At 38.0% G+C, this 212,691-nt stretch overlaps 11 protein-coding genes across 12 annotated transcripts; 6 read left to right on the plus strand and 5 right to left on the minus strand.

Annotated features, from left to right (window-relative positions):
• Nucleotides 1–38,701: 38,701 nt before the first annotated feature.
• On the minus strand, nucleotides 38,702–41,267 carry LOC135075735 (cilia- and flagella-associated protein 161-like). The gene is made up of 6 exons (XM_063970198.1): nucleotides 41,097–41,267; nucleotides 40,819–40,981; nucleotides 40,216–40,457; nucleotides 39,729–39,887; nucleotides 39,191–39,280; nucleotides 38,702–38,859 (listed from the first exon to the last, which is right to left on the minus strand). Exons 1-6 carry the CDS (start codon nucleotides 41,181–41,183, stop codon nucleotides 38,767–38,769), a joined length of 834 nt encoding a protein of 277 aa, XP_063826268.1. The 5' UTR covers nucleotides 41,184–41,267; the 3' UTR covers nucleotides 38,702–38,766.
• Nucleotides 41,268–41,868: 601 nt separating this feature from the next.
• LOC135075740 (cilia- and flagella-associated protein 161) lies at nucleotides 41,869–49,317 on the minus strand. The gene is made up of 8 exons (XM_063970211.1): nucleotides 49,198–49,317; nucleotides 48,932–49,021; nucleotides 48,734–48,806; nucleotides 47,502–47,661; nucleotides 46,907–46,991; nucleotides 46,120–46,278; nucleotides 42,227–42,316; nucleotides 41,869–41,976 (listed from the first exon to the last, which is right to left on the minus strand). The coding sequence occupies exons 1-8, from the start codon at nucleotides 49,255–49,257 to the stop codon at nucleotides 41,872–41,874; spliced, it is 822 nt and encodes a 273-aa protein (XP_063826281.1). The 5' UTR covers nucleotides 49,258–49,317; the 3' UTR covers nucleotides 41,869–41,871.
• Nucleotides 49,318–51,074: 1,757 nt separating this feature from the next.
• LOC135071873 (cartilage-associated protein-like) lies at nucleotides 51,075–52,644 on the plus strand. Its single transcript, XM_063965722.1, has one exon. It carries the CDS (start codon nucleotides 51,190–51,192, stop codon nucleotides 52,297–52,299), a length of 1,110 nt encoding a protein of 369 aa, XP_063821792.1. The 5' UTR covers nucleotides 51,075–51,189; the 3' UTR covers nucleotides 52,300–52,644.
• A 3,629-nt stretch (nucleotides 52,645–56,273) lies between these two features.
• Nucleotides 56,274–75,359, plus strand: LOC135071892 (patj homolog). Its single transcript, XM_063965754.1, has 17 exons — nucleotides 56,274–56,683; nucleotides 56,771–56,861; nucleotides 56,971–57,127; nucleotides 57,554–57,726; nucleotides 57,942–58,071; nucleotides 58,178–58,290; nucleotides 58,732–58,868; nucleotides 64,135–64,283; nucleotides 64,366–64,443; nucleotides 64,894–65,095; nucleotides 65,774–65,929; nucleotides 66,607–66,749; nucleotides 67,559–67,744; nucleotides 68,467–68,615; nucleotides 69,173–69,308; nucleotides 71,828–71,994; nucleotides 73,279–75,359. The coding sequence occupies exons 2-17, from the start codon at nucleotides 56,772–56,774 to the stop codon at nucleotides 73,441–73,443; spliced, it is 2,331 nt and encodes a 776-aa protein (XP_063821824.1). The 5' UTR covers nucleotides 56,274–56,683; nucleotide 56,771; the 3' UTR covers nucleotides 73,444–75,359.
• Nucleotides 74,944–99,186, minus strand: LOC135071880 (long-chain-fatty-acid--CoA ligase ACSBG2). 2 transcript variants are annotated; one of them, XM_063965734.1, is made up of 15 exons: nucleotides 99,025–99,186; nucleotides 94,478–94,562; nucleotides 93,225–93,429; nucleotides 92,554–92,688; nucleotides 90,151–90,352; nucleotides 87,787–87,888; nucleotides 81,839–81,991; nucleotides 80,972–81,081; nucleotides 80,533–80,673; nucleotides 79,163–79,381; nucleotides 78,665–78,899; nucleotides 78,065–78,205; nucleotides 77,035–77,160; nucleotides 75,826–75,946; nucleotides 74,944–75,607 (listed from the first exon to the last, which is right to left on the minus strand). In XM_063965734.1, exons 2-15 carry the CDS (start codon nucleotides 94,551–94,553, stop codon nucleotides 75,531–75,533), a joined length of 2,043 nt encoding a protein of 680 aa, XP_063821804.1. In that variant the 5' UTR covers nucleotides 94,554–94,562; nucleotides 99,025–99,186; the 3' UTR covers nucleotides 74,944–75,530. The 2 variants fall into 2 exon arrangements, with proteins under 2 accessions (XP_063821804.1, XP_063821812.1); XM_063965742.1 differs by lacking the exon at nucleotides 99,025–99,186 and adding an exon at nucleotides 98,670–98,863.
• A 1,937-nt stretch (nucleotides 99,187–101,123) lies between these two features.
• Nucleotides 101,124–109,595, plus strand: LOC135071910 (Golgi phosphoprotein 3 homolog sauron). Its single transcript, XM_063965779.1, has 5 exons — nucleotides 101,124–101,463; nucleotides 101,534–101,681; nucleotides 101,986–102,084; nucleotides 102,233–102,408; nucleotides 105,820–109,595. Exons 1-5 carry the CDS (start codon nucleotides 101,275–101,277, stop codon nucleotides 106,066–106,068), a joined length of 861 nt encoding a protein of 286 aa, XP_063821849.1. The 5' UTR covers nucleotides 101,124–101,274; the 3' UTR covers nucleotides 106,069–109,595.
• Nucleotides 109,596–111,016: 1,421 nt separating this feature from the next.
• On the minus strand, nucleotides 111,017–147,156 carry LOC135071901 (C-Maf-inducing protein-like). Its single transcript, XM_063965767.1, has 14 exons — nucleotides 145,963–147,156; nucleotides 136,615–136,839; nucleotides 121,415–121,543; nucleotides 120,385–120,435; nucleotides 120,232–120,303; nucleotides 120,044–120,133; nucleotides 119,011–119,249; nucleotides 116,791–117,012; nucleotides 115,980–116,250; nucleotides 115,594–115,692; nucleotides 115,352–115,507; nucleotides 114,795–114,950; nucleotides 114,130–114,274; nucleotides 111,017–113,764 (listed from the first exon to the last, which is right to left on the minus strand). The coding sequence occupies exons 1-14, from the start codon at nucleotides 146,584–146,586 to the stop codon at nucleotides 113,640–113,642; spliced, it is 2,604 nt and encodes an 867-aa protein (XP_063821837.1). The 5' UTR covers nucleotides 146,587–147,156; the 3' UTR covers nucleotides 111,017–113,639.
• A 2,686-nt stretch (nucleotides 147,157–149,842) lies between these two features.
• LOC135082103 (phenoloxidase-activating factor 2-like) lies at nucleotides 149,843–151,410 on the plus strand. Its single transcript, XM_063977203.1, has 5 exons — nucleotides 149,843–149,849; nucleotides 150,110–150,221; nucleotides 150,434–150,694; nucleotides 150,786–150,987; nucleotides 151,249–151,410. The coding sequence occupies exons 1-5, from the start codon at nucleotides 149,843–149,845 to the stop codon at nucleotides 151,408–151,410; spliced, it is 744 nt and encodes a 247-aa protein (XP_063833273.1).
• A 667-nt stretch (nucleotides 151,411–152,077) lies between these two features.
• LOC135075749 (inactive CLIP domain-containing serine protease A28-like) lies at nucleotides 152,078–155,189 on the plus strand. The gene is made up of 7 exons (XM_063970223.1): nucleotides 152,078–152,493; nucleotides 152,626–152,924; nucleotides 153,084–153,239; nucleotides 153,372–153,469; nucleotides 153,629–153,889; nucleotides 154,249–154,450; nucleotides 154,969–155,189. The coding sequence occupies exons 1-7, from the start codon at nucleotides 152,223–152,225 to the stop codon at nucleotides 155,128–155,130; spliced, it is 1,449 nt and encodes a 482-aa protein (XP_063826293.1). The 5' UTR covers nucleotides 152,078–152,222; the 3' UTR covers nucleotides 155,131–155,189.
• A 313-nt stretch (nucleotides 155,190–155,502) lies between these two features.
• Nucleotides 155,503–175,621, minus strand: LOC135083085 (zinc finger protein 423 homolog). Its single transcript, XM_063978162.1, has 9 exons — nucleotides 175,281–175,621; nucleotides 168,873–169,090; nucleotides 160,275–160,417; nucleotides 158,552–158,759; nucleotides 157,838–158,476; nucleotides 157,354–157,638; nucleotides 157,081–157,225; nucleotides 156,496–156,671; nucleotides 155,503–156,336 (listed from the first exon to the last, which is right to left on the minus strand). The coding sequence occupies exons 1-9, from the start codon at nucleotides 175,381–175,383 to the stop codon at nucleotides 155,503–155,505; spliced, it is 2,751 nt and encodes a 916-aa protein (XP_063834232.1). The 5' UTR covers nucleotides 175,384–175,621.
• A 1,228-nt stretch (nucleotides 175,622–176,849) lies between these two features.
• On the plus strand, nucleotides 176,850–177,386 carry LOC135084065 (uncharacterized). Its single transcript, XM_063979142.1, has one exon. The coding sequence runs from the start codon at nucleotides 176,850–176,852 to the stop codon at nucleotides 177,384–177,386; it is 537 nt and encodes a 178-aa protein (XP_063835212.1).
• The last annotated feature ends 35,305 nt before the right edge of the window (nucleotides 177,387–212,691 follow it).

Here is a 212,691-nt window from a genome sequence, read left to right on the forward strand (position 1 = left end):
TATATAGATTTTATGGACGCTACCGTTGTAGTAGTCGATTTTAATTATCAGCATTCCCGGTTTATAAATAGGTACTAAAATTTATTGGTAATGTCATTAATAGGCGATTGGGGAAGCATTTGAGGTTTGTTGATCGGCAATTCATAATTTAATGGAATTAAATCACCATAATACATCGAAATTAAATTGAAAAGCCAACAAACTTTCATAATAAATGTTACGATTTGATCGATTAAAAGCTCGTCATACTCCGGCACTAGTTAATACATTGACATGGATTGCTTGATCGTTATCATATTTTAACGCAGATGGCGTATCATCAAAGTAGTTCATGAAAAACCATTTAGCTGGTTCATTACTTCTGTGTTGTTGAAAAGTTGCTCAATCAATTTTATTTAACGTAAACAATTAATAATTAATTGTTTACGTTTAATAAAAATTGATTATTTACCGGTTGCTGTTTTTTTATATGTTATATTATTACTGTTTACCGGTTGCAGCACGAGATAAGAAGGTAAGTAGGTACTTTACTCTATCTTGTTGCCTATTATTGATAGAGCTATAGTCTACCTATCTGTCAAGCAGAGCCAATAAAGAACGAAAAAGTCGTCATATTCTTTTTCTTCATTACTGAAAGTAGTGACTTTTAGTCCAGAATAAATCTCACAAGCTCGTAAAAGTTCAAGAAACGATTCACACCAGCCGCACTACATCACAATGCTGGTTTAGGGAGGCTTTGTTTCACCACACCGATAGTTCCACCTTAATCTCATTTCACAGGTTACTGGCCACATTCGGAAGCGCAATAAAATCAGACGGCTACCTATTTATATTTTAATTACTTTTATCTGCGTTGTTATTTGCGACCGTTTGATCTGGTCAGGCAAACATGTGCATAGATTTGTGCATAGATTAAAACAACATTATGCGTAAAAGTGGTAAAAGTAAGTCCTTAAAATGAAATTTCAAATAAAAAAAGAATGATGAACACAGCTATAATATGAAAGATAATGAATATTAGAGAAAAAAAAGCTAATTTTATAGGTAAGAAGGACCTCATATTTACCGTAAATAGACTTGTAATTTACCAAATTTACCCTCAGTAACCAGATCAAAAGAAACACCCTCATAAGGTTTGGTTTAACAGTTGAGCTTACCCGAGATTTATGTGTAAAATTGTATCTACTAAATATGTACATTTCTTGTCTACATTAACATAATATCGTCGGTGATTGGTTAATGCGAGAAGTTAATTATCACATTAATTGGACTTCTAATGTCTTCTGGTGTGGCGGATGTCAATGGGGGATAATGATCGCTTGCTATCAGGAAGTGAAAATGAAATTATCTTACAAATTAGTATAATGATACGGTTTTCATTAAAAAAAGTTTTGCTCTCGCATTACGCGCATTATCATAAGACAACCTATAAAACAAGTTATAGTTACTCGTATAAAATAGTCACCATAGATAATTTGGATTTAGAAACAAAAGTGTCAGATACTTATCCTTATTCATCAGGTCAGTCAGTGGCAGCCAGCAAGAGCGATCCCTCTCTCGGTCGGCGTGGTTCTGGCGGAAAATTGAATTGTAACCTTTACCACGCCGACTAATCCCGCTGTGGCGACTGCGACCCCGCCGAACGTAAACACCTATACAATTTTCAGTCACGTAACGGGCTGCCTAAATACTTCCCGTTTTATTTATATCGCACTCAAAGGGCTGAGTCGGTGAGGGCTACTAAAGCGTTTTGTTGCGATACAAAAGAATTTAAAGTAGACTTCGCCTCGGACCCAATAGATAGATTACAGTAATTTATTACGCGCCAAGCTATTACAAAGTTTTCCGAAAAGCGAGAAATAAACTGGTTTAGAGACATGAAACAACAAAACGATATTTTTCAATTTCAGACGGCTCACCTTTGCCTACCTATGGGCGCATTGAAATCAATTAACCTTTGCGAATTAAAAGGGAGAGAAAAGCCGCAACAATAAAAAGCGGCAAGATTGAAAAGGTAAATTAAAAACTCATCTGCGTCCAACAGGCTGGGTAGACAGTAATAATGGTATTTAGAGAGGCGAGGCAGAGGTACAGAGTGAGTAGATGTCAGACCCGCCGACGAACTTATTGCAACTTGTTTACTCTCCGTCTTCGGCGCCCTTTGTTCTCCAACAACTTTGCAGACGCCCGCGGACAGTTACTCCCTATAAATATAATTTACATTCATTATTCTCAGAGCAACGAAATAATAGGCTCAATATTACAGTGACTATTTACTTTTAGTCAGACATATGCTGAACATTTTTCAAAGTAAATCCCTCGCCGTTTCTTAATAGCACGCGGAACTTAAACGACACTGTGTGCACTAAAAAGTTATTTACTTTTAGGGAATTATGCTGGCAATAAAGTAGCATTTTGCTTCAGCTCGAAAGTGCTCGTAAAAAGTGTTTACAGCGACGAAGTACGAAAGAGCAACAATATATCGGCCATCCACACTCTACTGGTATTACTGGTGCTCTACACTTTGGGACGTTAAACAAAATGATTTCTAATACTTAAGCAAACATTTTGTCACCGCTGTAAAACAACAAAGTTTCTTTTAGAATGTAGCCGACTTTACTTGAAATGTTTGAAAGATACCTACTTATTGCCCACGACTTTCCACTCGAGGAGTCGTATATCAAATGTTTCCGTATTTATGTTTTAAAGGTTTTAAACTACATAACTTTATCAAATTGAATCCAAAATAATTTTTTTCGCATAATTATAAATAATAACTTGTGTATTTAAAGTACACTCAGTAGGTAACTGAGGATGTTAGTAAGTCAGTCAGTCTGCAGAACTTATGGCCAGAACCTTTTAGACAAAAGTTAAAAAGCAAGACATTAAATATAAATACGATGCTGCAATGGTTACGATAAGGCACGGATTCAACAAAAGAGAAGTTTTAGAGTAAAAATGTCCAGCGGATAAAATAAATGCTGGGAGTTTAGTTCCCGGCTCTAGACTCTCTGCTGTGGCCTTTTGTGCGCGAACTAAACGAAACTGCTATAAACCGATTAATTAGAGAGGACGGCACATCTCCTTGCTGTGTTCGTTTAGACGCCGTAAATAACTTAGGATTTTACATATTTAAGAGCTTTTAGAAGTCACTTTAATATGTAAAACTTAAGTTTTAATTATTTATACTCGTACTATCTTTTGCCCGCGGCTTCACCCGCGTTAAATTTAGTTTGTCACAGATCGTCATAAGTTATAGCCTATTATGTTATTCTGGGTTATAAACAATAATACTGTAAAGTTTCATCAAAATCCGTTCAGTAGTTTTTGCGTGAAAGAGTAACAAACATCCAGACCTCCAAACTTTCGCATTTATAATACCAGTATTAGTAGGATATGTATGCTTACCAGAACTTACCTATACAGTGTGAGTCACGTTAAAGTGTACATATGAAAATAGATGAAACTAGACCTATTTTTATCGACAAAAAAGAGGTCAAAATTTTTTTGATATTTTTTTAAATTTTTTATAGAATTTTTTTCTTCCAATTACTTATTGTAAAGAAAACGTAATAACTTTTAAACTAAGCGGTATATCCTGATAAAATAAAAACAGTAATAATTCTAAATAACAGGCGATACTAAAAAAATACATAAAATACACAAAAAAGGCCAACAAATAATAAAAAAATTTACTTTTTGAAAAAAATCTGCTTTTAAATTCGTGTTTTTTTGGTTATTTGATAAATTTCTCCAAAAAATGCCCCTATAACAGGTGGTTTTTATTACTTTGTATTATTCTGTACCGTATTATCTTTGTAAAACCAAAAATCGCATGTCTCTATCCCTATCACAACATTTGCTATGATCGTTTGAACAAAGGCCTGCCACAACATTATTCTCCGCTACAGGTAGAGACAAATTTAATTTTAACTAAAATGCTTATTTTACTTCGAAATATTTTGTTTTTATTTGAAATCTAACTTGTCTTTATTAAAATTACAAATCTAGAGCCATTTTCAGTTTCGTTATTAACGAAGCGTTAAATGGCGCGCCCGGAGAGGCATAGTTCAAACGATCATTGCAAACGTTGTGATAGGGATAGAGACATGCGTTTTTTGGTTTTACGAAGGTAATACGATAGAGAATAATACAAAGTAATAAAAACCACCGGTTATAGGGGCATTTTTTGGAGAAATTTATCAAATAACCAAAAAAACACGAATTTAAAAGCAGATTTTTTTCAAAAAGTATCATTTTTTTATTATTTGTTGGCCTTTTTTGTGTATCTTATGTATTTTTTAGTATCACCTGTTATTGAGCATTATTACTGTTTTTATTTTATCAGGATATACCGCTTAGTTTAAAAGTTATTACGTTTTCTTTACAATAAGTAATTGGAAGAAAAAAAATTCTATAAAAAATTAAAAAAAAATCTCAAAAATTTTTTGACCTCTTTTTTGTCGACAAAAATAAGTCTAGTTTCATCTATTTTCATATGTACACTTTAACGTGACTCACACTGTATACGTGCAAACTCATATTTTTAGCTTTATTCCATTTAGCAAAAGTACACTTTTGTTTTCAGGTGTCTACTCGACATTGTTAGGTTTCAGGTGTATTTCAGTTATTTTTTTTCCTTTTACAGTTACATAAATACCTAGTCCATCAGATAGGTGTACTATGGGGACTACAATAATTGCACATTATATTTCTAAATGTTTACACACTGAGGAGTTATTTTTAAATATTGTTTATTCCTTACAACTTCGACTTTGGAATAACCATGATGATACATCGGAAACTACTTTTTTGGGTAGAATATGTTTAAAAGTTTAATATAAGACTTTCACCGGCCAGTGCAAGTAAACGAGGGGCAAATTTATGGGCAGCAATAAAGCTAAATCAATCGTACTGAGGCAGGGGATCTCAATGGCCCTATCGCATCGTCTCGGTCCCGACTGACCGACCTAATTCCTGTTTGCAATCCCGGTGCACATTAACCGTGATTGTTCCCAGTAAAGCAATCTTTGCATCAAACGTATTAGCTACATGGACTTTCCTAAAAGATTTACCTAAAAGAGCTACAAAGAGCTAAGAATACAAACTTAAGTATTTAAAGTACTCGTATGTAGTATCTGCTTACAAATTATTACGCAAGTCAACATGATGTTAGCATTCAAATTAGGCAAGCGCCATATAAAAACACGAAATAGAGTAGTATTCCCAGAGGAAACTTTAACCTGTAACCACTTTAATTTAACAAAAACTCTCCACAGGGACACGTTAGGCTGCGGCAACGTGACTGTAAACACACATTAACATAATAACTAGACACTTTATGAAAAGGTTACCTTTAATTACAAACTTAATTTAAAAGTACGAGCGCGATTTTATGTAACAAGAGATAATACGTTAAGCCCAACATAGTAGTTTGCTGTGAAAAAGCACCTTTCGTTAAACCTGGTCTAGCAACAAAAACCAGAAACAGTCCCAGAGCTGTTAACTTGTGTAGAATTCCAAAGGTCTTGCGCTAAATGTGTCGTAATTCTTTTTGCAAAGACCCGCGCGCTAAGGAAGTGCAGCTAAGGCCGCATTTACGTAGCTAAACGCAGAGCTAGACGCGGAGCGCGAGCGGATGTGTAGCTGGTTTCTTTAGTTATATAAAAGCATCAAAAGTCTCAGAATACTTTGTTAAGATCTTCACGCTGCTGAAGTTTCTTTCGCTATCCGTCGTCTTCTTGTCGTGTCGACAACAAACCTATACAGTGTCAGCCCAAAACTCCGCTACAAGAGTGGCATTGTCAATAGCATTCATTAAATCTTCCTGCGTGCAGTTGGTTGACCTGCGTCCGAAGTCTGTTCGTTGTTTGTTATGTTTAACAAGTTTTTGTATCTAATTCATCATACATTAAACCTGCTGAAATGACGTATCGAAAGTGGGAACTATTGATTATTCAGATGCAATTTCTATCAACCATTGATTGTGTTAACCGGTAGATAAGTACTTGCCTTACGCTTCACGCTCCGCGTATGTATGAACGCCCACTATGAGAGTAGGTAATAGCGGAGCCCGAGTAAATCTTTGTTTGAGCACATTTCGCGGTCGGGCGCGCGGATATCGACATAATGAAGAACACTCGGTGCCGCCAATACTGCACGGCTGGTGCAAGGAAGTCTAATAGCAAACCATTAAGATATTACTTTAATTATGATAGCGTTTGATGCTGAGTTAGCAAAAGTGGAATGCACGTGATTTAGTGACAACTTATAAAATTAAATGTCTACTTATAATATGACATAATTAGACTATTGGATTACCTTGTCAAATGTATGGATGTTCTACCATACAAACATACTCGTTAGTAAAATTTTATAATTTTCAATTAAGACAGTCGAAATACCTACCTATACCTATGTGTAAAATTTTACACAAACAATGTTAAAATAACACCTTTCAGGTTTCTTTCAAACATGAAATGAGAGTCTTTTCTTCCAAAATCTTATGCTCACGTCCACTACCCTCAAGTTGATATAGGCCGCTCGTCCCATCAGGACTCGACTTAATCAAGTACACTCGGCCCCCATTGCCTTAACATATTGCCTTCCTCGAGTCTCGGCTCACTCGGCTGGCTCCTTGCGTGCCCGCAAACAAATACGCCGATTTCTACTAGAATGGGGGAAATGAGACGCTTAATCCTAAAAGCGCTGTATAAAATAAACGATACATCGTTTTTCTTCTTTGGCGTTCGTCAATTGTTATGTCCAGCCATTAGCAAACTTGTCCAGTAGTTAAAAGTTTCCGGAGAGTTTGGAACCGAGATTGCGTCGAATGATAATTAACTTTTAAAAAAAATAAAACCGACTTCAAATGCGTGAACACAAAAAAAAACTAAAAATTAAAAATATTGCATATAAAAAAGTTCATCCCCAATTTTCCACCCATGGGGGTGAAATATTTTCTTCAAATTCGCATGAAACCATCCTTTTGATAATACCTATTCAACAAAAAAATAATCGTTCAAATTGATTTATAATCGGCGGAGATATTGCGTATAAAAAAGTTCATCCCCAATTTTCCACCCTTGGGGGTTGTTTTTTCTATTATTAAATTTAAATGGGACCACCCTTGAGGTATTACCTATACGCCAAAAAAAGATTTGTTCAAATCGGTTCATAATTGGCGGAGTTATCGCGTAACAAACATAGAAAAAAAAAAAAACATACGGGTCGAATTGAGAACCTTCTCCTTTTTTGAAGTCGGTTGAAAATACTCATATTTCATACGGCGTAATCTCGAATCTATGGATTGCAATTCGGTATTTTTAATACGGTCAAATTAAATTGGTGACTCGGACGGTTTTATGAGTTTCTAATTAGTTCGTAGTACATACCTATTTATGTAAAAGTAAAATATAATTGAAAAGGAATACTACTAGTAGCAGCTTTAAAAGGACACACATTGCCAAATAATGGTAAAAATAAAATCAGTTTCTATTAGGACCAGGAAGAGTCAGAAAAGTTTCTTGCAAAATATTCTGATAATTTTTGCGTTTGCGGAACCGTTAGGTAACGTAACAAAGCATTAATATTAATGATAAGTTACATAATAAATCATTAATTTGTATCGAGCTATCTAGCATGTATAGAGCTATCTTCACTTGCCTGTAATAATTAGATCATTATGGGGCTATTGCTAATGTATTCAGTGGTTTAGCGCTAATTATAAACGGCTCAGCACACTAATATCTTAATGACAGCCGCGTATCAAGAAGAGTTCAGTGTGTGAGAGTGTGCAAGATAGTCAATTCTATTGTTGCTATTGTAAACCCAAACAATCTCAAAATAACATTTGAACAAATATGAACGTTCGCTTATTCATCTACTGTTTGCGGTTTCACTATCGACTTGAAATCAAATTCAAACACATTTGCAAAGTAAATTAAACTGCGTTTTCATTTCACAAAATACACACTTCGATATCTAAATAGCGATTTTGTTATTTGCTTTGTACGAGCAAATCATTCAACGCAGCGCCTGTCTGACCTGCCGAATTATAGAGTCGGTCAAACAAACGCGCGGTTACAGCATTAATTGAAGCAAACACTCCTATTTATTTTCCATCAAAACGCGTGTGTGAACGCGTGCAAAAATGCGTTTTACATCGCCATGCCGCTCATTAAACTTCAATCGCATTCAGCTTAATACAGGGAAAAAGGGAAATATTTTCGCGGGGCCGGCCGCGGAGGGGAGATAGCACTCGCAAATTAATTCCGGCGCAGGTCTTTGATCTCGCCGCATTGTCGGCTTGTTGTACAAATAAGCAGCAGGCCTGCCTCTACCTTCATAATTCCTCCGTCCCAGGAGGGCTGCAGCGAGGAATCGCTGAAAGCCATTTAAGCCGTTGTACCACGGTCAATCAACCTCCGTAACTCCGTGCTGAATTATCCGAAGCACGAACACTGTTAATAAGAAATTGAAATTATATAATGCTTTCTCGGAATAACACTCACCTTAAAATTAATTAAGGAGCGAAATGAGAAAATAAAGCGAAAACTGTTTTCGCAGGTGGCCCTTAAATTATATTTTATTTACAATCCAGTTATTGTTTTAGAAGTCTGTCGCCGACGAAGCCGTCGGCTATTTACTTTATTTCTATTACGAATTTAATAGGGTAGTTACGCAGCCACGTGAATTTTCGTAGTTCACGCTCGAGATAATTATTCTCTTGTTTTTATATTAAGTATGAGGACTTAATTTAAATAACTAAGCATCTATTTAGTATTTCTGATTAGTATTTACTATCTTATCTCTAAAATAATTGCTTCACTACGCTTCTAAGAAGTCTATATTGTTCGTTTATTATAAACAACAATATGTAAAAGATTCAACGAACACGAAAAAAAATGAAATAAAATACCTAAAGCTTATGATTAGGTTTCTGCTAGATTCTCAAACTTTTATTTTACCAAGTGAATATGGTACTATTCATAATAAAATAATGAAAATAACTTTTAAACGTTTCAAATTAAATAAACAACCAAACTAAAGTTAATGGGAGATTGATTATACACTCTCTGCCTTACCTAATAGACTAGGTGCTAATCTTCGTAGCACTATCTCGTAGTCACGTAGCACGTAGCAAACAAATATGTATCTCATGAACTGAATTGAATGCCGTAAAGAGCGGAAGCATTTTTTATGAGCTATGTTCTTAACATTAACGACCATATTACACAAAGTTTGAAATTTTTTAATGACATGAAATACTTAGACATGTGCGTCGTATGATTATTTTTTTAAATAAAAATATTAAAAAAATATATTTTATTCCAAACGAAGATAGCAAGTATAATAATTATAATACCTACCCTAAGGCTCGATAAAACAAGCTCAGCAGAGGCATGTTTAAAGTTAATAAGGATTTTGTGGTAGCAACCAACTTTACAATTATCTTTGTAATAAACGTGCTATGATACCTTAGGCTACATAGCGACCTTGTAAGAGATAAAACAATGCCAGAAAGTTATAATATTACACGAATGAACGCTTTTTGTATCTTCTAAGCTGTCTCTTGTGTGTCGTTTGTCATGGATCGTTTATTCTTTCATATTTATTTTGTTGTCTATCTTATACACAAGTATTGGAATAAGTTGGCAGACACTTCAACACTGATATTTAGAGGCTATTCTTCAAGCTAAAACATGGCAGAAAATTTTTTAGTGTGTCATAACGTCGTCTACTTAAACTTACTCCAATTAACTTATTTATTGGTTAAATATTGCAAGCCAATCAAGCCAATAAGTAGAAAACTTTCAGTTTCAGAAAACCAATTTAAAATCTTATGCGGTAGTAACTAAGAATGTTGTAAAAGCAGATTTTTTTAAAATAATGAATAAAATGTTTAAAAATAATTAACAAACGACAAACAAAACTGTACTAGTTTTAGTTAGAGGTACCTATGTTACAGACGCGGTATTAAAGTGAAGGAGGTTGTTATTTTTCCGCCACGTGGCGCGCTCGCCCAACAGGCTGCCTTCAACGTAGCAATTCCATCCACCGTTTACTTCACATTTCTAACATAAAAATTCAATTTAGAAAACGAAACCCTCCACTAAGATCTAAGTTAAGAATAAAATTAATTTTCGTAATAGAACCCGGAACATTAGACACCGGAATAGATGCTAAATCTAGACGATATCGTATATCATGCTAAATCAGGTACCAACTGCTGAAAATACTTAGAATTGAGAGGCTTTTCTAAACGTTTTATAAGGTCGCTATCTGATCCTTTGAGAAAATTAAAGATGCCTTTAGTAAGTATTATTAAAGCCCCCATCCATTCCTATTGTTAATAAAATAAACTTTTAATACTACACCCACCCTCGTCGGATCTTCAAACGAATCCCTTTCGTTAGCAAAAACAAAAGTAATGTGATTTATACAGTGACGTGTTATAGGGCACAAGGGGTTGTATTAAGGAAAATAGCCTTATCACTGATCCGGTTCCCGCTAGCGGGAATAAAAAATAACAAAGTATCTGTTACACGGGGATAAGCCCGCAAACGGGCAGCATTCAATTCGCCGCCACTATCTCTACGAGCCACAAAAAGATCGCCCTAAGCCCCAAATCTTTGAGCTCAGAAAACGATGTCTATCCCCGGCACCGTCAGATTTATACACAATTTTTTCAGCTTACATTTACATGTAATAAGAAAACTCCACCCACGACAAACACTTCGTAATTAGTTTCGTGACCTATACACAATGAATTCCAATTAAAACTTGGACAGGTAAGTTATGGATACAAAGTTCAGCTACATGAAACTTCTTTGAATTGCAAAATACTCAGCTTATAAGCTACGTGACGTTTCTCTCGGCGCGGCGACTCTGAAGTTGGAATTTGGACGTAAAGTCGAGAACGACGCGCTGCGCTTGTAGACGGGGATTTAGCGTCGCCGCACACTCGGCCAATGTGTGACGGAGACTAATCGCGGCTAGGAGTGGTTACGCTGAACCACTGTGCGACCACATTCAGTCAGGAGCTGTTTGATTTCAGATTTGGAACGAGTTTAGCTACCCGCCATCAAAGTAAAATAATAACGGTGTCGACCCAACATGGTTTTAAGTTGTGACTTTTCATGTTATGTTACAAAGTACGGTATGTTACGTCTGCCATGTTCTTTGTAAGAAACGGCAAATATCTTCCGCAACAGTGGCTGTGATTTGTGGCCACGTTGGCGGCCGACAGTAAATGTAATAGTGTGCGCGACAGCGGTTACAGTGGAATTCAAAAGTGAGCCAGAAAGCATTTCGTGGCGTTCTACAAGCGCTTGACCATAAGCAGTACCTAGCGTGTTTCACATTACCGTGATTGACTGCCTAGTCGAGTTGCTTAGTAGGTCACATGCAACATTCGATACTATCTGATCTATAGTGTCTAGGTCGCATTAGAGAATGAAAACACCGTAAAGTAGAGAGTAGAACTCTTTTTCACGGTGTTTTCATTTATTAAAAATGTCGTAAAAATATTGTGGCACAAATTAAATCTATGTGAGTAGTACTTAGTGAATAGTTTACCAGTGTTTGGTATTAATATAAGTGAAAATAAGATGGGGAAAATATTTCATTATCTTTTATGCAATTCAATCCAGTTCTCCTGAAAAGTTCACAAGTAAGTATATTAATCGAATCCAAAAACATAAAAGCAAACGTTTCTAAATCTCGGCAATAGTGGGCGCTATCATAACCGAAGTCATCCTATTTGGGAAATACGCAATAACGAAAGTTCGCCGCCAGGCAGGCTCCGCAGCCCATCCGCCTATTTGCTGGAATGGCATCGATATCCTCCGCTAAACAGAGCCCCAACTCTCTGAGACGATTACCGTATATTCTACTCCATCTATCCCTTTCACTCATCTTCAAATGCTAATAAGAGCGAAAGTGACAAATTCCTGAAAATACAGAAACTGCGATGCGAAATACAGCCTCCAATACGAGCGTGATCCCGCATTTCATTAGTTGTTTTGCTCCAAATACTTATGTAATGACCGCCAATTACGCTATTTCTATGTGGCTACATTGTTATTGACCTGACAGCGGTAGCAATTGTATTGAAACATTATCTAAACGAAACCAAAGTAAGCCTCTTCTTTTCTTTTTCTTTTTAGTGAATAAAGAGAAAACTTTTAATTTGCAGCTGGTGAACTAAAGTTATTCAATATTCAAGGCAACAGCCTCTGTATATTTTAAATAGTGTTTTAAGTTTTAACAATTTTGTTTCGAGAAAGGCTTAAAATATTGCAGAAAATATTCTTTAAATTCGTAACTTGCAAATTAAATTCGTAAAGGCGAAACGAAAGAAGAGTTGGAAAATCATTTGTTCTTTGTGCTTGCCAATTTACATTAAAATATAATATTTTTAGGAATAATTAAAATCTCTCAAATCTAATATAGAAATAATTTAAAATATGGGGATATCACATCCTTCATGGTCAAAACTTATTTCAACATTTTAATTCTAATAGGTACACATTTTCTCTTTTAACTCATGCATAAAAAAATAAACCATATTCGACTGAGCACCGCCTAATAAAGCTTTAAAAACAGAATTCACAGATAGGAGGGCACGAATAATAGAGGGCCCGGCACAATAATATTAATACCTACGACGACAAAGCCCCTGTCGTTTCGTTCTTAATCTGATAATAATTGAACTCAATTTCGTTGTTATTATGACGACAAACGAGTCCTCCAGTCACAGTCAACGTAAATAAAGCAGATTCACTGCACGATGTTACATATTCAGGCACAGGCTTTAATAATAAATAGATAATAATCAAAGGATTAGTTGTAAAATGTACCTAATTGCGTTACTACAAGAAGTAATTATTACAGAAAAGTAATGAACAGTTTTTTAATGAGTTTTAAAGCGAGCGGTTCGTTCGTCTTGGCCACATTTCACATGAACATTTTTGATGGAATAAATCTGCCAAGAAGAGTCTACTGACACTATTTTTCTTGCGTCCGTTGGAGTGGAGCCCCTCGTGCGGAGTGACTATTGTGTAACCTGTAACTTATATAACTCTATAGTTACCGGTTTATCTGTGACCTTTACAAACATTTCTGACATGCTGGAGGGTGAAATTAGTTTTCCGGACTGTGCACTTCTTTGTGTCAATTGGGATCTCCCCCATTCACGTACCTACACGTGTCACAAACATAAAATACCCATAACACAGTTTTTTTACTGTGATGGAAAATATTTAGATATACGTACATATACACTATACAGCCCTCAGTTACTCCACTTTGTAAGGACTTCCTTTTTACTGCTCAGTCACGTAAATATTTTTCGACATACTTTATGACGTCACTTCAAATATATCTTACAAAGAGCACTCTGTAATTTGTCTTCACTACCTCTTCAGTCTTAACCACCACTTCGTGACTATTTTGGTTCACTGGCTACCAAAGATCTTGACTTCTAGCTAAGTATCACTTCAGCTGTGTAATTCGTTTGTCGACGTCTTCGATCTAACTTTTCGTAGTATTCTCGATGGTTCATTGTCTAGTGGAAGTAATGACGAGCCGGTGCTTGAAGCTAAAATAACATGGGGATATCTAAAATCTCACTGTTCAATAAATCAGATTCGAATAGGTTCAATTTTAGTAGGTTAGTAACTATATTGTGAACAAACATGAATAAAATATGCATGCCTTTGACAAAATCTAATACCTTTATTGAACGAAATATGTATCAATACATTGAAACCAGCTATAGTGGAATGAATTATGTGTGCTTCACGGTCCATTGGCTATGACAAGTTTGATCGCCACGCGTCCAATTTCACAGTCTCCTTTGATGCATATTTCAACAAATTTCGCGATAGCCAAACGTGCGGCCGGTGATTTTACTTTAATTAAAAGCGAACAAGTACTTTCCAATATTAATTCACGTGTTGAGCGGACATTATTCGATTAAAACTTGGATGAAACATTATTAATATGAATAAAAACGTTTAAATTTGATGTCATAAACGTTAAATGAAATTCCTTCAGTATTTCAAATTACGAAAATTTCCTATGAGGTGAACTACTTGTATTATATGCTATGCGTTTTAAGAATTGATATTTTCTTTGATAATTGAAAAATCTTCTTGTATACTTATATTGATGTCTATTGATGTAGGTACTAGGTAAACTTTATTGGTTACCGTACCGTACCGTTGGTACTACCGTAACGCGCATGCATTAACGGCTAGCTGTCTTTTACAAACAGATCCAGTGGACGAAACTAAACATTTTGTACAAAAATATTAATATTTTTTATGATCCTAAGTATAGATATAAATATAGACAGCTTATTGAAACACCTAGTCCATTAGCTAAGCTGGTGACGGGCGGCAGTAAGCGGATCAGAGAATAGGTTTACGCGCGGATAAGACGCCGAAGCGAACGCGGGCGCGGACGCGCTAACTTAATGGAAATTTTCACTTAACATTAATAGCAACGGACTCATAACATCATAACGTTTTAACGCGTAACGCTGCGAAATACCGATTTTCTCCGCTGTAAAATTTTATAGATGCTGAATGAAAACATCTACGGGTTTTTCAAAATTGTGATTTTTACTAGTCCATTTTACGAATACGAATTTACTTGTACATTTTTTATTCGCACATACAAATATGCAATGAATATTTATTTTACACGATACGATAAAGCGAAGTGAGTTTGAATATTCTTTCAAAGTAAAACGCATTTTCTCTCAACCTCTAAAACCTCGGACCTTACACTGTAGTCGTAAGTTTATACCTACAACCTTTTAGCCAGCGTTTTACGAGCTGGATCCCAGTTTTATGGCATAAGCAGTAATTTTATATAAGGACTATATCTCAGTTTTAGATCCTCATCATTTATTGATGTCAGACTAGTGTCCCCGAGGAGAAGTATTCAGAAAAACTAAGGGTTCATTCCTGACGCGTGATCCTATGAATAGTAGATAACATGACTAGTGTGACATGATGTGTAATGTGTAGTAGAAACAATTGTTTTTAAATTAGGTAAGTTAGTTGCTGATTGAACAATATTTAATTTTCTTTTGATAGATGTTTGATGATGATAATGTCAGCGTGATGATAGTTTAGGTCTTTAAACTCTATTGGCTACGAATTATTTCATTAATCTTAGGTAAAAAAGATAGATATTTATCTTTTTTGCGTAACTAATTCACTGCCTTTTGCTTGATAAATATTTTTAAGTGTTTACACTACCTGCTTTCTTTAGTTAAGTCAAATTCTCATGTTACTACTCTGAGTAAAGTTATATTTAACAAGAGGTCCTTTAATCTTTCATCCGAAATTTGCTAAAATAGGTATATGATAGAGTAACAAAGCGTCAGATTGTCGAACTGTGGCTGTAGGCGGGGCGGTTTCAAAGAAACTCGGCTTAATGAAGACGCACGCAATAAACTTTGTACGACGACAGGTGTGGTGGCGGGAACTCGACACGGGTTTCATTTTCAATTTCGAAGAGGGCGCGGGTGCGTTCCATACAGTTTTCCGTATGACTTCAAACTTGCATGCCTTTCTAATAAAAAATTCCAACGTTCTGAACAAACAAACGTATGGCACGGTCAATATACCTAAGCTTTTTATTGCCTCGCTTTGCAGCTTTTTCATCCTGAAAAACGATACACTTTCATAGACTGTCTGTTTCAAATCTAAATGTCCCACTCGATCAGTCTGCGCGAGATATAAATATTTCAGCGACCACTTATTTCGTTTTATGCGATCCCAACCTTGTGAACCGAGTAAAATTATTCTCTCCCGAACACTGATAGTTTAGATTCGCCGTACCCGGTCGTGTTGGCTCAGACAGGCCAATATAAAACCGTTTCACACGTCGGCACAGCGCCACATCTACAACTATAGTAGCTACATACTCGCTCAGTTTTTAGCTGGTATTTTAGCAATGTTTTTCATATTGAAAATAGAGTTCGGTCACTGAAACAGCTTGATTAGACGGGGACTCGCAACGAACGCCGCTAGCTACCGTTGTTCCGCTGCGTGGTCACAGTGTAAATACACGCATGATCAGATACACTTTATTATATTTCACCCTGAAATAATAGATTTTAAAATATAGAGGTATTTTAAACAGTACAACAGTAGAAAACATACGATTATTTTTTAAAGTTTAGCAGTAAAAAGTAAATGGCGCATGTTAATTTACTAAAAGTGTAAACGGATTGGCTTCCATGCAGATATTGCCTGTCTTAATAAAACTAAGTGATTTCAGCATTGGCGGATTTTCGGAGCGTTTTCAGGAGGCGTGGGTAATCTCCGCTCTCCCACGGGAGATTGCGGGACTTCACGAACGGAATTGGGATCAAAAATTGATGGGAGATGTGGATATCTTGGAGTAGCGTGATTGCATTCCCGACGGTCTTGGAGCATTTACTGAGAACGATTGAGCTTGAGATTGATTAAGGTCTGAATATGAATTTAATTTTTAAATATAGAGTTCGGAATGGGCATGATAATTGGAATGGTCGTACTGTAAACGTATGCTATGTCACATGTCGTGGGTGCATCACGAAAATTGTGTTCGTCGCATACATGCGTATTAAATCCCGCCCCGCGCGCCCTCCCCCGCCGAATACAATCTGCGCCGCTCGCCGCGAGCGAAGATGCAACATTCGTACCGCATAACTGGCATTTGCATTCATTCATTGCACTGATATGTTATTATCCTACGCGATATTGCCAGCGTTGCCTTAGCTGTGCTAGCATAACACATTTATTATGAAATACTATCGCAGACTATGTAGAACGCAGGAAAATAAAGGTTTTATTTGAAACCGAATGGATTTTCAGTTCGTGCTGTGGTTTGTTACGAGCGGAAAAGATTTTTCTTGTAAAAAAGAGTACCATGAATAAAAAAGCTTTTGTACACCAAGATGCTTTTATATTATTTTCAGTTTGTCAATTTTGTTACTTTGATTTGTAAACCTGAGTTATTTTTGTCGTAAATATAAAATTTCGTGAAACCCATTATTATAATGAGGTGTCGTAGCATGACTACGATTTCTGTAGCTCCGTAGCAACTATCAGCTACAGCATCGACCAACGCTAGGCCCATTGCTAAATGCAGTTTGGCTTGTATTGCTCGAAGATTTGAGCTTTACTTTAGAATTTCACGGAGTATACCTTTCCAAACCGAACATTGTCTGCAAACTTGTGGATTAAATCTTAGACTAATTGGTTGAATCCGGGAAGATAACTGACTAAAATGTAGGTAAACTTAATAAAGTAATTAGTAAAGGTATATTCATGCCTCCAGTAAATATGTACACCGCAGTCTATAGATCCAGATTGATTTAGATGTAATAATAAACTAATTTGCTAAATTAAATTGCGATAGGTCTATTTCTGAATTACAGAAGATAATTTATTCTGAAATAGACTTTGATTACTCGACTACTATGAACATAAAATCCAAGCAGAATACTTAATATCTGTACCTACAAAGTAAGCAATTTTATTGCTTATGCCAGTATTTTAGCTTAGCAATGAACCTAAATTTCCACAAGGGTAAGAAAGAAATAGGGTTGAACATAAACTATGAAGAATGGGAATGGTAGGTAATATTATTAGCATCCCCTATTAACCGAGCGAGTTTATGTCTTATGAAAGTGGTATCAAACCCGTAATATTTGGTTCTTCACTACATACATATTATAAAACAAAGTAGCTTTCCGCTGTCTGTCCCTTTGTATGCTTAGATCTTTAAAACTACGCAACGGATTTGATGCGGGTTTTTTAAATAGATAGAGTGCTTCAAGAGGAAGGTTTATATGTACACTTAGCACCCGTGGAAAGCCGGGGCGGGTCGCTAGTAATGAAAATAATACATTAATAACACTCGTAATAAAACTACGTACTGTATTACAATGAATGCCTCCATAAACTCACCTTACACAAACACTCTTGACGTCTGCTGATTGCAAAATACGATTATAATACAATAATAAAAGCCAACTCACACTGCGCGTGACGTGCTGGGAGCCCGCTGTAATTGTAAATAGTGCACAATGGGTGAACGTTAACATTTAACCTCTGGTGTTCTGATTGATACACCTATTTACATAGAGATTGGAATGGATTTATATCGTCAAACAATGGGTAACCCTAACTAGCAATAAGCACCTACTTTGAATACATAAAACTAAGTTCCAACGTCTAATAGTAAGATGTTAATTAACTTGACTTGAAACCGAAGATCATACAGCTCCAGTTAAAAGCACTAGGTACGTAATACAAATAGGATAATGTAGGTTACACAAAATCTAAATTGCTTCTCTAATTAATTGCGTAGGCGCTTATAAAGCAATCAATTTCGCAAAAAACCGGCAGCGTGCTCGTCAAAACATACACGAGTTTAAAGCGACATAAAAAACGGACCATCATGAAACAACGTCACTTCACGCGAGTTCAATTCGCGCATCGGTTTTTATCTGCACTCGTCCCTATTTACAGTGCATGAGTGCTGCGCGGCGTGAAAATAAAAATTAACAATGTCGACTATTTACACTCGGGCGCAAATCGGGCGGATTGAAGCCCAACTTTCAGACGGGCTGACTGCGCGCCCATTAGTGCTCTGCTAATTAACAGAACTGCCCAAGCCTCGCTCAGCTGCCCCAGCCGATTGTTGGAGCTTTATTTTTTGTCAATAGCCCTCGTCGATATTGAATATACGCGTACACACGACACGCAGGATCACATTCGTTTTATTACTTTGCGTTTCAATGTTTCTGCGTAATTTTGAAGCTCTACATTTTGAATTGCGAAACTGGTGCACATAGACGATCAAGCGCATAAAATAAACATAGAATAACACATAAATAATTCATTTCCCTTTATTCTTCGGTTGCTTTACTGAGGTAGGATATAAATAAATGATTTCAATAAAAATAAAACAGGCGGGCTGAAAAGATACGCAAGGAAATTGATGGAAGGGCGCTATAAGGACGAGGTGGACATAACGACGACAATTCCGAAGGACAAAAGGGACAAGACAAAAATGACCGACCACTGGCAAGAAGGGTTTGTTTGCGGTGGGCAGATACGAAAATAAAACCACAACAGTGAAGAAAGTTTGGTTAAATTTAAGAGTAGTTTTTTTTATTTACAACTAAGGGCTGTTTTACTTTACGTAGGAAGTAAATAAACAAGAGATCTTAAATGGACCACGCTTTTAATACACTAATTAATAATATAATTATAGGAAAACCCGCTCCTGAAAATAATTTCATAATATGAAGTCCGTCCAACCTTTAGTAAAGTATTGATTTTAAACCCGATTAACTATACCTACTTAAGTTAAACCATTGAATACAAAGGAAGTAAGTATTATTCAATAATTTTCAGTATCGTTACATTTCCTGCGGTTTAAGTTTTCCAATTACGAAGCAGAACAATTTAAACCGGGGATCTTATATCTATAGCAATAGGAGCCCGATCCTCTCCGCTTTGAAATTCAGACTTCATTATAAAATCTTTGTTATAATTTACTCAAAATAACCGAGTCACTTAGTTATTTAAAAATAGCATTTAACAATCGGAAGCTGTTGTATTCTGAGAATTTCTTCTTCAAAGAATATTAAAGAAAAATGGTGGCAAAGTGTAGCGTTGACAGAGGAACCTAAGCTTCAAGAACGGAAGACGACGCATCAAGGTAAAGACTGTACTTTATGTAGTTGTAGTAAAGGTGATTCTGCAACAGAAAATGTTATAGTCTTATGTGCCGCCAACTGTACTAAGCGGAATCTCGACTTGTAAATTCCAGAGCAAGAGTTCCCGTGATTGCTGTCTCCGCTGCAGATGCTAACTGCTTATTACGCTAACAGTTGTGACGATTCTATTTATTTGCCCGACAACGTTGCTTTAAACTTTGCTGAGAAACGATAAATCTGGCGAAGTATAATAAATTGTCTGAAACAATCTAAGAAGATAGAAATAGCTTAGAATTCCCGCAGCTATGATTTCGTAAAGTGAGACTAAAATTGGTGAAAAATCAGAACAATAGCCTACTATTTTCGTTGTGACACTTCATATTATTGACTAAGTTTTGCTTAAATGAAAACTGATAAAGACACATTGCATCGTCCGTATAACGCCACTTTCAAAAGTAATTCGATAATGCCAACGTACGAACAGTACCTCTAGCATGAATAATTTTCGTCTTCGAATCGTTTGCGTATTCGATAAAATTCGATACTCAATCTTCGAATTAAACGATAACGTGACAATTTTGATTCTCAATACAAGTTTCGTGCAACCACATCTCATACTAAGTTCACTTTACGACACGTTCACAAGGGCGTTGTTGTAGTTTTCTTACTAAATCTTTTTATGGCGATTCGAGTACGCAAACGATTTGAACTCGAAAGTTTTTCGTGCTAGCCGTACAGGTACGTATATTACGCTCGAAAAACCTTTACTCTCTTTAACAACTGGCTGCAAACTTTCTCAATTTCTTCATGAAACCTAGCCTTTAAGTCCGATACAATAAATCAGCGACGTGACCAACCAGCAAATTCCCATGTGTTTACAAACTTTAATCCGTGTTTGTTGCTAAAGAGACATCGCCCCGGGTGACCGATAGCCGCGATCAAGCGGTGCCTGTAGTGGCTCGATTTCCTTTCACATCGACACCAATAAATTCCCCTCTCCCTTATTTACGTTACATCGACGATGTAGATTCTTTCCTTCTTTTAACGTCTTCGTTGAAATGCAGTAACGGAAAACGAAGCGACGTTTAGAAATACGAGCGAGTAGCAGCTTTATTGATAAGCTTTTCGCGAAATGTATTATTATAGCGATTGTAATATACTCGTATTCTGAACAGTTGATGTGTCTCTATATGTACGAGTATCGTGGCAATATTGTGTTCTGCGACGTATTATTGTTATATTCATTACCATCATATTATACACTAATGTTTGTTTGTTTATGTATACGTTGTTATTATTATTAATAATCATACTTGTAGTAGTCTTATAAAAGCATTTAGTATTCTTATTGCCTTAAACAATGCCTTACAAGCTCAGTCACGTAAAGCTACGGCACCGCAAGTGTGAAGGACCATTAACTGCACATTGCTGCTTCATTGACCCCGTTAGATTTTTCTCGCCAAACTCATGCATATTCATTGAGAGGTCAAGCAGCGAAGACACTCAATTTATTTTGGCAGATTACACAAAGATTGTTCCGAGGACGAAACCTTTTATGCAACCCTTTGGAGATGTCACACGCCTTTTGACTTTTATATTTAAGGCTCATCTAAATGCATGGCAGGGCCGCATGTTGAAGCCAAGGGCCAACAAATTCAAATTACCTAGTTTCCAAGAAAGGACCGCAAATATAACTGTGGACGGCTCAGTTACTTCCTTATTTACTTTAACTATTGCTATTTCAAGAGAGTTGATAAACAAAACTTAAGCATACCTAATTAAAAAGGAAAACCTGCCCATCACGTCGTTACCTTCTATTAAGACTAAAAAGAGAGTTGGAGTAAATAGGTAAAAGTTAGTAAACATGTCGATTACTTAGATGCTTTCCTTCAGTTTTAGAAGTTCTTATCTTTCCTCTTTTACCTTACACTGTTTCAAGCCACTTTAGAACACTTTATTTTAATTAAGTTCTAACATTTATTATAGTGGTTCACAAAATGGATAATATTATAATTCCCGAATTTTATCTACTGAGATTAATTTTGGAAAAGCTTTTATAGAACGAGATCAAAATATAAATATTATTATGTTACTTAAATTAATTAATCACAGTCGCTCTTCTTGTGGAAGTGATTTAAAACTATAAATTACAAACTCTATGCTTCTACGTTGCATCGTAAACTGGTAATAAAATTCATTCATCCTACGCTCCTTCACCAACCTTTTAAAATAAGATAACAAACTTCGCTAACCCCAAACTAGGTGGGTAAGCGTATCCCTGTTATCGTTCTGAATTATGTGGGTGCTAGGTGAGGAATAGTTAAAGTTCACTTTGAGGCGGATCCAATTTAGCCGGGTGTTCGGCAGGCCGGCCCGCAGCACCCAATCAGCCGCAAAGGAAATTAAACTGTTGAATTATTAAGCAACCCTTGAAAATAATAAGCTCCTCTTTACCGATTCCAACGCCGCATTTAATAATTTAGGCGCATTATGCTCCCTCTGCTAAACTCGCAAACTAGTAAATAAATCAATAATTTCTAATATGATGATTCATTTTTAATGGCCGCTTCGGTTTTCGGACAAATTGTTGTAATATGAGCATTACCTATAATAATATGTATATTTCTGAGTCGAACATTATTTTATTTTTTTAATAATAAAATTAGTATTTTGTTGAAGTGCTATCGGTTAGCACTTACTATCGGAGCTAATGGGTTACTCCAAGTTAGTTTTGAAACTTCTTATTTAACAATTCTTCGCCTCTCACCCAACCTGTTAACATACCACAAAGTTAATTTTGTATATTTATTTTCTTAATTAATCCCGCAATGGAAGTTTATTAGGTACATTTAACCCTTCGGACTATTTATCACGGGCTTGTTACAAAAGTTTAGTAAGTGGAAAGAGTCTTCACGGGACCCCTGTGTCGTCCCTGCCAAGATTGATGGGTTTCCTCAGTCATTGGTGCGCAGTGCCCGCTCTCAACCCAAACCTTTGTTGTCGGTATTGTTTAAGTTTTACAATACTCATTAAGCACCTCCTCCGCGAATAGCATCCGTATTTAATTAAACAAACGATTTTGGACTAAGTCCCTAAAAACTTGAAGGAGTCGGCAAATACAGGTATATTAAAATAACGCTAATATTGAAACAGTCCTTGACAACGCTGTTTTTCCTTTATTGTTGTTTTCGCAGAGGCAATTACTTTTCTGCTTATAAAAGATAGTAATGTAAATAAATATTTAGAAGCTTTTTATAGGCCACGGACAGAAATTATACAGTTCAGTAACTTCAGCGATATGATGGCTGAAATTAAATTACCTGTGTTGACAAACTTTTACACTAATGAAAGCGTCTTTTACTTTTTAACAGTGTCGACCATTTGCTTTGTTTCAGATGGGAGATAAAATTTCCAGACGGGTAGGTGTCGAACGTCTATTCCTTTTCTATCAGGCGTGGTGTTCAATTTCATAGATATTTACCGCCAGTATGAATAATTCAAACGGAGTGTAGCGCGAAAGCCTCAAAGGAAAGATGACGGTGCTTCGAGGTGCAACATGACATAACTGGGACTCCTTGTAGCGATTTGCAGGAGATTATTGTTTGGAAATGCAGTTTGTCGTACAATAGTCACATACTTTTGCAAGTATCCTATGTTTCTGGTGGTTCTGTTACTGTAGTGAATGCTTCACTTATTGGAGCTTAAACTTAAAGACACAGTGAAATATATTTATATTATAGAGAAATCACGCAAAAGTCAGAGAAAAAAATGTACTGACACAACAATATAATACTATTAGAAAGCAATAAAAGAAATCTGACATCACTGAATGATGAATGGAATCCTTCGTTTCCAAGAAAGCGGGCATCGGAAGAGATTTTGGCTATGACGTCCCGACCGACACATAAAACGATTCAAATATGATATAAAAGTGGCTGTTGGTGGCATAACCTACGAGTGGCGACCCTAATAACACTAGAGGCGCTGGAACTAACGGTAATAGGACAATAACACTTACCCCAGGCTCTGGGGGTGAACCAGGGCGCTGCGGCGCTAACTGCTGATTACGCAAAAAGTAAACGAACTTAATCGACTGGATCTCTACGCTAAATACGATACCTTAGGGTTGGAGTAATAGAGCAAACTTAATTCCTAGATTTTAAAGTCCTTTAACCTATAGCCCAATTACATGTTATTTGACATTTTCAAATATTTTACAATGTGTAACGCCTCTATGGTATAAGTAATAGGTATTTGGAGAAATGGACTCTGTCAATCTGGAGATAGAGTTTGATACCAGAGTGGGCCACAACAACTGAAAGTCTGAACCCGGGCACCCTTTCTAACCTTCTAGGATGCATCTCATACTAAAGAGACCAGGTAAGATTGCAGTTCAATATCTGTTAAAATTACATCACCTTTTGTTCACCAATTAATTCATCATATTTTTATGCAAAAAAATGTGACACTTATTTAGAGAAACCTCTGCTTAATACATACACCTACCAGTAACGCTATATTCGTCAAATTACCTCCATCAACAAAAGTCACGCCATGTCTTCCCATTCCGCCATAAATCTACGGGAAATTCGTGAATAATCGAGTAGACATTTTACTGCTCTAGAAAAAGTTTCGGGAGTTTTGAAACAGATTTTGCTTCTTATTTATCTTTGTAAAATTGTATTCATTACGTTCGTAAGATTTTACATTCATGTTCTTATTGTATCAGAAAGTAAGTTTTTGATGTCAGCTAAAAAGTTAATTTATGAAAATGTTATGTCTGGAACAATACGGATAGAATGAGCAGACCGACGACAGAAGGACACGCAACTATCCCTGTTTAAACGGATTATTTCAAAGGTCTTAATAAAACCCAAACTAAGTGCGGTGTAGACTTTAACCATAATTTTACCTAGCAATTTATTAGTAAGTACAAAGACTTTAAAGGGTGGTTAAACTAATTAAATAAACAATTATAAAAACAACAAACTTGCCTTCCCATACAAACTCTGTATGGCAAAGCAATTTTTCTTTTGCGATGTGCTTTTTTCATTTCTGGTGAATATTTGATAGTTTCATAGTCACTTAGTCATTGTACTAATTAAACATGAGTGTATACTTACATCAAGCATAGAAAAGCACGAAATATTTTAACTCTCATTTATTACTCTAGCCACAACCATTAGCGAACTAACCCTAAGGGAATGCCATTACTTTTACAAAAACTCCCAACTCCAGCTTTTCCGCTTATAGTATGTGCCCACGTAACCACGGTCAGGCCATGTTTTCTTTTCCCGGGTAAAAACATAAAGTACCTACTTACTTGTACACTGACAAAAGTGATTTATTTATGTAGTGATATTGCTTGAAGTGAATTCTTTCTCTATCGTGTTAGAACATAACAACTGAGTTAAGAAATCATTGTAGGTAGGTACCATCCTATTTTTACCTGACTTCTTCTTATTAACTGTAATTTAAATAAAAATTAAAACACTAATTGTTTTATTCAGATTATGTTTTTTTTTTACAAATGGTAAGTAGTTATTTTAATTAATTTAATTAATTATTGAAGAAATGAAGAAGGTAAATCTTTCTCTCCTAATCAAAAAAACAACTTAATTTACTATCAACAAAGTGAATAAAGGCACTAAAACGGTCTCGGGCTTTGCAACCATTCTTGTCAAGTACTCAAAGTACTGAAGCCCCGTAATTCATCCATCGTTTTCGACAAGTGCTATTTTAAAAGTGCACAAATTAAAGCAAATAATAATTAAGCTTAAAAAGAATGAAACAAAAGAGTGTAGACCGCGATCGCACGTAAGGCACATTCGTCATCCCGCACATTCATCACCGAGTTCGTGGGAAATCGCGACAACGGTGTCACGTACCTATTTATTATTTAATGAATATTAGATATACTTATACTCTTTTTGGGTTACCTTCATATTAAACCTTCCAAGCACAGCAACATCTCGCTAATATGCCCGGAATTTGTACCCGTAATATTAATAGCTTTACACGTGTATCGGTTATTTAATGACAAGCACTTACGAGTACATACTCGTATAATAATATGATCTTTGTTTGAAGGTTACCCATGAGAACTTTAGCTAAACAAATTAATATCATAATCTGTTTTATAAAAAATAAATGCTATTATCTATAGTGAAAACGGGAAACGCGTTACTTTGCCTATCTTATAACCCTTAAATGTAAATTGAATCTATTCGCGTATGGAAAATATTTGCCCGAGGAGATCTGAAAATAAGCTTAGAGGGTACTACGGAATTGGCTTGGATACGTCGATATTATTTAATGTACCGCACCCCCGGACTTGTTTGTCGACTGGAAAATATTTATTGCACTTTACCTCTATTACAATATTTTCGTCCGTGTTCTACATAATGCGCTCGTTAAAATATTTTTATTGCCACGTCGCCTTTCTTTCAGCTAAACCGTCCATTTTCACCATAATCCACGGTAAAGAATAGCTTTGTAAATTGCAGTTATAAAAACCTTTTCAGGGTATGTTTACCTTTTCTTTGAATAAAATAAATAGTATTCTAAATTAACACTCAACTAGTCAGAAAAGAAAAACACACTTTATAAATCATAAACTAGGCTTGAGGTACGGCAAAGTCGAGAAATAATTTGAGAATGTAAGTTTGTTTGTAATGTAAAGTTTTCGTATCTAGCGAATTTGCATAAAAGGCGCAGAAACGAATTATACTTATCGTTTATATTGGGGAACTTGGAGCAGCCTTTTGAGCTACCTCCGTATTACCAGAGCTAATAACCTCACCAAGACGCTCGATATTTGCTGAACATCGCTAGGGTTGTCAAAACGTCAACAAGGCACTTTTAGTAAACTCTTAACTGCTGCAACTTAGGAGTTAATGCCAAAGTGTCACTAAGAGTTCCTTGAATGAACTACAAGACCAATAAGGAAGGAAGTGTAATAAAAATATTAGTTACTAAAATTGTGTTATTGTACTTACCTTCCCTTTGCAGGTAGCGGAGTAGACATGTAAAGTACGCCGTAAGAAATAAGATAAAATGTACCAATCTAACTAGTTATATCTACTTTGTTCAAGAGACGAGTTAATTAATCATCAGAGTCAAACATAAATGACTCAATACTTCTCATTTAAAAAAAAATCTAAACGATTTGGGCTATATTTTTCAAATAATGCATGACAACCATGAATTTCCGCCGACACATGATGTTTGTCTAGACTGCTGCTATTCGCCTAATACAAATATTTTGCATCAAACAGATACGTCTGAACAGCTTACATTCAGTACACGTGCTACAAGATGATCTGCAATATGCCCGGGCAAGAAAAACACCTTTAATGAAATATGCAATATGTTGCGAAACGGGAACAGACGATTGGCAAAGTCATGCATCGAATAGTACCGAACCTAAGATAAATATCTCCGGGGAAATAACGTAACAATGATAGAAACAATCCAGCGTGGAGAGAATATTTTTCAATCTCGTCTGTGTTGATCTGTGGACCGGCGTTTTTCATGGTTTCATTTCGATGTGTTTTTTTAATAGGAAAGAGTAAACGGGCATGCGGGTTGTTGTAATGTTGAGCCATGACTACCATTGGATAACATCAGTAGAGTTGTTTGTTTAGAGTTTGCTTAGGGCGCTTTTTTCTCAAAAGACCATACATTATATTCGGTCACATTCTACAACGCGAGTTATGCGTGGTCAGAAATTTCAAATGAAATACGACGTAAGAGGAGGAATTAACTTTGTGGCGAGTGTAACTCCATTGAACCAAATAGAATAGGTAACTTCTCAGATCCATTCCCAATGTTAGGACACTTCCCCATTCCGAAAGTAGAGAACATTTTTCAATCTCGTCTGTGTCGGTCTGTCGTCCGGCGTTTTTCACGTTTTCACTTCGACGTGTACACAATTAACTTGATTAAGAGTGCTCGTACCCTGTTTTTAATTAAGATTGTTATTGGTTATTTGAATAGTACCTATTCTCTTTTGTGCAGAAAAAGTAGTGTATTTTTACTCTCAATAACACTTGACCTCAATAATCCTCTTCATCCTTGTTCATCTACCTCTACACAGTGAATAACTGTTTCCAAATAAAATTTCATAACTTACGTAACTTACTTACACTAGACTTTACGTTATCAGACCCATGTTTAACATACGAGTAACGTAACTAAAAAAGTATAGTTGTAATAAATTTATTAAGAGCCTCATGCTAGCGTATCAGCTCGGGCCTCGGGTTTCCCTCTGGCGCCGTGTTATGACCAACATGATTACTTTATGCCTCATAATATTATGTACTACCGTAATATCGTATAACATACCGTCATACTAACGCCTTCCTTATCTGGAAAATAGTCTCCGTGTCACGTAAAATGTACCCTGTTTCCAATAAAGCCTTTGAGTCACTAGCGTTACAAAGCTGTACTGCGTTGAATTCCGAGTCTGGCTATCTTTGTGCCTGACGTACCTTAGGATAGACGCATTCCGCACTCGTGTGAACACAAAGAAGCCTATATGTTTAGTATTCGCAACTCTAATTTTACTACCTCACTTTGTTTTGCGTAACAGTGTCGAGTAATTCCGCTGAATATAAATGAACTTCCCCTTGTTCTATGAATAACATTTACTAAGAGCACATTTGCATTTATTTAGAGCTATTTGTATCGTATTCCAATTCCAATAAACGCGTTTTTGCGATTGCGTGAATTAACGCGTGACTCGTTTTCGTGGTTGGAATAAATGCATGAAAACGGCCGGCGTTTCATAGGTCTACGGATACAGGGTGTTGATTTTGAGCATATTGGACCCGTATGCCTAAAGCACATCGATCGTAACAGATACACTGCAAAAATAGTTTCTATTCTGCTAGGCCTAAAGGCAATCACAATACCAACATGTTAGGTACGTCTGCTTTACCTCTATGATAAGTAGATACGAATAAGTTCTGTGGTATGCAGATATCAAAGTGAGAGCGTTCACTTTATTAAATGTTTGACACAAATCTTTGCTCTTTCATCCCCATATACATAATTACATCATGATACATTCATCCTCCAGACTGGCCCATACAAAGCTACCTATATTGCCACCTTAACAGCGACAGTCGTCAAGAGGGCAAAAATTACCTGTCTGAGTGATGTCCTCCCTTTATTAACAGCTGGAAATATTGCCGAGAACAGGCGTGATGAGACCGAAAAGATTACCAGGAACGTTTTTCAAGGGAAAATAAGAACACATTCATCTTCGCCTCCAGTTTGATTAATGGTTGAAAATACCGTTCTCGAACTATTTTTGAATACCTAAATCGAATATTAAGTTCAGCGTGATCATAAATTATAGTATCCTCTTGCTGCTCATAGTTACAGTAGCGGCGTAAGGGGGGGGCGGTGGGGGCGGTCCGCCCCGGGTGCCAAGCATCAGGGGGTGCCAACAGTCGCGCAGATTAGTACTTACTGACGTCTCTGCATGACAAGGACGGTCGTGATGTCATGACAGGGGGGGGTGCCATTCTGGGGTGCTTTAAGCTATAATTTATATTATGACGGGGGGGGGGGGGTGCCGCCCCGGGTGCCAACCTATGCTACGCCGCCACTGCATAGTTACACGGGCAATTTTAGTAATTGATCAAATTATCAGCGTCTGTGTATTGTTCAAAATCGAGCAAATCTGTGGAATGCGATGATAACGTTACGCTAATTTAAAAGTGTTTTTGTTCAATCGTAGGTAATCTATGATAGAGACGCCTTCTAGAATAATAACAATAACATGTACTAAATCAAATGCAAAACAACTTTCCAAAGATAAACCAACAACCTTAATCAGTCAATAGGCGAAATAATTAATGACTTTTAAAGAGATGAATACGAGTCACATTTCTTTGAGACCGATACTTCCATATAAAGGTAACAAGAATCGTTGTGAACCGAGGGCTTGTCGTCTTCAGTGCGTTGAAGGGCCCGTGATAAGTTTTAATGATCTCTGAACTTCTGGGTAGGATGATCACCTGCATGCAAATTATAGCTCTTCGTTACCAAGCAACAAACTCCACAGAATGAAGGTATACTTACATTTTTTGCGAACATAATTTATAACGGAGGCACTCAAATTCTTTGAAGGAAAAAGGAAGTTAAAATGTTTCTTTGCTTGGGGATAAATTAATTTTGTGTTTTTAAAACGCCGCCTTTTCGGAGTTACGGTGCGACAGCTCGTTTATATGTAAGTAAATGTAAATGTGAACGTAATATTATTTAACTTTTATGTGATCTCTCGGCTCAAACGAGATAATCATTTTACTATTTGTGTCAAGGAAATAAATAATGTTCTCTATGAGCATAAGCACGAAATTGGCAGGAATAGATAGAATTATATTTTTTGACAAAAACTCTGTGTGATAATTAACTAGGTAATGATAATAAAAAAATAATGAGAGTCTTAACATATATGATATTAATAAATATATTTAGCTAACATTATTGGAGTTAAACTCCACTCACTTATAATTCTACTAAAACGCAATTTATCTATTATTCTATTACGTATCTGAAACCAGAAACCTACCACCAACGGAAATCGAACCCATAAACTCCCAGTCAAGTAGCCAACTCCTTACCACTGAGCAACTTAAGCCTTTCCTTTGAAAATGAAGCACGAAAATAATATCATGAGCAGTTGTATATTTTATTTTCTAAAGTTCAAAGGCTGCCTGTAGATTATTCCAGCCAGCCATAAGTTTAAGCAACTAAGGAGTCTGACTTACTGTTGTTCCTTACTTAATACCCATTCACAATCGTTTTCACGATACTTACAAACAAATGTTATTGTGTAACTGGGGCCATGAATTATTCACGTGGGAAAGGTTGCCGGCTAGGGCCAACTGTAACAATCTACAGAGAACTCCCAACAAAAACTTTTCAGTTTTATGTTCGAAACAATAATTTGATGTTGTGTAAACAATTTGAACTGCTTTATCGTATTATAACTAAAATAAAAATAAAGCGATTTTTTTTTCACTTAACGCCTCCGTGGTACAGTGGTATACAGTGACTCTCTCAACTCGGAGTAATTGGTTCGATACAGGTCAGAAAAACGCTTGTAAAAATTCACTTGTATTTTTTCTGTTTGGTTGTATAAAGAAGAACGGTCATCTGTGACCCAGGCCCGACAGAAACGAGACATACCTCAGTTTTTTTGTCATGTCTTAATTAGTTAAATTATATATTTTTTATATTCGAAATCTATGTATAACACCAAAATATTACCCTTTGTTTTTGTTCAGGCGTTATACAAAAACTAATTCAAAATGCCTATTTATCACCAAAATTGGTAAATGTATGTACCTAAATGTCTATTCCAGCTGCTATGGAATGTTTCTAGGTGGCCTGGAGATACAGCCGGATTATACAGGGTGGAAACGATAAGTGATCTCAGCAAAACTAGTTACTGATTCTGAAAGTGCTTCACGAGCTCTTTCAAATGGTATCAATAATAGGTTACAGATTATGGAAGCATTGGATTTTTGGAATTTGTAACTTCTCGTTTCCACCCTGTATAATCCGGCTATATTTCCAGGTTACCTAGATACATTCCATAGCAGCTGTAATAGACATTTAGGTACATACATTTACCAATTTTGGTGATAAATAGGCATTTTGTATTAGTTTTTGTATAACGCCTGAACAAAAACAAAGGGTAATATTTTGGTGTTATACATAGATTTCGAATATAAAAAATATATAATTTCACTAATTAAGACATGACAAAAAAATTGAGGTATGTCTCGTTTCTGTCGGGTCTGGGTTTTTTTTTTGTATGGGGCGTGACCGTTCTTCTTTGCAGGCTCCAATTTACCTTGATTGACCGAAAAAGATATCATTTTGTGCTTCGCAGGGCTCGGTGGATAATAGTGCGTTAAGCAATGTTAGACAGAAAAAAATTTGCAAGCCTAATTACCTACTCACCCTAAAGTAAGTAATCTCTGCAAACATAACAAAAATATTTTTTAACCATTAAAGTTCCAAGTCACTTATTTTAGGCAGCAAAAAGTAAATTCATATAAGTTTTCTATGCCCTAGAGATTCTTGGCACGACAAGCCAGTGAAGGAGGATTTTCAGTATTTTAATTTCAAGGTTGGTTAAACAAGTTTCTATATATTGGCTATACATAGGCCCAGCTAGGCAATTCACAAGATAAATGTGAGTGTTTAAAACGAGTTCGCACACAATATAACACCGTAGTCGGCAACGATCCGAACATCAAGTGCCTCCTCTGTCGCTACGATAAACCTTTGTTCTGCCTGTGACGAGTTTTTAGAAATGTTATCCATTCTATTGTGAACCTTAATGAACGACGTTTCACAGGAAGTGGCCCCTGAACACAGATAAATGAGGGGTGGCGCGGGTGTGAAAATTGACGATAATTATAACATTTTGTCGCGCAAACGACGGATGGTATCAAAGGAGGCTCGAACAACGATACCCCCACGCCGTTCGTCAAAATAGCACACGAGTAACCCAGATTTTTCTCAAATTACTCATCTATATCTATACTTATAATAAATCTGTAGAGAGGTCAATTCTGTACATGAAATATATTTTCAAAATAACTATCAGGGGGTGATTAGTGATCGATACTGATGCCAAAAATGCAATCAGTAAAATTTTTGTCTGTCTGTCTGTCTGTCTGTCTGTCTGTCTGTCTGTATGTTCCTTATAGAAACAAAAACTACTTGACGGATTTTAACGAAACTTGGTACAATTATTCTTCATACTCCTGGGCAGGTTATAGGATACTTAGGAATTCCCACGGGAACGGGAATTCGCGGGAAAATCTTTTTGTATGAAAAATCTAAACCGCTTAAGTTAGACACTTGAAATTTGGCATGCAGGTACCTTAGTAAACTTAAAGCTTAGTTACAACAGGATATTGCAAAATTCCCACGGGAACGGGAGTTAGTGGGAAAAAACATTTGTATGAAAAAATCTAAACCGCGTAAGATAGACCCTTGAAATTTGGCATGAAGGTACGTTAGTAAACTTAAAGCTTACTTACAACAGGATATTGCAAAATTCACACGGGAACGGGAGTTAGCGGGAAAAAACATTTGTATGAAAAAATCTACACCGCGTAAGATAGACTCTTGAAATTTGGCATGCAGGTACCTTAGTAAACTTAAAGCTTAGTTACAACAGGATATTGCAAAATTCCCACGGAAACGGGAGTTAGCGGGAAAAAAAAATTGTATGAAAAAATCTGAACCGCGTAAGATAGATGAAGGGGGGGTAAAACGAGATCCACGCGTACGAAGTCGCGGGCGGCCGCTAGTCGTTAATATTTTACCTGGTTTTTCGTGTTCCAGTTCTTGGAAAGCTACCTATTGTCGGTCACGGTAGATACAAAGAAGATATAGTTTTAATTAGGATTTTTAGCTTTACGATTTCGTAGTATACTTTAAAACAAGAGATTTTAACCAAATTGTTTTTCTCTAAAATAACCTCGGATAATTGTTACCTTCGTAACTCCGACCCCTATCCGTTGTAATGCACAACAAAGTGTAAATTGTACCGCATTCAGAAATTGGCCCATTGTAGGCAGTGTAGGCACGATATCTCACTCGGAGGGCAGATAACCTCCGGTAAATACACACAGAGCGCTGCCCTCCGCTTGTGTAAGCGAAGTGGGTTAAAGAGTATCACCCTCGTTTTGTATATTACGTGCTTAACTCTAAGAAAGGATAAGGCTTATGAGGTGTACACAATGCGCCGTCCCCATGGTTACATCTAAGATCGCAATTATATAGCCCGAATTTTGCAGGGAAAGTCATTGGTTTGTTATAACAAATTACATGCAACCGAAGTTTTTAGTAGAGGGACTGGTACACTTTGAGTATATTTAGGTGATGGAGCGGGTCCGATAGGTATTTTAATTAATAATTTTAATCAGTTACCTAACACAAATCTTACAACTACTAGTAGTAGAATAAATCACTATTGACCTTTGGGTAAAACTAAGTATCTACTAATACTAAGATGTTAGGTAAATACAATTTATTTGTCTGGCCAGAGTTCAATCATCATTCTTTGTAACAAATACCCGTCTTAAGCTCATAAACGTAATAGTTATTACAACAAACATTTGCACAGTCGTAGATAAAGCTAATACCATTAGCAAGCATGGTCCGTCGCAGGATCGCTCGTGTGTCCCCGGGGTGCTGTCGTTAGGGGACCAGCAGACACAATGTGCGGCGCACACGGAGAGTGGAGGACGAGAGTGCGCAACTAGTCGGAGTGTCGCCCAGACGTGGTCCGCATTCTTAACTTCGTGGAAAAGTTACCCTAGATTTGAGGTAATGCATGAATGCTACGGGTATTACAGAGATACCTAGATCCAATAAGTAGTTATTGTACCTAAATTTATTACAAAACAAAAACATGTTTCTACCAGAAAGTTAAGACAAAGTAAAATAGGGATAAGTACCTAGACATAAAGGATTAATCACTTACGGTGCTTAACACGCGCCAAGTACCTCTACCTACTTATATGCATCCTTAAAACGTTTACCTAATTAACCTGGTAACTTGCTTCTAAAAAGGAGGTAAGTACCACAAAATTGTTTCACCTTTCCTCGTCATTACCATTAACTGCTTGAATTTACTAAAACTTAGATGTACTTCGCACTTAAGTATTCTGAAATCTTTTTCGTTGTAACTCGCATTAATTATGATGTTTACACTAGCAAACGAATGGGGTAAATCTAAAACGAGACTGGCAACACTGGAACCTGAGTGACCTGTCCGGGACGTCGCGTCGCTCTTAAAGGAGATTAGTTTCTGCACTCCCTTTTGCCTTTTCATGGCTCAGATAAGTATCGGCGCGTCCGGGCTGCGGCTAGTCAAGAATGAGCAATCCTATTAGAAACTAGCGGTTCCTTTGCAAATTCAATTTCGCTTTTGCGAAGGATCTTAGCGAGATATAAACCTTTTAAAAACTTCAAACGAATTATTAGTCTATGGCTTATGGATAACTGGGTGGATTATTCAGCTAGTTACGTAAAAGGTAAATAAGGTTTTTCTGGTTCTCCGCCTTTTGTCTTTCTTAACATAAAATGTATCATAGTACAACGTACAACGTCGTGGACTGATATTTTTAAAAATATTTCTACCAAAAACTCATAACACGGTCGTCTTTGTAGAACTAGCACGTAATTGCTTGTGTTAAAGTTGCTTGTTACAAAGGAACACCAAAACGAGATTACCTACGTATTTAGCATGCGTAAACTTTCACAAAGTCGGGGGACAAACTAATTCAATTTTCATAACACTTGGAGCATTCTTCGCGTGTGAGCTGAAACTGAATGAACTTGTAGTACATGAGAAACAACCCAGGGTACAATAGTGTTGTGCTACGGATGAATTATATTTTTTTAACTTGTTACTTACTAATGCACCTACTTACCTATACCTATGCCAATGATGACTAGCAATGCATAATGCTACAGGGAAATTTTAAACTTTCGATAATCCTACAAGTTTGTGTTGTTCTATAATTTGATACTTTTTAGAAACGTCATTTAGGTATTTGTATTTTAGATAACTTTCACAAATATAATATTGACTGATTTTCTCATGAAGTAAAAGGCACTTTTGGGAAGAGGAAATAGGAGACAATCAACTAGGTGGACCGTATTGTATGGATTTAAAAAGATCTAATTTACCTACATGTTATCTAATAAAGATAACAACACAGTTGGAAAAGTTAATATTAAGTTAGCCAATATAAAAAGAACCGAGCCTCTTATTACAAAGTATTCAATATACTTCAAGTACCGCACCGATGAATTTCAATTCACCTCGTCATGGCCCTATAAAACAGATCGTCTTTAGGCAGTCAGTCACGTCGTATAATCCGTAGTTACAAGTTCGATAGACGAAGCCCGCCGGAATATGAAGCAGTTCCGATTTCATACCCATCGATCGGGATAAGTACTTCAAGTTGCAACCAGGCGCGGATCTAGGGCGACTGATTAAAGGAACTAGGTCTTGCAATAAAACCTATGATATGTACCTCCGTATTTTCCATTGTCACCACAGAAGTAGATATTATGGTGAATGTGGAACCTATTTCCTAGAAATTAATAACTAGTAATTTTTGTGAAAATTATCTGAAAAACAGATTACAACTGAAAACATACATGTTGTACGGTGTTGGTTAAAGCAGGCCTGTTCATCTCCGCGAGTTTATATCGAAAACAAAACACGCACGATGGCCCACCTACAGGATACTATTCGACAAGGCCTCACATACGAGCGAACATTGACTCACGCACGCGGCACGCGTATTCTTGTGTATGATGGAAGAAAATAAAGAAAATGGTGTACTAAATATTGTGCAGTATTTAACTGCCTAAATAATAATAAAAACACAGAATGTACTTTTTTAAGTTGCCTCAAGACACTGAGAGGTAAATAAGTACTTAATATTATTCATGATAATTCATGCTAAATCATGTATTTCCTCCGCCATTTTCCGCAGTTTGGCACTTCACGTCACATAATTTTACCGAAGTCAGCCCTATAGCTTCGGCGCAGTGCCGATCACTGACGTTTGTCAACAAAATGGTGCTTGACTCTTGAGACAGGCTAAATTACACCATATTGTTAATGACATTGAGCATACATTTTTTTAAATACCTTCGCGAAGTAAAACTTCTGTACGTAGTACTTATTATTATTCTGTGGTTAAAGTAAGTACCTTCAGTGAAATTATGTCATCAAGGAATTATGCAAATTCGGAAAATCAAGAAAATTATCCAAACGAATATTTTTTTTAATCATGATGGATCAATTAGAGCAATATTGCAATATGAAACTATGGTGCAAAGATTACAACACTCCAGACTTCTTTATTATTTGCTGCAAATAGATTTCTACATTATTGCTTTAAAATAATTGGTGCAGAAGCTGGAATAGGAGGATACTGACGTACCGTCAATAAACTAACATCTTAAAAGCAGGACGCATCAGGAAAACAAACATTGGAGAGGCAAACCTAACTGTTAAGAAAGCTCAAGAGCTTTCTTATCAGGCAAGCCCTGAATCCATGTCTGTATTTCACTCAGACCAACTTTGACTAGGTTACTCTGTAAGCTGTTTATTGCTGTAATAAGCATAACGAAATACCAATAAACATAAGATGGCAAGCTGCAAGACCATATTATGACTTAAGTCCCAGTAATATGAATAGGTAGAGAAAAGAGTGCATGTACTCAAAGTGATGAAAATATACCTACTATTATAGCAAGTTCCCAAGAATTCTGATAATCACGTATTCATCATGTGCTTCTCTGCCTTAGGTATGCCTAAAGTAGGTATAACGCGAAAACGAAAAAATACGTGCAAAATACTTTATGTTGGCCGATCTGTTTATGTAAGTAAGTTTATTCCAGCACTGGAATTCCGATGTTGGAGTTATCGACATTAATCAATATTTTCATACAAAGATGTTATTTACAGAAAAGAAGGATAGCTCATCAGACTATACATTTTTGTTGATGCTGCCGCACGCACATTGAGACGAAGCTCGTACGCATGTGCATTCCAAGCGAAAATTCAGTATTAGCATGGATCAAAATATGTAGTTACCAGTAACAAACTTTGCCCCGTACTTTGCGCTTTACATGTTATTGTCAACGTGATCTAAAGCTGCAAAGATTTTGTCGTATTTTATCGATTCGATATTACTATATCTCGAATGGGGTGGAAATAGAAAACTGAATAAATCGTTTCCATCCGAGATAAGCCTACTTTATAGGCACCCTTTCCAAACTGATATTTTATTCCCGTATGAATCCGTGTTGCTTGTTATCGGGTGTAACATGAAAATAAAATATTTCCGTTTCGACGAAATTTTAACTGCAAAGTTTGGATTAATTAATACGTTGTGAGATAGGTACTCAAAGCTTTTACATTTTCCGTTTTGTGTGTTGACCCAAAGTATCATTTTAATACACATCGATTCATTTAAAATACGGAATGCGTAGGATAATAATTCGCATCAGTCGAAAATTATTGATACACCCACCATTAATTTAAAATCGAGTATCGAATAAAGAGGAAGAACGAACGCATAACGTTGGAAACTGATCTGTATTTGAACGTAATGTAATGTAACAATGTGAGTATTCCAGCGTATAGTTATTACAGCGAACCGAGTGAAACGAAGCTGAATGTTTCAGTAATTTTATGAATATGGCTGATACTCGCTCATGATATGATACTTCAATAATACAAAGTCACCCAACCCTGAAGGAAATGTTTCTTTGAAGATATCGTACTCAGTACAATGGGACTTGAACTTTAATGAAAGTACGTATCTCATTATAGGAAGCTATTCGTTACTCTCTCGACTCTATAATCAACAAAAGGACGATATAAACTTCCTTATTTTTTAAATCAGTCGAGATGTTGGATATTTTTTAAAAACATAACTATCGTTAGCATAATATTATGTTTCTTTTGATAGTACAATTAATTAAATTTTATTATTTGCGTAACACCATCCATCCATACATAAAAATAATTATATCTCTACCTTTTGCGTTAAAATTCTTGCTAGGCAGTATTTTATTTAGTTATTATACTTAAACAAGTAACTAATATTACGAACCATATTCAAATAATTTTAAATTCCAAAATAGGTTTGCAATAAAAAATGAACCCCCATTTCTCCCCCAATCTCTCCTTCGACGCTGCTGTTTTAGAGCAATTCTTGTAACGAAGGTTATGACTTATTCATGTCATAAGTATGCCTTCGGATCCGTCGTATAATAAACGAGACAATAACGAAGGCCAGCTATAGACTATAGATTACTATTCACAACGGCTATACATACATAGGTAGGCCTTCACCAACAAATGCGCTGTAGTTGAAATGAAAGTCTTCAAGCGGCAATAATTACTTCGCAATTTACTGAACCGAATTCAAATACACGAAATACAAAATTTGTAATTAACTGGCGATCGGCGTATAGATCTGCCAGATATTATTGGGCGTCTCTTTGCCGTAAACATCCAGGCAGGTCTTCATTAGCGGAGCACAAATCTGCAATGGAAAATGTAATAGATGGATCTAATCAAAAGTTTCAAATCGTTCCGGGTATTGAAAGAGACTTGTTATTAAAATTTTAATGACCTGTCTGCTATATCAAATACTCGTACCTACATAAAAGACCGCAATATTATTGATGTTATTAAATTAAGCTTTCAGTGCACTGGCTTGAATTTGAACCGATAGACAATAGTGTCCTATTGTTATTCGAATGACTAAGCACCGCGAAGTCAAGCACACTCATGAATGAAATAAATTTGAAGCAAGCAACTGAATATTTTGTTCGTAAAAATAAAACTAGCTTTCAAACTACGATATTGTTTACCTTGCCATAAAATCCCATAACCCAGCAGCCGATATTTACTCCCAAGTTGACATTAGTCGCGCAATGGTTAATAACAACATCTGTGTTAACCTGAAAGTAAGAACGTGTTAATTAAATTCCTACGGAATATGACTTAAATACATGATCTCTGAGAATTTCACGTAGCCCGTGCTCTTTGGATTGTATTATTTAATTAGGAACTTAATTGTTTTCATTCTAACATCAAACGCGGAACACACAAACATAGCTCAATACAGGTATATTGTGTTGTACGTAGATATTTTGTTTCATCATGACTGAAATCCGATAAATGTGCGTCAATCCTATTTTAATTAAGTAAGGAAATACGATTTCAAACATTAAGTACTTATAATTATTACAATCTCCAGAATATTATTGGAAAAACATTATTATTTGTACAACAGGTAATACTAAAGCAATGCTCAAAGTTGAGACTCTATCAATGAAACGTAGAATATAATTGTACCATTTTGGGAATTTTAAAGTTACTGAAACTGAAACACAATTGTTATCTCACACTGATTGGTTTCCCTTCTTGTTCAAAGCGCGTAATATTGGGCCCCTGCACTGGCAACACTCGCCAGCGCGTATTAGACACAGCATGCTTGCTCAGGTACAAAGGGTACATTCCACACAGGCCCGGGATCGGATTCGGATCGTACCTTATGTAAAGAGGCTGAAACACAATCTACCTTTCACCGATAGCCACTGACACAACATAATGTATATTTCCAATACGTCTGCGTCTGCGTAGCGCGCAAAAGGGACGAAGCTTATTGACATGAATGGAATTTTCGACCCTCACAAAATGCATGACGCTTCCCCAGATTGATTTTTTCCAAACCCTTGCCACTTTTGAAATAGCCGTATTCTCAATGTAGTTTATAAAGATTGAAAGCATTTTGCTTGAAGAAGATCCTTTATAAATAGTTAAAGTTCTGCCCAGTTGAAAAATAAAATGGAATCATGATCAACTTTATGCGCAAGGGATTCCCATCCATTACCTTTCTGCTAAGGGAAGACGACAAAGTTAGTAGAAACTCCTGGTTATACTTGAGTTGTTCACCATCTCGGTTGCAATAGTCCGCACTGGTTATGACGAAGGTGCTCTTTTCTGCTGGCTGCAGGTCCGGGAAGCCCATCAGCGCACACCCATCCTCCAATTGCTGGGAGTAGCTAATGTCGTTTGAAGATATTCGCCCACCGAGAAGAAGGCCATTTTTCCCCTCTACCGGTGGATCTGACGCTGCAAATTGTGTACTACTAGTTTGTCAAATCATTTGAGATTCATGAGTGACCATAAGTTAAAAAAACTAGAGTCACAATTTCTCCCAATACGCATTTTGGCATCTACCATAGCTCACTTAATACCTAAAATACAAAGCCTTAAAATAAGTGCAGTAAACTAACTTAGAACAAAATTCGCTCTCAAACACTAGTGTGTCCCATCTGGCAATCGAACAAAAGTCGAAAGATTCCGACTAAGGTCCAACTCTGTACCTATAGAACTTTACACGATACATCTTACTTAATGCTTCCAATGTCGATTAATCATGGATGAAACTTTAAATGAACGGCGTTTTTAACTTATTTAATTAGATACATGCCTGGAACGTGAGGCGCTAGCAATGTTATTTTAGCACCAAATCCAATGGTACCAGACGATTGCGTTAAAACAGTGGGCTTGTTGAGATTCTCTCCCATTTTTCGATACCTTGCTAACATTAGGTCACCTTTTTTCATTTGCTCCAAAAATTTGTTCAATTTATACTAAAAGTAATATCAATGAAATTATTTGCTATTCATGGTTGTTAATCCCTTAATCCGAAACATAAGCCGCAAACCAATTTTTACATAAGTATTACCTAATACTTCTTCTACTAACCTCTTCCAATTTAGTAGCCTCATACCAATTCCCAATACGCACGCGATTACAAAATACTATTCCTTTATCTTCGTCCAACTTCGACATGATTATCGTAATTACAACTGAAAAAGTTAATAAAATAACACAAAAAATGCTCTCGGCACAATGCACAATGTTTCGTAAAATGACATAAACTGTCATGAAATTGTGTAATTGACGGCAAGTCAGCGGCAATTTGGGATGATTTTGAGAGTTTAATGACAAAGGTAAGGTTTTATAACGAATAACGAATTCTTAATGTTGTAATCCGCACAGAAGTTTTGCCTGCACATGGGGGAGGATTCTTACAAGGATTTATCAGGCCGTACCTAACATGGAATTTTGTGGCGAACCCTCAATGGCACTAGACCGCTAACGAGCTGTAGACGGAACCCTTTGACATACCTTTGTTGGGACCGGGGTCTTCAAGAATTTGGTCTTCGTACAGCGGAAGAAACGATGCATGCTTGAGTAGATGGAAAAGCGTGGAAATATTAACGCATTGTATTTTAAATACGATTACTAATTAGACGTAGAACCAGTAGAACACAAAAACGCGAAGCTCCGCTTCTGTAGAGTTCAGCTTAGCACGCATAAGCGGGTGGCAAGCGACTTACCTACGTGTGGCACATTTATTTCGACAAATCGTGATCACTATGTAATTAAACACGCTTTAAAAGAAATAAAATGAAAATGTAGTTTAATCATTTATTTTTCAACAATTCATTTCAAAAACAATAACAATAGCTTTCTTCTAATCCTTGGTCTTGGTTTCGACGTCGCTGACCAGTGTGAAGATGTTTTCAGCAGTGTGTCTCTTGTGGATGTCTATGTAGTTGCGACAGGTGACGCCGCATTCCTGTAATCAGATTAAACATTTAGTACCCGCATTCTCAAGCCGTTTGTATTAGCCAATATTAAGTCATCGTTTTAGCCACATGACGTCCACTCCTGGGCAAAGGCTTCCCCCAAGGATTTACAAAAAGTAAAACAGTTTTAAAGCTAATTAATTAAAAAACATGGAAAATTTACTTAAATAAGTGTAGACAATTATAAAACTCGTCTAGAAACATAATTTTTAAATTAACATAAATATTTAAATTAGTTACCGGGCCAAAGAAAGTTTGCATCCAATTTTGATTCATAACGCACAAACTCTTGTCTGCAATACAATTTTTCACTATTAACTTTGCTCCCGTCTGAAATTAAAATTACAGTTCGTATGTATTTTGTTTCAGTAGCTAATTACATGGGACTGAAACTTTCGTAATAATTTGAGAGTATTAATGTGAAGTTGCAGTTTGAATTTGAATTAGTGAAGGTTTATCCTACTAAAATGCCGTCGCATATAAAACTAACTTCTTGCGTTAGTATTTTATAATCAGTTAGGTATATCTTTTACCAAGTTTGTTCAGAAGAACGAACACAGAAGTCATGGGGTGGTTAAACTTCCTGCCTAGTAATTCGTGTCGGTACGGTCAGTTTACTGTCATAGCTCATCTATCGAGCTTAATGAGCACCTTACGCTATGTTTGCAGATACTACGTGGTAGACTTTGTCGGTTTTTCTACACAGGTTAAGTAATTATGTCAGTTGTTGTTCACAAGTTCATATTAAGGCTTGGTATTTCTGCTAAAGTAGGTATTTCGCGCTGTCAAAATCTGCGCGCGCAATTCTTCGCCGAAGACAGCGCGCCAAAGAGCTCCCGCCACAATTTCCAGCTACATAGTATAGAAATACGCAGTTGGTTAGGTTAGGTCGACTTCCTTCCCTTCAAGCGTCACACTCACAACACTTTCTAATACAAATCATATCCAAGTGATACAAATTAAAACACCTTACAGACTTTTTGGGAATATATTCTAGAATCGAATAAATATGAAATATAACTGCAGAAGTAAACACGGTTCAAAGTGGCCGAGGCGTCGCCTGACCTTCTGGAAGTTCTGCGCCGGCTTAAAGAATTTCAAGATTACGTCACCCAACCTATCGGTAGGCCCTTGGAAGCTTGAGCGACTGGAAAAACATTTTATGATAAGTTACTCTTAGTAGCGATTATTTAGAGCTTGGATAATAAATTATAGTTGTTGCAATTCACGAAGCTTTGCATGTGGTTAATAACATTAATCAGTACACGCATTAATTTTGTTCAGTCTCTTTGTTTATTAATAAATAAAAATATCATACTAAAATTGCAGAAACATATTTGTTTGTATTGGTCTGGGTGTTTTCTTTCTATAATATGTATGACGTATGTACGGGGTTCTGTATCGAAAATTACTATGAGCATCACACGCGGTTACCTGCTTACCTCTGTGCACTCATGGGAGTTTAAGCAGAGGTCCCTAGAGTTTGACTTTGAGCTTTGTTTATAGTCATTACGAAGCAGACTGATGGGAAACTGCACTGTCTTGAAATCGAAAGGGCAATTTGACGGTGTTAGGGGAATTCTAGGAATAAATACAGAGTCTCCTCATTGACATTGAACACAATCTGACATGGAGTTTTCAAACACTTGTAAAAATAAAAAGTAATTAAATCAAAGGCACTAAGTAGTATTGATATCAACTTCGAAGAAAATGACTGCCAAAATTACTTTCTACCCGTTCCACACGTCTTTCATGAATTATATTAAGGAATTGTTAAGCTAAATTTCAAGTAGATTGAACCAAGGAATCACTTTGTCCCATACAAACTTTGCCCCCGTTTTTCACCCCCTTCACCCCATTTCGGAAAATCTTTTCTTATGAGATGCCTACGTCATACAAAGAACACACCTTCCAACTTTCAGGTCTCTACGATATCCGTCAGTCATTTAGGACAAAGCATTTTCATTAGTTGTCCAATACTCTATCTTTCCAGGTATGTCATTGACAGGAGGGCGCTACTATCTTAATGGGTTATTCATTAGTCCCAACTTTATACCACTTGACATTTCAGAATCGTTTGACTTTAGATACCTAAGTGATTTGATATTCGGAGTCTTTTAATGAAATCAAGTTCTGAAATAACTTGAGGTGTTGTACCCGATCAAGCTTTTCATTGCAGGACAGTTAAATGGTTTTATTATTAGTTTCTTCTCTAAGTCTTAATTTGTCAGAGTAGGTAAAGGCTCCATGAGAGCAAAATTTAGCATTATAATATAGTTTTTAATTTTTTTCTTGAAATATTTGACGCCTTGTAATCTCTCGTTAATATAGGTTCACACAAATAAATAATGTTTGACTTCGACTTTAATAATTATGCTCTTACATAATTATAAATAAACTAGGTTTCCGCCCGCTGCTTCGCCCGCGTGGAATTTTTCGGTTTTTATATATTCTATTACACTCAGATATAATGTGGCTTTCTATTGGTGAAAGATTTTTTTAAAATCGGTTCAGTAGATCCCGAGATTACCCCTTACAATTTAACAAATATACAAACACACAAACTTTACCTTTTTATAATATTAGATATAGATAGGTAATTTGAAACCCTATTTTGTTTTATTCTTTTTTTTATTTTAAATATTTCACAATCCAAACTAATATTTACTGTAAGTAAATGCTAAATAGTAAATATTAGTTTGGATTGTGAAATATCCTACTAATATTATAAAGGCGAAAGTTTGGGTGTCTAGATGTCATGATGTCTGGATGTTTGTTACTCTTTCACGCAAAAACTACTGAACGGATTTTGTTGAAACTTCACAGTATTATTGTTTATAACCCAGATTAACATTATGACGATATGTGGCAAATAAATTTCAATAAATAAATAAGACGTGTCTAAAAAGCGCCATCTATCGTCATTGGTTAAAATCTACAGCACTGGACAAACTACGGTATGACGTTCGTAAATATTCATTCGGGGGAAGCCGTGAAACGCCATCTATCAACAACGAAGTAAAACATCATATCTAACGGGGGTAAAACGAAGTCGCGGGCTGCCGCTAGTTTATAATAGGTAGCTTTCCCTCCGCAACCTTATTGGTATTCCATGTATGTGTCTTTTAACTGATTTCTGTTAAACTTTCATGTAAAATTTGTCCAGTTATAACTCTATTTACATCTGCATCTGTAAGCAAGGATTCATGTTCTCCAGCCCAGATGCCGAGTACAGAATCGTCTTTCAGTGACGTGCAGCTGCCCCTATATCCTAATTTTTATTATTTATTTGTGTCATTGTGCTCTTCTAAAGAGTGTAAGACGATTATATGTAGGTACTATAAAAATGTAATTTTAACTCATTGGTTTTGTCTCATATTTGAGGAATGTACTATGTATCATGAGTAGGGTCTTAGTTTAAAAGGATGCCAACGATTTAAATTTCAATAGGTAGACAAAATTCATAATTCTTAATTATCAAAAATTTTAGCTTTCTCCAGTAACACTGATGTTATTATACTGTGACTCATCAAAGTCATCATTGTCAAAAATATTGACAAATCGCGAACTGTCACGACCAAAAAACTGACACGCGTCCGTCCTCCGTAAGCGCCACCGCGCGACTGATTGAGATTGTCCAAGCCGTCATGGGCGATTTTTTCCACATTTTTTAACATAGTAACTAAATAAGAGCCAATATAAAAATTTCATCCGTTAAAAGCCCTCAAGTTATTTCTGAACTTTAGTTTAGTAAAAGATTCAGAATCTCAAATCGCTTATTTAAAAAATAAAACCATAAATAGAAAACGAATAGAGGTAACTTTGGGAATTTATTCTATCGAGTCAACTTCATCAAATCGTGTTTCCATCCGTTAATAGCCCTAGAAAATATCCTCAACTATGCCCAAATAAAATCTTAGCCTTTAATTTTACTGTTTAGTACCTCAAAAATGAAAAATGAAAACCTCATTTTCGCCATTTTCACTGCTACCCGGCCTTAAATGCTAATTATTTTAACGTTAAGATTATTCCCTAAGGTCCACGACTCTATTGTTCTACTTTTCCCACCGGGTCCATGAAAAAGGACAATGATATTCGCCAAAAAAAGGCACGATAATCAAATCATCACCAACCTTGACAGGACTCCCTAGGCCCTCGAGCCGCTCTCCTGGCAGGAGAGGAGTGGTGGTCCACCGGCAGTTGCTGTCCAGGGTGGCGCTGAGACGAATGGGCAAGCGGTCTGCTGGGCCCGGTACTGCCTCTGGCGTGTACCGCACGTACAACGGAGCCGCCTAAGATACAGAACAAGACTAGTACGCTTTCACATTTAGCCGACTTTAGCAGCGCGATTGTTGTGCGACTCGTAATTTCATAATATGACAGCCATTTTCAATGTGAATCCGCTGCTGTCGCGCTTCTGACGCCCTAATGTGAAGGCAATTTAAGTCTAAAATGTGGAAAGTTTTCAAAATTATTTTCTTTCTCTTTATCTACCCTTGGGTAGGGTCGATTCTCCTATTTCATTCCTGCTAATAAACTACGGTTGTCTGTATAATTTTAGAAATGACAAGAGTTCTCGATATCTAAGTAGGTACTTTTGTAATAAAATCAGCCACGAGAGCCTCCTTAATTGCTAAATAGATAAGTACCTACCTGTACCTACTTATGGGATAATATTTTTATCTCAAAGCTTGTGTGCAGACTTTTATTTGGTAAGTAAAAGAAATGGTTAGGTACTATAAGTTTGCGTAACTTACTGTCTCAATCTGAAATACGATTTACGAAGTGACAACCCTAAACCAAACAAATGTTATTTCGTTCGACATCCACTACAAATATTATCTTTCATAATAGGTTTGTTAATGTCTCCCTCGTGTGTAACTTAATTGGAAATGTCATACGTTATTACTTATTACTCACGTCCGGGTCGCCGTAGTTCTCAGCCCTGAGGAAAAATTCGTCGCCATAATTCATCTTATCTCCATGGAGAGTTATATCTTTTGCACTGTAATGTTAAATACGTATGCTTTAACTACGATACGATACGAACGTAGTGGCGCATAATAGAAAAAAAATTGGTACGTCCCCGAAAGTAGCACACGATGTATTGTAAAAGTACTAAGAAATCAGTTTCATTAGTTTGACAAGGGTTTACAGATTCGATAGGGCTTGTTTTTCCAAGAAGAAGAAGGTTTTTGGAGTCTCTATAAGTTATTTGACAGCAGTCTGAGCATAGTAACAACGAGTACCTATGCCAAAGCAATTGAAAACAATTTATACTGCGACTGTTGTTATAATAGTCGCTAAGTTCGGCAATCGAAAACTGTCCTATAACCGGAACTCACAACTAGAGTTGCCATGTCGGATACAGCTTCCTCAAAGCAACTAGTTGCGCGTTGCAAGTTGCCAAAACTTGGAAATTTGCTTCACTTGGCGAATATTGGACTCTATACATATTGCTTTCAGCCTAAAGATTAAGAGGGAGAAGAAATAATATTAGCGTAGATAAGTAAACCTGAGAATAACGAAGGTATTCCTGCAGCAAGGAGTGGTAATTGGTGAAAGAGTCATAAGGCAGCCGTCATTGAGGTTTTGCATGTAGTCCACTTGGCGTTCGCTGACCAAGCTCGACAAGGCAAGCCCGTACTGTGGTTTGCCCCCGGCCATAGTTTTTGCTTGAACCAACGAACATGATTTACGTAATCAGAAATAGGTAACATTTTCTTTATTTTCTGCAATAGGTACTACATGTTAACTACAACAATATTAAGTTTAACTTGTACTACAATTTAATATTTAAATCAGGTCTAGAGATATGTTGTAGAAACTACTTAAATCAAAATCCATCAAACAGTTTAAAAACATCGAAAATCGTACTTAGGTACCTACTTACTAACTAGGTACTTATCTATTCATTCCATGCTTATCACAATAGTGTTTAATATTATTAGGTACTAGCGGCCGCCCGCGACTTCGTACGCGTGGATCTCGTTTTACCCCCCCTTCATCTATCTTACGCGGTTCAGATTTTTTCATACAATTTTTTTTTCCCGCTAACTCCCGTTTCCGTGGGAATTTTGCAATATCCTGTTGTAACTAAGCTTTAAGTTTACTAAGGTACCTGCATGCCAAATTTCAAGAGTCTATCTTACGCGGTGTAGATTTTTTCATACAAATGTTTTTTCCCGCTAACTCCCGTTCCCGTGTGAATTTTGCAATATCCTGTTGTAAGTAAGCTTTAAGTTTACTAACGTACCTTCATGCCAAATTTCAAGGGTCTATCTTACGCGGTTTAGATTTTTTCATACAAATGTTTTTTCCCACTAACTCCCGTTCCCGTGGGAATTTTGCAATATCCTGTTGTAACTAAGCTTTAAGTTTACTAAGGTACCTGCATGCCAAATTTCAAGTGTCTAACTTAAGCGGTTTAGATTTTTCATACAAAAAGATTTTCCCGCGAATTCCCGTTCCCGTGGGAATTCCTAAGTATCCTATAACCTGCCCAGGAGTATGAAGAATAATTGTACCAAGTTTCGTTAAAGTCCGTCAAGTAGTTTTTGTTTCTATAAGGAACATACAGACAGACAGACAGACAGACAGACAGACAGACAGACAGACAAAAAATTTACTGATTGCATTTTTGGCATCAGTATCGATCACTAATCACCCCCTGATAGTTATTTTGAAAATATATTTCATGTACAGAATTGACCTCTCTACAGATTTATTATAAGTATAGATAAGTACCTGGCATGTCGGAAGCTACTAATTGCACATTGAATCCGTACAACACAAAGGTGCCGCTTATTGCGAGAGGCCTCTAAAATGTAATAATAACTAACATTATAATGAAATATTCAAGCTACGAAGAACCAAAATGAAAAGCTTTATGCTTAACATGTGGCATCTCTACATAATATCTCTATAATCTCTCAATACTCGCACCTCTTTCAGCAAATTACTGAAAAGATTCCTGGATCTTTGAAGAAGCAGCTCACGCCTGTCACGTTTTCGAAGAAACAGCTTAAATTCATACTGAAAATTAGACATCAGGATCAAAGTAAATTGCAGTCGTAATTGATGCAATGCAAAATTGTTATTCCTGTACTGCTTCTAATACCCCACTAAATGTAATAATAATATTCCGTTACTTAATGGAGAGTTCAACATAACACTAGGTAAGTAGGTATTTATGTAGAATAATTTCTAACTTCATTTTTCAATCTCTCTTCGCTCCAATTTCCAACTAAAACAGAATTATTATAAGACATTTAAAATTTATTTAAAAAACCATAAAAGGCAAAATTATTAAGGTGCAAGGTGCATGCAAGTCAACTAATGAATTTGTCAAAGTAGTGTTTATATTACTTGACTGACGTTAATTGTGGCATTCAACTACAAAATAGAGCTGACCGACGCTGAACTGTCCCACCAAACTCAATGACAGGGGGGCGCTACCATCGTTCAACTATATGGTTTCCAACATGGCAAAAATCGGAATCAGCGATCCGGTATAGACGGTGGCGCCCCACTGTCAATGTCATGGATAGGACAGTTCAGTATTTTGGAACTATAGTAAAAAGTATTTTGTGCAGATAAAAACATGATTTATTATTTATAATTTGTATCTCTCCTGTGGATAGGCGTCACGTGAGTCGCGAAGGCAGGTTTTTTTGGAAGGCATTCGTGGGGATACAGATCCAACCAGTCTCATCTGTGGATCCAACATAAATGTGTTGGGATGTTGTACACCTACTTAGTGAATACTTTGAGGAGATACAGCCAAAGATAGCACCTGCTAAGTGAAAGGACTATTGTAACGAAGTAGAAACTAAATCAGATTGCTTTTACTGATTAGTATACCAGGATATTGATGAGACTATGTAACGCCTGCCACATCAAATGGTACATCTTGATAATAACGGCAGACGGAGACTAGCTGTTCCCTAAATGGGCCGCCCCATTATAAGCTACCGGATAGCAACGAGGGCAGCAACATTGGTATGTGAACGACTGAAGTTATCGACGGGTGAGACTACGGGGCGGAAGATCGCGTTAACGGACAGCATGCATGTCCCCAGCACTATGACATTTTACATACTTGAGGGGGTGAAAGTTTAAAACGCCGACATTCACATAAAAGGACTTCTTGGCGGGAATCTGAAGCGTCATGTTAACGGTTTTGTTTTATTTCCTCAAATTCGTGTTTGGGCGTCTATTAATGTGTGATAATGGTAGATTATTAACCATTGAGTGTTCGTGAACTTGCATGAGTGTGGGCAAGTGAAGCAAAACATTGCATCGTGATTTTTCTGGTTCTCTCAAGTTGTCCATAGGAGGTCTCAGTGAAGCACCACAACTTTACTGAGACTCAAAGGGTGGGAAGGGGCATCATCTTTCATCCTTCATTAAATAATTACTTGATCTCATTTTGTAACTCGTATGCTTTTTATATAATATCATTGCTCGTATGACTTAAATACTTGAAAATGGCACAAATCAAGTCGACCTCGACGTGTATTGCCAACATCATCAAAAAAGAAGAAGAAGACATTTACTTTTAATCCGCTGGCACTGGAAGCGTAGTACCAGCCACAGTGTTCATGTCCATTATAATATCTTTGGCATTATCGTAGTTCCGAAATGCAAGAAAACATCACAAACAGCGTTTGTAAATTCACGTTCTTAAATAATGACTCCTCAATGTAATTTATCAGTTTCATACAGTTCAACAATTTGGTATTATATCTGAGCCCCGATTACGGTAACTTTTAACGTCTACAATCCAGACGCGTTTCTGATTCTGCAATACGATTGGTCAAAACAGCTGACGTACGCTGTTGAACGACCAATCGTATCGCAGAATCGAGAAGCGTGTCTGGATTGTTGACGTTAAAAATTACCGTAATCGGGGCTCAGAGTAAATAGACTAGCGACTAGAATGAAATGTTAGTGATTTACGTAAAGTGAACCTTCCAATTTCCGTTATTTATGCTTGTATTATAGAATGAGAATTCGGAACGTACTGCTCATATTATTTACAAAATCTTTGGGTTTGTATCACAGTCACTGACATTCATGATGTCATCCATCATGCTTGTTTTGTCACTCACGTCAGTTCAATAGAGGTTATTGGCATTTGGCACCGATTTTATTTCTATTGTAATTTGTTTTGGAATAACTGGGAATAACATTTTACAAAAATGTTCAAAGATCATTTTTTTTATGTAACACTAACCATAGCTTGTATTGGAGTATGGAGTGTTGAGAGTAAAGTTTTATCCTCTATTGATAAAGTTTACAAAAAAGGTGTCTCAGCATACTCGGGTGAGAGATGGACCGAGTGTATAACACAATTTGAAGAATCCCTTTATTTGTATAAGCTTTACAAATCAGTTGCTGTTAACTGTAGGCTTAAGTGTAGAGCTGAACCATACGAAACCCACATTAAAGAAAACATAGAGGATTTGAAGATTTATGAAAAGTTCTTGAATAAAAGAAAGTGCTTACTCAAATGTCTAGAGAAAGGTTTTGATGATGTCCGTGTTTCAAGTGATGTACATGAGTCAACACTCTTCAATATTCAGGCAAGAAAACCATATGAGTATTTACACCTTTGTTATTTCCAAATGTATGCGTTTCAAAAAGCGGCATCTGCTGCATACACATTTCTTATAGCCAACCCCAAAGATGAGACTATGAAGAATAACCTTAAATACTATAGTGAACAACCAGAAGTTGATATAAATGAAGTTGTTGACCTAGAGAGTGAAGATTATAAAGTCCTTTACCATCTTGGCCTAAAATCCTACAAAAAGAATAACTGGGCTGAAACTGTAGCCAGCATGGAAGAAGTTTTGACAGACTATATGTCTTCCGAAAATGTATGTCGTGCTGAATGTGAGAGGCAACCAGAACAGGAATCAACTTCAGAATTTGTTTTGACTGTATCTAATAATGTTGCCTCACTTTTGCATTGTCATCAACATTGTCAAGAAAAACTTAAAAGTCTGGAATACAACTCTGGCATAGAATTTCTTGCGGATGTGCTTAACTATTTACAGATATCTTACTACCATCTAGATAGATTTGAAGATGCTGCAAAGGCTGTAGCAAGCTACTTGGCATTGATGCCAGATGATGAAGATATGTTAGAGAATAAAAAAATGTACAGCACCCTTACAGATGCAAAATCATTTTCAGAAAGAGAAACTATAATCTATTATATGAACCGAGACCTGTATGAAAAAAAACTCATTGAATTATTTCATCAAGAATTTAATGATTATCACACTCAATCCAATGCTGTTTGAGTATATTTCATTTGTTTTTAAACAAATGTAAAACCAAGTGCCATACTTACTTTTATATCTAACTTTATTATTAAGTAAAACCAAAGTTGCAAAGTTTTTGAATCAATTAACCATTGAGGTGTAGTGTAGTAAATAACTTCTATTAACAAGCTTTTGGAGGATGCTATTGACTGTACTAAATGATAAGAAAATGGAACAAATGTGATAAGAAAAAGTGCCATATTTACAAAACTTCAAATAATAATATTATATTTTTAGATTTTTTAACTAGTACTTACTAATTATGAAAAAAAATAACGCATTTATATTTTTCAAAAATAAATATTTTTTATTATATTAATATTATACCCAGTGTGTTCAATGAGGGCTATCGTTTTTATACTTAACAGTTGGCATCCCTGGCGATTGACAGGATCTTACTCTATAGTGGCGCCATCTTGATGAGTGCATATGCGATAGTCCTCCTACCACTTTAGCACTCACCAGTTGGTGCCACTGTCTTCGCTACTAGCAAGTGACAGGACCTTACACTACAGTGGTGCAAACTGGTGAGCGCTAAAACGATAGCCCTCTTTCCCAAGTGCATGTACACAGTTTCCCTATCAGTTGTACACAAAACTATTTTCCTTTTTTATCTCACTTTTTTTCACTTTATTTTTTTTATTATTGTAATTAAATAAAATTACTTATAGATGTATGCCATAAATTAGATTTATCATGTCATATCAAATACAAAAAAATACATTATCATCAATAAAGTCATTAAATACAAGTCATTGTTCAAAAAGCAAGCACATATCGTCATAAATTATATGACTTATTCTAAAAATTATTAACAAAAATGCTGTACCTACCTAAAGTTTCATCAAAATCCGTTCAGTACTTTTTGCGTGAAAGAGTAACAAACAATATTATATCCAGACATCCACACTATAATATTATATCATAACGTGCAAAGGCAAACCACACGCAAAAGCTAAATATTTAAATATAACGGGTGATAAGCTGAATTGCCCTTTAACCCGCGTCTGCATGTTGGGCATCGTTTCTCAACCTTCAAAGACCGCTCTAAACATTTCAAGCAATAGACATGGCCACATTTTGTAGAAGCTAAAGGATTACTGCCTAACTTATCCCAGCAAATGGGGCACTCGCCCCAGTCGTATGACTGAGTTTTCGGACTGCTTCTTTTTTCATTGTATGAAGATCCACCACTCCCCGTTTTTTTAATATGTTGCTGACGGTGCTGAAACAAAGAACAAGTATCATATCATGCTATGCTTAATTTACCTTTTACCTACGACTAAATTACTAAAATAATTGTAAGTTTTCTATACATTGTAGGTATGTATATGTTATTATGTACCTACTTACCTAAATTAACAGGCCCTAGGTACGTACATTTATTAATTTCTACATTATGTACGTACAAAAACCATTTTGTTATTTTTCAAGAGAGGCACCTGGGACCCTCGCTCTGCGCTGCTTCAGGGCGCCCTACTAACCCATAACGCCAATTAATTTTACATTTATTAAAGACGCGAATTAGGTACCTATTAAAAATATGTCTTACCTTTTTATTAGATATTTTTTCTTGTACAGAATTAATATTCCGTTCGTCATCGGTGTCCAACAAATCTATTACAACAACGTTGTTGGTTTTAAATTGGTCTTGATCAGTCACAAAACTCACAAATGATCGAGTTAAATCAATTACAGCGTCGGAAGTCATTTTTATTACTATTTTACGCGGAACCTTGTGTGAAGTTGCGTGTGGTATTCTATAAAAAGTTTGAATACCTACCCCCATAATACAAAAAAGTCAAACCTGGGACGAACAATGATATTTCCGTACTGAACTCTCTTATCTGTTACATTTTTATGAATAAAGAAACGAGGGTAGGTTGTAGGTTTCTTCTTATATTATTATTCTGTTTATTGGCTATACTTAATGGTGCGTATTTGAAGCACACTGGTTTTTTGATGTTGGCACAGGCAGACAGCTCGACTTTCTAATCTGTGGTCTATTATAGTCAGCTCGCTCAATGAGGTATAGACAATGATATTAAAGAACTATAGATATGTTACGTTCATAGAAATTACGATTTGAATCCGTGCCGAGCTATTCCAAATTGCACACATTGACAAATGTAACTGATAAGTGAAACAAAAGATACGAAATAGCACGCAAATGAAAGAGATAGCTATAGTTTTAACGATTCTGCAGTAACTAATCTATGTCCGCAGCGCACGCATCCTTATCGCTCTAACGTCAAAACAAGATCGCTTTCTCTTTCTTAACTTGAACATGGCGCATGGTGTCTTGATTGTTTGCATAAATAATTGAAAATATAAATACTAAATAATTTTGCATAATCACATGTGGTAAGAGATCCCTTGTATTTTGTTTACTTTAGAGTCATAATTGGTACACTTTCGAAACACACACGATGGCATTTTTTATTTATTTTGGTAAGAACAGGAACTTACGGTGTGGTACGCACGCGATTGCGCACGACGCAGGCCACACGAAGACTAAACACAAGACGTCCCAATTGGGACGTATTTGAGTATTCACAGCGCGAGCGCTTATAACATATCTGCTTTTGTTTTTATAAAATATCATTGGGTATAGATGACCCACGCTGAACTGTCCCGCCAAACTCAATGACAGGGGGGCGCTACCATCGTTCAACTTTATGGTTTCCAACATGACAAAAATCGGAACCAGCGATTCGGTATTGACGGTGGCGCCCCGCTGTCAATGTCATCGATAGGACAGTTCAGTATTTTGGAACTATACTAGGCATGGAAATGATTGCTATTTTTCATTCATTTTCATTCAATGAAATGATGATTTTTGTTCATACGATTTCACATGCGAAATTTCACAGGCAATGATTTTTATTCGCAGTGTTAAAATGTAGCTCTTTCATATAATGTGCTACTTTTAATGAAGTATGAATTATGATGAACGATTGCTAATTAGCTAAAATATGAACGATAACTGTTTCATTTTATGTCGCACAACAAAAAACAAACAGTTTCACAGCATAGTTCGTATGCAACAATCAATACCGCGCGACTAGTGAAAAATCATTCATTTCATCTGCCTGCTATCTAATGAAATCATACGAATCATGACAAGGAAATCTAAACCTTACGTCCTTGAGTTTAAAGTTCATATTTAAAATGCCCAGTTTCGTCCGTCATCACATATCTCGTCCTTTTCTAACACGCACATGATCAAATCATTCCTTCTTACTCGCTCGGTCGCTTGGCAGAGCTGCGCTCACGGACTTCGCTCGAATGAACGAATGAAATTCATGTGATTCGTGATTTCGTTGACTGTGAAATTATAGCAGTCTATGTGAAGTAAAATAGCAGGTGTGATTAATGAAATTCATTTCATATGATTTTTCACCTGCTATTCATGAAATGTTCCATGCCTATGAGGTACCAATTATGTGGAGAGGCCCTACTATTGATCTTTCTGTACAAAAATAGGTATAGATGACCCACGCTGAACTGTCCCACCAAACTCAATGACAGGGGGGCGCTACCATCGTTCAACTATATGGTTTGCAACATGGCAAAAATCTGAACCAGCGATTCGGTATTGACGGTGGCGCCCCACTGTCAATGTCATCGACAGGACAGTCCAGTATTTTGGAACTATATAGATGACCCACGCTGAACTGTCCCACCAAACTCAATAACAGGGGGGCGCTACCATCGTTCAACTATATGGTTGAACTATTTCACCCACCAACTATTTCATCCCCCTTAGACAAAACGCACTTTTTGATCGAATCGAAATTCGAATCCGTCAAAACTCCATACAAAAAAGGGGCTTTTCGACCACTTTTCGACTGGTTTGCGATTATAATTTGCACTTTGTCTAGACCCACTGATGCATGTTCCTTTCCTAAATCATATATGTACTGAGAGTACGTTTATGTTCTATAATGCCCGGTCCATAGTTAAAGGGCTTGTGCCTTGTACCCAAAGCCGTAAAACTTCATTTTAAAAAAACTCAGAGCTGTCAAAAATTAGTTTTCGGACATATTTTTATTTTGCTTTGCTCTGTTTCGTAAATTCATGGAATTAATGTAACTAAATTAACGTACTGTAGAAATGTTAATGTTTATTTAGCAGTCTACCATCCACACCAAGCTATCAAATTAATGCAAGTGTAACTTGTAGATAATCTAGTGCGGGACAAAAAGTTGTGATTTGTGTGACTGATTTCGCATCTATTTCGCAAAATCAATAGTTTTAGATCGAAATCTTGCCTAATGATTGAGGGCTCAGTATTAATCTACACGGCTCTGTGCTCTTTATAAGGTTTCTTGTTTTAGTTACAGTTTTAATTAATTTCCACGTAAGTGTTTAATTTAATTGCAATCTCATAGAATTCATTTCTGTATTAATTTGTACTTGATAATAAAAACACACGTTATTTTTGCAGGATGCATTTGGGAGTAAATATTTCTAACGCTCTACAGCAATTGGAGAGTGTAAAGGCTGCTGTAGATCAAAGTGATGACCCAAAATTAAAGGTATTATTATGCTTGAGATGAACAAAACTGCTTGTGTGACTCATAAAAAGTACCTGTAATAATGTAGCTATATTCGTAGAATTACAACAGATATACAATTTGTTTTCAGGCTGCCACAAGTGATGATTTGACTTTGCTTATCAATTTACTGGATAGCCCTATATTGAAAAGCATTGCTACATTACATGACTCAGTTGGAATGCTTGCCACTCAAGTGGCACATCACCCATCTATTCTGCCCAGTGATTTTGATATTACTCCAGCTGGTAATTATGAAACTTCTGTTCAAATTATGCTTTGATTTTCATAATGTTATCTCTGTATTTTTCAACTGAAAGACTGTAGCACAACAATTAATTTCTATAACCAGCCCAGCACTGCTTGTATCCAGGTGGAGTCTTGTATGAATAACTATTTCTCAACAGAATTGCTGCTGAAGGATTTGCCACACTGGAGTAGTTAACAGTGACATTCATACATGATGAAGGCTGTAATTTGACCTGTAGGCCTAGCATGCGCGCCGCGATAAGCGGTTATCACGCCGTTTTATCGATTTTTCCCACACATTTTGATGTCGATAAAGTTTATCACGGCGTGCAACCTAGCCTGGCAGATCACAGAACACATCCAGTGTAACAAATGCATTTAAACCAAACAAAAAATATTTTGGTTTATATTTCACTTACTTCCAGGTGACTTGGCTTTGCAAGCAAGAAATTTGTATGGCAGTAATGAAGGGGAAGAGGAACAAAGAGTGCCTCAGGTGTCTCCGCCTCAGAGCCTGGAATTTGGGTCCAGTTCTGATAACGAACGCATTTTAGGCCTTGACAGTGCCTCAGTTGATTCCAACATGTCACCAAAGCAGGTTATTACAGTGACTCATAAAGTATACCATTGCCAAGTCATAATTGTATTCATATCTTCCCTATTCATTAAAGTAATGACTAATTTATCATTATACTAAAAAACCATAAACATAATTTCCACATTAGGAATTTACATTCTTATAGAAATTCAGTACATAATGTATTACAAGCTTATGAAATACAAATTAAGGCCATCAATATAATTAAATTTCAGAGCCGTGGAATTTTGGATCTGTCTCGAAATGATGATTCCTTGGCATCAACATCACACAATATTGTAGCTGGTGACTGGGCTCAAGTTGAGATTATAAACCTGGTGAATGATGGAACTGGTCTTGGATTTGGTAAGAACATAATACTTTATTAATCAAAATGTGTACATTCTGAAAAAGATTTTTACAGCATGAAACTGGCTTGGAATAAAACACTCCTTATGATGTTATTTGACAGGTATTATTGGGGCAAGAACTAGCGGTGTTATTGTCAAAACGATCTTGGCGGGCGGTGTCGCGGATCGTGACGGCCGCCTGAAATCTGGCGATCATATCCTGCAAATTGGAGATGTAAGTTATTAAATTTATATCCTTGAATTTTTAAAACTGTCATCTAGCATGCACTATGAGTACCAGAGACATCAGACATAAATAAAAATTCTAACCCGCTTGAATACGAAAACTCATTGATACATGTCGACATTGCGAGGTTACTCGTGAGGTGCATCAAACGAGCAACATACACTTCTTTACAACTACATAAGTTGACACGTCACTTAGGCGATTATCACACTGCACCGCGCTCCGCCGCGGTACGCGGGACGACAGATTTAATCATTATATGCAAGTACCTCAGTCTGTATAGAAAACACGCGTGGCACAACACTTTGACAACGCGTTTGCGCGCGGGATTCGTTATATGTCGCCACGCGGACCGCGGCGGAGCGCGGTGCAGTGTGATAATCGCCTTAGCTTATCGTGTTTTCGTTACAAGAAGATCTATTGTTTTAGGTGAGCCTAATGGAGATGGGTTCGGAGCAGGTGGCGGGCGTGCTACGCGCGTCAGGATCACGCGTGCGTCTTGTTGTCGCGCGCGCGGTTGATCCCGCCGCGGCGCACGCGTCACCCGCGCCCGTGGTCCCTGCCAGGTTGGTACAACCCAAGTAACATTTTACTCCATTTAAGAGTTCACATTTAGTTCCAATGTGTACTTAAAGCATTAGTACAGTTCACTCGTGATGTATAAGCTGTATTATTGCAATTAATTACACCTATACCTGTCTAAGGGACTTATAGGAGTGTAGACTAGTGTAGAGTTATACTTTTATACGATTGTTGGTGTTATAATACTCTAACAACTATCCTTTAGTCAGCCATCTGACTAAGAGCATTATAGGAGGGTAGAGATACGGCAACCGCTGTTTAACGGTCTACTTGTACGATGTTATAGAGCTAGCATTTTAATAGAACACACGTGGTCATTTATAAAGCCAAAGGCTGTTATGTTTACTTGTTTTAGACTGTTATACAGCTAGTAGCTGTAGTAGGACTTGTTTGTGATAATTAAAATAACCTTTTTTACTATCTGTACAAAAGTGTTTCAATGGTTCGCATGTACACTGTAGGCTGTTAAAAGGACTATATGTGTTGTCCATTAACATCAATAGCAGTTTATTTGTCCACAAGTACTACTCTTATTTGCTTTAAGCTGAACACGAATGTGAATGTGATATTCTATTACACATTTCCCCAAGCCTGTTTTTAGTTGTTCATGGTGGTTCTGTACATGATGCAGAGGAAAATATTATGCCTGAACCTGAAATTTCCCTTCAAAATATACCAGATATCAGAGTGTGATGATTGCAGTTCTTGTGATAGTGAATACCATTTTGATTTGGACAATTATTTAACCTCTCGCAAAAAAAAAATAAGAACATGGGCTATTGAAAATCGTATTCCTCATTCCGCTTTGAATAAATTGTCAAGCATAATAAACGAATTTAAACCGGGAACACTACCGTCTGATGCTTTAGGTATTCATACTTGACTATTAGTACCTGGGCTAGGCGATTTAACGGACATTAATAATTTTTATTGCGGATCTCTAAAATTTCAGTATTTGAAAGAATTAAAGATACACAATTGACCTGAACTAGGTACATCTTAAAGCTGTACATAAGTTCACATTAGAATAAATTTATAGAAATTAGCGCTGTAGTGGTACAAATGTGGAACTTCATATAGATAACAGCATTCTAACAGAACACATGTGAACCTAATAACGCTCACCGCATTAAATTGGAGTTATAACAGTTCACATAGCCATATTTCATTTCCACCATTTTGTTCTACATAACCTAAAATATTTACCAAATAAATCTCCAAAATTAATGCAGATTTATCACAAAATTCGCAGATAGAGCGATTGAGTTTTGGTTTCATGTTATAATTAATTACCGTAATATAATTATAATGCCAATCCAATATCAAAAACTGAAAATTGTAGATTTCCTCTCAGCCAGTTTTAAATATTTTAAAATGAATATCGCGTTTTTACAGAGGCGCGTAAATATTTTAGCTGTAAATATGTATACATTTCACGATAAAGTTGCATTCCCAATGGCATTAACATTATTAAGTATTTAAAACCCGTGTTATTATTTGCATAAATGATTATCCGCCCGAGTTGTTTCCCTCTTGGCACTCACGTACAAATACCAAACTAATATTAAAATGTGGAAATAATTTAGGACACACGTGAACTTTATGTAGCATTGGAGTACTTTTGTCGGACTTTATAACTTTGAAAGCTGTGCATTTAGCCACTTGTTACTCTTTATTACACTCACGTACGTTGTATGGTTCACACTGCGTCCCATATAGTGCCGTAAGTCAGCCTTAAGTCCGATGTTACTACTTAAACTGCTATTATAATGCTATTTTACTGCTAATGTACAGCCATAGTGAACTTAAGGCTGTCTAATTTGTGCCCAAACTGGTTCTATAAAAGCATTATAGCAAGCTATACAGCTCGTATACAGCTGACATACACAGCTTGTGGAGTACATGTGAACGACTATTGAACTCTTAAATGGAGTAAAATGTTACTTGGGAAGTCTTGCCTAATAGAGATGGGTTCATGGTGCTTGCCAGGTGGATACAAGATATGCTGTCGGAGATAGGTTACGACTAGTTCGGAGCAGGTGGCAGGTGTGCTGTAGCTCGCCTCGTTGTCATGCAGTTGACCCCGCCGCGGCGTGGTGCCTGCCAGGTGGGTACAAGGCATGCTTGATGGAGATGGGTTCTTAGCAATAGGGCTACTCCGAAACGCTATTTAGATAGTTTCGGGCCTATTTGCCACCGTCGCTCATGCTGGCATCTCGCTCTGCGTGTGAAAGGCAACATTCGAAACTTGGGATAACTCGTGGCTGGAGATGGGTTCGGAGCAGGTGGCGGGCGTGCTACGCGCGTCAGGCTCACGCGTGCGTCTTGTGGTCGCGCGCGCGGTCGACCCCGCCGCGGCGCACGCGTCACCCGCGCCCGTAGTGCCTGCTAGGTGTGTACAAGGCTTGCCTAATAGAGAAGATGGGTTCATGCCCAAGTAACATTTTACTCCATTTAAGAGTTCACATTTAGTTCCAATGTGTACTTAAAGCATTAGTACAGTTCACTCGTGATGTATAAGCTGTATTATTGCAATTAATTACACCTATACCTGTCTAAGGGACTTATAGGAGTGTAGACTAGTGTAGAGTTATACTTTTATACGATTGTTGGTGTTATAATACTCTAACAACTATCCTTTAGTCAGCCATCTGACTAAGAGCATTATAGGAGGGTAGAGATGCGACAACCGCTGTTTAACGGCCTACTTGTACGATGTTATAGAGCTAGCATTTTAATAGAACACACGTGGTCATTTATAAAGCCAAAGGCTGTTATGTTTACATGTTTTAGACTGTTATACAGCTAGTAGCTGTAGTAGGACTTGTTTGTGATAATTAAAATAACCTTTTTTTACTATCTGTACAAAAGTGTTTCAATGGTTCGCATGTACACTGTAGGCTGTTAAAAGGACTATATGTGTTGTCCATTAACATCAATAGCAGTTTATTTGTCCACAAGTACTACTCTTATTTGCTTTAAGCTGAACACGAATGTGAATGTGATATTCTATTACACATTTCCCCAAGCCTGTTTTTAGTTGTTCATGGTGGTTCTGTACATGATGCAGAGGAAAATATTATGCCTGAACCTGAAACTTCCCTTCAAAATATACCAGATATCAGAGTGTGATGATTGCAGTTCTTGTGATAGTGAATACCATTTTGATTTGGACAATTATTTAACCTTTCGCAAAAAAAAATAAGAACATGGGCTATTGAAAATCGTATTCCTCATTCCGCTTTGAATAAATTGTCGAACATAATAAACGAATTTAAACCGGGAACACTACCGTCTGATGCTTTAGGTATTCATACTTGACTATTAGTACCTGGGCTAGGCGATTTAACGGACATTAATAATTTTTATTGCGGATCTCTAAAATTTCAGTATTTGAAAGAATTAAAGATACACAATTGACCTGAACTAGGTACATCTTAAAGCTGTACATAAGTTCACATTAGAATAAATTTATAGACATTAGCGCTGTAGTGGTACAAATGTGGAACTTCATATAGATAACAGCATTCTAACAGAACACATGTGAACCTAATATACGCTCACCGCATTAAATTGGAGTTATAACAGTTCACATAGCCGTATTTCATTTCCACCATTTTGTTCTACATAACCTAAAATATTTACCAAATAAATCTCCAAAATTAATGCAGATTTATCACAAAATTCGCAGATAGAGCGATTGAGTTTTGGTTTCATGTTATAATTAATTACCGTAATATAATTATAATGCCAATCCAATATCAAAAACTGAAAATTGTAGATTTCCTCTCAGCCAGTTTTAAATATTTTAAAATGAATATCGCGTTTTTACAGAGGCGCGTAAATATTTTAGCTGTAAATATGTATACATTTCACGATAAAGTTGCATTCCCAATGGCATTAACATTATTAAGTATTTAAAACCCGTGTTATTATTTGCATAAATGATTATCCGCCCGAGTTGTTTCCCTCTTGGCACTCACGTACAAATACCAAACTAATATTAAAATGTGGAAATAATTTAAGACACACGTGAACTTTAGGTAGCATTGGAGTACTTTTGTCGGACTTTATAACTTTGAAAGCTGTGCATTTAGCCACTTGTTACTCTTTATTGTCCTCACGTACGTTGTATGGTTCACACTGCGTCCCATATAGTGCCGTAAGTCAGCCTTAAGTACGATGTTACTACTTAAACTGCTATTATAATGCTATTATACTGCTAATGTACAGCCATAGTGAACTTAAAGCTGTCTAATTTGTGCCCAAACTGGTTCTATAAAAGCATTATAGCAAGCTATACAGCTCGTATACAGCTGACATACACAGCTTGTGGAGTACATGTGAACGACTATTGAACTCTTAAATGGAGTAAAATGTTACTTGGGTGGTGCTTGCCAGGTGGATACAAGGTATGCTGATGGAGATAGGTTACGACTAGTTCGGAGCAGGAGGCAGGCGTGCTGCAGCTCGGCTCGTTGTCATGCAGTTGACCTCTCCGCGACATAGTGCCTACCAGGTGGGTACAAGGCATGCCTGATGTAGATGGGTTCGGAGCAATAGGACTACTCCGAAACGCTATTTAGATAGTTTCGGGCCTATTTGCCACCGTCTGTCATGCTGGCATCTCGCTCTGCGTGTGAAAGGCAACATTCGAAACTTGGAATAACTCGTGGCTGGAGATGGGTTCGGAGCAGGTGGCGGGCGTGCTGCGCGCGTCAGGATCACGCGTGCGTCTTGTGGTCGCGCGCGCGGTCGACCCCGCCGCGGCGCACGCGTCATCCGCGCCCGTGGTCCCTGCCAGGTCGGTACAAGGCTTTTCTCATGCCCGTAAATAGCGGGGTGGCCGGGGTGGCATACCCTAGAATGTTGGGCTACTAATTTGAAGATGATAGTTGATAGTAACAGTAGGTTCACTTATGAGTTATGATACTAATCGCACCCCCTGAAAAGAAACCTAGATACGCCAATACCTTTTCTTTCAAATTAAGGAGGTCTTGTACTATGTTGTAATACATTTACTGTCTAATTAATGACACTTGTAACAGTTTATTTTCTTTTTTCATCAAATGAAAAGTAAAGCGTTTATGACCTAAAAAAACTACTTGGGCCATATAGATCCACTGTCAAAGATCGGGAAAAATAGAATTAACATAACTTTTGCCCCTTGGCAGTTATCGTACCCGCTTTGTTTTGCTATTTTATAAAGTATACTTTAGCTGACTTAATAACTCTTATTTATCTTGCCAGGCTCCTATCCGACCCAGAAGCACTGGATCGTTACCTCATGGACGCTGGTTTCGAGCAGGTCTTCCACACTCAACCGACGCCTGTATCTCTGAACTCTACGTCTACCAGATTTGTTTTTGACAAATCTATTACACCACCTCCAGAAACAGGTAACAAAATAATCTGGATCTCAACTTATTCTTCATATTATGTCTTGTCAGAATTTGTTTATAATTCTTTCTGTTGTTACAGACGCAGAATCGCCAGAAGTTGACAGATTTACTGTGCAGTTAAAGAAAGACGAAAATGGCCTTGGAATAACCATAGCAGGTAAAATATCATCCACATAACTGTCTTACTATAATGACAGCATCATCATCGTCTCAGCCATAGGACGTCCACTGCTGAACATAGGCCTCCCCCAATGCTTTCCATGTTGCCCAGTTGGTAGCGGCCTGCGTCCAGCGCCTTCCTGCTACCATTATGATGTCGTCGGTCCACCTTGTAGGTGGACGTCCCACGCTGCGTTTTCCGGTACGCGGCCTCCACTTGCTGCCCCATTGGCTGTCAGTTCTGCGTAATACCCTGCGTACCCTGCCCATTGCCACTTCAGCTTGCTAATCCGTCGGGCTATGTCAGCGACTTTAGTTCGTTTACGGATCTCCTTATTTCTGATTCGATCTCGTAAAGAAACATCAAGCATAGCCCTCTCAATAGCACGCTTTGCAACTTTGAGCTTCTAATGATGACAATCACAAGAAATTATAATGTTATCAACAGGCTATGTATGCGAAAAGGAAGAGCTTTCTGGAATATTCGTGAAGTCAGTGACAGCGGGCAGCGCGGCGGCCCTCAGCGGGAAAGTGCGGGTCAATGACCGCATCGTGGCTGTCGACGGAGTGTCCCTCGCCGGCAAGTCCAACCAGCGCGCTGTGGACGCGCTCAAACAGAGCGGGAATGTGGTCACGCTGGAGTTGGAAAGGTTAGTTGCTGTTAGATAAGATCCATAAGAATAAGAGCACAGCAGACATGCTACTTTTAGCATCGGCGATCGGCATTTAGCAGCTGTATCGATGCAAAATCGTGATTTCGCGACTTCATTTGTTGGGAAGTGGTATCGGAATCGCGCGTTTTAGCAACATCAGTGGCTGCATCGAACTTCTAAAAAGCGACTCAATCGCCGCCGCTGCCTTAGAATGTGTGGTCGCTGTATTCAACTTCTAAAAAGCAGCTAAATCGCCGATCGCCAATGCTAAAAGTAGCATGTGTGCTGTGCCTCTAAAATAAAACTGTCAACTCAATCATCAATCAGGCGCGGGTCCTCAATATTGGGCACGAAGGGCATCTCCACAACCTCATAAGACTTGTGACGTTACACTTTCATGGTCTATTATAATAATAATGATGAGAGTTACTCAGCCATAGGACGTCCACTGCTGGACATAGGCCTCCCCCAATGCTTTCCATGTTACCCTGTTGGTAGCGGCCTGCGTCCAGCGCCTTCCTGTTACCTTTATGATGTCGTCGGTCCACCTTGAAGGTAGATGTCCCACGCTGCGTTTTACGCGGCCTCCACTCCAGAAACTTGCTGCCCCATCGGCCGTCAGTTCTGCGTACTATGTGCCCTGCCCATTGCTGAAAACAACTTTTTACTATACAGATACCTCCGCGGGCCGAAGTTCGAGCAACTTCAACAAGCGATCGCTGCGGGCGAGTCGGCGGCCATCGTGGCGGCGCCTCACAACCCTTTCCTGCACATGCACCGTCCTGAGTCGAGCGCCGAGCGCGACATACAGATGACGCACCTGCATAGCTCGTGAGTGTGGACTTTATTGAATTAATTAATGTCTTGTTCTCCTAGACATGGGTCATTATCAGCATAAGGTTTTAACTCCACTGCAGGAGAAGGACTCATTTACCAGAGGCTAATGGAGGATTTAGCCTACACACTGTGGTTTGGGGAGGGAAATACAGGGATGGCATTATTCTTATGGTGCGTCCACACTGGGCGAACGGGCTCGCGCGGCACGTTGGTCATCCTGCTCACTGCTTTTGAGTGAGCAGGATGTTGAGTTTGCCGCGCGAGCCCGTTCGCCCAGTCTGGACGCACCATTCGATTATTGTGTTGATCTTGATACCATAAACCAAATAATTTTAAGGCTTTTTTAAAACAACAGTCAGCTTACCAAAATGTGACTTCGTGATTTGTTTTTGCCTTAAAAAATCTACAGGAGAACCGCGTTTTAATAACTAAGTAGAAAAAGTAAGCTATGTTCTATGCTAGGAGTTTCCCTGTGCCGCTGGGACAGAATATTCTCAAGTGGCAGACCTTCCACTAGGTCCACAATTTGGTGAAGGTCGCGTGGAGAAACTGGATCCGGACAGCGCAGATCCGTTGTGGAAATCCTTGGTGGAAGCTTTTGTTGGAACAACTGAGCAAGTATGTCAGTTAACTGGTTTCAACTATGGACTATAATTCCACATTCTGCGCAGGCTGGACAGCACCGTGGATGACGCGCCGGCGTCGCCTCCGCGCAGTCCGCCGCCGCCCGCGCCGCGCCCGCAGCCCGCCTTCGAGATGCCGCGCTCGCAGGAGCAGAAGGATGCCATCAAGCGCAAGTGGCAGGCCATACTTGGTACGTCATGCTGAATGCATATTTACTTTCTTTCAGAATATCTAAGGCTCGGTTTTCACCAAAGCGGAGAAGTCAAATGTTTCTATAGATTTTGCCAGTCGCGGCGGCACGGCGCGTACCGGAGATACGTGGGGCGGAGAAGAAAAGTGGAAATAATGAAATCTGATTGGTTATCCGAAACACTTCTACGCTACGCCTTGGTGGAAACCGGGCCTAACAGTGGTTACAGATTAGTATCTCCGATAAAACATAACCTTTTTGACTCTCTTCTGTTCATGTATAATAACAAAAATAAAGAAATTATCTAATAAATACTGTTCCGTGTTTCAAATACGTTTGTCTTCAGTACTATTGAGCCAATATTTTGTGAAAAATATTATTGGCAGGTAGCTAGCTCATAAGATAGGCCCCCTTGATTGATGTTTATTGTCCGTGGTGCATATCTTTTCATAAAGGTTACTAAACCTTTGTTTGTCACCTGTCATCCACTTTGCAACGGAGGGAAGTCGAACCTTAACTTCGAACTCCTATGTTCTTCTGATTAATTTTGTTGCGGGTCCAATGATAGTTTAACTTTCCCCCGGAACAAACTTGATCTTCACTGGTTGGGTTTTTTATTGGCGGTCAAGCTGTAGATCCTGGCTACACAGAAGTTGCAGCGGTGGGTAAGAGAGGTGGGAATAGTCCCGTACTATTTAGCCATGTCAAATGGCTAGTGTCATTATGAAGTCAGAGTTAAATGTTGTGACCTGAATCAATACTGTTAATATCCCTGCATTTTTACCATATTTTTTACCTTCTTATCACAGGTTCCGACGTAGAAATAGTAGTGGGCGTGGTAGTTCGCGGCGGAGGCGGACTGGGCATATCCCTTGAAGGCACTGTAGACGTAGAGGGAGGGAGGGAGGTCAGACCGCACCACTACGTGAGGTCGGTACTACCAGAGGGACCGGTGGGGCGCGCGGGCGTCCATCGCCCGGGAGACGAACTGCTTGGTGAGTGCTTTACTGTATTTCTAGTTTAGGCTGGTTTTAGTGTCACGCGGACTGTCAGTGCGGATCGCTCCGCACAGCTGATTTGTATGAACTGCTAGGGAGCGGAGCGGTTCCTCCGGACCGCATTACTCTCAAACGCTCCCTAGAAGTTCATACAGATTGGCCGTGCGGAGCGGGTCCGCACCGGACGGTCCGCGTGACACTAAAACCAGCCTTATGCCTGCGGCTGTCCGCTTAGATTTCGATAAAAACGTAGAGCTAATTATAAGTTTTGTGCTATTGTATAACATAGTCGGCTCTTCTTTATCAAAATTAGTCCATTGGGTCTAGACAAAGTGCACATTATAATCGCAAACCAGTCGAAAAGTGGTCGAAAGGCCTTTTTTTGTATGGAATGACGGATTCGATTTTCGATTCGATCAAAAAGTGCAATGTCTAGGCAGAAGTTTAAATGGATGGGTGGGTGATCCTCAAATGTTCTTTTTCTAAGAAGAAATCTGTTTTCTTCCGTTATTTTGCTCAAAGCAACAAACTTGATTTACCCACGCAATGGATTACACTGATGTGGTAAGATTGCGATTCAGGAATCTGCAAGTTCGAATCCTTTGATTTTAGATCAATGTTTAATTCTTTCGCGGCTCATCTGTTCTTTATCGAAATTCGTGCCGAAGCTAGAAGTTTATTAAAACCGCAATATAACATTCATATGTATGTATCCATAGAGGTGAACGGCCACCGGCTCCTAGGCATGAACCACCTGGAAGTGGTGTCGATCCTGAAGGAACTCTCGAGCGAAGTGTGTATGGTCTGCGCGCGGCCCCGTCCCCAGCCTGCGTTGGATCTAGCGCCGCCCTCTACTACACTTGTTAAGGTACATAGTAGTATTGTTTATGGTATGAACTTGGTACTAAATAAAATTTTTTTCATTCTTTCTTTCTTTTAAAATGCAGGGAAAACGTGATTAAGAGTTGATTAATGCCTATGATTGTGCAAAAATTATACATCTTCATTGTAACTTAAGTCTTATTACAGCAGAAAAAATTACGTACTACGAGCACTTATTGAATTTTAACTAATCAAACACATGAATGCTTGAATGTGTACAATATAAAACATGTAAAAAAAAGTACTGTTTGACACAATGACGAAATGCCTGGATAAAATTGTACAACATAATTATATTAGCATAATAAGCCTGTACATATTTTTTTCCTTTTATTAGTGACATGCTTGACACATTGTAATTTTTGAATAGTAAAAGTAATAAAAAAATACTGTACACAACGTGAAACGACTCCTTGTATTCAAGCCGCAGAATGAGATAACCGAACTGAGACTGTCAATTTCACTTTTATAGTATTCTTTGATTGAAATTAGTGTTTGATTATCATGAAAATGAGTCTTACAATGTAGAGTTTATTATTATAGGCGAAGTCTGATGGAAGCCTAGCAGGCGCCGGCGCAGAGGAAGGTGGAGCTCTATCGGCTGGAGGCAAGGTGCGCTCGCGCAGCCTAGAGCCGCTCACCGGGCTTGCTATGTGGTCATCTGAACCGCAGATCATAGGTAAGGAAACTAGCAAGGTGCAAGGTGTTACGGTTGATTTTACAATCATGTTAACGCTTAAGTGCGTTTAAGGCGGCGCGCTATCGGCTGGCGGAAAGGTAGCAGCCTCGAACCCCTCACTGGGCCAGCCATATGGTCCTCCGAGGTACAGATCATAGGCACTCGACCTTTTCGCAAGGTGGTAAGCCGTCAGCGCGCTGCCTTATCACGCGCAAAGTTTGTTTTGTTTGTACGTGACAAGGCGGGGCGCTGACGGCGGTGAGAAGGTGCGCTTGCGCAGCAGGTATACTCTATCATTATCCTAGACAGCATCTCAAACTGGAAAAAGCAAGTAACAATAGTAAGGAACTTTGGAAACACATAAAGCAAGTCACATACACTACAAAACAGCATGATTCTAGTTCGAGCCTATTACTAACAAATTCGGCACCGCTTCTCTCAGCTAATAATGTAAATAACTATTTTGCTAACGTAGGAAAGAACCTGGCTGAAAAAGTACCAAAACGCACTTACAACCAGTCGGCTATACACCAGCAGAGTTACAATGCTGAAACTTTTGCGTTGTTGGACACGGATGAAGAAGAAATAGATCGCATAATCATAGGGCTGAAGAACAACTGTGCGGCTGGATGGGATAATATAAACAATACAATTTTAAAACGTTTCAGGCATATTTTGGTACCTTCCCTTACTTATATTTTTCGCATATGTCTAACGGAGGGAGTTTTCCCTAAATGTCTGAAAAAAGCTGTAGTAATCCCCATACATAAAAATGGCAGTAAAGTTTTGGTGAACAACTATAGACCAATATCGTTACTCCCGTCGATATCCAAAATCCTAGAAAAGCTTATCAACAATAGATTGGTAAAGTACCTAGAAACTCACAAGTTACTCTCAACCCAGCAATTTGGCTTCAGAGCCAAGCGCTCCACTTCCGATGCAGTTCACAGTCTGACTGAATATGTAACTGAGGAACTTGGTAAAGGCAACAAAACCCTGGGAGTCTTCCTTGACCTAGCCAAAGCATTCGATACTGTATCTGTTCCCATACTCTTAACCAAAATGGAGGCAATGGGCATAAGAGGCACACAGCTAAAACTCTTCGAGGACTATTTAAACGACAGATACCAGTGCGTTAGGATAGGAAATATCACAAGTCATGAAGAGAGATGCTCTGGATTTGGTGTTCCCCAGGGAAGTATCCTGGGCCCTACCCTGTTCCTGATCTACATTAATGACTTGTGCAACCTCAACATAGGTCATGGTAAACTTGTATCATACGCCGACGACACAGCGCTATTGTTCACAGCCAAAACCAGCGCGGAGCTTTATGAGACTGCACAGCTAGGTTTTAACATTGTAACTAACTGGCTTCACTGCAATTTACTAACACTAAACGCTGACAAGACTAAATTCATACACTTTTCTATGCGCAGCCGACACGAAAATTCAAAGAATGCTTACCTTTATGCACACCAATGTCAAACCCCGCCTACCACCACATGCATGTGCCCCACCATCCATGAAACTAACAACCTAAAATATCTCGGGATCATAATTGACGGGACACTCTCCTTCAGACCTCACATAGAAAATTTAGTTCAAAGGGTACGCAAATTAATATATGTCTTCAAAAAACTTCGAAAAATAGCAGACAAAAAACTGATCACAAAAGTGTATTTATCGCTCTGCCAATCTATTATCCAGTACTGTATTACTTCCTGGGGTGGAGCACATAAGACTATATTAATTCCACTTGAACGAGCTCAGAGAGCCATCTTGAAAGTCGCGAATTCTCTTCCCTTTTTTTACCCTACCCACCTACTATATAGTTCCTGCAATGTGTTAACTGTCCGCCAATTATACATAATGCACACATTACTTAAACAACACACCTCGCACTTTTATGTTGCTGACACCACTAATAAAAGACGGAAAGACATAGTCTGCACTTCGCAATCCATCTCCAAATTTATTTATACAAATAGATTTTTTACTTTCCTCGGTCCGTTTCTGTACAATAAATTAAATAAGACTCTTAACATATATGCCCTAAATTTATATAACTGTAAAATAGCCGTATTTAAGTATCTTCAATGTTTGACATATGACTTAACCGAGGAGCTACTTGTAGTACCTATGTAATCTAAGTTTTAACCTAAGTATTCTTAAAAATTTTATATAATATAGCAAATTGTTAATTTATTTAATTATTACTTAATTACTATTTTACGTGTGAGCTTTTTTCGCCTGAAACACAGGTTTTTAACCTAGCTCAGGCTACAAAAGACTATTGAACTATATGTAAACTCTAGCATAATAAGTTCTTATAATGTTCTTATTTTAATGAATAAAAAAATTATTATTATTATTATTATCTCACTTAGCATCAGGTGTGATTGCGGTCAAATACCTGCCTTGTTCTGCATAAATAAGTAAATATTGACCTGTGAAATGTGAGATAGATCGTTTGTGCTTTTATAAATTAATCCTACATTATTATTTTGTTTGTTATCCAGAGCTGGTGAAGGGCGAGCGCGGGCTCGGGTTCTCGATCCTGGACTACCAGGACCCGCTGCGGCCGGCGCACACGCTGGTGGTGATCCGCTCGCTGGTGCCGGGCGGCGTGGCGCAGCAGGACGGCCGCCTCATACCCGGCGACCGGCTGCTCTTCGTCAACGACCAGGTACCTTATGTCAGAGCTGGTGACAGGCGAACCGGGGTAGGTTCTCGATCCTGGACTACCAGGACCCGCTGCGGCCGGCGCACACGCTGGTGGTGATCCGCTCGCTGGTGCCGGGCGGCGTGGCGCAGCAGGACGGCCGCCTCATACCCGGCGACCGGCTGCTCTTCGTCAACGACCAGGTACCTTATGTCAGAGCTGGTGACAGGCGAGCCCGGCTCGGGTTCTCGATCCTGGACTACCAGGACCCGCTGCGGCCGGCGCACACGCTGGTGGTGATCCGCTCGCTGGTGCCGGGCGGCGTGGCGCAGCAGGACGGCCGCCTCATACCCGGCGACCGGCTGCTCTTCGTCAACGACCAGGTACCTTATGTCAGAGCTGGTGACAGGCGAGCCGGGCTCGGGTTCTCGATCCTGGACTACCAGGACCCACCAGGTATTGACTGACTTGGTTTTTTAGGCTGTATGGATAATACTTGCGCGGATGCACAGAGTGGATACCCGTTCCCGCGAGCCTACGCTCCGCGGCGTATGCCCGCCTTTTAGTACCACCGCTAGTATATCGCACGTGTACAACGTTCAAACCTGTCTCATGCATCCGCGCCACTTTGCGCTGTTAATACAAAAACGCGCATGTGCCCTCGCGAGTTGTGACTTAGTGTTGTATTAGGAAGACCAAGGCTCACAATGTTATATTACGTACATTAGTGGTATCTTTATTGTATAAACGCCAGTTGGAGGGCCAAGAGAAAATTAAAAAAAAAGATAGCGCAATTTGAATCCGCTGCTTGCTCAATAAATCTTTAAAACTACGTATTAAACATTTAAGCTAAGTTCAAATGTACGCCTGTGGTAAAAAATTACGAACTTTGGCACGAGACAATCTGAACTTAGCCTTAACCCTGCCACTACGCATGAAACTATTTTTTAAGTTTACAAGATTTCTGATGTCGTATGACAATAGCGCCATTCAGAGGTTATGATCATTTCAGTGCGATGTGAATGATAGAGATTTTAGATGTAAACCGATTTGTGGAGCCATTTTCTATCTTTGCTGGTTTACAGTTTCACGTATCTTTTTTGCCTTTGATATCGATTGCAACCTCGCAACTTATGTTCTAATATTCTTAAGTGCCATAACATCATGTGCCGAAATCCTCATTAGATTTCAGAAAACAGCTGTATGTAAACTGTCCAAAACCGCTCTCATTTGCGTTTAGTAGTGATATATGTTCAGCAGTAGCTTGTAGCGTTTAAACAACATATCAAATGTAACATTCTCCCACAGAACCTCGAAGACGCGAGCCTCGAGCAAGCAGTAGCAGCGTTGAAGGGTGCTCCGCGCGGTGTGGTCCGCATCGGCGTGGCCAAGCCGCTCCCGCTGGCTGACGCGCCGCCGCCACTGCCCTCAACCGCGCCGCCCGCGCCCTTGCAAGCCCCGCCCACTCCTTAAGACGTACGTCCAACCTCAGGTAGGGTTGCCAACTATACTCACGCCCGTATTCACAAATGATGCTGCTTAAGAGAAGCAGCACATCGAACGCACAGCGTTGAATAGAGCTCTGTGATTAGTTCGTGTGTCACCCTGTGCTTCTACGTGCACTGTGAGATCTCATAGTAATGTTTGTGAATACGGGCGTTATACTTTTACAACAATGAAGTATACACAATCTGTGGAACACTCCCTTAAAATTGGCAACCCTGGATATATTATTGCAGGGTTTCTTAACCTCTAATAATACTAACGGGCTCTCCCTGCAGCGCGCCATTACAAGCTCCACCCACTCCTTACAGACGTACGTCCAACTTCAGATAGCATTATGGTTGTCAATTACCATACTCATACTTTTGAAAAACATGAAGTATACAATAATGACTCGAGGTTAAGAATCCTGTTATAAATAGCGATATACAAACAGTAGTCGCCACGACTATTTGTTTTATTTCGAGGTCTGTGAGGTATTAGGTACAATTTTCAAACTACTTGCAACTTGTCTCTCAAACAAGTTGAATATACGAGAAACATCGTCTCGTGTTTGCTCTTGGAGTTAGGACCTTGAAAGCATATTCCGCGTCTTGCGTGACGTTACAGAATTATGTTTTTTTAGTGCATTCGAGACGACACTTAACTGTTTTATGCTAAAAGTTTAGACACGCTACTTGCAATCTTTATTTATTTATTCTACTTATAATAGAAACATTTTCTATAAATTATTCTTAATCAAAGAAAAACCGTCAGAAGGACATTGAGTTTTATTAACGAATCGATCAATTTATGAAATAAACTTTAGTGAAACGAGGTGTTAGAAAACCCCTGACAAAAACTTTTTGTCTTAAGACAATAACTAAAAGTGTTACCACACAATAATTTAAAGTATTTCCAAACTGTATTATGAACTTGGTAAAAATGTATTATTCGTTGCGAAATAATCCCAACTAATATTATAAATGCGAAAGTAACTCTGTCTGTCTGTCTGTCTGTTACGCTTTCCCGCTTAAACCTCGCAACCGATTTTGATGAAATTTGGCATAGAGATAGTTTGAGTCCCGGGAAAGAACATAGGATAGTTTTTATCCCGGTTTTTGAAACAGGGACGCGCGCGATAAAGTTTTTCTGTGACAGACAAAATTCCACGCGGGCGAAGCCGCGGGCGGAAAGCTAGTGTAGAATATTATATTAAAATTAAAGGTAAATCATCCCTATCTTATCAATGCATTTCTCAGTTGTTAAACTCATAATCTATTCTTTGAAATGCAATTTATTATTAATAATTTATCGTTTTGACATGCACTGATGCACTTGATCCCTTTTCCAAAACGGGCTTATTAGTTTTATTAGCATAGCATTATATTTCATGTTTACTCGTGTAGGTTACACTCTTTTTTGTCTTTGTATCTGAATGAATATGAAATATTGGGTCACCTAGACCAAACTATCGTTATAAACTCTTAATTTAAGTATATAATTTCCTTTATTGAAAAGAAATCATTCCAATCATAGTTATGTAATAAGAAAATGATTTTATATTGTACTTACTTAAAACATTCGTGAAATATGATTTAAATATTTTACGGGTAAAAGCGTCATGTACTTACTCAAACATCAGTATCATGTTTAATATTTGACTTTGTTCTTTTGACATTTATTAGAATTGTATCTTAGACTTAGGTTAGCAAAATGGAATTTATAAATAATGGAATTTACTGCCAGGTACTTATTCTTATATTTTATGCATTATCTTTTCAAAGTATTATCTAAATTTAAATATAAATCGATTTATATTATTGTTAGTTGTTAGATATCCATTCCGATTGAATTTACTATTATTAAGATTTTATCGTAATAGTTAAATAAATTTATATTATTAACGTGGTGTTTTAATAATACAACTTTTTTTAGAAACAGTATATTTTTCGTAACAAAAATATATCCTATGTACACCTCTACGCAATCACAATAAGTCCCTATTTGAGCAATATATTAACAGAATAATTTATTAATGGACGCCCTTTCCCTACTTACTAAACTTAATCCTATAGTTATTCCTTGTAAAAGTCTTCTATTATGTCTTTGTACTTCTCGTAGACTACGTTCCTCTTTACTTTTAGCGTGGGCCCTGAAAAAACAATGTTAAATATTCTTATTACGTTACTTAAAGTAGTTATTGTAGTTGGCAACAGCAAGGTGTTAAAATGAATTGTTTGTTGGGTTTTTTATTTGTGGTTTGTGACGCAAATCACAGCTTAAATGCGTCATACCGATGGGCAACGAAGATAGGCTTGTCATCAGACTTGCAAGTTTGGAAATGCTTATTACGCGAATTTTCCTCCTTACCTAATTCTCCCGAAGGCATTGAGAAGTCTGCGGGGAGGATGGTGAACTTCTGTATTTTTTGCGCGTTAGAGATAGCCTTCTTGTTGGCGCGGGCTAAGCCTTCTTCTATGGCTTTGTGTACCTGAAAATTGAATAAAATAATTATGAGTAATCATGCTATCTATTACTGATCGTAATCGTTCGATAATGATGAATTAAAATTTGGCCAAATCGTGCGTCATTGTGATTTCTAAAATTGCGAATTAATACGTAAGTGTGAGTAATTAATCAACACTATCACGCAAGTGTATTACAACTTAGTGATTAAATAAACTGATTGGTTTCAATAAGTGGTAAGTTGGGAATTTATTTTAATAATATCTGAACGTTATCAGACCGTTGTCATTGAATGCAGTAGGTTATTTATACTCTAACTAAAGTGATTAAAGACAGTTGACAACAGGCAGGCTAGTAATTTGGCACACAGTTGATTCATTTATAATATGTATGTATTTAAAAAGTTTATATGTAGTATATCCGTTAAAGTAGCACCCATAACACAAGCATATTAATTGCTTACTTTGATGCTAGATAGCGCTGTGTGAAATTGTCGAAAGATATTTATTTATTTAGATATTTATTATTTATTATGTAAAATGCATTATGTGACTACAAACTCATGATTAACTATTCGTTAATCTTAAAATCTTAAAGATAATCGAGAGGGGCGATTGTAATCATATCATCAATTTATTTTACATAATTTATTTAATACGTAAGTATTAAAGTTCATAAGATAGATAGTATGTTTACCAGTTAGCGGTCATACAATGTCAAACGTAATAGCTGTTGTTACGAGTAATTAAATTAACTATTTTTTGAGTAATGATGATGTTAACCATCATCAAACAAGCCGTTTGGCTAAAAAAAATCTGCCTATGTATTTTTTCCTTCATAACTACATTTCAATTATGTCTATATTTTTCAAGGTCAGGCAGTAATACTAGACAAGGGAGATAAAATGCCGGATATTCAATAAAGTGTCACTAAATGGTGGTCAGATAATAGGCCCGTTCATATGAAATGATACTGAAAACTGGATTCAAATTCAAACATTAACTCAACCAATCCAATGATCTTTGGACAATATCTTTACGGATAGCCTGTTGAGATTGCCTGTATCGTACCATTCGGGCAATTTATTTAGCGATAACCTATTTGTATACTTACAGCGGGGTCTTTGGTTTTCGATATTTGGCTAAGAGTTGTAGCGGTGCTGCCGAGACTCTGTACCCATTTCAAGGTCTCGGTTTCTAAAGCATCGAGCGCTGCTCCCGTCTCGGGGTCCACTTTAGTCTGAAACAATATAATTATTCAATTCGGGTCGGGGATAAGCGGCGTTCAAACGTATTGCAAAGAGTGAAGTTCAAGACCAGGGTCACATCAGCTGGCAAGCGTAAAGGTCGCTTTAGCAGGTTGAATAGTCGACATGTTGAAGCAAGCGTAATAATGTGTTGGTTGGTGTTATTTCATCACGTATGATTTTAATAGGTTATTGACACCGTTTACGAATTATTCTAAGATAACGTTACGTAAACTTAATTCATTAAAACACTTCTTTTCTAGCACTCTTTTTCTTTTCCTTTGAATCTTGAGATCATTGACTGTCGAATTAACTGTAAACTTTGATTTTTAGATTAGGTATTTGCAATAAATAAAAGTCAATGGGTTAGCGTACTGTGACATCATACATGCCGAATATGTCTGGGAGAATCGTGTTTTGAATGCGAATGGGCCATATCAGTTTTTCGAGTGGCAAAGAAAAGAAGTAACCAACACGTTTTTTTCTACTAAAACGTCATAAGATCATAATATTTTTTCTTGACTTTCGTACTATTATTATGCCGGGTACAGATGTGCGAAATGTAGCAGGCAATGTAACAGGCAATGAAAGGATTTGCCGTCCGCATTGTCACAATGTATCGTCAATGTAACAGAATTCCCATAGTGTAGACGTCACGAACCGTACTCACTACGCGCACGAACAGATATGTTACATTGTATGCTACATTTCGCAAATCCGTACCCGCCATTCAAATTCAAATAGGTAGTATATTCCGTATATAGGCCCTTACTAGGGCACTTATGCCCGTTTTCACCATCAAACCTTAATTTTTAATTGCGCCTATGGTAACACATAACAGGGAACATAAAAATTAGGGATTGATGGTGAAAACGGATGAAAACCTTATATTAGTACCTTTAGGGTGATGAGCATGGAGAGGAATTTTCGCTTGTCTCCGATGAGCACGGCGTAGCCCACCTGCCGTAGCTCGGCCTGCACGACCTGCTCGATCGGCACGGGCGCCACGTTCTCCCCTCCCGCGGTGATCAGCAGTTCCTGGGGGAATAGTTAATTTATTACCCACTCATCGTAGCTAAAATCGTTTCATAGAAACATAACAGCACGTCTCGGGAATAGAGGAATAGAAAAGAAGAACGCTTTGAAATTACTCGTATTTGTCTGCGGATTTTCGGCAATTAAAATGTTTAACACGATGATATTTTATCATTGAATTGGGCAGTTTCTCAATATTTTATTAGTAAATTTTTAGTTAGTCTAGCCTAAATATTACTCCTTACACGCGTATTTATAAATGATGCTTGCATAAGTGAAGCAGCAAATCGTACGCACAGCGTTGAATTGAGCTGTGTGATTGGTGCGTGTGTCACCCTGTGCGTCCACGCGCAGTGTGAGACCTCATAGTAATGTTTGTAAATACGGGCGTTAGTCCTTGAGCGCTTACTTTAGATATGTAGATAAATAGGTAAACTGAAGTAGGTTTACATAAATGCTTACCTTTATTCTTCCAGTAATGTACAACAGGTTGTGTTCGTCAACTCGTCCGAGATCGCCCGAGTGAATCCACCCGTCACTGTCGATCGCGGATATAGATTTCTCCTCGTCATTGAGATAGCCCATCATGAGATGGCGACCTCTCATGCAAATCTCACCGGGTCCGTTTGGACTCACGGAACCGTCGAATTTTGTTTCTGTACCGTCCAGCAATTCGCCGACGGAGTCGATTTTCATTCTGGAAAAGCGAAGAAAAATATTTTTATTTTCTCGTAATATAAATATTCCACATACTTTGAGTGAAATGTGTTCTCTTGATAACATCTAGTAATTATTCTTCAGCTATAGTTACTCGTGACCTACATAGGTTGTTATTTGATAGCATAATTAAAACATGATAATTAAAACATGTTGCTTGCTCAGAACAATTTTATGTAATTTTGGTATGTTCTACTGGTTCTTATAACGATTGGTTTCTTTCCTAATAAAAATAAGACTTACTTTGGGTAGATGCTAAGAGCATGGGCTCCAGCCATCTCGCTCATGCCGAAAGCTTCCACGATGGGCATGTCGAGGGAGGTGAAGAAAGACTTGATTTCTGGTGCCAGGGGCGCAGCAGACGACACGAAGGTCGTGCACTGATCCAGCCCTAGGGCTTCGTGGGCCTTGCTCAGGATCAGGGACTTGGCTAGCCTGTATCCGATCGACGAGCCTTCGTACCTAAAAGCGGTCCAAAATTAAGGCGCTAGTTCAGGGTTGGTACACAGCAAGAGTTACCTATGTTAAAAATAGATCGTGACACACCCAAAGTAGCCAAAAAGTTCGCAACACATCTTTGCTACTATTATGGAATATGGTTGTGTTGTCAACTTTTTGGCCACTTTGGGTGTCACGAACTATTTGACGCTGACTGTACCTAATGTAGTTGGAAAAAATTCTAATTTTCGGTATTTACCTTGCCTGATTAGCAATTTGATTGTTGTATTCATTTACAATATTAGTTTCACTGTTAACTTTTATGTAGGTACATAATAAAATTATGGAGTTTACTACACAATGCAACACAATAACAAGCTTTCTAGCAAAATAATCTAATTGAAAAAACATGATTATGTGAGTATTTAATGTGACATAATGATTTATTAGAAATCACACAAATCCGGTTTGAGTCATAGCTTTATTAATCGCATGATAAATTAATTGCATTTTGTGAAAAAAATGTCACTTTGGGGTAGATTAGTTTTCGTTATCTTGTTATCTAAGGATTATTTGGCTGGCTGTGAATGTATAGGATCTACTAGGTATCTACAATATCTACACGATTAAAGGCTGTCAACCTTCTCTGCTGGAAGTCACACGCACGTACCAATAGTCTATCATTTCGCTCGTTGTGAAGTCTATAGGGAGACCCGCCATTTTGCTTGATAAAGAACTGGCAAAACATAATACACTTTGAATATGTACTCATTCAATATTCCGTACGTAATCTTGCTAATAAATAATGTTTCACTGAAACCTACAACTAAGTTGTGTCTAATCGCAATGGGATTCCGATGTTCCATTTTAACGATGAGGGAAAAACCCATTGCTGCCGTTTGATAACATTCTGATGGAATATAGAAGGCATAAAATAACAAGGATTTAGATTACTTGCAATAATCCCAGAAAACACAGAATTTGTTTACAATATTAAATTATGGGATTGTCTTTTGCATTAACAGATTAAATGATAATGCTGCTAATGCTTTTGTGTATTAGTGCATTTTGTTTTGGCATAGCTAAGCCAGTTTTACAGGTTTTTCGACACAAGCCAACCTTTTTCTGTCCTAAACTTTTGCAAATATCGAGGTTTTAATAAAACAAAACCTTACCCGTTTATTCTGGCGAGGTGGTAGGTCAGGGCTTTGTCCTTCGCCCACATGGCGAGCGAGCGAGTGACGGCGCCCCGAGACGCGCCCACTGCCACTATTTTTTCATACATCTTCTCATACACTCTTGGTACTGCAAGGAATCTGTAGAAGTACGTTACAATTAATTCATACATCACCACCACTAACGATATAATTTAGAAAAAAATGATACTCCAAATATAAAAAATTACGTGTGTAATTTTATTATCGCGCATCTCTCGCAAAGTTAGTAGCATTAAATTAAGAAAATATGATTCACAATAAATAATTTTGTATTTGTAAAATTTGACTAACAGTTTCATAGATTTATTTGTGCAAACGTTACAACCTTTTAAAACAATATTTCAACCGAGTTTTCAAATAGTAGAAATACTCTAATAAGCTAAGTGAATATACAAACCTCGTTGGTCGCACATCTTTTAAGGTTTCCACGAGAGAGCCCTTGAGTGCGTCGGGCTGTGCAAAGTACACTGAGATTCCTTTGGTCATTGTGGTGTAAATGTCCACAACCTGTAAAAACAAATAATTTTATTGCCTACTCGTAATAATAATTACATTAATTTGTACGAAAATAATTTTGTTTAATGTTCGTTATTTAATGTATTTTGTAGAGACATGGACTCAACTCATCCCGCGAGATTAGCTGACTAAAGAGCCCTATTTTTTCCACTACTGCGATTCCTCTGTATGGATGGAGCCAGGGTCATCAATAATACGAGTAGGACATAGGTAATGCATAAACAACTGACTTCAAGGTACAGTAACAGTCACAAAAAGATGACGTTTCAGTCATAAAAAGAGTACGTACTTAAGTCAATAAGGCCTTTTATTGTTTGCAAGAGTCGTAATTTGTATTGGCACGGACTATAACTCTTTGTTTGCTGCCACGGAGGAGTAAATATTCATAAATTTCCACACAAACAAAACAACTTTACATATTTCAGTAAAATCTTGCGTTCACAGGTTAAGAATAATAAATGTAAAGTAAATGTTGACGCTGCATACTTAAATTTATGGAATCTACGTGATTTTGGCATAGGTAGGTACGTTATACAATACTTACAATAAATGTATCTACGTTGGAGCTAATTCCTATCTAACTATCAGTAAATAAATATTAATTTGAATATCTCTGTCAAATGTTAAGTTAGGCACCTATTCACGTAGATAGATTTACGTTTATATTTTATGAAAATGGTCCTTCGTCCCTTTATCAATTTTTTCCATACTGTGCTTTTAACACACGCTGTATGTGTATAATATTTACCTGTGCAGCAACGTGACTAAGAGGCAAGAAGGAGACGAGTCTCTCCGAGTCGGGGCACTGGATGTTGCCCACCCTTTCTGAGATGGAGTGGGCATCCCACGTCAGGTTGTCGTGGGACAGCATCACGGCTTTTGGAGGCCCGACTGTACCTGACTGAAAATTATCATGAACGTTAAAAAACAAAAATAAACAATCATTAACCTTATAAGCAAAGCTTGTACTTTGGGTGCTACGACAACGAATATAAACAAACATAGGTACTTTGTAAATACATACATATTATTAGATAGAAAACACATAGACAATGACAACAAAATGTTTTTCGTGGGTTCCGGGAGTAATGAGCTAATGTCGTTTTTCTTTGTTTAGTATAAATTACAGTATAATGTTTGGCAATTGAATTTTTGACACCCTATATTCCTAGTATTGAACTATGTATTAGCATTAGTAAGTTAAATGTTGACTTGGATAGCCGTTAGCATTGAGAGTCTGGTGGTCCGGCCCGTACGTCCAGCCAGACTTTTTTTTTTTTTTTTTTTTCGGTGGTAAAAATGCATTGAGTTGCATACCCGCCGCTGTGGTCAGGCGACGGGTTATGTGGGGCTCTCCCCTCCAGAAGGGAGGGGCCTACCCACTAAAAATCCACCATCTCCGTCTCGCTGAGCATAGATGGGAGCCGGTGTAGCGAGGCCTTTCCCGACATGTTCCACCTATGCGCAGACCGTCTGCTATGCGTGCAGACTCCATCTTCGACCACGCCATCTTTTATTTTACAGTGACAGTTTTTTGCACTGCCACTGGCCACTCGGAGATATACAACTATATACAAATTAATGATACAAATGTACAAAGTGCTTATCTATATTTACATAATATACAATGGAGGCCAGCGGGTAGGGGTAAAGGTCTATCCGCTGGCACTCATAATGGACCTTACGCTATGACTAGTATTTGACTAGGTGTCAGAGACGACGCGCAAAAGCACGTCGCCTCCGGCCCAACCTTCTCCGCCGAGCAGGGTCAGCGAGGGGATCTACCTCCCTGGCTCGCTCGGCTTCCTCCTTTGCCGACATAACGGTCTCGCAAAAGATTTTCACCGCGTCCCATCCGTTGTCACTGTCGACCATGGCTCTGACCACCGCCGGCAGTGTTACATCCAGTCCGATATGTGCGCGTAGCGCAGCTCTTTGTTGTGTCCATTCCGGGCAGTCTTCCAAGGTGTGCTCCGCTGTATCAACAGCGGCGCCACAGTGGTGACATTGAGGTGTCCTCTCCCGACCAATACGGTGCAGGTATTTCCCGAAGCAACCATGCCCGGTCAACACCTGCACCATGCGATATGTGAGAGAACCACTGCTCCTCTTTACCCACTGTCGTAAGCAAGGTTGTAGAGCGGCGACTGTTCGATGCCCAGCACTGGGCTCCTCCAGCCATTCTGCCCACTCATCTAACATCAAATCACGGGCCTCCTCTCGCCAGTGCTCGATTTCGCGGGGGGCAGGAGGGTTACCATCGCGCCTAGCGGCAGCGGTTCGGTAATATACCTCTGACAGCACCTTGGCCTCGAGCTCCCACGGTGGAGTGCCCGCGAGTGCACATGCTGCTTCCCTTGAGGTCGTGCGGTATGCCCGTGCAATCCTCTGTGCCATTGTTCTTTGCGGCCTCCTCAGTGTTGTGGTATTGTCGCGCCCTAATGCATCAACCCAAATGGGGGCGCCGTATAGGGCCATAGATCTAATAACCCCTGCAAAAAGGCGGCGACACCCCGTGCGTGGGCCTGCCAAATTGGGCATAATCCTACTCAAGGCACCGGATGCCCTCAGTAGCTTGGGTGCGAGAGCTTTAAAGTGGGCCTTAAAATTCCACCGGCTGTCAAGGACCAGTCCTAAGTACTTCATGGTGCCCCCGACGCCGATGGAGACGCCACCCACAACAAGTTCCGACCCCACTGGCGGTCTTCTCCGTGGCCCATGGAAGCAAATCGATTCCGACTTTTCTAGTGCTACCCTAAGTCCAAGTCGCCGAATGCGACTTACAATATGCGCAGCTCCAGCTGTCGCTACAATGGCCGCCTCCCTAAAAGTATTTCCCTTTGCCGTGACTAGGGTATCGTCGGCGTAGCACACAACACCCACGTCAGGCATTCCTGGGTCACGGATAGCCCAGTCGTAGCCAATATTCCACAGGAGTGGCCCTAGGACCGACCCCTGCGGGACACCGCACTCCACTGGCCTCCTGCCCCAGCCGTCGCTTGTCGGGAAAACCACTTCTCTCTCTCGAAGGTAATCGGTTATGATTTGCCGTAGGTATTGAGGAACCTTATGATGTTTCAGAGCCTCTTCAATACATTGGTGGGGTAGAGTATTAAAGGCATTGGCGATGTCTAGAGACACCGCCACTACACATCCCCCTCGTGCTACTTCTCTTACGGCTAGCTCCTTTACTTGCAAAATTGCGTCGATGGTAGACCTGCCTCGCCGGAAGCCATACTGGTTATTTGCCAGGTCCGGGCCTATGTCTCCGAGATGTTTGTTGAGACGGGCAGCAATAACCCGCTCAAAGAGTTTCGCTGCCTCGTCAAGAAGGACGATAGGCCTATAAGCTGACGGCGAGTCTACTGGACGTCCCTGCTTCCTGAGAAGGACGAGTTTTCCCGTTTTCCATCTCTGAGGAAAGACTCCTTCCCGTAAACACGCTGTAAGTAGAGCGCGGAATCGCGGTTCTAATCCGTTATTTAGAGCCAACACTAAAGCTTTCCCAGGCACCCCATCAGGCCCGGGAGCAGTGTTTTTGGCTCGGAGTCGTAAAATTGCCGCCCCTAGTTCTCCCTCCGTTACAACGGGCGCCTCTCCTGTGCAGGATCCGGCTGCACTGTATGTGACAGGCGGCGTGAAGTCCAGCCTGGCTGGGAACAGAGCCTCGACTACGCTGCGCAGAAGACCAGAATCCATTGTGGTGGTGATAGGGGGAGCCCATGAGCGAAGTTTGCTCATGACGAGCTTGTAGGGCCTCCCCCACGGATCCTGGTTTAGGGTGGAGAGGAGCTCCTCCCAGGCGGCTTGTTTAGCCGCCCCTATCGCACCCCGTAGTTCCTTTTTTGCCCGCTGGTATTGTTCATACAAAGGGGCATCCTGCGCTTCATCTCTTTGACGGCGCCTGCGATGCCGAGAGTATCGGCGTCTAGCTTCAACGCAGTCGTCCCTCAACTGGGCCAACTCCGGAGACCACCAATGCACTGCTGTGCGAGATGGTAATGCCTTGACTCTAGGCATCGCTGAGTCGCACACATGCGACATGGCTTCCCGGAACCACTCAGCTTCTCTAGACGGCTCCACTGTTTCGGGGCATCGAGCCCAGCTTTCGATTTCCGATGCTAGAATGAGGCTCTCCCTGTCCAGTTTCTTGATTGCCCATCTTGGGCCGATAGCTTCAGGTAGGTGGCTCGGGCTGCTAGGGGCAGGATGAACGGGGGAGATGTCGAAGCACACATACCTGTGGTCCGACAGTGTCTCAACCCCTTCCAGAACCTCCCAGTTCCGGATTCTGCTCGCCAGGGCGGGACTTGCAAACGTGATGTCTACAACAGAACCGCCCTGCATACGCACACATGTCTCTACCGTTCCGCGGTTGACAATGACCAGACTGTTGGTGATCAGCCATTCCTCCACAAACCGACCTCGAGCGTCTGTAAAACGAGATCCCCATGCGGTGGACTTGGCATTTAAGTCCCCAGTAGGGTTTCTGCTCGAGCTTTCTCGAACTCGAGAAAACTCGAGAAATTTGGCTTCATTCGAGACGAGAAAAAAATTACCGGAGCTCGAGAATTCTCGAGTTTCGATTTTGAAGCTTTAATATTCTTGTAAGCCTATTTTCTTAGACAAAAGTAAGTTTTTAATTATTTAATAGGTTAACGTCGCGTTTAAACTGGCCTAGTCTTTCCTTTTTTAATTAATTTGATTTGCAAGTAATGATCTTAACCGAAACTAATAATGTTCACCTACGAGTATGCTATATTTTATTATGTTTGTATAACTGACTGATTTAAAGACTGAAAATGTTTTGTTAACTATCTGTTAGTTTAGGTACTCGTAAATACGTTTATTCAAGTCGTTATCTTTAAGTTTAAAAATTTATTTAAAAGTTTTATTTTGTTTGTAAATGTAGGTTTATTATAGTAATTTTTCAATTAATTTGGACTTGTGTTCTTTGGAAAACAAGTGATTCAATTGGAGCTCCAGATATTTATGGTTATTAATCCTTAAAGTACACGCGACTTTATGACTTTCGTTCCTTTAGTTAATTACTAAGTTATAATTATCCTACTAATATTATAAATGCGAAAGTTTGTGTGAATGTCTGGATGTTTGTTACTCTTTCACGCAAAAACTACTGAACGGATTTTGTTGAAACTTTACAGTATTATTGATTATAACCCAGACACATTATAACATTAATAAAAACCCGTGTTTTTATTAAATTTCAACCGATTTCAACAGTTTTAATTAAAAGACTCGAGACCCGAGAAAACTCGAGACTTTGGCATCGAGAATTCCCGAAACTCGAGAAAAAAAATAAGTCGAGAAATCAGAAACCCTAGTCCCCAGCAACAATGACACCACGGGGGCGGCTCCACCCTGATAGCAGGACACTGACTTCCGCCATGAAGGTCTCAAACTCCGCGAGCGACCTATTGGGTGAAAAATACACCCCAATAACAAGTATGTCTCCAACCAGCCCCGCCACGCATCCGCGACCTCTTCTGATGTTGCCGAAAGGGGGTGAGTTTGCTGATATGTTTGTGATAATGGCGGCCTTTTCTTCCACGTCCCCTGCCCAATCGTCACGATCATGGACGAGGTATGGCTCTGTAACTATACAGACCTGAGTCGACCACTGTGTGATGCTCTGATTAAGAAGATCTTGAGCCCTAGCACAGTGGTTGATATTCGCCTGAAGGAATCGTACGGCCATTCTTATCCAGCGATTTCCATCTCCTCCATCGTGCCTAGCTGGGGCGTGGGCGTAGCGGCTGGGTCCATGTTGGTCCCCCGTTTGCCCTTTCCGTCTCTGCTTTTTGGTGGGGAACAGCTCTTACTCCCCACTTTGTGCTCCGAGGGAGCACCCGCCTACGAAAACCCGTAGTAGTAAAAATTTTCGTTGTAAACTTTCGTATACCCGAAGTCTAAGTTTTCCATTTTTTTCAGGAATATTACTTATTTTTATTACACAAATACTAAGTTAAATACTTGTGTTTACGAATGGACTAACCACCATAGTCGAGCGGCGGCGGAGTTCAAACCCGTTCCTCGGATGTCGAGTCGGCCAGTGTGACCCCTTCACCGTTCGGCAATCGTGGCTTCACATAATCACTTATCTTGTGTTTATGTTATAACTTATAATATTTATAGTTTATTACTTTGTGTTTTAACTTCTGAAGTTATCTAAGGTGTACAGAACAGGGTTCGTCGGATGTATTGTTTTGTCATGTATTAATAATTTATATTGTGTATTTTTAATTTTAAGCAATGTTAATAGTACCTACACAACAAGAAACATCGGAAAGAAAAATACTCAAATATTTGGCGCTTACATGGATAAAGTAGGTACAGCAAAAAATCTAAACGCTTATTGCTAAGCTCATTATTATTATAATGACATTATTCGTTGATATTATGGCGCACCTAATCATTTCCTGAAACAATTTTGTTTCAGCTTACGTATTACAGAGTACCTATTGTTTATGAATGAAATACATACGATATTAGCAATTTAAAATAAAATAATATGCAATTATTCTTAGTTACGGAGTAAAGCGTTTTGTTTTCGTGACGAATATAAAATGCTAAATTTATTGCTATGCATTAGCAAATCCGAAGTCCTATTTTCTGTCTATGACTTCAGGCTAAAATTAATCTATGCAGAAATAGCGTGCTGAAACTGAATCTTACCGTGTACACGAGCGTGCAGCACTCATTGACGGCCATGCTTTTCAGCGTGTTTTCGAGCTGCACGTCCGATTCATTGGCTCCCATCTCCATAAGCTGGTCCCACTGCAAACAAAATTATGGTCTTTATAAACATCCATAATTCTATCAGTCATCCTAAGATTTAAAGATACTGACAACGCCACTCTTGCTGCGGAGTTTTGGACACTGTAGGTTTGTTGTCGACATGACCAGAAGAAGAAGAAGTCATCCTAAGCTCTTACGAGAGGCGTAGAGTGGTAAATGATCAATAGGTAACAGGACGGTTCTTTGCTTAATTTCGTTTCGCTTTTTCAGCAAAAGCTAAATTTTTAAACTATAGAGTGGTGAACTATTTATTGAGGTAAATATTAATCAAGCTAGGTTCGTAAATTAGTACCCATTTTATGACCCCCACTAAAGATATCAAAATGATTATGATATCATTATTTATACCTAGTATTTGTGAAAATTTACATGTGATTAAAATTTCAGAATGTGACTGCTTTATTTTATTGGATTAAATTACATCGAACTACCTATTTACGACTTGTGGATTATTTGACTAGATTATAAACGGGGTTCAATATATCAGCGATAACAATGTCTTGAAGAGGCCAGGATAAGCAAAATTATTTCTATGCAGAGCGTATTTGTTTACATTCGTAAACTTCAACACGGAGTTAGCTTTTGCTTGGCACATGGTGGCGTAAAGCCAAGTTTTGGCATGAATCTTTGTTTACAAACATACCTGTTCACTAGTGGGTTTCAACCTAATTCTAAACACGTCGAGTGAGTGAGACAACATGATCAATGACTAAACATTTCAGCTGGTGTTTTAGTTTTCATCGACATGGTTTTGAGCTCATAGGAATTTTCGCACACGTCTAGTAGATCTACCAAAGAGCTTACTAAGTAAAAGATTGATCCTATGAAGTAAGTTGATAAGGTATGTTAAAAAAATTGATTAATAGGTCAAACCTGCCATAGTAACAGATTAGGTAGAGATGCTAAAATAACTCAGATAATTTCTTCCGTAACATAATATCGTAATAATTCCTAAGCTGATTTAGGTAATTTTCCTAACGGCCGGTTACCTTGAATGAATCGCTCATGATTACGATAGCCAAATCTGCAGCGCTTAATATTATCACCATTATGATGAATGAATGGAAATTATACTCTGGATGACCTTTTAGATAGAAATAATTTTATAATTTCAGTACTTATAAAGAATTCAAATCTAATGTATAAACAACATGTTTCATGAGTTTGAATAAATAATTATTTATTACGACTAATGCCCGTTTGCTACTATCACCAAATCGAATCTATCTAATAGACATAATACCAAACGCGAAAGGTCTACTACCTGCTTAACTAAACCTCGAAAATTATTAATGTGAATTAATTTAGTAACAGGGCAAGATAGACATGAAGAGAGTTTAACAGTCATCGACTTTTAAAAATAAATAAAGTGAGCTTTTTGTAACATTGAAAACTTTACTCCTGAAAACTTAAAGGTGCGGGAAATCCAACTTTATGCCAATGAAGTTAAGGAAGTCTGCTAGCTTTTAATACGTATTTATTTACTCTTTTATTCGTTATCTATCTAGACACTTTTAGCTTTTAGTTATTTTAGCGTATTGTCTTTTCACATTTAATTGTGTGAACTCATGATAGAAGAGACGGGTAGATCGTCAAGTAGTGGTGCTCTACCTTGACAACGTGACTGGCTTCATAATTATTTGAATTTGTAAATAAAGTTTTATTTTAGCCAAGTTCTTTAGCTTGGATAGAAATAACCGCACTAGGTAAACCATCTGTTAAACCAGGCATTTATTATCGATCATTAGGCGACCTTGATCTAACTACTCGTTACAGTAATTAGCATACACTTGTATGCCTGAACAATGATGGACCTAAGTATTACCACTCCTATTAAGCAGGTAATACTTAAGTAGAGTCATGCAATCAGTAGATGACTTGATAGACGTTTGCATAACCGAGTACTGGACACTTTTAGATATCATATCAAAAGGACATTTAATAAGCTATGATAAGTTAGGTCGTATATAAAGTTCCTATTATGTAGTAACTTAAATTTTATTATAAAAGAAAGAACAAGAAAAACCTATCAGACAGGTCTTTTGAGTTTTAGAAATTACGCTTGCAAGTCACGAAGGCGAGTGAGCTTTACTTGTGTATGTACGTTTACATGCACATAACGATCATTCAAAACTTTTGAAAAACAAACAGTAGCGAGCCACCACACATGTAAAGCTCACTCGCCTTCGTGAGTGAGTTGCAACAAGTTTAAAGAAAATTAGCAAAATTAAATCGACTTACGCTGTACACTCCGGGAATGGAGGTGTCAATAGGCGCCTCCCATTGCACAATGGCCTTCAGATGCGGCAGTCGACTGCGGATTTGCAGGATTTTATCCAGCTGTTTCTTGTCTTGAACCACGCAGATGTTGGCGCGCGAAGACATCAGGCAATGGAAGCAAGCCTCCGGGGAGTTGGTCGTGTAGATGCCGGCGGCAAAGCCACTGAACAAAAATAAAAATAAGTCCACTTTGTTGAATTAAAGTATACAGGGTGTGGTTTTGTAAAACAACGCCCATCTCAGGGGTGGTAGTACACATGAAAGTAATTATAAGAGAAATATAAATACAATTTTAACTATTACTTTATTAGTAAAAAACCTTGTTCAAAAGTCTCCTAAAACTTTCGAGACGGCGGGGGTGGTGCGGCTTGCTACCGCCCGCACACCAGCGAGTACCCTGCTGCACCACCGAGTACATGCGGCCGCCGCCCCGGGAGAGCGGGTGGACTGACCGATAGCTCGGCCGCGTAATAATACCATTTTCCTGATTTCATGAATTTTTCCTTGAAAGGTATATGTATACTACCACACCTGAGATGGGCGTTGTTTTACAAAACCACACCCTATATAATTCTCACATGCTCATGCATGCTCTGCTCTACACGCAAGTTGTATGCAAGTCACGGCTTAGATTACCACGTGAGATCTAATTAGGGTCTTTTAGGTTTATTAATTGACTAACGAACAGGTAGTGCACTTGTGACCGCGTAACTACTTATTAAGTAGGTAAGTACCTAAGTAGATAATGTGTGCAACTGTGCAGCCGCCCTATGTTGATATAATTTTTAATTATTAGGTAACAATAATTACCTAGGTAGTCGGTAGGTGCGTGTAAGTATACTGATTTTATGAAATTATGTTAACTGATGGTTTAATTAAGTAATTTATACCTACCTAATTTTAGTAAAATCGGGTTAAGCGGCTATCCTAAAAAATTCAGCTTGTCCATTTGAGTTTTCAAAATCGCGTGACTAAACCTACTTACACGTGCCGTGTTATTTGCAAATTAATAACACAGACGACTAGGTAGGTAAGTATACTCAGCTAAGTCGATATTATCATTGCAGGTGTCTATCTTTTTAGTATTATTTTCCGATATTGCTGTACCTACTTCGTTTACAAAGAAAACATCTTGTAGGTATAGGTAGGTAGGTAGGTATTATAAGTCGTAATAATACTTAGTCGCGTGAAAATTTTCGGTCAAAGTCCTTTTTTAACTAAGAACACGTGACGCTAAACATAATTATGTAGATTTTAAACCCGACCATTCACCAGTTTGTTTGTTAAAATAGTAAATTCATAAATAAAATATGTACTGTTGCTATTGTTGCGAATAAAATATGTAATTGAAAAAGAACCTTTAAAACTCGTCATCGTGTTATCTTCACAACTCTTGAGCGTCACTTTTATGAAAAGTACTACTGTACTTTTTAATTAATTTGACGTCCCCTGCTGGACAAAGGCCTCCCCCAAGCATTTCCATAACGACCGGTCCTGCGCTGCCCGCATCCAGGTTCTTCCCGCGAACTTCACCAGATCGTCGGTCCACCTAGTGGGAGGTTTGCCCACGCTACGTCTCGGCCCGCGGTCGCCATTCGAGAACCATGAATACCATGGATGTAACATACAAAAAGGTTAATCGTGGTCAGGAGCAGGGCAAGTTTGCTATAAAACTATTTTAATAGGGACCGAGTTTCTTGCGCTGCTCAGCACTGGCCCATTTATTGTCCCGAAGCAGGGGTAAGTTAATACTGGGACGTGTAAAAGTGCTTTTTAAAAACCTATTTGCAAAAATAAATGAGCTTTAAGTTATTTGTAAAGCTTTCTTAAAGTTTGAAATTCTGACAACTCTACCTACAAAACTTAGCGCTACGCCCAGTTTTAGCTTATCTGTAAAATAATGCACAATAACTTATAACTCACGTGATAGTAAAACTAAACCATTCTCAAAGATAATACAAACCTTAGGCTTATGCAGCAGGTTTATCAACAGATAAAAATTACAAAAATAGTAATTTTATCAAATTGATTAGACGAATCTTTACCTAACATCATTCATGTACTTATGATTAGTACTAACACTTTAATCACGCGTAAATTATCTTACAATCTAAAGATTTACGTAGGCTGGGTTCTTGTTTAATTCGTCCAAGGCTGAGTTGCACCAATATTTTACTTTAACTTTAACAAACGTCAAAAATCTGTCATACTCCATACAAAGACACCGGTTAAAGTTATAGTTACCGTGAAAGTTAAGCTACTTATTGTAACTGGGTAGTAAGTTTCTTTGTTAGTAAGTATATGATGAACTTAAAGATGAAACTGTCATTGCTTTAGGTAGGTATATGTACTTTTTTAACTAACCCTGCATGAATAGCGCCAAGATCAGCCAGGAACCATTCCTGCGAGTTGAACCCAAGGATGCAGACTGAGTGGTACCGCTCCAGGCCAAGTTTCAAGAAACCCTTGGCCACTTGTCGCGCCAGCTCGCGGTATTGTCTGAAACGGAAAAATCGGTTGAAGCCATCTTGTAACCTACTCGTATTTCTCAATCATTAACTCTAACTTATAGCTAGGTAAACTGTTAACAAACAAACGAGCAAAAATAACGTGTTCTATGCAAATGTAACAAATCTTAGGAAAATAGGAAAGTATAATAAAAGTTCAGCGAATACTTAGGTAGAGTAGGTAAATCAAAAGACCATAAATCCTTACGGAATTTCAGTTTGCGATAAATTATATTTTACACTAAAAAATTTCTTGCTATTTCAACCCGCTAGAACTATTTTAAATTATAATGAACAATAATTTAAGTTATGTTACTTCAAATGTTAGATAGTTCGTGGAACAACGTCCAACCTTGAGCTATTAACCTATTAGGGACTTGAATGAACCGGACGTCTTTTGCTTGATTTATAAATAGTCCACTAAAATTCAACAAAGGGCATTTTTATCGTGTAACTTTTATTTTGAAATATTACAGCGCTGACTGTAAAACTTCAGGACTTGAAGAACTGAAATAAGAAGAATCTTACTTGTAAGTGACTCTGTGCCATTTTTCGTCAGATTTCTTAGATGCCAACGCGATGGAGTCGGGGTAGATAGCCGCTATGCGCGTGAGCAGGCCAGGGACTGACACTGGAGGCTCCGCCGCTATTCCGCGGGAGGTGACTCGGAGCTTCACCGCATTCTCTGGTATCCATGTTACGTAGTCATTGGCTGGCACTACTTGGTCTGGCCCTGAAGGTTGAGAGCAAATTAGTACAAATCCTATCTATCCTAGGCTAAAACTACAATTTTACTAAGCTTCAGCTAATAAAAAACCCTTAGAGACTGAATCTGTAGCAATTTACGACTAAAATTCAACGTCTTGCGAGTGCTTCAAAATTCATCCAATTTCATGCACGTCTGAATCTACTACTACAGATGCGTTATTAATAAAATAAGCAAGTTACTTAAATATTTAATGAAATTATTAAATTAAAGACCAAATAAGTAGTTATAGCGCCTTTTACTGGAGATAAACATTGAAAAGATAATATAACCGTAACTTTTGTAGGTAAGTGATAAGTTCAGTTAGAAAACATTCATAATCATACGGACATTCTAGATAACAATGTCAAAGAACGAAGCTACATAGATAAGCAATGTCATTTATGTAAGTTCCAATGTGTTTCGTAATAAAGCGATCAGTAATATATGGCTGTGTAAAGACACTTTATGTTCTTTACTTAGGTACTTATTTAATAACCTTTGAACTTGTATCCGAGTCAACTATTATTAAAACTTCTTCAGCTTAATTAAAATATTATTATACCTATTATTGTGTTAAGTCTAGGTATGGAGCCAAATGTAATACTTATAACGTGGTAGTTACTTAGGTGTCTTAAATTATCTTATATAAAAGTAACGTCAAGGTAAGAATTGGTTGCGTGCAAAGGATAGAGATATTATAAAAATTTAAAACCACTTATTTGTGGAAAAATAAAACTACTACTACTACTATAACTACTTATAAAAAATAGATGAATGCACTTATTATAACATTTAATAGGTATAACTGAAATAAGCCTACCAATTGAAATATTTTTCAAACTTAATACCAAATCCTACTCAAAGTCAAATTTATTTTTAAGATCGATCACGAACTTTATGTATGCTCGATCGTATATTTTATATTATTACATCTTATATTTCATTATAATTATGTAAAATAGACTATAGACATTTGAAGACCTAACACTAATTGTTTATTCTGAAAAGTATAGTTAAAACTTTATTTCCTTACCATCCATATATTTCTGTCTGGTAATGCCATTTGGTAAGTGTGAGGGTTTATGGGATTCAACAACGCCGTTCTCCATTACAGTGGCCTGCGAATGAAAAAAAAACTGTTAAAACTTTATTACTAACTTAGACCAAATATTATATTTACGAAACCAGTGCTGCAATTATGCGACTTATTTTATGAAAGACGTATCCCTGGTTTTTTTATAAATTAACAGTTGTATAATAAGTAATCAATCACCATTTTAACTGAAAAAGACACATTTCTTACTTAGTTAGATCAATATTGGAACAAAATGTGACTGTTAAAGAATTCACGCATTTACTAATGGTGATAAAACCATTTTAAACTATAATGAATAAGAGGGTTTGTACTCAAACACACCTACATTTAGCTCCTAGCTATACTAAGTGCCCTTGAAGTCAGGTGTTCACTTTTCGCAGGGGAGAAATCAATAACTTGCATTCTACGTTAGGACACTTACTACGTAGGAGGTAAATGTGTATTGTATCAATGAATCACATAAAAGTACGTGGAAATCAATCATGATAAAATATAAAAATCGATGGATAAAATTACGGTGTAATTGTTTAATCCTAAAGATAAAAATCAAAGTTAGACTATGACTAGGGTTATCGATTGTAGGTAGATATTGACCGTATCTGTTGAGTTCAGGTTTTTTGCACCTAGGTGTATATTGTTACGTTTGTTTTTCTTAAACGTTCTCATAATAGACCTACATACGTAATTATTACATAACTGCTTTATCCGTCTCTACCTACATAGAGGTACATAATATAATTAAATTACAAAACAGATTGTAATGTTTTATGTTGCTGTTTTTTAAGTTCTCTAAGACCTATGTAGTGGAGGAGGCTCATAGTCCAGCAGTGGACTGTAAAGGGCTGTTGATGATGATGATGATGATGAAGACCTATGTACGTCAATGTGAAATAAATGGAACTGCTTCGTCTGTCTCTACACAGAGGAAATAATTATAAAGCCATTTAAGTACTTATATTAACGAGTTAATTTTGTTAACTAATATTTTTTTCGTTTTATTGCATAGTCAAAGATAAATAAATATAACGATCATTAGTACAACAACTCAGCACACAAAATAAATAATATTTAATGCTACTGGCAGGAAGCAACCCTAACTAATTGCGTGACTTCGTGGCTCTCGTTTGCGCAGGCGCAGGTATACTGATCAGCGAGCACATCAGACTATACATTATCGATTCAAAATAGCACTTATTACCGCTGCTTAAGATGCCACAGTATTTAGCTTGAAGTGCCGCCATCTTCATAATAGGAGTGAGTTGTCGCAAGGAACTGTTGCAATCGTCATGCTAGAGTACGGTTAATCCTTGAATTTGCACTATAATTATAGAGATAACTCGGCTGTGTTGGAAAAATTGCAACATTAAAGGGCAATAATGTCAGCAAACTCGTTAAATGTGCAAGAGTCAGTTAATTACTCAATATTAATAGGTCTTTAAAACTGTCATAAAACACTAATAAAACATTTCTTCATTTACATGTAACCCGTAAGTAATAGTAAGTAGGAAAGACGCACATGTAAGGCATACCTACAAGAGTTGTTGATTACTTACTATAATTTACTTAGTTCTAATAAGTTTTATTGGCTTCGTTTTGTCACCTAGGTAGTTAGATTGACGGCATTTTAATAAGTGCAGGTTTACTAATGTTTTAAATCCGTAATGTTTATCGTATTATGTTGTTTGTGTGCTTTATTACTAAATTAATTTATTAGTTAACGCAATTCCACCATAAAAGCGTAGAGCATTTTATGCTGCCCAGTTACAACAGCTATAAAATTTGGGGAGATAGTAAATGATAGCGATAGTGTTATCAGTAGGTACCGTATACATACCCTAAGTACTATCCTATTCGGAGTTCAGTTTGTTGAAATCGAATCTAAATATTTGTACGTCGATATTACTTAGACATTGTTAACTATTCCATTACCAATTACTTTACCATTTTCAAATACTGGCCTTTATTTTTTTTTTTAAAGTAGTGCTGATAGCAGAAATAGACCAACTACATACGAACTTAGGTTAACTCAAATTTTAATTTAACCTATAAAGTGGTGCTCTACCATAGTTGGCCTTAATCGAACTAAAATTTTGTGTTTTATCTTTACTATCAAAGAAAGACTGTCTTGGACTAAATACAAACATAGATAGTATCGTTTATAATTACGCTCGTAAGAAAGTAGTTATGTTACATAAAAGATTTTCTCTTTCGCTTTAAAGATTGCATCAACAGGCAAACATATAAAGAGAGAGTATTTATATGGATAATATGGATAATAAGTAAATAAATGGTTGTAGTATTCATGAACGACAGTTTAATTCAACACTAGGACAAGTATCCGACTTTGATTTGTTGACATTTCTGATAGACTTTGACATAGTGACGCACTGCGCGCGAGGGCATATGTAGAGTTCGCGAATAGTGGCGCTAAAAATACCTACTCTATTAACTCTAGCGGACTGTTTACATACGTACCAAACCTATGTTTGTTAGGATGTACCAGGCTAGTGTGAATTCCAGATAAGTAAATACTAGCGTAATATCCAAATGTAGCACACGAAACCGTAAGGATTTAAAGTCGCAAAAATTCCGAAATGATTAATTTATCTCAGTTTAAAAAAATCGGATGATGATTTTGGTTGCTTGAACTTCTTTCTGCATTGCAGTGTTCGTTTAATAATGCAAATGATATTCTGGTTTAGTGAATTTGTCGTCGCGGTCAGTTAACGGTTAGTAGGTAACGGACCGGCTTCGACCAAATGTATTTTCTGCGCGCTCTTACATTTGAGACGGTTGTGTGTCGTTTAAAACCAATGGGAAATAATATTACCTATGACTCAACTAGTTGAGTCTAGACTAGGACTTAGTGATTCCTGTCTTGTCTTCGTGCGTCTACTAAGCGGATATAGATTATTATCATAACATAATACGCAATATGTGTCCTATCTATCTACAGAATCAGATGGTTTCAATAGTAAATTAATTGATAACATACATCTAACATCTTTTATGTTTAACGATTTAGATTTTTTTGATTAAAAGGCTTGAACTTATCAAGCAGTTTTCAAAAGACGTCTTGATCCAGAGTGGTAGAGACGACACTCGTACTTTGGTAAATGTTACTAGGTCGCAAGTTTGCAACGAGGTAGAGTTCTAAAGCAATAAATATAAAGACGAATGTGCATTTATCTACGTCACAAAATGAGAATAAGAAATCAACACAAAAATATTATCTTATAGCTTGACCTTATTCAAAATTATCGATGTAGAGCGTTACTTTGCCTACCTTACCTAATATATCAATTAGGTACGTACCTCTCTACCCTCTACTCATAAGTTGTGCACCTAAAATAGGTACTTACCTACTACAGTTATAAATGCGTTATTTATCTTATCTTACTACGATGTTCCGATGACTTTAACTACAGTTCCATTAATTCTGATGACTTACATAATTTTGAGTAAGTAAATATCAATTTAATTGTATAGGTACAGTCGAGTTCATAAACATGTTGCGGTGCGCAGTATCGAGTGCGCTACAATATTTTGAAATGTTGGCACTGCCAATAATATGTATTTATGAACTCGATTGTACTCTACATAATAACCAAGTATCGTCTTAAATTCTAACGCATACAAAATTAATAGTTGCGTAGTCTCTATCATACCAATACTCATTATTATACTATGATCATACCTCGCCAAGAACGTATTTACAAACACTATCAAACAGGTAGCTATTATAGTAGGTAATCGAAATAGTTAAGAGTTGTAATATTTTGATGTCTCATATAGAGCCTTGCATGTTAGCTATGATGTTAGGAAACCTTGAAAGGCTACGCACGAATCCGGTCCCGCTATAGAGCTTTGATTATTTTACTAAAGCGTTCAATAAAAATTTATTCGTACTGGTTAATGCAATATTAACTAATTTATTTTTACATTCTTTTTATTAAAATTACAGCCTGCGTCAGTAATATTAATAATGCCACTATCCTTGTGTGCATAGCAGTGTTAGTGTTGATTAAGGAAACATTGATATTTTAAATTGAATAGGTACACACAGTTCATTTAAATAGAAATCTTACGCCTGTATCTAGAACGCTTGTGTCTTACCTACGTGACTTACCTAGTTTGTCAGTAAGAATAAAATAATGTAATTAGGTTTGATTTTAACAACACTTCACAGATTAAAGTCACTTAATGCTATCACATTTTAATGAGCGCGCGTACAAAATTATACCGTGCGCAGATGAACACGACGAATACCGGGAGAGCGGTCGTGAAACGGAAAACGTCCACCTCCGTGACAAGAGCGGTGCGACTACGGACGCCAACTGGCGATGTGCCGGTATACCTTTACGTAGCAGCAATCGTACGATGTCGACGGTCGAGTGTAAAGTTCATTTCCACACGCGACCTGCGATTCGCGCGTTTTGTGACTACATAGTTGACAAATATAAAAAACATTATTTGTTACATACCGTATTTTTTCTCTGAACTAGTGTCGAAGCGTCGCTCCCACAAGTAAACCACTACTCGAAAACGGCTCTTATGTGTAAATGCGTGCGATGCCCGCCTGCACACGATTCTGAGTCCGCACTGATAATAACCACCGCGGATATCAGAGCGATTACCTCATTACTGCTGGAAATGTTTTAATGTGGCTAATAAATACTGAAAATTTTATATTATCTTATCGAAAATCCAAAATGAGTGTTCATAAATCAATTTTTAAGACTAATTTAAGCACTTTCCTAAGTATAAACAAGTTAAGTCGTTGACTAAGTAAATTTTTTTTTTTTGGTATTTAGCGATAAAAATTATTCGATAGGTACATTAAGTAGGTAAGTAAATGCTATTGAAGAATCCGTATTTATTAGATGAAATCGTCTAAATTGATAGAATGTCATTTACCTAGTTTTCTACACATTAATCTATTTAAAATGTTAATTTAGATAAATAATAATTATTGTCCCGTAAAGCTGGTTAAAAGTAAGTAATCCATAACTGGACCTGGTTCTTATTTCTAATACATCATATTCATAACACAAGCATAATATCCTTGTGTTACGACGAGTGGGTTCACTACAATAGTTCATCGGTGAAGCGGGTGTCGAACCCGCGTTCCTCGGATCCGTGTAAGTGTAAGTAACTACGAGGCACCTAGTTTCTAAATGGTAGGTAGGTAACAGATCAGACCGAAACTTTCTAGAATCTCAAAGGTAAATGTTTCTTAGCACGTAAGACTGTAATTATTTATGAAATTAATATTCAACATTACAAACAACAAAAATAACGTTAAACTTAGTTTGATGTTTTAGATAGGTCGTACCTACGTACCTTGCAGTCGTGCACTTACGTCAATGCTGTAAGCAATCATGAATTAGACAGTGAATAATTATGGAAAGTTATATCTATATAAATAAAAATGAATTGATGTTCGTTAGTCTGATTAAAGCTCGAGAACGGCTGGGCCGATTGAGCTGATTTTGGTTTTAAAATGTTTGTCGTACGTAGTCCAGGGTAGGTCTAAACGGTGAGCAAATACGCGCGCGATATTGTTTTTCTGTGACAGACAAAATTCCACGCGGGCGAAGCCGCGGACGGAAAGCTAGTTCTCAATAAATAAATAAATCTAAATTATATAACTTAAAAGTAACTGACCCAGGATATCTAAGTTATGGTACCTACCTCTATAGTTTGCTAGTACTTAAGGTCTTTACTTACTTATCTTAAGTTTATTTTCCTAGGTATGTGGTTGTTTAGTTGGTAATGATAGGTCCACGATCATTGTTTACAATTGCATATTTACTGCACCAAAACATACACGAGGAAGTGTTAATTATACCATCAGTCCTATGATGTAAAGCGTACCGTCCACCTAAAGTTTACATTGTCTAATAATAACAATGCGCTGTTGTTATTTCGATCAGTAGAGTGAATTAAAAGTACCCAACTACTGTTGGGTTAGGTAGGTAAGTAGGTAACCTACTACTCTATTAATAGGTTTTTAAGTAAGTACCTCCTAACTCATTGGATTGAATCAGACTTTTCCTAGTAATTCATCAAACAAAAACAGATTAAATTTATATAACATGTAGGTAATGTATCGTGTAAAGAGCATGGATATAAATATTCAAAAGTTCTGAAAAGCTTCACACTAATAAAAGTCTCAAAATTAAGCTCATAAAATAACGCGGAACTAAAAAACTACAGTACAAAAGTAAATTAGTAAAATATGTTTCAAAGGCTTACAAAATCAATCAACTTCTTATTATACATTAATACCTAATTGAACAACAAAAAACACCTGCACATAATTTATTAAACTTGTTTGTAAAGTGCAGACAACCAACTTTGAATGTGAATATCAATCAGGCGCGCAAGCAAAAGCTTATTTTCAAGAACGTTTCTTTCTTTCGATTCTATCTGTACATTGCAAGAGCGTTATTATAAAAAAAAAACTACTTATTCTATGTAAAATTACTACATAATATTGTTTTAAATTGTTATTTATAAAAAATATAATTAAAATAAATCCATAAAATATTAATTAAGGTTTGATGGAACGAAACGTTTTCGGTCGGCCATGTTTTCCCACAACAGCAACATCACGTCGTTTTTGGTAAACGTCAACGAAACATTCTCCAAAACTAATTTACATTGCTGATTTATCCACAAGTTTTCAAAATCATTTTGTTTATTACCTTGTGATATAATTAAATGTTAAAATGAATCGAACTGAAGGGCTGGTGCAGCGCAGAAATGTACTAAAGGATAGCAGTTCCGATGGGGCTTTGAAGGAAAATCATGATGTCGATGATAAGAAGAATGATAAAAATTATGATGACGGGGATTCTAAGGAAACTCGTTTGACTCTAATGGAAGAAGTGCTACTTTTAGGCTTAAAGGACAAAGAGGTATGGCTTGTGAATCTGTCGTAATTTAGCTGTATGTCGTGACTTGTATCAACATTGAGATACTTTTCAGGGTTACACATCATTCTGGAATGATTGCATATCGAGTGGATTGAGAGGGTGTATTTTAATCGAACTTGGTTTAAGAGGACGCGTTGAGTTAGAGAGAGCTGGTATGCGAAGAAAAGGTCTGCTGTCTAGGAAGGTTATTTTGAAATCAGGTAAGATAACTGCATCCCTGCATTACACTCTTTTGTAGTAGAAAAGAAGATCAAACATGTTAACTACTTTTTGTCAATATTATTCTAGTTCTAGGAAGTATTCATGCTATTATTGCTGAGTTTATCATTTTCCCCATCAAATAAAATATTTAAAATGCCATTTGAGGCATATCGTGGAGTTACTGCATACTTTTTGTGAACTTCGTACCACCTATGATGACGATTATAAAGATTTGATTTGAAAAAAGCCTAAACAGACTTTTAGTTGAAATTCGTAGGATTTATTGCAATCATTTGTTTACAGATACACCTACAGGTGATGTTTTACTAGATGAGGCATTAAAACATATGAAAGAAACAGATCCCCCAGAAACGGTGCAAAGTTGGATAGAATATCTTAGTGGTTGGTATTGATTTATTTCTCTTTCTCTCTCTATTTCCATTATTATTTTACTACAGTATAGAGTCAAACATATTTTTTTTAACATGTTTTATGAGTGAAAATACTTTTTATTCACCTTTACTTATGTGCCTTACTTTCTATGTCACAGGTGAAACATGGAATCCTATGAAACTAAAATATCAGCTAAAAAATGTAAGGGAAAGGCTGGCAAAGAATCTAGTGGAAAAAGGAGTTCTAACTACAGAGAAACAGAACTTTCTATTGTTTGACATGACTACACACCCACTAACAGATAATGTTGTTAAATGTCGCCTAGTCAAAAAGGTAAGAATTTATCATCTTTTTCTTTTGTTTATTGACTGTTATTGGTAATAATAACTGGTGGTGGTATAATGACATTTAAATCATAGCACCAAAATCATGGATCATATTTTGGTTTTTGTAAGTAGTAATAGTGAGTTAGTGTACGATGACATATTGTATAAATAAACTATAATACAGTACGTAATTAACACCTTTAATAACATTCACAGTTGGTTAAACCCGATTACATTCTTTTCATATTTGAACTTGTTTACTCACACTGCATGCTATCAAAACATATTATGTTTTTGTCACTGGAATGCTGCAAAGTGCAAAATAATTTATCATTATTGATGATTTACTAACATACCGTTCGAATCAATGACTTCTCATGCTGACTTACAAAAATACAGTTTGGCTTAAAACTTTAGGCTATACTAGGTTTTTAGGACAAAATTTATCAGTTTGGCCTGAAATCTAATATACACTCCCAAGGCAATCAGTGTTTCCTTATTACATTGTTTATTTCTCTATCTAAACACTAAACTATGAAGATATTTTGTACAATAAAAATACATTAGTTCCAATCAACCACATGGAATAATTGTATTAGTCATAGCATAATGTTATCACTAATTACTTAGATAATGAATTTCTTGATCCTTATCCAGGACATAGCATAGTGCTATCTGTGACTAATTTTGTGTAAATCCACTAGACTTGTAATTTTACGTAATTAGTATTTTCTGCAATTCTTTAGCCAATATCACTTCTATTAGAATTTGATAAGGTCATGATTAAAGGTATGATGACATAATGATAATATGAAAAATATCCGAATTTACTTGTCCTTTTGGGATCCTATTTATCAAAGAAAATTCTGATAAATTATCCTGTTAGGTAAGGATAGACACATGTGAATGTTTGTATGGAACATGCAAGGATTTTTTATTTTTCACATTTCAGTAGCCTTGGTATTATCAAATCAGTGTGCTTTTCTTCCACAAAAATTTCAAAAGATACCTAAGATATAGACGTTAGTGATCTCATGACGTCATTGGTCATGCTAGCTAGAATGACACGCGAGTCCCATACAAGTTACTATGGGAGGGTGACATTTGACGTCACGCTCAGCTATTTCCGTATAAAGTTCAAACACTTGTAACTTTTTTGTTTCCGGTCTGATTTCAATACTAGTTTTTCAGAAATTCTATGATTTAAGTAAAGTGTTTATTTATAATTTATTAACTTTTAAAATCGATGCATACTCCCCATTTCGGAATTGGAGATAAGGCTAGGCTAGTTAGAATAGTGCATGTCTTTTCGTTTCTGTCTAACATTATTTTGAACAATAAAAAGTATATCTTTTTTTTTTTTTGATGATTCTGCTTCATGGCAATCTGTTTTTTCAACAATAAGCCATTTCTTTGGTTGATTCCTCAGACTATGTTTTCTTCGAGAGCCATACTTGTGTGAAAATTCATTTCACACGACTCTCTTGATGTCAGGTGGTAAATCTTTTATGTAGGCTCGGTATGTCATTTCTCTTTAGCCGGGTGTGCTGAAGAGCGCCTTCCCCACTCAGAGCGTGCGCTAAGTTGTTAACATGGGCGGTCAGCTTCTCCTGGTATTTCAGGCTGTTCTGGGCTATTTCCTGCCGAACTGTTTTTAGGCCAAGGTCGAGGTATATGTATCTATTACTTATACAATGTGGAATGCCAAACATTATTCGCAGAGCTTTGGTCTGGAATCTCTCCAGGATATCTATATTACTGTTGCTGGCCGTTCCCCACAGTTGTATACCGTAAGTCCAGATCGGTTTTATGGTAGTTTTGTACACTAGCATCTTGCTGCTAGGACTTAATTGTGATTGGCGTCCCATTAACCAGTTCAGTGACCGCAGCCTTCCATCCAGTTGTTTGCGCTTCGTCCAAATATGTTTCTGCCACGTAAGTTTCCTGTCTAGGTGCATGCCCAAGTATTTTGCGTTATTGTCTTGAGGGATAACTTTGCAGTTTAGCGTTACTGGTGGACATGTCTCTTTCCTGAGTGTGAATGTTACATGTACCGATTTGCTCTCATTGGCTCTTATTCTCCAACGCTGCAGCCACTTCTCAACTTCTGTCAAGAGTTTTTGCAACTGTGATGATGCTGTTTCTGGGTTGCTATGAGCTGACAGTAGCGCCGTATCATCAGCATATGTCGCAGTCGTGGTGTAATCAGTTGTTGGGATATCTGCTGCTGTGAAGATGAGGTACAGTACAGGGCCCAAGATACTGCCCTGAGGGACACCTGATTTTATTTCGTGTGCTTCTGAGAGATCATCGCTGTACTTCACTTGGAAGCATCTTTTATCTAAGTAGGATTTAAGTATCCGGAACAAGCAATGCGGGAGATGCTTCTTTAGCTTGAACAGGAGGCCGTCATGCCACACCTTATCAAACGCTTGGCTGATATCTAAGAAGACTGCAGAGCAATATAATTTGTTTTCTAGGCATCTGCTAATGGTGTCAACTATACGGTGTACCTGTTCGATCGTCCCGTGTTTTTCTCGGAATCCAAATTGGTGGTTTGGTAATACTGTACTTAGGTGTTCTTTCATCCTGTTAAGCAATATTCTCTCAAACAGTTTGCCGATAACCGGTAGCAGGCTGATGGGTCTGTATGAGGCAGCCTCGTGTGGGGCTTTACCGGGTTTCGGTACCATGACTACATGTGCAATTTTCCATTGCCCAGGGAAATGTTCAAGTCTTAAGCTGGCATTAAAGATGTTAACCAATTTCATTACACCTTTATGAGGCAGGTTTTTAAGTAATGTGGCATCAATAAGGTCATGGCCGGGTGCTTTGCCTTCCTTGAGGTTCCTTATTTCTTTAACAATTTCTTTTGGGCTGGTACTTTTTAATGGAAGACACATTTGATTCGCTGATTCAAGGTATTCCTTGATTTCCCTATTATGTTCGGGATTGCTTTCAGGGAGTGGTTGGAAAACTGCCTTCAGATGTTCCGCAAAGATTGTTGCCTTTTCTTTATCAGATCTAGCCCATCCTCCTTTTCCATCATTGATAGGTGATTTATGGATTTTCGGGCGCTTTAGATTCTTAAAAAGTATATCAATATTATAAATATGCAAACATTAGACACGTGGGGAGGCCACCTGTCTGGTCAGCATAGGGTGGAAGTGTAGGCCAATCCATCTATTTGCTTCTGGTTCTTCAGAGAGTCGTTCTTCAGTGGAGACAAAATGACCTGCGGGGTTACTTCGAAAAACGTTATTCGAAGTTTCGAATGTTGCCATCCCTCTCCCGCAAAGCGAGATGGCAGCGCAAGCGACAGACAGATAATATAGATCCGAAACCACGTAAACACTAGTTTGGAATAGCCCTGCTGATGATGAATGTAGAGGAGTGATTGGAATGTCATTGCTTGCAGGTGCAAGAAGCAGCTTTGCGTCGTTCCATCACCGACGTGGCGCACGCTGACAAGCGCTCGCTGGCGCTGCTGATGCTGGCACACTCGGCCGACGTGCTGGAGAATGCGTTCGCGCCGCTCTCCGACGAAGACTACGAGCTGGCCACGCGGCGCGTGCGCGCCCTGCTCGACCTCGACTTCGAAGCCGAGGCCATGAGGCCTGACGCCTGCGAGATCATGTGGGCGGTCTTCGCTGCGTTCACTAAATAACGGTAGCAGTCATATGCGGAGTATCTATTCGAAAAAAAGGATGGTTAAATCTTATCGAGTTTGCGCATCCGGGTTATGTTGACGTTGTAAAACTGCTGCAGTGAAATTAATCTAGTTCTATTAGGCGTGTACAATTTTAATGATACGAAACACGTTTTGGCAATAGATGTACCTACCTACTAAGAAGAGATGTTAAAATTATACTATGCATAAAATATTACTAAATTATTATTCCTTTAAAAATTTATTGTTCCTGTCTGTAGAAGTGTGTTACAACAATAATTAAGTTGACTTAAATAATAATTATTGGAGTTTTTGGCGGTCTTCACCACTAGTGGCAAATAAGTTGACAAAAAAAGAATTTCAATTAATGTATTATTGTAATGTTATATTCTTGTATTTTGAAAACGGTTTAAAAATATTTTTATTCTTTTATCAAAACTATTTAACTGCACAACTGATAACTATTGTGTAGATTAATTATTTAAATATTGCTTTTCGTAATGTTTATGTGATTAATGTTTTAAAAAATAGTTAAATGTAATTGGTATCAATCATTCATTCTAAAATTTAAGTTTCACTAAAATAAACCATTATTAAAAATAATTTCAAGATTAAAAGGACTCTTATTTTTATAGAAAATGTTAAATAATATAACATGTAACAAACATGTCGTTTGTTACATGGTAAATATCTAGAAAGGTATGACACATAATATAAAACTTTACATGGTCCTTTTTATTACTGAAATTTAAGCACTGAATGTATTTTTATTAACAGTAGTTTTGATTGTTACTTGTCAGCAACCACTTTTTATCGCAATACAATGTATTCATCTTTTTAAATAGAAAAATACCCGATACGGTTTATTTAGAGTGAATTTGTTAGTTGTACTTATCTGCCAATTCCTAGAGCAGTGCCTAAATGTTTTATTTATTGTAAAATTATAAATTAGGTCCATAGCAATGAGTAAATAAATAAGATTAGCACAATTTTTCCAGTTTTAATACAATAGTGTAACATGAGATCACAAATGCATTGGAAAATTATCTAAGCCTTGCACTGCTAAAACCCTTTATCAGTTTATAATTATTTAATTAATATAATATACATCTTTTGTATTTTTTGTATGTAAACAAAACAATGAATGCATTAGTATAGTACTGTATAATTTATAAATAGTTTTGTGGGGTATATGCATTTTTTGAGAAGTCTTAATCTTAACTTAGACGAGGCGTTAAAGAAGTGTATAAATCGTATACGCGTGACGTCACATGCCATGCCTATGAAGTATGGGTGGACTGCCACAAGTTATACAGGGTGGAAACGATAAGTGATCTCACTCGATTATTTCTAAACTATACAAGAATGCAAAAAACTGCTTACTGATCCTAAAAGTGCTTCACGAGCTCTATCCAACGGTATCAACAGTTACAGAATAAACTGGATCTATCAAAAAATTCAAATATTTTTTATCTTCCATACAGTTAGTATTACCACAGTTATGGCACTCATTTCTTGATGTTATTATAGCAAGTAAAACCTAAATTCATTCACTAATGTTTTCCATAAATAATCTTACATAAGAATGCAAATTGCGAGTTTATTTAAGTTTATTATTTAATTAAAAAAATAAACTTAATATTGTGTGGTTGGCATACATTTAGTATAGAAAGCTGGAAACAAAATTTTCGGATAGTTCCAGTTTATTCTGTATCCTACTATTGAAAGAGTTTGAAAGAGCTCGTGAAGCACTTTCAGGATCAGTATCCAGTTTTTCGATATCTAAAGTCTGTTCGCCGAGAGTTGATAAATATTATGAAATGTCTTGCAATAGCGACTGTCGCTTAATTATCGCATTCTGTATGGCGGGCGTCGTTTGTCACAACGCGCACTGAGTACCATGGTACGAGCCACGCAGCTGTCGTCAAGCGCCCCGGACCCGCCGGCGGGCGGCGGCGGCCACAGCGTGACCACTTTTAGTAGATTTCTACTTTTTTGGTAGATTTGAGGCAAAGAGAACGATGATTTAGTAGTGCGAAATCATTTAGTAGATTTTGGTAGATAATTGGTATTTTTAGAACATTCTTATAAATGGTAGTCAAAAATTAAATTGTAACCGAGCCGAGAATTCAGGCCAAAAAAAAGGCCAGGCCAAATAATCTACCAACTTTTTCATTATATCGACTAAAATAATTAGCGGGCCGCAATTTATAATGAGTTTAGAACCTCTGATATTTTATTTTTTTTATCAACTCTCTGCGAACAGACTTTAGTATAGTTTAGAATAATCGAGTGAGATCACTTATCGTTTCCACTCTGTATACTTGAAGTGTGTTTGAACGCTTATTGTGACGTCAAATCAGCAATTAGCAATTCAGATCAACTAACCCCTTTCTAAAAAAACGCGCATTTAAACGCTAGGTTAAAATGAAGCGTTTAAATTTTATATTTTGATTTTTTATTTGGTAGGGGGTAGAATATTATATCTATGCTATATCGATTGTTGTCACAAAAATGGAGCTTAAACCAGTTTTCTATATAAAATCATGCTTATACCCCTTAGAAAATGCACTGAGTTCTTTATTTTTTCTAGTGGCAAACTTGTTTTGAGTCCATTTTCTATCTCATATGCTCAGTATTCACATTGATACAGTATAAACAATATTTTGTATCGAGAAGGCTCAAATCAAGCCAATTCTGTAAAAGCATAAATAATAAACCTACTATAATTTTAGTTTAAAATTGCTGTTACTGTTTATAACCTACTTTGTAATCATTTTTTTTATAGTCGTATTGCTATTCGTGATTCATTATTATTATAACTATACGGGGATGATACAGAGATCAATACATTCCACAGGTATTATATTTCTGTTTCTCTTAAATTAACCCGTTGATATCCCTAGGAATGTACCTTAACATAAGTATTACCACTTTTTGAACGATTCAATCCCTGTATAGATTAATTGATCATATAAGTTATTCATTAAATGCTTAAGGTTTGATTAAATGTATTTAAAAAGGGGCACACATTGGATTATTTTAAGTTTGACTAATTTTAAATTAACTTATGATTCACTACTGAAAATATGAAATATTCAATCAAAATTTCTTAATCTAGAAGTAATTTAGGACTGACAGGTTTTAAATTTGAGGTGTGTATTTAACTATGCCGAAAATCGTATTAAATTACGAAACATAATTTCACCTTGTACAAAGTGTAATAAAAAGTAAGCGAGTTATATTAAATAATTGATGCCTGTTAAAATAATAATGCTTCGTAATGTCTCCAATAATGGTGCATGTAACTGGAAATAAAAAAATAAATTGTCCAAGTTTCACTTTGTTGGGGTAAAGAGCTATATTAGTGCTTAAAATTAGATTGTATATAGATATAGTTCATATTTGATATAATGAAATAAGAACTCCAAGGAGAAGAAAATGTATAAAATTAAGAGATAATTATGTATCATACACGTTTATAGTATTGAAAATTACTCAAATATATCCTTAGAAAATTACAATTTGGATTTTTAGTTATTCTATTACATTTAATATATTGTATACTCGTATGTATGTTATATGTTGTCATAAAAACTGGAGTCCCTCACTGTAAATATTTTCGATAGTACTTTATGTGTATGTCCTTTTTGTATATGTCATAGTCAATGGTCGATATGCAGTCTCTTCGCGGAATGACTGGTCTATCCTAGGTTTGACCAAGGCCATCAGGCAAACCCCGAAGTAAATTCTTATTTCGGCCTTTGACTAGGTCAAACCTAGAAGTGCCTAAACGGTTCAGTCAAACGTCGAAACTAAAATAATCTGTTTCGGGCTTTGCCTAGTCAATCCTAGAAACGACTGACAGACTCGGTCAAAAGTAGACGGCAAATAGAAAACCAGCCATGTGTGAGTTGGACTCGCTCACAAAGGGTTCCGTGCGACTCTTTTGTTGTATGGGAGCCTCCTTAAATATTTATTTTATTATAATTTTATGATTTATTTTTAAAATGCAACTAAAATTATGTGAATATTTCAAGGGTTCACCTGTTTACTTTTTAATTAATATCAAGTAAAAAACTGCAACAAGTCAGGTTTGCTGTATGGGAGCCCCCCTTAAATATTTAAGTATTTTATTGAATTATTTATTTTTTAAGTGAATGATTCATGAGATACGAGCCTGGTGACAGACAACATTTAGCGAAGTCATAATAATAGGGTCTAAACTCTTTATCCTTTAAGGTAACAGAACTCTAAAAATTAGTAATTAATCAAGATCGATCTAGAAACACTGACAACCAACCTCAGTACTGTATAAGTTTAGTTACTTGTACCTTCACCTAAAGAGATAGCTGCGCGTGCCATGAAAACCGACCGTCGTAACGCCTATGCAAGATCAGAATTAAGTATAGTTTAGTTTAAAGTCTTAATTGAGGTTTGACTAGTCAAACCCCGATTTCATTAAATTGAGTTTCGACCTTTGCCTGACCAAATTAGTTACTCCTAGGTTTGACTAACATTATTTAGTCAAAGGCCGAAATGTTTGGGCTTTGACTAAGACTTCTAGTCAGACCTGAGGATTGACTAGTCAAACCTAGGAGTGCCGGAACATCGAGGTTTGACTATAACATATGTATAATGTATATGTATGTATGTAATGTATATTCAGATAGATCTATATTCGCATGTTTTTCTTCGTCATTAAGAGGCTTTATTAGAAATCTAGAAACGATAGGATAGATAAGGCTGTTATGAGTATTTAATCCAGTACTTAATTGCTATTGTTAAGTGCGATAACGTTTTACTACATACTCTTATGTATTGTTGAGTACTCTGCTTACTTTGGTCGGCCGTGAGACTGCCATGGCCATACCTAAAGGATGTAGCACTATGAAATACCTAATTCAAAAGAATCTGTTAGGAGTTTAAAAAAAAACAAATCATATTCAAATAGGTTTTTATTAAAAACTTTCACACTTCACACAGTGGATAAGTCTTATACCTCTTTATGAAAGTAATTAAAACAATGTTTCAGTTCTTATTTTTTATGTAAATATTTGATGTGCAATATCTACTTTAAAAATTATAAAATAACTTGGCCAAATGATAAAATAAACAATAAAATAACACAAGTACTTACATACATAAATATCTTAACAAATCATTATAATACATCTAAAATATTTCTGATCATAATAAATGTTTTAATGAATTGATTATTCGATTTCCTCTATTTTTTCTGACGTTTTCTACGTTTTCAAAGCTTTGATCAGAAGTGTGTGTTATATAGGTACAGCTATTCATATTTAATAGTAATCGGATAACTTATACTAAAAAACTAGAGATGGCCGTTTCCAAAATCCAGATAGTCGAGATTTAAAAATAAATTAAATTATTATTCGATAAAACAACAGAATTATAAAATCTATTATTAACTATAAATACATAAGTAGTAGATTTATACATTTATTTTTGTGATAAAATAAATGTGACATAAGAGCATCCAACTTTCCACAGTGTTTCATACACGCGAGTGTCGGTCTAATCTCACAGCCCAAAATAAAATATAATAAAACTTAAAAATTACAATACTAAATTTTAAGCGTAGATAGTATAATAACGAACTGTTTATTTATCATTAACTGTACAATATCATTGTTTTATTTTGCTAACTACGTGTACTATCGCCGTCGCAGGCAAACATACCATAAAACCACGAATTTCTCCAATAGTTTTGAAGTTTCAGCCCTTCAGATAAGGTTCATGTTCAATCGATGTTTGTTATTTTATGGTACGTTGCTGTGCTCGCGTCGTACGTTACGCTAATTAATTGTGAATCCAATATGCTTTCTATATGCAACGTGCTTCTTTTAGATTCAATTGGAACTACTTTAGTCGGGTACTAATTTAGATAAAACAGAAAGTTAACTTTAGGAATCTCATATCTTATTTATGACTCTCACATAGTTATTACATAAATACACTTATTAAACTATTTAGTGAATTAAAATCTTGTTGCAGATGATTGAGAACCATCTAAGGAATGCATATTTATGTTTTGAATACCCATAAAACTATTTTTCTACAAAACTTTAAAGTCTCCTCCCTATCGTAGACATTTAAAACAGTACTATAACCCGGTTTAATAATGAATGTTTTGTCACTTAGCTGTTGTGTGAAAAAATCTAACAGTGCTAAACCCCGTTTAGTTAATGAAAACTTTGACACACCGTGACGAATAAAGACAAAAAACCGTGCCAGACGGTGTCATAGGTCTGTTTCAGTTTATGAATAAGGGGCTAAGGTCCGCATTATAAGCGTCATTCACCAATCTGCTAACCGGGTAAAAAATATTTATGTAAAGAAAAGTCTAAAAAAGAAAGAAAGGTCTAAAAATAATATAATCGGTGCTAAATGAAATGCCGATCAGAAGTATAGGTAAAGAAGACGCTTCTAATTCGGATCCTGTACTATTAGACGAAAAAGCAGCATAAGTAAATACATAATATTCAATTTTCCCTCAAATATTGTGTCTTCAATATTCCCATAAAATAAATAGGTACATTTTGAATCTAGTAGGTATTAGAAGAAACATAGACTTGTGTAGGTATTAGAAGAAACAGACTTGTCTGGTATTTCGATAGAATTGAATTTGATATAAAGCATTTTCTGTTAATAAATTCGATAACTTTACTTATTAATCCACACGGCACACATACTCATCATTTGGAAATTAAACTTAACTCTAAAAATAATAAATATATTATATTAACCCCTTAAATGGACGTTGTCTTTGATATTACGAAATTCGCAGTAGTTTGTATTTATTGTGTATTTTTTATCAATAAATAGACTATAGGTATCACGGCATGTATTACTAACATTGGCTAGTTAGCTAACTGATGCATAACGTTCGGCAAATTGGACCATTAAGGGGCAGTTGAGAGGACTAGAACGAATTGAAAATTAGCAGAAAGTTAAAGCATTCAATTTACCATAAATAACTAGGGTCTACACTTAATGTAACATTGAGTCGTAAATATTTAATTGTTTCATAAGTTGGTACCTCTCCTACTTGGTATTTATTATACATTGCATAATTTACTTTTTACACAGGTACCTACCTAAACACGCCCGGTTTCTGAGCCGATCAGAATAACCGCCTCTACATTATGCTTACCTAATATTTAATTTAGGTGCTTAATCACAGGTTACTGATGATGTGGCAATTGTTGTTACCAAGCTCAGAATCTGGCAGTAAATGGTTGGTTAAGGTCTTTAGCGTTACCATTAATTGTAATTTACAGGTGGCGCATATTCATTTAGGTAATTTTAAATTAAAAAACATTATTGCATAAATAATTAGGTAATTCTGTGTCCTAATATTAAAAAAATGGAGTTTGTCCAATCAGAAATAATTACTAGACGCCACCGGTTTTTAAGTGCGGTTCCTGCCGCGTTGGTTCAATCAAGCCGACTTGTACCAAGATCCATTCGTTCTAGTTCCTCATGAGATCGCGAGGCTAATCACATGGTAGAGGGGCGGGCGGCCACGGGGTGGGCCACTGTCACCACGCCTCCGTGTAGCGGATGTCATACTCTTGGAGGTGCGGCAGCCGCTGGCGCAGGATCTCGAACGCCTCGGCCGATAACTTTGTACTGTTCAGGTTCAACCGCTGCAGGTTTGATAATCCTGTAACAAAGAAAAGTTGGATGTCATATTTGAGATTTCAGTTCGAAAGTTTTTGGGGAATGAATTAGGACTCATAATCACCAATTATTAGACGTATTTCCTAGGAGGACGTATTTCGATACTTTTCGTAGATTTTATTAACATTTTGAACCTATGACGTCACAAACAGATACTGAATTTTACAGTAAACTGAAAAGTAATCGATTTTTCAAGGCTAAATTACGCCTCTAAACGTATTTCGGAATTAATTGGTTAAAGAACTTCCCAACTTTTTTGTGTTTTAACATACAGCTATCTTCAAAAAACAATTTGGTAACACCGTTTTTACAAGTCATCACAACCATTAATGAAAACATGAAAAATACCTGACAAAGCTTCAATTCCTTTGTCGGAGACGGGCGTCTCGCACAGATTCAGGACTTGAAGGCGAGGCAGGTGCTCTGCGATGAGTTGCACGCCGCTGTCGCCGAATTTGGTAGCCCATAGATTCAGGTAACGAAGTGAGGGGAGCTGGAATAAAGTAATAACGTCATTATCTAAGGAAATAGAGCTATGTAATTATTATCTAAGGAACTTGGGAATAGAAAATAATAAGTCAAGCAACTTATTCTATGCTCTAATCATCAGCTCATGTAAGTAATGTTGTTAAATGGCGGTTAAGCGCAGTTCCACTGTCCGTCTGTTTTGCAGGACCGCACATAGAAAATTGTATGACATCTTAGGTGGGTTAAGTTGAGTGGAATCGTTACCAACGAACGGTTAGTGTGCGGTGTAGTCTTGCAAGCTCACAACTGACGCACGCCCTTCTCAAAACTACTACTTAATGAAGAGGTTTACGAGAGTTTGTTCCTCAATTCCCCGCCAATTTATAGTCGAACTGCATTCTTATCGTGCGTCCTCACTGGGCGAATGTGCTCGCGCGGCACGCTTGTCATCCTGCTCACTCTGCTCTTGAGTAAGCAGGATGTTGAGTTTGCCGCGCGAGCCCATTCGCCCAGTCTGGACGCACCATTACATAAATGTTATTTACCTTTATAAGGTGGTGTGCGCACGCGCTGGTGACGCTGGTGAAGGCGAGCGAGAGGCACTCGAGGTTGCCGAGCGCGCCGGCCTTGAGCAGCGCCTCCACGTCCGCGTCCGTGGCCCGCACTGGAAGCGCCAGCCTCCTAGGACCGCCTTCTGCTTGCTGTTCAAGAAAAGTGAAGGTAAATAGAGGTGTTAGACCGACGATCTGGTGAAGGTCGCGGGAGGTGCCTGAATGCGAGCGGCGCAGGACCGGACTTTGTGGAAATCCTTGGGGGAGGCCTTTGTCCAGCAGTGGACGTCTTTCGGCTGAAACGAACGAACGAAATAGAGGTGTTAAAGGTTCTCAGTCAGATACCGGCACCATTAAGCTAGTGTCGATTTGAAAGTAACTTCATAAGTTCAATTGCTTCCTGATGTTGTTGTACTAGTTGCCACTTAATTAGTTTCATCAGTTTTTACGGAGGTTCATCAGACTGGATAAGCAGAATGAAGTGGTAAATTCTGTTCTGAGCTGAACTGATCAGTTTTTTTGCTTGCAAATATTACACAAAGAGAACTCACCAGTCTTTGTAAATTCTGCTGTCTTTCACATAAGTCTCTATAATACTTCAGGCCAAGTTCAGTACCCTGCAACGCTGCTATTATTTCTAGTTGGGTTTGTTCTCCACTTGCAACTTCCCATTCTAGCATTAAACATAGAGCTTCTAAGGCGGCAGGCTGAAATCAAAATTATATCATTATTAAAAAGTCCAAAACCGTATGTCATTTTCTTGCATGTTTTAAGTTATTTGTAGGCTACTTACATGTTCACTCAATGCGACTAAAACAAAATCTGGCAGTTGCTTGCTCATACTTTGCAGGAAACTTTTTCTTTTACAACAACACCGTAGCAGAGTTCCAAGCTGAAACCAAAATAAATAAGGTCATTAGATGTTATTTACATACTCGTATTACCACAGAATAATAATAAGTATGGTATTACGTCAAAGTCACAAGCGCAGATCAAAATTAGTGAAAAGCGCAATAGATGCATAAGAAGTTAGTTTCATTAAATAGAAGAGTTTCTTCCAAAGTTGGGGCTGCATAATGTTTTACTTGTGTAAATGAGACGATTAGGTATCTGTAGTAATTTAAGAGTAGGTAATTTTTGAATTTCAAAAATAGGTACCGAAGTTATTTATTGGCTTACCATATCACCCCAAAGCTGGCACAGCTCCTGGCTAGGCAGCGCCAGCAGCGGGTCAGACGGCGCCGCCGCCCGAAGCCACGAAGGCGGGGAAGGCCGCGCCGCGCGACACGGAGCCACGCACGCGTGCGCGCCGCAGCGCGAGTCGTGCGCCAGCGCAGACAGCACGCGGCCTAAACGCTTCGCCACGCGCGGGCAGCTCAGCGCGCCCGAGCAGAGAGGAACGGGCTGCAGAACCGCGCCCACTACTACTAGCCAGTCTTCGTATTCGCACCTGCGATAAAAAAAAACGCTTATTAGAGTCAGCATATTGGCTTATTTTTTGCTTCTGGTGAATTTTTCTTCTTCTACAAGATTAATTTAGATAAAATGTAGGTTAAGTACGAAGAGAAGATTTATGACGTAAGAAGAGTAGAGTCAAATTATATCGTAACTCTATATTTATTGAAGGATTGAGGAAGCAATCATTTCTTTGGCGCCTTATAACGTTTCACATCACGATTTCTATCTACATGACTACATGACGATAAAAGAAGAAAACCCTTCCGCAGCGTCAAAGTACATAATCATCAGCAGTCAGGAAGAGCTGGGCAATGACCGATGAAGCGTCAGCCTAGGGCGATGCCCTCGATGTTAGGTAGCGTACCAACTCACATGTGCTCCAGAATGTCCGCAAAGCACAGCACTTCTTCTACAGCGTCGTCACATACATGAGGCGCGGTCGCGGAGCCGTAGTGATGGTCGATGGCAACCAGGGCCACACGGCCGCGAAATTGAGAGCATTGGACTTATAAAACGACAGTAGCCTACTCACATGTGCTCCAGAATATCCGCGAAGCACAGTACTTCTTCCTCAGCATCGTCACACACGTGCGGCGCCGTCGAGGAGCGGTAGTGGTGGTCGATGGCTGCTAATGCTACCGCTGCAAGGTTGGGAGCGGCTCGCGGGTGCGGGCACGTGGCGCGCCGCCCGCCGTGCGTCACCTCCACGAAGCGACGCACCAGGGCTGCCCCCGAGTTGTGAGCACTTAACGCACTGCAAAATTAAGAGAACCATGAAAAAAATATCCAAGTGTACGACTGTTAAGACAGGGGCAAGGAACTGAGAAAGTAGAGTCGATTATTTTAATTTTCCAATAGGACATAGGGATATCTCGAAGAGCTGTATCATCATAACGTTTCTCGTCTATGGCTTGATTAGTTTCATCAAGTGTTCTTTGCCTACAGAAATGATTTATTAATTGCGTGATACATTAAAACTAATTAATGTGATTGGAATTTCATTGACCTAATGTTAATTGATTTACTTATACCTATTTGCGTCACATTGAGATATAATATTGAGTTAGAACGGGCAAGGTAACGATCACAATTGAGTTAGTATGTCATCCAATCAGACCAATTATGATGTAGATACTTCAATTTAATGAGTTAACCTCGACCACAGTTCATTTAAGAGGGCCATCTTACGAGCTATGACGCACGTTGTTTGGGTTTTCGGGCAAATTTTCAAGCGCACTTTACAGTAGAAACTGAGGCGTCATTCGTACTTTATTATTAGGTCTAGGCGTGTTTAAGGGCAAGGACGCGTTGCAGAAATGCAAAATAAATAGGTATAACGCTACATTATCTAAGTATATGAATTGTTTCCCCTTCATAGATTTATTTACTTACTTACATTACCTACTTTTATTTCTTGCAGCGACATTAAAATTTGTTTGACGTCAGTACAGCTGATAAATCTAACATTTACCTGATGAGTCTAATAAACTAACCTGAATTGTAACCAAATGAGGCTAAGAGGCTCATTTGTTATTCCGATCAGATAAAACTCAGACGTGTATCTTTCATAATGTGTTTGGATGGGCCAAATGTTAAATAAGGCTCAGTTAATGGTCACTTATCAGTTTTGTCCTTCACGGTGACCTCAGCTATTGAGTTTGCTACCTGTTTACTGTTTGTACTTAGCGAATAAATCAATAATTGTATGTAACTTTTTGAAATGATGTAGACAGGTTGGCACAACTCTACATTTTACGATCTCTGACAACTAAGTAGTAAGTACCTACCTACTCAGATATAGGCATTGTAAAGATAGATTTTCAAATGTAGGCAGTATTTAATGCCTAAAACCCACGCTCTTTCATGAAATTCATAGTAATCTTATAAAGAAAAGTTCAACATTTCAGGTGCACTTCCCCCTACACTAAGTATAAATAACTAACTTTACTTGATAGGCATAGAAAGAAATTTTAATATTCTGAAATGCTTGATAAATTAAATGTGAAAATCTAATCCGGATACATTTCACTGTTTTTCAGCATAATCGGAAAAACATTGCCTGAACTTCGTCTTTGTAGGCATTTTCAAATAGGTAGCTCTATCATTATCTCATCAATTGGACTACATCCTACACTTAACTTGTATAATATATTTAACAAATGTTTTGCGTAACCTTTACATAACAGTACTACAGTACAAACTACTATGACGCTCATTTATGAGGTAAGTAAATAAGTAGCTAATGTAAATAAGTCATTCTCTTTTGTGACTTTTACTTGTATATTGCCGATGATAAAAATTCTCGTGTTTCTGAGTACGTTACTTGCAAAAGTATTAAGTGTGACGTAAGTAAGTGGTCATTGTGAATTTACGTTCGTCAGTTACGCACTACTCTACTCATTGTAACAGTTAATATAAATATATGGAAATATTATTACCATTTATTTCCGTCATATCCAATATGTAGGCTAGAATTTTAATATTTAAACTCTGTCCTTTAATTTAATCATCAACCATTTTGTTAGGTACGTACCTATTTGGATAGATACTCGTAGATAGTTATCTAAAAGGAGGACATAATGTAGTAAGCATAAACAATAATTTCTCGTGTTACTTTATGAAAACTCTACATCATCATTGATACTTGAAGACGTACCTATGGGTGCGATACTTTCTGTTAAACCCCGAAATAAACGCGGAGTAAAGCTAAAGAGCTATAACTTATTTACTTAGTATTCATTTCGATGTTTACCTAATGTAATCTTTGACGAGCTGCCGAGCGTTGGGCGCCCTAGCGAAGTCCACGTTTCTCGTGAGCACTCGTCGCACCGGCGGCGCCAGCGCAGGCAGCGGCGCTGCTCTAGGCCTCCGCCGACAAAGCCGAGCCAGCAACGCACACAGCTCGCCCGTAGCACACCGCTCAGCCAGAAGCGGAGCCGCCGCGCTAGTCACATTCTCCGCCCACTCCTCCCAATCCGAGCTCTCCTTTCTCTAAAACAAGCATTCTATATCAGTATAATACTCATAAATATCTTATTTATAACCAACCAGATTTCGCCTGTGGTGTAGTTTTCAGTTCGTAAAAGCATTCATGAGACTACGCATGATATAAGTAGATTTATGAAATCCATTGCTTTTGGGAAAAACAAGAAGATCAATAACCTACGATTTTGCTGTATATTCTAAAGATTTTGTACGTAGGTTACAAATAATGGAGTGATACGGGAGGGGTGACATGAGTGGTAACATGTCTGAAACACATCTGAAGTCTCGCTGAAAATTGACGTAACAAAAACAGACCCTCCCGCACCGTACCATAATCACGGGGACCTACTTAGTTGAGTGGTACCTGAGTACCTACTTGCTTAACAAGACGATTCTTTCGTTAAATATTGAGGATCGTGTATTCCTTGAGATGTATGTAAAGTAGTAAAAAAATGATTAAGGCTATCCTTTACGCAGGCACCTTGTAAAAACTAGCAAATGTTTATGTTGGCCCGCGCGCTGTTAGCGAGTCGACTCCAGCGCCGACGTCAATCACTCGCTTGATGAAAACATCACGAACGTTTCAAGTGCACCACATTAAACTCTGTGAGCACACATTATGCTGTGTATATGTTTATTATCAAATATAAGTATTCGGCAATCATTAAATTGTTATATTTAAACTACGCACACTATTTAATCATACGTTGTTCTGTTTTTGTAAGAACGTTGGTTTACGCATGTTTCAGCCTCTACAAAAGTACGTTTATTAGTAGGATCAATGAGATTTTCTGTCTTACCTCTGATAATAAATCTGTGAGTATCTGCAAAGGCGCCCGAGTAACGCTTTCGTCTTGCAACGGTGTCGTCATAACGAAATCAACCATATTCTACAACAAAAAACAAGATATTGATCAGTATTTTCAGTTACAGTAGGTACATTTTCCTTCGTGTAAAGAACGTCATTTAAAAATAATTAGCAACAAACCTTTAATTCTTTAAGCACCACCTCTCTTCTTACAGACTTCGTTAGGAAATGTCGGTATCTTATAATGTTCCTCTGTAAAAAAGAAAATGAAGTTAAAATTATATCTACCTACCTGAAAATGCAAAATGAATTTCAAAGGGCGGGTAAACTTACCCTCCATACAATGGAATGATACCACTGGTCTCTTGTGTAAACATCGTTAGCCTGGAATACAAATAACCAACGATCAGTATGAATTAGTGGTTGGTAGGTTAATGATTACCTACTGTGAAGCATTTTAAACAATGAAAGTGACTTAATTAATAAATTAAAAGTGGTTTTCCTCAATGAAGTTTTGTTGTGGTTGGTACTTCTACTATACATTACTTTACACAGGTATTAGTTGAAGATCGGTACTGAATAAATCCTAGTTATTTTTAATTAAAATGATCATAAACATTTGCATTAGTGCTTATTAATATTTATTTTTGTGTAACACCACTAAACCACTGAGTAGGTATCATATTACAGTCCACAATAATATGTGGTCGCATATGATATCTGGATCAAGTAGCCTATTTTGTAACCCAGATGGAGTCATAACATAGTAGAGTCATATTTTATTTAGTTACCTACCTACACTGGGATTTTCGAAATTAAACCAATCGAACTTTGGCTTAACTTAATCTAACTAGAGATAATTCAATAAGTAGTATAACTTGAGGGTCTTTGTGTTTGTATAGGTAATGTATGTTGTAGTAAAATGAAAAAAAAATAGGTAGGTACCTACTACCTAGCTAATGCGCAAGTAGAGTCGCTATCGTTATGGTCTTTAGTGTTACAAATTCAGTTATTTACACTTAGGATCCCAGGGTAGATGGAAAATTTTGATCAGTATTTAGGTAAAACGAAGGCGAGCGAAACCACATCCTTGTGTGATATTACTTCTCAGAATTTAACCATTAAGTGACACTTTGACCGGCATCTTACAAGCTTTGATTTTCTCAAAACTTTCAGACTCGATTCCTGACTGTCTTTTTTTTCAGAAAAAAACTAAATCACTGAAATCGAATCATATGCATTCGATTTCAGTGGTTAGCTTTTATTGCAATAAGCTGAACCTGTTTACTACAGACTCTACATGTATCATTTTAGTTCGAATATTTGTCACAAATGCTAATTATAAAAACAGATCAAAACCAACCTGTAATAATAGTGATCCATGAGGCATTACGATCCTTAAGCAGTATTTCCTCGCTGAATCCCACCGTGAGATACAATAAACCTCCTGCATGCAGCTGTATGAGAGTGGCTTCTCAAGCAGACCCGAAGGCTGAAACAAGAGAAGCATATTATAATAATAGGGTCACTCAGGGTCAGTGGTTAACGCCCGTATTCACAAACATTACTATGAGGTCTGACAGTGCGCGTGAACGCACAGGGACATACGAATCAATCACAGGGCTCTATTCAACGCTGTGCGTTCGATTTCCTGCTTTACTTAAGCAGGCATCGTTTGGGAATACGGGCGTCAATCCACTCGATAATGTGTGCATAGGGAGGTAAACGGTAAATGGAAATACCATTTGACGGAAACCACAATTAGGTAGGTACCTATTTTAAATTAAGATTACTTTTACTGACGTAAATAGAATTAGGTATTGAAAAGTAGGGATATTAAAAACGGTTTTACTTATGCATTATACTGTTACAAATATCCGACCTATTTTAGTAAATCATTGCTTGAAAATTGGACTTTCAAAACAATTGTTCAATGACGTTATCATTGACCATGGCTCATTAACAGTTTAAATAGGAAGTCAGAAGCAATAATACACCTACTCTAACTGAAAACCCATCAATTATGATGCCGCCATCAAACGAGGTTAATTTTGGGTGTCGATTACACGTTCCGATAAAGGAAATTTAGGTCAACGAGGTCCCTGGGATCACTAAGTAAGTACCTACTAACAAATGTGGTATGATGGTTCGTAGAGCAAAGATATAAGCAAGAATTTTTTTTTGTTTTGGAGCCAAATAGGAACCTGAGTTATATTAAAAACCTTAGTTTACTTTTTGAGCCATTATTTTTTGTATTACAAAGAAATAACATACTATAATTAGATTGCTGCATACATTACGCATACACATACGCAAACCCATTCAAAGTTTAACACGTTAATTAAAGTAAGTATGCATGTAATTTTACTTTATCTTAATTACTTTTAGTCCGCGGCACGAGTATATCTGGGAAACAGTTTTTCCTGAGTGAAAATACAAATATGTATCTTATCTATCTTATATACAGTGTGAGTCACGTTAAAGTGTACATATGAAAATAGATGAAACTAGACCTATTTTTATCGACAAAAAAGAGGCCAAAAAATTTTTGAGATTTTTTTTAAATTTTTTATAGAATTTTTTTTCTTCCAATTACTTATTTGGAGAAAACGTAATAACTTTTAAACCAAGTGGTATATCCTGATAAAATAAAAACAGTAATAATGCTAAATAACAGGCGATACTAAAAAAATACATAAAATACACAAAAAAGGCCAACAAATAATAAAAAGTGATACTTTTTGAAAAAAATCTGCTTTTAAATTCGTGTATTTTTGGTTATTTGATAAATTTCTCCAAAAAATGCCCCTATAACCGGTGGTTTTTATTACTTTGTATTATTCTCTATCGTATTACCTTCGTAAAACCAAAAATCGCATATCTCTATCCCTATCACAACATTTGCAATGATCGGATTATTTAGAGAAAAGCTTCAAATTCGCAGTCCATTTATTATTTGTGGGGTACGAATAACCAAAGCAATAGTAATAGCAATCCAAGAAAAATTAAGCTCGCTGCACGATTGTTAGAACTATCGTCTCTTAAATGTGCTGGCTGTTAAGTTTGGGTTGTGAATGCAGTCGGGTCGCAGTCGTGTCGTGTCACAGAGCAATGCCCTGTCCGCACGGCCGTTTGGTCGCCAACCGAACATACTGGCAATACTGGGTCACTCGGAGAGCCCTTGTGCCACAGTATGCTCTTTGGATATCGGCTTACTGTACCCATCGACCCAGGAAGATCGGTACTCATGTAAGTTTAAAAGATTCTGCATGTTTTTATTGATCTGCCCATTGCATAAAAGTAACATGACGAATGGGTTATAAGACGGGTTTTAGTGATTTCTGAACTAAATAATGAGCAATTCAATTCCAAGAGAGCAAGATAATTGGTGAACTACACCATGCGTGACCCACCATACCACCAGCTCATAACACTACTTAACAAAAAAATATACTACCTAATTAAGTAGTTACGGGACTATTCCCACCTCTCGTTCCCACCACTGCAACTCCTGTGTAGCCAGGATCTACAGCTTGATAATTAAGTAGTTAAATAACATTTTCAAATTAGTAATAATTAAATAGCATAATTTTGTCCTAAGTTTTACGAAATATAACGTCTTTATTATTTTGTACTACCGGTGCTTAAGTAGTTAACTGTCATACGTAAATATTTGTAACGTGTTATTGTACTGTATCACATGTCCAAATAAATTACAATACAATTACAGGCTGGAAATCCCAAAAATTACGCATTCCTAAGAAAGCATGTCATCTGAACAAACAACTTCCGAGAAAATTTCAAGATATTTGTTAACTCATACCTAAAAGTCTTATAATTAGTTATGACATGACTTAAAGATATGAAAACAAGATAAAAAGCCTGGCTAATCGAAAGCTGAAAGGTCTGAAATGTGAAGTAAATATTTTCATGAAATTGTTCTAGTGTAGGTAGCTTTAAATCTGTGCACGTGTTAGAAATTATTTAGACGTAGAAACTGAAATTAAAATAACCGAAATCTACTTGAATAAATAAATAATGCAATGAAAGAAAAATAAATGTTAAATCAAGCGGAAAATTCTCGATTTTCCCGAAAGATATGTAACTCAATTGGTTTCAATTATAAGATATGGTCTGACAATTTTTTTGCCGTCTTGGCATTTACACCTTGTATAAAACTACACGGCATTATTAAGGAACCAATGTGACGTCGAAATCTCAAAAAATAACCTCTGCCATAATTATTAAGGAATTAGCTGTTTTACAATCTATAAGTATTGGGCATTAATTGTTCCCATACAAGAAGCACCTTAAGTATTTGAGCACCATAGTCCCCTTTGGATTGGACTAATGTTTTCCTCCTTTTATTACCCAATTCATGCTGATATTTATAAACAATAACTCAAATAGGTGCCTATATTAAGAAATGCATTACATAATTCAGTCTATCTTAAAATATCAGCAGATTGGTCGGTATAACAGGAATATTACAATCCAATTAAATACGCGTTGTGCCTAGTTGAGTTTGTAAATGAGTTGTATTGACGTCAATCTTTTTAGGGTATCGTCGGTTCATACTCAAGTGCTTGTTATTATGAAGTCACTGTTCAAAATAAAATTCTATTTGATGCCAGAGTAATATGAAGTTTTACTGGTAGTACACATAAAGGTGTTGTAACTGCCCTTATTACAACCTTTTTCTGATAAAGAAAGTTTTATAGCTACAGGCACGGAAAGGTAGGTAATCAAAACTTACAATCTTTAGTTATTAATTCCATGGATCCAAACAGTAAAAAAACGCATAAATTACGAGTAATCTGTTTTAAAAGTAAAACTAAAGTTAATAACTACACATTTCTAAAATCAAATCACTTTCTACATTTAAATCTCGCAGTGTTACCAATAAGTACTACTTAGACCTATTACAGTTCAATAGTAAAATAAATATTTAAGCACATAGTTACATTAATAAATAGGTATTGATAAAGAAAACTATCTTTTTACTAATTAAAATTTTATTATGACGTAATTTTTATAAAACACGAAGGAATGATTTTGTTCGCTAGCTATCAAAGGTACATAAATAAATAAAACGTATCGTGTAAGTACGAGACTGTTAGACTTCCATTACTACATAGAAATGATTACGACAGTCATGAAAAGATTATAGGATGACGTAAATGTAGCCGTGTTATTGTCTACACACAAATATTTATAGAAAATGTTACAAGATGAGTACTCGAGTTCGTGATATTTTCAATTGAAAGCAAATCTATACTTATAGCTTTATTTTAGTAGATCGTAGCAAGCCCGCATCAATCTATTGAGTAAGGATCTTTGGGGGTACGTAATGTGTAATAATAAATAGCCCGTTAACTGCAAAAAGAGATTAACTGTACCAAATCCTACTTTCGTAAGAGTTATCCCCATGTTTTGTTGAAGGTTAATACTCATAAATTCATTAAAAAATAGATGTAAAGTTTTACTAACCCGACATGTATAAAGACGGAACGTAAAAGTTGAAGCAACGTAAAAGAAACGACTCTATTTTACCTGTGCTTAACAAAATGAATTAATCGACTTGGATAACATTCATTCTAAAACTATTCTACAAAATATATAATGCAAATAATTTATAGCCTTTTGTTTTAGTTTACATATGCTAGGTGGTAATTAAATAAATAATTTATACTATTAATACCGCTAACTATCGTATTTTTGTGGCTGTGACGCACGTAAAGGATCATTAATGTGTTTAAAATTAAAATATTCCATATCTAAATTGCCTATTGTGAAATCTGAACTCACACTTGAGGGCACAGCTAATAGACTATAAGCACAAAAACTATTACAATAAAAAGGTTCTGTATGTTGATTACGTTGTTAAATTTTTGGGTCATAAAAGGGATAATGTTTAAAAAGTGAATAAGTATGCTTTTAGTTTTGTTGTTCACTAAAGCTCAACAATACATTGCAAAAGTCAATGGATTATTGTAATCATGACTGATGATCCATTGTGTGACAAGGCAAGCAAACTGTTAGGCCACTGCGTGTGTAATGATCATGGCGTAGTGTTTACTATGATGATGAAGGTATGGACCGCATTCAGCGGAGCTCGCGTGACGCATATTAATCGAATGCGAGGCATGTGAAGTAATGAAACCACGACGTAGACACATGCACAGACAGATCCGAACGATAAACACAAACAGATAACGAGGGTCAAATAAATAAATGAACTTCTCATATCGAAAAGTAAGCTGTAAGAACCCTAGGTCTCTACGTCAGGTATATATATATGTTACGGTTAATGTGATAAATTGAAAATTATTAATAATAACCGGTTATTATGAATAATTCCCGACAGTCGCGGTGAAAGTGATAAATAAATCACATTTAACAGTGATTATTTAATAATTCAACCTTAGTACTAACAAATTTCATAAAAGAGAACAACATCTTGTGTACGTGCTCGTGTACAGCCAAACTTTTGAACGTTTTGATATCATATATTAATATAATTTGGCATAATGAGTTTGGAATGTTTTTTGCATAATATTACTTTTCCATGATGCCTATAACATAATGTTTTGATTTAAAGTGAAAAATAGGTTAAGGTGCGGCGGGGGTGGCCCTTGGGCCACCCCTAAGCCGCCTATTTAGTTTTATACACACATAAATGACCTCATATTAATCACATTTACCAAATCATGCGGTAATTATTCATAATAACCGGCGATTATTCATAATTTTCACATTTATCACTTTGACCGTAACATATATATACATATACGTTAGTGATATGAATTCAATAATATCGCATCTACGCTGAAAAACATGATGTTTTTTTGGGACGCAACCTACTGGGTATTAGTGTGCGGGCAAAGCTCATTCGGACTATCGGCCAATAGTCTGGGCCTTCCCGACATATTTATTCGAAAGTAGATTTGATTGAGTCTTCAATTTCCTTGTTGAACTATACACTCCACGCCATTTCACTTTGTGTGTCCCATCAGGGTATTGAACCTGAGAATCCAGGCTGGAAGATTTTTCGTCTCTGGAGTAGAGACAACTAATTTGAGATCCACCAGTCAAGATAAATTGCAATCAGGTAGTAGTAGCACAAATAAGTATGCATGTTATAAATGCGTGGACTTGGATTCTCAAATATTATATTATACCTACATATAAACAGTATTTACTCTGTAAGATAAGTTATAGGAAACTTATAAGATCAGTGGAAATGTTTTGCAAATTTTGATAAATAAAATATAAAGAATAATAACTTAGAAACGATTTGTGTACCTGGCGATACGATTACCTTTTTTCTTCAGGACCTAGGTACCTACATTATTGATAGGTTTTAGATAATAGGGTGTAATTGCAGAACTATCTTCGAATTTTCGTTATCAGGAGCTATAACTATTGAAAAGTCAGAAATAGCTATGTAGAGCCAATTTTGGTTCAAAGTTCAAGTATATTTATTTATTATGTTCATTCAAGCATATTTATTTATTGTATTAACAATTATAACAATAATTGGACTTTTATTTATGTTGCAGTCAAAACTCAAAATCAGTCAAAAGTGGTTTTAACTGGTGCCCTTGGTCAATATTACTTTTTATTTATTTTTTCAATCAAAAGTGGTATTAACACGTTGAGTGCGAAACCAGGTCTATAGACCTTGTGTACGTCTCGCTTACCGTGCGGCTAAGAAAATTATAGTCTTCTTTGTCGTGCGAAAGGCATAACTTCAATTGGGTCCGGTGTAGGAAAGTGATGAATATATATCTATGATGTATTCTTAAAATAGAATCCAATGATGTACCTACCTTAATACCAGGTTTTTAGACCTGGTACCGCACGGAAGTAATAAAATGTCTTCACAATGCGAAACCAGGTCGAAGCACCTTGTACCCTGCGCACCTGGTACCGCACCCCACGCTAGCTTCGTGCAGCCAGTGTTGCCTCGCATTCGTAAGAAACGCACATGTCGACATGGCGTCAAGAGAAACAAACAAAATCAAAACTGCAAATTGATTTTAATTTAATTTGATACACGATTTATTGCTAATTTAAATAATGTTTTTCGTTACAAACATTTGAAGTTGTAAGTTTGTAACTAAATGTTATTAAATAATATGTTTTCTTTAAATATAGCTTATTTAAGTAGTTATGCACGTATGTCTTATTTGTAAAATATTTAGACTAAATTATTAAAACATCTTTGTTTGTTACTTTTTTAAATTTTTATTAAAACTTAATTTAAACTATCGATATTTGTATTTCACATCCCTAGAATACCCACCAGACTTCCCTACTTCAGTGCGGCACAGGGTGCATAAGCCTTGTATTTTGAATATAGCTATAATTTTTATACTAAACAAGTTATTCACGAACGCCTTCAGGTGTATGTCAATAAATGCATTATTATTAATATTCAAAGAAAAAAAACACAATATCTAATAACATGAAGCCAAAAATAAAATTAATATATCTTAAATATTACAAGGTCTTTAAGCCTTGTGCCGCCACAATGTAAGTTTTAATACCAGGTTTACTGACCTTGTACCGAAGGAATGGAAAGTATTAGAAAGTTACTGCCGCAGCAAAGGTGTTAAGGACGTTAGTCAAAACCACTTTTGACTGCAAAAAATCAGCCAAAGTGGATTCGCTAGATTTACAATTTTACCAATCAGTCCAAAAATACTTGAAAATAAGGATTAGTGAAAATTACTAGGAATTTATGAAAAACATGATAAAGAACAGTGCATACAAATGATGACACCTACCTTACTAATACTTAGTATCTGTTTATCTCTTATCTGAAGAATACTTAGATTTCTGAAAAGCATTATTACTGTAGTATTTAAGTAGGTGTGATCATTTTGTATGCACAAATTACATAAACGTTACACTTTCAAATGGTTTCCATAACACATTTCATGATTTCCAATTAATTTTCACTAATCTTAACACTTGTATGAATTTTGACTAATTTTAAATCAGGCGAAACCACTATTACATTTGGCAGTTGACTGAATAAATCTGATGCCAAAATGCCAACGATTTCTATTCACCCTGTATAATTGAATTTATTGAAATTACGCTTTTAACCGACTTTTTAAGAAAGACGGAGGTTGTTCACTATCGCGTTTTGTTGATATTTGTATATGTTACGGTTAAAGTAATAAATGTGAAAATAATCGCCGGTTATAATGAATAATTACCACATGATTTGGTAAATGTGATTAATATAAGATCATTTATGTGTGTATAAAACTAAATAGGCGGCTTAGGGGTGGCCCAAGGGCCACCCCCGCCGCACCTTAACCTGTTTCTCACTTTAAATCAAAATAATGTGTTATAGGTGTCAACGCGAAATTGTGAACTCCGTCAGTTTATAATATAACGCGTGAGATTGTAAACTAACAGTGGGTTAGGTTAGGTTAGATTGTAATTTAACTACGTCAGATTATAATCTGACGGAATTCACAATATTACGGTGACATAGGCATTATGGTAAAGTAATGTAACGCAAGAAACAGTCCAAACTCATTTTGCCAAATTATATTAATATAGGTATGATATCAAAACGTTTAAAGTGTGAGGCTGTACATGAGCGCTGTACACGAGCCGGTGTTCTCTTTTATGATAGTCGTTAGTACTAAGGATACATTATGAAATAATCACTAATAAATGTGATTAATTTATCACTTTTACCTCGCCTGTCGGTAATTATTCATAATAACCGGCGGTTATTCATAATTTTCAATTTATCACATTAACCGTAACATATATAACAGTCAAAACTCATAATCGGTCCAAAACACTTTTGACTGGAAAAATCAGTCAAGGGTGATATTGACCAAGGGCATCAGTTAAACCACAATACTTTTTCTATAGATAGAAACATAAAGGTAGGTACGTATATTAGCTACCTACATCTAGTCAAATTCTCAACCACTGCGCCAAACCGATCTTCAAAGAAATAAATTCTCTCTATTGACAATAGGTATAGTTATGCCACCAGAATTTGCATAGTAAGCGGTAGGAATTAGGATGCATTGACAAAAATGAGGCAGGTCATGCGGCTTAATCTACTGATAACGTTTCGTTTAACCCACTTTGTGCCCACTAGGCCGAGGCCACAAATGCCAACGTTTATTACCTACGGTTAGAACCTGAAATTAGGTTTGCTTTTGAACCTATTGAAAACAGCTTTACTAGGAATTGCAGGAAAATGCGGGACATACGGACAGCGTGAACTCAGCCTTATGGCAATCAAGTCACGGAAAAGACAGTAACAAATAAGCCTTTCACAAAAAATACCCTTCACAAAAATCCTCAATGATGTGAGCAAAATTAAACGAGTAAAAAGTGAAATTTATAAAAAGTTCTGCAGAGTTTTGTGCTTGTTACCTATTCTGAAAGGATTTACAAATATTAGTTAACACCTAAGTAGCTATAGGTATGCACATGGTTGGTGTCAATATCAACAATCTGTTAGGTACAAGCTATGTTTTACTTAAGAACTTTCAGGGTTAATAGGTATGTGCATGAATATAAGATTTTTATCTGTTTGTATTAGACTGAATGTTTTGTTATAATAAACAATATTTGTTATATCGTTGTCTGTAACCTATCCATAGTACCTACAAGCTAGACTGGTTGACAAGCTAATCTCCAAATAGCCTTTATTAGATTGGCTGTTGACTGCACCTACACGGTTCCAAGTCCCAATATTAGGACGCTAAAAGTATTTTCCTTGTGTTGGCTGACGTCAAATGGGAACGTTTTGTTTTGAAACACCAAGATCCGCCTTCGCAGGTAACGCAAACATTTACGTTTTCTTTCTTTCATGCACTCCGGCGCAATTTGCTCAATGATAAAAAGATAGCGCTCGTATCTGCGATATCGTGATAACGCTCTTATCTAAATTATTGAAACGATGCCTGCATGCGTTTTCATTTAAACTGCCTTTGTAGGATATCTAACGATACAATAACTTTTGAACCTAAAACGTTTCACTTAATTTTCAAAACTTGTAAATTAGTAAATGAAAATTTTATGACTTTTGTTATGATGCATTGACTAGAAAATTGTTTTAGGAAATTCAAAGCCCAATTTATTTATTTTGTTATCTCGTCCAGTAAAGCACTCCGTTTTCCTAATAAGTTACCTATAAACAAACGGGGAAAAGTAAACAATGGGTGTATATTTAATAATTATCAATATATTACGTCTATAAATAAGGTAGGTACCTACCAATAATACTTTCAATATGTGTGCCAAGCCAAACGTATCATGAAACTAAAACCATTTGCTATTAGTTACAAGAACATCATTTTTCCTGTCCGATATTAGAGCAAAAGAGTTGCCGTGCCACTAACACAATTATAAAGTAATAAAACACAGTTATTTCTTCTCGGAAGAGATGTTGTTTTGTTTGTTACATTGAATATTTTTAGCAGGCACTGGTTGTTTATAGCACGTAAAATATCTCTATACAGTTAAAAATTGTTTAGTTTACTTTAAACATAAAACAAAATGACGTACTAAATAACGGCGAAGATAAATTCAGCTTATGGACTGTGCATTTAATAATAGTTATTTCAGATAAAAATGTTTCTTTTACATTGAACGTCACATCCTATCTTATTACCCATTCATTTCATCATCATCATCTATAAAAGTTTACAAATACCTTTTAACTCACCAAAAAAATTAAGCAATCGTTAGTGCAGGACGAAAAATTCATAGTATGATACAAACGATTTGTCCCTTGCTGGGTTTGTGCACGCGAATATATCGAACGGTAAACCACTGAAATAACTGCTAACACAATATTGAATATGTATAACATAGAATAAACGAAAGGCTAGGAAACATTTTGACAGGGAATGTGGAATTCCCACAGTGTGTCCCACATGTGACAGTGCTTCTCGCATTGGAATTCCTTTCTTGAAAATTCGATCACATTTCATTTGAAATTGAAAAATGAATTAATAAAAAAATCCAGATTTCATTTTTACCGAACAGAAGTCGATACTTAGCATTCAGCTCCTGTTTTCTTGTAATTTCGTCGCGATGGACTAACGGCTTTCACTTGTTGAGTTTTATTGGAGAAATCTAGATTGTGACTATAGACATAGAATATAATTTATAGATAGTAATAAACAAAATGAATCGCAGTGGGAATCCCTTAATGATATCGAGGTAGGGAGAGATTATGAGTTCACTGTTTTTTTCCATTCTTTCCCTTGTTTATCTACGTGGAAAACTCGAATAAGTACATGGTTTCATACATTTTAAATAACAGTATTGGTATTAATACTATACTAATGTAGTGACGCACGGAGTCTCTTATCTGATTGACCTCGGCGGGGTTCACGATAAAATTAAATTGCTGTCGTCTAATTTAAATCCAGACGTCATTGTAACTGCTTGTCTTAATGAACAGCTTAAGGCTGGGTTGCACCATCTTACTTTAACTACACTCGACGTCAAATAAATCGCACCTCCCGCTACAAGCATTTTCAAACGTATGCATCCCCACTTCCCACCAATATTGGTACCATTTAAAAGCCTAGTTCTAACCTTCATTTCATTAAAGGAAAGGTTTTTACCCCAAAAATGTGTCCTTAGAAGAATCCAGAGTCACTTCTTCAAAAAATAGGTAGTTACGCTAGAGCCAACTTTTATGGCTATAAAACTGTTAAGTTGGGTTTAATTGCTATCCATCTGTTAAAGAGGACACGTGAAATCATTATTTGGTTTTATAACCATAAAAATTGGCCTAATTGATCCCATAGGTGGGCCCAAAGTGAGGTATTTTTTCAAGTCACATTTATGGTATATGTTAATCATTTATTAAGAAATTAAATGTGTTTTTCTTTAAGGATATTTATTGGCCTTTCAAATAACACCAATATTGTTGGGGTACCATGATTGTGTCAGAAGAAAATCGTTAAAGTTCGCGTCGCGGAAGGTGCGGTTTATTTGATGTTGAGTATATAACAAACGTCAAAAAGTCTGTCAAACTCCATACAAAAACACCGGTTAACGTTATAGTTATGCTCAAAGTAAGATGGTGCAACTCTGCCTAAGTCCTCTATCAATGCTTGTTGGCGGTGCAGTTGCGTTGTATCATCACAGCGGCACGTGTAGCAGAAATTGACAAATTGTTCTTAATTGTTGAGTTGTACCAAAACATAAATATGCACTTTTGTGTTCTTAAGTGGACGTTCTTTGTATGTCTTTTATGCCACCAGCCCAATCGTAACTAATACTTATAATATGTACAGTGTTTATGAAGAAAAGCAGAATTTCTTTCTCCGCATCAATATTCATATCATACCCACAATGTCGTCGTAAAATATTCTCATCAAAAAGACAAATTCTATTTCCTTGAGGCAGGTGACTACATTTCCTAGTGGTACCATTAAGTAGGGTGTAATTGAACTAACGCAAACTAAAGCTTCAGGTATTCCTGAAGTAATTAGATTTTGTAAGCGAAAGTAGGTAGGTATTATATTATATCTGAGTTAAAAAGTTGAATGGCGCGCATGGCAAGATGCACGTTCCAGCGATAGCAACATGTGTTTGCGTCATTTGAGTCGTAGTCACAAATCAAAACTAATACACATGAAACTCTTTAACAGTCATTTACGAAAACATTATCGTATTTTTTTAGTTTTATGGCATACTTTTGCCCGCGGCTTCGCCCGCATGAAATTTCGTTTGTCACAGATCGTCATAAATCATAGCCTATATGTTATTCTGGATTATAAACAATAATACTCTAAAGTTTCATCATATTATAGTTATAATATAATTATAGTATCACTTAGTACATCAAAAATATATAAATAGCACTTTAATTATTCATAATACAATACCTACTTCCGTTATCTATTGCATCAGAGTCTTAAACTGTTTCGTCTGCGTCTCCCGACATTTATAATTTTCAGACTTACATAACGATTACTTATTATAACTACTCTGCCAAATATACTTATTTCAGTTTGTGGATTATAACATTTTTAGTTTCCATTTGAAAAACACTAGCTTTCGGTGCAAGTAATACAAAAAACCTATCCTACACTTACTCGTAAGAGACGTAAAATTAGAATAAATTAACTAAACTAAAAAAGGGAAATGACGCTACCGTTCTATGCCTATGTTTATGTGTTCTTAACTGAAGAACTTCTAAAGGTTTTCACGAGACCTTCACTCTTGCATTTTTCGCGGAGACACACGCGTATTTATTTATACCTCCCAAAAGCTCCCGTGAGGCTGAACTTTGTCTTAACCTTGGAGTTCTAAAGGTGTTGCCGATTCAAAGCTGTATTTACTATAACGAACTGACCCGGCGAACTTCGTACCGCCTATGTTAATCAAGAGTGATGTAGAATTCTAAAGGTAAAATATTTTTTCAAATCAGTCCAATAGTTCCGGAGCCTATTCAGTATAAATAAACAGCAATTAAATCTTTCCTCTTTATAATAATAGTGTAAGGATGTTTTTACATAAAAAAATATCAAACAAGGACGATTCTATTTTATTTATGGCTAAGGTGAGATTTCTTATCTATGGTATACCTAATGTTGGTTTGCTTTGTTGACTGTATAATTTTCTCCGTACCGGTGGGTGAAATAATTAAATATTTCATCGTAGATGTGGATGGAGTTAATGTTTTATTTCACAATTCGTAATATGTATTTCGTAAAAAAATCATAGTATTTATAGAAAGAAAACTAGCTGACACGACAGACTTCGTTCAAAAGGTTAGACGGAAAAATGAAAAATGGAGTGCTTACATTTTCTCGAAAAAATCAAATTTTTCTTTCTTCATAAGCTTTCCTGGACTTCATGGAATTTTTTTCCGATTTGATTTAACTCTGCCCGAGATTTGGGCTTAACAACACTTTTAGCGACAATCTTTATTTAGATTTTATTTCTGTGAAAAGCACAGTGGTTCATTAAAATAATAAGCTTCCATTTTTAAACTAGCAGTGAAGTTCGTTACTAAATTTTTATCAGATTTTTCCGGCGGAACTGGGAGGTGAGGTGTCCATCACGTTGTCTGTTATTTAGCAAATTGTATTTCGGAGTTGTTCATCCACTTTGAACTTTATCAAATTTACCTGGCAAAATGTACGGACGACGGCATCAAGCACCTGGTATCTTATGTAATACAATATTTTGAAAAATAACCCGCTGTCGTCATTTACCCACATTTTCTAAAGGATTTAGTGGAATTTCTATACAATTACGCATAACATCGCGTGATGAGTAATCGAATTGACGTATATTTATTATTTGTACAGATGTCAATAAGATTACAGGCTATTTAAATATTCAATTGTAGTGAAAGCATTTTGAGTAACGGAAAAAACAGTTTGTACGTGTCAATGTTATAGATTTGGATTAGGAAATAGAAACGGAAGTTACTGAAATTGTATTATTATTAAGAAAACAACTTACGAAACATCATCCTATGCCTATTCTATAAGGAAAATATGTGGAACTGTAACTATTTATAAAGGATAAACAACATAAAACTTTGGGTCTAACTTCAAGAAGTATTTGTCCATTATAAATAAGAATAACTCTATCATTAAATAAACAGTTCACGAGAGATACGTTAAAATAATATAAGTCCAGAATTTGTTTACTATGAGCAACTAATGACTAGTTCTAATAGAATTTTCCTCATTAGAATAATTCTACAGGATTTCAGCTAACAAACAATTAGCTGAAATCGTCATAGTTTCCTGTGATATAACTTGTAATATTCCGCATAATATTGTTTGTTGTGGAATAGTAAACTCTTATCACTGTTGTTATGTCTATTCTATTACATGGAGTCGTTTAGGTACTAATTGTATTACTACTACGTTGGACATTCAAGTACGTAAGTTATCAGAATAAATGATCTGATATTTCTCGTAGACAACTCTAGAAGTCATAAAGATCCAATTGAAAAAACACACGTTATGTGATCCATATTATTTAATTTCAGTGCCTTATAATTTAACCAGGGCTAAGATCGCAAATATTATAACTTGTGTAAAGAATATTCATGCATTGACAGCAAATACCTGAAGATAAATCACAAACATAGTTCAAAAAGTTCTGTTATGTTGTCAAAACAGCTAGAAAGAAAATCAATTTGCCAACAAATGGTGGTCTTCATTCAGAAAATAACATGTTACTTATAAGATTTTAAATTTTCGAATTCCATTTCAAGTCGAGACCCGTGTTTCTCTATTTTTGTTGAAATAACATATTCTCTTTGTTAGTTAGTGTTGAATATATCAATACCTACTTTGTTGCAGTATTGTTAATGGTGTAGTCATTTTTAATTAACAAATAATGTACTAGAGAACGACAAAAGTTTAAAACTATTCTTATATAAGTATATTAATGTCATAATATAGCGCGATCTATAATGATTAAAGAAAATTATTTAAGGTCTTAACATTGTTTAGCCCATATCTCGATTTTGATTTTAGTTCCCCAAAAATGTGCTAAGTGTGTGAAAAGATACTATCTTACCGTTTTGGATACTATGTTGTCTTCATGCAGACATAGGACATGGGTCTCCCACCGCCTCAGGAACTTGGCTGCCAGAATCTTCACGACCACTGTCCTGGTATGCTGGAAGCAGCACACCCTGAGGGTGCCTTCCGTGGCCAGCTTGTAGCGGGGGCCGGGAGGGGGCACTGGCGCCCCAGTCGTTTCCAGCCCGCTGCTGTCGGTACAGCATTCGGGACTTGAGCCCTGGGGATAAGAAAATTGGGTTTATTTTCCGAAAATGTGATAAAGTATATTTTAGGAGTTGATGCCCGTTTTCACCATCAATAACTAATTTTTAAGTGACCCCTATGAAAACAAAATTCATAGTGTTACCATAGTAGGGGTCACTTAAAAAGTAGGGATTGATGGTGAAAACGTGCATGAGTCAAACAGAAGGATGATGTATTTTTTACTAACAATGTTCGAAACGAAAGTCTTCTACTACACACATCCAAATGTAGCAGCGACAGCCTTACTGTTGGTTATGATTTTTTTCTATAAAAAAGTAAATATTTATAAACAGAACCGTCAATAAACAATATGTAACTCGCACTTGACCGGATTTTTTAGAGTAAATATGGCACCCACTATACAAATGTGTACCTATAGCTTAACGTGTTTTTGAGGCCTTTGGTTATTATGTATTAGGTACACGCGAAACGCAATAATTTCTTTACTGGCTAAAAGAACTATACGAATATTTCTAAAAAAAAATCCTACTTGGTTGTAAATCGTTATGTAGAGCAGTGCTTCTTATATAAGTTCGTTATTTTCGTGTAAGTATTATGTTAAAAAAACTTAATTAATCTTTATGAACGTGTTTTATTAAAAGAAACCAACCACAACGACATCAATTACCTATCATTAGAGTTATGTTAGTAAAACATACTGTAAAAAAACGACTAATTATACTCATTAAATGCAATATACACAAAGCAAATTACAATACGAAAAACTAAAAGGAGTTTACTTGCCATAGAAATGGTTGGATTATGTACGGTTATTGTGACGAGCGGAGCGAAAACGGCTCGTTCCAATGAAGGCCGCACTAACAATAAAGGCTATTAATCTGAAAAGCTACGACGATGACCATTGGCTGTGCCCTGAAGATAAAACTAATGGAATCATGTGTTGGTTTTCCGCTGAGTCTCTAGTTAAGCGCAATTGTGACTTGTGGGCGCATGCTCGCATCTACCTATGGGGAGGTACTAATATTATAAAATCGAAAGAAACCGAACTGATTTTTGTCTTAAAGATAAGTTGGACTGTGAAGAAGGACATAGGAGAAGTAGAATTCTCTAAGGAAAAAAAACTAGAAAATGATGAAAATTTAAACACGGAATAAAATAGTAACTTACTTATTGTGTAGAAAAGGCAGGACACTCATCATAATTCCATTTCTGGGAAGAAACAAACCAAAAACCACGCAAGTTGCGGGCAGAAGCAATTTCAATGACGCACGGGATTGTACCTCCTATACGTGAAACGATACATAGAAATATCCAATATTTTTATAATATTATGACAATGCATATAGATCTAAACTAGCGCTGCACTATCATCGAGGAAGTTATTTTTCATAACAAGGCAGTAGCTATTTCTGAGTAAATTACCTAACAAGTACTCGAAATGTGAAATCTGTTATCTCTACTCTGAAATCATCCGGGTTAACGCCCTCTGAGGTCCGAAGATGGACAGGTCGTACTTTGCCCACCTGATTAAAACAAAGCATTACATAATTTCAAAGGTGATAGACCCGAAGAAACAAGAAATACTCGTGAGTAATAAGAATGTGTATTATAAAATTTTTTGCTGCAATTCACAAGGTTAGTCAGTACCTTCACACATTCGTCTTTGATTGCATATCCAACTGCGTTTTATTGGCGCTGGAAATACCGGCAGTGGCGTGGTAAATCAAAACTCTTTGGAATGTCACACGTCATTTCTCGATAATAAGCCAATGTAGGTACTTAATGTTGTGCGAAGCGAAGTTGATTATAGCGCAGTTTTAATTGGTTCCTGGTCAGTTGGAAATAGCTTTATTTCAGAGGCAGTGAGGTACAGACGACAGCATCATCAGGTCATATAATCTCCACTACAGGATCTTAAACTGCTATAATTTTCCAGAGAAATTGAGGATTTTACACTCATCACTCACTGGCATAAGATGCAACTGCTTAGCTTCATGTGCACCCTCTTTCAAAGCAATTTTTTCCATAAAACATCTGTTGCCAGGCAAAGCTTCCGTTGCTTCGGCTTTATGATTGTCGAATGCTGAAGATTTATAATGATTTGAAAGCAGCTCGTACCTTAGGTACCTACTTTACATTACGTAGGTACTATAAAGTTGACACAGTCATTTATAATTTTAGATTTTTTACTTTAAAAATTAGCATAAAACGGTCCGATTTATTATGTAAAAGGATATAAGTTTTTAAATAAAGTTTGAATGTTCCACATTTTTCCTCGTAACAAAAAACCGCACACCACAATCAGTAACGGTTTATTTACGCAATAAGCTATATTTTCCGGATGATAACGTCACAACTAAAGCAATTATTATTTTATGTTAGGTACAATGACAATGCATACAGGGGATTGGATGCAGCATCAACGAAATAACTGGCGATATGACGCCACAGTCAACCTTGCAGGTCCAACGTATACAACAAACTCCTTTTTAGGGTTCCGTACCTATAAGATGACAAAGAGACCCAATTAATATGCCTACGTTCTCTATCGGTCTCATGAACTTCAAGAGGTAATTAATTAGATAAGAGTAGGTACCTGTTGCCGCTTTAATAACACAAAAATTAAATAAAGTGGTTATGCTTTTTCTATTTATCGTGTGGTACGTGGTTTTTGATCTGTTACAGAAAAAGAATCAATCAATCTTCCTGGAAGTAGAATTAGGATGAGTATCATCCTTTCTAGCCTCGACACCAAACAGGGAAATAATATGTCGCATTCATCTTATTAACGAAGCAATTACGATTGATGATAAGTTCCTATAATAATTTAGAAAGTAATGGAAAAATTTACGTTACTTTAAAAGTAGAAAGCAATAAATTTAAATAACTTCATACCTAATGAGCACAATATTGAAACTTATTGCGTATTACGTTCATAAAATATACTTCTTTGACAGGATGCAGTCGTTACTGCGACATGAAATATCTACAAAATTGTGTTCAGTTTAAAAAACTTTGTTTTGGTATGCTTTCAATAAACGTGTCGAGCAAACGTACTAAAATTATTGAGGAGGTGCCTTTGTGCATTGACCCCGCGGTGCCGCATAGTACGACCTACATCGTAGTCGCTGCTCTATGACGTCATTGCAGAAATTTGGGTCATGGGGTCGGTGCGAGCGGGCCAGACGCGGCTGACGCGCTGCTTTGGGATCGACCCGTACTCTACCAATCGTGTTGCATCCTATTAAATTAAAATGCTTCAATTCTGAGCCGAAAATAGCTTTCAACACCTGAATTGTTTGTTTGACTCTATGAAATTAATACAAGTTTTTAAAAGTTAAGGAGAGGTTAACTTTACCCACGTTTCATGCCTGAATTGTTATTCTACTTATTGTAAACGTCTTGCTAAATGATTCGTTTAACACTATGACATTACTAAAGCTTTTAAAAGTTCCGTGGAGTTAACTTCGCCCACCACGCTTGAATTTTAATTAACTATGAAAAAATTCCTAAATGTATTTAAAACGATAAGTTAGGTTACATTTACGACACGTTAACATTATTAAAAATAGATAGACATATTCTAAATTTAATAAAGATTAAACCAAAACTTGACAGATAATTATTTATACGTATTCGCTTCGCAACAGATTAAATATAATAGTAATGGCTGCGAGCACGTGGAGTGGATCTGAACAATGACCTCATGCGTCACAGCTAGGCCTTGTGAGAGCAGGAACTGAGCGCAGGCGGCGCGGGCGCATCCTTTCACAACTTGGGTGCAGTCCGCTGACTCATGCACTTTCTCGCGTCTGCGTCTGGTAAATTACTTCTCGATTTGTTACTTACAGCCATAAAGAACGTGTGAGAGATGACTCGGGAAATTGCAACGAGTTGTTTTTATTAATGGTTATGTTTTCGTAATTCGCAGTAGATAAACTGAAGTTTAAATTGCTTTGTTTGTTTTACACTAACTACACTATACTAGGTAAACTAACAATGCTGAAATTCTAAAAGCCTGCTACGACGCTACGAGATTAATATTAACCAAATACGTTCAATGTAGGCATGTATTTAGTAAAATAAGTTACATTTAAATGAAAAGTGCTAGCACTTATCCGGCTTTTAACTTTATTACAAATTCCGTTAGTTTATGATAACCCATTTTCCTTAGATATGCTTTAAATTATAAATAGACAGCGGCGGGAATATCAAAACAAGCCCACACACTGTTCGTCTTATTCGGGAAATGTTGGGTAAAACCCATAAAGAAAGAAAACTTTTTGAAAACAAAATAAATGAGTGTGCAAAAATGAAAATTTATTGAAAAGTCCTATAAAATGTTTAGAACTTATCAAGTTATAGGTAGTTCGATAGAAAAACATGGACAATTGATACGACTAAGGCTGAGTTGCACCGTCTTATTTTAACTTTGACAAACGTCAAAAATCAGTCAAACTCCACACAAAAAGCATCGGTTATTGTTATTTTTACGGTTAAAATAAGGTGGTACAACTCAGCCTAAGTGTAAAAATTCTTAATTGAAGCAATTAATTGTTGTTTCGTGTTTACTTATTTCTGAGTAATAGAATTAGATGACGTATCCAAAGACTGTTTGCTTGCGACGTTATAAGTGACTGGCCAGACAGTTACATCAAAATTTAATGATTCATAATTACTACTAAGTCATTCCACTTTACGGACAGTCCATTGCGGAAATAGCAGATTAAAGTGCGACATTCTACGTCAGAATGCGACCAAACTTGTAGAGGCAACATGGAAGAAAGACGATATTTCATATTTTAGCCTTAGGTACCTTAAGAAAACGTTCTTAAGAGACTTTACCCTCACATTGAAGGCATACTTTGGAACCGTATTTACAGATTTTGAAAAAAAAGTGCAAATGAAATCAGTTTTTAATAAAAATCAACAATACCTATCGAACTGAATGAAGGTAGAGCTATAACAAATCAAACTGTTGAAGAGTAAACGCTGAAGTCTGGAATAAGTTCATTTGCTTACATTTGTTAGAGCGACTTTCATATTTCTGCACTCACTGAATGCAGAACTGAGGAACACCAATTTCTCTTACCAATTTTTTAAAGAATCTTCTGTGTTACAATATTCATTTGCATAATATGACTCACTTTACTACTTCTACTATAATTACTTCCATAAAAATTAACGACTCTCTAAAATTATACAACGGACGCGAACGTCACCAGAGATAAGTGTTTTTTGCGTGTTGCAATACTCCAATGGTTTCAATTTATCTTTCAGCATGCTTGCCTACATCAGATACGTTTTAAAATGTTTTCTTTGAAACTCCTAATAAATTGCTAAAATAACAAAATACTTAGTCTGAGAAAATTATGAAAGTTAAAATTGGGGATTTTGTCGCGTGTATTTCGATTGTTTTATATTTAAATTATTTAGCGCACGTGCCACGTTTGCACGAAAGCTGAAGGCTTTGTTTTTTCTTATAAGCATAAAAATAGAAATTATTATATTCTCAACTTGGGAAATGATAAGATGTCATTATTTTTGTGACGAAAATCGCGATGGAGCTTACTTACAAAGCACTGATTGTCTCAAGTTTATCAAGCAGAGGGGTCTGTTATTTTCAATTGTAGCTGATTAAGATATCTTGAATTTATTTATATAGCAGAATTTAGATAACGTTTTTTGTTTCGAGTATTTAGTCATCATTTTAAATTAAATTGAAAACTTACGTACCTACCTATCGGCCTTTTTCAGAACCTCTAAGGTACGGATCGGCGGAAGCCTCATAGGAAATATTTACCTATATTGTAACAAGTAATCATAATTTAAAAAAACATACCAGTCGAATTGAGAACCTCCTCCTTTTTTTGAAGTCGGTTGATAAATAAATAGTCATCCATTATTTTTCTTAAGGATTTTCATAGTCTGGAATTAGTGAATAGGCAGAAGACATTATGGTACTTTTGTAAATAAAAATATTTGTATCATGTCTTATTCAGATACTTGGTAGTAGTTATCTACTTGGTACTCGTATACCTACCTATTATGTAGGTATCAATACATGGGCAAAATAATGTGCTATAAAAAGCGTTATCAAGATCGACATGGCTTTTATTGGTGATGTTTGTACTGCTTATAGACGCGTAGGTTTTATGAGGGCGAGAGGAATAGTCAAGATTAAACCCGTGGTTAGTGGAGTTGAACCAATCGATAAGAGACCGCACGTGGCCCGCACGGTTCTTGTGCGTGGTTGATAGTAATAACTTTGGTTTGATAACTTTTTAGGAGAATACTCTTTACCGATTCGGAACTGACTGAATTGTTTTTGATATGAGCTAATTATGTGGTGTCGTTATAAACTATGAAGAAGGCAAAATAAGCCTGGCAATTAAATATTATATTATTCTTAATTGTATATGAAAGTATTATTGCCCAAGATCGTATTTAGTAAGAGCAGAATAGTGAAAAAATCCGATCGCAAATAAAACGATACAGAGAGAAAGAATAAGGAAATGAAGGAAGACGTTTAAATATGAGGAAAATTTTACTAATAAAGTGATTTGTTAATAAATACAATACATGAAATCGTACTTCTTTAAACAAATAATAGTTATGTAAAATAATATAGAGTTACTTTATTAAGTCAACTCTTTATCCAATTTTCACTTGAATGATTTTGCTATATGCTGAATGTAATAGAAATTTTCATAAATTTCATACGTTTTTGGAAAACCAACAAATGTAAGTATGATAAGTAAGCACGTCGTGTATAAATTCAATAATAATTGTGACGTGTGATTGATTTCCTGTATTTAGGTACTGAATTATAATTTTCTGAAATTATATTTAATTAAATAAGTACCTAACTGTGTAAATACGTTATTAAATAAAAAAAAACAAGTAGGTAATTGATGATACATACTTTCAATTCATGAATCAAATTCTTTTATAATAAACTTTATTAGTAATTTTAATCCGTTTGAGTCGAGTTTTGATATTCCTCTCATAATTCAGTCACCATCATCCTCACGTTTCTTGTACGCATCTATTATTAAGCAAATTGCATTAGATTTTGGGCATCGATTGTAGTCATGAACAGCCACTGCTACGGATGTTACATAAACATTCAGCCGGCCCCCGGCGATGACGCACAAAACCTGATTTATTCAATAAATATTCTGACTTCGTTGATGAAGTTATTGGTGAGAGATAGCTGGGAATACACTGTGCATTTTAAATTTACTGCTTAAAGAACTGAACATTTTAAGCCCGAAGAAAACTTCTAAGGTAGACGTATTCCTATTTTCGTCAAAATACAATAAGTAGAACCTCGTGGACGATGCCCACGTGACGAGTTTGTTATACGTCACAAAATGTAATGTTTGTTGGAAGCGTGCGCCATGAACATTTTAGACGTTTGTAGCAAAAACAAAATTTGAAATTCAGCGCTATTGGCTCCCAGAACAGCGTTAAGTTACTCCACTGTTTAGTTTTACGGTGGTCAAGCTATCTTGGATACTACAAATTACTTCTTTGATCTTTTTGGGTGCTAGTTTGATCAAGAGAAAATCATAAACACTGCAATGTTACAGCAGCAGTAAGTGTCATTGGCTCTACCTATTACAGTACCTGCATGCCGTCACCGCCATGAGTCAAGTGAAACTAATTGGTTAGTATTCTCTCTTAGGGTTTTAGATGACATAAATTAGAAAAGACACAAACAAAATAAGAGACTTGATTACACGACGAAAGTGTACCTACGCCTAAACCTCAGCAAAAAGGATTGTTCGAGTTCGTTTAAAGAGCTTGACGGAGTCTTCCAGTGACTTGGCCCACTTTATTTAGCTTGGTCCACGGGCCAATTCGGTGGTTGAATTTTAATTATTTTTTCTTCCAGTAACTGGACCAATCCCCTTCAGGATATCAAAACAAATAGATAAGTATAAGTACACAGTCACACACCTTTTAGAAAAATTCTCAATTCAAAAAGCTAAGAAGAGACACGACCAATGTTTGTGATGGTCTGCTTCCAATGTTTATTTCCTGCAACCCTATTTACTTCTTCCTTTTCCGAACGCTGCGCTTTTTGCCTTTTCAAATGAATACGACGTAAGTTCAATTCACTCTTTCTTCGTCCGAACCACGTGCATAAGGTGTCACTTATGTAAGCGTAAAAACATCTTCTCATTGGTACTCACCAAAAACGATTCAGTTTTGTTTTATTTAATTTTTTACACGTCAAAAAATTAGTCATATGATTAATTATAATTATTTTACCAGTACCAGTTTTCGTTATATTTTTTATAGAAAACAGGTTACACGCTTTGCTGTCATTAGCTTCAATTCAAGCCCCTATTTAGTGCTTCATTATGTTTAGGATCGCTGAGCTAATTAACCAAGCTGGAATGGGTTAACGATTTTTTAATATAAGGTGTAATAAAGTGGTAATTTAATAAGGTTAAGTCATCCCTGCATAGAAGAAGTAACTTGAGAGGTTTAAACGAAAAAACTTTTTGCAGGCTTCAGCATGATTTGTCATTATCTTCAATAGTAAGGTACCTAGTATACCCAATGTCACACCTCCGTCGCCGAAGATCCTCAGATCAGATTCAGTCAACAATCCCCGAAGATACAATTAGAACCTTTAGCATTATCATGATGACAATTCAACATCGACGTGTTGCTCTTGGCAGGTGCTGATGTCAAAAAGGGTCATCGAATGATACGCCCCCCGTGTGACGTCACAATAGGTAAACAGCATCACATAGCGCTTTTGAAATAACATTTGCGCGAATACCACGAGAAACGTTTTTTAACTTGTACATAACATACGTATGAATGACGTTTCTCCATTTAGGTTTGTCCGACAAATTATGGTATTGACACGTTGAAATGACTAAAGCTTGTACTTTCAAAGCTTCATTCCAATAACCTAATTATTATAGTATATTGTTCATTAATTAAATAGCTAATTGGCAATAATAAAGTTGATTGGCTATAATTGTTACGTCATTAAAGAGTACTTTGCACATTGGACACAATTATGCGTGAGCAATGATAGTGTTGCGTCTAATGAATGGTTATCGTTGTGCTATTACAGTTTACAAAGTTTTCGTTGAAGGAGATAACTTACGAAATATTCAGCAGAACTCTGGTCAGCCAGAGTTGGTGATAAGAGGCAGCCGGGCGAGGGGGGCGCGGTGGCGGCCGGCGGCGGCGGCGCCAGCGACAGCAGCTCGCCCGCCGACGCCGACACGCTGCCCGCCGCCGCCAGGCTCCGAAGCCGGTCGGCCAGGTCCGTGTGGCCGCTCGACTTGCTGCCGCCATCCTTGTCCTCGCCGCCGCACAGGTTGTCTATGATCCGCGGCCGCCGCAGCTTCCGCGACGCCGCGCGCCACCGCCGCAGCCGGCACGCAGCATTGTTCAGCACCTCCTCAGTGTCGCGGCTGTCGGCCGGCTCCTCGTCAGACTGCGCGGCGTCATCTCGCTGCTCGTCGATGAAGGGCAGCGGCGGGCCGGCCGCCGACGGCTCCGGGGCGTCGTCGGTCAGCACCGTGCTCGAGGCCCCGAGGAAGTCTCGCAGAGCAAAAGCTATCCGTTGGTCGGAGCTCAGGCCGTCGGGAGCGCTGTTCGCGCCTCGGTCGACCGGCGTAAATCTACAATCTCCGTTTTTACTGTCTGTCTTACCCTCGGTTTTTAAGGCACCATCCTCACCGGAAGTTAAGTCCACATTAATTTCTTGACTGAACGAGGGCATTTTCACAGATTCGGCTAACAATTTTTATAAAAACACTACACTTAATTTGTATATCTCGAAATATTATTCTATAATTGGAATATTTTATTTATACACATTTTATTTACAAATGCTCTATTTTAAGATTTGACTAGAATTTGGAGTATCTTTAATTTTCTCCCTCGAATTAATAAAAATAGGAAGTCACTAGCGATCCTCATATTTATAATCAAACGTGATAACTCACTCCAGCATCGGACGACGGTAACTATTCAAACTTTTTATATCTAATCGATGATTTCGGTCGGTAACACTGATACTGTTGCGAATGTTAATCACTCAACTACGGGGAATGTACACACCAAGCGACAAGTTTTACACAATTCCTGCATTTTGTGAACCCGCGGGATTCTTGCTGATTTATTATCAGTTAAATTACATGCACAATTGGCCTCGAATGGCCAATACAAGCAGTGTACGCAAACTGAACGAAGCACTACTGGCTGGCGCTGTCATCGTGGGCTATACATATACGCAATCTGATAGCGATATAGACTTCTTGTTTGTTATTGACGTACGCTCGGCATGCGCGTTAAAACTCAACTACAAAAGCCTGCAGCGCCGCAGTCGGACGAGACCGAAGTTAGACTGGCCCGCTCGCTAACGCCACCTGCCTCCTCGATCAGGCACTGTTCTAGTAGCGGTTCCAACTAACTGAACCACCTTCGAGCCCCGTTACAGCTGTAGGTAGATAATTTTCAGTAAAGGCGTCAGGGGGCCTTCCCATCAGTCGACGGTTTCAAAGGAATGTAGGTGACTGAACCATCCATGTTCATAAATTAGTGGAATTTCTTAGCGGAAAATTTACTGCATTATTACGCATTAATGGTAGGTAAGTAGGTACCTACCATATTTTCAGGATGTAAATTAATTACCTATTATTCTGACACAACGGAAACAGCTTTCTAAAATGAAAATAGAAGAAAAAATGTCCGTGAAAAATACTTACTAATTTATGAGCTCGATATCTTTTAATGTAACTTTCAACACAAACCTCAAAATATTCCGAAGTAAACCATGGTTCCCACATTGGTTTTATACTGATGCTGTAACAGTTGATGCTAAATATACCTACAGATTACTTACGCCTCAATATGAGAGTTCATTGGGGAAAAACAAAACAGCAGCTTCAGGAAATTACTGAAACACACAATTTCGTGATACCTATTTACGAGTGTACCTACTACCTAAAAATAAGGACGCAAAATTTAAACTTATCAGTGACTGACGCATACCCACGCTATTACCTCATTTTTTATGACGAGAATAAAGAACGTCATTGCGAATTGTATTTTCATAAAATTTACAATTTCCTGCGACAAATAAGGTCATTATTATATCCTTCCATTGGGTACGTTTAACTACCTAAAACTGTTGGTTAAGTCAAACGTACTTTTAGCTTCTCTAGGACAATTAAGTTTGTTTTTTGAAACGCGATAATCGATTGTTTTGTTTTGACAGTATGCTCACATAATGTGTAATCTATCATTTATTTTAAATCATCTTTTGTTATAATCATTTACTTTGACAATAACATACTTACATTGAATCGCGCCCATAATGCAGATACTAACCCTAACATACAACCTTCATAAAGTTATTGACAGTTGAACGAACATCGAGGTTGTTGGCCGAAACGAGTGAATTAAGTCTTTAAACGTTGACATAGATTACATCATTTATGGGAGCCATTAGCCACATTAGTAATCCACATTGTGATGATTGCAATAATTTGTCGCTGGATGAATATGCCCATTACCCCATGAAGGCTGCAGGTATTAAGGAATACCATAATTAACTAAAATAAGGACACATTGATACGAGCGCATTTAATTTTCAGACATACAGACACTGTTTACCAATAAAAATATGATGAATTGGCCCATTATAATAAGTCTGAGGCACCAATAGAAGCCATTGTAGTTCCTAGGTTCCTCCATAGCATAGTATCACTACATAGTATACCAGATGCAATACCAGTTACAATAGTGACAATAGGTATTGTCGGTACGTCAACGTCGATTAAAGTCATCAGTGCCAAATACATTTTGTCCACTATACCATACTGAGAACATTATTTCTGAGTCTTTTAGCAATCCTAGTCCACACCGCGATAATTACAATAATTTTTCGCGATATTATCATGGGTAACCATCTACAATGAAGGTTTTTGGTGGTAATGGATACATAAATAGATACCCTTTGTTGTACACCGCTAAAAATAAGCATTTTACAGGAAATACAACAAGTTGGAACTGCTCATCATAATTCAGTAATAATATATCATTTACAATAGGTACTAAGGACATATTTAATATGCTCATTCACACTTCAGAATTATTATCACCTGGGTCTCATTTAATTTCTAGTTCTACTAAGCGACAGTCGGCTCTTTCAACATGTGTTTGTGGCTTTTGACAGCATGCATAAGTTTTCTCCCCACAAGCCCATCGTCAACTAATATTGTAGTAATACAAGGGGTACCAGCGCCAATCGTTGTGCCGACTGCAGCCTCTACTATGGCTCCAACTGTAGCTTCTACAATGTCATCAACATCTACCCCTGCTACAATAATGGCGTCTTCTGCTGCATCAACAATGTCGTCTTCTCCTGCCACCAGTGCTCCTACAACCACTCCTACGCAAGTACCAAATAATAGTACGGCAGTAAAATTTCCCCGAGATAAAAGAAGCGCAGATTTGACAGGTTTCTTTAAAAGTACTGATTCTAAGCATGCAGGTCACACAATTAAAAAAAGAGAAAGCTGTAAGTGTGTATCAACTGGTACCTGCATCCGGCCTGGTACTGGAATAGACATAAGAATAGTCACTCCGGTAAGTTGTATTTTTAAAGAAGCTTTGTTTATTTAAGTAGGTACTAAAATAATTTTCATGTAATGTCGAATACACTGAGCCTTAGTGTATTCGACATTACATGAAAATTATTATAGTCACTAAGTGAGTATACCTACTACCTTATAGTATACCTATTATACGAGTAAGTAGACTACCTTAGTGACTAAGGTATACAAATTATTGTTACGAAATCAAACACAGCAATTACAAATATTTTAGGATACCAATGTAAGCCAATGCCCTGCTGGGCAAGAATACTGTTGTACTGATCCAACAACGCAGCTAACATGTGGCACGCTGCAAACAGTCCCAGAAGTTAACGCTACTGCATCAGCTGGACAAGCTAATTATGGCGAATTCCCATGGCAGGCACGTATGAACACAATAAACACAATAAGTAAACGATAGTAAAATAAAATATATTAAAAACAGAATGTATGCCCCTTATAGTATCTTTCAGTATACCTAAAATAATGTGGGGTGGGGTCTCTTTAATTCAGTCCTGAAAAAAATATATCTAATTTATCCGAAACTGTAAAATGCTATCACAATTTATTATATTTGGATTTGTAAGAAGTCCACATCGCGTAAATGTATGTGATGATAGGTTTTTATAAATTAATTCATAGGAAGTTTTTTTCAGGCTCTTGTATTTACGAAGCAAAATAACTATTTAGCAGGAGGTGTTCTAATCAATCGGTTCAACGTCTTGACAGTTACGCACAGGCTCGTAAAATATGTGTAAGCATGACAAAAATACACATAACATAACAAATAAAGTGTTGAATTTTCAAATACGTCAGACGTATTGACTTATCGTATTATTAAATACCTAATGATGAAACTACACTCTGGTTTATTCTACAGAAATCTAAGTATTGATTCAAGTTTGAACTACACCAACCTTAATAAAATTATAACAATTACCATTTTATTATGAGAAAAAATTTCAGGATTTTAGACAATGCTCCAGACGTAAAAGTGCGGCTTGGTGAATGGGACGCTGAAGGGAGCTACGAACCTATTCCCTTCAAAGAGTTTAATGTGTCGAAGGTGTTTACTCACCCCTTGTACAACGAAAGCTCCCTTCAATTCGACATCACAGTGCTTCGCCTGGAAAGCCCTGTGCCACTACCTCCAGCTAAAGATTCTGTATCTACGATCAATACAGCATGCCTGCCTCCAACAATGAATAGTAGCTATGTTGGTCAAAGGTATGTATTTTATTACCTTTACTATTTTTTCCTAATCTTGAATTCCTTTTTCAAATTCATGGCAGTAATTGAAATTCCACCATTTTTACAGGTGTATGGTAGCAGGATGGGGCAAGAACATGTTTGGTGTGCAAGGCATGTATCAGCAAATACTTAAAAAGGTGGATGTGCCTATCGTCGCCTCTGCCACATGCCAGACGCAACTACGAACTGCCCGGCTCGGCGCTAACTTTGTGCTGGACACGACCTCTTTTATCTGTGCCGGTGACCAGGCTAACAAGGATTCTTGTACGGTGTGTATTTTCTTTAGCTTTCACCCTCAGGGTCAGGGTAATAAGTACTTACATCTGTCGTAAGATGTGTGTGTGAAGCTAATTGTTATAATGAGAACACTACTGCTTAACAAATTCATTTTAGAAATATTCATAGAGCAATCTTAAGACTCGATAAGAGTATTTTTAAAATTTAAAGTGTCCTAGAGTGTAGTAGGTCCTAATCATAAGTGAAACTATAATGACTATAACTGTATTTTATGGATATTTGTTGATCCATAGGGGGACGGTGGTTCAGGACTGGTGTGCCAAGTGAACCGGCAGTGGGTGGTGGTGGGCCTGGTGGCGTGGGGCCTGGGCTGCGCCAGCGCAAACGTGCCCGGCGTCTACGTCAACGTCGCCGGCCTGTTGCCATGGATACAGCAACAAATAGATGCTGCGTGACTTCTTTTGAACAAACTACTATGAGTGCTCAGTAGCACTTTTGAAACTGTCAAAAGCAACTGTTTGTCAGTACAAAGTGATTGAAATCAAAATTAAATAAAAAAATATCTACTTACACGCTCGCACGCTTAATGCGTTACTTTTTCGGACATTGAAATGCCCTGTAGAACACTGAAAAATCTATTTGAGGATTAATTTTTTTTAAGAAATTTTAAGTTTTACTTATCTACTTGGCTTTATTAAGATGTTAATACTGAAGAGATCTTCAGGCGGAAAATGCCATGCTTGTTTTGATGCGGACAGCAGACTCATAATCAAAAACGTCTCTTACAACATGGCTTACCTCATCGTTTTTAAAAGACTAGTTAAATCGTCACGCATCGTTATAACGATTGATGCAACTTTAAAATTGGAAATGACGCATTGTAACATTTGCATCCTTTACAAATCGTACAATTTGAATTCGAAAATTAACACAGCCTTCAAACATTTTTTATGGATAGCTGAATGTTGGTTATTGGCCACCGGGACCAAAATGAGTTTGTCGTCAAACGATTCATAGATAATATCATTTATGAGACTATAACCAATTTAGCACTCCACATTGTGATTCTTGTGTGATTTGTCGCTAGATGATCACGCGCATTACACCATGAAGGCTGCAATTGTTAGGGGAATACCATCATTTACCACACTAAGGACATATTTAATACAAGCTCATCATCACCCCTGGTTTTACTAACAACGTCAAATGAGCGCATTCAATTTTCAGATTTACAAAGCGACGGTCGTATTATACGTAGTATTTTACAATGTGTCTATGGCTTTTGACAGCGTGCTTGGGTATACTCCCAGCAAATCCATCTTCACCTAACATTGTTATAGTACAAGGGGTTCCAGCCCCTATTATTGTCCCTACTACGGCAACAACTGCAGCTGCCACGGCGGCAACGAATGCGACTCCTACGGCGGCTCCGACTGTTCAACCAACGGGTCAGCCAACTGGTCAACCGACTGGTCAACCCACGGGTTCGCCACCCACTGGATCACCGCCCTCTGGATCACCACCCACTGGATCCCCAGGTGCGACCCCTCCCCAAATGATGGCTACTACAGCTACGATAGCACCAATGACAACAGGTGCTATCGCTTTACCAGTTATAGTTTGTAACAGTTCAGATACTATATGTGTTGCTAATCCCGATGAAACTGCAGGACCGCTACCGATCGATCCAAGACTGGGAACGACGCCAGGGTCTCCGGCAGCTCTGCAACTACCCCCAATCACAGGATACAGCGCCCAAGTACCACTAAATGACATGGCCGTCAGGTTTCCCAGAGAAAAAAGAAGCGCGGAGATGAACATTAAAGATTTCTTAGATAGTATTTCGGGTTCACAGCGAGTCCATACGATTGTAAAGAGACAAAGTTGCACATGTGTGCCAGCTGGCACATGCGTCCGCACTGCTACTAACGCAGGTGCCGGCCTTATCGATGTTAGAATAGTAACACCGGTAAGTGAACTTCTAATTTTAGCTAATTTACTTACCTTAAAAAATGACGCCTAACTATACATAAACCAAAATATCTTAACAAATTCCGAACAGGATTTAACTGCTAGAATGTTAATATTTAAACTTTTGGTTTCTTAAATGGGTAAACAAATATTTTAGGGTGCTAACACGGGCCAGTGCCCCGCTGGGCAAGAATACTGCTGCACGGACACGACGTCGCAGACGCAAATAGCGTGTGGCACGCTGCAAACCGTCCCGGCTGTGTCCGTCACTCCAGGATCGGGACAAGCGAATTATGGCGAATTCCCTTGGCAGGTAAGTTTGAAGAAAGAAAAGTTTATATAAAATACATCTTGTAAAACCGACCTCTTTTTTTCTTAACTACTACAACTTAATATGTAGGTATACTTTTAAATTCCATGTATTAACTGACTTCTGCTGTTTTAGGCTCTTATAATGACGAAGCAGAATGATTACCTAGCGGGAGGAGTACTAATCGACCAGTTAAATGTGTTGACGGTTACTCACAGGCTTGTAAACTATGTGTAAGTATCATCAGATAAATAATCATACCTATATCAGAATTAGTAAAATAGTAACTGCAGTTAAAAATTTGGAGATGAGTAAAAATATTTGCTAATTACACTATATTACATGTCTAATCACTGTCTTGTCATATCTTTTCATTCAATTTAATTTTTCAGGGTTTCAGGCACTGCACCTAATGTAAAAGTGCGTCTTGGTGAATGGGACGCTGGGGCGACGTATGAACCTATTCCCTTCCAAGAGTACAACGTGGCGAAGGTGTTCACTCACCCCTCATACGTCCAAAACACCCTGCAGTATGACATCACGGTGCTGCGGCTGTCAACTCCAGTGCCGTTGACACCGGCCACTGGGTCTGTAACCACGATTAACAGGGCCTGTCTACCTCCATCTTCGACTTCCAGTTATGTTGGACAAAGGTATGTAACAGTGAAAAGTGACATTTTCTTCAATTTTCATAGCCGTCTTACTTGCTCATTCTAGTAAATACCTATATGGTTAGCCTGAACTGAATGAATTTAACTGAAATTATTATGGCCGCAACCAAGACTAGATAGTGCAATTAGGAGTCGAAACTGTGGTAAAGAATGTGTCTTGACTTTTTATCATTTAAAGTACCTAAATATTAGCTTCAATCAATTTACATGGTTAAATAATTAAGACATTTCACTGAAATGCCCATTCGATTCAGAAATTAGTAGTTACATGGGGCTCTACTTCTTGGGAAGGTAAAATTTGCATGAATATTTGTAAGTAAACGTACCTACTTTTCTTCTAGGTGTATGGTAGCAGGATGGGGCAAGAACATGTTTGGTTTGCAAGGCATGTATCAGCAAATCCTGAAGAAGGTGGATGTGCCAATCGTTGCCTCTGCCACATGCCAGACGCAACTGCAAACTGCCCGGTTGGGCGCCAACTTCGTGCTGGACACCACCTCTTTCATCTGTGCCGGTGGGGAAGCCAACAAGGATGCTTGCACGGTGCGTACTTATTAATTCAGCTTAGTACCGCTTAATACTATACAATTTTTCTGGAGTTAAGAGTCGCCTCTCGATCTACCTAAATATTTTTAAAATAACTTAAAAAAAGTACTTGTTGATACATAAGCCCTAGGTGCAGCAGGTAGATTTTTTAATTGCATTTATAGAGCTCGGTTCTCCGCACGAACAAAATAATATTTTATTTTAACTATTTGAGATTCATTTAAGTAGATAGGATTAAGAACTTACCTACTATCGCACGCATTTGATATCCGCGAAAATCTTAAGATCACCTATTAATTTACGGTATGTTTTAAGGATAAAAAGATCGCCTAAACTGTGGTTTAGGCGATTACTATTGTATCTACACCACACAGAACAAAAAAGTGTTTCTATCTATTGTCCTATAGTTAAGTATTGTGTTGTTGCTGTAATAGCACAATATTAGATAAAATCAGCGCTAAAGAAAATCTTGCACTACTTTCCCACTTGATAAAACCTGTTTTTATATTTTATAGGGTGATGGTGGTTCAGGACTGGTATGCCAAGTGAACGGACAATGGGTGGTGGTGGGTCTAGTGGCGTGGGGGCTAGGCTGCGCCAACGCAAACGTGCCCGGCGTCTATGTCAACGTCGCCGGCCTGTTGCCATGGATACAGCAACAAGTTGCTACTGCGTAACTTCGTTACGGATGCGGAGCTCATTTAACCAAAGCAACTGGAATAAAAATAAAAGTTACCTAGGAATACGCTTACGCTTATTTTACAAGAAAAAAATGTTTCTCTTTTGAACTGTAAAAAAGAATAAACTACGAGGAAGCTTAACACAATAATTTATTAAGATAACAGTTTATACAAATAGCCGTGTAAACATTATAAAACATTACGACCCCTAAACAAAATAAACGACATAGTTAACTTACAGGAAAACAGCGTTCTAAACGCAAACTTCAACGGCATTAACTTTAACTTAAATACTTAATTACGGGACGTATTCTAGTATTGCAGCGGGAGATCCGCGTGTCGGACGACAACGTTCGCTTGGCAACCCGTTCAGTCTTCGTCGGGCTTCTCTTGCTTCACCACGGGCGGAGGGGAGGGGGCCGGGGGCTGCGGGGGCGGTGCGGGCGGCGGGGGAGACGATACCTCTATGTACTCATCTGTGTTACGCTCTTCTTTTATTTCTGGCTCGCGTTTGACCTCGGGCAAAGCTGGAGCAGGCGCCGAAATTTGAGGTGGTTGAATCGTCTCTGGTGGAGCCAAAGCGGCCCACGCGGACGCGGCTCCCCGCGCATAAGCCTCATAAAACGCTCTCTGTGCAATCTCTGCTTCTTCCAAGTGAACGAACGCGTGGTTGTCCAGTTCAGCGCGGAAGAAAAACTTCAATCCGCATCGTCCACAGTCGAATGGCTTAGGTGCTGAGGCATGTTCCGGGAGGTGACGTTGGAGGCCAGCCGCGCTGGTGAACACGGCCGAACATAAGTAGCAGGTAAACGCGCTTATGCCTGCGAAAGTGTGTTCAATGAGATGCGCTTGCAGTCGCGTAGGAGAGCCCAGTGCTCGTCGACAAAGTCTGCAATCGTGATCAGCTGGCGGAGGTGGTCGTGGATTGGCATGGCGAGCGTAGCAAGCAGAGCACGCTCGCGCTCCCTCCCCTGCCTCTGATTCAGTCAGCGCCCGGAGACAAATCGCGCATCTCTGCTCATCCTCAGCTGGACGCAAGTGGAAGCGAGCGTGTAAGCGCGCCTCGGCCTCGGACGCTAGGGTTTGTCGGCAGACCACGCACGGTGCGGGGAGCGTCGGATGATGACGAGCCATATGCGTCAGGAATGACTCTTCGGACGGCAGCCGAGCGCGGCATCTCGCGCACGTGTCTCCTGCAACCACCTGGAAGCGTAAAAACAGAATTTTAGTACTTTTGAAAATGTTCCACATTTAAAGTGCAAAGGAACAAATAGTTTACGGCAGCAGTTCTTCTATTGGACGTTAGCCACCTAGAAGTGCTCAGAGCACGAACGATCAAAAAATTAACGTAGATTAATGTACCTTGCAGTGAGTGAGCTTGTGCTCGGCTAGCACGGCAGCAGAGGGCAGCACCTCGTCGCAGATGAGGCACTTGTGGCGCGCGGCCGCCGCCCCTGAATGCGCGCGAGTATGCGCCTCTAATTCGGCGCGGCTGCGCGTGCGCTCGCCGCAGTACGCACACTGCAGCGCCACGGCACCTGATGAAACATAAAATAAGTTTAATATTATGAGAAATGATAAGAAAATGATACTTTTTTAACTCGATTGTTCAAAAAGTATTGGATATTTTGACATCAACGATTTAATTACGATATCTATTCAACATTTTGCGAATGAGCGAATCGATAAAAGCTTAACTTAGTACATAGTGAAGCGATCGCTCTATCAAAAATGTCACGAGTGTTACATTATCTGTGGGTCTAGACAAAGTGCAAATTATAATCGCAAACCAGTCGATAAGTGGTCGAAAAGCCCCTTTTTTGTATGGAGTTTTGATGGATTCGATTTTCGATTCGATCAAAAAGTGCGTTTTGTCTAGGGGGGCTGGTGACCTTAGTTAGGTACAAAGCGCCCTACCAATCAGGCTCTGTTTACAAAGTGGCCTACCGTTCTTGCGCCGCCGCTCCTCGCCCGCTGGCGCGACGCCATTCCCATCAGCAAGCGTAGTACACGGGGAGCAGGCGCCGTCCGCACCCTCCGCAGCGTTGTTGTTCTCCAGCCGCTTCACTCGCGAGATGTCGCCATTCATAGCCTGAAATTACAGATTCGTTGGTTACTCCAAAGTGAAAAGCTCTGACGCTATTGAATCAAAACCTAGAATAAACTTTTCTGTACTCAAATTTATTTACGGTTGGGTTTCAAAACTATAGGCAACCGTACCTGGTGTGGTGAAGCATGATGAGCTTGCATATGCCGCTCCAGCAAGTACTGCACAGCAAAAGTATCATTGCACGCGGGTACAGGGCAGCGATATGCGCGATGAGGCCGCGGGAGGCGTGCGCCGGCGCCTCCTAGCACTGCGCCGCACGCGCATCTAGCGGCTGCGTGTCGCGAGCGCACGTGCGCGGCGCCCTCCGCTTCCGAGCGGAGTGGACCCGCGTTGCCGCCGCAGGACCTACACATCCATACTTTGTTCTCGCCGCTGTGAGCAACTGCGAAGTGTACCTGGAAATATAGAGGAGAATCTATTTAGAAACCAATAACCGGAGCAGATCTTTTCATAACTAAATGTCAGAAGAAAGAAAAGAAATGCAGGAAAGTTTTCCGATTGTTTACCGGGAAAACTGAAAGTTTTTTTAATTTTTAAAAGGACAACATCTGACAGGTCAATAGAGATAAATAAGAAACAGTGATTTAGGATTACCTGAATAGCCACTTTGGAATCGAATATCTCCTTGCACAGCGAACATCGGTACAAGTGATGAGCATGTAAGTCGAGGAGATGCTTTTGGAGATCATCCGGAGCGGAGAAGCTTCGAGCGCAGCTGTGGCAAGTGTACTCGCAAGACACCGCCAGGTAATAAGCCGCGAGGTGGCGCTCAGAAGCTGCTGCATCCGCGAAGGTGGCTCTACAATGGAGACACGGTGATGGACTGGCCCGTCCAAGTTCGCCCCCTTCTTCAAGGTGACCTTTTAAATGCGTTCGGAATGCTTCAAAATCTGGTAGCGCCGCATCGCATTGGTTGCAAAGAAGAGTGCTCGGCGACAATGCGGTCTGTGGAGTCCCAGACCCAGATCGCGGTCTCTTCACTGGAGGTGCCTCATCTGGTGCTCGTCTACTGAGATCTGTGGGTGTAGGCTGATCAACAGTCTGCACCGGCGTTTCTCCGTTCAGCAATGCGGAGTGAGCAGCACGGACATGGAGTTGCAGCTGTTCCATGCTGGTGAAAGTGTCGCGGGTGCAGTATATGCACGCGAGGAGTGCAGGCGGGGGTTGCGAGGCTACACGCCGAGGTGGAGTCATGGTGGGGGATTCTACTCCATGTGCACTGGCCATATGTGCCTGAAAACAAAGTTTAAATTAATTTGCGTAAAGATGGTAAAGCTCATTTGGATCCCTGATTGTTACTAAAAGTACCTGGAGCAAATCTGGTCTCCTAAAAGCATCCCCACAGCGGAGGCAACGCAACGCACGGCGTCGATCAGGCTCGCGGCCCTCGCGGTCCCTCTTGTGGCCCTGCATGTGTGACGTCAGCGCCGCTGCTGTGTTGTACCCGCGGTTGCAGACGTTGCATTGGAAGGGCTTCTGGTTGTCGTGCGTCTTCATGTGAATTTTCAGGTGGTCACTGCAATAGGTAGTGTTATTGACCTTTAATTAAACAAGAGAAAATCGTAAGTGAAGTATCTTTTTGACTAATTATATTAGTCACTGAACCAAATGAATACTGTAGCTTAGCAAGTTAAGCTTTAGTCCTTGTGTACCTACATATACCTACTTATTAAAGTGCTAATTACCGAATTTGCTCCAAACTATCTTCTTTTATTTACAAAGTGCAAGGATAATAAAAACTGTGACACCTTGTACAGATAGGGTATTGTTTTACGATATACGAGTAAAGTTTAAATCTTGTCTGCCGGCTATACCTACTTCAGATTCACCGAAAGATAAATTGTTAAGGAAATAAAAAATCTCATCTGCCTATTTCATTCGACATTTTAGAAAAGACCTTAACGTGAAGGGCAACGCAATCATACATCTTGCGTGATATCTTCATTCACCCGTAATAATCACCTCGAGATTACCTACGCTGACAAAAGAATGCATCACGAGAATCTCAGTAAGAATTTAAAAATCAAATGAGCTAAATCGTCTTTGTGTGACCAGCAACGACAATTTGTCATATGAGACATAAGTACCCACATAAAGCACGGACCAAACAGAACTAACAAAGGGGCTTTTCACGCAAACTACAGAATAGAGGCGCTCGCCCAAACACCTCCGCTAATGGCCGCGCTCGCCGCGCCGGTTTAGGTATGGGCCATTATTTCATTTTTGTGAGACCCTCGCCGCCATTTGTCAGCTCATCATCTCTTTTCACTGTCAGCGTTTCGTTGGGCGGACAAATTGCGTGGAATTAGTCACGTGACCGCGGCGAGGTGACGAAAAAGGTGACTCGTCGCCTCGACCACGACCCGAGCTTTGTGCGTGCTTTACGGTGATCAATCTCTCTGAGCCATTGTCGCGCACCTCTCCAACTACTCGTGGACTCAGTTGTTGAGGCTCAATGGCTTGGGATTAGGAGCATTAGTATTCTCCTTGAACGCACACGCATTCCTGGTAATAGATAGGTTACCCTACATTTGGTAGTCTAATTAGTCAGTTAACCTACACGTTTTCAATGAGACATTGTAGTATTTAAAACTTATGTGAAATAGTATTTCTTGTGTAAGTAAAAGCTTCGAGCATGTTTCCATGGTACATTGTTCTATTTGTATCATTTACCAGGTCATCATAATTATGTTTTCAAGAATTACTAATTAACAAAATGAAATGACAAATGTTACAGGGTACCAGAACATAGTTTGACACCTTGCCACTCGCGCTAACGTTAGCACCATTACCTAGGTAGGTACATTAAAGTCATTTAAATTAAGATGTCAGCCTTGACCAACACCTGACCTCCTGACGAGGGCATGTGGGGCAGTGCAAATAGTCGCGTAATCGTTTTCTGTTCTCCTATAGCAGCTTACCATTCACACCACCGGAGGTAAGCGTAATTATGCTTGGCAATCGCAAGCGAAACTTGCATCTCACCACAGATTTAAAACAGTTACATGAAGCCGTTTGTCACAGGACTTACCTCCTGGAGAAGGCAGCGGGGCAGTGCGCGCAGCGGTACTTTCTGTCACCCGTGTGCAGTTTCACGTGGCGATCGCGCGAGCGTTTGTGCTTGAAAAGTCGCGCGCAGAACTCGCACCGAAAGGGCATTTGGTCAGAGTGTGTCTGAAACAATTACAGCGTCGTTGTTACTTCGATAGTGAGTGTAGTGGAAGTTATTAAATGGACTGAATGAAAAAGAGTGGACTGTATAAAATTAATTGTCTATTCGGTATAAATTTACAATGATATTGAGACCGTTTAGTGCAAAGTCGTTGAAGAGAGTGCGTCAGGATCGTCTTCTTCCATGTTCGCTCGCGAACCGAACATTGCTCGTTCGTTCGCCGAACGCTCGCCGCTCCCTCCGGTCACGCCGCTCGCGGGCAATGTCCGTGAGTAGACAGTCGTTTTTATAGTATTTAATGAATATCAAAAATCAATGAAAAGGGATGAATCCTTTTTAAAAAAATAAAATGTTTAAAAAGGACACAATCTTTCACGAGCTACAACTTTCGAACAATAGAGGTAATTGACAGAAACCAAAAACATAAATTGCAAATGAAATCACTTAAATGAAAGCAGAAAGCATAATGTTTTAAGGACTAATTAAGTCACTAAGAGTCATCTACAGTTACTTCCAGGTAAAAGCTACAGCGTTTAAGTGGTGTAACTGTAACGGCCGATCTATACGATTTTGAATCTTATCGAATCATGGACTACATCAGATTGGAGCGTAACAACTCTATAATCTGTATGAGTAACGATTAAAATGTGTAAGTCATACAATGATTGAAACGAAATAGCTCCGGGTGCGCTGATCATAAAAACACCGTGAGAACTGGCCATGGACAATGGTGCGACTACTGTCCGCGTGATCAGACCAGCTCGGGACCGCGGCTTTTGTCAATAGACGGCAAAAAAGAAGACTAGGAGCCGACCGCCTGAGGGTTCTATTTGAGTTAGAATTGATATGTCAATACAATACCTACAAAGTAGTACCTCTTAAGATTTATTTATTTTATTTATTCCAATACAGTAAGTACCTCTAACCTAGTTAGTAACTACCTCTTTTGCGTTTGCGGAAAACGCATTGAATTGCATATACCCAGTCCGGGAGGGCCAGTGGATTATGGGGCTCTCACTATTCTACTACCTAAAATTACCTGCCTACTTCCTAAAATTGTATTCTCATAGTACTATCAATTTCGAGGGTTTAATACGATATTATCAGGAACCCTAATGTTGCACGAGACAGTCGTGACGTTGGATTAAGATATCAGCGCGGTTGGGAATTGCCACAATCAATGGAGATCGATTGAGTACGATACCGTAATTTTCATCTGATCGTTTTCTCCTTTTACGCAACAACAAAAAGCTTTCGGAAAGCAATAATTTATCTAGCACCCTATACGTCGATTATCATTTCTCATTTCATTGATATTATAAACACGACTAAAGTACTCGGTATATCATATAACGTAAAGGTTTCATACAACCATTTTTTAAACTTCCATCTACAGCTTCCAACCTTAACATAATTAAAATGCAAAATCATCGACTAACACCGGTGGAGATATAATAGTGAGCGATAGAGGGAGCTATTGTCCGCGTCATTGGGAGTAACGAATCGATGAGCGATAACATTCCGCGCGGGAGCACCGCGCTTATCCTCCATCTACATCTTGTTCCGATCGTAATGCTCATCGTTTTTATCAAATTTTGGGGCTTCAGACCAAGCCAGATGAAGCAGTAGGCTATTGAAACAATTCGTAATAAGAAAACACATGAAAGAACGGAATGAAGCTCTTTATCAGGTCTCTACATTATCACGGTATCGAAATAACTTTATCAAAGACGAAAGGTTGTAAGTAGAATGTTCACAGAATCTAATGTGACAAAAAGTATCTTCTAAACAATAAATATTTCAAATTAATACATAGGTACCTACACCTGTTTTTAAAACACATCATGTAACAATACTGAAAAAACTCTTCCAAGCTTTAACAATGAATGATGTCCGCTGGATTAGGATATCCAGTCGTAAAAATACTTAATGATCTTAAACTTTCGTTTAATCCAGCAGTTATAAGCTTAGGCAGTTAAACATATTTCAAGCTACGCATTTGACAGTTTAATAACGATTATAATATGATGGTACATGCTATGAATGGGAGACAAGTATTAAGGCAAGTATTCGCACAATGTCCTAACACAATAGGCTGGTGCTAAAGGTGTCATTTGCTGTAATGGCTGTGGCTAATGTGGCCCGGAGACGCTAACGAGTTTTTAATCCTAGCAAGGTGACACTATGCGTATGTCACATTTACTCGTAATGCATCATTAGGCTTGTGAAATTAAAGTAGATGCACATACACATATGAAGTCATTCATAAAAAGTACTTGTAGACAACTGGATAATTTGAAAAATTATCCACGAAAAGGCAATGTTTTATTTCCTTCTTGAAGCGGCTGAAACTTATCAAGGTTTAGCCGACTACCGCGTCTGGGCATTGGAAATGTGCACTTACTTTTACTTTTGGTCATACGAGTTGCAATTCTTAAACAATGATAACTAGAGGACAGCGTTAAATGAGAACAAGAGTAGATTTTCCTCGTATATTGTACGTCTAATTAGTATTTTCATGAGATCTTACCTACGTGATGTTGGTTGGTTGTTGTGGTAGTTATTGTTATGTGTGTTTTGGTAACGACTTCATTTAGCAAACGATGAATTAGGCACCTACTAGGCCAAAGATTTCGCTTTTGGCAGTTCTCACATACATTTGTTTTAAAAATACGCTGAAAGAATATTCATAAGTTCATAATGAGTATGCTAATTTTGTTGTAATGAATTGCGGCTGGCAGGGACATAATGGTCGTCTTCGGCCTTCGCAGCACCATGAATCGCGCCTGGACCGCCGGCATATATGGCCACAATGGACTCCCAACCTGACAGCTTCACGCTTGTAATGTGACCACCTCGACAGCTCATTCAGTGCTTCTAAACAACGCACGTCAAGTGATTGACTCCACTTGTGCTCGGTTTTAGGCAATATGCTAAACGTTTTTCAGCAAAACAAACAAAAATCTGAATCGGAACGAAACGCTTTGACTCGTTTAGAGATCGGCAGTTAATAATAATCTCTGTTTTTAAATAGATGTCTCTTAAACAGGTAAGAGAACCATTTAATTTAATTAAAGATCTTAAATATACGTTACTTAGATAAATATGGTGCCACTACGGAAATATCTGACGACTATCACTATCCTAATTATATTCGTAATCGCGCGATCATTGAAAAACAATTGTTTTTAAGATCAAGAAGACTTATAATTAAGATTCCTTTTACTGCTAATGTTTATGTGGAACATAATTATGTACTTATTGGTTTCAGTTAATACCTTACTAACTTACTATTTATTGATCTTTCGACGGAACCCATTTAAGACAAGAGATCCTGCAGTACTGTACTTTCACAACACGAACTAACACAGAAAACAAAAGCCTCCTTTCCCTTGTAGTAACATATAAACTAGGTACACAAGATCCCGTGTCTCTGAGGGTGGCTCGTGCGACCCCAATTAAGTGCTCAGGATTTTCCGTATACTAATATGTTCTTTTTAATTTTGATCGTATAAATCAAGTCTCTACATATCTACCTAACCTACTCGGTGTCTGCTTGAGGCAATACATCTGATTGCATATAACCTAAGCATACTTTTACTCGCCCCAAGATAATTTAAACTCCAGTTACATAGGAACACACACACATTTGCATGTAACAGAGGCCGCTGAGGTTTAACGAGTTAAAACTAATCGCCTGCGTCAATGTCCGGATATCCTGACGAATGGCTCAGTGGCCGGTATCGGCTCAATTATGGCCATCAGTGGCTCAGCCGCTGTTCTAATTGTGCTAAGTGATGGCGCTTCCGTTGGTGCGACGCCGCTTTCTTAGCGGAGGCAACGATTTATGTTAGGTACTTTAAAGCGCACTTATTTATGTCGTGAGGCAAATCAATATTATAATTTGCACCCAAGAGATACAGTAATAGAAAATAGCACTGCTACTTATCTTAATGTATAGCCACTTTTCCGTCCACTTTTCAGTGCTATTGAACAATATAATTGAAAAGAACAACTCGATTTTAATTTCATAATCATAATTAATTAGTAATGTCGATAGACCAAACTAGATCTTGGATGATTATGTCTATAAAACTTCAGAATCACTACTTTTAACAATCAAGTGTGATCCGGGAGCATCAGTTGATTGCTATTTTTAATTGACTCCATCAGAGGCCAAAGGACTTCAAAGACTCCCTACAACTGGCTTAGTGGTCCAACTGTTACACTATAGAAGTCAACCGTCACAGAAATATTTTTGGTCAGGAAGCTAAGCAGACAGACGGTCTAAGTCTAAGGCTGGGTTGCACCACCTTACTTTAACATTAACAAACGTCAAAAATTTGTCAAACTCCATACGAAAAACATAGGTTATCGTCAAAGTCACGGCTGTGGTTACGGTCAAAGATAGGTGGTGCAATCAGTAGTACGTTATTCAATCGATAAAAAATCGTTGACTAGCAAAAATCTCTCTCAATTTTGTAGGTAGGCTTCCCACAATTAGTAGCCGGCCGCGGATCCGCCATGTGAGTGATATCTAAATCACATGTTGTGATTAGCGGTGACTGTGAGGGACGCGCGCGCGACCGGTAGCGATGGGCTCCATTTATCAGTATTGCAATTCGAGTAATAATTTTATTGATTTTGAAAATCAAGAAGAGTGATAAATCCAGACAAATGTAGTGAAAATTTAGATTATAGGGAAAACGAAACAAGGATGGAAATAAAAACATGTAAACTCAAATAACATTAGGTAGGTAGGTATGTACATACGAATACTAAAAACCTCACCCTTTAATGTAGGTAATTCAGTTTTAAGACAAAAGGATTGATAGAGCCATAACACATGCCGCATTAGGAACCGTGAACTTTCTGATGAGATGGAGTATACTATGTAAAGTATAAGACTGATGTAGAGTCTCTACATTGATCTTATGATATAACTGAAGATAAATGTGGATGAGGTCTCTTCATCAGTCAGAATTAATGATTTATTTTTATTCTATTTTATTTAACAATGTTTCAACAGCATGTGATTGTAGTTGTACGTAGGTACATGTGCAGGAAGATACTACTTGAACATAAGCCAATTAAAGAAACGAACAAAATGAAATAACGATTGAAACACTGAATAAGTAAAATAATCAACATCTGTTCTTCTTTTGTCATTTATATTCACAGGCTTATCAACGTTATAATGCAGTTGGATACTAAAACACTTTGGCAAAGTTCTTTTATGTCAAACGTCAGCCCATCACTAAAGGCGGCGCGCGCGCAGCCGGGCGCATAAACTTCCCGCGGCATGTTTACTCCGCTCGCTTAATTGGAGCAATCGGCCCCCGACAGAATTAATAAATCCGAACGTCTGTACGCGATAAATCCAGCGCCCATGCCCACGCACTTTTTGTACCTGAAAACGTTATACGGGAATTCGTTATGTTTTACTAGGATATCCTCTCAGCTCGCTTTCTTTACACGTCTTCAAGTGCCTCATTATGCACTACTTATGCTAATGTTGAAGTTGTTACTAGCACCTGTCTTGAGATTGCTCCTAAGATTTCTCTCAGTTAATTTAGCAATTTCGTAATGAAAGTGAAAATATTAATTCACTTCAGCCGGCACCTCATTTCGCTCGCTTTACTTATTTCTACCGTTACTTGTAAGATTTATAATTCTAGATTATATTGAAATTTTCTTATTTAATCTATGTTATTTTTTGGTTTATTAGCATCATCTTTTTCATCAATCCAATCAAATGCAAAAATAATCAATGAATATTAAAAAGCAATGCATCGTCCTGGACACGTACATTCACACTGTTGCCGTTTGCCAATGCAAATGGAAAAATTATCCAGTGTGGACGCTGCATTATATTTAACGAAATATTGGACTTGTCATCACAATCCTTCGTGCGAGAATTCAATAAGCTGCGTGCGCGAAGCTCCGCGGGAGATCCCAGGCTCCCAGGGTGCGCGGGAGTGCGCGGTTGACCACGCGGCTTATGGTGATGCGGCACGCGAGTAACGCCGCTCGTTATTAAGTACCCGAATAGCGTGAGAGCGTCCGACATTACGAGCCCAATGTTTTCCGCGTATAGCTCACCAAGAACATTTCAAACTAGTTTGAGGTGAACGTGATAGCCAATAAAAGCTTGGAATGGGCTACCGGGCGACTTTCCCAGTACAATAACGCGCCGGTTCACACAGTCGGGTGACTGCGGGTCCCGGGGTCAGGTGCTCGTCGCCAAAAATGTGGCCGAGCGCCTTCTCAGGGTAATTGTCACCTGGACATAAAATGTTTCTTGTCATTACTTAAGATGTAGCGATAAGGGGCTGCAGCTTAAAGGAATGCATTATCTCGGTTTTACGTTGAAATACGGTGTGTTGTGTTTACCTCTTTATAAATAATTCATACACTACAAGGATGGAGGAAGGAATGGTCTACTTAATTTATTTTAATTTTATAAAATATGCTCATACCTTTAGAGCGAGTTAAATTTATTTACAAGCTCATAAAATAACCAGTAGGTAGGTACTCTACTTTCTGCGCACATGCGTTGCATTTCATTTCAAATTAAATTAAGATAAGATCTTAATGTTTTACGACTGCAATCTGATTTTAAACATTGTAGCATAACTGCTGCTACTGCTCTTGCTAAAGTAACTTTCTGCATAAATCAGTGACAAAGTTAGTCATTAAGTGACGTGACAGACCTACCGGGCAGTGAAGAACAAAGAATATGCCGTCAGATTTTATTCCGAGTTATAATTAGGATCCGGATGATGAGGCCAATTACAAAAAAAGTTCGAATGATTGTTAATTGGAGAGCAATATGCTAGACAGAGAGACTACAAGGGTAGAGTGGGTGTGACGCGGCCAGCCGTCTGCGAGCCGCAGCCGCCCGCGCCGACTGTTTTACGAGCGCGATTGCACGTCTCTATCAAATACGCTACAATACATATCGGATGTCTTAATTAACTCGGCAGTAAATTTCATCCTATCAGCATTTCAGCTTTAAAGTAATATTTTCCGTTGCAAGTTTTACTGTTTTACGATTTCTCCAGGCCTAAGACGAATGGCTAGCTCGGTCTGTAATTGATTTATTCTTATAATGATCGCCTTTCCCATGTGCGGCGCGATGATAAAGGTGTGGCGCGCAGCCTAGGGAGTTGTTATCTGGAGCCTATTTCCGGCCGTCAGCGTCTGTCGCGCGGGACGCGATCATCGCGCGATACATTTGTCGGCGAAACCTCCGCACTCCGTCCGCGCACGCATCGATCTCTATCTCCGCAGCGCTGCACTGACCGCAATTGCATGGCGATTATCTAATGAATCCTCGGCAATTAGATTGTTGCATTCCCCGAATGGCTCCTCGTCCGACCTCCCGAATTCGAGGTGACATTTCTACCACTCTGCGCGTACGTGGCGATCGGTATCTTTGCGTAGGTGAGTTTCGGGCGGCAGCTTGCAAAGTGACGTTTCTATTTATCCTATCTCGGCTAGATCTGTCGCGGCGTGTTGTAATCGTAACGCGGTGAGATCGGCCGCGCACAAAGGGGCCGAGATGTGCGGCCGTAATGGCTGGCACGTCACAGCCTAGACGCACTCGAGGCGGCGATGCATATCTACGCACGGCCTCTGTAAATGGGCCGTTTTGGGTATCTACTTGCTAATGAATACGGGGCTGCATAGCGAAACTAGACTGTGAATTCACAGATATGACGGCCGTAATAGTCGTTTTACTTGCGTCGTTATTCAAGTTGCTTTATGGTAGTGGACGAGTAAACACACTCGGTTATCTTGCTGCGTAAGCTCTAGATGCATGTAGCCCCGAGGCTTAGGTGATGTCCCAAGCGAGATTCTAATCTATTTATTGCACATTTATGTTGACAAAATAAGTGGGCAATTTTCATGCTCTCGCTTACCTCTATATTTCTGGGGCGTGCGGTGCATACATTTACACAAAAGAACTGGTAATTTTTTTCATGAAAATCTGTAGTTTGAAATCTGTTACAGATTACTGTGACAAAATATTCTGCTCTATACCTAGAGCAATGCCGAAATGTTTTCTTATCTTATGTTTTTTAACATTAGGCAGAAATTGGCACCCAGCGTGTGGGAGTGGCTTTATCAACTAACACTGTTAAGACCGCTCTTAAATTCATATTAACCAGAATAAAAACTAGCTTAAGACCTAGGGTGTTGATATTCATCCGGCGGACACCCTCGACGTAGGTTTTGGAATGGTTTTATGGATGTTTTACAGGGATGAATATATAACTTAAAAATAACATATGTATTTGCTAGTGTTTCTTCAGGTACAAGGATAGTCCCGAGAAAGCTTGTCGCAAAACTGGCACTGGTATGGTAGAGCGCGATTTTGGTGACGCCGAGCGTGTGGGGCGGCGTCGTCGACTTTTTTCGTCATCGATGGTTATCTATTCTATGTAAACATACCTGCTCATGTTTCTTCAGATAAGACAGCCTCGGGAAAGCCTTGTCGCAGAACTGGCACTGGTAGGGCGTGTGCTCAGTGGCGCCGAGTGTGTAGGGTGGCTCAGCGTCGGCGTCGGCGGCGTCGGCGGAGGTCGGCGTGGAGGCGGGTGACGGCGACGGCTCGGGCGTCGATGACGGCCAAGAGCTGCCGGCCGTGCTTCCCACGCTGCCCAGGGCCTCTAAAACATATAGAGGAAAGTTTTAATTATAGTTGTAAAGCTCGCCGATTAAATGTATAGGACGCTCTTTTCCGACCCTTCAACCTAATTGGTCAACCTACTCCTAACTCTGCATATTATAATACGCGTATTTAGCTTTACGATTACCTTGTATACCACGCTCATAAGAAGAAATACAATAAACACAAGATGATCATAAAGGCTAAACCTGAAAATATACATAGTGACAACATGTTACAAACTTGAAAGCTTAAGTAAAATTCATGACACAAACTCCCGGGCCGCAAAAATAAACTCCTACAGGTAAATCCGACATTCCATTTGCATCTATATCCCCAAGTCCAACAGCAAAGTCATTGAGTGTCAAAGAGCAAATAGGCAATAATTACGATTGAGAGGTACCGCGGGCTGTAAAGCACATTACGGCAGACAGACGGTGCTCTCGTCTGAGATAAAGCCATCATAAATATCGGTAAAGTCCCATATTTCGGTGTTAGGGACGATACATCTCCGCAGCACCTCGAGTGGCGTGAAATATAAACAAATTGAATGGCCACGATGACGAGCAGGCCCGCAAATGATGAGTAATGACGGCCCGCGCGTGCCCAACAAAACACGGATTTCTTGAGGAATTTAAAATATGGGGCATTAAGGTCGGGTGTTAGGCTTCGTTAAGTTTTTTGGTCTATTACACTAGTTGGAAATGGGATTGTCATGTTTAAGACGTTGTGTGATAAACGTCGATGATACGCATTGTAATTTGTTACGATTTGTTTACTTTACATGTTCACGGCGAGGGGGACCTCTCACCTATTTGTTCAATTACGCACAGTAAGTAGAACTACTTATTTAGGAATTAAAGTAATGTATTTTATTGGAGTAAATAGTTTCATAGGCTTGGACATGGTAACTAATTTATACGTAGGTAGTACGATTTTATACCAAGTTATTGATTCCAATAAGCGTTGTAGATTTTCATACTGAAAGTCATTAGTAACTAAACAGTTTTCTTCAGCTGAAAAACACGTTTTTCAAACTTTCTTCCTTTCTTCATACAAAACCTTATAATTAATATGATACATTTATCTAAATCTCTGCTCCCATCGGCTATAAAAACCGGTGTGAAGTGAATATTTTGCGTTAAAAATATTTATTTTCATTGTCTTCACCCCGGTGCTTAGCGTGCGGAACTATTTATATCAATTCGCGCCCTTGGCGCGTGTACGGGCCCCCTAATGTCCCAGATAATGACAACTCAATTTAAGGGACAGGATCTTTAAAGCAAATTAATTATAATTATTACTTAGCCTCTTAACTTTAAATCAGTATTATATTTTGCATTCGTGGAGGAGGAGGGATAAGTTGACAAATAAGCACGTACTCTACACGGAATCTCACCAAACTTGAAAATAAAAAAGTTATTCTAGAGTCAACATTTGACACAAATAATTCATTGAATACATAGAACCTTTGATGAAATGTAGGAAATAAAGTTTAAATTGTTGTGACAAGACAATCTATAAAAAAACTTGTATTTGAATGCTAGTTTTGCGTATTTCTATGATTTTTTTATACATTGTGTTTATAAAAAAGCTTTAGATCACAGATCTCACTTAAAAACGTCAATTTGCTTTTGGTTTTGCCGACTTCATTCCCCCCAGATTATTCTAATTAAGTATTTTAATATAAAAGCTGTAATCCAACGTAACTACCGACCTCGAAGTGTAATCTAAAGCTACGTGGCTACGTCTGAAGTACCGCAATTGAACTGCAATGCATGATAGTAGGATTAATAGCGCAGACAATTTTGAAGCATGGTAGCGATTGGCGCTGATTGCCGAGGCGCCGGCCGAGGTGTCCAGTCGGGACAATTAGGAAGTGCGCTTCCGCCGCCCACCGCCGCGCGGCGCCACCGTCACCCGAGGAATTGCTTGCAATGGCTGCTAATTACGCTGTCCGACCATCCTCCACTACACCCACGGCTTGTAACTAATACTCGGACTAGACGTACTTTCTGGGTAATCTCAAATCCGTTGTAACATTGTCTAAGCCTCCTTGGTATCCCACACCAAAATGTAGTTGAAGACTTTATGAATAAGTAACAACACCTATAGAATTACCTACCATTGCAAGATTAATTCACAAGACAAACATTTTCCGCTAAACTATTCAATACCAAAATCTAACGGGAAAGGACAGTGCCAATTCATGTATGGAAGTTGGACCAAGTGCTGCCCAGAATGAAACCATAGTGCATTTCGTTCCTCGGGCCAATACTAATTTGTAAACCGAAGTGCACTGAAATCTATCCCTGGAGTTAAGAGAAAAAAAGAGTTTTGTTTTGAATTATTTACATACAAAATATCATCGATGTATACGTACTACGCATAAGATTTCGCGATTGTGGCATTAAATAACACTTGCTATGTTGAACTTAACCATACTGCATCCGTACACCTTACTTTAGTACGACTTCGACATTCTTTATAAGCGGTCAAGCGCTGTTGCAGTAGTTTGGTTACTTGACAGAAATTAATTATTTCCAAAATGAAGCAAGAAGTTTTAGCTTACAATAACTTCAATAATCGATTGTAACACACCAATAAATTGATTTTTTGCAAGGATAGAGAACTAAAACTTCTTGCTTCATTTTGGAAATAATGAATTTCTGTCAACTTACCAAACAATTAAAACAGCGCTAGATCGTTTATAAAGAATGTCTAAATCGCACTAAAGTAACGTGTACGGATGCAGTATGGTTAAGTTCAACATAGCGAGTGTTATTTAATGCAATATTCGCGAAATCTTATGCGTAGTACGTATACATCGATGATATTTTGCATGTAAATAATTCAAAACAAAACTCTTTTTTTCTCTTAACTCCAGGGATAGATTTCAGTGCGCTTCGGTTTACACATTACTATAGGCCTAAGGAACAAAATGCACTATGGGTTGATTCTGGGCAACACTTGGTCCAGACCCTGGCACTATCCTTTGATTTTGGTATTGAATAGTTTAGCGGATTCAATGTTGTCTTTCCAAAATCTGTGCAGAAATTTTTATTTTTTTCAAATCCTGTTTACAAAACGGCAATTTCATTGCCTTTTTTAGTACATAGTCAGTTTAGTCAGTCAGGATGATTGAATCACAGCTTATAACTTAAAAATATTATTGAATTTTCAAAATCATTGACTAACTCATAGATTGTTCAAGTTCATAAAAGAAAATAACATAATTATTAGTTTGCAAAGAGTGCGCATTACGCCACAGTCGCGTGCGCATGTTTAATCTTCTGCAATTCTTTATGCACTGCGCGTCGGGCGGGTGCACCCCATGACGATGCACAAGGTGCATGCATGCGGGTATACTCGTTTGTCTTTGCCTTTTAATTGCGTCGATAAGGTTTATAACTTTTTCCAAGATAATATGAATAAAAATACAAACTGCTAAAATAAATGCAAGTCGTGTGCAATCTTTTGCAGAAACTATTATTATGTATTAAGATTTTTAGCTCAGATTTCGCAATATTTCCTAATTAATAAACATTTGTTCAGCCTACTTTTTAACATTTTTATTAATTAATTTCTCTTCCATTTTCAGGCATAATCGCTCCTTTCTTTTTTCGATGATCGAAATATCAATTTTCAGGCTCCGATTCAATCATAGTAGTACCTTTATAATACTTTACGTTCTTTTAATTCAATTTTAAAGCAATTAATTATACAATTCAGTTTTTCAGTATAAAAGCTTTTTACACCACACAAAGCAGTGGTAAGTAAAGTAGGCTAGAAGAAGCAGAACATGAAACTCAGTCATTTGCTTGCTTCTGAAATTTTAATAATATATTGTGGTAACGTCGGACAACTACGGAACCCTACACTGCGCGTGCCACGACACGCACTTGGCCAATTTTTTCTGTTTATTTTGAAGCAAGATAATTATATTTTGTTTTCTTAGAAAAATATTACAATCTTTAGTTTATTGTAAAAGTTTTGTGTTCTTAAGGACGTAAAATGCTGCCAAATATCGAGTAATCTCAAAAATTCAAATAATAATTAAAGAAATTAATTCTACAGATTTTATAGTGCTAATCTGTTTGATCACGAAATCATGAAATTACTAATCAGCAATTTGCACTATTTATATTATGTCGATAGTTTGTTTTATAAGAACAAAAAGCTAAATATTTTATAACCTTTTCTTTTTATAAGCCATTCGAGTGTATTTATGCGCTGCACCTGACTTTCATATCTATGATAATCCAATTGGATTCTAATTACTAATATCTCACTCTATTAATCAAGAGTTATTTTAATCGTCTAAAATTGATTTCAGCTCTTGTATTAAGCACCGATGTTGAAAATTACTTAATTTTGTGTTTCAGCAGTTGGAAATAAGATACTTACTAAGGTTTGTTAAAGTTAAAGTAAGATGATGCAAACCCCATCTTACTTTAACTTTAACAAACGTCAAAAATCTGTCAAACTCCATACAAAAAGCACCGGTGATCGTCATAGTTACGAATAAAGTTAGGTGGTGCAACTCAGCCTTATCTGTCGACCGTTTGGTTTTGGTGTAGTAGTGGTTCGGATTACTATGCCCAAAGGTCCCGGGTGCGATTCCCGGCCGGGCAGAAATTGAATTGATGAATTTTAATTTCGGCGACGGGTCTGGGTGTTACTATGTATAATATGTATGTATTTAAAAAGTATATAAGTAGTATATCCGTTAAGCTGGCACCCTTAACACAAGCATATAAGTTGCTTACTTTGGGGCTAACTGGCGCTGAAAATGTCCAAAGATGTATCTATTTATTTATCTCTTCAGTAAGGTTTCCGGGTAAAGTTCGCTTCCACCTTCAGCCTGATCATTACTTCCATCACGTAAGAAACTAGCGCAAAGCTCCTCCATTGTGGATTTAAAAAATCAATTTGATTCTCTTTGTTATTTTCGTTTTGAATAAATACCAGATTCATTATTTATTTGTGTACTACACACATTTAATTACAACTTAAACTCTATAATATGTTGTAAAGCTGTAATAGCCTTAGTGAAAAGCTCTACTCATAAACTTTTGTCATTAAAAATCTATGAGATATTTTCAGATTTCATTCATCATCATTCAGCAAACCCATTTGAATCTGTATTAAATCTGAAATCAAAACTTTTCTTTTTTCAATTTTAGCTTTTGCAAAAGTTTAGTTTGTTCTGTAGCGTTTAGTTATTTATCAGTATGAAAAGTTTTACTCGTATACACCTTAAATTACAATTTTTAAATACTTGTTTGTTTATTACCAATACAAAAAAGCTGCTTTTATTACAAGCACAAAATCATAATATCAGGTATTTATTTTAGTAAGAACATCTGCTTAGTCCTAAAATTACATACTATTGAGTTACGGTGATTCTTAATCCTACTAATATTATAAATGCGAGTTTGTGTAGATGTCTGGATGTTTGTTACTCTTTCACGCAAAAACTACTGAACAGATTTTGATGAAACTTTACAGCATGATTGTTTATAACTCAGAACAACATATAGGCTATCTAAATCGATGTTTATTTTTAAATTTATTAAGTGAATTAATTAAATAAATTATGTTCCTTAAAAAAGACATCAACGAGATTTTTAATTAAATTTATTTATTTTTAAACTACTTTCGATGATTGATTTTAAGAAAGATTGAATACCTTAAAAATAATAGAGTATGAACACTGTTTAAGTATCAAAATATAATTACATAATTATATAATATTTTTATTTCTAGGCTATTTGTTAATTGCACATTATTCATTTAAATGGTTTTAGACATGTTTGATGTCGTCAAGCCTTTTTGTAAGTTTACGATTTTCTACAATAAAGTAGTGTAGTAATGGGTCGTAGAATTGAATAGTAGGTTATCATTTTATCAATAGATCTTATCAGATCGATTAAAATTAAATCTCGAGCTATTAACTACTACTAATTGATTAATAAGAAAGTTACAAAATGTTTTCAATAGGAAATAGTGCTGTAAGCTTAAACAAAAGTTGGTATTAATAGTATCTATTGCAGTGCCTTACCTTTTATATCGTCCGATATCGCGCTACTAACTGCCTGTTGATTAGCAAGAAAGGTTGATGTTTTCTATAGGAAATAGTGTTGTAAGCTTAAACAAAAGTTGGTATTATATCTATTGCAGTGCCTTACCTTTTATATCGTCGGATATCACGTCGTGGTTCTCCTTGTTGGCCTGGATCTTCTCGATGAGGTGCTCCAGCCTGCTGCTGTTGCCCTTGAATAGCATGATCATGTCGCGGCTCAGCGTGACGTTCCCGATCGCAGGTGCATCGGTTCCAGTTTCGGCTTTTTTGCGAGTGCGTTAATCGCGAGCGCGAAATTAACGTGCGACAGGTGCGCCTAATTGCGAGGGCGCCGCGCTTCCTTCACGGCAATTTGGGTGGCGGGTGGTCACTGGTAAATTAGCGACAGTTTGCGTGCACCTTTTTACAGGTGGTTTCGGAGCGATCCACGGAACTTGTGCGCCGAGATCGGCGTGTGCGACGCGACTGTGAAGGCTCGGGCCGGTGGGCGAGCACCTCGGCCGGCACCCTGCGCCCCGCCCCGCCCCGCCCACTCGCTCCCCCCACCTGCACCTACTCCTCTGGAGCCTTTTAACGAGGACTATGCTCACAGACCATCCATCAATGCCTTGAGGCCTCGCCGCACAAAGAACGCTTGATGAGCGAGTTGTTCTTTTAGCCGTGACCTTGCCCTCGAACGTGGTAATAGGATTTTTATTTACGTTGGTAAAGTCTAATGGATTGGTTTTTTATTTACTTTAAAAAAATAATTAATTTCAAGCTATCGCCTGCGTAACACTAGTTTACTCAAATGAATAGTTAACTAATTTCTTTATCTTAGATCTTCTATGTTGAATTGAATCTTCAACATTGATATTATACATCAAAAATCCCAACCTGCACATTTCACCCGAGTTTAAAATTCCCTTGCTAACAACCTTTCAAACATTATCAATCGTCGCAAGTGTGACAGCTGACAGCCAATTTGATAGCAGACAAAACACGAACGAGCGCGGCTCGGAATAATAAAGCGAATGACAGGGAGATGACGCTAAAAGCTTTTCGAATTTAGAATGTCACCCGCCGTGGAAAACTGGCTGCGGATTTTCCGTTCCTCCCACCCACGGGTGGGCGCGGCCAGTGGGCGCCCGCCCCGCGCCCCGCAGCACGGCTGACTAACTTTGGCGCATTACGCCACCTTTGTCAAGATTTTTTTGCTTAACCAAGCTTTTATTATGGTTTTGTTTAAGGTTATTGTCAGAGTAAACAATTGCGGGTTCGACATTGAGTCTAGATTAATATTTTTGTCTTTTACAATAAAAGTTGTCCTTGTTGAGAGCTGTTTAATTTAATTAATAGAGAGTATGGCCGTTTTTTAGATACAAACTTTGTAAAGTTGGCCAATTGTTTGACAATAATTACTAACGCTATCAAACATTTATTTTCTGAACCTGATGTTTGTTACTAATGATTTTAAAGCCTAACTGAAAAAAGCTTTCGTCGAACAATTATAACAGTTTTCCTTTTCTTCTCTTGATTTGCTACATCAGACAACATTTTGTGCAGAGCTTATCATTAAATCAGGCAAGAATTCACCGACACCACAGATTTTCTGGCCGCTGAACAAAAGGACCTAAAGACTGAAATTCAAAAAACTCACTTAAATGTAGCAACACTGGAATCTGAAAGAGTTAAGATGCAATCTGAGATGAGCGACCTGAAAAGGCGCATGACAACACTCGAAAAAGCCTCTAGAAGCCGTAATTTTGAGATTCAAATGCTTCCTGAAAGACAGAACGAGAACCTCACTGTGGTCATTAAGAAACTGTTCGATGAATTGAAGGCCCAAATAGCTGATAATGACATATGCGCTGTACGCAGAGTGGCTAAAGTGGACACCACATCTAAGCGACCGCGTAATGTACTCGTTACGCTGACATCGGAACGCCATCGTGACTACCTACTGTCAGCCTATAAGAGATATAATAAGGCCCACAAAACCGAGCCTTTAAGCTCAATACAACTTGACATCCCTGGTGAACGGCGCGTTATCTACCTATCGGAACATCTGGCCCCTGAGTGCAAAAGCCTGCATGCAGCGGCGAGGAAGCTGGCAAAGGAGCGTGAATACAAATTTGTTTGGGTCAAGTACGGACGTGTATACATCCGTAAGAATGAGTCTTCGCCAGCTATAGTCATCAAGGATACATCAAGTCTAGACAAAATAGTATAATTAATTGTTATAGTTGTATAAGTATACAAATTTACTCGAGTACAAAAACTACTTGTGCACTGCGTTTGCCGGGGGTGGCCAGGTTGACGCAGTGTATACGGACTTTAAAAAAGCTTTTGATAAGGTTAATCACTCATTGCTCTGTCATAAGCTTAGACACTACTTTGGTTTCCATGGCAGTTTGTTACGGTGGGTGTGCTCCTATCTAAATATGAGGAGTCAATTAGTTACCCTGAAAGGATATAGCTCTGCTCCAACTACCATCTCATCGGGGGTGCCACAGGGGTCCCACCTGGGACCATTGCTTTTCTTGATGTTCATCAATGATCTCGTTGATCTCCTATCGTCCCCATGTCTTCTTTATGCGGATGATCTAAAAATCTTTACCACCATAGCAAACAATAGTGATTGTCTCAGGTTGCAACGCGACCTCGATGCAATATCATCATGGTGTCAGTCTAATTGTATGTACCTAAGCGTTGGTAAGTGTCATATTATCTCTTTTACTAAAAGAAAAAAACACAAAGTCCTCTTCGATTACCAGCTGGATGGTCATAAGTTGCATCGGTCGACAGTCGTCAGGGATCTTGGCGTATTGTTTGACGATCAACTCACCTTCAGAGATCATTATGACCATATCATATCTAAGGGACTCAGAGTGCTTGGTTTCGTGGCTAGGTCAACCAAACAATTTAAGAACAACCTAAGTCTTCTTTATACCTACTATAGCCTTGTCAGAAGCTGCTTAGAATACTGTTCTGTAATCTGGGCACCCAGCTACACAGTTCACTCTCTGAGAGAATTGAAAGGGTACAAAAAAAATGCCTCAGGATCTTATCCTTCAGAGCCGGACTCCACCGAAAACTGGTGTCCTATCAGGACAGGCTTCGCCACTTCAAGTTGACACCATTGATAGTGCGTAGAAAGCAACAGGATCTTCTTCACCTACATAAGATTTTGCACTCTGCCTTTGACTCCCCTATTTTGCTTTCCTTGCTTAACTTTAACGCCAGAATTCTTTCTAGAAACCGCAAAAAGACATTTGTATTGCAAGTATTCAAGAATAACACGTCCTTTTTCAACCCAGTAGTACGAATGTGTCGGCTTTGCAATGAACTGCTACAGAACGATAGCAAAACATCGACATCACTAGATCTCGATATTTTCGAGCCTAAGCACGTCCGATTCCGTCGCAACGTCAAAAAGATCCTCTACTGCGCTTCCTCTTCGGGCATTACTTTGACATAGCTAGTATTGTTACCTATTTGTTACTGTTTATTACTGTTAATTAAGACAATATTATACTGTTTCCGCAATATTTTAACCATGCTGTGTGTACACGTTATTTGAGTGATGATCTAGATCTAAGCATAAGTTACTTTCTTTATATATTATTTGTGATTGTTACTTGTTGTGTATGCCTAATAATAAATAAATAAATAAAATAAATAAATAAATATTAAAGGGATATTATAATAAATGTTGATTTTATAGGACAAGTGTCCCGGTCACCCGTGGCCGGTCAGCGATCGGCCCCGGGGGGCCCATGAGGCCGGCTCGGTACCTTTTAGTTGCGCATACATTATGGGATTACCGGGACGTGTAATTCCGCGGATAAACTCCGGAATATTGCCGCATGTGACTACACCCTGGCGAGTTAACTCGGCCTTCGAGCGGCTACTTGACGCTTAAGTGATGACCGGATTTGCCGGACGGTCAGCCTCTTATTTAAATTACTTTTAAATACGAGCATGGTCTTAAAAATATAAGGCATTTTCAGGGGCATTCAGAATTGGTTAAAAAAGAAAATTAAACATGCAGTTCAAAAATGATTAAACCAAATTCATTAAATTTGATTAAAACCCCTAATTATTAAATAGTATATTTTAGCGACACTTGATCGACTACAATAGCAGAACAGTTAATACTAAAAAGACCATTCCAGTGACAACATAACACCCACCATTCGAACGGAAAGCATTCAATCAAGCAACACCTCAAAGACAGCGGAATTATTCAAAGACACCGAAGCTCACCGTAACATGACAAGGCAGCCATTTCATTTCACGATCCCGATATCGGAACATAACATGAAACATCGGGTCTAATTGTCGGAAGTGCAAGGAGTGAATACGAGAAATAACAGATTAATGCTCATCAAACATTCAGGGGTTAACGGAGCGGATTGACGCGCGTTGTCGGGCGCCCGGGCTGACGCGGAAGGGTTAACATTAATACTTAAGCGGGCCCACCTCGGCCTGACATGCCCGATTAGCCTGTCACTGAGCCAAATCTCCGGCTCCTGAATAAAGTATTATGAAAAAGTGTTCCTTATCTAGGGAGCGCCGCGGTCAGCGCTGATGAGGGTCCGTTTTTACTCGGACGCTGCATTGGCGTGAAACGGTTTGCTGAATAGATTTACTTTCTCTTACATTATAAATAATATAAATACAATACTTAGGACTTACTTATTTTTTAACAATAAATATTTTATCTTGATGTTTTTTCAGTGTTTTACTTCTGTACTTAACTACTATAACACGTAAGTTTTTCGTAGTTTTGTATGTATGCACGTATCAGAACTGTAATACAAGTAAAACAATGAAAACAAAGCTTTTAGTGTAACTCATAAGGGTAATAAGCCCTTATTAAATACAATTCAATAGCTCAAAATTATGAAAATCTTCAAAAAACTAATATTATAAATAAAAATGGAAGTGCTAAAAGACGGGACCAAGGACGAAGCGTAATCTCAAAACAATTACTATAAACTTAGCTATAATACAAAACAGTTACAACAATACTCAGCAACAAAAATAAACATATCAATTGTCAGGCGAACGCCCAAAAGACGCGCTGCGGCCGCGGTCGGAACCGAGACGCTCCCGGGCTGAATTATTGATGCCTGACAGACTCCCGGTGCCAAAGACAATGTTAACCCTTAATTCGAACTGCGAGATGGGAACTCGCTTGAACCCTTTATTCCAACTGCGTGAACTCGCAATCGCCTCATCAAAATTTCAGTATTTGTTTCTTGTTTTCAGTAGACATCTTAGAGCGACGTTGCCAATTAAAGCAATTAGTGGAACAAAAATCTGTGCTTTGATTTACGCGTAAATAAATACAAATTTGGAGCTTTTGGGAGTATGCTTGATAGTAAACTGGTTTATTACGTATTTTATAAAAGTTGTAGTTAAATCAAGACTAGGTCATTTGCATCAACGTAACTGACGCTTTTCACTTCATATATGTTAGCCAAGATGTGTTTATTGGATGTCAATGTAATAAAATTGATACATCTACAAAATAACATCTGCATAAAGTTACCAAAACTGTAGTAGGTACCTACCTGTTTACAACATTGTGTTTAAGCTACTTATTTGTAAAGCCTTTAACTATTCATTTGATTCATTCCAGTTGTAAATTACGCATTATCACGTTAAATCAACCTGAAAATTATCAAATATCAAAACTTACATTCCTTTACAAGCGTTCCTCTAAAAAATCTTTCTCAGACACGTTTCCCCGGAACAGTTTTTTTAAATTTTTTATGCTTAATCAGATATTCCTGTCCATGACGAGCTTGTGTTGTCAACAAACACCCAGCGTTTTTGCGCCTACCTGCGCCCGCGCCCCCAGGGATCCTAATCGTAATAAATCAATCGAGCCATCTGAGCCGTCACTCAATGGATTAGGACATCGTTTTTATGACGTAACACATCTTTATTTTATAAATATAGCGGTCAATTTTTTTATTACATGTCGCGAGTAACAAATCCAATAGAATGATTAACGAAAGAAGAGCTTTCATACCTACTTGATTAAGCTTGGTATAGAAAATATAAGTAAAGTATAAGACTCGTTTATAATGCGAACAGCTAGGGACTGGAATTCGTTGACTGCTGTCTGCTGCTGTATTTCCTGAACACTATAATCCGGGCGTTTTCAAGGCGAGAGTGAATAGGCACTTACAGGGCAGATAGATACCATCCTAGACTGCATCTCACTTAACACCAGGTGCGATTGCGGTCAAATACCTGCCTTGTCTAGCATAAAAAAAGATATCCAAGACATTATATTTTTTCTGATAAATTACACAAGCTTTGATTGAACTTACTACGATTTTTTAATTGGAGACTTTTTTTATTAGCGTAATTTTAGAACAATGTGCTATTTAATTGACACAGATGAGCGTAAAATGAAGGCCACACAAGATAAATAAATCGATGGGGGTGATGTTTTTGTTGAAAGATCGCACCGGAGATAAGGCGATGGGGTGGTCCAATCCGACCCGTGATCGAGCACTTAAGACTGTTGCGTTTTGGGCCCAAATGTTTTTCGTGATTGAAGGTACTACCAGTACTACAGCGTAATGTAATATGACGAAACATTAACATGTTTAACCGCAAATGCGCTAGATTTGAACGCGGATATAAATGGTTATGCCACTATAAACAGTCCCATGTAACCACGGTGCTAGTATTATGACTTATTCATTTTATGAGGCATTCTTGATATACGAGTATGAATTTCGTAATCCTATGAAAATTAATGTACCTAGGTCTCAAATAATGAATAAAAAATACGAGTAGATCTTGTTTATTTCTATTCGTTGACATAACCAAAGTGTTAAGTTAACAGCAATTATCTTAATCGAAAACATGACATCAACCGTGTCTCTACCATATTCATAGAGAGACAAGGACGCCCGATTTGTTACGATACGCGAGATCACGTCTCGCGGCGATGGTATCCCAGAAGCGGGGCTCCGCTGCGCGCTACATCTCACACGAAATGGGTCAATTAAGACGTGGGAGTGGAGTCATACGTGACCGTAACGCCCGATCTCCGTAAACGATATGATGCGGTGCTACGTTTCACGCCTTTGTACATGCATAATGCCCGCCGGAGTCACGAGTCTCAGCCCAGATTACATCGTGGACACCTAATAAAATCACATGCAACAAATCATTGACTGCAGCGACGCATCAACGCAACAGAATGGCGTGAGCCCCAAAACGTTTCCGCTCTCCGGAAACAATGGACATAAAAGACGTTTACTTGGTGAAACGCATTTCGCTCCATTAGCTTTATCGGCGATCTTTAATTTATGCGCTTTAAAATGCGAAATCGGAATTGGACCTAATGGGTCGCTGACTGACTGTTGTGCCGTTTATCACGACGTGATGTTGACCGCAAAATTTTTATAGTTGACGGTAATCCGTGGGAAAGTTTCCGGCGATGGTGCAGGCGTCATGACGGAGGCGGCATGGTGAGCTCGGTGGAACGAAGCAAGGAGCATGCTCGTTTTGGTGGCGATCTGTGTGACCTCAGCGCCTACTACACCGAGGCCAAAAGAGCCCGTTCCTCAGGTGACCAAAATATTTCAATTTAAAAATTGTATTAGCAAACAAACATGTTAAAAATCCAACGTAGAGCGTTTTTTGTCGTGTTCGTAAATAACATTTACAAGACCAATAGAGCGTATTTTTACATTTTCTAATATCCAATGACTACTATGACTAACACAACGTAAGAAAAATTCAAGCTGCTTGGACTATTAGCACAGCTATTAGGTACTGTTCTAACAGGAAATAGAGTTAAGTGGAAAACAAAAACATTAAATAGAAAACTATTCTTCATTTGATACTGTCGCAATTATTTTTCTTAATTTTAAAACCGTTTCCGCTCTATCCCAAAAAATTATCTTAACATTGTCACCACAATCCCAGTATTGAATCTGCGACAAATACAGTTGATCAGTCCAGCCGTGGCGCGGCGTGACTCGCGATTGCTACGCGTCGCGCCACGACACTTTTTGCCACCTTTGGTGAGATATGCCGCGTTAGCCCGCACGACCCTGACAAAATTATGACACTTGATAATTTACTGACAATAATCTGGACAAAAAGAGTTGGCAAACAAAAACTTTGAACACCATCGCAACAGAGACTACAGTGTAGAGCACAAGCTCTTTTTAGACGAATTATAAAACCTGCAAAATACCTTCCTGGATCAAGGTTACTTTTATATTATTTTAAATAGACTTGATTCCTAAAATATGTATCGGATTGACTTATTATAAGATAACTTTAACGCACGTATTCACAAACGATGCTTGCTTATGTGAAGCAGCAAATCGAACACACAGCGTTGAATAGAGCTCTGTGAAACTCTACCACACTTATGTTCAAACACTAAGGGCTATGACAAATAAAATGAGTAGTCTGGTGCCTAATCAGAAACATATCATGAAACCTTTAATCTCATCATCTACTCATCTTCTTGCACATCTCAAATAATTTCTTCTGCAATATTAAATAAATGAAGAATGATTTTTTTTTTTTTTTTTTTTTTTATTTATTATTCATTATTGAGCAATTACATATTTGATCCAAATAGCGTCCTAAATCCTCTTTAGGTTTGTCTAATGAAGAGATGCGTAATTCGAATTGCCATCAAAAGATTTAGTACGAAAACTACAACAGCGTCCTTGTGAACGTGTCGTAAAGTGAACTTAGTATGAGAAATGGTTGCACGAAAGATAAAACTTACTTTGAGAATTAAAATTGTCACGTTATCGTTTAATTCGAAGGTTGAGTATCGAATTTTGTCGAATACGCAAACGATTCGAAGACGAAAGTTGTTCATGCTAGAGGCACTGTACACACTAGGATACTACAAAGCCGCCCTAAATGTCACAGATATTCAGTTCAAGTTCTTCAACTTGTCCATACAATAAGTAGATCGATTTGCGCGTCCCGCAAGCGTGTCGGTTGCGCGTGCGTCGGCAGTGGCGCGGGCGCAGGTGATGCTGCGCCGCACCTGCGCCACGCTTCGTGCACAGCGCGTAATCACCAGTTACGCGGTGATTGGAGCCACTGGTTTTATTTTGGTAGTCAAATTCGGATGCTTTTTCAACGAGAAATGTGGTTACTCAATATATTTAAAAACTTCTACAGACTAATATCTACCGTAAGTTATACCTGAGTTCGGTTACTTTAAAGATGGACACAAAATGATTATAGTTTCACTGGCCAGCACATCAGATCAGACTAAAGAGATACATTTTTATTGCAAAATGGCGCCTAGTTTAGGTTTAGGTCAAATGCCAATGTTACAGGTAACCACTACATCTACAGGCGGAGGTTTCAAAATTTTGGGGCTAGTTACTGAAAAACTATTGAAATGATTGTTTTGTTCTGTTTCCTTTCAGTTTCTTGTTTTATTTTAGTAGGCATAAAAACAATCATCGACCAAGACCAAGCCCAGTTGACGATTGATTACAGATAGTTTAATCAATAACATAAACGCTCAAAATCGCAATATTAGGCATGTTTACAAAACTAATGCGTATTGTAGCACGCGTTCTCCTTTGTTCAGAAAGCATTGTGCGTGATGAGACTGGCCCATCTCGGCTCCCCCGGCATTTCCTGTTTCTCTACGGCCACTATTGTTATTGTTTGTCTATGCTCTCGGTCTAGTTTGTCTACAGTTTGACGTTCGGACTATTGCGCATTTCCGACTGTTATTGTTTTGTCACGAATACTTGTTATGGTATTTGAACGAGTTATACTAGTACTGCCTAATTGCCTACTGTACTATGCCCATCCAGTCTGCGTTTTCTTAATATTCCTTTTTCTTTAATTTCTTTAAAAAGGCTACCTTGCCTAACATAAAAGGGATTTCAGATCACAACCAGCTCTATCTAAAACCAGTGCATATTACGCAGCAAGAAGTAGGAACCCTTTCATTTGATGATTCGATTCTTAGCATGACCAACGGTATTAGACATCTTAACATTGAATTCGAGAACAAATCTTACTTATTTCGTCATTGTAAATATTTCCTTAAAATTATACACAAACATTGTAGGCACCAAACGTACAAGCGTAGTTTCCAGTGTAAAAACGAACTGTAATTCAAAGCATAAATAACAGGGCGGAGAGGCATTAGAAGGCGGAAGTCCATCTAGCGTGGAGCGCCGGGCAGTGGGCGAGCTTTCCGGATCCGGCAGAGAAGGGCCCGTGATTTACAAACGTCTTATGCAAATTGCCGGACGTCTCACAATACTATGGATTCATTTAACATTTCTATTCATTAGGTGGATCTTACTTGTGAGGGATCCCGTTCATCATGTTGTGAATGAAATCAAATATCATAACAATTAATAGGTACCTCGTTTACATCTGATTTACTAAATGACGCAAACGAATGATGAAATCTTCAAATTAATCATTAGGTTATTTACTTCGAAAGTGTTGTTGGAGAAGGTAGGCAGTTATCAAACCTTTTCTTACTTTAATTTCTTTAAAAAACATTGCATTGTAATCATAATATGTTTATAAAAAGAGCAGCGATAATGGCTTAATCACGTGTCTTCGAAATCGAAAAAAGTACCGACACAAAATACTCAATTTAACACTAACCATTTAGAGAATCGTTAGAAAAAACTGCGGAAGTGTTGTGATTGAGTTGAACACAGACGCCTAGCGGCCGATCGTCGATTGTTCTTGATTACCAATAAATGAGGGGACGAAAGGAGATTGGACGCGCACGCGCCGATCGAGATATCACTTTATCACCTGCCCGGGGCCACCGTTTACCAATTTACTTACACCTGGTTCGATTTGCGGTCACCGTGAAACAAAAAGTACACTGTTGACTGACCAAAAAGGTGTACGGAAATGATAGGTTTGGCAGTTATCCTAAATATAGCATAAATGGTAATGGGATTTGTTCAAGGACCAGCTAATAACATTATTAAAGTGTTAAAATATTTTCTTCGTAAACATTGAATTGAAATGTCTAAAACAAGGTTGACAGTACGACATCATAGTCGTCACCTGTCGTCGTCACATTTTAATATCTATAAAAATAAAGATAAAGGTGCGATTGCGATCAAATATCTCCTTGTTTTGCATTTTAAAAAATCGAATCTTCCTCCAAGAGGGAAATGTACCTGTAACTGAAATAACGAAAAATATTTTTCTTTCTAAAAATATTCACTAACAATAAACACTATTCATCCGATCAGAAATATAATTAGATGTGGTTCTCACAGAACCTTAATTCCCAATTGGCATCTAATTCCGAAGTAATCAAAGAATTCAAAGTCAATGTCGTCATGCTCCGAGCATACCTCCATGATTGTGTTGAAGCATGAATAATTTCCATGGAAAATGTATATTGTTTGCATTGTCAATGCGCAAATTGCCTGCGTATTGCTCCGTAAATGAAATGACTCAATCTGGGTGAGAAACTCGAAACTTTTGCGATCGTAATCTTCACCACAATGAGGATGGTTGATGAGCAATAAATGTTGGATTGCTGATTTCTCGGCTATGAGCGCCTCACGATGAAAGTTTGGACAGTAGGCCCACAAAAATGATTAAGCAGTCATTACAATGATTAGATAATAATTTTAGTGATTTGTATTTTGCTTTTGCTCTATCTATGTAGGTCTCAATCTCTCTCTATCCGTGGCATTACATTTAATATTTAAAGTAAATATTTTATAATCTTCTATTATTCGTAGTATCCCAGTCTTTGTTTTTTTCTCTCCATTAAATACGACTTATTTATGTTAATCATAAAAACAATTACTCGACTCTACAAACTCCTTACCGACTTACCATTTTGACCTCTGTGAGTGAAATTTCTGTATCTACCTCTAATATGGCTGAGTCGTGAGTAAAACGTTTGGCGTAGCCGCAGCCAAGAAATTATAATTACTGTTCCCATAACATTGTGACCAAACACCGCCTTATTGGCCGAGCGCATCACAACAAGTTCATCTCGTGTCCAAAAACCACATGATTACGAGGGAATTGCATACATATTTCATGGTACATTATAATGATGATGATGAAGAAGACACTAGCTAGACGTCCGACACAAAAATGTAGAGAATGTATTTTGACAGGAGATAACTTGTTTGATATTACTTAAAAGTTATATTTTACATTTAATTTACGTGACTTCTGGAATCTGAAAGAAGTTGATTATTCAGTGACAATAATAATAATAATAATAAGCCCTTAAAGCTGAGATAAAAAACACAAACATATAAATAATAATAATATACTCCTTCGGCATACTAAGATGGACTCAGACCGAGCTTGAAGCCCTGGATAGGAAGGTACGTCAGCAGCTTACACAACATCGCATGTTACATCCGCGCTCATCTGTAATGAGACTTTACATTCCACGGAAGTGGGGAGGTCGAGGCTTTCTAAATGCCAAGAACCTCCACAACCGTGAAGTGTGCAGTCTCAGGGATTATTTCCTTGCAAATGAGTGCGGAATGCATCGCGATGTTGTGGCAGTTGACAAAGGCCTCACGCCGCTCTCCTTGGCGAACGAGAACTGGCGCAAGCCAAAGGTACTGAGCGTCGCGGATCGGAAGGACGTATGGAAGAGCAAGGAGCTGCACGGGAGGTTCTATCGGGCCCTAACAGGTCCCGATGTGGACCTCCTCGCCTCGGTGAACTGGCTACGCTTCGGTGACCTCTTCGGGGAAACCGAGGGTTTTGCTTGTGCAATTGCTGACGAGGTAATGATGACGAACAACTACCGAAAATATATCTTGAAGGACGGTACGGTCGACATTTGTCGAGCATGCCACCGTCCCGGAGAGTCACTCAGGCATATAATTTCTGGTTGTTCGCATCTTGCTAATGGTGAGTATTTGCACAGGCATAACCTAGTAGCCAGAATCATCCATCAGCAACTTGCTCTTCAGTACGGCCTTCTTGAATCTGAGTCGCCATATTACCAGTACCAGCCGGTGCCAGTTCTTGAAAATGGTCATGCATTGCTCTATTGGGATCGGTCTATCATCACAGACAGGACTATTGTCTGTAATAAACCTGATATTGTGGTGGTTGACCGATCCCAACGTCGGGCAGTGCTCGTTGACATCACCATCCCGCATGACGAAAACCTCGTGAAGGCCGAGAAGGAAAAACAAAGCAAATACCTTGACTTGGCCCACGAGGTAACCGCCATGTGGGATGTTGACTCGACGATCATTGTCCCGATAGTTGTCTCGGCAAACGGGCTAATAGCGAAGAGCTTCGACCAACATCTAAAGAAGCTCTCGCTAGATGGTTGGCTCAAGGGTCAGATTCAAAAGGCGGTGATCCTCAGCACGGCACGCATTGTCCGGAGGTTCCTCAGCCTGTGACCCTGACCACCGGTAGCTTGGGCCCTGCTCCGCTGCCAGCGGGTTAACTATTTTTAAGATTTTTGTTTTTATAATGTATTTTTATTTTTTGATAATTAGGTACATTGTAAAAAGAAAAAATTAAAAATAAGAAAGAAAATTGAATAAAGAAATAATAATAATAATAATAAATACTCTTTATTGCACACCACATTGTAAAAAGAAACAGAAAGAAAAGGAACACATAAGGTACAATTAGGCGGTCTTATCGCTATGAAGCGATCTCTTCCAGACAACCTATAGAGAGGACAATAATGAACTCCTGAAAACAAAGTAGAGATAAACACTTAAACCCATGGAATTCCATAAATGTAAAGTACTTACTTAATTTGGTACTAATTAAATCATCTCAAACAATCAAACGTTAATAAATTAATTCCTACTAGCTTCAGTTGCTTCTAATGAGGGTTTGAGCATTACAAGTTTGGTATTCGTCCAACATAGTTTCTAAACAAGGAACTAGTAGTAGTAGTAGCAGGCCTGTTCATCTCCGCGAGTTTACAACGAAAACAAAACACGCACGATGGCCCACCTACAGGATACTATTCGACAAGGCCTCACATACGAGCGAACATTGACTCACGCACGCGTATTCTTGTGTATGATGGAAGAAAATAAAGAAAATGGTGTACTAAATACTGTGCAGTATTTAACTGCCTAAATAATAATAAAAACACAGAATGTACTTTTTTAAGTTGCCTCAAGACACTGAGAGGTAAATAAGTAGTTAATATTATTCATGATAATTCATGCTAAATCATGTATTTCCTCCGCCATTTTCCGCAGTTTGGCACCTCACGTCACATCATTTTACCGAAGTCAGCCCTATAGCTTCGGCGCAGTGCCGATCACTGACGTTTGTCAACAAAATGGTGCTTGACTCTTGAGACAGGCTAAATTACACCATATTGTTAATGACATTGAGCATACATTTTTTTAAATACCTTCGCGAAGTAAAACTTCTGTACGTAGTACTTATTATTATTCTGTGGTAGTAGTGTCAGTTTTTATAAAAAGAATTAGACTATAAACATACAAAAGACAATTTAGTCGTTTCTAAATTGTATCGGATGTTAAAATCATCAGCCAGTTCCCTAAAAAACTGTAAGCTTGAACCTCATAGCTCCAGCGACGTGTGCATAGTTCATAGCATCGATTGGGAACGAAAAGGCTCTATTTTTGGGTGGTCGGCCGGCGGGCGTTCATTTCACGCGTTTCACCGCCGATTACCGCGGCCTCTGCCGACTGCCACCGTACTTGAATAAACACAATTAGCTACCAATGCCGGAAAATGGCTTGTTAATCACTCATTAAGCTTTTTTCTTCACGCATTTTAATGAGAGTATTCGTCACGATAACTAATGAAGTATATTTTCAAACACTACTCTTCATTTACTTGCTTAAATCGCTTTTTAAGTATAACCTTTGCTTGCCTTTTATACTATACAAAATATTATTCTGGTAAGTAGTAGTCCCAGGTAGAGATTTTATAAAATGTTTTAAAGGGGCATCTGAAACTACATATTCCCAAATTGAAAATAGTTTAACGAACGAAAGGCGTAGTAACTTATTATTATAGAAGGCTTACCCACCACCAACTGCCAGGAGTACGCGATTTAGTTAAAGACTAAAGAATCGCGAGCAAAACTATTATTATTATTGTAAAGAAACATTTACCAGTCTGTGCTAAGTAATTACAGGTAATTACTATGATAACTATAGTCTCTGTTTAACAAAAATAAACTCTCACACGTCATGACAATCATTTCATTCGTGCCGAACACTCGCTCACTGAATGCCACCCACACTGCCCTGTTGTCCGAGCGGTGGGCGGGCAGTTGGGTGCTGCCGTGGGTGCGCCGGGCGGGCCCCGCCCACTGGGCGCCAGGCTCCTCCCAAGGCACGCCCAGGAGTAAAAAATGTCTTTCGACATGTTAGTTTGCATAAAAAACTAAAATCTAAATATATATAACTCAAAGGTGACTGACTGACTGACTGACTGACTGACTGACTGACTTAGTGGTCTATCAACGCACAGCCCAAACCACTGGACGGATTGGGCTGAAATTTGGCATGCAGGTAGATGTTATGACGTAGGTATCCGCTAAGAAAGGATTTTACGAATCTCCACCCCTAAGGGGGTAAAACAGGATCCACGCGTATGAAGTCGCGGGCGGCCGCTAGTTGTAACATAAGATTTTAAACTTTCGCGTTAAGCCAACGTCAAGCCGTGAGTACATAATGTAACTCATTAAGACCCGTGTCTTACTATTTTAGCTAACATTGTAACATCTCTAGAACTATCTTAGACCGTTTTCCTTATACAGAACACTGATAAGCTATAAATTGGACACGATTTGTGACCTTGCACATAGATATTCCACCATTTAGTAAATAAATTCTCGCTAATTTTAAACGTCACCTCTCAAAATACTTTAAATATGTATGTACTTACTTAAAATGGATTGGTTCAACTTGCCATTATATTTGAAAATTTTCTGTTAAAAAAACCGATTGTTACGTTTCAGAAGACCATTATTGAAATGAAGACAAAACTTTAAAAAACTTTAATCTGGCCCTGACAACTGTATTTCTTCTTCTTATTTTGTTTATGGCCGGAAAGTTTAAGTAGATGAAACTTTTTTATACGATAGATTTATTATTTATCCAGCAAATTCAAATAGTCAGATTCCACAATTAATTAGTTGTCCCTGGTTTCGTCGATCAACTTTTATTAAATTGTTACTTTAATAATTTCAGTTAGTAAAAAGTTATTTGAAGATTTTACTATTCATAAAACATAATATTAATTTATTTTAAGATTAATAAAATTCAAGAAGAAGCTTGCAAAAAATGTAATTGCTGATGCCTGTAACGCACCCTACTGTGAAAATGCTAGAAAGTACAAAGCAACAAGATTAAAACTTTTGGGCGGGCGGAAAATCCGACGCTAAGCTAATTCCCTAGTTTTCCGGTAGATGTCGGTGCGCGGTGCTGTTTTCGGGGGTGAATCCCGCCCTCGTACAAGCACCCAACTAAAAGCTACTTTACGTTGTCCAACGGTAGAGTGCGCTATGAACTTGTAAAACTTTTCAGCTTACTGAAATATTTTCAAGGAATATAGGACTATAGGTACCAAACCTAACAAGGTTGAGAAAACTTATTGAAACTTAATTATAAATTTTCGCGGGAAAACATATTTTTTAATAAGATGAGCTTTTAAATAGGTACCTAGGTAAAGGTGTACATTTTATTAAACAAAGTTAATGGTTAAACAATGAAGAATGTTCACTAATTTTGTTTTTTAGCTTTCTGTATTCTCTGTTAAAAATAAAAAATACACGTGAAAGAATTATTTCGATACGTCAATTAGTTTCCAAGATATTGAATTTTAAAAGTGCGGGCGGCGGCCGGCCCGCCATTTTATGCGCGTGACGTCATTTTACAACGACTGGCTCATATTTGTATGGGTGGAATCTTGCTAACTGAATTTAGACCCACTTCCAGGCAACCGATTAAGCTGAAATTTCGCAAACACATGTGATTTGGATGACCATGCAATATTATGATGACATGGAGCTGATCTGATGATGGAGCTGGAAGGTGGCCATAGGAACTCTATAATAAAACGACTTAAATGCATCGAGTTTGGGCTCGTTCGTTTTGTATTGATGAGTATTTTAATTCTATATAGTAATCGGGGTCTAATGATGGAGCTGGAAGGTAATTCGCAATAAAACGACACAATCGCATCAAGTTTGGGTTTGGTTCAATTTTAATTTCTGTGATGGGTCTGGGTGTTAATATGTATAATAAGTTTATATTTACAAAAAAAAAATTTTTAAGTATGTTTATATCCGTTTTCTAGTGAGCGGACGCTGTGAATGTACGTCACACGGGGTCACGTGACCGTCGGCGGGACTCAATATTTAAGCGAACTTTGAATGCCTATAAAATCATAACTACTGGGTATTTTTGAATGAAATAAAAACTAATGTATTTGTAAATGTAAAATCTTAACTGTAACATAGGTTTCAAGTGATTTTGCATACCTAGTAACATTCTCAATTGGAGCAAGTCTAGACATACCTACTGAAAGGTACGATTATTAAACTATGCTCAAATTAATTTTTCACAAGTGTTTATGATACTGTTATCTTATTTATCCCAGCAATACACATTCCCAAGAGACCAAACGTTAAGTTTTGTAATGAATTATGTCTTACCAATACCTAAAATATTGCTTAGAAAATAAATATAAATACTTTTTTGAAAACTGTAGGTATCTCAGTGAATTCTAATTTCCTAAATTGGGAACATTTTAATGCGAATGCGATGATTACTGTATGATTAATGGTGGTGGAGTGTCAAAATACACCTTGAACAAAGTAGCCTAGTCTACCGTCCGTATTCACGGACGACGCTTGCTTACGTGAAGCAGCAAATTGAACGCACAGCGTTGAATAGAGCTTTTTGATTTGTTCATGTGTCACCCTGTGCATCCACGCACACTGTGAGACCTCATACCTACTTAGTAATGTTTGTGAATACGGGCGTAAGCTTCTTTCAGTAATATTTAGTACTTCTTTCATTCCACGCTAAGTGTTCAGTTTAATTTTATGCAAAATTTACGATTCCAAGTACTAAGCGGCAATAAAGATAGCGCATTACAATTTAAATATGGCGATTATGATCGTGCGACGGTGTAGGCAGCGCGGCGGCGAGATGAAGGCGTAGATGCCATCGCAGCCCTTTGCCACCTCGCCGCCACGCGCCTCTCCTCCAAGATAAAGCCGCGAACATCTCTCATTTCATCTTCGCTTACCTAATGTTTTGTGTGCGTTCAGTCTTCCTTTACTTCGAGAGACGCGTATGCGTTTAGAAAATCAATCAACCCAGGCCAATACTTTCATGAAAAATCTCTATTCAGTCTTTATGTCAAAATTCTGAAATTATACATCAACACGGTACCTTATTAACAAGTCTATGTCTATACACAAGGTATGTTGTTTTTCGCGAACTCAACTGACTGTTTACTTATTTTTCTGAAAGCTTGTGAGATTTTTAAGCTTGCAAATTGAAAACTAACTCGCTTTTCAGCGAGAGATGAAGGGGTTTTAAAAGAGTTGTAGGTATGTCTTCTTGAATTATTGGTTAATGGTGTCAACTTTAGTTAAACTTAATTCAGTATGTAGGTAGTAACGAAGTTCTTCTTTTGAATTTCAGTAGTATTTCATAAGAGACCAAGGCAACAACTCTACTCGAATGAAAAGCCCAATTTCTTCAGAAGTTAAAAATACTTATTCAAACACGAACATTTATGTTCCCACGCGCTTTCACCCGACCCGATCAGCCACGCGAATCCACGAAGTGCCGACCACGACCACTGCTGTGCGCAGCGACGTCGACCGCGCGGCGCCCGCGCAGTTCCGGTGGCAGACAAAGCGCGCACGCAAACGAGTGACCGCTCAAGGTGAAAATCGATGCCCATCGTGATTTCACGCTGCTGACGCCATTATCTTTGCCATTTCGAAGCCTTCACAAATTCAATACGGTTGATATTTATACTATTTTAAAAACCACTATGTTCTGACTTAAATAAATACGGTAGTTTTTCTAAACACCAGAAAAATAAAATAAAATAAAATTTCGGTAAAATAAACTATGCTCCTATTTTCCTGAAAGCCGCATTAAAATCACTTACCCCAGAAAGTTCGTATCACATTTGTTAAGCATGTGATTAACTTTAAAATTGAGTATCTGAAACTCTGCCAAGCTTTCGGTTTTGGGAGCGCGGCATCTCTGTCCATGCATAGTTAAGTGCATCTGTGTCAAGTGTCGACGCAATATCGGAACTTCCCCAGAGGTCGCTGGTTGTCGATTTAACTTCTTGACTGGTCGCTCGCCGTGCTCCTGGAGATATGTGCGGTCGTCATACCGCGTTGTTCATGCATATATAAAAAGGCGCGTCGCGTGTGAATCCGGTCCCAGGGGCCCGCCGAGCGTCTTGAGATATTAGACCTTCAACCGCTATGACAACTTCTTACACTTTCCATAAAATAAACTCCCAACACACGCTTCCGAAATGTGATTAAAGTGGCTACAGCGGTTTTACCAATGCAGATTTATTACCATAGACGTACTCAAAGATAGCATGCCCGGTTTCGGGTGGCTATCATGTCAAAGTTTAATTGAACAACGGCGCAACGCCAGTGCCATCCGGGACTCGCATCGAAATTGGTCGCCAGCTCTCGGGACTCGGATAGCATAACCAAATCTTATAAAAACTTCCATGCACGTTATTAATATTTCCTAGCAACACAAAAATCTAATTTAAACCGTGTTCAGTAGGAGGTTTGTTATAGCCGCCTCAAAAGACCCTGGAACGCCCGAGCCCGCCTCGTATTATCTTTCTACAATCTTTAAGTGCCAAACGTATGAATGCTCGGAATCCATTCATCCGCCGCAATTCAACATAGAAACAATGAGCGTACCCTTCGCTGCGGTCGGGTGAAAGGGTACCTACAAAACGCGAAAAAAAAATTATACGTACTTCTTGGGAACCCTTTATTACTGAGGGCAATCGAATGCTTAAAACATTGGAATCGAATATGAGTCGGTGGTGGCCGGGTGAGCAGGGCACAAAGGCCGGCCAGGCCCGGTAGGTGTCGAATGTCGGCCGCCCACCCGCGCCCGCGCCGCCGCACCTCTCAGCGCCGTCATACGATATCGCCTTTTTATTTCATAACTAGCTTTCCGCCCGCGGCTTCGCCCGCGTGGAATTTTGTCTGTCACAGAAAAACTTTATCGCGCGCGTCCCTGTTTCAAAAACCGGGATAAAAACTATCCTATGTTCTTTCCCGGGACTCAAACTATCTCTATGCCAAATTTCATCAAAATCGGTTGCGAGGTTTAAGCGGGAAAGCGTAACAGACAGACAGACAGACAGACAGACAGACAGACAGACAGACAGACAGACAGAGTTACTTTCGCATTTATAATATTAGTTAGGATTTCTACACAATGAAAACGCTGCAAAGGCGTAGGGCGAAGACAATGCGCCCGGAGGTGAACCGCTCGGAAACCCTTTATATCGAATTTATTGTCTCAAAATAAAATCGGGTGCAAATTAAAATAAGTATTGAAGCGTAGGACCATACCGCCAAGGTTTTTAATTGTGTTGATTGTGTTTACGATTCAAATGGTAATGCGGAATAGGATAGTTTTTTTACTCGTATATTTTCCATAAGAGTTAAGTGTAAGGGTGGAAGAGTGTGTAAATGTGTAAAATAAAATGAAAATTGTTCGAGATCGACTGACAAACTAAAAACACATTCTTATTTTGATATACTCAAATAATCAATGAGTACCTATGCTGATGCCCAAAATTTTATTTGTAAGGTAAACCTATTACAATATATCCCCTAATATTAGAATTTCCATATGCGGCAGCAACAAAGCATACGTTTTCAACAATCGGAAATTGCCCAACTGGGGGTCCTGGAGCATTGTCAAAACAACTCATCAGCGGCCGCTAATAAATTGTGGGTGGCTTATCGAGATTGGCGATCCGAGGTAATGTGTGTTGGGGTAATCAGATGTGCGCCTTCCAACTTTTAATTCCCCGAGTAGCCGCGGGGGCGCCGGCGGGGAGGGTCCAGCGCCGCCGATATCGCATATAAAAAGGTTGCGGATCGCTCGCTCCTCCATCCGGCGATTGGCTAGGCGGCGCCCGCTGCTCCCCAGGGTCCTATACGAGAAGCGAAATGGGCCCCCGAACACCCATAAGAGAGCGACCCCGCCCGCCACGGCCGAATAATTAGGGCTCTTTGTTTAGATAGCGGCAATTTTATTTGGGAGAGAGCGGGCGCTGGGGACGTCTTCGGCCATTCCGACCGCCTGATATTAATAAGAAACGTGTGTGCCCACTAACCCACTATCCGCGCCAAATAATACAGTCACCGCCGATTACCCTCCGAAAAACAAAGATTCCTCCAACTCTCGAGCGGCCGATGAATATAAAGACAAAGCCATACGTTTTTGGTATTGATAGCAAAAGTTGCCAAAGTGTGAATTACACCTCAAATTCATAGCAAAGAAAAGGGGAGCGCCGACAGTCACCGAGCAATATCACATAAATAATGCAACCAGCAAAATTGGGATTTTGATTTGTTTTCTTAGAAACTTTTATTTGTCTTGCGAGTGAATAGGGCTAACTGAACCAAGCACAATGGTTGGCTTCTTTTGTCTCACCATTAAAGTTTTGCTTTGAATTGGCAAAATCAAGCAAGTGGAAAATTATGAAAAATCTATACTTTACTAGAAAGTGGGCTACTTTCTAAACAATACATCTTGCGCCAACTAGAAAACAATATGTTTTCAGGCACTTAAATCCCTCCTCAATTTAAAACCTTTTCCAAAATGAGAAAGGTAGGTATTCGTGATGGATTGATAAGAGGTGTATTACGTTGTTTTCTCCCACTATGGGGCTAAATAAATAAGTGTGAATATGTCAAACTACCATACTGAAAATAGAAGTAAGTTGTTACCATAATTTATCTAAATATCTTTGTTGTGACCTTGTAAAGCAGAATTGCCGTGAAAAAAATATTATCGTAGATCAATCAGTGTAACATCAACTTATAAAATTCCTCTTGTAATACCTCCTCCTTTTTTGAAGTCAGTAAAAAAGTGCACAACGTTTTTAAATAAATAGTAGTTCATTTTCAATTGCAAAGACGCCAAATTCTTGTCGTGGGTAGAGCTAGCGCCGCGGTTCATTTCGGGCGCGAGGCGCCGAGGGCCGCGTCCTCTTGTTTCGTCGCCGCAAACTTGCCATAAATGTTAATATGGGATCTTCTCACATTTGAATATCTATTTGTTCGCGAGGCCGGTTCGTTAACGCGGCCTTGAATTTTAAATTTTATCGCCGCAGCGGGAGCGCCGCAGATGAGGTGCGCGCCTACGTGATCTCCCCGAGAAAATAACCGAGGGCAACTTCTTATTGTTTGTCTTTTTCGAGAAAAGTGAAACGGACGATATGTGAACAATGAAACACAACGACCGTTTCAAATTCATTCGGATTCAGGATAATTTTCTCTTGTTTAGAATCTAGAATAACTTTAGTCTTACTGAAAGCTTATACCTATGATAAATAATCTTTCTCTTTTTGGGTTAAAACAGAAAGTGTCTGTCTAGTATTTGTGTGTTAGGTATAAACTTGAACTTTTATAAGCTTAGATAATTTATATAAACTGAATACATAGAAAGTAAATGAGCAAATTTGGTGAAGATATAAGATAGGTACGAGTAAGTTTCAATTTTTGTTTCAGTAGGAGGTAAACTGTTATCTTAGTTCATTTACATTTCCATCTTGTACCTAGTGGTGCTTTTTACTAAAGTGAAAAACCGTTCTTCTAAGAAGTACTAATAAAGTCGGTATTTACGAGGGGCGGCTGAAAATTTCGCGGCCTAAGGTACTTAGCGATGAGTAATTAGCTTGTTACTCATATCACTAGTTGCGACACTCAGTAGTATTATAAAAAGCAATCACTAATTAAGTTTGCACTGATAGTTCAATTTCTATCGAACAAATGACATCACCATGTCCGCCGAATCTGGAGATTTGCGGAATTTCGACACCGCGCGCCGCGGACATAATTCCTCGTAAAGAAGGAAAATAGACCGAAAGACATTTTTGAAGAGATGTCATTGGTTCTTCAGGATTCTGGACCTTCATATACTATGGTTAAAAAATGGGCCCGACTATTTCAACACGGACGAGAGACCTGTGAAAACGACCCCCGCCCTGTCACGATACTGAGTGAAGGAAACGTTCAAAAGTCGAAAAAATCGTTCCGGCTGACCAAAGAATTAAATCGTGGCAGATAGCTGAAGAATATTTCTTTATGTTCGCGAGGCTATTGTACAGAAATGACGGGGGAAACTGACACGCGGATTGCTCTTTCCGCAAGACAACGCGCCCGTTCACGCCGCACGTGTTGCGAGGCCAAGCCCTGAAAGACACCGGGTTCTCAGAGATTGACCACCCACCATATAGCCAAGACCTATTACCTAGCGATATTTTCCTGTTTTTCGATTTGAAAAAGGACTTACGGGGCCGGAGATATGCAGATGACAACGAAATTAAAGCTGCGGTTGGTCGTCATTTTGAAAAAAAATTTTTTGGGTGGGTAAAAGGCATTGTATGCGAGATTTAAGAAATGTATTTCTTTTGAGGGAGATTATATTACAAAATAAAAAATAGAAACCATTTATTTTATTTCATTAAGTACCTTAGGCCGCGAAATTATCAGCCGGCCCTCGTAAACAGCAGATTGTTATTTTCTGTGCCAGCTCCCGAATCTGTCAGACTAAAGTCACAAGGCGCGCCTACAAGAGGCCTGCTGCAGCTGCTCTGAAATCTAAATTACCTATTTGTCGCGGGTGCAAGATCACAAGAACATTGTCTAGTTTTCTCATTAAAACGCCTGTATGGCTTAATTGCGATCCCGTGATTGTATTTAGTGAGGAATAAATTATTCACGCTGTTGATTCGGGATTGCATTAAAATGTAGAGTCAATGATAAAGCCTCCGCAGTTTAGTTACAAAGTTGGACTTTATTTGAGTTCCTAGGTGGGAACTAATTGAATTAATATATGTTCTTAATTTCGATAGGGGGTATAGGTCATAAATCTGATTATTGAAAGAAATATGATTTAGGCGTACCTATCCATAAAATTCAGTCACTCGCAAGTTTGAATGACATTCACATAGTAATGTATTTCAACATGTCCATTGTCCATGCATAGTAAGATTCGATTATTAGGAAAGTCATGAATTTTCCGGTAAAAACTACTAATGTGAAAAATGACATCAATATTGATTTGATTTTAAACTTACTGTATTAAAAGCTTTTCTTTAAATAAATACAATGTTTCATAATAAGTAAATGCTATATAATACAAGACACTAAATACAACTATACGTCAAAATTATCAAGCATGAAACCCATAAATAGATGGCACGTTCAGTAAAGCTCAGGAATTTGCGAATATTTTCAGCGGCAGTCCACGCCGAGCCAGTCCATTAGTTTCCAAATCTAGCGGACGTCGCGGCATTGACGATCGGAAAGTTAGCTCACATTTTAATACGCCCCCACCACCCTGTCTGACCCTCAATTATTGAAAATGCATTTCTGTCCGCGCCCTGAGCGCGCCACATCGCAAATGCACATTTTAAACTGCACCTGATTGCATAGTCGTGTACTACCCGGCCGAAAGTCGCGCTGTCGCTTTATTTTAGCGCAATAATTGACTTTATTAGCGCCCGCTTATTACTCGAAGCGGATTTTCGACAAACGACGGTGAGTGACGGACGCTGGAGTTGTATTAAAGTGATAATGTAGCGTTTTCTTTTGCTATTATTTCTTCTACATTAGTACTTAAATATTAATATTAATGTCAGATTAGCTAACTCTAATTTATCATTCATATTTCGCATATATTTTAGTACATCAAGTAGTCTAGATATAAAAGCTCTATTTACCTAAGCTTTCTATTCATATTGAAGTAAAGATAGAACGTGTAGGCAGAATTCAAGGATATTGCCAGTCAAAAATTTAAAAAAATTAAAATGGGCTAAGTAGGTAGGTAGCTAAAAATGTTATGTAATCTAAGAAAAAAAGTTTCACATAAGGTTTTTTCAAACATCTTCATCTTAATCAATATCTCTAACCTATTCAACCATTACGAGTAAAACTCGGTTGATTGAGTTTGCTCGTATTCGAATCGGCAAAAGAACAAACGTGAACAGCTCTTCATTTTCAACCACCAACGTGAATTAGGAAGTACTTAATAGAATCAGGCGGCGCCCGTGCTCATGGCATGGTGCTAAGTGACGAACGGTGTACACAATTTCGGGCGTCCATTTTAATTGTAAGTTCGGAAGGTCCACCCCGCAATGCAATTTTAGCGCGTTTTCAGTCGATGCTCTTATAAAACAAGCTTGAATACCCTTTTAGACCCATCTATTTTGAAACAGTTACGTATCAAACCCGAATGAAGGGAGCTTAAACTCTTTAACCAGCGTATCCAGGTACGCTAAAAATATTCTTTTTGAAATCGAGTTCAAAATCCTAAAATGTTAATTTGTATATCTAATGAGGAGAAATATAATTATTATTCATAGAAAAAGAATAAAACGACTTTACACTGCACTCTTTTGAAATAATCATTTTTAGCTGCAGTTATTCCCTAGTTTGGTACATAACTATAAGTTAATAGGATGACAGTCAAGGACTTATCCTACCTATTTACATTTTATTTACTCTCTTAGGATTGAGAAATATAAAAAGGCACAATAATACACTAGTACTTGGTTTTAGTACTAGACATGTCCTTTCGTCAGTTCCCGCAAACTGCGTGCTCCGCCGAAGCGCGTTTAGTGTCGCCAGGAGGGAAACTACGATTCCTTTGAGCGAGAGTATCTACTCCTCAACTTTACGTTCATTTTATCTTTTCGGCAGTATTGCGAGACGGGGACACGCCAAAGGCCCTCCAGGGCTCCGTTAACGCCGCGGCCCTACCACCTCCGACTTCAACACTTTTTACACTCCACTATTCAAATATTAATATGAGAGCGGCCTTCGCGCCGTTGTCATTTAAGTTAAATTTTATTTTTATAGCTTTTTTATGTGAGCCTGCGTAATCGCTTACACGAGTTGTTATTAACAGGCTTACCTGATTCGAAACTGTCCATGCTCTCCGTTTTGATGTCCGCCATTTCTGTAACAAAAGCAAAACCGTTATTTACTCATGTTTTATAAAAGGTACTATAATAGCTAGCTGGCTACTGGCCCTGACCGCGTGAGGTTATGTTGTATAGAGAAATACGTAGATAGGTATCAGATACCTAGTAAAAGTAGAGAAATAACAAAAGACCAGAAATATTAAGTTAAGCCTTCTTTCCTAGTATTGAATTGAAATTGGTAGCTAGCATTGAAAAAAAGAAAAGATTTTCCGTATATAGACCGAAAGTATTGTACCAAATAAACGATCGAATGCTACGAATAGTTCGTAGCATAAAACAATTGTCTGTAACTGCCATTCACTTCATTCATGTTTGATACAAAATACAAAACAATTTACCTGAAACCTATCCCCATCTACCTATAGCTACATCCGTTTACTATGTATTAGCAAAGTTGGAGAACTCTCTTTCGTGACCGCACGAAGTTGCCTGAGGCGCGGTCGCGGTGACCCACGCCTCTACCGCCCGCAGCACGGACACTTTTGCTACTGTTTTAAATTCACAATACGGGAAGTGATCCAGTTTAAAACTTTTACTCCAATTTGGTAGTTGCCGAGTGCCGACCCTGGTCTTTCGTTGTTAATACCTGCTCCATACTACCCATGTCGATATGCCTACTGATTTTCAATTTCAATAGGAGATACAGTTGTGAAGGTGTAGAGTTTAGATCATAAATGTCTTGTTTGAAAGTAGATATTTGAGTTACGTATAGTGACAGTTTTATTTTTACGAAACAGCATTTTCATATCACTAATAGCAGCCTGTATGTATACACGTTCTTGTGTTGAAGTTGATTCCCTAGATATTTGAATTCGATCGTTATCTTATACTTTCAATGAATCACCCTGCTAGTACATATAAACTTCTACATCAATTGTGGTCGAACAACATATTGGCTACCTACCAAATAACCCATTAATTTTCGTTGATATGTCGATAACATAAGGAAAACCAGTTTTTTGTTAACTTTGCCAAATGTAATACGACTAGGTATATTAATAGGTATCCTTAGTATCTTGGTTGTGGGATAGGACTCTTTACATAAAGTCACTAATTTAGGCGTCTAAACTAACGCCCGTATTCACAAACATTACTATGAGGTCTTACAGTGCGCGTGGACGCACAGGGTGACACACAAACCAATCACAGAGCTCTATTCAATGCTGTGCGTTCGATTTGCTGCTTCACTTAAGAAAGCATCGTTTGTGAATACGGGTGTAAATTCTTTAGTCAAGTAAAAGAGCTGAACGTAAGAGGTGTACGTTTATCGTGCTTGACTAAAGGTTTAAATACAACCCTGCCACCAAGCTTTTAGACATAGCTTAATATTTAATACAATGAAATTGGTGTGCAATTAACTCAAGATGTATTAGAAACTCCAATTTGAGTGCTGTAGGCTGGTGCAATAAGATAAGGCTGGCACCCAGGGGACCATCCTCGCCCGGGGAACTTCGTACTGCAGCAACGATGCCTGAGATAGAACATACCTACGTATTGTTATGGCTACTGACTCATGTTAAACTTGTTGTTTGGAAAACAAGTAGATATTGCACATAACACGTATGCAGATGAGAGACTTGTTGGCGAAAACATAAACAGTGTTAAGGTTTTTTGTCTACATATCCCTCTCAATGTAATGTAGAGTCAGTTAAGTTTTCAGATAAATATCAATCCATCATTATTTACTCTGCGGTATCTTACTACGCATCCATTATACCCTCCCGATACATAATACGTAGGTAATACAATTCAATCAAAAATAAACTCTAATTCTTCACGTCTAGACTATGCCTGAATGCGTTCAGGTTTTCTTTTCAAGAATCTGTGAATGTGACAACGATCGGGGCCGAAGCTAGCGCCTAAGCGTAGCGATAGAGATAATAGAGGGCCTGCGGCGTGCAAAATTGATGAACGCAGGCGTGTCCCTCGCGGTGACTTTATTGCGATTAATCCCGGGACACTAGATTAAACATGGACACTAATGTATTCCAAGTTATCTTCACCGGTAAATTTTCAGTTCTTGCGTTATAAAAATCTGTGAATGTGACAACGATCGGAGCCGAAGCCAGCGCCTAAGCGTAGCGATAGAGATAATAGAGGGCCTGCGGCGTGCAATATTGATGAACGCAGGCGCCCCTCGCGGCGACTTTATTGCGATTACTAACCCCGGGACACTCGATTGAACATGGACAAGGTACGTATGATTAAAACAATTAAAAACATTTTAATTGATGTGGCTTTTCAGTATTTATTTATGTTTGCTTCAGCAAAATTAATTACACACATGAAACAGACAAAAGATAACTCTGATCTACTCGTACCTATATAATTTTAAATGCTTCGTATTTTTTAAATAAATATAAAAATGAAACTAGAACCAAACATAAACTTTTACAAAGTTAGTAGACACCTCTGAGCTCTATTAACTCGTAAAAAGTTTCAGCTCAATCGAGAATTGAGAAGAAGGTCAAAACATTTTTAAGGTACTCTATTCAACAAAAGATCATATTCTTTCAAGTTCTACAACCACACAAACACTTTGAATATTTCAATAAGGTCTCAAACGCAATATCTAACTTCGTTCAAATAATAAGGCCATGATCTCTAGAGATAACCTATTCAACACCTACACGAAAATACAAGAGCAGTTTATCCGAATGTGCTTAAAAGAAAAGGTAACATTTAGTTTAGTTTACAGAGACGCGGCAAGGTGCAGGTGGCGTCGCCGGCGGAGGATATTAACGGAGTCCCGGCGGAGCGGGCGCGGCTCTAAGGCTGCGCTAGATTTCCCGCGGGGGCACGTTAATTTTCTGCCGCCTTGAGCATACTGCCCTCCCGGGGACGCTACCTTTCGCGTAGCCATTCAGACTCAAGGTGTTATTCCGGCAACGCCGCGGACTCATGCCGATATGCGTCTCCCGAGGAAACTTTTTCACCAAATAAAAATAACAACGCCGTACAACGAACGTATTCCGACTACATAAGTTATAGAACTTAACACTTTCCCCGCACGTGTAGAACTCTACCGACACAGATTCAGGATGTCATTTAAAGTTAACCCGTGGCTGACCTTAACTTTCAACTCGTTTCAAAGTTCACGGACATTGCGATCCATCATATTCAGTGATTTTTACATTATGCAGTTATATTACTCGGTGATACGAAATGCATAGGCAATCAGGCGCGCCGATTGAACTGAACTTTTAATTCGTGTTGTATTGTGTAGCAAATTAAATACTGCGATGATTTGTTACAAAGTTTATTGGAAAAAAAAAAATTTTAATATGCAAAAATTTGTTTTTAATGAAATGACGTTAATAATTAGACTTTTTTGAAACTATGTAGAGTCCTCCTTATATGAAAGTGAAGTTTGCAGTTCGGAAGATTTTTTACTCAAACCAATGAATGTCGACTTCTGTATGTTTAGTCTCCGGAACACATAGCTGGGAAAACAACATTGTGATTTGCGAGCACTCTCGTTATCAAATATAAAACTTGGAGCTGCAATGAAATTCGGTTCAAGCGCTAGGAAAATAGGACTCTGTTTCCTCTTTTCCGTTCCGATCATTGTTGCTAATAGCGATCGCGCCTGTAGTGGTGCGCGTGTGTGCGCGAGTGGCTCCCGCGGGAAGGAAGAAGTGTGGCCCGGCGCGCCACCTGGGACCGGGCCGAGGGACGGGGGCATTAGACAAGTAACAGACGTAGCCAATACACGATATAGAAATCACGCTACAAGTTTCAGTCTCCCCAAACAAGAAACACTTTTAGTAATTAAGTATTGAAACGATGGCCTCAGGTCGCGGGTCATCCCCAGCGACTGCTGATAATATCTAAATGCCTAATGGCAGTAATGGCTGCTGGGCCTGTGACGAATGTATCGGGCCGCCGCCCCCCGCGCGCCGCCTGCTCGCCTCTCCACTATGTGATAATTCCAAACGCTGCGGCCGCGCCACCTGGGATCTGCCAGGGACGGACTCATCCACCCAATGAATACATTATGGTTTTTCAACTTATCCATTCCAAAGCCACATCATTACTAGGTTGGTGTCTCACCGTCTGGGCATAGAAGGTCCAGCTAAGGTTGGACCAAACGAAAACAAATTCAGCACAGGCTTTGCTATTGAGCAGATGTTCAGCCTGTCCAGTTTTAGCAAAGGCATATAGACTTAACAATGAAAGACCTTAGGGAACATAACGTCTGCCATTATTTTAAAAGCGATGTTATCATTATCATCGTCATCATCAGCAGGTCATTTTATCTACACGACCCTTTAACTAAATATTGATTAATATTTTAGTTAAAATTAATTAACGGCTCTACTAATTTAACTGTACCAACTCAGAAGCAGATAATATCGGTATTTGTGTTGACAAGTGGATTGTTGGCACGAATTTGAGGCCAAGTTTGCGAACAATTCGAGATTGTCAACGTAGCCCTGTCCAGGAAGGAACGCGGCGCGGTGTCGGCGGGCGCGCGCCTCGGCGCCGCGCCGCATTCCCGTTGCACCCGCCGCCCGCCCGCCGATACTACGCCGGCATTTAATTACCCACGTGCCACACCGAAAGGCGATCCCGGTCAGCATAACCCGCATAGTTGTCCGCCTAAGTTGACAAAATAACGCAAATACCCAGCATAATAACCGATGTCAGTCCCAAATATCGGCGTAGTTTACGCTCAACTTAATTAAAGTCCGAGATTGGCGGTGTTGGGAATATTTTAAAAGTGTGCGTCGAGTGCGGTCCCTGTGGCTCAGTCCCACGGGAGCGAGCCCGCGCGCCCAACTTCGGGCTCAGCGGCGCCGCCCCCCGCGCCCCCCTCGCCCCCGCTGAGAATACATTTGCGCAACACTCGCGCTGGCCTAACAACGGCTCTGCGACAACGAACCACTCACTGGGAAAAATTACTCATTTTCCAATACCGCCTAAAGATAGTTTCGATTCCTTTGTCAGGAAACAATAAGCTCTTCCAGTTTATATCCAGCAGGCAGCACCGGCAGACTAAAGAGCTCATCATAAAACATGGACAATGAGTCATACTCATAATTCTAAGGGTGCTATAAGGAAAGAATGCTTTGTACCCGTATTGTTTTTGCTTGTAATGTGTGACTGTCTAACTTATTATTTCATATTTTAGATACTTTAAAAGCTTACTACCTACAAGAAAGGGTTCATGGCTACTTATCGGCCATTCTCAGATGAGCTAGTTTTTGCGTGTCCGGGCTGTTAAATCGTTAAAAATGACAAATTAGAGACATGCAAGTATTTTTATATGTTACTTAACAACCCCATCCAGTTGTGCATTAAATCATAGGCCTCTATTTTAAGTATTTGTGACTTAATTAATTTCATGAACCTCTGTTCTCTAATTACCGTTACGCGTCCGCACACCGACTTAATGTTAAAACTTGGCTGTAATTTTTATGTCGTATAGATTTGGTTTACTCCATTCAACATTTTAAAGAGTACAAAAGATTGTCTTACGCATAGCAAAATATCTATTCAATAGAACCATTCTGTAAATAATTAGAATTAAAAAACTGCTTGTCCGAGCGAAAGGCCTAATTCCCGTGACGTTTTCTGTTTTTGGGCACACAAGCCTAAATAATAATATTTGACACATCATTTACGCGCGCGGCGCGAGCCCTTAGTTAGTTCTAAGACCTGTTAGCAAGTAGACGTCTATTGCGTTGGCGTACCGTCGATGAATTGCGTAAGAGTATAATTACCATATCTTTGGTTTTCAATTTTTCTATTTACCATGTCCTTATTTTTATACTCGATTTTTGAAGGTAGATCCACGTTGTTAATTTAAATAGATTCAGTACTTTGGCCTTCATACGTTGTAGTAAGACAGTATTTGCATACGCTGAAGATTTTGGAAATTTTGAAGAAAAACTATCGTTTTATAATTTCCATGTACTAATTACCGTATATTTATAATCACCGTTGTATGAAACTATTACCTACAAATTGCACTCACGATTGAATAAGTATGATGATAAAATATGAAATATATCTAGACTCGCATAACAACTGTACGGACTTTTCTTCCAATCTGACAATCAAAATTTAAAAAAACTTTCGTTAGAGTAACCTCGAAATAGATTCGATTTCATGACGAATGTTCAGCTTCAGTTGCTGCATGGTTGTTGGATTTAAGAGTATATTTTAACCCCTAAGGTGACCCCACAAAAAGAAGTTAACTGGAGTGAAATCGGGGCTTTCTGATGGCCAGGAGATGTCACCCCTGCATGAAACATGTCTCGTACCAGATATTTATTTTTACTATTAGTATAATTGATATTAACATCTTAAATCATTAATTAATTCTAATATAATACCATTAACATCTATCCATAATACCTTTGCCCTAAGAAGATGAGATTTTCCAACAGTAACACTTACCTGGCGTGATCACATTAAGAACAAAAGAGAACAAATCAACAGACAATGGGACTTTTCAAGGCAAGAGTGTATAGGCACTTTGTACCATCCTAAACTGCATCCTACCTGCTTTGTTATGCATAGAAAAAACTTCGTGATATGCAATGGGTACTGGACAGAAGAAGCTTGGAGAACAAACTATATACAAATGGATCCTAAAACCCATGTAGACATGGCATCGACTTAGCTGCGCAAATGTAGAAATACTTTAACGTTTTCAAAATAAAGTTTTAAAAATCTTGATCTGTGCACCTTGATTTACAAAGTCCAGTGAAGTGATACCAAACGTCAAAGAGGGTGTGGAAAATCCTGTAAAGCTTACAACCAAAGACTAGACCTTCATGCAATCTATTTGCTGCACTGCATCCCTTCTAAATTCTAAGAATTCTGCATTTAGGCTCAGGAGAAAGCGAATAGCATCAATCTGAAAACTTATTGTAAAAGAATCGAGGTGACAAATCATGGGATATGCTGAGCTGGAACTGTCATTATTACAAATTCAATTTAATCTGATAATGGGTGATGGCTGATCGCAGATAGATTAAAAAGAGGAAAAATCACTTAAATCGTTAATTAATTTTTCGATATATGCATATCCGAAAAATCAAATTTGTGAGATCTCCTGATCCATTATCTGTACGTTAAATCGTTTGTACCACATTGAAATCAAATAAATGATGATTAAGATTCTGATGAAATGTGACACGTAGCCCCTTCTGGCCGAAACTAAGTGTTCCTGTTATAGCCTCAATTATCGCAGTATACTGAAAATATCTTAATACAATAAATAATAGAAATGAGTGTTTTCCTTTTTTCAAAGGGTTATTAAGTGTACCTACAGCGTTTTTTATGACGCTATATTATATATTTATATACAAATTTATCAATGCAAGATATTGTTTTCTTGCTATTTTACATATTTTTTCTAATTACCGTTAGATTAAGTATTAGCCTTATCTAATTACCGTGACCATAAAATTTTTGGGTCTCATTTACGCGAAAACCGCTTGGAATAATTTGACGCCTTAACGATTGTTAAATTCGTACTTTTCATGTGTTTCATATTTAAATGCGTTTAAGTCAATTAAGCCAAATTTCAAAAATAATATGGTAATTAGGCTGAGAACGCCTAATCGTGAGAATGACCGTTATGTCAATTCTTTACTGAAGAATTATGTATTAAATACAGACACTAGGACTCACGTCTTATGATAAGTTATCTAGTCACTAAAGCGATCTCTTCCAGAGCCTCTCTCTGATTACTTTTTCATCGGGCAAATCTGCTAGCAGCACGGCTCTTGTGACTTTGTTACTGACATTACTTTCACAAAGATAACTTTAGTATTTCCACTACGGGTAAGTGCTCAGCATAAAATTTAAATTATCTGGGTAACATAAACTTAAAGGCTGGTAGGCGCTGCTGTTTTAAAAACTCGGCGAAGTCATAAAAGATAAAGTGGAGTTACTGTGGACCGATGATGGGCCAAGGCGGCCAATTTATTTATAATCTCGGGTGGCTGAATTGGCTACGAATTAGCATGTAAATATTTGAGGTCCAAGGAGTCCTGTGTAGATTTATCGCGAACGGCGTGAGATAAGCGAGGACAGAGTCGTAAAGCACGGGGAGGCGGGGGCAGAACACCCTTTGACGAAGTTGTAAAAAGAGCATTAAAGCGCAGTAAAAACGCATCGCCCACGCGGCCGAAGACTGCTTGTTACTTTAGTGGGCTTCTTATGAATTTCAATGAAGATGTCGCCGTAATGAGCACGCTCCGCGCCCAACAACGCTATTAATCGCGCTCTCACCCCTAATCATTTCTTTGCGTTAAAATTTTAATGGTAGGGGTGATATTGGTCTGGAAATAAACTGGGTGCCTGAGAATATCGTCAACTGGCAACTTGGTTGAAATTACTTTAAATATTTGAAAAAGTTTTAAAAAGTTTTCAACTTACCAGCCATATCTTCGTCAGCCTCGTAATCTTCAGGCTTGTTTTGATCTCCATCTGCATCATCGTTATCTGAGAAACAAAATGAACAGTCAACAAAAATATCCAATCATTGTAATTTTCAAAGGCGTGCAAAAGAAAAACATACACGAGCACATTAATACGTCTGATACGCACAAGGCTAAAACAAACAATGCAAGAAATTGAAACACGAAACAGTCATTAGGTAGAAATAATAACGCTAAAGCAACTCTTCTCATCGGAGCGACACACGGCGCCACTGGGGACCGTATATGAAGACGGAGCGAAAGTAAGATGATAATGTAAATGCATCGAGCTCAAGAGTTTTTCGTCCCCCTTAAGACAATACGCTGGAGGACGAACGTCTTTGTAATGACAGGAAGCTTAAATGAACGGTTTATTTTTTAATGTGTCGTTTAAAATTTCGATTTTCACCTGAACATTCAATTCACATAAACATAATAATCTGCTACATTACAATTAACTTATTCAAACAGCAACAACCTGCTACAGTAGAGTAGAACACCACTTCTAGTCAATTGACATAATTTTGTCGTCAAAAACGTGACTCTACCATGGATTTTGTTTTGCAATGGAGATCTATGAAGCCATTGACTAGGTATTTATTAGTTTCAAACTTACTAAAAGCACAGAATAATAATATGTACTACGTACAGAAGTTATACTTCGCAAAGGTATTTAAAAAAATGTATGCTCAATGTCATTACCAATATGGTGTAATTTAGCTTGTCTCAAGGGTCAAGCACCATTTTGTTGACAAACGTCAGTGATCGGTATAGTTCCAAAATACTGAACTGTCCTATCCATGACATTGACAGTGGGGCGCCACCGTCAATACCCGATCACTGGTTCCGATATTTGCCATGTTGGAAACCATTACTTGAACGATGGTAGCGCCCCCCTGTCATTGAGTTTGGTGGGACATTTCAGCGTGGGTCATCTATACTGCGCCGAAGCTATAAGGCTGACTTCGGTAAAATGATGTGTGACGTGAGGTGCCAAACTGCAGAAAATGGCGGAGGAAATACATGATTTAGCATGAATTAACATGAATAATATTAACTACTTATTTACCTCTCAGTGTCTTCAGGCAACTTAAAAAAGTACATTCTGTGTTTTTATTATTATTTAGGCAGTTAAATACTGCACAGCATTTAGTACACCATTTTCTTTATTTTTCCATCATAGGTACACAAGAATACGCGTGCGTGAGTCAATGTTCACTCGTATGTGAGGCCTTGTCGAATAGTAATCCTGTAGGGGGCCATCGTGAGTGTTTTGTTTTCGATGTAAACTCGTGGAGATGAACAGGCCTGCTAAAAGTCTAATTTTACATCTCATTGAAAACTTAATAGATTCTCAGCGCTACAATAAAGTGATTTTAAAGTAGGTAGTTGTGTTTCGGAATTATCATTTGATTTTTAGTGACAACCCAATAACTTTGACTGGTTGAACATGGACTTCACTTAGTTCTACACTATATTCTTATATTCCAGAAGAACCGTATTTACCAGACAAAGAGTGGAATTCTGTAAAATCTCTCTAGCAAAATGTGTAAGCGTTGGGAACGCAGAGCGAATGAGGAGCTAATCTGACGATAGATGTCCCGTCGCCCGTCTAGCCCGACATCTGACTAAGTGCTGGGTGCGGACTGCGATTAAGCCAATTCTCATCAATCAGTATCTGTTTAACATGTTACACAGTTTGATTACGCGTTATTAATTTAGTTTAATCTAAGTGACGTATTGATTAACGAATTAACCTAAGCGTCAGCCACTACTGAGCTGCAAATCGCAATAGCGTAAATTAAGTAGGTATGTACGAGAATGTTTATAAACTGAATTAAAATTAAATAATAGAATAAAAATATTATTAAAACTAATCCTGGAAACTTAAATTGGACTATTAATCAGACTGGTTTCTGAGCTAATTATCCAAATTAAACAGCTTCTTAAGTTATTGAAGGATTAAAGACCTATAAAAGGTCACAGCATGGTCTATATCTGAAATCAAGGTTATGTGTCTCTCAATGTAATAATGACCTAGATAGATACAAAATTCTTCTGGCTCTACTTTGAATTTTACTTCGTCTGGTGAACGAAGTAAAATTCAAATTCAAAATTCTTTACCAAAAGAAAACACTAACTTTCAGTACTTAAGATACAATATTTAAAGAACTGTTTATTACGGTGATGTATAGCTACATATTAGCTATATCACAAGGTCTGTGAATACAGAGGAGGCCGATCTGTCACCCGCAATTCGACGAGACAGAATCGCACCCAGTGCCCGGCGCCCGCCAGCCGTATGTCATCCCTATCGGTGATGTTTGTGACGCAGCATTTTCTACAGCAAAGAAAGGTATTGTTACGGTTAACAGATTACGGAAACTAACAGAAATAATTTAGTGGGTTAATTGAAATAAGTTAGTATACCTTTTTAAAACAGTGGTGTAACACCAATCTCAAAATAAAGTATTTAAAAAAATCTTAACATGTGGGATTTGGTGAATTTTTTGTGTACTACGAGTAAATATGCTAAAAACTCCACTTACAGCTTACAAAAGTTCAAAGACGGCTGCTTTTGGCTATTTTCGTCTCGTTTTTGTTAGAGAAAATGGAAGATATCTAAAGTATTTAGGTTAACTTTATCTTGTAGGTGTACCTAGTAATGGTATATAGGTAAAAACAAAATTTCATATTGTGAAAAACTTCCATTTTGTCCTCGTCGTTCTTCTCTGCCGCCTGCTCCTCAGTCGGGTCCTCTTCATTGGCCATGTCGCTCGCGCCCGCTGGAGCCGGTCTGAAAATCTGTGAATAAAGTACAGAACCTTA

The sequence above is a fragment of the Ostrinia nubilalis genome, chromosome 1 (assembly GCF_963855985.1).
Source record: "Ostrinia nubilalis chromosome 1, ilOstNubi1.1, whole genome shotgun sequence".
Taxonomy (NCBI): Eukaryota; Metazoa; Arthropoda; class Insecta; order Lepidoptera; family Crambidae; genus Ostrinia; species Ostrinia nubilalis.

Coding starts and splice junctions, on each gene's coding strand:
- LOC135075735 (XM_063970198.1), bottom strand. CDS start 41,183: ATGTCGAAGTTGGACGAAGATAAAGGAATAGTATTTTGTAATCGCGTG. Junction 39,888..40,215: donor CGTCTTCCCTTAGCAGAAAG/GTAATGGATGGG, acceptor ATTGTGTTTCAG/CCTCTTTACATAAGGTACGA. Junction 38,860..39,190: donor TTATGGGATTTTATGGCAAG/GTAAACAATATC, acceptor TTTCCATTGCAG/ATTTGTGCTCCGCTAATGAA.
- LOC135075740 (XM_063970211.1), bottom strand. CDS start 49,257: ATGTCTTATAATAATTCTGTTTTAGTTGGAAATTGGAGCGAAGAGAGA. Junction 47,662..48,733: donor AGTAGCTTCCGACATGCCAG/GTACTTATCTAT, acceptor CGTTGGTTCAAG/CAAAAACTATGGCCGGGGGC. Junction 42,317..46,119: donor GCCTAGGGAGTCCTGTCAAG/GTTGGTGATGAT, acceptor TTTTAATTTCAG/ACGGGAGCAAAGTTAATAGT.
- LOC135071873 (XM_063965722.1), top strand. CDS start 51,190: ATGTTCAAAGATCATTTTTTTTATGTAACACTAACCATAGCTTGTATT.
- LOC135071892 (XM_063965754.1), top strand. CDS start 56,772: ATGCATTTGGGAGTAAATATTTCTAACGCTCTACAGCAATTGGAGAGT. Junction 58,072..58,177: donor TGGAACTGGTCTTGGATTTG/GTAAGAACATAA, acceptor GTTATTTGACAG/GTATTATTGGGGCAAGAACT. Junction 65,096..65,773: donor GTCACGCTGGAGTTGGAAAG/GTTAGTTGCTGT, acceptor TTTACTATACAG/ATACCTCCGCGGGCCGAAGT.
- LOC135071880 (XM_063965734.1), bottom strand. CDS start 94,553: ATGGAGAACGGCGTTGTTGAATCCCATAAACCCTCACACTTACCAAAT. Junction 81,992..87,786: donor GCTGCACGCTCGTGTACACG/GTAAGATTCAGT, acceptor GATAATTTTCAG/TCAGGTACAGTCGGGCCTCC. Junction 75,608..75,825: donor AATGCCTTCGGGAGAATTAG/GTAAGGAGGAAA, acceptor TTGTTTTTTCAG/GGCCCACGCTAAAAGTAAAG.
- LOC135071910 (XM_063965779.1), top strand. CDS start 101,275: ATGAATCGAACTGAAGGGCTGGTGCAGCGCAGAAATGTACTAAAGGAT. Junction 102,085..102,232: donor TTGGATAGAATATCTTAGTG/GTTGGTATTGAT, acceptor TCTATGTCACAG/GTGAAACATGGAATCCTATG. Junction 102,409..105,819: donor AATGTCGCCTAGTCAAAAAG/GTAAGAATTTAT, acceptor CATTGCTTGCAG/GTGCAAGAAGCAGCTTTGCG.
- LOC135071901 (XM_063965767.1), bottom strand. CDS start 146,586: ATGCCCTCGTTCAGTCAAGAAATTAATGTGGACTTAACTTCCGGTGAG. Junction 119,250..120,043: donor TCACAGATTTATTATCAGAG/GTAAGACAGAAA, acceptor TGCTTGTTTTAG/AGAAAGGAGAGCTCGGATTG. Junction 117,013..119,010: donor CTCGTCAAAGATTACATTAG/GTAAACATCGAA, acceptor TTAATTTTGCAG/TGCGTTAAGTGCTCACAACT.
- LOC135082103 (XM_063977203.1), top strand. Junction 150,222..150,433: donor CACAGGCTCGTAAAATATGT/GTAAGCATGACA, acceptor AAAAAATTTCAG/GATTTTAGACAATGCTCCAG. Junction 150,988..151,248: donor CTAACAAGGATTCTTGTACG/GTGTGTATTTTC, acceptor GTTGATCCATAG/GGGGACGGTGGTTCAGGACT.
- LOC135075749 (XM_063970223.1), top strand. CDS start 152,223: ATGTGTCTATGGCTTTTGACAGCGTGCTTGGGTATACTCCCAGCAAAT. Junction 153,890..154,248: donor TCCAGTTATGTTGGACAAAG/GTATGTAACAGT, acceptor CTTTTCTTCTAG/GTGTATGGTAGCAGGATGGG. Junction 154,451..154,968: donor CCAACAAGGATGCTTGCACG/GTGCGTACTTAT, acceptor TATATTTTATAG/GGTGATGGTGGTTCAGGACT.
- LOC135083085 (XM_063978162.1), bottom strand. CDS start 175,383: ATGATCATGCTATTCAAGGGCAACAGCAGCAGGCTGGAGCACCTCATC. Junction 160,418..168,872: donor ATCTGAAGAAACATGAGCAG/GTATGTTTACAT, acceptor TAATTGTTTCAG/ACACACTCTGACCAAATGCC. Junction 157,226..157,353: donor ATCATGCTTCACCACACCAG/GTACGGTTGCCT, acceptor CTGTAATTTCAG/GCTATGAATGGCGACATCTC.
- LOC135084065 (XM_063979142.1), top strand. CDS start 176,850: ATGCAATCTGAGATGAGCGACCTGAAAAGGCGCATGACAACACTCGAA.